At 38.2% G+C, this 288,358-nt stretch overlaps 2 long non-coding RNA genes across 2 annotated transcripts; one reads left to right on the forward strand and one right to left on the reverse strand.

Moving 5' to 3' along the window:
• Positions 1-28,803: 28,803 nt before the first annotated feature.
• On the reverse strand, positions 28,804-233,484 carry LOC112988922 (uncharacterized). Its single transcript, XR_003260658.2, has 2 exons — positions 232,641-233,484; positions 28,804-29,187 (listed from the first exon to the last, which is right to left on the reverse strand). It is a non-coding gene; the product is annotated as an uncharacterized LOC112988922 (long non-coding RNA).
• Positions 85,339-107,413, forward strand: LOC135329221 (uncharacterized). Its single transcript, XR_010390591.1, has 3 exons — positions 85,339-85,404; positions 85,934-86,001; positions 106,952-107,413. It is a non-coding gene; the product is annotated as an uncharacterized LOC135329221 (long non-coding RNA).
• Positions 233,485-288,358: the final 54,874 nt, after the last annotated feature.

Below are 288,358 nucleotides of genomic sequence, written 5' to 3' on the forward strand. Positions count from 1 at the left end.
GGGGAGAGGCGACAGGGTACTTTATAGTTTTATTAAGCTGCAGGTTTGCACAGATTTATGGGTTTTGAATAACTCTTCAGAGCACCACATACAAAAGTGAATGATATGGTAAGAAAAAGAATGGAGACATTTCAAGGAGGAGCAGCTGCATATTTTGTAGCTAGTCAATTAAGGTGATCATCACTTCCTACTTCTCCAGCCATAAATGAAGTCAAGCATGTTGGCAGACAGGTAATGGGTTGCCAGAGGTGAGCGTAAAGTTCTAGCACTTGACCTACAATTCATGTGCCTGACAATAAGGTTAGGCACAAAATCAGAGAACAGTTTCCAATCTTTAAAGCTTTACATGAGAAAACTATATTCTGTCTTCATGCAAATAAATGGGATTTTTAGAGCTGATTTCGGTGGACAAGCTCAGATGCTAGGGACTTGCATGGTCACTGGAAAGAGCACAGCCTCACCCAGCATTTTCTTGCATGAACAACCTCCCTCTGTTTCTCAGGCTACTCCTTGCTGTCCTTTATAATCCACACTGAAAGATACCTACCAATCAAAGTTCCCTTCAACCTGAGGATCATTTTCAAGTGCCTCATCCTGAAAGGACCATCCTCTATAATTGCCTTTCAATCTGCACCATTTATTAGTTGCCCATTTGATCAATCATCAGCAAATGCACGTTACAAATAAAGGATTTCTACAGCCATATTTTTGATGGTGCTGAATGGAGAGCCCTTAAAAGGCAATACTTTTGCTGTGTGATCTGCTTAGTAAAGAATTAAGTATGAAGCAGGACAGTGTGCATTAGAAAAGATTTGGATCACAGCTTGATAAGCCTGAATGCTTCTCAGGTTGAAAATCTTTAAAAAATAATAATGCTGTAGTTTGGACCATTAGTTATTCCATGCTGGGCTCTGTACTCTTTGCGTGTGGATTACTTTGATAGAAACATTCTTTTCTTTTGAACTGTGCACTGTTTGTCATAACAGTATGGGATGCTGTGAAACTTAAAAATGACACTGTCAGATTAATCACTTAAAAAAGTCTCCTTTTACTCATTGTGTGAAAGGATAACCTTTGAAAACGCAAAATGAAGGTGCAAAAATGAAGGCAAGGAAATGGCTTTTTGGGTGACTGAGTTGTTTTAGACTTTTTCAAAGATAACCTGGTGGTCTGTTGTTGTTTATATCCTGTGGTTTAGTGCTTCTGCCCCTCAGCAGACTTCTTTGTTCTCCAGTCTGGCTCAGTTTATTGTAGTGGCATGTTACAGTAGACCTTTCTCCATATCCATCCTTTCTTTGGTCGCTTTTCAGTGCAGTCCTATGCCTTCCATCTGTTGCTTACGTGCTAAACTGACATTTTCCCAACCATGGGGCATTGAGAAAAGGCATGGAAAGAGGACAACATTGTATCTGCAGTATCAGACCAGTGCTAATTGCAGTTGGAAAGAAATGGTGTTCATTGATGAGGAGATTTTATGACTCATAGTCATAAGAAAAATACTGTCTCTGAATTATTAGGTAGATAGCCTCTACCCATCCTACCTATGAGGAACAGGGAACTTGGCTTTACTTCCTCGTGCTTCTGTGCAGGTAGGTGGCAATCCCTGTCCTAACAAATACAGGAAAGATGTTTATGCATGGAAACAAGAATATTTTGTTCCATGTCTGCAAATATAGTTCCCTTTAGGTGCATTTCTGGAGAAGCTGGCTTTGTCTGAGTAATGTTTAAAAATCTGAGGAGACGACTGTGTACTCTGTCTGTCATACAAGCTGGAGACAAATCTGCACAGGACATTCAAAAGATGATAGACAAGAACGATTCATTGTGAACTTCATCTGAAGGTTAGTACCCATTTTCAAAATGTTATAAAGCCGCTATGTAATAAAAAAGGTACAACTGGGTGGGGCTAGTTAGTGTTCAACTGTTCCTGTCTCTGCTGTTTGCAGACCCATATAGCTGGTCAGAAATGTTCAGCCTGCGACACAGCCACAGGAATCCCATCTTATGTGTCCCCCTCCTCAAGATCTGTCTACCTCATTTTAGAGCAGGGGCTGAGGGCACTGAGACCTCACACCCCCAAAGACAGACCACTCTGAGAGAGCCTCAGCTCCTGCTCTGCAGCTGGGGCTGGTGCCACTTTCACTAGCAGAAGCCCAGCTGGGCAGTACATTCCTTACCAGCTGGTTAGGGAGGGTGGTGATTGCCCCCCCCCTCCCCCAAGTGGGACCTCAAACCCTAACAACAACCCCAACAATGTGATAGGTCATTGTGCTGACACATGCATCAGGAAAGGAGATGCTTAAAAGACCTGCAAAAGAGGCAGCAGCTGTGGATAAACAGACAGGTGCATTTAATCTCAACAGGAACTGCTTGTGCCCAAGCACTTCTGCAAATTCGGCACGCTGCAGTTAGATGGCTGAATAGGTGCCAGGCTCTCTGGAAAATCAGGACTCCATTGTGACAGCTGAGTACTTCTGAAAACAAGCCTGGAGATGAGCTGCAGGTGGCTAGTCTGCCTCTCAAGGGAGACAGGATCTGGGGAGGAGGGCAGGAAGCAGGACTGGGTTGGCAGGTTGTGGACAACTGAGGCGGAGACTGTCTGTCAAGAGAGGGATGATCAGATGCAGTGGCAGTCCAGATAGTCACATTTGCTCTGTCAGGGTGTTGATTTCTTTCTGGTCCAATTACTGAATTTCTCTTTCTCTAACTAGCCATATTTGGAATGCATTGATTATCATGGTCAATCTTGCAATTTTGATTTGGTGGCTGTGTATTTGTCTTGTTTGAAATTATGCCAACTGCTGGCTGAGGAGGAGAAGTAGAAACTCAGAATTAACTACAGCCATCTGGGATTATTCTGAATCCAAAAGAGGAAACTCAGCTGTAATATTGGCTCTGTTATTACCTGGCAAAACAGAACAACCCACCTGTCCCCAAAGTTCTCCAGGTTAGCAGCGTTCTTCTTTTTCTTGTGAGATGATTTACTGTTGCCTCAGCTCTTTCTCCCCCTTCCCAAATCCTTAAGTGAATGTTGTAGTTTTTCAAACCCTGTAAATGCAATGCAGGTTCCTGTTTAGAAAAAAAAAAAAAAAAAGTTAAACTACCAAATGTTCCAAATATATGGCTATTGTCACCAAAATAACCTTAATCCTTACCCCAACTGGAAAACAAACAGAAATTAAGTTTCTTCAGCTCCTGCTTGCTCAAGAGTAAATCACTTCAGTGCGTCGGGAGAACTTATCTGGGAAAGAGATCAGTCTTATCCAGAAGGCTGGATGTGAAAATATGGACACAGGTAAGCTAGTGAAAGGAGGCCATCACACACGATGGGTATCATTCTGTGGGGAGAAAAAACACAGTCTAGGGGTCTAGTTGCAATAGTAAGGGCAGTCATTAATATTTGTTAGTGACGTAGAAAGACATGCCAGTGCATGGCCTTACCACAGAAGTTAATAGAGACCTCATGCAATCTCCAGAGAAGTGGTGACTAAAAGCCTGCAAGAGTAACGAAGTCAGAGTGGTTTAGCAATGTGTTAGCTAAGTTACAGTAGCTACGGGAGAGTGCACCTCTAGCCTAGTTCCAATGCACATAGAAAATATATCCCAGTCTCACACCTGCACCTTGGTGCTACTGACTCAACAAGTTCTGCGGTTTTGAATAAACCACATGTATTCCAAATGGTCTTATAATATAATCCAGAAACAGTATTTTTCAATAATTTAATATAAAAGACTTTAACTACAAAAAGGACACCAGGAGGATTGAAGTGATGAGAATTGAAAGAGAAGACTGACACAAATTAAGAAGGTCTTAATTAAGACCAATAGACTTGCTGTTCCTTTGTATAGCTAGCTAGATTAAAAAAAAAAAAAAAAAAAAAAAAAAAAAAAAAGAAACTTTGAAGATTCAAAGAGATATGTATTTCAGCGATTCTCACTTTTTTATTATGTGAATGAATTTGAGAGCATATGTTAAACTTCTGTAAGATTGTGCTGTCGAGTATGAGCTAAGGCAATGTCATCCAACATTTTTATTGCATGTAGAGAACATAGTCTGTGGAAGTTAGTGGTTTCAGAGGGCTGACATATTCATTCATTGGCTGCCTTCCTAAGAGGATGGCTCCTTGTATTTTATACAGTCGCATCTAATTAAAAGACGATCCTGGTCTCTGGAGTTTGCGGAAGATTCTGGGAAATGATCAGAAAGAAAAGAATTGAGTTTACCAGGCTGCCCACTGAACTCCACTAACAGCAGAGAAAGGGCTCAAGTAAGTGGTAAGCTACTTAGCAGAAGCAGGCAGTGCACTATTTGAGGTTATATCATATTGAAAGCATTGAAAAGCCTAAAAAATGGCCAGTGTTGCCATATGTTCTCACAAAATGACTTACTGATCTTTCTGGTCAGTTTTTCCATAAAGGAGACATTAGAAACAGAAAAAATCTGTCATTTTATCAGATCGTAGTTGGTTTAAGTTCATCTTGTCCATGGCCTTCTCTTCCCATGTAAAAAGATGCTTTTTAAATCTTGAAGTAACGAATATGTTTCTGCTATGCTAATGTTAATCATAAAATACAAAACAAAAGAAACTCCAAGGCAGAGTGGGGTTTTAGGGCTGACTGGTGAATTTAACTTGTGTTTAAAAACTGTTTTTACCTATGTTAGCACTGAAGACAAGACCCTTAATATGAAAATTTGTGTCATTTAAGTAGTCATGTATATTTTGTTGCTTAAGTTATTTGGAGAAGTGTTTTAATCTTCTCTTATGTTATCCTTCAACAGCAGTTAATCATTATAGCAGGATCAGTGTTCTTTGCAGGTAGAAAAGAAGCATTGTTCTGATTGCAGCTCTAATGATTCTATGGGCACAACCTCTTAATCAGGTTTAATTAGGCTTAAGAGTTGTTTAATTCATTCGACTTTGCTTCCACAGAATTCAAGTAAATGCCTATTATGATTGGTAAATTTTTGTGTGTGCTGATGGTATGCTTTAAAGCTCTACCCAACCTGTCCTCATCTCCTGCCCTTGTGATCTGAACACATTTTGGAAGAATTTGAATTCTGACTTGAACTGACATCTGATGGTTATCACCCAGGCATAACATTCAGTTTCAGCAGGCGATCTGGACTGAACAAACACAGAATGCTTACATATTTTACAAACCCATAGTTTATATAGAGATTATTTTATATTTAGAAAGCAACTGGGACTTAGCCAGCTGCAGATCTATATAAATAACAGATTTTACACATTAGATAGTTCTTATGGATCTGCTTTAGTACAAAGCAGAGTGAAAATCTAGCAGCTGAAATCTAGTCCCACCCTGATAGTTTTTTTTTTCCCCCAAGAAAAGCAATAGGGCAGCATTTAGACCAAGAAAATACGGAAAGCAAATCAGATATGTGTACTGCTATGAAAGAGGAGTTGCTAGTGCTTTAAATGACTGCCAGATGTCAAATAGCAGTATGCCTCTCCTTACACAAAATTAAGAATAGTTGACTAATAATTCACTTTAAAAGGTTGAGAGCCCAGATCTCGGTCAGAGACATATTTCAGCTCTAACATTTGATACAGGCTGGGGGAGAAGATTCAAATATGGATGTAATACATTTTACCCTATAATCAAAGGAAGAAGAAAAATCTTTGCATTTTAGGATACTGGACCTCCATTTAACAAGTATTAAGAACAACTGCCAAGAGCGACTTTCCTTTCTTCTAACAAAGAAGAAATAGTAGCTTATGACATTAGTTAAAAATTCATGATCAATCTGAGAATATATCTTTGCCTTTAATAAATTCTCATATTGCAAGAGGAATCATGACTGAACAAAATGTGATATACTTCTGCATTCACATAAATATGCAGATACCCATATTTCCATATGTGTGAGAGTAACAGGAAATTACATCTGTTTATAAGTTTTTTCAGTTTTATATTTTAATGGGCTTTTTATCATACAAAGTTACATTAAAAAATAAATCCAATTTAGTGCATGTCTCCTGACATACAATCAGAACACCACCATGTTTATGAATCGAGATGTGCATTAACATTTTCTAAAAATAATACCTTAAATTTGATGCATTACCTAAGTTCAACATCATTAAGAAAGAAGAACTGATGATCTAAGCTTGCATTGCGATGATGTTTAATCATCACAGATTCCACTAAAGATAATCATGTTTCACTGCTTTTAAGTGTATTTGGAATAAATCCATGCACCAGTGGATAAAGAAGCCCAGCTGTATAACTTGTTTACATTTCAAAAGGCTTTTGAGAAGTTTAATCACAAAAGACTGGAGAAAAAATGAAGAAGTCAGAGAGTCAAAGTATAGTAATTCATGAAAAGATCATGTGAGAAGAAAAATGGGATGAGTAAGAATAAATGGTTAATTTTCATCTTGGCAAAATGCTAAGTGGTGATAAGGATATCACAAAATTTTGTGCTGGGACTACAGTTGATCCAGAAAAGGAGGATAAGCAGAAAGGAGACAAAAGCTATTGCTTTATGAAATAGTTCAGAGAATGAGAGGGAGAATTTTTGGAGATGCTTGGAGCAGAATGAAGTTTTAACAGGGTAGGATCACATTGCTTCTTCTACTGGTGTCAGTTTACAGGCAAAAGAAGTTAATATGCTGAACCTCAAAGAGTGATCAGACTTCTGTAACAAGTTTCATAATTTTAGCAAGTAAGCTATGGTTCTGTTGAAGGAAATTGCAAGAGGTTTGTTAAATGTCTTCGTACTGCTTATAAAAATTAAGGACCATTATCAGGAAGGACCTGTGTTAGGCTTTGATTAAAATATGCCGTTATGTATTCTCCCATACTGCATGCTGGCATTCTAGAAATTTAATTCATCTTAAGAACACATTGAACGTAAAAGGATATGTTGTATCTGCTAACTGGAAAATATCTATACCTATTTTAAGCCAACTTTTGAAGAACAGAGAAGATAGAGATAGGGTTTTTTCAAGCAAATATATCTCTTTCTTTAACTCTGCCAATTTAATTATTTGCCGAGCCTGAACTATAAAACAGACTTAGTTCTCCTCCCTGCTGAGAGGAATGCCTTGGTGGCCCTTCAGCCATTTATAAAGAATTGCATGCTGCAGTGATTTATGTATGCCACCTCTGGGCCCTTCAGAAACATACCCAGTTCTGTAATGAGCTCTGCTAAAATTGCCCAAAATTATTTCACAGAGGTCTTGGGCTTTTGCTTCTTTCACCTAAGTGTTAACATTATGGGACAGCATTAAACGCCTACCCCCACTGCAAGACCTGCAAGGCCCTTCATTTGCAATGCGTTTACAAGACAGAAAGCTTTGCTGAGAACGTGAATGCTTAAAAATAACTGCTGAAATATATGTTGAATTTACATACAAGCTTTAAAACTCATATTAATTTGTTTTTGGAGTATGTTACCTTATGCTCTCCACAAGCAGCAATTTGGGGGCAACTTACAAGTCTGTGATTATCTTTAATTCTGGTGTGAGATTTGGGGAATAGGTAGAGGTTGAACCCCCTTCAACCGCTGCATAAAAGGCTAGTGAGAATGTGGTCCCTTAAAATTACATTATTTATACAATGTCAGACAGACATGGTACAAACACTTAAAAAGCCGCTGTTTCCCGCTTCAGGAAGTCTGTAAATTAAACTGCACATAAGATAACTGGGAAAGGTAGGGATGCCTGTGGGAGGAGTTGATCTCTGTTGTGGTATGCTGTGAAAGAAGCTTATTTGGCTGAAAAGAGCAACAACCTGGCAGAATGAGATATGTATAAAAACAAGAGTACTGTAGTTTTTACAGGTGACACTCATATTATACTGAGATGGTGAGGCAAGTGAGGCTGAGACTATGGAGGATAACTGTAGGGTGCCAAAATTATACTCCCACTTAAACCTTTTTTTCAGCCTCTAGTTTATATTCTTCCTTCTCCTACATTTCTGTTAATATAGGTTTTGGTTTGTTCGTGCTCATATCACTGTACTAACAAAGTATTGTAATGCCCTTTACCAGCGTATCAATAGCATAGTGACAAATATGTCTATTCATGTTTTAATCCATACCTTGCTGCAACTTTTAGCTGTGGAGTCCATCCATCTTCCAGAATCTTTTTTCCTTTTTTTTCTTTTTTCTTTTCTTTTTTTTTTTTAGAAGCAAAGCTCTCTTAGATGCTAAGAGGTGATCTTGTCTCCTGTGCTATTCAGTGTTTAAACATGGTATTTTTACATCAGTCCAGAATTTCAGTGCTCTCTGTCCCCCCCCCTGTAAAAAACAGTCCAGAATAACACATCAGCACCAAGTTACCTTCAGGAAGGTCAATGGAAAAAAGAAACCTAGTAAATATTTTAAAACCTGTGATTTAAAAAAATATATCTAAAATACACTTGTGTATTCTGTTTAATGACCCAGTCATCCATTACCCCGAACAGTTTTGCTATGCCCAGCAGTTCAGAAGACAAATATACAAAATAACCACAATTATTATATTAGCAAATCTTCATTTTAAGGCACAACCTAGTTTCCTACTGAACATTTAATATTTTACAGGCTTTTTTTGGTCATGTGGTTAGAGCACAAGATTGCAGTGTAGCAGCTCTGGTTTGATTCTCAGTTCGTTCAGAGGCTTCTGGTAGTGTTGTGGAAAAAATTTTACTCTCTGTGCCTCAATTTGAGACTGTAAAATGATGATAATAAGGCTTTCTCTTTTTCTATGCCTTGTCCTTCTTGTCCATTTATACTGTAAGGTCCTCCAGAAAGACACTCTTTCTCCTATTAGGTTCCCCCCACCCCCAACTCAAAAGAACCTTGCTTTGAATTGGGCATCTCAATATAAATGCATATAAGTATGGATTTATATACTAAAATATGTATTTATGTATTATAACAGAATATAAGTACCATTGTTTCTATATTATGTGTAAAAGTACATAAAATAGAGATCTGTGAGTGAGAATGTTTACTTTCACATTAGCCTATATGAATAGGCTAAATTTTCCAGTGTCAGAACTGGCACTATATCTAGGCATTATTAAAGTACTACCAGGAAAATGATGTTATACATTTCTCAATAAAAATAGAGCTATCTTGAGTAGAATGACATTTAAAATCAGTGAGAACAATTTATACTACTTTTCTGTGCCCTGGTACTTCTAAGATCACTTCTTCATATATATTTGCCTTGTAGAAGTATTTGGTATATAACTGGAGAGCTATTTTCAATAATTGCACTTTACTTCCCAAGAATCAGAAGTCACTGTACTTGAAAGATCATTCCTTACTGGTTTTAAGCTGCCTTGATGATTTTAGTTATTACAAGCTAATTGAACCAGAAAAGTTGAGGATAAAAGTTAGGTTATTGGATTGAATTCTGTTAAAGTGATTGATTGTTGTATAAGGAAAAGCAAGAATAGGTGGGACTGTGCTATCATCACTTGCTTATTTTTAAGGACTAGATCAAAGAGGTGAAGAGGACGTTTGGTTCCTCATGGATGCCTGTAGTCAATGCCTGGATTTGCAATCTTTTTGAAACTAATTGCATGTTAGAGTTGCTACCTGACTAGCTTTGGCGCAGCCTCAAGCAGGCACTGAGGATTGACACTGTACGTTATAACAGAAGAGCTGTATTCCCTTGATATAAAAAGAGCCCCGTGGAGGGAATATTTTTTTAGAATGCTTATCTTGGGTTGAGAGTATGTTGGTGAGAACATCTGGGGCACAAATGAAACTGTCAGGTTTCCTATGTATTGCCAGAGCTTTCAAAAACATACTTGCTAATCAAAGCTTCTTCATGCTGCCCAAAATGATGTAGGTGGTGAGTAAGCCAGTAAAAACCTCTTCTCTCACCAGCTCTAAAGTCTCAAATCCTTTTCACATGCAAACCTTTACTGGTGCTAAGCAACTCAAAAGACAGATGCTAAAAATCAAAGTAACTTCAGGGCTTTTTTCTTTGTTTCTTTCCCTTCTCCCTTTATTACCAAAACAGAAAAAAGGAGGGGAAGATGGAAAATCTGAAGTGTTGACAGGTGAACAGGGAAGATATTTCTTTCAAAAACCTCCTTGAGGAAAGGCTGTTTCTTTCAAAAATATTCCATTAAAAATACATATTTATGTGAGAATTTTCTTTTTGAGATATTAGAGGAAAAGACTATTTTGCAACATTAAAATGATGTTGACATAACTTTTTGCTTACCTGTATTTTAAGGCTGCTATGATGTTCCACACTGCCCAGAAAATTTGGCTACTCAGATCCCATTAGGAAAATCTCAATCTTCATCTCAATATTGCTTGGAGAAGCCATTATATATTCAATTTTGTTATAGGTTCTTATGTGTGCCATGTCCGGTATTGAGTGACAAGAGAAAATAATAATGTATTCACCTAAGGATTATAAGATGAAAAGTTCATGTGTTCTGTGGACTTCTGTTAGGTAACATTATGATCATATTATATAGTAAATAAGCACAACTTATTTTTTACATTAAGAAAGGAATTTAAGTTATTGGCATACGCAAATTCTCAAAAGCGAGAAGGTCGTGACTTTTCAGCTTGATTCCTGGAATGAGTGCATTTTCTCAAAATATTTCTAGAAATCTTGTTTCAGAAAGATCTAATTTGTCATTATATCAAGTAAATCACTGTTGTCTGTGTATTACAAAATGGAAACCAAAACTACCACTGTGTATTGAGTTTTAACATTTTATAAATTACAAGAAGGAACACAACTTTTTTTTTTTCAAATGGCTGCCAGTTCTTCATGTGATACTAAGAGTTTCTTTGAAGATACTGAAATATGATTTCCAAAGAATAGAAAACTATATCTGCCTTTTCCTTTAACATAGATATTTTTAGGTATACTCATTATTTGGCACAGCAGGATCCTGGTAGTTCTCTTTAACCCTTCAAATTAAGCCCCACAAACTAGTGATACTTGGCCACAGAAGGACACAGCGTGCCACCTAGAAGGCACCTAGCTGTCATCTGTCTGGGCCAGTGACCATGGCCCTCTATGTTGTATTGCAAAATGTCCTTAGCCTTCTGCATGCAGTCAGCACAATGGCAGCTTTCTTCTATTTAGAGAAGTGCCGAACATTTCTTACCTTCAACATTTCAGCCAAGTTAGGGATGGATATGCTGCTTGTTTGTTTGTTTTCATAACTAACCTTTTTGAGGTATCTTTAATAACAACATGTTTCCTATTAATGCCATTGCTTTAGATGTGACGTTATTACTTGCTTACCTCAGAGAGGGGTTTTCTGAAATACAGAGCAGAATTGTAACAGTTCTTGTAAAAGAATGGCAGTTGATTGTTCTGAGACAGAACTGATATGAGGGCATGTCCAGCCAATTAATAAGATCTTAAACTTTAAAAAATAATGTAATATTCTAGTAAAACCTGTGATGTTGGGCAGACTTGAAGTTATTTGCTTTTTTTAAATTTGTCTTGGAAGCTAAAAAAGAATAGAAATACACTATTATAAACTTCACAAATGATTAAACCTCCTGAACTGTCAGATTTCTGTAATAAAATGTAACTCAGGAAGAAGGTATTTTTCACAACTCCATCATTTTCAAATACAAAGATATTCTCTATGATTATGTTTCATAGACATGTTTCATCTCTTGTAAATAGAGATCTTTCCTCTTAACTTCAGGAGACTAACAAAGGCGAGTCCAGTGAAAGCATTTTAAGTGTGGTTTTCCCCCACTAGTGACATGATTCAAACTAAAAATAGAACTTTCAAAGTCTCTCTCTCTCTCTTTTTTTTTTAATAATCTCAAAGGAACAAAGAGCCATGAACTTGCTCATAAGGTACAGTAGTAGCTTCACGACTGAGAGCAGAAGAGCAGAAAGATTCACATTCCCTCATTGCTTCACTAGTTCTTTTCAAGATGTTTCCTATTTGACCTTTGCCACAAAGATGAGATTCGTACAGAATTTCTTAAAAAAAAAAAAAAAAAAAAAAAAAAAAAAGAAAGGTAAGGTCATGCAGAGATCTCTTAATACTTGTTTTGCACAAAGCTCTTTTCATACCTACCTAAAAGCACTAGACCATAGAAAATAAGTTGTGGGCAGGACCACTTAAGCCCGAATGGCCTAAAGGGACACCATTTAGATTGACCTTTTAAAACCTTTTGTCAGTAATCTCTATAGATGAAGTCAATTGTCTAAAAGGTCTGTCCTTGTATGGCAAATAATGGATAATGAATGTTTCAATACCAGTTTAATCTCATTCCTCTGCAGAAATGATGCAAAGTAACTGCTTTAGATTTTAAACTTGTATTTTTGAGAGTCTAGAACCTGTTTCACTGAAACATGACTTAGTAATGTTTAACAGTTTTGAAAAAGAAAGTTCAATTATAATCTCTTTCATAATGACAATCTAGAACAAAAAAGATTGACTACATAATTGTGCTCACATTTTTGTTTTTTCTCATATGTATAAAATTGGCAGAAACGGTTATTCTCTAAAAAAATGGCAATGAGAAAATAAGAAGTTCCACTGAAGTCCAATTTTGGAGCTATATTCCTCTTTGAACCAGTCTTGTTGAATGTATAAGCTTATATTTTGAAACCCACTCATGTTGCCTGAACAGCAAACAAAGTCACAAGATTAACTATTGTGTTTTTTTTAAAAATATTCCCACATCTTTCACTTTTTACATAAATGAAAAAGCTCATCCCTTGTATAACTTTTTCAAACACTATATTTCTAGATGTGGTAGTTTTTGGACAAAGTACACTATAGAAAGGTTATGATTCTTGCCTGCAAGTTAATTGCATTTGGACTATGTGATCAAACTATGAGGACCAATGGAGTCATCTAAAGAAGCTGACCAAACCAACAAAATGTCATTTTAGTTGGAATCAACCATTTGGTGGAGAATTCAATGGATAAAGCTGATTAGGGATGAGCAAAGTAAAGGTAATAGGAGGCTACAAAAAAATAAGGTAAGGTCATGCAGAGATGTCTTAGTACTTGTTTTGCACAGAGCTCTTTTCATATCTACCTAAAAGCAGTAGACCATAGAAATAAGTTGTGGAAGGACCACTCAAGCCCAGATGGCCTAAAGGGACCTTTTAAAATCCTTTGTCAGTAATCTCTATAGATCAGCAAATCTCTATAGATCAGCAAACTAAAGGGAATAGGAGGCTATAAAAGGAAAGATCTCTCACCAACTATTTGAATGAGAGGTCCAGACAAAATTTGGAGGGGGACTTGTGAACTGCATGAAAGAGGTTCTAGAAAGGGATTTTATTGTGCATTCCAGGACTGGTGAAGAAACAAAGGAAAGGGAACAGTGAAGAATGACAATTCTGAGGGACCTTCATCTTTCTCCAGTCATTCATCATACAGTCAGGTAACAATAAATTTTGGATTACAGTAGCTGACTTTACTTAAAGTCTGTATAAAAACCCTCAAATCCAGTTTGCAATGGACTGGAGTGGCAAAGAGGGAAGTTCTGAGGGTCACTACCAGACTTAGAGAAAAAGGGACTTCATTTTGATAATTAAGATGAAATAATCTATATTAACATTACATTTGTATGTTCAGAATTTATAGGAGAGTGTTTTGCATGCTCTTCTAGTCAAGAAACCAAATCAAGACCATATGGTTGATTTTCCAAAACCTACTTAGGACAGCCAGAATTCAGGGTATTTGGCCAGTGCTGCAAAATCATTTTTTGCTCTGTATGAGTGTGTATTTTGAAAAATTCACAACTGCTTTTGAGAATTCCATAAGGATTCATTTCTGAAATAAATTATATGTTGATGATTTACTCATTGTAACTACTGATTCACTGTGGCTTCAATTCTTGATTCACTGTGGCTTCAATTCTAGTAATAGATTTGTGTCTAACACTGCTAAGAAATTAATGCTATAAATTATATATACATCCACATATGAAAGCTCCTAATGATTCTGAAGTATCTCTGCTATATGTAAAGTATGTTCCTTGACAACTAGCAATGTCCTTCAATGAGAGTTGAACCACTGATTTCCATAGCAGCACAGTTGGGTCTTGACGTTAAAATCCAAGGTAGATGGATAAAAGAGTTCAGCAGTAGTCTAGCTCTTCAACAACATGACATAATTAAAAATATAATTTTGGGGGGAATAGCAGAATGTTTCAACACTGGGAACTAGGTGATTCTAGGTATATTATATAAAACCTAGGTTTCATAAGAAAGAAGAAACCATGGCTTAGCAAGCCAGCCTTTGCCCAGTCAGTGGTTGTTTTGAAACAGGCAAATTGATAGTTGTGTAGACCAGTGCAGACAAAGCTCCAGGAAACAAACACCTGCGTTCTCTGGAAATATTTATGTTAAACCAATGCATGCGTCCTCTATTTCTGCAATAAACTGAATCAGCTTGGGATCCCAGTACCCCTGAATTCTGTGAAGGCAGATCCCAATCTGATGTGTGCAGCTTGGACATCTCCCTAATTGGAAGCAGAACCACTACAACCCCTATGAAGCTTTTGAAAAATAAATGAGGTCTGCCTAAAAGCATTTGGTGGTTTATATGAAATTCATTTATTTCTTCTTCCTTTTTCTATGGAAATGTTCTAGCTCCCTGGTTTATGGAAGGAAAGTATGCTAAGAACAAGTGGTCTTCTTGGCACTGTATAATGATAGCTGTTTAGAATCAAACTTTCCACTGAGACACAGCAAATTTCCAATTCTTAAGTTTTACCACAAGAAAAGTGGAATATCCCAGAATCAAGAGTCATAGTTACAATCTTTCAAGTCCACTTTATATAATTCATTATTATTTTTATAATATTGAACAGCATGCTACAGAAAGGAAACCCTAATTGTATGTTCCTTAAAAATGCCAGCCAGCTGCCTTATTACTGGTTTTGTGAGGAACAAAAAGTTACACAATTATGACATACTACTGCTTGATTTTGAATATTTCTTATTAAGCATTTGGAAAGCTTTTCCTGTTTTGGAAGACAACCATAGGGTAGGACTCTAAACCTTGGCTTCTGTTACCACCAACACCAAACTGAATCTCCCATTGATATTTCAGGTTTTTTTGTTTGTCTGTCCTTTATCTACATAAAAATAGACCAGTATACACCAACAAAAGCTCAAACTTTTTGTAACCATTTCCTATAAAATACTGAGGAAATAAAAAAGATTACTGCATGGGTAACTCATGAAAACGTAATAGGTGAGTCTTTAAAGATCAGAGTTCATGTCAGCACTGTCGATTAACTGATTTCCTTTGTTCTATGTTCACAGTTCCTTTAGGCAAGAAGCTACTATTCTAAGCGCACCGTGGGACCAAAGACACTTCTTTAATTAGTCTAAAAGAAGAAAAAAAAATGCAGTAATGGCTGAATTAGTGATCAGCATTTCATCAAAGAAGCATGAAAGGTAAGATATAAAAGAAACGAACCACTGGTGCTGAAATCAGCTTGCGATTTTAGTGAGTATAATCAGTAAGTGTATCTGAAGTTGAAAAATTCAGTAAGACCAATGTGAAGGGTTAGAAAAATTGGGTATTATTTTAAAGGCCAGTGAAATACTTGAGGGCAACAAGTTATTGTCTGACGAAAAGAGAGTATTTGTCTGGCACGTTACTGATGTTCATTCTTCAAAACAGAAGGCATTCCTACTTCAGTGGGTCTATTTTTCTACCAGGCCAAACAATTATTTTTGGATGCTGTGTTGCTCACACAAGTCAGCTTTGGCTGAGCTCCAGCTGAGCTTTTGAATCAGGACATGGAGCATCTCAGACTCAGGAGGGAATGCTCATATCTAGCCAATTCAAGTGAGTTCAACATTGGACCAGCCACTTAAAAAACTATTTCTTTGCCAGCTCTTCACCCACATGAGTGTGCTTTCATGCTGGTATGATTGGTGTTACCAGCAGAAAGTGACATGCATGTTTGTGTGCTCTAAATAAAAGCCTTCTGTGGATGGATCGTTACATAAATGATCTCTTTGTTTAATTAGGGGCTGGGGCAACAGAGCTCTTATTTGAAGGATCAAGAAAATTTTCACAGGTCACTGACTCCGTGCGTGTGTTTGCAGTGTGATAGCAGTGTGTAGTATGTGTATATAAAGAGAGCAAGGGCATACAATGACAAAGGTGGTGCTGATGCAGTTTTTCTTTGTTGTTTGATTGTGAGCTACATTTTATTGAAGATCTTTTTTTGTTAGAGTACATACACAGCCACAGAAATAATCAGAACATGAGCAGCCTTCACTTCACTTTTAAGGGCAGTTCATCCCTTCTCCCAGAGAAGGATCTGGCCCAGTATGAACCCTGAATATTGCAACAAAACGTCCACTGAAGGAAGAGAGAGCAGCGCAAATCCCTTCCAAGTAACGGAGGCTCATTTCACAAACGCGGGCTGAGAAGTCATGCCTCTGGGACCTGCCCAGATTCCATGAATAAGCCAGAGAGGGACCGATGAAAGCTAATAGTGCTGCGTGGTTGTGGTCTCAAATTCCTCACCCGCATTTGTGTTCATCTTGGGCTGGTAGTCATTAAGAGAGAAGTGTTCCCTGCTCTTCAGCAATGTGCCAGTCCCAGCCGCAGCCTCTGTTGGTGTTGGCCACCGTGTTTCATTAAATAAGGTTTGTTTTTACAGACATGGCCCTTTTCTTTAAAATATTTTTTCTGGCTCTCTGACATTTTTTATGAAGGCATGTTTGAAAGATCACTTTATATAAACTTTTATTTCTCCTTACCCTGCAAAGCCTTTCTGATGGGCAATTTGGAAAATTAGCCCCACCCTGGTACATGAAAAGCAATTCAAAGGTGTAGGAAATAACGAAATGTTGGCATTGCATGGGAAAGCTGAGGGAAGGTGTACATGTGACTGAAAGCTTGTTGCTTAGAACTAAAATTCATGGTGACTGTAGCTGATACATGTCGGAGGGTTTATCAGAAAAGCCCTATCTCAAGGCATAACTCTCATTTCTGTCAGGTAAACTCCCACATTTGGCCAGGGAATTAAGTGTTGCTGTCAAATCTCCTGCCTATTAGCTTCTGACAGATCTTTGGCATAAATTTTAGCCTAACAGGATTGATCCCAAAGAATTGAAATCGGTGGGGACCCTGTGACTTGAAAGGGAAAGGAGTCATTTTAAAGAGTGTATAATACGAACTACTTGGATGCTGTGTTAATGTCAGCTAGTTGTGGTCAGCTTAGATTGTTCAAAGTTGATCGGAGACCTTGAAGAGCCTGTACGATCTGTACCACTCATTCCCTCGCACCTGAGTACAGAATATCAGGAATCCTTTCTAAAAGTGCAGATATACCAAAGTTGTATTATTGGGAATCATTTTTTAAAAGACTCTGTTCCTGGAGCTAGGCTGACCAAGGCAAAAAGGACAAAAAGAAAAGTAACTTGGAGGGAAAACTGTGAATAGGTGAAGTGTTTTCTCCTGTGCACTGTAGGCTTAAGTAAAGGACATTGTCCATGAACTTACCTACAGAATAGCTTTGTGCTGACTTCATAGTGACTCCAGTTCAGGCAGAATCCATAAAATGTTCATGGCAAGTTAGTACAAAGTATTCATTTTAACTGCAGATTGCTTTAGGCTGCTGTGTGGGGCTGTTTTGTTTGTTTGTTTGGTTGGGTCTTTTTGTTTTTGTTTTGTTTTGTTTTTGCGTCTTTTCCAAATGTTTACATTGTTGCCTTATATCCTTTTCCATCTGCATGTTTTCATTTTACTAGCACCTTTTTCTTTCCTCTGTGTGTGCATGTGTGTGCACACGTGTGCATGTGTATTTTTCACCTCTTTCACTCTCTGTTGCTTTGGTGGTGCTTTCCCTTCCTTGTCTCCTTTTCGCTACATGCCTAGGCAGGGATATGGCCCTTCCTTGCAGCTGGACCGACATGCTCTCGCAGGTCACCTGAGGTTCAGGGAGCAGAAATGCAGCATGTTTCGTTGGCTGTTTGCTGAGCCTGTGTAAGAGCTGCAGCCATAGTTCACTGCTTTAGGGCACAGCAGGAGAGCAGAAAGAGGCTGGGGAAAGCTAATCCCTGTTTCATCTGTAACTGCTAGAGAATGAATGTGGGTGGCCTGTGGTTTGGGTGGAGTTGAGGTCATGATGTTTCCTCACCTTTCGTGCTCCTCTTGCTGTTCTGCAATTCACAAACCTGTCTGACAATCTTTTTCCCTAACTGTTTCCTCAAGTTGGGAAACAGTATTTGCCAGCCAATACAATGCTAAGTTTCTGCAATACAATTTATCAGTGCAATTGCAATTTGTCACATGCAATACATTTATCAGTGGAAGTGAACATCTTGTTTTGGTAGTTGGCATTAGTCACAAAGGCCTGGTTTCATAGGAATAGGTTGCACTACTTGGAGTTGCACAGCTGAAATGACATAGATGGCTCAGCCCAGTTTTCAGAATGGGAACTTGCGCAAGGCTGACTGAAGCAATGTTTAATCCACTGAAATGTTTGGGCCTATCTCATTATAACTCACCCTGACACACTATAGAGAGGCCTGCATAGAGCTGCTCGTATAAACCAGCATTACCTGGCCATTCAGGGCTTTGCAGTGTGGGTAGCTAAAATTCAAAATCAAACTACAGCTTTTTGTACTCACTCTGCACAGATGTAAATGATCTCTTGGTGGACAAAATGGTATCAGTCCAGAAAGTATGACTTATTTCAAAGAAGAAGAAGAAGAAAAAAAAGCTAGTAGAAAAAGCAGCAAATAAGGATTTAAAAAAAATTCTCTGGTGATATTTGTCAGCTAACTGGTTCTGTTTCTCCTCCCTGTTACTACATTCAGTGGTAGTTATTCTTCTCATTTAATCAAGAGCCTGATCTTAGCCTTGCTTCCCTCGTGATACTCAAGAATCTCAAGCAGAACAATACAACTCAATTTTAGGTCATGCAGATGCTCGTCTTTCATACCATGGTTATTAATAAAAATGTTTAAATCTCAGCCAAGGGCAAAGCTATGCATACATATTACTGGAAAAGTGAAATTTTTCTGTTCCATTTCAGGGAACCTTAGAGAAAGGAGGGAGATTGTGCTTAGAGGTCTAGCCCTTATATCTTGCAGTTTCTTTCCATGGGCCACCATCAATTCTAATTATATAATAACTTTTTTCTCCCATTTTAGTGCTACAGAACGTCTCTTTTCAGTAGTTTAACATGGTTTAATTTTAACCAATGATTACTGGAGGTGGGGGGAAGGGGAAGAGGAAGGAGGTTCTCTTCATTTGTTTATTTTGACCAGTTTAGTGAAGAAGGACTTTTTGAGCAGAAAGGCAGACAAGCGCGTAGGAAACTTTTCAGTGGCTCCCGTAGCTGAACTATTCACAAGACTGTGAGGATTACAGCTGGCTTGAAGCTGTAAAAATGACCATGGTTAAATGCTGGTACTGCCTTACAGCAAAGTGGGTGGGAAGGATTTTATTTCCTCCTGACCTCTGATGACTTCCATTTGTGTACAGCTGGTTACTAAGACTTTGCATGCAGAATGACATTTGTTCCTAGCATAGTTACATATATTTTCTCATAAAAAAGATGAATGGTACATTCCAGGCTAAGTCTTACATAGCATTTGACTTTTAAATGGGGATATTGCGAGTAGGAGTGGAATTCGTATGTGTGAACTGCTGGAAACGTTCAAGTCACTTCATGACGAGTGGATGGCTTGGTGATTAAATAACACCTTCCTGGCCCGTTCTTTCCCCTGCCCTCTTCTCCTGTGGAAGAAATATTTCTAAAAGATCTACAGTCTTCTGCATTCAGGTGATTCCACAATTTGGACTGTTCTCATGAATCAATGTGGAAATATCTCCAGGCTGCATAAGAAGTTGATTCATAGTTGGTGGAGGGAAACTTTGAAGACTTTAGCTATGTTTTCACTATTTTCAATGGAAAACTTTTCTGCCTCTCATTTAATAGATTCACACTGAATTTACTTTCTGCCCTTTAATGGTGGCCAGTTCACTTCCCTGGACTTATTATTTCAGAAGGTTTCATTTAAGAAAGTTCTTTCTCTATATTAATGTACTGCAGATTTATTCTTCAGCGTGTCCACATTTGATATATACAGTATTTAAGTTTGTATTCACTTAGCAAAGCATTTACTCCATTATCATGTAATCATTTCCAGTCCAAACACAGAATCTAGAGATTAATGTACTATAAATTTCTTCTTGCAGCAGTTTTATTGCCATATTAGTTATTAAGTTATGTTTGCATCGTATTTCCAAAATAAGAAAGATAGATAAGACATTTATTTATGTTTTAAATTAAAGTGAGTCTTCTAGAACGGCTAAGATTGAAAGGTAAAAGATTATGGCACACAGTATCTTAGAGCTGGTCAAATGTTGCCATATGAAATTTGGAGGTGGGGAAAAATCATGACAAGTTTTGACTTGGTTCTGTGATTTCCCATTATCACACATGCCTCTCTTTGTTTCATGGGATGGTTAAGAAGTGTTCTCTCTAATGCCTCTAAAAGCTTGAATTAGAAAAAGTGAAAAAATATTATCTCTCTCTCTTCCACCTTTTTTTGTTAACTCAGCAAAGGAAAATGCTTATATCTCTCACTAAAAAAAAATTACATTCAAAGGTTACCAAACTTCTTTATTTCAAAGAGAATAAGTGGTACTTAAATGGCAAAGTAATCACTTAGCTCCTAGAGAACATTGCTCACCTCCATAGGAGCCAGTCAGTTGCTCAACATGGAACATAAATGCTTGCAGCAGCTCAGAGCAGGACACGGGTGTTTTTAAGTTCAGTAAGGCAGCAGCTTCATTGCAACCGGATCATCCACAGGGCCCCTGTTAGCCCATCTGTTCAGCAAGACTGACGAGACCTCAACTGAGAGTCCCGCTAGTATCTGCTCTGCTGAAGTATCGTAGTGTATCTGTTGTACTTGAGTGAGGAAAGTTGTTGAAGTCTCAGCCCAAAGTGTATGGAACGTTCAGAAATTAAAAAGGAAAAGGAAATAGGTTGTTTTTCAGTATTGTCACCTCTTGTTTACACCCAACATATCTTTCCCACTTCAGTCATATGAGGTAAGGCTGTTAGAAGTGTGTAGTATACTGATCTCTAATCTCTAGAGTTCATATTTATGCTGGAAATGATTATGTGATAGATAACAGAACATCTAGTTCTCTGATGGAAAAAAATGTTGCACAGATCAGATTTAAGAATACATCTGCAAAGTTATATACTTATGTCTGTTTATCCATAGAGATACTCACAGTGGCACACTTAAATGATTTTGTTTGGCTGGTTGTTTTTGTTTCTTCTTCTGAATTCTCTAATATTAGATGAACTACTAATATCTAGCAGTACTCCCTGTTGTGAACAGGATGTACAAACAAACAAACAAAAACCTTCACAAGCACACTATGTGTTTTTAATACATGATGATAATAGAGTAAGAATGTATAGGATAATATATAATATGTATAGGATATATATCCTATAAATATAATGTATACATTATATAATATATATTATGTTATACAAAATATATATATTTTGCTATACACATACTGAGGTATAATATAATATATTTTATGTTCGAGATGCATTCAATTTTCATTGTCTGAAGTCAATTTCTAGCCCCTTATATTTTAGGTTAAGCACAAGCAGGCTGAGTTGCTCAATAAGAGAGGTACATTCTCGGCTTCCCATCCTGTCTGACATTCCTATCCCTTTTTTCCCCAATATTAAAATGCACGAAGCAGCTTCTGCCAGCCCACTTATCCCCTGCCACATTGAATCAGCATTTCCACGAAGAGTGTTTCCTCTGAGCTTGGAGCTGTCACAGATGGAATAGAAGAGCTGCTTTCTGGTGATTCAGTGCAGCGGGGGACAGATGCTCAAATGGCAGCAATGGTGCACAATTAACATAGGCTGAAGGAGCATAAAGAAAATTGTAGAGCAGAGTGAAAAGCTGCAGAACCCCTAGCTGTAACTCACTTGGGGCTTTCCAATTCTCTTTGCAATAAGGCAAAAAGGCAAGTTAATAAAGCACTGAATATTTTTATAAGTCAAACTATCACCCTATTCTTATATAGAAATATGAAATATCGATGGACTAAAGCTGGCTTCCATATGAAAAATGTTCTTAGTGAGAATTTGTAAAACTCAAATGATGGATTGTCCTGGTTTTGCCATTCCTTAGTAAAGATTTACAAAACACTCACAACCTCAGTTTCCTTGACCATTTTAATACTTTAAAAAAGAAAAATGTTCTCAAGTGATCTTTCCTGAGAAGTAGGTTGTATGGCGAGTTCGCTTGTACTGCCAAGCTAATCAATACTTATGACTGACTGTTCTAACTGCTCCGTAAGGTATGGGACCAAAGCATGGAGAGTATTTCAAAACATTGCTCAGCATTTCCCAGAAGTAGGTCTTCTACTGAGACATGGTGGGATCATTCCAAGCTATGTTCAGTTCTGTGCTTTTTTAAGTTGTCTATCTGGACATCAAAGCTGTTACTGTATCTACTACCTCATGCTGCCCCCTTCCTCCAGCCGCGCAAGCATCGCCATAATATCCATGTGCTTGTGTGTTAAAGTGAATAGTGCTAATGATCTCCCCAGCAGACTCTGCAGACTCTCTGGAACTTCTCCATTTTCAAGGTCACAGCTCTGCTTGAGGTTGATAAATTCATGAATTAATAATACTTAGCACTTTTCATCCATGAATGTCAAAGGTGAGAAACCATTGTTAGTCCCATTACTGTCAAGGAGGAAATTGAGCTGTAGAAGTGACGTGTACAAAATCACATTGGAAGCCAACAATAGATCCAGGAATGAGCGTAATTCTCTGAACTCAGCTTGCATTGTAGCCATTGCATCACACTGCTTCACAATACCCTTTGTGCAACAGGGAAGTCTTGTTAAAGTTGAAACTTCAGTCCCACAAGAGTCAGGAAATTAAACTCTGCCACACAGTGTGTTCATTGTACATTTTTATTGAATATGGCCTATACATTACCAAGTGGTCATCCTTTTTTCAAAGGATGACTCTCAGGGGACCTCAGACTAGTAAGTGATGCATTTTTCATTGTTTACTGTATGTCGTGTTTATTTTATACCATAATTGTAAGCATAACAACATAAACTTTGTTATGCTAATTTTTATAATTGTACTAATTGGAACCACTCTGTTTTGGCTTTTTTAAAAAGGTTTTAGGGAAATGTCATAAAATGCAAAGGAATATATATAACACATTTCTGGGATAATCTGAACTTAATTTGGACTCTTTAGAGCTATAATGGAGCTTGGAGGAGTTGTGGGTAAGCACATGGGCTAAAAAAACATCCCTTTCTGGAAACGATCTCTGGCCATACTTAATTCTGATGTTCTTCAGAAAATGTTTTATTCAGCAAAGATGTTCTGTCGTTTCCAATACCAGCCGCATTTTTCCCAAAGGGTCTCTTGACTGTCTATTATAATTCTTGTTTCACTTTCAAAACACTTCTCAAGATGAGTGCTTATAAGAAGCACCTCTATTCAGGTAAGCACTCCAGAAAATCCTCTAGGTGGTTAAGATGAGGTACTGAAGAAACACTCAGAGCAGTCAGAGTAATGCTTTTCTCTTCCAGAAAACTCTGGGAGAGTTACTCTTGAGAAACACTGAACCTCTGCCAGGCGCTGCGGCTGCTACGGAGCCCTGTAACTACTGAGTTAGATTCAGGTATAACTGTATGTAGAATACACAGGTAGGCTCTAAAACCTGGCAGGGGGAGATGGGCTTGACAGTTTCTGAGCAGATCCTCCTTACGAGTTTCACTATTAAAATCCTGAAATCAATCCTAGGAAACAAACTGGGAAGGTTGCCTTGCTTTCTAAAAACTAAAATTTAGGCTTAAAATAAAGATTAATTTTAGCAGTATTTCTTTTGGCAAAAGGCAGCCACTATGTAATACATGTTAAAATACCTGTGGTTGTACCTCTTCCGATTTTTATTGTTCCATTTTATTTCAAATTTTGAGCTGTAGCAATGTTATCGCTGAACTGCTTGTGTGTTATTTCCTATACGGCCTATGGATTGTACTATTTGTGTTTTTGTTTTGAAGCAGAACTTTGTAGAGGAAGGAGAGAAGGCTAAGAAAATACTATAATGGCAATATCGTGGCTGGTGAAAAGTGGCAGATTTATGGCCCTGATAAATGAAACACTGTGTTTATCCACATAGCTGGTACAGCACACTCATTGGCAACTTCTCCACAGCAATCCACCAATATATGCAGATCCTGAGTTTTAGAAACTGTGACCCTAGATGTAAGAGAGCTGGGTCAGCCCTAATTTTCCTGGAGCTAACCTAGTATGTAACAGTGCTAAGTTCCCGGACAGGATGTTGTTAGTGGATAAGAAGGGTGGCAGCTTCTGCCTTTCATGGTGGAGCGGTTAGACATTTGGAGCTTCTACTACATTGTACACTTGCACCACATTTATTTCTATACAGAAGGACAGAGACCTTACTGCTAACAGTTTCTCTGTTCCCTCTCCCTTCTTCTAAAGACAGATGCATCTAATTTCCTGTCAAACATCCTAAGTAGTTTTAAGTTCCTATCTCAATAAATAGTATAACTGGAACTACCACTAGAGGGCTTTAGAAAGGATCTAAATCTTATCTCTGCTACACCCTTTTCTGTCTGGAGTAATTCCATAGAAAATCTAGATGCCCACTTCTGTTTAAATTTGAAAGACAGATTGACAGGTCTTTTTTTTTTTTTTTTTTGGAAGCAAATTTCAGTTTAATAAATCCTGTAGATCTGTTTTGGCTCAGTTAGAAAGGAGACAGGTTTTTTTCAGAGATAGGACTCGGAAAATGAAAAGCTCTTAATTGTGAAGAACAAAAACTGCACTTAAGACTGGTCCTTTAAGTGCTTAGGAGTTGCTCAATTAAAGGGCAGAAAGCTGTAGTCTGGCACTTCAGCAGTATTGAGCAGAAAAGGACGCAGAGGCAGGTGTATTCAAGTGGACAAGCAGCCAAGGCTTCTCGTGGCTAGGGCGATAATACAACGCAACAAGATTTCTCTAGGGTTTAATGACTAACATTCATCTAATAATACTTAGGACTTAGCGCTTTGGGTACGTCTTCAAAGAGCTGAACTAATAGCAGCTAATTTAATCTTCAAACAAGCTGAGCGAGTAGCATTATCATTGTTGTTTAACTGACGGCTAGAGCAAAGAAATGGCACTGCAGAGAGACAGAAGCGCATGTCTCTATCCAGCTATGCTGAGTTGACTAATAGCAAAGGCGGATTTAATCCTGATAGGGACTTTGAGGGGCAGGTAACTGCTGACTCTTTCCAAATACCAAATAATTGTTACTTTAAAATCTAAAGGTAGGGTCAAGGTCATAACTAGGGAGACGAGGGGCCTGGAGACATATTCCCTGATAAAGAAGGTGGACTGATGAAAGAAACTGATGGAGAAGCAAGGTTTTCATTTCTTCTTCCCAAATGCCTGACTCTCAAGGGCCCCCTTTTACCCAATTCCCTTATAGAGTTTTGCCACTGAACCTTGCCTGTATTCAGCTGGGCATTGGGCAGGGCCCATACAGACTGCTGCTCCCTTGCTGCCTCTTTAGTGCTCATAGCCCCTCCAAGACGTCCATGAATAACTTATTTCTCAGCTTTTTATGTTGAAGCTAGCAAGTGTATCGACCATGTTGTGCAATTTACCATGTTGTTTATATTCCAAAACCTTGGCTCCAATGCTTATTGATGCTGCATCCCAGCCGGTCAGCATTACTGCAAGGTGCATCTGTTGCGACCACGCACTCCCCTCCTGCAGCTGTTTCCATGCAATCACACTTTGAAACCTGGGGAGATTTGGTATCCAGAGCAGATTCAGGACTTCACGGCTTAGCGGCTTGACAACGACAAGGACAAATCTTCATCTCTCCCTGCCTCCCTCCCTCTTGTGGCTCGTTTCATGGCCTCACTCTTGTCATGGGTCTAATTCAGGTGGGAAAAACAACGGGAGGGGGGGAGGATGTATTGCACTACTGCCCATCTTTTTGGAAGATAGATGCAGGGCAGAAATTTTGGGTGCTCTGGCAGGTAACCAATCATGGTTATCTGTCTAAGGTAGTAACTGAAAGAGCAGTGATACCCTTTTCTAGGGCAACAAAAAAATCTTTGAAGAGGAAGAGGTGTAATGTGATCACAGACGCTCAGAAACGTATTCATTGCTCTGCTTTTGTCTTTGTAAATCTTTTGAGCATTTGGCAGGACAGCCATGCTGTGGCTGCTAGCTATTAGGGCTGCACACTGGTTTTCAGATTTACAGCTGTGTGCTTGTCATTTCCAGATGCAGTTTTACTAAGACAGTCACTCAGGAAACGTTGTGAGAAGCAGCAGGTTTCCAGTAAAACATGCCCATAAACACCACGATTGCTGGCAAAATAAGGCTTACACCCAGATGCTTTAGGAAAAAAACAGTCTATTCTTTGTTCACATTTACCCTGAGGGTTCCATTCTGCTCCATAAATATGTACAATGGAACAGCCCATCCAGCCTCGCTTCTGGGATGCATAATCCCCCGTTGCAGACACTTCTGCTGGTTTTGTTGCACATGTTTGTACATAGATTCTAAGTGACGAAATTAATTCAGAAAGGTTTTTCTATCAAAATTTAAATCATGGGCTACGTGGTTATTTTTGTTCTTTGGTTCAGCTATATAGCTGGTTGAGAATTGGTCTTGAACAAAGGAGCCTGCAAATCCAGAGAGTTAAAAGCACCCGATTCCTGTCATGATGATTGCACTTAACTATCTCAACAAAACCATTCCTCCAAACTCTGAGAATAGCAGCGTGCAGCTCAAATGTTGCAGCAGTTTGACCGGCACCCTCAAATTTCCCCAGACAAAGGACAGCAGAGTGCTGCTGATGTGCGAGCAAGGCAGGGAGCGCAGCCTGCCCGGGTGCTGCTGTCCTGTGCGCCCCGGACGGGAAATGCTGCTCCGCATCAGGGCACTTCTGGGAGCCATAGGTGCCCTTTGCTATGCTGGACGCAGGAGGCTCGCTAGCCTTTTTGGGGACAGGGCCAAGCTTTGGTTTTCCACTCTGTGCGGGCAGTGAAATCTATAGTGCACAGTATGTATAAAGAAATCGGGAAGTGTCTTATGGATCTTGTATTTCTCAGCATGTATACTGGTCAAATCAATAAACCTCTGAATACCAGAACCTGCCACACCTTGGGGAAGTTTGGTCCCCTCTCCCTCTCTTCTTTTCATGCTGGATCTCCTTTATTGACCTGTTTACATAATAATGAAAAAAAGTTAAGAACTATTCCCAGCTCAGATTCCCCATAATGTCCTTTATTTGTGTACGCTATGTTTTATTAATAAGCTTATAACTGTTGCTGTTCTGTTTGACTGGTAGCATATCCCATGTCAGGTTTTTACTCATTCATTTCTCCTGACTTTTCTTTTTAAGTGAAAGATCTTCCTGAAGCTGTTTCTCCTCGAATAGTGAGCAACGTGCTGTGGAAGAATACAAACTCTAAGTACCTGTGCGGACGTTTGCCCTCCCTGGTTAGGAGGGGAGCGGTATACAGGCTATTTATACGCAGATGATGCAGCAGGAACAGGACACTTCATCTTTCTCCCTCATCTCTGAGATGGAGCAGGGCATTTATTTTTCTGGCAAGTGTTGTGTTTTCTTTTTAGCCCATGTACCCCCTCTACAGCATAGAAATCATTTCCTTATGGCTGTTTTTACAGAGCAGGGTAAAAGTTGATGTATTCATTACTGCAGCTCCCCAGGCGTTTTTCTGTGCAATGTACAGAGATGTGCTGAATGAAGGATACCCACTGCCAGCTTGTCAGCCGAGCGCGGGCCAGCACGTCCCTGCCCAGCACGGGCCTTCTCTCGCGACTCCTGCCTGCTCTCCAGAGGCTTTAAAAAAAGCAAAGGGCACTGGCAAGCCAAAGCAACAGTGACAAACTGAAATGTGGACGTGATACTTCAGAACCTCTCCTGCCCCCGCACACATGGTGTAGAGTGGTCTTTGCCCCTTGAGATGCCAGCTCATTTTGTAGAACTGTTTATTTCAAAAAATAAAAGAGGGGGGAAAAAAAGCATCTCTTTCTCTTTCCTGTAAAGTTAATTAAATTATAGGGGTAACAGTAGCAGCCTATCAATAATGCTGTAATGTAAAAATTTTGCACCTACTGCATGTTGACTGGAACTGAAGGAAAAAAATATTTTCCCCTGAGGATAAAAAGAAAAAAAAAAGATTTGTTGGAAAAAAAAAGATTTGTTGCCATAAACTGCTTAGAATTGCAAGCTGAGAATGCCATTACCGATCAATGTCAGATTTTATTCTTAAAGGTTGACTAACTTAATCAGAAATGAAAATCTTTATTGTCTTAATAGCTTACATTACAATCTGACTTTTTTCACTCTTTTTGGATAGACACAGCCCCCCCTGTGAACTCCTTTCCTTCTATCACACTTTATTTTTTCAGGTGCTCCATAAGATTGGCAAGACAGTGCATAACATGTCAAAACCTTTGAAAAGTTCAAAACATTTTTTTTTGCAGTCTGTAACAGAGAAAAGATTTTTTCCTAATTTTCATAATAATTTTATTAGATTTTAAGTTTTCTTTCTTTTTTTTTCCTCTCTCTGTCTGTCTGTCTCTCCCTCTCTCTCTCTTCCATCTTTTTGCCACTGAACATAACAGCATCAAAGTACCCAGGCTTCATTGCATTTCCTTTTACTTGGTTTTAGATTTCAATTTTACTTTTTAATTTTTTTCTTCTTTCTTTTGATTTTCTTTTTACCATGTTTAACATTCAAAGAGGGAGAGGAAGAAAGTAAGCCTCCACATACATGAATTTATTAGAAAGATTTTTTTTATAAGTTTTTTCACTCTTTTACATTACTTAGATTAATAAAAGTGAAGAGATTTCAATCTATTCTTGTATTGGGTTTTGTCATTCTTTTTCTCAAAATTTTATGATCAGTGGGTGCCATAGTCTTTTACCATACTCAAGCAAATAGCATTCTTTGAAATATTGGCATGCCTTGCTTTTCGTACCAACTTCTAAGTTTGTCAAAGGTGGCGTGATGTAGCACAGCTTGGGAAATGAGATCCTCCAGGGTGGGCACAGAAGCAGCTATGAACTGTGCTTCAGATGCGTTGCTGTGTGTTACTGCAGCTTCCAAACTCCCTAATTTTCTCTTGACTGGCATGTATGGCTGCAAAATACAAAACAAACAAATCACATAATGAGATGTGCATACGTGGTAAAAAAGATATAGAAAAGGAATGAACAGCAAAAAGTAGTTACCATAAAACAGAGGCAGGATTACCTCTTTGCATTGAGCAAGAGATTTCGTTAGCATCTTATTCCATTAGCAGAGGGTGCACCTGCAGGGCATAGCTCAAAAAATAAATGTTTGTTTTGAGTGAGTGTGAATAACAAACAAAAGGTGTTAGTAAAGATTCTCCGGAAGCACCTTTCAATATAGTTCTGAATTTCTCCATTTCTAGAGTTACACCTAAACTTTGACAGACGATATAGTGTCAACAGCCTGTCTTTTGAGTCATTAATTAAAGTACATGCTTGAATGTGATTATGTATTTAGAAAAATAGGCAGTTACAGCTCAGAGAAAGAGAGCATGATTCTTTTCCTCTTGTATTTTATTTTCACGAGTTGGCTTGATTACATCATTCAGGCAGGGCAGGGTGAAGCACAGTGGTTAGGTCACCTTAATGAGGGCAAATAAAATGTGTTTCTTCCAAAGAGGTGGAGAACCTTTTTAATTAGGCATTTGTGGAGTGCTATTATTTTTTTATGCCTTTTTTACTGGGGTTGTTTTCCCAGGAATCTGCACTTAACAGAGAGATGTTTTATGTGGTGTGCTCTGGTTTTGTGCATGGAGGCAGAAGTTTCAATGTAATTTTTTTTTTAAGAGCAGGTAATACATATATAACATATACATATTATTTATACCTGCTGTTTTGATGGACCATCTTAGTTTTTATCACTTAGAGATAGAAATAACAAGCTTTATATGTACCATTTCCCACTGAGTGTATGCAGCATGATTTCTGCAGGTTCTCTTGCTTTGTAGTTTTAACACTCTGGAGTAAAGAACCTATTAAAAAAATTGCTTTATCATTATTTTAATGGATAAACCTTTTCCATAAAAAAAAGTTATACTGTCTAAAACAAAAAAGCTTCAAGAGGATGGCATTTTACTGACTCCATGCTTCCAGTGTATTTTGTAATGCATTTAAAAACCTTTCAGATTCTTGAGTCTCCTCTTTGAGGCAAATAAATCACCTTGGGGCTTGAGCAGCAAAGGAACCTAAAAGGAATTTGGGCGACCAAATGCTGGAGCACTAAAATTGCAAATACTCCGCTACCTTATGGAATGAACAAGATCCAGAATAGGCTCCCTGTGTGATGCATGTGGATGCTTGAAAGCAGAAGAATGGGAACTATGGAAGTGAGTGTGCAGCTGCCTTTGGTTTTGACAAGATATACCAGGAACAAGCTTGTGTCTTAAATGTTGCCCCTCATCAGGCTTTACGGTGTTTGGATGCTGGGAAGACACCTTCTTTCACTGGGGATTCCCATTCCAGTGACAGCTTCTGGAGTTAGATGCCTAGACTTTTTCTTTCAAAGCACAACTGCCTTGGAGGAGCTAATGCCCTTGTTTAATATAATAACTCAGTGATTAATATATCCTGTCAGAGTGTGGGAAACCTGAATTCAATTTCCTCTTCTGCCTGAGGGATTTGAACTCCAGACCACACAAAAGTGGCCTGATCAGCAAAATATAGTATTTTCTGGGTGAGGAAGACTCTCATTCATGCTTTCTCAGATGTCCAAGGAATATGTGAAAATAAGCACTAAGGAGGATCCGTGCTCTGTGGCCTGGTGATTATCACTCAGAAAACAGGGCACTGAGCCCAGCTTTCCCCGTTCTGAGTGCCCAGTGTAACAATCAGGGTGCTGGATAATGCGGCTCCAGCCGCACTCATGGACTGCGATCCAGTGGGCATTTTCTGAGAACCTCTCTCACATCAAGCTCAATGGATCAGGCACATGCATGCGTGCCCAGCCATTGAAACCCATAAAAGCTGAGAAGAAATTGCAAGCATCAAGCTTCTAGGTAGTGTCTGGAAATGGCCAGAAGCACAGCTTTAGGGACGAGAGCATCTTGAACACCCAAAAGGAATGTGCTGCCCATGGGTGGCAGTCTAGCAGGTCTTCTGAGGACTGCAGTTCTGGAGTGGGCACAGTAGCCCACCCACGTCTTTGTGTAGGCTCAGGGCTAGAATCACTCTCCTTTCGAAAGGAAATCAATACTGATTGCGTTGGGCATGGTGGCCTATTATTCCAACTTGCTGTTATATCTTTACACTTCTTTATTGGTCACTGAATTATTTTCATTCCCATGCCACTAAAGTTTTGAAAGTAGATGTGTGTAGGTCAAGGGGAAGGAAAATTAAGGGTCATCTTAAGTTTATACAATGGTGCTTTTTTCATTTTCTATAAACCTAACTACATTTAGGCTCCCTGTTGAGTAAGCTTTTTTTTCCCTTGTCTATTATTTTCAAAGAAGAGAGTGCGTATGACAGCCTGAGAATAGCACCAGCCTGAACACAGATGGTAGGGATTACACCACACTGAGCCTTGACCTTCAAAGCCTGCCGTTCCTTTTCAAGATTTCTCTTCTTTGACAGGTGGACTGGCTTTTGTCAATTACTTTCATTAACGCATTTTTTTCATTATGATCAATTACCTGTGCTTTACAACATGTCTCAAAATTACAGCAAAGCAGGTTCCAAATTGAAAAACTGAAACTGTTTCCTTCAGTTTTCCCCTTTCTCTTCCCTCAAAGTCCTGTGAAGCACTGGAACATTTAACTCCAAATGGAGAAATACTTCCCAGGTTCTAGCCAGCGTCTTCATCAGCTGCTGCTTCTCAGCGATGCTGGCCCCTGCACAAGGTAAAGGATACACTGTCTAATCTGAGATCCAGCTTGCAGTGGATTCTGTTTAAAAGAGAGATTGTTTTCTGTGATGGTTACAAATGATAAAAGATGTAAACATGGAAACGGAAGTTAAACACTGATTTTATAATGGCAATAAAGGCAAGTGTACGTAGGAGCAGGTGTAGTCATTCCTGTCATGCAATGGTACTGCAATGTACGCAGCAAATGAAAAATCTCAGCCATTCCAGTGCAAGCTCATTGAGCTCAATGGGAATGTACAGGTACAAGTGAGAGCAAGATTTAGGCATTTCTTCACTAGACATTCTGACAAGCAAATCAGAAGTTTAAATGTTTATTGGAAGCCTCATGACACTACCAGCCAGAGCCATACGAGTCTGTGTGACTTCAGGGTATATGAAGAGATTTTCTTGAGGGTTTGGTGTTTTCTCTGCTGTTCTGGGGATAGCTGGAAATGTTATAAATGGTTTTCCTCAAAGTCCTAGGGTGGTTTCAATCATTGTCGGAACTGAGGAAAGCAGCGATCAGTCAATAGGACATTGCACGTTGTCCTTGCAGTTCAGCACCTCACCAAAAAAGTCTGGTTTGAATTTTTTTTCCAACAGCCATTCAGATTTCACTGGTAACAAACTCTCTGAATCTTTAGCCTGAAATTATTTTTGCAGGAAAAGCAGTAGCATTTACTGAGGAGTCAGACCACAGCCTGTCCCTTTCTGACCGTATGGAAAAACGACATTATTCAGCACCTCACGTCCTCTGTCTAGCCCCCTGAATCTCTGCTTGTGCAGCGAGGGGCAGAAAGGCTGGGGCTGCCTGGGCAGGGCTTGCCCCGTGCGCGCAGCTGAGCGAAAGCGCTGCGCGCGCCCTGGCCCAGGCGCCTTTCCCCAGTGGCTGCCAGCTGCCCGATTCCCAAGAGCAAGGGAGCCAGAGGGAAGGCTCTGTAGATGACTGACATGCTTCCCTGGCTTGCTGCCTCCTTTTACACAGTGCTGAAACTGGAAGGACAGTCTCGTCCCAAATGAAACCTTGAAAGGTGCTAAAATACCGGAGAGCCAGAGGGGTGCAAACTCCTCAGGATGCACAAGGGAGATAAGCAATTAATGTCCATTAATGTTAAAAAGAGTTACTGTGTAAATCCTCTGTTTCCTGGACCAAACAGAACAAAGTTTAAAACCGTAATAAATCTGTCTCAAATTTAGTAATATTTATTCCAACTACAGTATAATCACTAAAATAACATTGTGGTGCTGTAAAACATGTTGAAATATAGCGTTACATCATCACTATTTGTTACTATAATTTTACTACAATAAATTATGGTCCAACCATTGGCTTGGGATTAAAACTACAGTTTCAATATGACATTTTTAGTTTGGCTAATACTCAGAGTCCAGAACAATAAGAATTTTGATCTAAAATAAATAGGTGATAAAAAGCCACATGAGAATTGCTGTTATTTAAAAACTTCATCTAAAGGGATTTATCATTAGCACCAAATATGAGGGAAAAAAATTAAAACCTGAAATGCTCCATAACTTGACTCCACTTTTACCATGTGAATTATAATTTAAAAATAGATCAAAAAACAAATGGTACTCTTTTCCAGTAAAAATCTCAACCATTTCCCAAACTGAGCTATTCACTCCGAAGTCTGATAAGCCACAAGCTGCCTAAAAACTGAAAACAATTACAAGGTGGCTTTTTTGTTTCAATACTGAAATGGAAACAATTTTTCAGACTCCTGATTATATGAATGAGAATTTTGCCTTAGATTCCAGTAAAAGTAGGTTAAGCCTCAAATGAGTGCTACTACAGTGAATGACTTAGAGGAGCTAAGCCAAATGTGTGCAGGAATCTGATTTTTTTTCTTTGCAAACAGGTATGAGAGGAAGAACATATAGTACATTATAGAAATTCAGATGCTTTGAAAGATTTTGCTCTGGGGGAAATCTTACTGGAATTTAATTAAGTATTTATATTATATCTTATCCGTAGGTCTCCCAGCTGCTTTATCAGTCACAGGCAGGATTTATTTTAAAAATAAAGGTTTTGGAAAAAGTGGGGGTTATATTAATATCTTCTATACATAACACCCCTTTGAAAATTTACTGAAACATTTTGCAGAATAATAACACAAGAATAATTTGATGACCTAATAAATATAACTTGCATCTTGCTCTGTGCAAATGCTAATTTGTGTCCTTCCTTTAACGCAGCAACTACAGGAAGAATGAGCCTTTATTTTTATGAGATGCTTGCAAACATCCTGAAAACCACGCTGGCCAGGCTAACCCACGCCACAAAATGCTCTTGCCCACAGGTGGTTGAGGAAGGGGTCTGAGAGTGGCCGCAAACACAGGCCGAGCTCCTCCAGGCCATGCAGCAGCCAGCCGCGAGCAGCGTGCCCGCCTCAGCCGGGGCGCGTTTTGTCTTTCTGCAGGTGCCCTGCGCCCACACCGGCCGCTTTGGTCTCCATGTACGGGCAGCCTCGGCACTGCCCGAAAGACTGCGGAAGAAAGAGGTGAGAGCTACTCAGCTGGACTCTCGGTAGTCCTCCGTTATTGTCCCACTCTTGAGCAGTAATGCTACCGCATCTGTCAAAACACTAGCAAGTACAAGAACACAGGGATCCAAATAAAAGCCCGTTCCTTAAAAAATATATTTTGTATTTCATGAAGGCTGTCGAACTTGAACTATTACAGGTGGCAAAAATTATTTGAGATAACTAATCTGTCCTTCTACTGTGGTTTTGTTTGTGTTTACAAAATTATCTAATTAGTGATGATTTCCTGTAGAATGAAAGAAATATAATACATCAAAAAAAAAATCTAAAAACTTAACAATATACAAGTACTTCTCAGAAACGTTATTTACTGCTGCAAGTGCATGTGTTTTGAAAATGTGTTTCATTCCCACAAAAAAATTGACAATTTTCAGCAAAATATTTTTCATTGAAAGATATATGGTTTCATTTTATTAAAAACCAAGAACTCATTTCTTTAGTTTTTTCAAAGAGTAGCATTCTGTAACACATATGTTATGATTATGGTCTGAAATTACCTTTTTCCTTGCTAATTTGTGCTAAAATTCAGAAAGCCCCTTGGGCACATATTTACTTTCAAGCATGTGTTTAGACCTTATTAAAAATAAAAGAAAAATCAAAGGCAAAACAAATAGACTTCAGTGGGATACTTCAAATGACGGTTTACGGCTAAGCTAGCACTAGGGCCTGAGCGAGATTTATGCTAGTAGAAAAACAACAAGTAGTTAGTTACAAATAGGCAATAGTACATGATTTTGTTCATCTGATCACTCGGATTAATGTGGGTATCTACAGCAAAGCCATTCTCCGAGTATTTGGCTGGGTAGAATTTGCACAAGAGTTTGGAACTGCTGAAGAGTGACAAATTGAGAAACGAAACTGGAATTTACTGAGAACTGAAATTCAGTTCTTATTTGTATGCACTTAAAAAGGGTCTATGGTTTTTAAAGAGCTGCCTTAGTATGCTCCTGGCGTGAGAAATTGTCCCAAAACTTTGTGTACACTTTGTTCTTTAGCTCAACGCTGTTCTTTAATTGGCAAGCTCTTAAATATATAATATGTCAAATTTAAAGTAAAATAATCTGTTATTTTTGTTATTAATGACATAATTATATTGTACCACTGTAAAATTGCTTTAAGTCTAATTAGTGTCTAGGCAGAGATTACTGGTAATTAATATAACAAATAATTTTGGCTACAACTAATAATAATTGCTTTCTTCAAGAATTTTCTTGAAACTGTGAAGTAATTTTATTACTTCTGCATGGAGTAATGCAGTAATTCTTTAGCAATTAGTAATTAATTACTGAGCGAAATAAGTAATTAATTGCTGTGTTAAATTACGTGTTTGAAACAGAACGCGAGCAGAGTATCCCTCTGCCTTTAGACAACCGTCAGGGAGCCCAGCCCTGAGCCATAGCTTCAGTCTCTGCTTCCGCCCCCAGGAACTTTCTGTGAGACCTGCTGCTCCGCCACAAGCTGGGAGCCATGAGGACCATTCCGTGTTTGTGGAGAGGAGCACCCAAGTCCCCGGGCACCTCCTGGTCCAGCAGATGGATCCGCAAAGCGCCGGCATGAGGATGATGCCTCACAGGTAAGAGGTTGCCCAAAGCCCTGTTGCAGGGAAAAGCTCTGGACACCTGAAGAACGAGTGTCAAGCAGCAAGAAAATGCCTCTAATAAATAGTGGGGGAAATATGGTATATTGCTTTTATCAATGAGGATTATTTTATGTGTGCATGTATACAAATGTAGCACACGCACTGCTTGATTGCTAACGAGGTGTTGCACAGTTGCGAATAGGAGTATCTTTTAGAGGGAAAGTGGTCCAAGAGCTAATATTTCTTCTAAAAGATGATCTGCGCTATGAAATAATTTGAGAACCTCTCATACACTGCATCATCCCAGTACATGGCATATTAAAATACAGGTCTGTGAAAGTCTGTCACTTAAAAGGCTGCCTAGTACCATGTTTTATATAAGCTAATACCCATCTTATCAGTAAATCTTTTTTTTTTTTTTTTTTTTTTTAAGAAATACATGGTTTAAAATTTAAAAGTAAAATTTAATTTCCTCTCCATACCAAATACTGTGCCTCAGTACCAGATTCACGCTTCAAGATCTGTTTCGCTAAGGAATCACTTTCATCTTCTGTAGCCCGTGTTATCCCTTTATGTCAGATATTTATACGTGTTTTATCTTTTCCCTGAGCTTATCTTCCCACTGATAGCAAGGTACCAATTGCTGCTGCTGTTCCTCATGTCTATCCACTCCCGAAAGCCTTTGTGGCTTACTAATCACTGAGGGAGAACTTTCTCAACCCCCAGAAGAAAGGGCCCTTTAAAACAGGATTTAAGCCTTAACTATAGTAAGGAAAAAACACTTAGAGTTAATGCCATGTGGTGTATGAAAGTCTTGATGACCAAATTACAGATATCCACTGCTCATCTGCTGAACGAAAGTGAAAATAAAAGACAGCTTAGTACAACTGGTTAGAAATTTTGCAGCTGAACTTGTTTTAATTAGAAAACTGGCCATTTGCCCAAGATTTTCCGCCATTACAGTAAAGGGAAACCGCTGAGGAAAGTTTGTTTTGACCAGGAATTCTAATGACATCAAAAGTTTGCATTTTTGAAAGGGAACACTGGTTTTTTTTTCCTATTTCAAGATGATTCTTTGTTTCAAAGTTTTAAAATGTCCTACAGTCTTGTGTGCAGCAGAAGTGGCCTAAATTGAAAGTAACCATTCTGACTTATTCAAAATGCAATTTTTTTCTCCTCACCTGTTTGCTGGTATCTTGTTTCAAGAAAAGCAGACATTTCAAAATCATGAATCTCTATCTGAAAATATATTTCCAGCACTCTCAGTGTATGCAGATGTACAGATAGTATGAATAACGAGTTAGTAAAATATCCGTACCAAAGCATTGCAGGTCTTTTTCTCCTGTGTGTCAGCTGGGTATCACCCAGAGGAACAGCCTATGGTATTTAAAAGGTAAACAAAAAACTATTCCTTCTTACTTTTTTAAATAAAACTTCAGTTTCACATTTTTTGTAGCACCAATCACTTTTTTGGATGTGGGGATATTTCACAGGAGGCAAGGTTTATTTTGGGACTTAAATATGATTTGGGGTACCTAAACTTGACACAATATTTTGACTGTTACTGTTAATGTTATTATTAAGCTAAATAAAATCCAAAATGGAACTCCTCCAATACTAGGAGTTAGAAAAGCAAAACACTCTTTTCCAAACATCCTATAGATTTTGGGAGAAATACCCAGGATTTGTCAGAAAAAGGCCCATAATCTTCTTTCACTTCATTGTCCTATTAATACACTAAGCTAAAAAAAATCCTATACATACTAAAAAGAGTAAATACATTCTGAATCACTGCCTAAAGGTTTAAAGTCAAGACAGAGTTTCAAACTGTGAAAATTGGGTCCAACTCATAATAGGTTAGATTCCAGAAGCATTCCTCAAGCTGTTATTTGCAGGCTAAATTGGGTTTCAGAAAAGCCTTATTTGGAAATTTACTGTTGCATTGCTCATAAAACAACATCCCATAATTTTATTTTGCTAGCTTGTGACATATTCTTAGAAATCAGAAAAGGATTAGTTGACTGTAACACCAAACATATTAGAACAATCCCTTTGTATCTGACAGCCAATTGCAAACAGCAGCTCTGATCCTACAAGCTGTAAACTTCATATTTCAGAAGTGCTGAAATATTCAACAGCTTATTAATAGTCAATACTTATTGTTTCATCTGATAGATAATGTAGCGTTCCTCTAAATATTTGGAGTTACAGCAAAAGGTCCTTGTAGCTGAGAACAGAAATCTTGGGAATTTCCAAGTGACATTACTATTAAATTAAAAAACACCAGTAATGAACTACTCTCTACATGGCCATGCACATACAGATAAGCATACACCTGCCATTTTCATGCAGTGCATATTTTGGCAGTCTGTACTGTACAGGAATATGTGCATATTTATAAACATAGGAATTTTTGGAACAGCCTCTTAAAAACATTATAGCTGCTTTACCTTGGGACTTGTACAATAGGGTTCTTCACAGAGTATAAAATACCATATAATTGAAGTAAAAATAATAGAATTACATCCTTCTGTCACTGCGACTTACAGGATAATTTGATAACCTACAAGTCATACATCTTACACAAAGTTAATAAATGCTAAAATTGTCAGGAGAAACCATATCAAATCTAGCATTATCCCATAGATAGTGTTGAATATGGGCAATCTCTTTTCAAAAAGAGGAAAGATTTCACAGAAAGAAAGAATAACACTCTGTTTGTTTTTCATTTAATCTTAAGAAAACAGATGTCACTGTACAGGACAGAGGACAAGAAAGAAGAATACCTGCACAAGGTATGTAGAGATCTAACATAGAAGTAAAGATATAACAAGAATTTACACAATATGTGCAGAATTCTAGCACTTTTTGAGCACCTCATATGGCTGCCAGTGCACCAGGCTTGATAGGCAGCCCTTGCCAAAAATGTGGAAAGGCAGCAACGTTTTATTTCTGTTCACGCTATCAAAATTTAGTGGAGTTGAACCCCCACAAAAGACTCTTGACAGCTTCCAGGATCACACACTAAATTCTCAACATAAGGCTGATAAGCAACATCATAAGCCTCCCTTGTAATACTGCCTTTCTATGCAGATTCCACTTTATATACGATCGCTATTTTACATTCTCTGCATCTTGCTGCTACTACGCAGCTGAGTCCCAGTTGTTCTGCGCTGATGCCATTTGTGCTCAAGTGAGAAGAGAGGAAATTTGTTCTTCAGGGAGAGAAGATATACACTGTGTTTATGGTCAGAGACTTGGATATAAATCTGGTCACTAACACAGGTGTTTTTTGCTTCAGTCTGAATACTAGAAAACTATAAAATGCTCATGGATTAAGTAATGAGTTGCACAAACTGAATGTAATAGGAGAACTTTTGTTAATACAGGCATTCATTTATTCAGAAATGTCTTTGAAGGAGGATAATAGAAGTATTTGAATGATTTTTATGCTGCAACTCATTAAAGCACCTTTTCCTCTTATGCTTTATATAGTTAAGCTAAAAGCTGATTAAAGACTACTTTAGGAAAAGAAATGCCATGTTAAAAGATGAGATGAAGTGAAGGTGTGCCCTTGCTTGCAGATCTAACTGCTATTGTCAAGTGTGCCAGGCACCTACTGCCATAAGTATTACATATTCATTGTGTTTATTTTGTTTTTCTATATCAGATGCAAAATAGCAGCCTCATTTTATAATTAATCAGAAATTTTCTTCTCCCTATTTAAAGGAAAGTGCTGCAAAGGATAACCTGCAGCACTCTTCTCAACTCCCAGCTCTTTCTGCATTCTACAAAGTTTCACGGCTAGGTGAATATTTCTGCCTCCTGTGTCCGAAGAGGACAATTTCCTAAGAAATCTATCATTCATTTTAAGAAGTTGGTTCAGGTTCCTACCTTTCACTAGAGGAGGGAGAACCCCCCCTGAAAAATATCACCTCAGGGAATATTGTGTTCCTCACATCCTGCTACATCCATTTTCATTATTTAGAGCAGGTAAGCAGATGTGCAGGTTGCATAAATGCAAGGGAAGCCTTGTAAAGGAAAAAAATTAAAAAAGAATACAGCATTCTTATTAATTTGCACACATGCTAGACTTGTCCAAACACATTAGGTGTAATAGTCTCCCTTCCCAGAGATCTCTCAAGCATATTGTGGTAGACCATGAGGTCAGGAGAAGGGCTAATTGTAAGAGCAGCTGTCATCGAGCAAAGGAGTTAGTTGAAAAGTAGTACAAAGGTCTGCTTTTCGTAATAGCCCTCTACAAACTCTTGTGCTGCTTATTTCCATGTTAACATTGCTAGTAAGGGGTGAACCACAAACTTTGCTTGGATGTAATTCAGTTTTTTTCCACTGAGCAGTGGCTAAAGCTAAGGGCCAGCTCCTCAGCTGGTGTATTTCGGTTTCAGTAAAGCTGTGGTGATATTCACTAGCTGATGAGCTAACACTACACATCCTGTAACACAATAATGTCAGAGACCATTCTTTAAATCTTACCGGTGCTAGTGTAAATGCAGAACAGCTATCGCACAGTCCTTGGACTGAGTTTGGCTTTGCATGTCTGTCAAAGAAATCAGAATTGGGCTAACTGTGGTGGTTTAAAAGGGATCAAAGTTGGGCAACCACAACCAATTTAAACTGCAAGGCAGTTCAGAATCAATCCCTAGGTCTTGAGAAAGGGGTCTTATATGCATTTAGGGATTGATTAGAAAAAAGAGGAGTTGTTTTTGCATGGTTTCAGTTTCCAGAAAACATTCAGAATTATGTGATATAATTTGTGCCTGAAATGTCAGAAATCTCTTGGAACTAGACAATAAGGAAATTATTTCCTCAGAGACAAGGAGGGTTGACATTAGGAATGTAACCACAGTCCTGAATTCCACAGTTTTGACTGTGGACAGCTGTCTGTTCTTAGTGATATAAAACCAAAGGACTCAGTAAAAATGAACGTTGGATACCTCTGGCACTGTTGTCCCTTGATCCACATAGATCATCTGGATTAGATCTATTCCAGTTGTTTTGCAGACCAAAATTTCATTGTGTGCTGGAGGTCCTGAAAGGAACTTGCGCAAAAGTGGAGCCCTCTCCTCTAGAGAGACTTCGGAGAGTGTCTGGAAATGAAAATCCTGAAGTTCACTAGTCACAGCCACCAGAGGGTAGATCCAGTGAGGATCTGCCAGCCCAGTGAGGAAAGGATTGCTCAGAGAATTAACTTCTGTGTGATGAGAAAGTCATCTCACTACAGAGAACGGGCATTAGCTAAAGTTTAAGAGGCAAAATACTCTACTCGTTATGTGGTTAGATTGTAAGGCCCATGCTAGCTGAGACCCTTGACTGTACTGAATTCTCCCTCTTCTACCTTCACTCTGTTTTGTCAGTCATTTCAGGTTTTTGGGAACAGAAAAGAATCTTCATCATATTTAATGACAGCATCTCCTCATTTGCCTGAGCCAGGATCATACCAAGATAAACTGAATGTTGCAAACCTTTGCTAGATAAATAAGCCACAGACCTATAGATAGAGTTGAAATGCTTGCAAACTTTCTAAACTGAAGGTATTCAGTAATTAAATATGCCAAGGGGTCATAGAATAATGTTTCAGTCATGAATATGAATAAAAAGGTGTGAAATGAAAAAGTATAAGGATTTCTTCTCTTATCATAGTACTGACTTCAGCAGAAGAAATCATTATTTAGGCTGGCCTAAATAAGTAAGATTTAATTTAATACACAGGACTATTTTTTCACGGAAATACTCTCAACCTGGAAAGCTCACATGCTGCCAGTACTTTAGTTTGATTTGTGTATTTGTTTCTTACATTCCCCCCCCCCCCCCCCCCCCCCCCGATTCAATCCTTTCTTTGCCTGCTGTTGTTTCACTTTCTTTTGGACGTCTAGAGGCAAAATAACCTTTGTGTTTTTCTCACTGAAGACTGGCCGGATAAGTATGCTTCCTAGCCATGAATGTCTTTATGGGTTTGGTGTGTTTCTCACCAAAACACCAAAATTGTCTGTCTGGAGCACAGACTGTTTGTCTGTAGTCAGGAGAGCTCTCTCTCAAAATAGGCCCAGGCTTTTTAGACATTGCACCTGTTTGTTTGATTTCGTAAATGCAAAACTGATAAAGGCTTATTTTTGTTCTGGTAGTCCTCTATGGTCCCAAAACCAATAGGGGCTTCTGTTTTAAAGCAGATGGAATATACTACTGTTTAATATTTACTTACTTTTATGCTGTTATCAAAAGTTTCACAATACTTGGTATTTTTCCTTAAGTAAGTCCCATTTCCTGGGGTGATGTGATTATGTGAGACTCTTGGGTGTCATTAAAAAAAAAAATTAATTTCTCTTTCTTTTAGCTGTACAAAAAAGTGTGAAAATACAACCCAAGTGCATGCTAAAGGCTTAAAAGCCAAAAGGCAAATAAAAAGAACACAAAGTTTATTATTTAAAAAAACATGTTTTTGAAAAGTGATATTCAGGATTTTTGGAAGGACAAGACCATGTTTTCAACACCTGGGACTGTAAGCTCTACATATCTGTGACTGGAGTGTTACAGTGTATATATATGTAGAAATATATTTTAAATTAGTAGAGAATGTCCTTTCATGTTTTTCTGTTTTCTTAGCTTCCTGTATAAGAAATCAGTTATTTCCATTTGCTTACGGAAATGATGCAATTGCTTTGCTCTTGTAAAATTTAAAGCACCGTAAACAATGCTGAGCTTTTCACTATTTGCAAACCCTTTTTAAATGAGGAGACACTAAGCTGGCAAGCTCTAAGTCAAAATTAGCAATTAAATTAACTTTAATTTTTTAAGTTGCTTTAAATTCACAGGGGAAATAATTTCAGGTATTCACTAATATCCTTTCCCCATATTCTTACTTTATCTGCCTTTTCAAGGCCAACAGGCTTTCTGCCTGCTATTCAGACCAAAGATATACATGAAAATATCATGAAAATAGCATTCTCTGAGTCCTGTGGACTACTTCAATAATAGATATTTTTGATCAAATCTGTAAGCAGTGTCTTCAAACAAGTGAAGGTTTGAGACTGAGAAAGCCAGAGCTACAGTAAGTTCAGGATGTGATAACTCATGTTTAAAAAAAAAAAAAAAAAAAGAAGAAGTGCTGTTCTTAATTTCTTTATAAAGTGCCAAAACTTCGGTTCAAATTATTTGTGGTTGAGGTTGATATCTTTATTTCAGTAATATATGAAAGTAGCCAAATATTCAGTTTCATTGCATCTGAAAGTGCCGACTTCACTCTTAACTTAAACCATCACAGCCATCTGCAATAAAAATCATTCTCGCTTTAGTTACCAGAACCTTTGTTGAGCTCATAGACTAAACATTTAACAGTTGTAAGCAGTCAGCAGCTTTATTACTTCTACTGCCCCTGCAGATCCATCCTGGATTCAATTTGTCTAAGTACATCAAAGTATTTTAATTTTGAAGTACCCCAAGCATTTTGGACTGTTTAAAGATTATTTGTCCTCTGAAATGTTTGAATGTAAACTAAAATGAAAATTTTGTCGTGATGATTTTTTTTTTGTTTTAAATGACTGTCACATTTCTGTTCTGAAAAGGCCCCTGAAGCTGAAATGTATGGGTTTTTCTTCCTCCTTCTTTTTTATTTTATTTTTTTTTTTAGTAAAAGCTAGCTGGTTTCAAGTTACATGGTCAGCTTGGTTTCCTTCATTTTGAGAGTTCCCCCTGTACAGAGTTCAATGAATTAAACACTTAGTAATGTCATCAATTTGTCTCAACTTCTCTCGAAGTTTTTTTCCTTTTTGGTACTAGACAGCAAATAAATATGTGGTCAATTGATCGATCAGGCTAAGATAACACATAGCTAGTCCCAGACTAAAAATGACATGAATGTCTGAACTGGTTAAATAGTATTCAGCAAGCACAAAACCAGATGAAATAAATATGGGTAGCTGACTTGTGGAGGCAGTCACACAGTCATTTTGTTTGAAAATAAATTCATTATGCTGAAATACCTGAAAAATTGTGTAACTAAGTAATTGCCAGCATGGTAGTAATTTGCTAACACTTTCAGCTCTTTTTTAAGCTTCAGAACTGATGTTAAATACATGTATATGCATAACAAAAAATTTACTTTTGTCATTGCATATATTATTAAATCAAAGACCAGAAAGGTTTCTTGATACCAGCTTAGTCCATTCAAAACTCCTGTGAAGTCATGAAATTCTCATGAAGCAAACATATTTTCACAGCCATGTGCATGGACTGGATATTACAAATACATACACATTCAATCTAATTATAAAATTGTAAGGCTGAAAGGACCTCATGAGATCAGCTTAGTCCATTCCCCATGCCCAGGACAGAATCAACTGTACCTGTACCCTTCCTACCAGATGTTCATCAAAACACTCCTTAAAGAGACGATGGCAGCATCAGAACACTCCCCAGCTGGGCTGTCCCAAAGAGTCCCTATCTCTAACATTTGAAAGTTTTTCCTCCTAATATCAATCCTCCTGTTATCAATAATCCTTTTCATTATCAACATACAGAACAAGTCACAGACTTCCTTTTTCCAATCTCTCTTTGTGTACTTGAAGACTGCTCTTACATCAGCCTTCAACCCTCACTTATTGCAAGTCCCCAGGCTGTCCAATCAGTCTTTGTAGATCATGTTTTATAGCACTTTAATCTACCTCACTGCTCTCTGGACCTCTTCTTTGCTGGACTCCTTCCACCTGGTCCATATTACCTTTGAATGTAGCAGCCAGAGCTGAGGCGCAAATGGAGGGAACATGGCTATGTTTGCAGATTGCACGAGCTTGCTTTTCCTTGCCAATACAAAAGTTTGCCTTTTTTACAACATCATGACTGTACTGTTACCATGATTTGCATCAGCCATGGAGACCGGCTTTGAACCTTCAGAAAAACAGTAACATTATAGGAGCTTTAACACAAGGTTTATTATTTCTAAATAAATTTCAAAATGAGTCAAGACTGCAGAACACTGGAGAATTCAGAGAATTCTAACAAAGATCTGTAAATTATTCCATGAAGTAGCAGTTTTGCTGAGTGCTTGTCAATAACTTTAGGAAATTCTTAAACCATGTAGAGATACAAAAAATTGGAAGATGGAGATGGATATGATTGTACTTTCATTAAGAATGTAAACAAATGGTAGTTATCATCTGCCCTTTTTCCTGTGCATAGGTCTCAACTACATTGCTGTTGGCAGCCACCTAAGAACCATTCCCCAGGACCTCTGAAGCATGACAAAAGATGATTAATAAATAATAAGGCGGTTTTCGATTGAAAGCCACAGACTTCAGCTGTCTTTTCTCTCTGGCTTAAAATGGACACCTCAGCAGACTGTACGGATAACATACTGCAGCCCACAGGGATTTAAACAACTGGAAATATCAAGATATATCTGTCCTGATTAGAGACAAAGAACCTGATTTATCAGAAAAATCCACCCTGCTTCAGCAGTCAGGATGGCCACAGAAGCCTTGTAAACTTGTTTTGCCTGTTTTAGAACACAAAGTTCTGTAATCACAAAATCTCATTTGTGTAATTTTTTTTTTTTAAAGAAAAGGACAGGCTATTCAAAAGTATTATGCAATAACCACTTCCATGCTGGCAACCTATACATCTACATATAGCTTCAGCCCCACAGCATTAGTTACCACAAAATTGCAGATTTGTGAGAAGAAAAAGGAGGCAGAATAAGTTAAAAGATGTTTAAATATAGTCATTTTTATAACTTGCGCAATATACTCCCACTTTAAAACTGCCAGTGAACCACTTGGAATTTTCTTTTGCTTGCTATCCTCTTTAAGACCTCTATGAATAGCAGAGAAATAGCTCTACTGTAATAAAACCAGGGTTTTGTTTTCCTTCTTTAAAATTGAGGCATTGGGTAAAATAAAGGTCATTGCAACAAACTTTGAAAGAACAAAAAGAGTAATTTTTCCCTCTTTTGCTTTTTTTTAGCTGGTTTTCAATGCAATGTAAAAAATCATTTTTAAGTTTGTCCATCTGTTTTACATAAAACCTTAGCTGACCTTACACAAAGTGAAACAAATGCACAAAAAGCTTTGCTTTTGGGTTCTTGCCAGTGAGACAGAGCAAAAAAGAAAGGAATACATGAAGTTCAATCCTGCTCTGGTGTAAATTAGCCTAGCTCCAGTGGGGACTTATGCTGATTTATACTAGCAGAGGCTGTGACTTGTAGTTCTCATAGAAACTGGACCAGTTGTTAGACCCAGTCCTGCTACCTTTGAAAGCAACTGAAGTTTCGCCGTTGGTTTTGGTGAGGGAGCTGTGTTTGCTACAGATGAATGATCAGTATGTACCTGTATAGTCAGCGTGCATTGCTATGCAAATTGAGGAGCTGGATTGCAGCGTAAGTAACTCTTGGAGATTTATGGACTTGCAGGTGTAAAGTATACTTTCAGCTGTACCTTGGCTAGGTGCTATTTGTGTATAAAGGTGAGCTCAAGCCTCGTCTGAGCAAGGAAATCATTTGACATCCAAATTCAAGCAAAGAGACTGTGTACACACACACACACACACACACACGCACGCACGCACGCACGCACACACTCAGCTCATGTCCTACTGCTTTTTTCTGTTAGCCTAACCTCTCCCATGCAGTGTGATGTGAACCGAAAGGTGCTGGCAAAAGGAGTTTGTGCTATGTGAGGAGCTAGATGAGGCATGTGGAATCAGAGCATATGGAGAGAAAATATCATCCTTCAGTCCACACCCATCTCACACTGCTGTTCAGTAAAATTTCTATTAATGTGACTGAGGGGTGAAATATGCCCATTATATCAACACTCCAATCTAATATGATTAATGAGTATAAAGTAAGGTTCAAGCTTTTAATTAAAAAAGCAATCATAAGTTACTGAACAGTGAAGGTCCAGCTAGTTTCTCAGAAGTAGGTTATTTAATAGAATGAGATGCCCCCAAAAAGGCAGTGGGCCAAATATCTTTCCTGATTTACATTTTGTAGAGAGCTAGTGACTTTGATTTATAACAGAAAGCTGAATTTTATACATATATATATATACATATATGAGCACATGTATATATATATTACATTGCGCATATACGGTGATGCCTCCATTTAGAAATTGCCTAAATTTCCAAAGTTTTTCAGTTGCTTATTAATTTGCCATACTTAAACTTCTCAGAATGAAAATTCCTCTTTGCAGCATATCTGCTAGTTTAATTCTTTTGTGTGCCAAAAAATACTCCCAGGAATGTTATTTTGACATGCTCAAGCAAAGACTTTAGGAAGGGCTCTCTACAGAATATACACTTTTAAGCAAAGAGTCAAAATTTAGGTAGAAAGTGGTTGTCGTGTATTTATCAGCAATCTGCTTCTTTTCTTTTCTATGAAAACTGTCCAAATTTGACCATGTCATGGGTGTCAGTTCACCCATATCCAATAAACACTTGACAGAGGTTGATGTAATATTATCACTTTATATTTCAATTAACTTAAAATAAGATTTACAGTATAGTCTATTCCCTAAGTTTTGTTCTGGCCTCTGAATAGGCAAAAATGTCTATCTTTGCAACAATGGATAGGATGGAATATTTGCAATTCTTTTCTGAAAGAAAATAAATATCTGACATTGATTATCTTCATTTGTAAATACAGTTAATAGGCAATAAGGCATACAAATACAGCAGGTAAGAAGTGATGTCCTTGAAACCAATATTCCATCAAATACAGTGTTTTGTTGACTAAGACTGATACCAACTGCTCTCAAGAGAGGTGAGGAACAAAAAAAAAAAAAAAAAAAAAAAAAAAAAACCCAGCAATAATTGCGATGTAATCTGCCTGCTGTGAAAGCACTAGATTTGGGCGGTTAATAGTTTCCTTCTCCATGAAGCATGAGTTTTTATATTCTTACCCACTTCCATTCTGTCTAGATTGCTCTATTTACATTGGTCATTAAAAGGGAAAACAACTGACATCTAATGCTTTTCACTTAGTTTATTTTGAAAGATAAAATCTGGCTGAAAATGAATCTCAAAACTGAATACTTTGTCCCGATTAAAGTGTTGGGTTTCTTTCTCCTTTGTAATAATGGTACTATGTAAAATGGGGCAGAGGCACCAATATCCATATTCAAAGTAGTGAAACTATCAGAAAACAGGGGGCTGGAGGAGGGAAGAAGTCACAGCAAGAGTAACAGGCAAAATTACTTCTTTCCATTTAGGACAGTTTTTCATATATCAACACACTTTTCCAGAGAGCTTTCTGTAAAGCGAAATAATTTTCCAGCTAGAAGAAGTCACATAAGGTAGAAGGAATGAATGTCAACAGAAAATGCAATGTTTTTGTCAGCTACTGACTGCGTGAGCTTTTTCTGACCATTTTACCTTTGCTCATCTACCTCAATGAAAAGTTTTTGGTTCTCTCATCAAAAGGAATAAAAATTTGAGCTAAGAAAGGATTTTGGAACCACAGAGCGGCCAGCCTGTCTTTCTGTTGTACCGCAGGCTGCTGATGGTAACTGCTGTGGCTTCTTCAGACATGCTTAATGCCCGATGTCAGCAGGCTTCCAACGCTATTACATCTTCTTCTCCAAGGCAGAGGAAGAGTCTCTAATAGATACCTGTAACAGCATTTCAGTGGGCTGGCAAATAGTAAATAGGCCAGCCTGTGGAGGCTGTTTCTCAAAAAATACAGGATGTTATGGAGTAGCTGATGACAGCTGCTGCCCCGCTGTGGGGCAAGGATTGTTGTCTCCTGCTAAAGTTGTACCTCAGTAGGAACTGGGAGCTACGGCTTCATACAGCGTTTTGTGAGCTGATACAGCTCCGGACCAGAATATACCCTTTGAAACTATTTCTGCTCGGCCTGTCTGGCAGACTGCCAAGCCATACTCCTCTGGGTGTCTCTCTGAAATCTTTCTGAGTGTCTTTTGCAATCCTGCTTCAGCAGCTTGTCCCAAATTTTCCTGTTGTGCTCCAGACCAGGTTTTTTTTTTTTTTGTTTGGTGGAAGAAGAGACAAAAACATCAAAGCTAATAGTTCTGGCACTGCACTCTAACAGCCTTTAAGCATTTGATAGTATTTATCTTTAGCCATTCTTTTTTCTCCATCTGTTTTTTTCCAGAAAAATAATAAATAACCAGACCAGTAAATTGTATTCCTAAAATATTATGGAGGAACTCCAGGTCTATTAAAGGCTCAGTTATGGCTCTTCAGGAAATACCATTTGGAGGATGTTTATTCCCCTCTTGACCCAGCTCAAATCTCTGCAAGGGGGCATTTAACTGACCTTTTCGAAAACATTTTTGTATTCTATTCTTTTTTTTTTTCTGCAAAAAAGGACAGAATTAAGTGGAAAAAAGTATTTTCCCATTTTAGTTAAATCATGCACAAGCTGCTGCAACCCCGGAAAGATCAAGGGAAACACTGTACCCAGGGACAACTGGTTCAATTCCTACTCTAGCTCCCACCACCTCTTCACCTTGTTTATTCCTTGCTCCCAACTTACTAACAGGCTACAACAACAACAATATATTGCTATTGCACATCCAATCTCAGCCTTTCCACCTGTGGTCCTTGATACTGAGAGGACTGGCAGGTAAAGGTCTTCCTATTGCCTATTCCTTCTTTATCAGCCAGCTCTAGAAAATAATGAAGCACCCTTACTTTAACACAACATTAGCAGATTACCTCTAGACTATATCAGCAGGGTTCATATTCCAAGGTGAGGGTATGGTCCAAGTTTAATCTCACCCTGGGTGACTTTCTCTTTCATAGACTATGGGTTATATTACATTGTCTGTTTGATTATTTCCATCCTACCTGTTCTGGTCAATTGACTTTGCTAAATCTCAACTGAATTCGACCATAAATATTTTAGTGATTGAGTTCTTAAGGAAACAGCATTCCAAATGTGAAGGACTTGTAGCAAGTATCAAAATAAAGACATATTTCAGCCAAATGGCCAGTATCACACTAATTCAGATGAAGTCTCACACCGAACAGAAATTTTCTGTCACTTAACAAAAACATTAGCTAGTGACAGGGCTTTCCTGTACTAGAAAATTACACCGATGTAGAACATAACCTTGAAGCAATATATACAGAAGGTTCTCCTGATAGGACTAACACAGAGAAAGAGACAACTGGACTTGGCCATGGAATAATTGCATGACTGTGGTCTTTCCATGGGCTCCAGTACATTTGTAGTCACTCAGAGCTGGGATCCTGAATCCTTTAGAATAGCCCACCTCAACTCACTGCCCTTCTCCCTTCCTGTGGAATGAAAATATTAATGGTCCCTTTCTCTCGCCTTTATTTTTTTTTCTTTGCCTGTTGATACTGTGGGATCTTCAGAGAAGGGCCTGTTTTGTATTTGATGTTTGAACAGCTCACATCCCCAGACAGCCCTGATCTCAGCTACAGAATTTAGGTCTGTTGGAATACAGACAGTAAAGACCTGACTGTTGAAGCATGCAGATGAGCTGAATCCCCATGGTCTCTACAGGTGTCCCTAAAAGGCAGATGAATCTGGTAAAGATAACAGGAAAAAACAGAAAGCAAGTGTAAATGAGAGGAATTTCTGTTTGTTTTGCTGAGATTTGCTTAAATTGTGAGTTGCAGTGCTTTGAAAGCTTACTGAGATGGAGCAAGGTGCTATTTTTAAAGCGCTGTAGGGCATTCTTCCAATCATTTGAGGAGAAAGCACTACATATTCTAAAAAATATTGTATCCATTCTTGTAATGCAGGTTCATTAGCTATCAGATTGATTTATTGTATTGTTTCCTTTATAAATTATTTTCATTATGTTTTATCACAGTACATGACTACTGCCCTGGGGGAATATGCAGGAATGAACTGAATGGCAAGCGTAATAGACTGCTTTAATTAAAATAGTGAAATGCATATTTCAGTGCTATTAACAAAAACAAAATTGATTTTGTTTTCTGGGTAATTGAATATGTTAAAGCCCAGGTGCTTTCTATTGTTTAACCCTCTGAGTTCAACTTCATTTGGTGTTTTACAGCAGGAAATTCTTTTATTACCCAGCATTTTAGAAGGAGGATTTTCTTTCCTGCCAGTGACATTTTCTTCTTCCTTCCTCCCCCCATTTCCAGTCTCCTAGTGCATGCCTGTGCCACTACTGAGGAACAGGAATGCATAAACAGGAATTTCAATAATGAAAAATCCTTGATGCTTTCCAGTGGCTTCAAGTGAGCTCTAGACAGTGGGGACACTGATCCATGGTAAAGAAAAGCCTATTATTCCTGTGAACTTTTTAACCTGATGTTCTGTGAAGACAGCAGTAGTCAGCCACTATAATTCCATTAGTTAATGAACACTTCAGAAATTTGTCCATCATAAGAAAGACCCTTTAAAATTACAGTCAATCAATGACACCTACTCTTTTAAGTGGCTTCCTTTTCTCCTCTTTCTTTTGATTTATGTCAGCTATGAGTCTTTTTTATTTCCTTTAGTCCTCCAGATCTCCAAAGTTTACCTTTTATCAAAAAGATGCATTATGCCAGTGACATGACAGACAGACAGGCAAATCAGGCTAATGATTTCTGAGCAGGGCAGCCAAATGAAACCAAGCTTGAAAATGAACAGTGTCAAGAAGCTGGGCTACAGGATCCATCTGTCCATGAAAAAAAACCATTTTGGCTAACAGTTGTCATCTGTCATACCCTAAATATGAGCGCTTCCTCCACTTTTGCCTGTAGAGTTTTCCCTGGAAGCTAAAGTATCTATTGTACACAGCGGGGTGCTTTTGGTTCAACTATTGTGAGTCCCTGTTTTTTTATCACTTGTTAGGATGGCATGTTGTATTTCATTTTTTTTTTAGGTATCCAGGTCATGCGCATCCCTTACTCCCACCCTTTCTATCTCAAGGAGCGGTGCTCCTGTCCTCAGCTGTCTTGCCAAAGCAGTCGGCAAGTAGGGTAGTTGCAGCTCGAAGAAGGAAAAGTGGAAAGTTTACATAGCCATGCCTTTTCTAGTCAGCACAAAGCCAATTGCAGAAAGGTCCTGGGAAGGGGAAGAAGTTTGCAGGAGTGACTTAACATTATACTCTGGGAGGATCCCTGAGGAATAGTTGCTGCTTGTTGCAGACCAAGACATTGGGATGCAAAACCGAGGAGGAGAAATATCCTCCTTCTCTGCAGCACTCATCAGGTCTGGGGCCTGGAGGATATTCCTTAGAGCAGAAGTGCTGTGGCTATGGAAGATCTTATTTCCCAGCTTATTGAGGGAGAAACTGTGGCTGTCCAAGTAAATAATAAAATTCTCACTGACAGCAACAGGAGGTAGTTCACCATTTTATAAAGCCTGCCCTATTTCCCAGGCATGTGCAGCTTGCTAAAAGTGAATGGTAATTGTAAAATGAAGAAATTGTATGTAATAGTAACTTTAGTTTTTTTTTGAAAGGAAAAAGAGCACTCCAACCTAAGTGGAGCAATATGAAGTATGGCAGTGTCTGTCTGGGATATGTCAAATTTAAGAATAAATCAAATGGCTGAACCAAAAAGAAAAAAAAAAAAAAAAGAAAAAGAGTCAGAAATCCCCAAATGACAGAAAAGCCAGATCCATCCAGCTACTCTGAGGGCACACAGACAACACTAATCAATATGGTAGTCTGAAGACATTCTGTATAAATCCTATGCCCCTTAAAATAAAATATGGGTATCTTCCCTGTCAAAAATCTTTTGTTCAAACTCATTTACTCAACAAAAGCCTTTCAAAAATGATTGTTCTGCTTTTATAACAGAAGAGGAGGCCATAATTAAGCTGGTGAGTCATCAGCCTACTGGGTTTCATAGGAAATCCTTTATTAATTTAAAGCACCTGCTGTAGCTCTTTGACTCATTTCCCATAGAAGAGTTGCAGATACAGATTGATTCCAAATAGTTCCCATAAAAGAATAGATCACTGAACTGGTTTTACATAATTTTCAGTCTTTATAGTTTCTATCCCTACGAAATTAATGAGATCTGGCTGAATCCCGAGCTACTTCTGGGTCATGATTTATAAAGCACAAGTCTAGATTCAGATTTTTTTGGAAAATGATTTTCCATATTTTGCTGTTATTAGCTCACTTTTTCTAGTGCATCTGGCCACCTGTAATCAGTTATAAGATGTGTTCAAGGATTAACAGGAATATGCTGAACTCTACTGAAAAGAATTTAAATACTGTAGCATGACAGAATGACATGCTGGCTTATTTTTCTATTTGGATAAATGAATATTAACTATTCAACTTTGCAATATTAAATTTAATCAGTACATAAAAAACCCTAAAACATAAAACTTTGATACCAGCATTTGATAGAGAATAGATATCAGCATTACATAAACATTAATTATTGCTTGCTCATTTGCTGTAGAAAATTTTTAGAGAAAGAGATTTGTAAGGACCCAGAGAAATCACAGCAACTCATTCAAAATTGGTCAATAATGTACATCATAAAAATACTATATTTTGAATTATGTATGCCCAAATATTCAAAATATGTCATCAGTTTTAAAAAACATTTCCAGTGCTACTTTAAAAAAAATAGTGGTTAAATAATCCTAAACAATTTTCATTATTTTAAATATAACAAAAATGTTTCAGAATGATCAAATTGGTATTTTCATGTTTTGGGGGTCAAACAAGATTTATTTACTAGTTCAGAAATGGGTTCGAAGAATATTATAGTATTCTTCAGGATGGAGAAAGTTTATCTTTGGCAGAAGAAACAGGACTTCATTATTCATGATCAAACACAATTTGTATCCTCATTTAGATTTCAGCATTTGTGTTCAATGCAAATATTCTATAATAGAATGCCCAAATTTTAAAGCAATTGCTTAGAAAATGTATGAACTGTCCTGGTGGTACAAAAAAAGATGCAAGTGAAAAAAAGGAATCAAAAGAGATACATGAAAAAAGGCAAGTTTAAAATTAATAAAATCTAAAACATGAAAAACTGCCAGTGATAATGTGCTGTATTTACAAAGTGCAAGCTTAAAGAAATTCACTTTATAATTAGAGTTTAAAGCTTTACAGCAGTTCAAAAGTAAAATAGGATTTTTTTTTTTTTTTTAAGGAAAAACAGAAAAGAGTTTCACTCAATGAGCTGGTCTGGGAGCTAAACTTTTACACTTCTTTTTAAGCAACCCAAGAACACAATTCAGTTTGTTCAGAAACACACTCAAACCTTTGTGTCAAATCTTCACCTAAGTTAGAGAAAATTTCCATTGAAATCAATCTATCTTCCCTTTAAAGCTTTCTTTTCTCATTGACCCAACCCTGGCGTATTCTCTGAGCGGGAAAAATAAAAAAGTCCTCAGATAGCTCTCGCTTGTGTGCTCTACGAACAGTAGCTGTAAGGGAAAAAAATGAAGCAAGTATACAGCAAGTATACTAAGCATATGTATTAGAAGGCTCACAATTTATACGACCACTGAAAAGAAATTTAAATTTGCTCTGAAGAAGTAGCTAACCATTAACATTACATTTCACCAGAAATGGACTTGAGTCATATAACAAAACTGTGGAGACCTTAGACTTACCCCAGGCTTGTTTGTTTGAAATGTTATACACTTGTCATTTATCTTTTGTTTGTGTCTCTTAGGTGTCAATCTTCCAAAACACTGCTCATTTGCTAAGTTCATGCAGACTAATCCCGCTGAAGCCACACAGCCACAAAGGAAGGATTCGGACAGCAGCCAATACGCAGTGTATGCTATTAGGTACGCGGTGAAATTGTTGCAGCCCCCTTAGACTGTAAACTCACCAGGATTCAGATTACTTTTTTTTTTTTTTTTTTTTTTTTTTTTTTTTTTAACTTGCATTTGCTCAGACTGTGCAGTGCCCAGCACAATGGGCACCAGCCCTACTGGAGTCTTTAACTGTTATTATGGTATGTTATGTTTTCATTATAAAGACCTGTAATCAAGAGTTAATAATGCAACCATTAAAATTTCCTCTACTAGATGAGACACGATATTGTCTACTATTCTGTGCCATTACTGAACACACAGAGATTGGCCTGCCTTTCTTTCTGTCCTTCAAAAACCAGCCAGCCTTGCTTCTCTCAAGGCAAAAGGAAATGGCAAACAGAAACTATCTACTGCTCTCAGACAAGCTACTAATGTAACTTAATTTTCCATAAATAGTGTCTGCATCATCTGATTTCAGCTATTTCTGTCTGCTAATAAGCTGCACATAGTGACTCATTCGTATATAGCTTCTCTGAAGTTAAATCTATTCCACCTAAATATGATTTTGAAGGTTTGCTTTTAAGGAGTAATTCTGGCTCTGAACCAAGACAGGGACTGATCTTGCAGTATATTCAAGTGTAACTTCTGTGAAAGCCAAGGAGATTTTTGTGTATTGAATGCACACAGAACTAAAAAACAATCATAATAAACCATCTTTCAGAGAACTGAATGGAAAATACTGATTTTTATTATCCTTTCCAGTCAGTCAAGGATAAAAACCCCTTGTCTCCCTCCTCCCTCTGTTTTTTAAAGAGAATGAATTCCAGTCTCTATACCAATATGGATTAGGACCTCAATGAAATTGGAGTATTAAAATCAATGTTAGATTTACCCATTATATCGGCAAACCAGTGACCTTCTGGTCCTCAGTGTAGTGGTCCTTATGAAGGAAATCAGGCTACCGCTAGAGCCTGCAACCTTACAGTACACTTCACTAGTAAGCTTGTCTCCAAATCTTAAAATATGAGTCTAGAAAAGGCTTTGAGGGATTATCTAGTTCACCTCTAGGCTAAAGTCAGGATCAACTCTAGCAGTGTCGTTTCTGACATATTTGCCTAACCTCTTCTTAGAGTATTCAACTAATGGTTGTCTCACAATCTTTTTAGTCTACTCCAGTGACTAAATAGCCTTTCAGATGAAACATTTTCCCAGACTAGCCTGCATCTGTTATGCTGTAGTTTGCACTATTACTTTTTTATACCATTCCTAGAACAGAGAATAACATATATTAACTTCTCCACTGAAGCAAAGTGCTATGTATGTGAACTGTTATGACTGTCTCTTCCTTTAGAACAGCCCCAAACTTTCAATCTTTCATTTGATTATGGTTTTGCTTTGCGTTGAAATTTTTCTAGTGCCTTCACATTTCCTCTTAATCCTTCCACAAGATATCTTGTGCTTCCTGCCCAGAAATCAGAATCAGTCCAGAAATACTACAGGATAGAGTTTTCATCACAACACCTTTACAACCATCCATTTGATGTCTGGAAATATTTTAAAACAAAAGACACAAAGATGAATGAAGATTAAAAGTAATAGGAAATAAAATCTTTTATCCCATTCTCCCTGAAACGATTCAAAGTACATTCACTTATAATTCGGGTGAAAAGTCATTCTGATTATCTTTGAATCCTTTTATCCCTGCTTTTATGTTTTCCATTATTGCTGCGAGACTTTTACCCCTATTTCAGGGCTTTCTGTCAAGTAAAAAAAGCCTGCACCAGTGTAAAGCAGCCCTAAAGGCCCAGGTAAAACCAGGACACAAAAGCATTTTGTGGAAAGAAAATGGGAGACAGCCATATGACACAGGTCTTGTATTCATGCCAGGAATGTGAGAGATTCAGGACTACTTTCTGAATTGTCAGAATGGTGATGTGACAAATACTTCCCTGAAGGCCAGAAGCAGAGAAGAAAGGATGTTTAAATCTGTCCACTCTTCATTACCTTGGCTATTAGATCTCTCATTGCTTTGAAGAAACAGCCTAAAAATTCAGCCGAGATACTCTAATATGTAGGCAAAAAAATAAAATGATCCAACCTGAGGAGTGTGAATCGTAAGGCTGATTCCTAATCCAGTCTAGAACTTCATTGGGAAATACAGACTAATTTAGCTAGTATTAAGCTATACTCTTAGTAGCCTGAGGTACAGAAAAAAAAAAAATGATTCCTTGGTTCATAGATTTTTAATAATGTTATCTCTTTTATCTGATGCTGTTCACAGAATAAACAAATTGAAATCTTTAATAAAAAAAGAAAAGAAAATTAGTTACCCTAACATATTTTCTAAAAGAAGCATATTTCATTTGGTTTTGGTATGTTGTATGTATTTTTTGTAGTGTGGCAGAACAAAGAAACTACTCCACAACTGAAGAAAAAGCAGCTGATATTTAAAAATGGAAAGGTACATCTTAGAAATGTATTATCTAGAGGTTTAGAAAATGGATTCAATTTAAATGAAATGACAGAAAGCAAATCCATCAACATATCTGCGCTCTAGTGCTTCTCTGAGTCATGAAACTCCCAAGCTATAAAGAAAAGTTACAAATGAGACACAAAGAAGGGGAAAAAATCAAACAATTCTTCAGAGACCCAAATTCAAATTTTACTTTTTGATAAAATATGATTCATTGCAAGCAAATTACTACCCATCATAATAAATCATGATTATCTGTATTGTAGCCAATCATATGGAAGTAGCTTAGGGAAAGAGAATTCAGTTGCGCTTCAGATTACACCCACTCCTTCTGCATTTAATGTACAAATATGTGAAAACAATTACACACTAATAACTTATAAAATATTAAATTGAACCAAATAATACATAATCCAAAATAAGATACCAGAGCTATGGAGGACTTTGATGAACTGGTAAGTACCTCTAGCTATAGCCAATGCCTATTTGTCTGTGAGCCTAACATGATGTGATACAATTCCTAGGAGCACTTGCTCTGTTACATCAGTTTTCTGGGACTGGCCTTCAGTAGATTAACATGGCATCATTCTAAACAGAGTTGAAGGCATGTGAAGAGAAGCTGTCTATACGAATTACTGAAAAAGAATATATTGTACAAGTATTAGTTGCAACAGATTTGTCTTAAAGTGTGTATTTTGGCAGGGCTAGAACACTCAGAGTTTAACGCTTTTATTTTGGACCATACTATTATCAGATTTCATCTGAGATTAACCAGTTTTACACTAATTCACCTGTAGTAATAGGCAAGCTAGACAGAAGTCACTGGAAGACAAAAGTCCTAGTCTTTGGCTGTCTCACCCACATTCTACACCAGACCCTTCTTAGTGGGAAAAAGCACAGTGGAGATGACTTTCTGGGACTGTGTTCTTCTCTCTGATTCTGGTTGCAAACTCTTTCGTACTGGTACCATTGAACACCATTTCCTTCTGCCATCTTTCTCATATCTTTCTGTGACTTCTCACTGTAAATTTGTCTCATGTTTATGTACCAGATTCTTACAAACATATATAGAACATGTAAAACACAGACTTCATAGAAATGACATTAAAACAGAGGGATCCTCTTTCTAACTTTATTTTGCTTCACTGATGTCTTTGAATGCTCAGGGCTGGCTGCTTTCCTATAGCATATTTCCTAGCAATTATTTAATTACATTGCTTGCGAAGTGTTTGGTGAGCACAAACAGGTGCTTCATGTTTATAAGATTGCCTTGGGTTAAGAAAAAGCACTGCCTATCAGAGGCAGGACAGAAAAACTATTTGAGAAGCCTAAGTCTTTTGGGGAAAAGTATTAACAGATCAACATAGACAGATTTCATATTCCTCAATGTATCTGCAAAATGTGTTGGCTGGATTATGATCTGACATACTCATTTTTTAGATAATGTTATTGTAAGGGACATGGGGGTGCGTATACTAAAATTTCTACATTACCTTCAAAGATCAGATATATGCGCTAGACATTCTTATCTTCAATCAAAAAAATAAGAGTTTTGGAAAGGGAAGGAGGCTTCTGGAGAAGAGAGAGCTTTCTGTCCTAACCTGAATTCATTTTCTTAAGATTTCCCCAGTGCCCTCATAAAAAAGCAAACTGCTAGCATGATTACACTTGTGTTACAAAAGGCAAGAGGCAAAAACACAGTGACAGGCGGAGCGTGTGCTGCACAAGGTAATAGTGGCTAGGAGATTTGGGTGGCAAACAGCAGACACATGGAGGGAAGCGTCTACCTGGAAAATAAAGTCCAGTCCACTATAACTTCTCAATCCCGTTTACAAAAGAAGGAGACAACAGAGCTGCGTTGGCAAAGGATGCTTCAGAGCAGAAACTGCTGTCGTTTCTCTGTATGTCCATGTGCCTGCCACTCTCCAGAGGACACATAGCTTGCATTCATTTCTCACTAATATTTTTGCCAGCTTTCCCAGAGACATTTCCCCGCTGCCTCTTTTTCCATCCATATGGCAGATATGTATGGTCTTTTAATTTCCCATGTATATCTCGGAAAGGAAAACATCAAGTCTGTTTTTTTTTTCATACATGTTTTAGACTCAGCCAATAGCTACTATAAAACTAATAGACTATCACCATCACAACATGGATTAATAGAATAGCTGCTTATGACATGTGAATGAAAATAGCATCAGGATGGTAAGAAAGCTTCAGAAAAGATTTACAGTTTAGTCAAGTTGGCTATGTGCAGCTGAGACATCTAACAGATTCTACATCCACTACGACCGGTGAGGTGAACTAGTGAATGAACAAAGCATTCATTTAATAATAAAACATTAATAAGATGTATGACAATATATTACGCTGCTAAGATTTAATGACTAGTTAAATAAACAATGATTTTAAATGATAAGCATTTTTCATATACATATATATATTTCAAGTAAGATGTATCTGTTGCATATCTATCACTTTTAATACTTGTGTGATATAGTCCTTTTCGATAATGCATATATATCATGTTAATCTATTGAAAGTCAAGCCCAGAAACCTGATATACATATTAGTATTTCTTGTAAAGCCCATGAACTGTTTGTATTACTAGAATATGGCCAGTACTGAACTATAGAAAGACTTCAAGAAGCCACCACTAGTGAAATGATCAGTCTTTACAGAATAGATTTGGGCCACCAGCCTGGGAACATTTTAGAGTGAGGTTAAATTCAAGCTTGTTCATTGCCTAATTTAAATCAATATATTATAGAAATGCCTGTATTTGCAGGATCACAATCCTAACTTCCTTTTAACAGATACAGAAAACATACTTTGCCTGAGTAAAGTATAATGATTGATTAAATTAAGGGTTAAAAAAAGTGTAATTGTTTTCTGTGCTAGCATGGAAGTGCGAGCTTACTACCAAAAAATGGAGCTTACCTTTTGCCCTATCAATACATGCCATGGCTCATTCTTCAGAAAGGATAGTTTCCTCTGACATCTCACATATTACTACAGGGTAGACAAGAATAACACAGTCTTCCTCACAGCTCAGGTAAATTATCGTCCTTGAATGGCAAGGTTCTATGTGAGTAGCAGCGAGTTTATGGGGACCGGACATTTAAGAAGTGGATTTTTCTCTTCTGGAATAAATTTGTGTTGAATTCTTCTTCAGAGCATAATGAAAATCATTTTCGTATCAGTTGATTTCACTCGCACATACTTCCAGACACAGGATGCTTCTAAAGTGTTTGAACAATTTCAGAGCTGATGGTGTATAACAAGTGATACTTCAGCTATCTTTGAGGGGCAGAGGTCTATATATGTTTCTCTGTCACTTTCAAGAAGTCATTCCACATAAGGCACAAATCGATAGACATCTCAGATCTGCATCAAGCACGAACACTGCAGTTCTGGCTAAACTTTACATAGGTCATGCAGCTGGATGGGAGTTCCTCTGTTTTCCCCACTCCTGTATGCATTTGAAAAAAGGAACTCAATATTGCCCAGAATGGTATGGAAATTGGTGGCTTGCACCTCTATACCCCTTAAGTATTGAAGATTCAGCTTTCAGTTTCTTGTTTTAATGACAACTAAATTCCCCTACAAATTTATTGTAATATTGTAAGCAGAATATTTATTCTGAGTTGTGAAATAGATACTGAATCATTGTGTGCAGTGGTAGAAAAAAAGAGCTAAAATATATTCCAGGCACATAAAATGCAATTAGGGATGCCGACTGGCCTTGAGGAACAAGCTCAGCAAGAAACAAAATGAATCAACTTTAGACAAGTTTCACTAAGGGCTTTCCAATATTCAGACTTGAGCAGTTCTGCTCTTCAAGTCAGATGATGTAAGTAGTAGGTCATGGCACCAATTTGCCATCTCACCCTGGCAAATCTCTATCTTCTGGTGTCATGTTACGCCCATGTTGATCTCTTCAGTAAGTATGTTGGCCAAGTTGTCTCTCATTGCTCCAAATCAAAGAAAATGAGGCAAATTAATGATCATGGAAGAGGTATAAATCTAACACATGCATTTTGCAGAAATAAACAGTTTCTATGACTTGACAGAAGTAGCTACATCCTCAACTGCTGTCTAAGTGCTACAGTAAAGCCACAGTGATTTACACCAGAGAATGATTCAGGCCTCTGCTTGTATATATACCTCCTGCTGCTGTGAGCAGGCTGAGCTGGTGCGCAGACTCAAGCAGTGCTGAAAGGCAAACGAGAGATTACACTTTTATTGTATAAATTAAAAGTGGAAGGAAAGAGCAGCTTTTTCATTAATGCTTGCCGTTTTGTGGCATGCAAATTCCATTTCAGGATAAAGGGCACCTTTGGGGATAAAAACCTGAATGAACCAGGTCATCCACCTATCTGATCTTTCTAGATATTGTGCTATTGACAAGTACAAGGTATCCGAATGAGAGCAATCCGAATGAGAGGGGATGAAAGTTATGTCTTTACCACTTCAAAAAAATATGCATGGTTGGACAGACATCACAAACTGAAACCTTTAAATCCAATTTAACAATGCATTTCAATAAGTGGTGATGCAGGAGCATATGGAATATACTGAGTTTGCAAAGTTGATGCAGGAAAGTATAGATAGCACTTATCACTTTAGTATCACTTCCTGTCAAGTTATCAAGGACCTACTGTGAAAATGTATATGGAATTTTCTGGTATTAACCTTAGTGAGAACTGAGGAGAAACAGCATTTTCCTGTAAGTGCTCAGCATGTGGGAGTCTATATTTAATTAAAGGCACTTGACTCAGGTCTCTGTATTATACTGACTATCTTTTCTGATAAACAATCCAGAAATATCACTCATGGAAAACCGCACATAGACAGTCCCTGTCTGGCACGGCAAAGCTGGAAAGCTCCCCAACCTTTCTCTACTGGGGTAAGTCTGCAGTGGGATAAAGGAGGGAAGCATTAATGTGAGCACTGGCTTTCTTTATTGGTCTGAACCCCATTGGGTGACATGAGCAGTTTGTTGAAACTGGGTGACAGGATAACACAGCTCCAAAGCTTAAAGCCACCTTTTCCTTTCTGATTTGTTTATGGAAGATAAGAACGTGAGGGCTTAGGACCGAACCATGACTCACAGTTTAACTCAGAGCTTGGTGGAAAACCTATTTTCCTTCTATGGAACTCTATAACATCTCTTCTAAAAGCTGTTTCTTTAAGTACCTACACCCTTCCAGCATGCTCTCACTTCTGTCTTGTAATACTTTTCTGTCAGATATTGCTTACATTTTCTGGAATAAAAAAAAGGCGTTCAAAAAAACCCCAAAGAGAATCCTGTATTCAGCAATGGCTTTGACAGGAGCCACTTAATTCCCTATTATTTACAAGGTAGTTGCTTGCTAAACGAGTCACACCACCCCAGGGTCCCTCAGGTTACTCTGCATTACTTGTATACAACATGTATCTTTTTACAAATCTAATATAAATGGCATAAATTGAAATAAAAAGGATTTTAGGTGTAGCAAACCACACACGAAACTACAGCTTTTCTCCTCAAAAGCCAAGGGGAAAATGTGAAGTGTGTACAAAGGTTATATGACTATGTGATAATATTTCATTCTTTGAAGTTCTGAAATTCCAGTTCAGAAGAAGAAGTCACCACCATTAGAAAATAAATCAAATGGAAACCAAGGGGGCCTTGCTTCCTGTTGTCAGAAGACCCTGGACTTGGCTTTCAGAAATGAAAGGCCAGATATGTCATATCCTGAGATAAGAGGAGATGTCCTTGTGACACTCCAATTCATGATAGGCCTAGATGATGTGGAACAACCTTTAGCTTTTCAGTTATATTATGTCTTATAACCCTTTTCTCTAGCAGCCTATCACTGATAGCAAACTCATGTGATTACAGGCGGATCCTAAGCTGAAAAATGTGGCGTTGGATCCAAGGTTTTCCTTGGAGTCTTTGTTTAATTTTGTTAGCAATTTATTTAACAAGCTAATCCCCTCATGGTTCCTCTCAGTAGATAAGCTCTGTTGCGAATACTTAGAATTTCTCTCTGACCTTCAAATGAGCCCTAGATAGTGAGGATAAAAGAAGTGACTACCTGTTTACAAACTGCATGTGTAAGATCTTGCCTAAAAAGACAATAAAAAAGATAATTTTATCATTTGAATTCAGAAATTCATGTCTGAATGAAATCAACAACAAATCTCCCACTGGGAGGGTAGCATCCAAAAAATAATCGCTTACATTAAAGCTGAAGGTCCTTGTATTCCACCAGATGCCTCCCTATTCATTCTGTCACATAACATTTACGCTTATACCTTCAAAAGCATATGGTCTGAAAGGAGATGGATTCTAAATATTTTAAGATACATATTTTAATTTCAAAACTTCTGAGCACATGTTTGATATCTTCTGGGAAAGTGTGTGTGTGTGTGTGTGTGTGCGTGTGTGTGTTCACTTGTCAACAAAAACTTCTCTGTCAAGAAGGGCTGACAACAGGAGAGAGCCTTTCTGGTTTCTTTCTGATTTCAGGGGAAGCACTTGAGACTGCTTGTGGGTACTGCTATCACCTGAGAAATGAGTTCTGTTCAGCATCACAAATTGGTGCACTGTCTTGTTGTTCACCCTAGATAAGAAGATCAAGGTGAAGCTGTTCATGCCAAGTTTATGTTGGCAGACATGATCATAGTGGCCATGTTTGAGTGTCATTTATGTCACTGTGTAGAATTTCCTCATGTATCAATCATTTTAAGAAACCTAGGAAATGTCATGGCTGAATGGATTTTTCCAAGTGAAATGTAACATTTTTTTGGATTGAACAGAGAGGGTCAACCTACAAGCAGTACAAAAAGTTGCATTCATCTAAGTTATTGTTTGAATGAGAAAACCAAGGAGAAACATTGAGACTTTCACTGACAGCCAGCAAATATATGTAATAAACAAGCACTTGTAGTCATGCCAGGGTGGTTAAAGAACCAAACTTCTGAAAAGATAAATATGATGATTTCAATATTTACAGCATAATTCTGAATGCTTACATATTCACTTATTTCAGTATATACCCAAGATCAATTCAGTCTTGAAAGAGACCTTTCAGAAACACATACTCTTTGGGAAGCCTAGATCAATGACCTTCCTGTTCAAGAGAGGAGATAGGGAATTTCAAAATGCAGACGAGACATACTAAGGAAGGAGCAAGTGGCAGGTATTATATGATGTATGAAAAAGGATAGCATTTTAAAGAGGAGCACCAAATAACAAATACTCTCTCTGCTGATGAGGAACAGACCTAGACTTCCAAAATTCTCTCCGGGGAGTAGGATTTTGAGGAAGGTATAGGTGCAAGAGTCTTGGGAGGGTTTACTGGAAGGCATCGCAAAGGTCTTGTACAAGGTCAACACTGAAATGCTGGTATCAGAATCAGGGAAGCCTGAAGACAAGAACCACAGAGGACTCTCAGAACCAGAATACAAAGCAAAAGAGTATATGCTTTTTAATTGGATAATATTGAGAAGGCAGCCCTCGGAAGAGAAACTTTCCATCTAAAATATAATTCTGTTTTGTCACAAAGAGATAAACTGACATATTTTGAAAAATTAGTGCAGAGGGGCTGTGTCCTAAACCAGCCATCATTGATATATAAAAGTGATCACGTATGTTCTGACCTCGAAAAGTTCTAAGTACCCGGAACTGATTTCATTACAGCCCAGCTAGATTTGAACCAAAGCTTTATAATATCCCTTGCCCGGACAGATGAAATAATTTGTACCTGCACATGCAAATTCTGTTTGTATTGACTTTGGGCAGGTATCTGAGGTTTTTGCATATAAGTTCTCTGGCATCTCTCTCTCATTGGATGAAACCTGCAGTTAGTGTGCTTTTCTAGCCCTGTAACTCCTCTAAAGACTGTTACTTAACAAATTAGAATATAACTGTTTGGTTTGTTGTTCTGAATCCCAGGTACTCTGGGCTAAATCTGGCACTTTGTCAATGTGGAAAAAATTTTCAAAAATATGGTTTGGCTTTGCCTTCTGATGAAGACATCATGTACTTTGTACAACTTTCTCGGTTTTCATGTACACTTCACATTTTTTCACCAGTTAAATAAATTTTTTAACTTAAGGAATAAAATTAAGAAATAAAAAATATCATGGAATAAACCAAAACAAAACAGCAATAAAACCACTGCTCCTATTGCCTAAGGGTAGCCAGGATGTCCTTTCTGAAAATTATCAAAAATCAAATGCAAAAAAAATCACTGCCTAAATGCTGAACCTTCTTCAGGAGCACAGTTGGCCAATGTTCTCTCCAAAGTTAGTGGAAAAAATAGTGGTACCTCCACAGGGCTTAATTCATCCCACTGGAAGTTAGTATCTCACTCCACTGATTATAGGGACAGCCTAGGAGAAGTAGATGCCTGATAAATGTTTCTCAGTTAAGAATTAATTTTAGTTGTCTAGCACTAGTATCTAAGCCATTTGAGGTGCTCTAGGGCACCTCATCTGCCCTACTGCTACAGATCCAGATGTCTGTAGATTTTTTTTTTTTTTGTAGACCCTGTGTCATATCTGCCAACACCTTGCAGATGTCCTTGATAACCCTAGCATGGCTCAAATGGTTTTAGATACCTATGTTTAGGAAACTGATGCAGGCACTAGTTATCTAAAGTTATGTGAGCTTAATCTTTGCTTTGGAGATTACATTTTGAAAATTTCACCCAGAATGCCTGGGGCTGACATGAACAATTTGGTTTCACTCTCATACTTCCTTAACCTGTAACTCTGCTTAGGCTAACTTGCTAACTCTGCCATCCTTCCACATGTGGGCAAACTAAATCTGTTTGCATCTTAGCCTCACCCTGTGCAGCAGAGACAACACATGACCTTCCTCTTTCTTCCCCTCATTTGGTGTTGCCTTATTTAGATACCAATTTCTTTGGAGGTGAAGACTATCTTTTACTGCAAGTTTGCACAGTATTTAATAGATGAGGTTCCTACTCTTGCTTAAAATAACGGCTGTAATACTGTTAAACTTACTAATATAAAACTGAAAAAAATATTTAAGTAACTTGAAAGGAATATAGGTAGTTTTTACTCCAGGCCAGACTTTCTTCTACATCTTGATTATGTTTCCATCAGGCTGATGAATCTAAATATTATTGGTTCAGAGCTATCAAGGTCCATAGGAATAATTTGACCTGCTGAGCTCAACACAATTTCCTGATTTTTCAGTATAGGCCCTTGTATTATGATGATGCTTAGTTTATGAAACCTAATTTGCAGTATAGCACAAGCCTCATTAACTATTGCAACACAAGCCTGGCATTTAAGTAAATGAATTGATAATTATTTCTAATGTGCAACAAAGTATTTACAGGAAATGTGGATTGTTTTCTATATTGTTGCTAAAATGCCATTCGAGAAATTTAGCAGGCACTCGTTTTAATTAGGAGGATATTATTCAGGACTAATAAAATACATGAGTAATAATATTGTTCTGTCATTAATAAAATGCATAAACTTTTGCACTTGGTCTTTGAACAGGCTCTTTCCTTTCAGATGTGCTTTTAAGCTACAATTTGTTGCCACCTATTAATTTGATTAATAAGCCAGTATGTTGTTTTTTATTTAATTTCTCCATTTCTGTGCACAATAGTCAGCTCTCTTATTCAGAAAAATGAGCTAATTTGGAAAAGTAAGAACTAATTTCAGACAAATGCTTCCACAAGATCATTTCACAGACTTGTGCGTGCCCTATTTCCAATGACTTAACAATCACATTAACTTTTAGTTGGCTCTGTTGCTTTGCTGGACAGGCTGATTGGGTGATATAGAGATGTTGTTCCTCTAAACCACAGTCCAGCAAAGCATTTAAGCATATGAGAACCTTAAACATATCAGTAGTTCAATAAAATCAATTCAATTGCTCACAGGTTCACTTTAATGTATGTCTTGTTGGACCAAGGCCACAATTGCCACTCTGATAGAGAGGAGTTTAGTAAAATATATTGAGAGGAACCATTACTGTGAATAAAAGTAACAGTTTGGGAATGTGTTACCTATAAAATGACTAGAGTTTAATTTTCTCTATCATTATAGAGAAGGGTATTAAAAAGCCTTTCCACAATAGGCTGAGTAATAATTTTTGGCTGACTCTTAAGAAGACTTAGCACATAACTAATCTTCATGGCCTTTCTACTGATGCCTTTTCTCACCATGTTGGTCTTTCTTCATTTAAACACACTTTCTATATTCTCTCTGCTTTTCTTAACTTTTCCCTCTCCCTGGTGACCTACAATGAAATAAAGCTTAAAGACACATTTTTTCTGAGACCTCTTATAATGTCTGTTGTGATTCACTCAGAACTGAGTTTCCAGTCTTGAGGCTTTCCTTCATGAGAGCCGTCCAAGAGAGAACACAGCTTTTTGACTTGCTTACCCTGAGGAGAGATGTGGAAAACTAGGACCTGCCAGTGTTTTATAAAACTTCTACCATGACATCTCTTCTTTCTCCCTAGTCCTACAAAACTCCCTTTACTTCTGTTGATATCTCATGGAGTGATCAAGTTTTGCTGAATTTTCCTGAATGTGAAAGCTCCTGACCTTGGAACCAGGTGCTATGAAGCCAATAGCAGGCTTAGCAGCAACTACCCAATATTCTGGTACTTCACCATAAACTACAGTGAAGGTGGGAGCCTTATGGAGAAGAAGAAAGACCTTGTAATTAGGCAGGGGATTACTTATTAAACACTGCAGTAATTTGGGTTATGTTCCAATATTCTGGCTGAGATTCATCTTATTTATAAGTGATCTGCCCATCCCTAGGACTCAGTATACTCTGAACATGTACTACTTTGTTTTTCTTTTCATATGCTGCTGTTTCTCCCTCAGCCAACTTGTAACTTAAACAGGTCTGTATGTTTTCACACCTGTATGTAGTAATATAAAGCACAGAAGTCAAGGACCTTGAATAAATGGGAAAATATAAATGATTTTCACTACATGGGAACTGAACACAGCTGCCATCAGATAGATTCCTCAGTCATGCTCCTTTAGGGGACATAAAGGACAGCAATGAAAACTATACCAAATGTTATATTAAATACTAGGGTTAAATCAAAGGGCATGCAAGAGAGCTAACAGAGGAGGATTCATAATAATATTACTGCTATTCTGCACAAAAGCTGTAATGAGATTCTTTTCCTTAACATTAATAGATCTTAGCTTTATATGCATCTTTTTAACTAGACAATTATATCCTCCAGCCAACTTGAGAAACCAGCAGAATGACTGCAAGACTGGTAGGATGATTATATTACTCTCTATTACATTTCTGAACCAACCTATGGACTTAATTTTTGTTTGGTTCTAGAGGGTCAGGAAAGCATTAGAAATAATGTGAGTTGGCAAGCCTCGCAAATAAGTATGTGCTTTCTCTTGTAAGAAATAGGTAGCAGGGCCACCCTGCCTCTGAGTGTCTCTTCTCCCTCCTCTGCTGATGATTTTTTTTTCATTGGGCACGCTCACTTGAGTTATAACAATATCATCAACGTAGGTGACCTTCTGTATCTGGGCAAAGGGAGGAAGATACGTTCTTGCTTCATGCTACAGCAGTTGGAGAGATGTTGACAAAGTTCAGAGTCCAGGGCCTTTGAAGCTTGTGGGTCTCTTCCCCCTGTCCTGTCAGACTGAAGCCGCTGGAGATTTGCATACCGTGGCAAACCAGGGGTTTGCTCCATAGAGCCCCGAATGATGTGACACTGTCAAGAAGATGTTATTTACAGACAGGAGGAAAATTTAAGGGATAAAAGGGCCTCTTATGAATTGAAATCAACTTTTCTCCCTTTCACTACATGTATTGTCTATTATAATAAAGTTGCCAGGTTTACAGATAAACTTTCTCTTGCGAAATACTCTTTCCAGGAGAGCAGCCTTCCTTAGATTTTATGTGATTAAAAACACTTTTAAATAAACCATATTTCACTCCACTATAGCTCATTATATTTCCATTTTATTTAATTTAGAACAGTGTGGTTTATAATCAATGAAGTTCCCATGCTGAAGAGAAAAAGGGTTTAGCTTCAGAACAAATACACAGCATTTTTTCATATCCTTAATCTTGTGCTGTAGGTGGTCAGTTCCAATTGCTGCATTTGGCACTGGAGGTTTGTTTAGTTTAAAGCCAAGTAAAACAGACAGAGAATAGCTAAATTGAAAAATTGAATTTAATATGGTAAGTATTATGCTGCAGTTTATATAATCTCAGTTCCCTAAGGTTATATATTATCGCTGTATTGTCCTTTGACACAGATTGATATGAACCAGAAATGATTAAAGGGCAGGTAGAAATATTAGGTTTGCTCTTGGGAAAAAAGAAAGCCTGAAATCCAGTGTAAAATTAATCTGGCTGAGGAAGATGCTACTGCAGAACTATGGTGATGCAGCGACAGTGGCTACATGAAGTTTGATGACATCATGGTTGGTAGAGTCATAATTCACAATTTGAGCAAATAATGTCAGGATTACAAATGTCTTCTAGCTATTGGTTTACTACTGACAGCGATACTACTTAACTTCCTTTGCAGGAAAAAGAGAGGAGAAGGATATAGATAAGAACAATAGGTTTTAATATCATTACATTATCTCAGGAATTTGGGGCTGCACATGGACAGGACTATTCTCAGGAGGATCTAGTTCAGTACACATCTCAGTGATGGTATCCCACACAATCAAGCAGTAAAGGTGAACAGCACAGTGCAGCCGTTAGCTGCTGTTATAGCACAGAATCCCTCTAGGAAAGAAACTAGTGCTTTTTTTTTAACCGCAGTCCACTAGCTACTCTTTAGGATGTGAACATTCATCAAATTAGCATTGCATGGATGTTTGTGGCCTTTCTTGCCATTAATGATTTCTGCAGAATATTGTAGTTTGTCCTGTGCCGTGAGAACTGCAAAAATGCTTTGGTAGACCAAGCCTTGGGACATTATTTAATGGCTTTGCATAGCCAAGCCCTTGGGTGTAGAAAAGTACCTTGCTCGAGTGACTCCAGTGTAACACTGATGCCTGCATGAGCTGAGAACCTGGCCCAGAGCTTCTGCCTTCATCATCATTATTAATTGTCATTCCAACAAGCAGCATGTTAACACACAAGCAGTTTGTTTAATGTGCTCTAACAGATAAGCTCTCGCCAACCAATTCTCAAAATTGGGAATTTTGGAAATGCATTTTTCACTGCTGCCTATATGTAGTTTTTAATATTTTTTTCATCTTGCTTAGTAATGGCACCTTCATATTCTACAGCTCTTCTACCTTAAGTCTTTATGTGTCTGTTGACCCCATATTTGAAGCACTTGTGCACAACTAGAGAATTATCCTGCTTTTTTTTAAAAGACAAACCCCCCCCCCCCCCAAACTGTCTCAGCCTGCTGCAAAGGTCACAACCTCAACAAGAATTTTCTCCCTTTAAGCCTAGGCAACTGTAAGCCCAACAAGGGCTTAATGAGGAAATGGAAAGTTGAGCCTGGCTTTTTTTTAATGAGTACCTTGAGTGGTTCATTTCCTGGAGTTTGGATGTCTGTCTGACAGATATACAAGAGTTCAGAAAGTTCAGAAATTGGTAAAAGCACAAGATGAAAATAAGCAAATTTGTTCACGTTTATTATCACTAATAAGTGTTATTTTAAACTCCAAATTTACACCACCATAAATGCAGCATATAATTCCATATTTGTATTATCATCTTCTCAGTTATTACTTTTCTGTAAAACCAAGGGTCTAAGTCTGCTCACTCTGAATTCAAAGACAAAAACTCTGATCATGTTCAATGAGAAGAAGATTAGGCCTAAGTTAGCTTTTTTCCCTGAAATCATTATTTAAATGTTAAGTGTTTTAAAGCTTTTCTTTTTTGACATCTAAGCAGAATAAGTAGATGAGCAAATGATTTTTCCAGTCAGCCTAGAAAAATGCTTGTCTTTTTAATATCTGAAAATGACAGCTTTGCAGTTCTATTCTCATTTTATCCATCATTTTTAATTGCAGAGTAGAGTGCTACTTTCTCAATTTCTCTGTAACTTCTGTGGTCATTTATTCCACTGCAAAAAGGGTCGAAAAGACACCACCCAGTGTTGTTTAATTTTTAAACTGCCTATTTTGAATTTGTGCCTTTTGGAAGCTGATATTTATTTTTTCTCTTATGCTATCTGTGACTGATGTCTTTCCTCATGGTTATAGCAGCAACAAGAACAGAGAAGAAGAAAATTATGGTGTTAGGTAAGACATTAAAGAATGTAAAAAATTCAGCATGCTTTTTGTATTGAGTGCTCCCTGTACTGAACAAATAGAGTATTCTCCTCTTTTGATAAAATTCAAAGAAGAGGCGGGGCTGTAGTCTGGGCAAATTATCATCCCGAAGAGGAACTTGCATCTCCAGCACATCAGCATACACTCGAAACAGAGATAGAAACACCAGCTAGCATACTCAGGGCACAACTGACAGCATCTCCTCCCCTCTCCTGCCCAGAATCAAGTGACTCTGGAAATTAAGCTTCGAAAATGAGAAGCTGCTATATCTAAGAAAAAAAAAAAATCACTACCTCATAGTTCAATGAACAAAATACTGAAAAATGTTGAAAGGCATTAACAGTTCAGAATAGCTTTAGAGTCAAATTCACATTGCCTGACGAGCTGGCCACATATGAGTATTCATTAGAGATATCCTATTGGCAGCTAATGCAGAATGGGCTGAGGCAGAGAGGCTGGAGAGGAAGCGACGACCAAATTCACAGAAGTGATGCTACAGCTGTGCTCTTACTATTTTGACTTTGTGTGTCTCCAGAAGGGGAGGACCCTCTTGGTGACAGCAGGAATCACTGAGCGCAGTAAGAGTTGTCCCCAGTCAATCTGCTTACGTCCACCATGGAAAGCAGAACAGGCCGGAACAGTGGTTAAATAGGGCATAGTCTATCACACAGGGCACACCGACTTATCTCCAACTCTCTCACTGTCACAAGACCTGGAGAATCTATGAGAAAAGGAGGAAATTAGAGATACCCTTGGTTGTCCTAGGAGGGGTAAAGGAAGTTCAGTACATTCTTGTGTCAAAGGGGCATGAAATCAGTGACAGAAGGATTCCTTCTTTAAAATTAATAAATAACTTTTCCTCCTTTACGCTCACAGATGGTGGTATGTGTGGCATTCTTACAGTAAGTTAATCCTCTGCCTTTTGTGGTTTTGATGGCAAAAACATTGATTATTTCAAATGTAATTGCATTAATTGTCCCTATCAACTCACTGTGTTGATTTGAAATTGCTCAGCCACTATGGTATCACAGGTGGATTGGCAGCATTCTTTGGTTTATTTTATATTTAATGTGAATGTTTTGAATTAGGAATCTCTGCATCGTATTGTTCTTGTATTTTCATGCCAGTTTAATATTGTTGAGAAACCCTACTGAGTACAGCTTTGCTTCTGTGGTCAGGGACTCTGTGCTGAGGGCTAAGGTTAGCATCAGTGGCTCTTCAGTGGGCAAACCTCCTGTGCAAGGCATTGCGTCTTTTCAGGCTGGCTGCAATGGATGAGGCCACAGATATAGATGAGGAGTGGACAGGCATTCTTTCTCTGAAATTCCCACCTTCCCTTTCTCCTGCAGACTGCAAAGCTACTGCATTTTGAGTATGCTCTAGGGCAGTGATTCTCCTCTTTTGGGGGGAAGAAATCTATGCAAGCTTTGCTATTCCAATGTCACTACATTCCTCCCCTCTCTTCTTTATGCTTTTTCTCTCTGACATGAATTCACAGTATGCAGAAGATAAAATTATCATGCCTTGGATGGCATGATAGGAGAAGAACTAAAGGCACAGGCATCTGGTACATTATAGTTTTCTTTGAAGGATTTTCCTAAACCTTGTTCCCCCTTCAATTCATCTGGATTAATTTGCAAATCTAGAGCATGGTGTTTAAAGCTATTTGAAATCCAGCAGGGTTTTGGGCTGAGTTTTATTTAGTTCTAATCTAAAACCACGCAGAAAAAAATGGAGCCTATGCACATGATCCCTTACAATCACACACAATAGCATGCTACATCCGGGTCTCTTAAACCTCAACATAGTTTCATCAAAAGTTCACAAATCTTGGGAAAAGTCTGAGCACATCTGGTTGATTTTTCTTCCACACTTTTAGATGTACATTTCCTTCCTTCTGTTTCTTGACCATATTGGTCATTAAACAGGAATATCTACATTTAGCAGTAGGAATCTTCCTATCTGGAGGCTGACAGATGAAGAACTATTAGGAGCATTGTGAGCCTGACTTGGTCACTTCAAGGAATTGATTAAAAAGCTTGGCAGTATTTTCAGTCTTTGAAAATCTCAAATAATGACCAAACCCAGGGCAGTATGGTTGTATCAAGATTCTTAATATGTAGTACTCCCTAGTATGACAACTGGTGCTGTTCATTGTCGTACAGAAGCAAAGAATTAAAGCAGGGCTCACAGGCAGGCAGCCAGTAGCTCAGCAGATAATGGCAGCACCGTGTTAGGGAACTGGATGTGGACACTAACCATTACATGCACACACCATTAGTTGGTTTGTTATACAATCTAATCTTTATGATCTTACTGGGTCATCTAATGGTTTCAGTAAATAGAAAATGTGAATTTACCTTGACCAGCTCCGAATTATAAACAGGTTTTCCAGGAGTTGCGATTTATTTTTCAGTATACTTTCCTTACTTTTCTATATTCCTTCCCATTACCAAAAGAATAGGTTATAAAAGCCTACTCCAAACTCAATGCATGGCAAAGGAATCTCCGAACTTGGATAATACTTGGCTCAAGCCCGAATGAGTGGCGATAGTAATCAAGCATTGTTTTCAGAGTATTATCCTGTGGAAGCCCAGTGTTTAGCGCATGGAAACTGGTAGAAAAAAAAAGGTGGTTTTTTCACTCATTTTTGTTCTGAAAATATACAGTACTAAGTACCATTTTCTAAATAATTCTAACAGGAATGATAGTCTCATTTTATACGCCGAGCTCTGTAGGGCGGGTGGGAAGTGCATTATAGCCATTGGCAGGGAATTTTTACTCATTTGAAAGATGTGACTCTCAGAATTATCTCACATATATTTATCAAGAGCAGACACTGTTATTATAACGATATTTTTTGCTTGCTTTCCTGCTGCTTTTGCTGCTGTTTGGTGTGTGGTGTTCAGTGTTTAAAATGCAGCAGCTAGGGCATTTTACATTGTCTCAGTATGTGGAATATCCTTCATTCTCCAAACCAAAAAAGTTGTCTTATTTCCCAGTTATAGTTGTTTATTCTAGAATTCCTTAATTATGCCTAAAATCCATTATTGCCCTGATCTATGTTATTAAGACATCACTCTTTTCTACCTTGTACTTTGTGAACTAATTTCTTTCTATAAAAATATAGAAAAACTTTTATCAAATCAGTTATCTTTGTTACTTTATACCAGCTATGTACTGGTGAAAATGCCGGACAATAGAGAATGGCATTTGCTGGAAGCATTGTGTATCACAGCTCCCAGTGAGCCGCGATTACCTGTTAACCCCTGCCTCCAGATATTTTATGATGAGCTGATGTTGTCTCGCTGTTATTCTGCTATTCAGAATTTCTTTCTTCAAGATCAAAAACATCTTTCCCTGTTAAGTTTCTGAAATTATTCTTTCATTTATTCATGAAGTGAAGCTATTTTTCTAATTTAGTCAATGGACATGTTATGATAATGTGCTTAAAATTCACTGTAACTCTTTTTGTTGATGTCAGTATTACGAGGTACCCTCTAAATGAAATTGTATTGTATTGTAAACCTGTCTGATAGATCAATAGATATTATGAAGAACCAAGCTAATTTATTTCACCTTCCTTTTAAGTGAAAACCTAAGTAGTCAGAGACCAGTGTATATATTTGAAACTCTTTAAAGACTGAATTTCTTATGGATAAAATAGAAAAAGGGGGAAAAAAGACAGAGATAGCTAAAGGAACAACAACAATTAACTCTCTCTAAATCTTTATAGGATGAACAATGTTACAGAAGCAGAAGAAATACATGAGGGAAGAAGGGAGATGGATACTATGGCATTTTGCATGTTCTTTGTATGAGGTGCTATAGCTCCTTGTGTGTTAGTGCTGAGACAGTGCTATCTCCTTTTGCAAACAGCCCAGGCCAGGAACTGAAAGCATAATGAAAAGAGTGCACGTTTTTTCTCTAGAGGTGAAATATGCATATATGCACATGTGTATACCTGATGCCCATCACGTCTGAACTAACGTGCAGACTGATCTCACTTAGCTATTAGCGATTATTCTCGTAACGATCTCTTTATGATGTTCCAGATATTTGCTCAGGGGGTTGCAAAAGAGATAGAGCTAACATTCTGACATTGGGACAAGTAGCATAAAATACCCCAGTACCCCAGCAACGTGAAAAGGTGGTTCTTCTCTGTATACCTCCTTAGGTCTGACAGAGTTCACCAAGAAGGCCAAGAAACTTTTCACATTCAATAAGTAATTTAAAGTTACCTAAACCGTTTGTGATTTCTCTCTATATTGGCAGCATTGTGATAAAAACATGATTCTTGGTAAGACAAGGGATACTATGTTTACTCTAAGATGGTCTGCACTTTACGTTTCATAAAATCAGAAGATTCTTTGTTGGCATTGGAACTGAACACAGAGTACTGATTCACAGCAGGAGAGTTTTGAATTCAGTTCTTGGGTGAGAGGGCACTGGCTAGCTCAGTTATGTGCATACCTATACAAACCAAAGTGCGTTTCAAGAAAAACTTTAATATTTTTAGCTTTTTCCCCGAGTTGCAGGGGGATGGGAAAATTCTGTGATTCTATGAAATGATTAGGGTCTTCTTAGTCCTTTCTTACGTGTCTAAGCAGCAGCAAATTGGCTGCAGAAAGCCACATATTCTGATTATTGCATACTGCTTTCCAGATTATTTTTATTTTCATGATTATGAGCTAAAAATTATCTTTGCCTGTTCCTTCCCTTATATATCCATGCTGTGTGCAGAGCTTTCCAGTTGTTACTCCAGACAGTGCTTAATTGTTCTGCTCTTTCTGTTGAGACATCTAAGCTCTCATCTAATCTCCATTTTCTCCCCCATCTCTGGCCTCCATAAAAACAAAAAGTTTTCCCTTCAAATCTTTTGAATAAATCTGTACTTAAAATACATCTCTCAGCAATTTGGACTTGATCAGCCTGATGCCCCTGAACCATCATTCACTTCTGTTTTTAACAAATCAGGTTCAGGCTTCCTACCCTTAAGACATCTTCATTCTTCCTTTCTGTAGAATGTCCATTTTTCTTTCCTACATTCAGATTTTAAAAAAACATTCAGGCATTTTAAGATGAAGAAATGTGCTGGACTGGATATTTGAAAGCACTCACTATCTAATCCTCACTGGGAGTAACAGTCATTCGTTCTCCTCACCAGCAGAGCAGGAGGGTCCGTGATCTGCCTTTCGGGCTCTCTCCAGGCTCCCATCCCAAGTCCCCTCTTGTCTTCCTCTGCCAGGAGCCCAGCCCTCCCCTTCATCCTCAGGGCAACAAAATCCAGTGATGTCTGCTCTACAGAGAAGGCTTAAGCCAATCTGGAACATGGCTCCACTGCACAGTCTCTTCCTTCATTCTCCAAGACGATTTGTTTAGGATTTACCAACTAATCATAGCACAACTGAAGAGATATAAATTATGAACAGGTTCCAAAGCCAGAGAGACTGTTACAGACCAGGAATGGCAGTTCCAACAAAGAGCTAGAGCTACTGAGGGATCCTTCTGTTTTATACATTTTTCTCCAGCTTTGGAAATTCTTTTTGTGTCACCTTGCAAAGAAAGCCAAGTGCACAAAAGCCTTTGGCAAAAATGTGACTTTGGCAAAATGTTCATGTATGGCTCAAGAAACTCACATGTGCCACCTTCTACTCTCATCTTCTATGAAGTCCATTCTAAAGACTAGCAATAACCCTGTCAAAACTTCATCAAAGTCAGTATTTGTTTCCAAAATGTTCCAGTTTTGGCATAACGTCAGTTGGAGTAGAAAATATTTCATTGAAAAAATTCTGACTAGTTCTATAAATGTCATTACATTCATTAGGTACACATGTAACAGCAGCTGAATTAGTTATCTGTTTACACACATCAAGTCAGCTGAAATATTATGAAGTCAAACAGGGCTCAAGGGTTGGTTGAGTAACAGTGTCATAAATTTTACTAACCCTTGATCATAACTTGATGCTCATTATAACACATGCCTGTGAACAAAACTAATTGAAACATCGGGAAATGGTCAGAACGCAAATGAAAAGCATTAGCAAAAAAAATTGAAAGCACTTTAATTAATTTAGAATAATGCATTAGGGTGACTGGCAAATTAAAAGTCCTGACAGTTTTTTTATTTGAAACCATAACATGATTATTTATCAAATGAATTCATTTTCTATTGATGGTAATGTTAGGTTTTAAGTAACGCATGAGGACCCAAAAATAGTTTAATACAAGGCTTTGGTGGTCATCATTCCCAAACCTCTAATGTTAATCAGGAACATCAATGAATGTAATGATGTTATAATCGTGGCAAAACATACATAAATGAAATTAGAATTAGGCTCTTTTGAGGTTTTTGTATTTATCTGATTGGTCTGCTATCTCATATGAAAGTAGCCAAGGCTTCCAATCTTAGTCAGGCTGTGTAAAGCAATATGGACATTTCCCAGCCAGCCACTACCATATTTGTGTGTAATTTCTTTTGTAGTTCTCTCTCTCTCTCTCTCTCTCTCTCTCTCTCTCTCTCTCTCTCTCTCTTTTTTTTTTTTTTTTTTTTTTTTTTAATTGCATGCACATATCTGTGCTTGCATGTATTTATTCTACATCTGTCTGAGATCCTCTCCCTCCATCTATCTAAAGCTCTACAGACTTTGGCTGATGCTTCCCTCCTGTGTGACCAGAGTGACATATGATGGTGCTGATATAAAACATACAAAAGTAAGGTGGCCTGAAGAAAATGGTACATACAGGCAGGAGCTTTCTAGTCCAGTCCAAACTCAATGTATGTGTTTGCTTTCTGCATTTTTGCAACTAGTATCCTGTGAAGTACAGTAATATTTTAAAAGATGCATCACAATGCTCTCTGGTTATTTAGTCAGCATACACTGCCAGACAATCACATCCTATTGTTCTTTTAAATGTGCCAGCAATGTTTCTTGCTTCTTTGAAATCTTTTACAAGGTTGGTCTCTAGAACCATGCTGTGGTTGCTATGCTGAAATATCTTAAATATAGCTAATAGATGCCCTTTTCTAATGGATTGCAATTCCACAGACCTCCTGCTCTTTCAAGGGCCATGCATCTTGACAGAACAGTCCAGGAAAGTTCTGCCAGAGGCGGACTCTACAAGTATATGTAAATAGGCTTAATTTACCCAGGCCTGTGTTTTACCTAGCTGAGTTAGTGATCACTAGTAATGAGGATCTATAGCGCACTGATGTGGAGAAGACCAGGCAGTGAGGCGGCACGGAGTCAGCAGGAGAGCTAGAAGGTTTCTGATTGCGAGTTACACAGTTCTGGCACTTAATATCTGAAGATAAGAGCTCCTTATTTAGGCAGGAGAAAGCCCACTGGCGTGGTTGTGCTACACAGTCCATGAGAAGAGTACTGTGGTATATTCATAGGGTAGCTTCACACTTCTCTGGAGATTCACTTGGAGTACCCATGCAACTACGTGTCACTTCTGAACACGTGGTACATAGGAGAGGCTCTGGAACGAACATCTCTGTGTAGTGTTTGGGAAGATCGGGCCACCGTTACGAAGCTACTCCACTGAAGGATACACTTGGTATTCCTCCCTTTGTATAAACTTAAACATTTCTGCTATTGTTAGAACTTTTCAACCCAAAACCTAAAGTCGGAAGTCCCAAGTTTAGTTTAGAAAGTCACTTTAGGCTAAGGGAACCTATACCTGATATATACATATCTAAAGGAAAGGTATATAACATGTGCTGAATAGCTTGTACTTGCCATAATTCTCAACAGGACTTCTATACCCTCAAGAATACTGAAAAAAGCAAGTTACTTTTATATCACTCCTAAATGCTGACTTAACTACTTTTAATTATAAGCACTCAGGTTCGACAATTTCAGCCTGGATATTTATCTGAGGTAGATGAATTAATCTCTTGCTTATACAAAATAGGCTTGGGTTATACAAAATAGGTACGAAGATCTCACAAGAATATTTGCTTTTGTTAGTTTTTTGATATTTCTACTTCAGTTTCAGCTCAGGAGAGAAAAAGAGCAAATTAAATAATTTAAAATAAATATAAAGGATTTGTTTCAGATCTCAACGTTTCTGTTTGGGTTGCAGCTTTGGTGAAACACTGGACTGACTAATTTTCATTAAACAGGCACACACACATTACATATGTAAATATATAAAACCTCAAATGTAAACATTGTGTGGCTGCCTGTGTATCGCTACCTAAGGAGACCTGTCAAGTCTTAAGCAGTGTGCACGAAACCCCAGGCTCCTTCTCTGACTTTGCCCTGGGCTGATGCCGTTGACTCAGGCACCACCAGGAAGCCACTGCCTTCCTGCTGCTCCAGCACCATGCGTGCCAGACATGGCTCTTCATACCAGCCCTGGAGAGGGGACTCCCTGGCCACACTCATCTGCCGCACGTTTGTGACACCTGGCATCTCATGTGCTGCGTTAAAAAACTGCACAGAGATGTTCAGAGATCGGTATCACTGGCACGCGTCACATGCTTCCATAAAACATCTCCCACGCCCAAGACACTACACCGATAGCCCTCAAGAACTCTACAGGATCTAACCTTGCAGAAAAGTAATTATTAGCCAGCACAACAGAAACAACTTTCTGAAGTGTATTATAAAATGTATCCCTCTGTCTCTCCACCAGCTTAAACTATCACATGCTATTGAGGGTGAAATTTAATCAGAACTAGTGTTCACAACACTTCGCATAGTCGAAGATTAATTTCAATGATATCATGATGAAAATAGAGAGAAGATCACCAAAGTCTTAAGGAACTTAGTGCAGATACAAAAGAATATCTGCCTTTTTAATCATTGTTGATACATTTCTATGCTGACAGGTTGTTTATACATTAGGGACATGATGTTTTGTGCTGTATGACTAATCCTTAAGCATGTGTGTTGTGGGACAATTACGTGGAGCCCTTGATATCAGTGGAGCTCTGGCAGTTGTAGGGCTCGGCTCCGTCCTGGTTTAGGTCTTTATCTTGGCTCTGTTAGAGTGTAAAGTGAAACTAAGTCAGAATGATCATTTTTACTTTTCCTATTCACTTCATTTTGCAGAAACTTAAGTGTGAAACTAGGTGAATCAGGCCCTTTGCATAATACATTTTTTACATGATTTCTAGTGAAAAATATTTTCATGAAGAAACTCAGATCAGCTAAAAACTGATTAACTTAACTCCTGTTTAGACATGGTAGAATTCCAGTTGCGCCCCTGAAAACACATATCATCTGATGATTTTTTACAGTGTTTCTTCACTGCAAGGGTGTCTTCTATTAATGAAAGCACAGATACATCTCATGAGCATATAATAAACAGAAAATAAGCTACCACGCCCTTTTCAAAAGAACTAATCAAATCCTACAGGGAAAATGAATGTAAATAAAATATTGATTAAGAACTAAAAGGATTTTAATTATATTACTTTCAGAAATAATTTAATTTCACCTAAACAGACAACTGGGAGCAGATACTTTGCCTTAGCATTTTTGAAATTGCTAATTAAAATTTCCAGAAGGAAATTCAAGTTTAGTGTCTGGATCTTAAAGATAAATTATGTTTGCTTCTTTTCATTATAGTTTTATGAAGGTTTATGCAATGCCAAAATATAATATTGCATGTGCAATCTTTTAAAAATAATCATGTGACCTGCCTGCTCTATCCAACACGCTGTGAGTATAAAGCAATTTTTAATTAAGGAAACTTTAAAATTTAATTGTGATTGGGGTTACATATCTGTCACACACACTTTATTTTCATGTAGATTTATATCTGCATTGTTTATGAAATTTTTTGGAGGCAATTATTTTTTGGCAAGATAAAAGTAATTACGGTGTTTGAGCACTTATGTACCCATTGACAATGAGTGGTCATTTTACCATTTACGTGAAAAGAGATGAATCAGATCCTTCAGTCTCTGCCATAAGACCTGATCCAAAACCCAATGAAGTAAATGGATATTATTCATGCCTTTCTAATTTTGTATACCATTTGACTTTGCATGCTGTTTCTTCCTTTACACCATATTATTTACTGGACTTCTGATTACTCATATATACACTACTAAAAGGAATGGAAAGTTAATGGTAACCTAATAAATTGACTAGGAAAGGGACTGCAATAATAAAGAGGCATAGCATTTTAAAGATATCTCTGAAGAATCTTTTACTATACTAGCTGTAATTTTCTTTAGAGATTCTTTACCCAAGCTGTATGAAACGGAATTTAACTCCTTTCACCCTCCCTGGATGCTGAGAGGGAGAAAAAGTGCCAAGTTAAAGAGGAAAGGATGCTGTTGAGTTACCTGTGCCAATAATCAGGTAAAAGACAGAAATCCTGCTAGAGCCACTAATAAGCTGGAGCGTGGTCTCATGAAATACTAGACACTAGAGGATCTACAAGGCAGAGCAGTGCTGTGACTGCTGCAGCCTGTGGAAAGCTTTGGTCTGGGCTCACTTTCCTAGATGCCAAGAACTTGAAACACACATCGGAGGAAACCACCCTTCACTATTCTGTTGCTTATACAAAGAGCTGTGTATAAGAGATGCATAGTTTAAACATGGGGGCGTTTATCCATTATAGGAGTCACCTGACCAGTATAAAAATGATGTAAATATTTTTACCATTTTTCTTGAACATAGATAAGCCTAAGGGTACACATCATGTTCTCTTCCACAGGCATCTGCTACTGGCCACCTACAGGAACAGGGTGCTGAGCTTGATGGACTTCTGTCCTGAGCTAATACGGCTCTTCCTTGCTTCCTGTGACTCAGTGGTTTAAATGTGAACAACCGAAAAAACTTTTGGCCCCTCAGCCTTCTGTAGCCCATACAATCCTCAGTGTATGGTACTTCTGCAATACGCTTTACAACCAAAGTGCTCTCTCTCTCTCTCCCTCTGTGTAGGCATTAAAGAGGCAAATTTGGTGGGGGAGAATTCGAAGGGTATCTCTTTAACTGCCCTTTCTACAACTTGCCGCTTCCTTTGCACTTTGAAGCGGCTGTATTTAAGCTCTTTTGTGTACATACAGAATGATGCCACAAGATGAAGGGTAACATGAAGCCAAAGACTTTGCAACAGTTGACTTAACACCTGAAGGAACAAGGGAAGTAGGAGAGATGCACCAGTATTCACCATTAATCACTCCATTTGGCTATGCCTACATGAAAAATGTGTTTGTGTGTGTGCGTTTATTTACACAAGTGCATAAGCGCGCAAAGCCTTTGGAGAAGGGGAGTGTGCCGCTGGGGCTGACGGATGGTTTGGTGTGTGGCAGGCACACGGGAGGCTGCCGTTCCTCCTCACGCGAGAATGACGTTGAAGCATGAAGTGTAAACTCAAGGAGTGTTTGAACTGCTGGATGTTCAGTGATGTATGGAGAGCCAGGGGTGACACGTGCAAACTCAAGTTATAGATTCTGTTTTCGTTGCTTGACCCTGCCTGTAAAGCAATCCTTTCCACTACCCAGGAAAAAGGAAGACGAGACAGACTTCTGATAGGTAAACTGCACTTTCCTTTCAGTCTCCGGTGGGCCCCAATCTACCCTTTTAACCTTTGTCTGCCTCCCTTCATCTAAGCTTTACACATACAAGATCTGGACACGTATGATATATAAGATGCTGCTTGTACTTAATTATGTGAAGCTTTATTAAGAAAAGTTTTATTACTTTAAGTAAGTACTGCTTTTTATTTTGCATTTATTAATGCAAAGTGAATATTGCTGTAAACTGATCTTAGTCAAATTCAGTATCTTGTTTTCCATTAAAATCAAAGAGAATTGGGCACTTAAGTATTTCTGTTGATCTGGACAATGGTTTCCACTCTGATATTAAAAGTTATTTGGACATTTACAATCTAAAAGCAACCTTTTTTTTGATTAAATACTTCAGTCTGTCATCTGCAAAAAACAGGAAAAAAATGCTCTATTAACTGTTGTGAGGATGAATAGATCTGAAACTGTGAGATGTGTAGATGCTAGCTATTCAGGCCAGATGAGCAGGTCAGGCAGACCATGGTTATCATAACTGAAGACCTCTGTACAGCAGTGTTCAGTAGTAAATGACACCGTGGAGTTCCCATTCTGTCCTTTGAACCTCATCAACAATAACATGAAAAGTCTTTGCAGAAGCTTGAAGTATATATGCCTTTCTCAAACAAACTGACTTCAGACAGGAATATTGTACCCCCAGGGACAGTATATAGCTAACACAGTAATGCAGTTGATTTTTGATTTGTCCCAATCTGAAATAAAACATTGAAAGATTTTACTTAAAAGCAAGTGTGCTGGGGATCAAAAATCTGCCTCCAAGGCATAATGAAATCAGAAAAAGTGTTATCAGTCAGTGTGTCAACTTTATGAAACATCATTATTTATAAAAAAAAAAAACAAAAACAGAAAAACCCACTGTATTTATAAGACTATTCCTTTTGTTTTGTGATTTTGAATCTACTTCAGTTTTGTTTAGTTCCTGATTCTGTCTCTCCGTTAATAGAGGTTGATGAATACGTGTGTTTTCAATTTCCTTTGAAATCTGCACAGAAAACAGGAGTGAACCCTAAATTCAAATATATCACTGCAAAGACTCACTGGCTGACAGTATGTCTTGCCTGAATGTGCCTGGTTTGCTTGCACATGTGTCTACTCATTCATGTGGATGACAAGGTATCATCTTAACAGCACAAAAAAGACAGCCTTTAAACTCTGACCCAGATATGGACTTTCCATAGAGGCATTTAATTTCATGAACTTCTTTTTAAGGTGAAGGGAGGATGGCTACCAAAAAGAAAAAGAAGGGAGAAAGGAAAATGTGGATGACGCCAGTGGGGGAATATGTATCCCATGTTCCCTAAGGTTTGTCATAAGATATTATTTGTTTGATGTGAGCTGGAAGAATCCTACAAAGAAAGTTCTCGTCAGGACTGACCTTTTTAAAGCCATTTTCCTTCACCATTTCCAGTCTTTGGCTGTCTGCTCTCTAGGAAAAGCTTAATGATTGATTCAGTTGTGTCAAAGCAGCAGAAGCAATTCAGACTCACCAGGGAGAGTGTAACAAGCAGCTAGGCAAGCTGGATTTTTACCCAAATACTGTCTTAATTTCCTTTCTCTGTGTACCACATCCTTTCTTCCCCCCCCCCCCCCCAACAGCTTTGTCTCTCTTTCAGCTTCGTCAGATCACTGCAATGACTTACACATAGGCAGAAACAAGACCATTGCCGCCAGCCACAAGCTGCCCTGTTGAGCATTTTCACTCCTGGCCCTCAGCTGGGGAGATGAATTACACCTCCACTAAAGCATCCAGGCTCCAAATACTTTTAACTGGGACTGGGAAAGACCTAGACCAGTGTTTCCCCACGTTTCTGTAGCTGAGCAGTGCTTGAGAAAATTCTCGTGTTGGCTCTCTCACAGGTACAGTGCTAGGTAGGCACCCGCTAGCAAGGTATTGGTGTTCCTGTTACCCTGAAAACAGGGGTTACGTTTCCCTCAGAACAAAGAGGGGATGTGAATCTATATATTCATGAATTATGTCACCCAGTAAATGAGCTGACTAGATTAAACTTAAAGAAAATATTAATCATGCCTGCCCTATTAACGTGAGGTGACACCTGGCTTTCTTCACATAGGCCTGCCGAGGGGGAGGGGTGGGAGGAGACAACTCCATGGTGTCCCAGGATTGTCCGGGATGAGCCTGCACTGAGGGAGTGGCTGTGGGCAGTTGCTGGGAGTGAGTGACATTTAGGTGAGCACACTGTCACGGTGCCTGCAAAAGCCTCCGGGTGGGGAGCGGATGTGCGCGGAGATGGCCATGAAGGAAACTAAGGTGGCATTGCTTGAAAGACACTTGGTAAGGTGGGCAGGGAGGAGACAGGTTACCAGGGCCGCTTGTCTGACGTGAGAATCGCTGAAGGCTTTGGAGACTGGAAAGATGCTGGGGCAAGGAGTGTGGTGGATGCTAGGGCGAGATACTGGGATGTGGGAATAAAGGGAAGAACTAGCATGATGCTGGTGCTGATGGTGCTGGGATGATACTGAGGTGAGTAGCGGGGAAAGAAAGTTTGTGCTTGCTGGGTAGAAGAGATTACAGGGTACTGACGGGTATGGTGCAACCCAGCACGTCTGGTGTTGTCCTCCCTGTCCCAGCTCACCTTGCTCCCTGGTCACTAGAGGTGAGAGAACAGCAGTGACAACGAAGTGATCTCGGGGCCAGGCAGAACGGGGGGAGGAGCACAGCCCCAGTGCTCAGGGAAACAGGAAGAAAATAGGGCTGGGTTTGTTACTGCTCCCAGTAAAGAAGGTTCAGAAGCCAGAAGGGAAAGGAGATGATCGGTCAAGAGATACAACTTGTCTGAAATGCGTTTTCACATTTCTGTTAGCACCTCAACATCCACAGGCACATGCCCTGCGAAGTATACCGCCTAAGGTGTCCATCCTGCAATGCCCTGTAAGTACCTATTAGCAGATAATAATACTAATTAATAATAATGCATAATTTTGATTACTTATACAAAACCCAGATGCTAAGATATTTTCAAATTGCTTAAAGTGACAGAAACTTTCTATGTGATGCACATTCCTTGAAAAGACAGTGAACTTCAATACAGAATACTCACAAAGAAACGCTCATGAACTAGCAGAGGATCAGAAGAACTTTTGCAAAAAAGTCATACGCAGCCTAGTTTCATACAGTACCTGAATCACAGAACCTGGAGTTTGAACACTATTTCAGAACAAAAAAGCACTGACATTCAGTGACTAAATTACTGATGACAAATTAATCACCTAGTCCTAGTGGGATGGCTGCAGTAGTGGTTTCGCCATTTCAGCTCCTTGTGCTCTCCCTTCTGCTGGTGAATTTCCATGTGCACTCTGGCATGTTCTGAAATTTTAATCACCTCCATGGAGCAGTTAATGATCTGATTTTCCACTGATGAGAGGTATAGGGAGGAGAAGGAAAGGGATGTCTTAAGTGAGAAGGCTATCTGGACTAGTAAAGTCAAACTCATGACTGCCAGTGCCCTTTCCTTCTGTACGACTGTGCTTTACTCAGGCAGCAACTTTGCACCTTTATGAAGGTTTCTGAAGGTTATTCATTTTTAATTATGTCATTCTCAAGTTAGAAGATTCCTTATCAAACAGAAGAACTCCCTGTACATGAGCCAAAGAGGTTAAAATATCATCTGAAAATACATGAAGGCCAAACTAGGGTCTTCGCTGCTGTAGCCATATGGTTTACTTATGGTGTTACTGTCCAGCACTGTTTCACTTTGCTTTTTCTGTTGTTTGGTGCGAGACAGCTACTCCACTTACCCTACTTAAAATATATAAGAAAGACCTGTCAATGCTTTTAATTTTCCTTCTATAAATAAAGCATTTCAAAAGAATATCCTTCCTTCTTTTTTCTTTCTATTTTGCCTTTGATTGGACTGCTTACTGCCCTACGCTGTGCGCAGTTGTCATTACATTGTGTCCTTACATTTTCTCTGTGCTGCTGTCACTGTATTCAGTCAACAACTGCCAGCAAAATAAATAATAAGAAAATGATTTGAAAAATAGAAGATAGAGGCAGTATTTATGAAATGGATGGAGTTTATCAGGCAGGTCTAGTAACACAAAAACTTGCATAAGAATCACTTTCAGAATATTCAAAACCATGTCACTGTTGGAGGGGGGGTCAGTGAAGCAATTTTAGCTGTCACATTTCATGCTAGAGTATTATAATATAACCAAATTCCCCTCTTATGCCTGAATTATAAAACAATGTAATTATATTATACAAGTGCTAATTATATGTGCTATTTGTATTACTAGAATGTTTCTCCTGATAATATATTTTGATATAAACATTTTAATTAGTGCCTTTAACTTCTGTATTTACTCATAACTGTTATAACCAAGCCTTTCAAATCACTTTGCAAGGTTTAATTGAGACCAGTGGAGACCAGCAAATGAATTTTTTCTTTTATTCTTGCTCATAATCTAATCATGAGCCCCCCAATTACGGGTCTCGTTCTTTTTTGTTCTTTTTCCCTAACCATAAAAGAGCAAATTCAACTACAATGCTGCCTGGGTGCTTTCTATCAAGGATATTTACATCCCTGCTGCTCTGAACATGTAATTCTTAATGTTAAACTCTGAAATCCTGGCTAGAGAAGAAAAGTCAGAAGACCAGACAGAGTCTTACTCAAAGTTTTTGGAAGACTGTGGAAAAGCCTTCAAGGATTTCAGATGGTTCAGTAGCTCAGTCTCAGAGGTCTGTCGGAGAACAGCAGTAGATATTAAACTAATGATGTGGGTGATGTTTGCATGTGTCACCAACAGAAAAGGTTAGGGAATTCACACATATGTAAAGAAACACATCAGACATTTCTTTTTTAACTTAAAAGCACAGAAATCTTCCTGTTCTCTTTGCAATCCTGAAATTATCATAGGCATTATGAAAAGCAATATATGTCACATCCTTTCCTAGTCAGAGCCCATAATAAAAGGGTAGTAATTCAGTAACGTTCTTTGCACCAGGGTATATACAAATTGGGCATGAATTCAGTTCAGAACTGAATTCTCTTACTCTGAGAAATACTCATAAGAAAGAAGACTAATCCAGAAAAAAATTTCATGGGGAGGATCATACTGAGGAAATAGTACAAAATTTGTGAGCATCCTGAAGTCACTACTGCAAAATGTCTTTTATTATAGTTTTGTTTCAGTGTTCTGCCCAAGTTAGTCTGAGCTGTTCAGAGGTGGGCATGTGCCCACCATCTTTTACTCATCTTCTCTCTTCAGTCAAATGGAAAAGATAGCAAATATTTTCTAAGCCACCTTAAGAGGGTGGTCTCCCGAACCCAGGAGCTGAGGTGCTTTCCTTGGCCTTAAGTTTATAACCATAGTAGCTGTCAGTCCTTGCAATATAATAAGGTGTGGCAGCTGTGTTTTTCTCTGGTATTACTCTTTCAGTGAAAAAGATAAGATAATAACTGTTAAAGCCACAACATCAGATTGTTGTTTGACTTGGAGCTCGAGTTTAAACTGGAAGAGTTGTTTGGCTGAGATGAAAAACAGACAGTGAAGCAGCAAACGACATATGGGAAGACCTAAGAAAAAAGAACGGTCAATTGCAGTTTTGCTCTGCTCAACTTGCTGCCTGTGCTCTCTGTATACCTATGCAGCGTACTTGTGGCACTTGGATTTCCGCTGTATAATGAACTAGGCTTGATCCTGGCAGAAACTACAAAATGAAATTTATCAAAAATTTACCTTGGTGATTACTGAAATATATGTGACCTAGTCAAACAAAATATCTTAGTACACAGTAATGCAAATGAAGTAACTAACGTGGTCCCTCTTGGATGTACAAGCCACCTCACTGTTAGAAACCACCCCGTCATCTATTCTAACCACAGAAATATCTGCTCCGTTATGTGATCCTGCTTTCCTTGGGGTCAAAAGCAGTTTTGCCAGTGTAAGATCACGGCTCTAATGAAATTTTTGCTGTGTGTTATATCAGTGCAAAGCATGACAAAGAATCCCATGGATATTTTTAATACTCTCTGTAATTTGTTTGTGGTCAAGATTTTTTGATTCATTGTAATTGGGTAATCTCGCTAAGTTCTGTGTGTTGGTGTTGTGGAACACGAAGCATGAACATGAACAAGAAAGTATCCTGGCACAAAGAATCCTGCTTCAAGGCTGGGTGATTTGCTTGACGGAGGGCACTGGCATTAAAATGACTGTTAATTGCTGAAAGGTAGATTCTAGGAACCTTTTAACATACCTCAGACCTGTCTACTACCTGAATAATTCATTCAGAGAGGCCTCTTCTGGGGGAAAAAAAGTCTATCTTGCATCTCTGACATAAAACCACATCATAGAAGAATAAATGAAATATTCAAAATATACTATAGCTTAGTGAAATCTTCAGAAACAGGGATGTTCTGCAGTCTTGTGGGGCCCTGCCTTCTGTATAATTGAAATCAAATTTTTCTGTTTAAGCAATAGGACACTACAGCCTGTTTGATACTATTAATTAAATGAACACCTCTGGTGCAAGGGGTAATTCTGAGTTCTTTCAATACATCTGAGGAGCTCAATAATCAGCACTTCCACACAGTCTGGAGAGTCTAATTATGATGTGGAACATAGCCAGATGTCAGATATATTTCTATCTTCAGTGGGCCCAAAAAGAGACTCTGAAGTCCACAGGAACTTACACGCAGATCTGGAGTTTTTGACTTGTCCTGTCTAGTTCAAATGGGATAACACCAAACTCAGAAAGCAAGCCACAAACACGGGTTCATGTGGAGCCACGTGGGGAATGTTGCTAGAGCATACAGAGCTGCCAAGACTATTTTGAAATTAGCCTGGCCTTAAAAAAACGAGTAGCAGCTCTAACATTGACAAGGAGATGATATTTGTAAAAACAGAGACTAGATCTTAACAAGCTGCAATTATGAATCTCTCCAGCATGGTAAAGAGGACACGTGCTTATGACAAGAGTATAAAAGAAGCCCAGCAATTGGAAATGGTAAAAAAAGAAAGAGATGGACACCTTGCTTGGATGGCTTGGATGCCCCAGTCCAGAAAGGATGACTACGCCCCACGACAGTGATGCAGGCATGGGAAACACACATGCAGTCTTGTTGTAATCAGGAAATATTAATGATGATGACATAGAGAATGGAAAGGCTGCAAGTTAGACTGGTTTGGTGTAAAAGAGTGAAATGCAAACTAGGACACCATAGACGAGTCCATATTAGTGCTTTGTTTGGATAAGGAATCGTTTTTGAAGTGAATGTTCCAGTTATCTCCACCTAGCACTCTGTGGTGCTGGATCCATTCAGAATAAATTAAAAAAGAAGATGTGGTTCAGGAATGCACCCAATGCACTCCAGTTACTAATGGGCATCCAGTCCACATGACTAGAAAAAGTTAAAAAATACAAAAAATACAAAATACATACAAGGTGGACTTCAGATCTTCAGCACAACTATTATCATGGACATGGTATTTGCATGAAAAGGCTTTCTTTTGAAATTCTTAGAGCCAGGTGGAGTTGGTGGGCAGTTCTTAAATATCCTTGTTGGTTTTGGCTAAGAATGTTGGGCCCAAAATCCTTTCTGAATATTATGTTAAACTGGTCATTTTAACTCTCACCTACAATACCGTAAACAGCTGAAATATACTGGGCTTTCAATAATCAAAGAACGGAAAGCCAGATCAGAAAAAAGACCTTATCTCATTAACTTAAGTAATTGTGAGCTGGAAATAAGACCGTTAGGCAGCTCCAGGCAGTGGAAATAAAATATTCTAACAGGTCCAGGTTTGTGACTGTGGTGTAGGACTCATTTTTATTGCTGTCTTTTAGGAGAGCATTTTTTCAGAATTTTTTTTCCACAGTTAACTGATTTTTCACCATCTGCATTGTTCTGATTTTCCATTTGAACTTCACAAGTACTTTTTTAATCAATCAGATTAATTAGAGAAATTTATGAACCCAAATTGTAATAACATTTAACCAAGCTCTATGATTACAGTGCTCCCCAGACCTAAATGACTGTCTCATACAGAGATCACAGTCCATTGAATATCATTTAATTATGGACCATAAACAGTGCTAGCTTGTTAGCAAAGCCCCAAGCATATATCAAATCCATTTTAATAAATAAAACCAAAAAAGCCACCTGACCATAGATAGTCTACAACTACCACATAGACTGAAGCATAAGGTTTTAAAATCTACTTAGAGATAGATGCAATTTAAATGTTCCATGCCATCACACAAGAGACAGCCAATTAATGCTTCTTTTAAAATGCTAAGTGAACATACTTCCTTTGAAGTTTTAGAAATGCTGAGGAACAACTGATTTATCTAACTTTCAATTCCAAGTGAAATATATATATGTGGTACACACGCGCTTAATAGATAAAATGCTTATATGCGTAGGAATACGTAAAGATGCATAAATAGGAGAGTAAAAAAAGCAACTGATAAATTTTTAAAAGAGAAACAGATTAGTTTCTGAGAGATTAAGTACACTTTCATGGCTAGGAAAACGGTATCTGAAATCTGGTCAAATTTCAACACGTTTAAACGCCTTCAGAATGAACATGTGATTAAAAGCTTTTGCAGTCTATATGGGTCAGTTAGTAGCATTTTACAACTATTTAGAGCTCGCAGAAAAGAATCCAGTGCAGGCAAAAGCACCTCCCCGCCACAGGGCTCGATCCTGAGCTCAGGCTCCGGCACGGCTGTGCAGCAGCCCCGTTCCAGGGCCGCGGTTTCCGTAACAGCGTGGTCCCAGCACCCTGACCTACACACTGCGCTGCGAGCGTCGCGCTGCTCCCGGGAACACCAGGGCGCATGGCTCATGTCACGTTACATCCTGTGACACAATTAAAGTCACTGGCTGAGTCTGACACAGTTTTATGGTTGTCACACAGTGGATTGTGTACTGAATGATCTTAAAAAGTGATCATAAAAACCCCCCAAAAAACCCCAAAACTGCCTTGGGAGCAGAATACATGATAAAGATTAGCTTTCTAACTATTATATGTGGATGTATACTATATATCTCTTTCTATATAAAATGTGTGCGTGCGTGCGTGTTTGTGTGTAAGGTTTGTTACAGAGATTTTTCAGTCTTCACCCTCACAGTACACTCATCTCCAAGTGTTAGAGCCCCTTAAAGACACAAATTGGAAATCTTCACAGCCAAGTATAATCTGACAGAAGAAAGTAAGCAACTTATCATTAAATATCAGGTGAAACTGTCTATCCCATAGTAAAGGGATCTGTGCAAATGCATCTCAAAACTGGCAATCTGCTGTGCAGAACATTTAAAGCCAGGCTAGCCACCATAGGACGCTTTCACTTTAAGCCTCTAATTTACATGATTTAATGAGGAGCAAAACTCCCTATATAGTTGACAGATCCTCCAAAAAATGAATCGGAGCACCTATGCAGCAGCTGATTTCTCGACGATGATTACACAGGGAATCAAAGCTCTAAATTTAGGTGCTTATGTTAAATGCTTTAAGGAAAACAGTATGATCACCCCCAATACCACAAAATGAACAACTGAGAAAATCTCTTACTGATGGATAATTTCCATATTCAGAATGACTTTTGTAAGTCACCTTCTGAGATGCATGAAAATTATATACCATATTTTACATGTGGAAATCAGAGATGGTAAACAACTTCTCTTAGGCAGTATGACGGCAAGTTCAAGCAAAATACGGATTTGAGGAATAATACCTAATTAATAATAATTATGGCAACAGCAGGGATAGCTTGTATCTTTGACAATAAACAGAAACTACCTCAGTGCTTTATAGAATATGTGATTCAGATGGAGAAGAAGTTATCTGGCATATAACAAACTTCTGAAATCTAATGCTAGGCATTCGTAGGCATATTTTATGTCATTTGTATCATGCTGTAATCAGCTGAAAGAATATATACACATTTTCATAGCCAACAAACAGAAAAGGATGCAAAAGATATTAAGTTTTATACATTTGATACTGCTAGGATGATTCTGAGCATTTTTTCACTGCTTCTGTAATGCAGGGATTAGTACATGAAGACATTTTGCTACCACAGGATCTTTAAATAGCATCAGCGGTTAATTTACAATAGTAAGTTAAAATTTAAGAATGCTGACTGATGAATTGATAATGAGCACTTGATTAAAACCCTCTGAAGCCCAATACAAAATATTTAATTTACGTATTTCAAAGCTATGAGGAGTGAAAATCTTCAAGGTAAATATAATCAAAGTTTGTTTATAGAGAGTTGAGGATTTAGACAGATGTTTTATAACGTTAACGCTGAGCCAAGCTTAGAGACATACTGTAATTCCCTTTTACGCATGAAAACAGCACTTTATACCAAAATAGTTCCACTGAAATTGATATCACAACCAGCCCCCTCCCCCCTTGGTGCTTTGTGAGAAATGGCTTTTTATGTGATTTACAGTGTTTGCATTACTAGAACGGATCAACAAAATCACCCTAGAAGTTGGCTTGGTAGAGCTGAACTGCTGAGAGCAGCGATGGGTGTTTCCTTGTGCCGCGGTGGCCTGTGGGGCTCCTAAACGGTCCCCGTCACACCCATCGCTGCTTGTCAGGAGCCACCGCTGTGTCCCCTGCCAGATCCACCTGCACCTGCAACCCAACGTCAGATCTCAAACTTAGCCCCACGGGGAAATCGTGGGTGATATAGGAATGTTATAAGAAACACTGAGTTCGGTAAAGTTTAGCAACCATAGCTGGTCTATCGACACGCCCACTTTTAGATACAGGACTTGCTAAGAAATCACGAGCCATTGACCTTGAGCTGTGTATCAGATATTGAGCAATATGGAAAATAAGGTAAACATCCCACCCACCACCTGGCAGTGTGGAAGTCGTTGGAGGTAACAGGTTGTCAGATCAGCTAGTTGGTCTCTGCCTTTTTTAAAAGTATCAAAATATGCTGTCATGTTAGAAATGATGAATCAGCTGATTGTAGCTGATCAAATGCTAAGCAAAATTAATCATACTTTCTATTGCAATACTTTATTTCCAACACAGACATTTGTTTTTAAAAGGATCCTAATCAGTGTTATTCTTCCTGAAATGAGTTCCAAGCAGTAAATGCTCTTTTGCTGTTTTTTTAATTAATAAATTTGTTTTGTTTGCAGGAACCAGAATTAAATACCTCACTTCTAGAATCTAACAGAACTTGTTCAAGGGAAAGACTTATAACAATCTGTGTTATTTTACTATGTATAAGGATCCCTAAATCTTGTATGATTGCTAGCCTCATAACAGTAGATAGACTTTGCAGATATTTCAACCAATTAGTACAGATACAGGTCAAGCATGTGAACCTGCAAGACAGCTGTAGGAAAAGTCAGGATTGCAAGTACTGTAAGTCTTACCCAAGTTAAAGGCTTTGTCAGACGGAGAGTGAGTTGAAGACTGGGTTAGACATAAAACAGATCAAGTCTATTAATCTAATCTAAAGGTTTTCAGAGGAAATAGAAAAACACTGATGGATTTGTTTGTAGGGTACCAAATCTAAATCCCTCCCAATCCACCCCTGTTATCTTAGGCTCAGTCTTTAAAAATTATTCAGCTGACTTTGGGTGGTTTTGATCACTTTGTCTTATCTTCAAAGTAGCTACATTTTTACAAAATTCCTAAGTCAACTTCCATAAATAGACAAACTGATGATGTTCTCTAAAGGGAATATCCACTGACCTATTGTGAAAACTCTCCTTGTTTTGATAAAAATATATAAACTGGCATTTCTCCAACAGCTGAGAATTCATAGGCTTGGTAAGGAGAGGAGGCAAACAACTTTTCAAAGCTGTGTACTTTAAAAAAGAAAGCCATTTTCCCTCCTCTTATTCCATTAAACGTCCTTTTATAATCTCAGGTTCCTCACCTGTTAGATAAGACTAATGGCAGTGCAGATACATTCAAAGAGTGAGATTTGTGTTTTTATGTGGAGCTACTGAAGGCAACCAGACGGTATCTTTTGCAGTTCCCGCTGATGATACCCCAGGGTTTCCTTCAGACAAACGCTCTGCTCTTTACTCTCCTCTGTGTCACTCACGCACAGTGGGAGACGATGGTTTTCCTGGCCAGTCTAAAGGAAGCAACTGGCCTTATTTCCATGCGGACTGAAGCAGTGACATTTGTGGGGGCTTTCAAGACCTGCTAGTGTAGGAGGATGAAAGACTCTATCTAGTGCTTAAGACCATTCCCAGAAGCCCAAAGTCAATGATAGCCATGCTCCATCTCCGTCAAACCAAAGTCAGTATTCACCTTTCAATAGGTGTGAAAGCACTAGTTAAGCTAAACTCACATCTGCCCTGAAACCTCTTCTCCAGACAAACCACTTAGCCCATAGATAGTTTGGTTTACCCCTTGCCTGCTTGTTCAGGTATTAAGGACTCATTAAACTGTAAATGATATAAGCAATGTTTTCTGGTTTCCTATTTTAAGGAGCAGTTTTCTAAAACAAAATTAATATCTCCATTTGCAAGGGATGAGGTCAACTGATACAGTACGAAGGACTGTGCTTTCAAGAGCACTTTAGTTCCATTAAGTGAGATACAGTAATAGACTAGGAAAAGCTTATGAATGATTTTCCAGTTGCATTCTTCTCACTGTCACATTTTCTCTGTCAAACCTGTGATTCTCAGAATAGGTCTTTACTGACAAGAATGAAGTCCTACTGCAAATGACAACTAAAGTTTCTCGATTTCATTAGCGTCTCCAGCCAGCCAGTGAAACTGGCTACTCTGTAGTGTGTCATCGTCTTGGAAACTAATTTAATACTGCCCTATGAAATGACCCCTTACTAGAATGCACTGTATAACTGGCATGGCACATGGATTTTCCATTCCAGATACGGCAGAGATCATATAATCACAGAGGAAATAGTGAACGTACTGTCAGTGTCAGTCATGGAGGAGGTTATTTTAACTCATGCCAAAAAGGCTTTGTGTCTCCAATAGAAAAAGGCACTTTCTTTCTTCTTGGATATAAAAAAGTCATTGGCTCAGAAAGAAATCAGTTATATACACCCACTGTTCATCAGTTGTCACCTCATCATAGGCCGAAAATTAATTTCAGCAGTTCACCCAGACTGGGTGGAGGGCAGGCTGCAGCATTTGAAAAAGCCTAAGGAAAGTAAAATACATCTGGCATTGTCAGAGGATATATAGGGCCACAACTATACTCTGCTCTTTGGCTTGTGTAACATGGGAAAGATTCTGCTACGATTTGAGGGACACGTTTGTAATGGTTGTGAGTGGCAAACCGGGATGGGGAACAGATGCTCGTGATTCATCCCTGCACTTCCAGAGAAACCTGCTCTTCCTGATGCTAGTCTGAAGATTTATTTTTGCATTCTTTTTTGAGATTACATTTTATTTTCCTGAGCAGAGTGTTGAAGCGTTACATTCATCTACAAAATTATGCAATTATATTACTGATACCAGAAGATAACAGAGAGATAGAGCTGGTATTTGGGACCTGAATATTTTAAAAACACTACGAGATTTGGGATATATCTGAAAATGAGGTTGTTTTTTAGAGGACAGGTACTAGAGACAGATGACTGGAGTATTTCATGATACTGATAGATCATGAATAATATATCTTATTATGATATATAATAAAATAATATAAAATATCTTTATATTATTAAACTTTCTGGACAGGTATTCAATAGAATTTTGAGAACCTATGAGGTGAGCAGCTTTCTGCCTTTTCTTACTTTTCTTCTTTTTTCTTTACCTTGAAGGAGAAAGAGGCAATATGGCCTGGCGCCTATTCCTCCTCTTTTTCATTAATGGAGAGGAAAAGTCACAAACATAACAGGGTCTCTATGCTATGCAAAATAGGTGACTGTTCATATCTAAGGTCCTATGATAATATTCCTGTATTGTTCCCAAATAATCCCGAAGTAAAGTCTTGAAATATATTTTCAGATTTGTGGACTGTGTTGTGTCACTGTCATGTACATGAGATGATGACATCAAATGTCAGATGATGACCTGTAGGATGGTAGCACTTCTTCAAAATCCAATTATGGAATGAAGGGTAGCGGATGTAAATTAAGGTTGTTGCTTTAGACCAAAACCAACCAGTACTGTTTTAGCACTTTATGACGGGTAACAGATCAGTTTATTCCAATCAAAGGGAGCTCTGCTGCACCTTTTCTATTTACTGCTGCTTCACAGCTACTCCAACAGGTGTTACCACTTTGGAAAAAAAATATATTTTACTAAATAATCATTCCAGGCAGGATGTCATGTAGGTTCTGAAAGGGCAAAATAGAGAAGATACAGGTCTCAATAAAATGACAGTCTAATAGTCATTTATGTGGAAGCTTTGTTAAGATACATGTTTGCACAAGTGTATATTCACCAGTAAGGGAGAGAAAGCTAGTAAATACAATATTTAAAAATACTGTAATTTTTAAACAGAAGGAATGTAAAACCTGTCCTAGCAATATAATTCATACTGAACAAGAGACTGAGGTAAATAATAATTTCCTCTCCAGCTGCAAAATGAAATTATCTTAATGATGGGGGAATAAATGTTAACTGATGAAGTCAAGATTATAAGTATTTTGATAGATTAATATATAGAAACGCAAAACCCTTTAGAATGTTTACCATTAATGCAGATAGCAGCAAGGCAATAATTGGAACTCCTTAGCAATTCCTTCCTGTAACCACTTAAAAGAGTATTGATCAGCTGTGCAGGTATTATCTGTGATTTTATGTAAGCTTGTCCTATTCTGTGTTTCATTGCAGCAAATTTTAACCCTAGGGCACTGAGGAATTGGGAGGGAGGTGGAGGAGAAGGATGAAAGGCTTGATATGTTTTGTATGAGCTTTGGGAAGCAGGTAATCCAGATTGCAGATTTTAGAGGAATAGTGGAATTGTAGTTTGGAAAAAAAATTCGAAATGTTCTGTTGCCTTCAAATACAGCTAGAAGGCTTATGATATCCAAGAGAGTTGGTTTCTTGCTGAAAGCCAATAGACCTGGCTCGTAAATCGCATAGCTGCTTTTGAATGCTTCCACGCTCTGTTGGTTAGATGGTTAGCTAGTAAAGGAAAAATTCTAGCATTTCCTCATTCCCAATGGTTTTGCATGGGCGTGCAAAATTCTGAGTCTCCACAAGAATTTCTTTAACTTTTTGAGAATAGGGAGAGCCAAGACACAAGGGCAAAATAAAAATGTGACTCCCATTAAGTAAGATTAGCAAGGTTTGCTGGCAAAGACTGAAGAAGTGAGATACGCCACCTACCCCTATCTTTTACTATGTTCTGTTGTATTTGCCATGAGGCACAAAATCAGGAAGTATGTACTGAGGGAATCAGCAACAAGTATTGGCACAAACAGAACTGGCATTTCAGGCTTCTTTTGGTTGCTTACCACACATATTTGGAATTTTGTAAAGCAGAGACATTTATTAACTGAATAATATAATGCAAACAGTTCCCATTCATGGTATACAGGAATCTGAACTGTGTTAAAACTCAAAACTATCTAAACATTTATCTTGATGATCCCACAAAAAGGGGAGACTTTTGCATGAGAATAAGGGAGATTATGTTGTAGGTAACAGTTGAGAATATCTGAAAAAACAAGGACTCGTTAGAAATATCTATTCAACAAATTTCTGGAGAGAGTTGCCTTGCCACTGAATTAGGTTTCCTGGTGACTCTCTTGCCTTTCTAACCACAAGCAGATGCCAGGGTGGACAGCATAGGAGAGGCTTATTTAAGGGAGCTGGAGTGGGCCTTGTGATTCATAAAGGTTGAGATCATTTCTATATAAGCAACAGCTTTGGGCACACCCATAAAGTACTCAAAATCTTTATATTTGTCAAGGTTCACTCATCTTTACTGTTACTCCAACAAAACAGCTGTGATGATGCAGAAGCACATACAACGGTAATTTATGTGAGCAATGGGATCACTGACAGCAAGAAGTTTAGGGGTTATTTTATTTCGTATTCATAATAGCACAAATGGGCTGTGTAAAGTATTTCAGCTGATGGGAACATATCACAGATGCCTCATCTGTGTACAGTGTACAGAGAACCTTACAAATACTATGAGGAAATGGGTATTTTCTTCTTTTTGTTATTTTTTTCCCACAAAATCTCAACTCAAAGACTGATTAAGGTTCAAATACCCCTACCTTCTTGCTGGGGAAATCCCCTCGTCACCTGGACTTAGCTGGCTATTGCCCTCCAAATCTGCAGGACTCAAACATTACTGGCTAAAAATGGTGCACTTTTTTTGCCACATAGAGTAAAATTCACCCAGTCTAATCTATATTTAAGAGCACAGATGAGGACTTGCCCAGCTGAAAAAAGGAAACAGAAAGCACTTGAAACTAGAGATCTGTGTGCTGTTGTATTCCTGCCCTGATGTGGCAACTAGCACAATGGCAAGACAGATCTTGTCTAAAAATAGCTAGAGGCTGGATGGAAAGCAAAAAACACACTGGGCAATTGCGATGCAGCTAAAATGGTTTTGAGGGGGTACTGGAATACCCAGAAATGTTACAGTAAATGACAATAAATGACAAGTCAGAATAAGCATAGTCTACTCCTTATCTGCCCCATTACTGTATTAGATTAGCGGAGGGGTTTGGTACACTGTCTCCTCAGCAGTGCTCCTAAGGAGTGCCTGCTGGACTTGTGGAGGTGACTGAGCTTTCTGTGCAGAGCTGTATCTAAGAAATAAAAACAGTGAGTCCAGCGGAAGGGGATAACTCTCACTTTCACAGCATACCAGTGATGGCGTCTACTTTGGGAACAGCAGGAAATACCCCGCAAAGAGATAGGAGGCTGGAAACGTCCACAAAGTAAAGGCAACATAACAAATTAGCAAAAGGTATTTCAAATAATGAATGCACCAAACCGTGCATCATTGCCAGGTTTTACGCATTACTCACCACTCTCCAACCATAACATGCCATCCTATCACCAACATTGACCTCATCAGCTTCAGGAATTTTCATAACCAGCAAAATCTTACTCTGTGCGCAAAAATGGTTTGTGATACTGTGTAGCCCTGGCTACTTATGGCTACATATACATATACAAAAATATGCCAGCTATTCCTGTAAGACCCTTGCATCCACAATCCTGTGGTGGGGATCAGAATTATATGCCTCCTCTAACATAAAGACTCCATACTAGTTCTACTGAGGACTGGGCCTGCCTATGGACACCCAGAAAGGCAGGGTGTTCGCTTTTCAATTGCTATTTGGTCCTTAAGAGCACTAGCAATTTGATATGCAAGTTTTTTTTTTTTTTTTTTTTTGAGAGTCCTTAATAAATTATCATGTGAATTTTGGAAGAGTAAGATTTTGGTGTTCACCAGATGTTTCTGCAACATCATGCTAAATTGTCTCCCTTGCTAAATTACATGGTTAGGTGTGTGCAAGACCACTAAGAACTTCAACATTGCTTTGGAACCGGAATCGCGAGGAGAGTTTCCCTGTCAAGCAGAGCTGCCACTTTAAGTTCTCCACCGTGTTTAGGAAAGGTTAGGAGGAAAGAGAGTATATATCAGCTTTTGTTACCACACTTTACGTAATCACCTGGCACTCAAAGGGTAAATTACTGTAGCTTGTTTTCATGGGCTGAGTTCTTTCTACAGGGCTCACATTTGCAGCAGAAAAACTAGAAGAAAAGAAACATTCATTCTGAGGTTTCGTTATAAATACTGAACAAATATGGAAAAGGATAACCTTTTCCCCCCTTTAACATCCTACAACTTGCATGGGGATGTGGGATGATCTGTAAAGGGAGACAAAAACAAAATCTTGGCTGTTCTAATCAAGCCTTTAAAATACAAATGTTCTCTACTGCCAGAGAACAACAGGCAGCTCCAGGAGGAGCTGCTACAAAACTGAAAGGTAAAAGGCAATAAAAAGCCTGTAACCAGCTTGCCTCTACAATAAATAATTGATTTAAGAGGTGTAATGAATGTTTTTTTCTCACATGACAGCCTGGGAGCTGTCAAAAGAATGGCACCGATGCCTTGAATTCTTCATGTGCTTGGCTCCCCACAGCAAAGCGTAAAAGATAAGGGGGTCTTGGGACATGGGAAGGCCTGCTAAGGGTGGCAGCTAGGTCAAGAAACACCATAATCTTGAGGTCTAGATGTGGGTCAGGATTTCAGCTGACTAATTGCTGCCTGGATTGGGACGTGAGGCAGCATGCAGGTGATCAATCCGAAAAGCCTTCTCTCCAGCATTGTTTAATCCAGGAGGTGCCATCAGCTTAACTCCCACTACCTGAGCTGTCCTCTGTGTTACCTGTTCTCTAAACATAAGATCTAGACCACGGCTGATTTAAAGCACCTTATTTTAAGAAGCGAGTCTCTGCTCTCCTGACTACAGGCTGCTGTGATCTAGCGTTTAGGAGCATCTGCTTGTCTCCTCATGGACTTGACTCAGCAGGCCTATGGTATGTTAATGCATTGATTTCAACACAAATCACAGAAGTCAGCAGAGTTCTACTCTAAAATGCCAACAGAGGAATTACTTCTTCCCTCCTATGGTATAATGGCCCAACAAAGTGGTGAATATGTATATTAGCCTCTTACTAGCCTCAGAGAGCTTAATCCACAGTTTCGATTTCCCAACAGTGTCCTAACGAGTAGCTGAAGGACAACTCAGGGACCTAGTTATTAGAGGCCTTCCTTTTTGTAGGAAAAAAGGTGTTTGTTTGCATTAACCAACTAGAAGAAAAATCTTTACAAGGACTGGGCACTTTGTAGTCTTCACATTAAGATGTAATTTAGATTATCATAACATTTAGACTTTACCCTACCAGCCAACACATGTGAGAATCATAGACCCTGGTTTCTCTTGGGTTACCTGATTCAAATTGCTCTCTGAGGCACAGTTTTGTGGTATTGTCACTATAATGTTGTCAAGGCTAGAGTTAGTATCTCTGCATTGTTTGGATGCACCTGTTGAGGCCCATGTGGGCTCAGAGACTGCTGCGCTGTCCTCTAATTAGCTTCAATGAGAACCTATAGGGAGGTTATTGAGAAGACAGAGCCACGCTCTTCACAGCACGTGGTGGGAGGACAAGAGGCAATGGGCATAAAAAGAAAGAGGGGTTTTGACTGAATGTAAGTGTAAACATTTTCACCATGAAGACATTCAAGCAGTGAAACATGCTGCCCAGAGAGGTTGTGCGGTTTCCATCCTTGGAGATTTTCAAGATCAGACTGAATAAAGCTGTGAGCAACCTGGTCTGATCTCATAGCTGACCCTGCTTTGAACAGGAAGTTGGAGAGAGACCTCCTGAGGTCCATTCCCACCTGAATTGTCCTATGATTCTGTGATTCTAAGTAGATTTACCATGGAATACCTAAGAAATGGTAAATACGCAATTGTCAATATCACTGTTAGATTAACCTCTTGGAACAGAGTTGCACTTCAAAGAGATGCTCTGCTTTTCATAACTATAATTTCTCTGCATCTGCGCCCTGATGGGAAGCACACCACTGGGCAATTCAATAATCATTTTCTTCTTCCAAGAAAAAGCTAATGTCTTCAGTCTTCTTCTCTGGAAAACACAGTTATGAACTGAAATGAAAAAAGTACTGGGGGACACCATTCACTGCTGACACAGACGAGCAACATACTGAGCCTACTAACCCTTCCCCCTTCTCATCGAGAGAGCTGTTAAAAGATCAAGGCACAGAACCATTACAAAATAAACAAGAACTACAGATTTTGCAGTAGGTGGAACCATCTGGACCCAGATAATGTCACCCTAAACAATCTGCCATTCAGTTGTAGGGGAGGAGAAAGAAGTCTTTTGTGACTCAGAGATAAAAAGCTGAGATGGCAATGTGGCTTACTGGCTCCCTGATCCCATTATAGGAAATAATTATTATTTATTATTCCAGATAATGCCAGTGGACATGTCCAAGTGCCATCCTCTATGTTCACACTATCTGAATTCTGCCAAGTATCTGAAAAGCATCAACCTAAATAATAGATGTGTGCTAGTATTCAAATATCTTTCTCTGCTGTATTTCTGCAGACCAATCAGACCAAAATCCAGCTTTTTCTCTAGTGCTCATATACAGTTATGCAGCGTTCATATAGAATGGTCTGTGCCTTCTGATTTGCTCTATCCTTAGTGCAACAGTGCACAGATGAACCTGCTTGGTATTCATCTCCCTTGTGCCCTGTGCAAGGCCTTATCTGTTTATGGAAGAAGTAGACACATATCACTGAATAAGCATGACATTGAGTTGTAGTGTATGTACAGTGCACCAAAGAAGAATCGTTCTCATCAACCAACTGCAAGTATGTTCCAGTCCCTATACATACTGGTGGCATGCTTTTATTTTACACTCTTAAAATACTCTTTAAAAGTAGTGAAGTCAGAAGGGTGGCTTTTGAAGGTAACATAGAGTCACTGATGAAAAATTTGAGCAGGAAGCCCTAGGAGTATCACTAGGAGTGAGGCTTGCTCACACCCCAGCATTTTAAGAGCGACTTTGAAAATGTTCCGAGAAAAGCAAGGAAATTATTCTTAATTTCCTGCACAAGAACTGTCTTGTTGGAGTCATTAAGTTTTACCACACTTAAATTATTACCAGTTAGGTCCCTGAGCTCCTTCAAACCCCCAGAGATGTAAGAAACCAGGCAATTCATTTGCAGCAACAATAGAAGTACCATACCATTTATGTGATACCTTGATGCACTGTTCTCCCAATAATATGGTTCATGTTCACAGTTAAAAATGGCTAAACAAAATAGAAAGAGAGAGAATAGAGCCAAATACTCATATGATGTCAATTCACATCAATTCACTGTGCTTCATGCTAGGGGGTACTACTGCAGGAAGATAAGAACATTTGCAGCAGATCCACAAAATCATGGTTTACATTATGTGAACATGGACTATATCAGGTGACAGGTCCCTTGATTCTCCGATTACATGTGGGCATTTTGGAATACAAATTGGAGAGTCCAAGCTCACCTGTAGAAACTGTTCTGAAAGGAATAGGGAAGCATGAATGCCTTAGCAAAATCTTCTTGGTTAATGCTTATATTACACTGTTTTTATATAAAGTACTTAGGCCATAAGTGGGAAAGCATTTCCAGAGGTATTACTACAAAAAGATAATATTTTTACCCTGAGAGAAATGCTGATAGTAGATGAAGGCATCAGGTGAAAACAGCATGTGTCAAATCTATTCTAAACAAAACAGACAACAGCAGATGAAACAACTGAAATAAGGGATTCATTATATTCAGATTACATGGGTGAAAATTTCTTTTCCTTATATGATCTCATCAAGTAGTCCAATCTAATAATCTTCCAAGATAATCACCAAAGCACATTTCACTCCCTGCCTCTATCTTCTGTTTTTACTGTTACAGATTTCCAATCCAATGGTTGTTAAAAATGTACACAATTATCTACTTGGTTATCTGCTATAATACATCAGATACAGTCAATCAATTTTGACTGTGCTTATGGCTAAGAAAGCTACAAATGCCTTCCTGCCTTAGCTGCTCGCGTCCCATCTGCATGCTGGCATACGGAAGGTGCAAACAAGAAAAAGCCAAGTGACGCTTTGAAATAGAATAGAGATCACAAGTACAGTTGTGTGCATATCCTGCCTCCGTTATACTGCCAACATCCCCTTTGAGCTCAGGGATCTACAGTCTCTTGGTTCTTATTTTAATCCGATAAACATATCATTGCATTGACTTCAACTTGTTATTTTTACAGTGCCCCACTGCAAGTATGTATTTATTAGTACTCGTACTTTAAAGAAACACTGATTTATTTTTAACAAATGAAAGATAAGAAGCAAAATATTATTTCATCTTAGACAAGTTAGAGCTCGTGTGTATGCATCTGTGTGAGGATGTTCCCTCTGCTTCACTGAATATATCACAAGCACTAGAAAATGCAGTCAGTTTTTTTCAGTTTGTCATTTGTCACTGGAAAAGAAACTACCTTCAAGCTCCTCTGGCAAATGCGCTAACTAAATGCCTACAGAGTCATACCTGAGCTCTCTTTCCCCTGCAAATGCTAATGGTGTCAGAAGGAAGTGACTCAGACTATACAATAAACTACAGGAGTTCAACAGGAATATTCCCCTGAGAAGCAGGAGATCAGGTTTACATCCTTATGTTGAGTCAAAGAGATATGGGATCTTACAACTGCTTTAATAAGCTGGCTCCCGGGTTAGGATAGTGGTATAATGTTAGCACCTTCTTTCTGTGATATCCTTTTTATATATCACTGAAGTGGTCCACTAGGCTGCTTAGGATTTAATGATTGGATGTTTGAGTCCAGTGGCAAAAATGCACTTGGAGAGCTCTCTTGGTGGTATCTTGGGTGGGAATCAGTCTTAGTTGGCAGTTGAGCATCAGCTGGGAAGACTGAAAACCTCAAGGCCTGAAAGTTTTAGGAACATTCAGATGCCTAAATATCTTGGGGGATCTATGTTTTGAGAAAAGCTCATCATTAGCTTATTTGCTTCCTTAAGCATCTAAATAGCTTTGAAAATCTGGCACAGCTTCTTCTGGAGCTCCAGCCTGTATAATATGTGTAGCCTGCAGCTGTTACTGGCAAAGACTGGCCCAGGCCATAATATGGTTATTCCCTCTTCTCCCCATCACAAACATTACCAGTTATTAGTTAACCTTATATTAAATCATAACTACCTGGAATTCACACCAATGAAGACAAGTTTGCTTGCTTGTTTAAACCCAGTGGATTTTGGCCAAACTGATTTGTAGTTTAATCACTTGTTGTTTGCTTTCTGTTCCTGTCATTTAAACACTTATTTTTGCATTCTGATGCATTTCTCAGAACTTGAATGTTCCAGTAAGTAGTACTTTCTGCTATAGCAGCAAATCAAGGAAGATTTCCATGACAAAAGATTTTTCTAAATAACCAAAAGAATATGAAATTTTAATTTCAGTCCCCACATTTCACAGACCATTGTTTGAACAGCATCCCAGAAGTAACCTAAGTGACTGCATATATCATCAAGGCTAGTACAACAGTGATTAAAGACAAGCTTAAAAAAAAAAGAAGCACTGCTATACCCAGGTAAAAGTCTCTTTTCCCAAGAAAGCCAAAGGATGTTTAGGATCTGCTTGTAACCATCTAAAAGTAGCGCATTTTGCCTAAGCTAGTTGTCTAGGATCTCTATTTATTGGAGAAAAAAGCATTTCAGAAAGGATTTTTGCCCCAGTACGAGTGACTTCAGAGATAGCCCAGATACCTTATTTTTAGATAGCTGGTACTAAATGGAATAAATCCCTTTAATGCCTTTTTCAACTGAAGATGGAACAGCTCTGGAACTTACATTTCATTGCAGAGAGATTGGCATGATTGTAAATCTAAACAAGAATGATTGGAGATCTCTTTCTTGACTCAAAGTGCTTTGAGCCAAAACATGTTCTTATTTAAAATCCTAAAATGTGTATCAATAGCTTTAGTAACAATAATATTCTTAATATGCCGTACTTGGATATACATAACCTGATTACTGATTTGGTGGGAAAAAAAAGAATTAGCTGAACAGAAGAATTATTATGGGAAAACTGTTTTTTAAAAATCTAGTGCATAGTTTCAGACGTCAAAACATTTTGCTTCAGCTCTTTGAAAGCGGAATTTTTTCACTTTAAATTTTGAGATTGCATTTTGTATCTAAAATCTTTCTTGGTGGGAAAAATAACAACAAAAAGTCTTTATTGAAAAAATGAAATAACTCCCACTCAAAATCAAACACCATACATGCTGGAGAAAACACTAAGTTTTCAGTGGAACAGTAACAGATTTTTTTTCTTTCTGATTTTTCAGTTCAGGCACAAACACAACACATCCATCATTCTCCCGCTTCTAATCTCACGCCGTACACTGCCTCATCACTGCATTCAGTGCCACCTGCTGAATTACCAGCACCGGAGCCCATCGCATCGAGGAGCACCGGGGAGGTCTCACATCCAAGCACTAACCCCGTCTAGCTTGGGGGAACTGACAAGATCACAGCAGACGGTAATAAATAAAGTTTCAGACAGCACCATATGCAGCCACGAGCTGCATTATGTTACTACGGGAGCTCTGAGGTACTGAACTAGTCAAAGCTCCGCTGCTGGTGCAGGAGTCAAGATGCAAGATATGCAAAATGCAGGATGCAGGTGAAGCAGCCATTCTGATCTGCACGTTTGGGCTTGCCCATTTTTTCTGTTTTTTTTTGTCATTCCTGTGAGGCAACTAAGCTATAACTATAATATTTCATTTTACTTGATATCAGTAATTGAAGCAAATGATCCTTTCATGTTCCAAATGCTAAGATATAAAGCATGTATGTGAATATATGGACACCTGTGCTGTCTTTTTTGGGGGGGGTTCCATTTTTTTTTTTTAAAGTCAGGTATAAGCAAGATAATACAACTGTTTCCAGCCCTCCAGGCGCTGGATTTGGTTCAAATTTATGAACAATGCAGAGCGTCATCTTAGCCAAAACACTTCCTAAATTTGTTTTTTTGCTAAAATGAGGCCACCTAGAAGATTAAAAGCTTTCTTCCTTTTTCTGCCTTAAAAAACATAATTACACTCTAATTTAAAACTCTAATTGAGTGCACTTGTATTGGTAAGATGTTCTTTTTCCCTTTAGGGACAGTATTCCTATTAGTCACACAAGCTGTCTAATCATTTCATGGTCTTTTTTTTCACATCCAATACCTTCATTATAAATGAGGAAGTGAAAGCATATCTTTTTTTTTAAGAGTATCTCAGTTATGTCCTTATAAATTCAACAATCAAACACAAGTTGAAACAGTGAGCCACATCTTTACCCAGCATAAATCTTCCTTACTCTGCTTACTTCAGTGAAGAAAAGATATGTTACATCAGGTGAGGATCTGGCCCAAGATGACAAAATCTCTGAGAAAGTATAAAAAGACATAATTTTTTCAAGCTGGAGAATTTATGTCCTGGCTATAAAAACACAGCAACTGTGCTATTATCTTGAATCTTATAATTGTTATAAATTTTTGACATTGAACAATGATCAATTAAGTTGCACAAAAAAATATTACTCAATATACAATGACAGTATCTTTCTGGTTAAGGAGACCATATATCTTCCTACGATGTGTTGTGTCACACAGACAATATTAGCTTTTCTTTCAATGTGTGAGTGAGTCTATTTGAACTTTGATTCTGTGATCAAACACTGGATGTTATCTCTCCATCCATCAGCCCTCTTTGCTATATTTAAGCTTGGCTTACTGGCTCTGTCATCTAACCAATTGCTGATGTTTGTGCAACTCTACAAAAGCACATTTTATCATCAGAACTTACAATTTACCAAGTACTTTGTGACGGTGACAATGTTTGCCTGCAGCCACAGGAGCACCCTAATGCTAGGGTATTAGAAGAATACATCGCTTTCCTTCCACCAGACTACCCGGCATGCTAAGTCCTAAGTGAAAGCTAAGTCCTAAGTGAAAACAAATATGTGAACTTTTAACTGATTTTCTAAAGCTAAGGAATCAGTTCTGGCTTTGATAGCCACTGTCCTGTCTTTGAAAAACAAAAGACATTTTAGCATATTAGAAAAATCTTTATTATTTTCCATGCTATGCCTTGTGGCCTTCATTCATAAGCATTAACTTTGTTCTGATTTAAAGCTTTTAAGCAGAAACAAACTCAGTTACATAAAGTGTATGGAAAACTCAGGTCTTATCCACTAGTCGGTGGCTTGTAACGTTTTTGGATGGGAGGAATTCAAGGTGCTAAAGTATCCTGTTTCTTCTTCTTCCCTTGAGGGACTGCAAGAGCTCCAGAATTTCTCACTGAAACTCATCATTCACTTAAATAAAAGGGAAAATGATCTTTAAAGTTTTGGAAATCTTTCACTTTTCTGTGTTTTTCTCTTACAAAGATATGTCTATGAATAACTGAAAGAAAAAATTAAAAATACAAATAATTCTTGAAATAATAACTACAGATGAAAGATTTATTGACATAAATTACTGATCAACATTCATCTGTCAGTATTTTCTGCACTAGATGCAGAAAAAGTACTGATCATTGTTATTGCTGTTCTTTCTGCTGTCATTGGTTTCTTTAGGTATAGAAACAAAAGAAAAACAGAAATACTCTTCAGAGTGGAGGACGAGATAAGGTGGTGAAGACATATGTAAGTCAACTACATCCTGCTGCTTACTCGGGTTTCACTAGCTGAGGATCTAGCTCAGGGCATGGTACTTTTCCTTCACGATGCTGGTAATTACTGCCTCATTTGTGCTTTGTCAGATTTGGATGTATTTTGTCTTATCTTAAACAAACACATCTGGTGGTGAACCTGAAACAATGGCTTGTTTCAGAACCTGAACCTCCTTTCCTCGCGTACGGGCACCCTGAGGATGTTCAACGCTATTAAGGGAAAATTCCAAGGCTGGAAGAAAGGCTCCGAATGAATTGTATTCAGAAAAGTAGCCCGAGGCTGCAGCATTTAATTGAATTCATAGAATTTCAGCTAAATAGGCAACTATCTTTTTGGCCTAAGGGAGGCCTGTATATATTAATAACATCAACGTTATTAACAAAGCAGCTAACATAGCACTGGAGTCACATTAGCAAGTTTTATTTTGTAGATAAAAGAATACTTTTGATTGATCTGATTCCTGATCAGTCATTTACAGCTTACTGTTGTGACCTCAGTAATCCTCACGGTTCGGCTGCATTAGATTTAATTGCCACACTGTGTAATTGCTATGTGCCAGTTGTTATCACCCGTGCTGTACACGGGCCATTTGTCATCTGAGTGTGCTTAATTAACAATAGAAAATCCTAACTTTATATCTACTTTTGACTGCGTGAATTCACAGTGAATTATTTGCCAGTTAGTTATTATGACACTGTGCAAACGACTGTCAGCTTAGAAGGAATCTGCTAAAGCACAGTGCATGTTTGTGGTGTGCCCCATGAACAAAGTTTGCAGAACAGTCAGGATTTAAAAATGCTCAGGAATCATCAATCAGGTATCATTTGGGCATCCCAGAGTACCAAAAAGGCCATCAGAAGAATTTAATTTTCATGCGTGAACATGCTCATTTCAGAACTCCCATGAAAATTGAGGGAAGTCCTTGTTAGGTTAAGTTTGACAGAGCATGAAATACCAGCTGAGCTTGCGTCAAAATAAGCTCTGGGTAGGGATGTTATAGAACAAACTGACAAGCACTAATACTCCAGAATACTGCATTCTTTTCCAGGAGCTGACCATAGGAAATAAAGTTCAGTTAACTGCTATATACAGGAAGAGTAAGAAAGATGTAGTCTACTTTAAAAGTATCTTGAAAATCTCTGACTGCTCCATTCCTTCCCCCTTTTTCCTAAAAAACCACAGTGTAATTTGCATGGCTTTGAAAGCTTGCTGTAAAAGAAAACAAAATTCTAAATGAAAAAATAGTACGTGAAAGCAAGAAACATGAGGGAGAAAGTAGGCACTTGTCTACTTATGTCTCAAGTCCACATCTACTCATAATAACAGGCTCAGTGACAGAGTCTCTGGCATGTAGCAGTAACAGCTGCCTTTGTAGGCTGCCTGGACAGCTTCAGCTAAGTAACATTCACAGCTAAAAATTAAACCTCTCGTACTGATAGCTTTTTTTGGAAATACCACTGTGTGGTCATTGTAGGTAGCAATGCAAGCCAGTGATTCACAGATACAGCATATTTCTAAAACTGAAATTTATGATTCCTGATAAGGTCTGTACACCTTCTTCCCTGGCATATTCATTAGCAATAAAAAAGTGATACTTTCCAATGGTCTCCTGAGACACAATAGTGAGAAATTTGGCTTCTATTTCATATCTGGGAATCTATAAATGAGAGTAGTTTGGAAACATCTGAAGTATCTGCAATGGGGTTTTTGGCACTGTGTCTTCCGATGTCATTGTGACATTAGCAATCCTTTAAAACCGTCAGAAATAGATTTTCAGGCTTGATTCCCCTGGGAAGAGGTGGTATCATCATTAAGTCAAAGTGGTGGCAGTTATATCATTTTTTTCAGAATGAACTGGAGTGTTTAAGGCAAATGAAGTTCCTGTAAGCCTAGTAATGTCAGCGGTAGTTTACGGAGGGGCACATTTTCTGACTGCATCAGCATCAACAGATGCATCACAAATCACGCGGCATTGTTCATTTTTTTGTTGTTGGCATCAAAGCTCTTCTCACCTAGGCAACTCTCAGATGGATTCAATCCACCTGATTAGCTTCAGTTTATCACTGTTGTGACAGTCCAGAAATGTATCCCATCTATGCTTGGCATTAGCATGTTCACTACAGCAAATGCTTTTAAAAGCCTTAAAATCTGTGGAAGAACTTTAGCTGTTGTAGATCTGCCACAGCATACAGTTAAATGCACCCTAGTTACATGATACAAAGTGTATTTCTTCTGCAAAGCAGAGCCAATAATATCATAGAGAAGAACATAACTTTTCATTTGTTTTAAATTTAACAAGATTTCATAGGCAGAGGTCACAGCACTGAAATCCTAGAGGTTTATTCTGTGTTTCAAGCTGCATTCCCACATGGACATATCTGAAACGTGATAGAACCTATCAATTACATGGTATAAAGTATAAGCATACAGTAATAAGAATGGAAAATGTTAAAGCTGTGGCACAGTCCTTTTATGTAATTTCATTGTGTATAATTCCACTGAAAAATGAGGAATTATTGCATCAAGCTGCTTTTGTAATTTGTTTGAAATCTTTAGATTAAAAGGGTATTTTCTTCTGCTTATTTACTGTTCACTGTTTATTTATGATCATCTCTCATCTCTAGGTTAGAGCACTCTTTCTCAGCTTCCCTGCTGGACAGAACGTGTAGCTTTTAGCCCTGACAGCCAAGAGCCTCAAAGCGAAGGCAAATTCCTGCCCCCTTATGCAGCCCAACTGATGAGACTCTTGCAGGAAGTGCTGTGCCTGCAAGACTTAACTGCACCGTGGGTACAACTAAGTGATGGTCAAAACCAGCTCCTCACCTAGCACACAGGAGCAGCTGTAAAAGACAACGACCAGATCGTGGCTGTCTTCTGCCACAGTCAACTCCTGGCTACCATCCTTTCCCCCAGGGTTCTTCAGATCCTCTTTATCCAATATTGAGATCTCTGCTGATGGCCTTCTCCTCAGTTGGCTAACTGGGTTTATGAATAAAGGTGGTTGCTGCAAAATGACAGCTGCCCTTTTGAGCAGTATGGCTAACGCAAAAAATATTTTCATTTTCAACTTCGTCATTTTTGATGAATCAATCAAATGTCTTGGGTTAGATAACTGTGAGGCTATTCCCCTATATCTTACGGCAATAATTTCCAGTTTCTAATTTTTTCACTTTGAATATTCGTTCTTTGTGATGATGAGCTAAATCCATGGCCTTGTTTCTTCATTGGGTGGGAACAGGGTGGGAAATAAGTGCAAACAGAGCAGCAAATAACACACACTGTGCTTTCGAGACAGATTTGAGCCAAAGGGTGATTCACAGCTATGTTTATGAAGCTTTAGGGCTTCAAAACACTCATAAACATGCATCAGTCACCCATCTACTTGCTTACAATAAATCATACAACCTATAACACCAAAGACAGTATCTTGATATTAATCCTGCCAGTATTTGTGAATCACTCTTTGCATTATTTAGCTTAAGTTTCTTTATGAATATTACTTCTGAGATATTCAAATATCTTTTGTTGTCTTTTTCGGTGCCTCTAAAAAATGAAAGACTCATCTTTCTATTCAGCCACAATTATTTTTATGATTTTAGCTTACAGCTTTGCCTGATGCGTATGTATTTGTGTACAGCATTCTTCCCCTCACCTGGGTATAAATATTTCCCCTGACTTCTCAATGTAAAGTGATCTCGCTCATTAGATAATTGAAATTGCTCACTTCCAGTATTTCTAATTCAGCTGAAATGCTATTTTTTTGTTTTTATTGACACTTTCACACCTTCTCAAATAAAACTAGGCTGATTAAGCCATTAACTTTCTTCAGATAATTAGTAGTTTGTTGTCTTTTCTTTATTTGTTTGTGGGAACAGTATTTCTTATAAAGACCTAATTCAGCAGTTGTCTGATTTCTTCCCTTGATCTCAAGCTAGTCAACAACACTGCCAAAACAGCATGACTGGCATTACTAACTCAAAGTTTTCCATTGCCAATATCAACCCAACCTGAGAATCTACTTTCTGTAGAACAGCCATATTTCTGAACCCCTTGATATGCTAATGTCTTTTAGTTTAGTCCATACTGGTGCAAAAGACTGAGCCACATGCGAGGCTACGCAATCAAAAGCTCTATGAAGGTAAATAAGGTTAGACAATAATGGATCCAACAAGGAGGGTTTAATAACTGCTCTTTCTATGAGCAAGGAAGCGCATCTTCTAGGAACCTTGAGCTAAATTCTGAAGGCCCAACTAAATGCTAACTTCTCTTCACTGCACAGAGATTTTGCTAAAAGTGTCAGTGGTCAGAATTTAGCCTTGATTTTGTTCAGCATTAAAAATGCTTGATATCAGCCTGTTTGATATTGAGCAAATCATTAAATTAGCTCTTTTACTGTTCCCTTTTATTATGACATGTAATTCCATCTTCTCTATTTTATTCATTTTAGTGAAAAGTTCACAAGAGTCCAATATCATCTCCAGCTTTTGATTGATTAGCAGGAAATAATAATCCCATTATTATTACTAATTCCAATAAAATTTCCAATTTTGCAAGATATAACAAAATAATTACAATGTTATAAATAACAAACATAACAAGGCTGTACTTTGAATGACTCTAAACAATCATTATTTCTTCTAATCTCCATTTATGTATGAAACTCTTAGGTATAACGTAAACTTAACCTCTAATTTTTATCATTTCTTATTTCCCTGACAGTTTTCTGAATTTAACATAGTTTTCCTGTAGGATTTCCTAGACATTTTTATCTTTAAGGAAAACTGAATTTTAGGTTTGCCTATAGAAGCGCACTAGAAGGTCAAACTTCACCAGTTATATTGTTTTTTTCTCCTGCATACAATACACTTTGATGACAGTTTTACTAATAACCCCTTTCAGTTTTGCATGGAACTCCTTTACTATAACACAACAGACATGACTATCATTTGATATCTGAATGTTTTCACTGATTATCAATATATAGCATAAGAGAGGGTCAGAGCAGCACAGGACAAGAGTATTGACCCAAAGCAGATGAAAAAAGACTCTCTAAACATCAACCCAAAAGAGTATCTTTATCACATCTTAAGCCTCTAGCTAGAAATATGCCATCATATGCTGTATATGCAAGCTGGCCATTAAAAATGCCTTGATGGTTTCTGGTTCAGTCATCTTTGGCCAGTATCAGACAATTCAAAATACAAAATGAGAAAACTTGCACTGAATGACCATACCATTACCTATGCTTGATCTACTGGACAATCCCTTCTTTTTTATGTATATTTTGGCCATTTTTCTTGGCTTTCTTGAGACTTGGGCCAGTAACAGTCAAAGTTAATGAGGCCATAGCTTAAGCCTGCATATTGTCTCCCTAGCTTTGCATCTTACAAATAAATACTATAAAAAAAAAATGCTTTCTTTAGGAAGTGCAGACACATGCTCAGACAAACATTAAGATATGTTTCATATCGGAACTCTTCTGCCTGTGTTTTGTTTCTCTTCTTTTGAGCTTCAAAACTTGGGGCTATATTTCAAGAGCTATTTGGGTACCTAAAGCTAACTGCAATCATAAAGCTAAATAGATCACATTGAATTAAATGTTGTAGAGTTAGATTTTTTTGTTTGTGTATGTGTTGTTTGCTGGGATGATTCTATGTTAATACATTTCTGATGACTGCACTTAATATTATGCAGACTGCTTACTTTGAAAACCTAAACTACCAACACTAAGTAGACTTACTTGTTTTGTAAAAGGTCTGGAATTATTCGCTTGTATTTTGTCTTACCATGTGGTATTTCGTAGTATGCTCTGATTCAGTTATGTTTATATACTGCTGTGCAAGTTTCCTTTGTTAACTCAAGCACCAGGTACAGGCACGCGAAAAAAGAATACAGCAATCCCAGATATATCCCATAGTAGGTTTTCGGCATTATCTTTGTCTCTGGTAGCGTCATCAAAAACTTACTGACATAAACATGGATTCTCTCTTGGCTACACTGAACCTTCAGTGAGCTGTAAGAGCAATGTATATTGGATAAATGAGCAAGATTACAGTTTGGATCATGACATGATTATTTTTAACTGACAGAGTCCAAGGCAGTTTAGCACTCAAGTTGCTATTCAGCTGAAATCCCCAATACAGCTTTTTACCTGATTTAAACTGACACAATTCCATTAAAGCTAATGCAAATTTAAACTTACTTAGAGTTTTTTGGGAGGACCACTATTAATACTGCAGAGGAAAAACACTACCACATCCTAAGTACAAGTTATTGCAATACAAATATGCTGAGTGTATAATATATTTATAAATAGCTCAAGTTCGAAATTTATTGTTTTACAACATAAATAGATGCACCAACATGTTTTGGGGTGGGCTTAGGGTTTTCTTTTTTACTTTTTGGTCAGATCTAGTAATCGCAAAGATGCAAATAATACCAACTTGAGGCATTTATAAAATATAGCTGCATACAAATTCTACCGGATAAACAGCATTGGTTTTGGTTGCCGTAGGCCTAGTTTAACTCAAGTTACTTTGGAATTTACAAATCAATTCCTTACCTTAATCAGACATGAGTAGGCAATGAGTCAATTCTATATCAATTGATTGTGATGTTTATAAATCATAAATGTAGTGCAGAGATGTGAAACCAGGGTGTGAGGCGTGCAAATCCCTTTAACCCATGTATATTTCTTTTGAGAGTGGTGTTTTATCCCACCTGGCTCTCACTACAGGAACCACGGGCTCTCGTGCTAGGATCAAGATACCACTCGCACACAAGTGGGAATACAAATCATCCCTGTTGTACTTTCATAGCATTTCCCCTTTTGTATCATAAAATAAACCCTCTGAACAATAAAGCCTCAATTCCTCTATTAGCATATTTATTTATGGAAGAGTTCAAAGAATGATTCTGTCCTTGTGAGGCTCTTGGGGTTTTAGCTGGATATTTACTTTAAGGAGTAAGAGAAATTATTTTTGGAGCAGATACATTAGTATTCCATACAACCGTTTCTTTAAATCTTATTCATTTTTCTGTTGATACTGTAGAGATATCACCCATAAACAAACTGCTGTCAAAATATTTGCCTCCAGAAATAGCAACGATGATGAGGGTGAGTGGTTCGAGAGGTTCAGAGGACAATTGCTGAATTTCTTTGATACATCTGCATTTGCAGCCCCCTGCATACTGTGAAACTGTTTAGGCAGCTGAAAGGATCAGTGAACTGAGAGAGAGCTGGGCAGGAATAAAGCAAAAAACAGAGAAGTAAGAAATTCACATCCAGCTGGAGATATTTTGGTAGCAGCATAATGAATGTAGCCATTTAATGAAGATATTAGAGCGAGGGAAAAAGCTGCTTATACAAGTGAGAAGCTACTTTTGCCAGAAAAAAATGGAGGGAAACACTTCATTAGAAAGTGCACCTATCCTTCTGTTCTTAATTACTCTACTGGACTCCAAGGTGGATATTTGTCTCCTTCAGGGTTAGGTATAAATCTTTTATTTCTGTGCGTGTGTGTATGTGTTTGCACACACGTGTGTGTGTGTGTGTGTGTCTGCAAGTGTGTTTTTGTGCATAAACATACCTCTGAAAATAAAGATGCAGGGTCATGTAAATACAATTTTTTTCTTCTATTAGTTCATGCAGACAGACACTTAGGCTTAAAGGTCAAGCTACTAGAAGATATAATGTTAACAACGGTAAGTGGCAGAAACCACTGAGGTAGCAGAACTTAGTAAGATATTCCTTTAAATGCTTGTATTTCTCTGTCTAATACATAAAAAGCTCAAGAAAGTCTCAGAGGAGATAGGAGTGCTTCTCAGATTGTGAGATGAAAGCAGCCTGTGTGCTATGGAATGGAGCACAGGAGTTTGTAGCTCTCTTCTCGAAACTAGGAGGCAAAGGCAGTGGTGAGAAAAGCAGCAGGACAAACCACAGAAGCCTGATAGGGAGAAGAGGAGTGATCTAGTCTAACTACACTTGTTTCTGCTACAAAACTTTTCTAACATTTCTTCCCAGCCTCCAGATGTTTTTTTCCCCCAACACAGTGCCTATGTCTATCCTGCTCACACTTGATGCTCTAAAGGCAGCTCAACAGTGGCCTCTCAAAAACGTCAAAAGATTATACTAATTTTTTACAAGAAGGGCATCTGTTTCCCCAAGATCCAGAGTAACCACTATATTTCCACTTTGTTTGCAATCTTGCCTCAGTGATGCATACACAAGTTTAGGAAATAATTTACAGAAGGACCAGTGAAGGAGAACTATGGCTTGTGATGCTGACATAGACAATCTTGTCCTGCAGCTTCAGTTTTCAACCTCACATATTTTACGCATTATCCATTCAAAACAGAAAAGCCTTGAGGTATTTCACATAAGCAACCAAGGCCCTGGGCACTGCTGAGCTAAGCAGGTGGCAAACCTGAGCATGGTCATGGGCAACACCCAGCTGAAGGTGTTCCGGGTCCGGTTAGCACGTGAGTTAGAAGAAAGAGTTGATCTTCACTTCAAAATGTATCTGTGAGGAGATGTCCTTACATGCCACCCCGGCAATCAGAGCCACATGGTTACTCCTTTGAGCTCATGCAGGCCTCTAGGAAAGCCGGGGTATCCTATCTGGAGCCCAGGAGCCTGTCCTGATAGGCTAGGCTGCAGCACCGAGGCCAATGTGAAGGGTATATGCAATGGATTAACACAACAGACATCCAGAGCAAGCATAGCTGAACAAAAAACAAAGCTGATATGACAAACAACATTGTTTTTACTTAAAACATTTGTTTTTGTGCATGTGACTACAAGCACTAGAGGAAATAATTTAACCAGAAGTTGTGGTATTTAGGATTAGGATGAAATATTCTGCAAATTGAACAGCCCATAAAACCCAATAGCTCTGATAACCTGGATTGGATCAAACTCCATCGATAATTTGCCTTTATCTTTTAGAGGAAGCTAAGAAATACGATTTGTATGCAGAGGAGAAAAAAGTAAGGGACTCAAATATACTCAAGCACAACATCACTTTCTGCATTACTCCCAAATTCCACTCATTTTTTCCAGGTAAGGTAATGTACCTCCACAGGAAAAAAAGTCACTATTTTAAAGTCCGTATTTTAACGCTCAGTTAGGTCAGTAATGCATTCCAGGATTCATCTAAAAGTTTATATTACTAGAATGTATTCCAATGGCAGGCAGTTATTTTTATTTAAGTTATAAAGTACATTTCCATTAAAAATCAATATGGAATACAATTGTAGCTAGTTCCAAGAAAGTTTAAAAGGGTAGATTTTTTTTGTTCTATTACTTCACCTTTCAATCTTGTTTTTCCCTCCTACCCTTCATTAACTATCCTCCCTTCTTTCTGCTCCAAAAATTACAAGAAAGTCATTTTTCATCTAGATTCTGATGAAGGGATCTAATCACTTTCATTTACAAGAGAAATCCGGTGTCTTAACTGGGCTTTGGGTCAGGCCCAAACAAAATTTATTTTTTGAGATTCCCTGTGTTTTGCAAACATATGAGGAAATATGTGAACTGTGTTTCCCTGGACTGTCTAATGGCTTTTTCCTCTCAGCTATTAATTCATGAATTCAAATCACTGTAACCACATCTCTGCCTCTTGCCCTCAATGTGGCTGGCTTTGAAAATCATGTATGGCTATTTAGAAACTCAGTAATGTTCCACCCTTAAACGACAAGGGCCACATGGGTTTCTCTGTCTCCTCGGGTACCCTAGAATCCAATAGCCTTCCTGGAACTAGTATTCATGACACACTAAAAAAATCCTTCATGCAAGGAATAGTGAAATGTATGTATTTTGGCAATGTCTATCCCCACATTGCCACTGGGGAGTTTTTGTGTTACACTATGGCAAAGAGCTATCTGCTGTGCACAAAATGAGTTTTATGAGTTCTTGGATATCCATCCAATATTCTGCATGCTCTGGAGCACCACCAGCCAGCCACATCAAGTCCTCTGTTTTATAAAGCACTTTGGTAGCCTGGATGTCAGACGTCACTACCTGTCATATAGATTAAGGTCTTCCTGGGGAGATCTTCTGGAAAATCACAAAAGCATTATTTGCTCCAGATTTTAGAGTGGACCTGAGTGTCCATTATGCGCGCATTTGACTCATTCAGGCAGAGTCAATGGAGTGACAAGGAGGTACCAGTAGTTTTCCAGTGACCCTTGCCATCTCTGGAGGAATCAGAGGTACATATGGGAGCAACAAAAAGATGGAATGAGATCATTAGGTTCCTGTCAAATATGCTATTTTTCTGCCAGACAAAATTTCAAGGTAACAAATGGAGTCAAAGGATAAGCTCAGGATGCCTGAGGACAAGGGACTTGCGTATTTTCCAAACGTGAAATAAATTCCAAAGGAAGGATTCTAAAATAGTCACTTCCTGCTGATCTGCAGGTTAGACACTCCAGAGAACAGATGCTTGCACAGTTGCAATTATAATGTTTATTAAATGTGCATGTTTTATTTGCTAGATTTATACTCCGATCAAGAATCTCAATGCTCACATAAGTAAATTAAAATTGATCCAATTATCTGTCATTTTCTGTCTGTTCACATTTTAAAATGGTAACAGGACTGCATTTTACACTCCTTGCTTAAATCTATATATTCCCAATTAAATCCATATTTATTTCTTCTCCTAAAAAAATACAGCTTAATTATAGAAGCATAGGTGACATAGAAATTATTGGTATTTTTAATGTATGCAAGGAACCTCAAAATCTGCTTACTTTTCCACATTCCCCAGGAGAGTTCAATATTGATATTTTGATGTGTTTCACCACAGAAAAATAATCACAGTCTCAAATCTGAGTGCTGAAGAGAAGGCTACAATCATGAGAAAATATGATGTTTAGTGAAGTCATTCATGCCAGGTTAAGTGCTGCAAATGCTTTTTTTTTTTTAAGAAAGGAAACTGGATTCACATTTTACAGGTGATTACTGCAAGGGAGTTCTTATATTTTAAAGAGAAGAGTATTGTAGATACCAAAAAATTCCTGTAGGTCTATTTCTATTGCCAATTCTCCTGACTTTTCCTTAAGACCTTTTTCTTCCTCCCTAATATAGCATTATTTAGACACCACCCTGCAAAGAAATGGCATTTTTCAGAGCATAAATTATGCAGGCCAAGTCTTTGTAGAACTGGCATTAGAGCCTTAAACCATATCTGTTGTTTATGAAAGTCATGTTTCAGCACTTTCCAGAATTAATGCAGGAATATATACATACCCACGCACACACACACAAAGTTATTATTAATACAGATGTTGCTTTTATCAGGCAAACAAATCTAATGAAATACTCCTGATTAATTATTTCATTATTATAGAAATACCACATGGAACACTGTAACAAAATACCCAAGTTTGAGTAATAAGAGATTACTCAAACCCTTTTCAGATTAGGTTTTTTTTTTTTTTTTAATGTTTAGTATTTCCCAGTTTTGGACTTTGGAAACAGAATATTTTATATAAATGGAAGTCTGTCCACTTTTCTCTTCCTCCTTCTATATTGAGTATGACAAGTATTAGTAGCATTGCACATTTTAACTATCAGTAACTGTTCTGAAGCCCATGATCTTTATAATCTTTATAATCTTCTTTCTAACCATTTAAATGAACGTGATTTCCTGGAAAATCTGTTTTAGTTGTCAGATTCATCAGTGAAAAGTGTGATGCAGTAACTGGTCAGACAGTGAATTACATTAAGAAGTGTTACGAAGCTGCTAGACTTCCTGGAGCTAGAAGAGAAATTCCTCAGTAGGGGCTTCCCAGTCTTTTGAGGATGGTAACTGCAGAAGCCCCTCTAGTTTTCTTTTTAACTACTTTTCCTAGCAGCCAGCCTCAGAAAACCTTTTCAGTTCTTTGAGAGTCCTGTGAAAAGCTCTTCCACTGGAGGACAGTCATGTCATCCCAAGGCACAGTCCCCACCCCCTGATCTTTTTTTTTTTTTTTTTTTTTTTTTAAGAAAACATCGCTTTCTAGGTGAGCATATAAAGATACATTTCATGAAAAGGAGAAAAAAATTTAGCCAATAGACATCTTAATATTTGCCTGAAGGGAACAAATATGATACCTAATATGGACCTAAATGGCTTAAGTATCATTTCCTGGAAAAGGAAAAAGCCTGTGTTTACTGTTAATCTGGAATTGTAAACTTTAGGTCCTGTGCAACTCCTCCACATTTGTCGGATAAGTATAAATTACAAAGGCCCCAAAACCACTGTGAGTTAGAGTATCTGAAGCCCATCTTAAGTAATTCACTCCAGTCACTTGAAGAAGAAAAGAGCAACACATTCAGTACTAGAGACACATGCCGGACAGAAAGCTATTGATCCAAATGCTACTCAACAACACAGTGCAACCTAGCGGCATTTCAGAGCTCACCCACACTTGAGGAGACACTACCTGAAGGAGGCAAAAAATGTTTAAGTCGTCACACTTATTCTAGCATCTAACCTTGCGCCTTGTCAAAAGTACGTCGACTTCACAGTGCAGTCACTGCTCATTAGGAGCCACCTCAAAGTCACCACTTCATCCTGTATCGGTGGCTAAACTAATTGCCAGATGCTTTTTCTGGACACTGCCAGAGTGGATGTCCTAAAACTGTCCCAAAAGATGATAGAAAACCGAGGAGCCCATTTTTTTCCACTTCTAAAACAGAATGGGATATCATTCAGTCTCTAAGCCATACAGTTCTCCCACTACGTTTCGGTATATTTTGGTAAGTGTGGGCAGGTCTTTAGAAGCTGCCAAAGCTTTACATGATACAACTGGAACTAAGAGAATCACAAAGTCACAGCTTTAGTGGTAAGGTCTCTGGCAACATTGCAGAGTACAAATTAAATGGTTTTCTGATGTTGAAATACAATATACGGTTTTGCATGCATGAATATTTATAAAGTTGTCTTAATAACACTGCTGAACTGGGTAACTGATTTATTTGAAAAAGGAAACGATTGTTTACTTAAAACGAATGTTTAAATGCAAACAGGTCATTATTTAATTCATAGCTGGCATGGCATAACTTTGTCGACTACAATTTTTTAACTTAATATTGTCAGCCTCTTCAAGAAAAAATAGCAGAACTGATTTTATCAAAATACATTTAACTGGCCAATATATAAATCAAGAAAAGTTTTCACCTTCTGAGTTCTGAAAGGAAAGGTGCTACCCCATATTGTATAATGCTGTAAGCTTGAAATATAAATTTACTTGCTGTCTAATTCCTTTGCAGACAAAGAATGGTCTACTAAATAATGAAAGGCATCAGTTCAAACAAACTAGAAATAAATGTTTTAAAATGGTATATATTGATTGAGATGAAACAGATGGTATATAATATACATTAAAAATTTATTCCATAAACAAAACATGGTAAGTTTGTGTGTTTAATTATTGCAAAAAGTATGAGTATAATCCTAAACCTGAGCACTGGAATTTGTTTTGCATTATTTACACTGCCCTTGAAATATCAGTCTTACAGCTTTCAAAGAGGAACACAAAAAATAACTGTCATTTTAAGGTAATTTTACTGTTTTGCAAAAATACTACTGGAATTAAATTGGCTATTCCCCAGTTATCCTTCATAAAAATATGCATGCACATATTAATACAGTCTCTCTATATGTATCTAAATAAATATAACCATCATACTATCACTAAAGGACTACAGTTTTTAGTTGTATTGTAAAACAGTGGCTTAGGACTGGGAAAAAAATAGCTCAAGACAACACATACAATTACTTTGAAAAACTTTTCTAAAAAATATTTGTAAAATCAAATACAAGTACCATCTCTTACTAGGAACCGAATGCTCTAGGGGACGTCCTGCCCCTATGCTCGTGCCCACTGCTGGACCACATGCAAGTGGTTTTAGTACTATTTTCGTCTCGGTAGTCACCCCCAGCTTTGCCTGTGTAGGTACTGCAGGTTTCTGGCTTTTCTCTCAAGTGTGCCTTGTCGTTAACAGGCAGCAACCCCAAGAGCGGGCACTATACTGAAGGTGCATAGGACTGCATATGGGTTACATGTCTTCCAGCATCGAGACCATTTAAAAAGCTTCGGCCATGTAAATAAAAGGAAAGCTTCCTCCTGACTCATGGTGTGGCCAGGGACACCTCGCAGGAAGAGTATCTTACTATATATACACACACGCACATTTTTATAAGTATGTATATATGTATACATATGTATGGGGGTCAAACTCGCTGGGGGATCCACCTCGGCGCAGCTCCGCGGAGAGCAGGAGCAGGCACGAGTCCTGGAGGAAGCCCGGGGCGGCTCGGCAGCCTCAGCAAACCCACCCCACGAGCCCAGCGGCGCGGCGGGCGCTCTGCAGGCGGGCCGCTGGCGTCTCCCAGGGCCGGTGGCAAAGCAGCACTAATACTCGACTTACTGAGGACATGGGATTTACTGCTTAATATCCCTGTCTGCCCTGTGTACACCTTCGTGTCTGGAGCGTTAAATTTGGGGAAAGCCATGAGCTGCTGCGAGTTGAAGTGTTTATTGGGAAATCACAGGGCCAGTCACTGCAGCACGACTTAGTACCTGACTTCGTAGCCAAAACTGTTAGGAAACCGACAGTTATGCTGTCCTTTGTCCCGGGCTGGGTCATTAAAACCACCGTGGTGTAACAGGAACTGGGCCTGGCTCCCGGCTGGCAGGCGGAGCACCCGGCCGCGGTCTCCTCCGCGCGGGCAGGGCCGAGGCGCGCGGCCCGGCACAGCGACGGCGCTCAGCTCAGCGACACGCCGCCGCGCTCTCCCGCTCCTCAGTGCGAGCGCGCAGGCACGGCTCGCAAAAGCCTGATCTCCACCAAATTAATCCCGGAATAAATCCCCAAACAATCTCACGAGCTTCTCCTAATTAATTTCCTAGCCAGTAAGAAGTTGCCAGGATCAGAAATCATAGCGCTTCAGCACACATTTGCCTCAGCAGATCACACTTTTTTACAGAGATAAAGTAATTAAGAAATATCTATAATGCCAGGCATCATAACATGATTGCAAATAGTAATGTATGTCAAGCACGCCGCAAAACGCCTGACATTTTCAACAGTTGAGAAGATTCTTGTTAAGGATGCAAAATAAGTCACTATAAGTTAGGAATGTTAACTCTGCCCTACTGTACGCATACAATATGATATATTTCAAGATCACCTCCTGTCTTTTCTTCTGCTACCTCAGTCAAGTCATAGGACAGGCTCATTATTCAGCAAATGAGGCAAATGCTATTCCCACCCCCCGCCACAACTGCTCAGTAGTCTGAAATTTCGTCCATAAGAGAAATCCATTATAGGTCATCTTCCAATTTTCTTGCATCAATTTTTAGTATTGTAAAATCTACTGGAATGACACAATGAAACATATATCTGTATATCTATGTCTGTAAGCATCAGAGTACTAAATTACATGCACAGTAAATGGAATGCCGCTGTCTGACAGGTGAATAAAGATTGCACTCGCTTTTCACAATCCATTAAAACATTGCTTAAGTGTTTCCCATTAAAAACAAAATAGTTTTTAATGAAAAGGTATTTTAAATTATTGAGAGAGTCTATGGAAGAGGTCCTTGGACGATGTAAATGTGACAGTGTACAAAAGTATGAAGCTTATCTACACAGTTTAGAGGGGTTTTATCGGTTGCTCTTTGGTGAAAAGTATTCTGCGCCTACGCTGCTTCCGCAAGACAAGGCTGTTTCCTGTGTGACAACGACATACTCAGAGGTGGAGGGAAGAGAACTGTATGTATATCGAAATTTGCTGAAAAACATGGTTGGCTTTGCAATCACAAAATTAAAAATAAGAAAGAAAAGGACTTTCTTCAAAAACACTACGTTCACTTTCAGGAAGCAAAGTCATCATTACTAGTCATCGTTAATAAAGCTTTTGTTTTGTTTTGTTTTTGAGGGTTTTTTTGGACTTCTTTGTGGTCATCTATTTACAGAAGTGAGAGGAAGTTGCTGAACACTTCCAAGGCATACCTTGGATATACCTATCTTGTCTCTTCTCTGTGGTCCCCCCACTGGGATACTAACTCACTATCAAGAGCTACATTTCTTTCCTACTGTGAAAAATTTTACTCTACAGATAAGAACAAAAATGTGAGTGGGTTCTGTCAGCAAAGTCACTTTTATTTCTCTTTCCAAACTATGTCTCCTGCCCATTTCTTATAATAGGGGGAACCCCCCCCCCCCAGGAAACAGATAACCCCCAAAATAAAAAGGAATGCTTACTTGTTTTTTCCACTCGTTCTTAATTCTTTACTATCTTACCATTTGTTACCAAATTTCCCAACCACTGGAGAGATTCCTGGCCTAAACAAATATTAAAATACCAAAATGTCATTAATTGTAGCTGACAGGTTGAAAAATCCATACTGTAAATCATTAAGTGAAATCATTTTGAAGACTAACTACGGGCAAGACTAAAAGGAGGAAACTGCAAATGCATTCACAATACTTAACAAGTCTGCATTGATTTTTACTTGCAAACATTTTCTGCTGGGTAGTCTTTAATACACTTCAAGTCTGATCCAAATCCTGCTGAAGTTAATGGGAGTCTCTGCACTGACTACACTGTGCTTTGCATGAAGCCATTCATATGGCTTCACTAATCTACTGTATCAGATCCAAAAGTTAATATTTTTACTCTCCTCCTTTTAAAGGAATTGATGAAATATGAGTAGATACAAATTGATGAAATTTATCCTCTAAGCCTGTAAGGACATTCCCTTAATTTCCATGCTTTTGTTTACACAGGGTTCTGCTATTTAAAGAGGATTTGACTGTATTTACAAATGAAAATATAAGAAATTTATTCTCTTCTCATCCTCTAAATTTAATTCCTCTTAAACCAATGGAGGCTGATTAAGTGAAAACTTCATTTTAATTGCTCTTTAGTAGAACTGATTCAAAAGTCAGGACTCTATTTACTAGGCCTGATTTTAGAATGTTTTATGTTATTCGAAATTTATTGACTTGAGAAGAGATGCACCAGTTTAGACTAGCTCAGGACATGATCCTTAACTGTCTGCTGTTCTCTCACAGCTGCTCGATAGCCAATGATTTCTGTGTATCTTTCAATAAAAAGAAAAAAAAAAAAAAGATGTTCTAAGATGTGTGCCTATTTCAGATTTTGTTAATGTCTTAGAAGATGCTCTTTTTGATAGCCGATCCATAATGTCTTCTGAGCTTTATCTCATGGTAGGACAAAGATGGGACGATGCCAATACTCTTTGGTATTAACTTGATGCAGACAAAATACCCCTAAAAATGTCAGCTAACATGCAGTTTATGGGCAATTACGGGCTTCTGATCTGTGCTTAGAGCTGGAAGAAGCTACTCCATGTGCCTTCTTCGGGTGTACTGTTTGCTAATACACTGCTGGGAGCAATGTCACCCTCAGCACATCATCTACCTACCATTAGTCTTCTTCCACTAAGTTAGAAAATACTTTGTTTTCCCTTATATACATTTTAAATTAAGAAATCTGGGAGCTTAATAAACAGGAATAGAAACAAAGTTTTAATTCTACAAGGACTAAAATTCTGAAACAGCTTTCTTGCAGTGAAAATGAAAATAGGTAAAATCAACCAAATTTCTACTTAGGAAATAACCTAGTGATAATGATCATGCCTTTTCAGAAAATGCAAAGGAAGTCACCTTATTCATCATCTGATGAGAAAAATTAAATTATAGTTCACATAGTTCATTTCAGTCATGGGAGAAATCAGGAGTGTGAGAAAGGAACCTAGGTTTGTGCTACTGCCGAACAGGCTGAGGCTAAGAGCAAATGAAAGTCAAAATAAAAGAGGTAGGCATCAGGGAAGAATACAATTAAGTTGCATGGAAAACTAAGACATCTCTGGGAAAAGAAGAATGAACTTTGAAATGAAATTGAACAGCCTATAGATAACAATCTATAGATTGGGATCAAAAGAGCCACCAAATATGTGCTGCCCTGAAAGGCAAAAAGAAGAAGCTGGTTCAGATAGTTGATGGATGAAGCAGTGCAATAGAGTGGCACATGTAAGGTGAAGCAAAAAGGAGATGTAACTCAAAAAGCTGAATACAATAAAAGAAAGAGCTAAAGATCAAAGAAAGAGACAAAGTATATCTCAGGGGACAAGGATCAAAGAATGAGGAGTTAAAAGGATGACATTAAAAGAAGAAATAGATTAGCCACTGCTCATTTGGAAAACTTAGCAACATCTAGAGGGAAAGACATTTCAACAGAAAATGGCAATACGTTTGTATGAGTAACTTTCATGCTACTATTGTAATATGGAGTGAAACACTAGACCGAGGAAAGTCAGTGAACAGAAGGCACTCACTCCAGCTGGGTAGTGTGAACACCAAACAGGATTTCAAGACCGGAAAATTAAACAAACTTTAAAAAGTGATAAAGAAACAGTTGAGATAAGAAATTATACTATTGCAAAATATTCAAGAAAGATGGTTTTAGTGTGTCAAGAACAGGTCTGTAAAGTATGTCATACCTCGGGACAGAAAGGAGAAGTTGTAAAAAAGAGGAAGAACTAAGTATGGTTGACTAGATGTAGAAAAAATGATATGGAACAAAAAAGAATAAAACAATTATTGAACTTGTATAAACAGAAAGCAAGGAAAATGATGCTGTTTGGGCCTATCATGAGCTTTGCATTGACAGATAAAAATAAAAAATAATCCCTTTGAGAAATGGGTTAATCAGGAAACATGAAAGTTTCTGTTTTGTCCAGACCTTGTATTTCACTAACATTTCAATAATACTCTGGTTAGCATGTTCACCAAAAGCCACTACTAATGTCACTCATTCTTTACATTTTTATAGTTTCAAATGCATTAAAGGCAAACAAAAGTGGAAGAAGATAAAAACCCCCGAGTATAATGGATAAAAGTTCACATATAATATGTCTGTGTTACCCAGTGATTTTCCCTAGTGGTCATTAAGTTCACTCTGGGTGGCATGTTTTAAGTTTAGGGCAAGTCTTCTGCTGGAGGTCAGGTTTTTAATTTCATATTGTGGCTCAATTCAATGTTCAGTTTGGCTGCTTTGCCTTGTAAACTTCTGCTAAGAGCACTGTATGTTGTTACTGTTAAAAAATATGTTGCTCGTAGATATATAAAGCATAGAATTCCTCTATAAACGTCCCTGTAGCTAGAGGTGTTGAAAATGTGGCCCAGTTTGTCAAAAACACAGCTGCTTTCCTTGGGGTTTCAGAATGCTCATAATAAATAGGTTTTTTTATGAATTTGTGAGAACACCCTGAGGAAAACAGCTGCGTTATTACAGAACCTCTGAAATCTCAGACAAGTCTGAACCATTGTATTTTAAAGAAGTGCTATTTTAAAGCCCTTCTATTTTCAAGTAATGTCATTATTTTATTTGATTTTTGAAAAATACATTTTAGAGGAATACATGATAGTGATCATTTCTCAGTTGAGTGGGATAAAACTGCTGACATTGAAAGATATTGTTTGTTGCCTCTTCAAATGGGTCCAATACATATCAATATGCTATACATGAAAAAAAAAAAAAAAAACAAAAAAAAAAGCAATCCAGTGGTGGTTTGTGCTGTTAGGTAATACTTTCTGCCAGGCATGCATTGCTAAGCGATCGGACTGGGAATGAGCTGATCCAAGAGGCTGTACAGACTAGGTAAAATCGCCTCTCGAATTGTTTCAGTAATCTGCATGCACACAGCTAAGTCAACAGCTTCAAGGCTTACTTCATGACTTATCCCACACCTTACTGAGAGTGTTTTAGGAGGAATTCATATTACCTTCTTCTCTAATCCTTACTGTTTTACTGAAATGACCCAACTAGTTTTACTGAAAGAATCAGGGAAATACACCTTCTATCTTCCTACTGCATAGAGAAGGAAAACTAGGATCTAGGACATTTCTTCCTCAGCTCTGCCTGCTCTGCTATGTGACCTTCTGAGATTCACCAGCACTTAAATGCCCAGGCATTTGTGCCTAGATACACAAGGGGACATTTCTGACCGTCTTCAGAAGACACAGGACATTGAACAGACTTGGTCCTGAGAGGTGTTGCATCTCTGCTACAAGAACCTGGATGGGAACTGGCATGGGATCCTACCCGATTGCATGGTTCCTTGTGTTTACAGAACAGCATAAGAAAAAGCTACTCCCTGAAGGAGAAGGTGTGGAGTGAGACCTCAGTGATGCTCAGGACTTTGCTTGGGTCCTTAAAGCCAACCTTTATAAAGCACTTGCAGATTCTTCAAGGAAACCGTTCTCTAGAAATGCAAATTAGTCTTTGGCAGCAGGAAATTGTTTCCCTTAAGTTTTGAAAAACATGGTATTTTGGCTTCGGCAGGTAGACTATTACCTGACAAAGTTCATGCCTCTGTCTATAAATCCAGAAACTCTCTGTGGGCACAAGACAAAGGATGATGAAAGATGTTGAAATTACTTCTTCCTAAATAGGTCCTATAATACATTTGACAGGACCATGATATGGTAATTACAAGCTATGTACAAGATAAAAAATAGGAAGGAAAAATTAATGTAATTTTATTTATTTACAACCTATTTAATTAACTTACAGCCAGCAAAAGAACTAAATGGCTGTAGGTCTCTCTGCCATCGCAGACATAAAACATGTTCAGAAGCAGTTATCCTGAGTCTGATCATTAAAACTGAGTCAACCATAAATCAGCCTGTGCTGTTACAAAGTCTGGCATCACATGAGCCTGTTGTGCTGAGGTGTTAATTTAATCAGCCTGATATTGAAATTTGGCTCCAAGTAGTATGTATTTGGCAGGTACATTTTATAGCTAGTGCAGGTGAAAGTTCTGTGACCTACACAGCTACTGTAAGCTACTGTAATTCCTAGTCTTTTTTTTTTCTTGGTTTTTCCACCTACCCACACATCATTGTGTAAATTTAACTGTGCAGGCCCTTTTAAGTTCCTTGTGCCTTTGCACTTCTAAATCCTAGGAATGTTCTAGATTGAGGATTTCCTAGAAAGCACTGGGAAATCCCTGGAAAGGTTCTAAACAGAAGAATTCCTGTAAAGGAACATGCTGGGAAAAATCCTAGAAAGCATGGGAAGATCCCTAGAAAGCACTAGGGAATTCCTAGAATGATTCTACAGAGAAGAATTCCTAAGGAGCACTGGGAAATTCCTGGAAAGCCCTGAGGAATTCCTAGAAAGTACTGGGAAATTCCTAGAAAGGTTCTGTAAAGAAATTCTCAGAAAGCACCCTGAAATTCCTAGGCAGCATGCTGAATATCCTATAAAGAGCCTAAGACTGGTGAAAAGTCTGAAAGCACACAGAAATTCCTAGAAAACATTCAAAAATTCCTAGAAAGGTTTTAGAATGAAGAATTCCTAGAAAGCCCAGGGAAATTCCTAGAAAGGTTCCGGATAGAAAATTTACTAGAAAGTAGCTGGAAATTCCCCAAAAGCAAAGTGCAATTCCTAGTAGGTTCTGGATCAAGGAATTCTTAGAAAGCACTTTGTAATTCCTAGAAAGAGTCTAGTCTGAAAAATTCCTAGAAAGCAAGAGGTAATGCCTAGAAAGCACTCAAATTCCTAGAAAGCCATTGAATTCCTAGAAAGGCTCTAGATCAAGAAATTCCTGCAAGTACAGTGAAATTCCTGAAAATCACTCCAGAATGCCTTGAAAGGTTCGAGCTTAAGGATTCCCTGGAAAGCTGCGAGGAATTCCTGGAAAGCATTAGGAAATTCCTAGAAAAGTTCTAGATTTAGGAACTCCAAGGAAATGCTTAGAAATTCCAAGAAAGGTTCTGGATAAAAAGCACTGGGAAATTCCTAGAAAGTGCTCAAAATTTTGAGAATTTGAGTAAAAGCAGAATACTATCAAGCTGTACAAACACCACGTATACAGCCTCACATGGGGATAATAAAGAGAGGAGAAGGCAGACTCCCCCAGTTCTGTAATGCCATGAACAATGGTGAGAGAACTGATAAGACAGTTGCTTGGTGTCAAAAAGAGGAGGAGACAGTGAGCTGAGAGACAGACAACTGTTTTTAGTATAGTATGGAAATTTGTGGAACAATCAGTAAAAAAATAGTGGCATTCCCTGTTCCTCTTGTTAAAGTACGTGGCAGTATAGCTAACTTTGAGCAGCTCAGGAGTTGTTCTGTGGAATATAAGAACAGATTTGTTGTTTCCCTTCATTCAAAACACTCTCATTTTTCTGCCTTATATATTTTAAGTAAGATTGTTCAGCTAATACTGTTTCTAACAGTAATCAAATGGACAATTATTGCAATCTATACCATATTTCTTTGTCAGGCTGTCTACAAACCTGAATTAAGATCCCTGATCTTTAGGTCGAAGATATAGTGAGAAGTAAAGTATTGCATTCATTTTAAATACAAGAATTGGGGTGCAGAGAGGTCAGAGGGTTTATTCAAAGTAGAACAGTGCCTTGCCTGGAGAGTGGACAGCAGCTAGTAACCTGGAACAAGTTCCTTTGAAAGAGCTAAAATCAAAATCCCAATGAAGATTCATCACTGTCCATCTTTAGGAAAGAAATTGTTTAATTTGGAGTTTAGGCTGGGATTCGTGGTTCTGGTAGCAATTTCTGTTTGCATTTCTCTCACACATCTGTAGGCACTATGGGTCCCCCCTCCACAGAGCATAAGGTAGAAACAACTCTAGGTAGGAAGCAGTTTAGTCTTTGCTCATGAAGAAATAACAATGCTATTGCTGCAAATTAGTATGAACAAAACAGTTATTTATTTTTAAGCTAGCTATATTTTCCAGCATTTCAAAAGGAAAAAGGGAAAAACCCTAAAACTCTGGAAGAAGTCAGCACATAGGCCAATCTGCTGGACTAACTATGAATTATAGACATGAATGCATTTTAGCTGTTGCAGTAGGTGCTGCTGAATTTGCAATTTGCTTATTTTCCAAGGGATAAGCATAGCCCATGGCACTGGACAGGTCTGAGATTCCAAGATTCCCCAGATATTAATTAAAGCCCTGACTATATCATTTTTTCTTTTTCTTACAGACCTGTGATTTTTAAAACCCTCCATTTATGACCAAAATCCAAACGCAAGATGTCTGAGTATCAGCATTCATACAGGTAGGTCTACAATAAATCTACAGTGGCACAGCACTAAGAGCCACGTAATAAATTCTTCAGTGCCATCATATCTTTCCATTCTCGTAAGGATGGGAAGATATTTTTAAAGTAACACTTTTTGATGCCCAAGTAACTAGTGGGGAACTGCATATTCCTTTAAATCAGTTGTATTCGTAATAACAATGAACTATACTGAAAAAATGTTTTGTAAAGATATAATTAGATTTCATTTAAGGGTACATATAGAAGGCAGAATAGATATTAAAACACATGTAAATAGTTTTAAATGTAGCCATTGTGCAGAATTGCTTTTATAGAGAAGCTGTGCATTGATAGATCTGTATACCACACCTGCTGACCTATGACTAGATTTCTCAGGAGCTGAAAATTTCATTTTTCAGGCACTTTTCAGTTTAACTGTGTCATTTTAGTATGGTCAAATTGTTTCATTTTAACTTTTTCAAACTTGACTTTAATGTTATAATTACATGCTACAATTAAAATTCTTTCAATTTTATAATTATAGATTTACACTTTCAGTTTTCATATTTTATTTTTATTATTTGTTGAATGTTTCTGAAATGTATATTCTAATCAATAAGTTGTATTCTTATTGCTCACGATCAATGTGACAGCTGCCATTCAGATCAGCTTTGTATTTACTGTATGCATTATTAGATGCATACAGTAACACATACCTTGGATGATCTATCTGGCAATTGTCTGGTATTGGACATTTATAGAAGTTTCATGTATATGAACGCACACTAACATTTATATACATAGGACTTGTTTAATAGAGTGGATATACATGTCTCTCTACAGGAAAAAGTTTCTTCCTTCTGTTATATATACCTATATAGATTTCATATAAAATATGAAACCTTATAAAGGTTATAATATAATATAAAACCTTATATACATACATAGAGTTTTACAATACTAGACCTTACCACTTATTTAGTCCTCTCCAAGTGACCAGTAAGAACACCAGTTATCAGACTGAAATACAATAAAGGCCAGAGACAAGCCTGGAAGTCTGGTGATTCCGGATGGGAAAACAGTACAGCCCTCCAGGACCGAAGCACTCAGGATCAGCTTGTTGGCCTGGGCAGTTTACCCACTGTAAATGTCCAGAAGGTAACCAAGTGGCCCACCTGCCTGGTTTCCATCGTAAACATCAATGGATTCAACACCTCCCAGTAGAATATATGAGGTTTGACTTTTCTATACATCGGAATCAAATGGAAGGATTTGGTAGATGCTCTGCTCCTGATGGTCTGCACAGTTTCCTCACAACACTGAATATCCTCAGGCTTTTTTTTTTTGCTCTAAATTCTGTGTATGTACCTAATTCAGCAATTACTGAATCTTGTGAAGTTGGTGTAGCTACTAGAAAAAGGCTGTACGAAGAGAATAGGAGAGTAAGATAAACTTTCTTTTCCTGCTTTCATACCAGTTACACAAAACAGTACTCCTGAAACAAACACCACCACCCCCCCCCCCCAAAAAAAACCCTAAACAGTGGTATCGTAAATTTATGTTCGGGTTAAAGTCTCCTTTACCTCCTCCTCTGGTCAAATCCAAACTTAGACATCCCTTTAGAGAAACTGCCAAACAATGGGACAAGGCAATAACAAATTAATTATGTTGTATGTTTTATCATTTAAATGGCCGCAAAGCTTTTGAATTAAGAGCTAATTAATATGAATGAGGGAAACTGTTGCTATGGGAATAGAAACTGCATAAATGTATACAAGAAAAATACATTCACATCTCTCTTGATGTCATTCTACGAGTCTGTCAATCCCAACTACAGACAAAACAAGACTGTAGAATTAATTTACACCATGAAATTTGTCTTGGAAACTAGGGTCACATGTGGTTCCTAGTGAAGTTAAAGGAGTGTTTATAGACTTGGGTGGGATTCCCAGACATTTGTAGCTGATTTAGGAGTACAGGTCCTTTTGGCTTTCAAATGCAAGTCGTGCTGTAAGTCATTTGGACGTGTTTGTACTGACCTTCAATCACACTTAGATCAGGCCCAAGGAAAGATACAAAGAAAAAAGAAATTGCAAACAGTTCACAAACCAATCAAAACCCCCTACCTGCACATCTCCCATCTGCAGATTTCTATTGTGCTTTCCTGTTTAGTTACAGATTATCATTTACATTTTCAAACATGAAAAGCCAACTGACAATCTTTACTTATGGGAAAGTAAAATTGTTCACAAAATAATAATTTGTTAAGTAGAACCTGCTATCAGCAAGGATCAGTTTCAACAAGTCTCCAATTTAAAACATTTTGGGTTAAGAAAAAGATTGAAAAGCATCCTTGAAAATTCAAGTCAGAAGCTTACTTGGGGCTCAGAATAAATTGTCATTCAAAACTTTTTATAATGTATGCTATAAAATGTTTAAAGCAACATTAAAAATAGAAAAGACAAATGAAACACTTCAAAACTACACTCTGCCCCTCAAAACCAACCAACCAAAAAAAACTGGCTGCTCCAATCCATTCTCATCCTCTTGCCTGATTTGTTGTTCACAAAAACTTTCAAGATTTTGACTTTTCCCCTGACTTTAAACACAGGCAAGAGGAGGCTGTACCAGTTATTCCCTGCTGGCAGCTCCTGGAGAATAGTAAGAGAGTGCTATATACTGCCTTTTCCTCTCATGTAACCCAGCTTGTGATTGAAAAGCAAGAATGTCTGAAATAGAGGTGGCAAAAATTCATCTTCATTAAAAAAGGTTGAATAGTAGTAGTGAAAACAGGAATTGACAGCAAATTACTTCAGCCCAAGAAGCTCATGCCAACACTCAGTCCATGCAGTGATCAGAAGTAGAGTGTAAATTAGTGTGAAACCAACAGATTTCCTCTTTTATTCCCTTCAGTAAGCTTTTTCTTTAGTCCTTAAGAAGAAATTACCACATTTAGGTTTTCTGTCTTGATACTGGCTATAATAACCCAGTAGTTTCCAGACACTGGTAGGAATATGACATACATACTTCTTAGCTTTACATAAATACATCCTTACAAACGCATCTTGCGTGGTGTCAGAGTGACCAGGGAGAACCTTCCACTGACCCCAGCAAAAGCATCACCTGATCCTTTAGGAAAAAACTCCTCAAGACGCGACAGTTAAAGAAACTACCAAGTCCATCAAACAAGTAAATGAAATCTTGACAAGTATCTATTTAGTCAACACACACTTTTATAAAAGACAGGCACAAAGTAATATGGTGACCGGTAAATTACAGCTTGCTTGATCTCGTAATGTAGAGGACGGGAAAAGTTTCAGGAAACTCTTCAGAGGAATGAGGAGACAGAGGGGATAGAGGCACAAAACTGAAATCCTTCAAGCTTTGTATTTGAAGTACGAGAAGATCCAAAGGAAACCCATGCAGCTTCCAAGGCAGGAGGGGAAGCCTGCCCCTCCCCAAAACAGTATTTCATTGTAATTCTCCTTGGGCTGTCATAATTTATGGGAAGGACGACACGGCAAGTTCAGGGTCAGCGATCAGAAACACACACATGAGTTACGGTCTCAGCTTGTACCCTGGCTGGCCTTAATTTAACATGGCCTCACAGTCACATTCTCCCAAGCACTTAACTTTTAACCATCCACCTTAAAAGATACAGCAATTAGCGATAAAAAAAGGGAATGACTACATTCCTGAAACATCTGGAGAAGAGGAGAGGCCTCTACTCAAGGATATTTGCAGACAGTGGGATGCCTCAAATGTGAAAGAAAGAAAAAATGTGGCTTTGATTTATATAAAAATAAACTTTTTAACAAAACAAATTTTACGGCTTTAACAAAAAGTCTTTCATATAAAGAATCGTAACTTTTCTCCTAAACTTAAACTGTGTTTACAAAGTTCCATGTTTGAATACTAGTTGTGACTTTTAATATGTGTTTGCTGCAAACTGTGAAACAAAAGATTATTGTAAGAGAGTCATATTTAAGGACAAGCTAGCTCATTACATTTCATTCTCTGCATATGCAGTTATTCTTTTTCACGGAAGTACTGTTGTCTAAGTTTAAATATTTAGGACTTTCATTACTTTTCTGGAAATACTATTCCACACTCTACATACTACAGCTACGGATTTTTTCTTACAGCATACTTATAAATTTCAATTCTTAGTTTCAGTCTATTTTTCTTGCTGTAACCATATTCCCATATGTTGCTCTTGCTTCCTCTTCTTTCTTAGTGCTTCTCTGAATTCAAACTTTTCATTATCTTTTTGGTAGGAAAGTGCCAAGAATGTGTGAAACTTTCCAGATATGGTGGCCTGCAAAGGAAGATGTGTGTTGTTGTCCCATGCTACGGTCCTTGTTGATCCTCTCGCTGATGGATCAAATTCACAGACAAATTCATTGGCCACCAGGAGCTTTCAGTTCCGTTTGAAATTTAGCTCTTTGTCACTATCGATAACTTTGATCTGAGCTTGCAATGACCAACAAGATCGTGGTATCATGCTTCAATATTGTTTTTTGCCAGATGCTCCACCAAGTCACATCAACTAGAACTAAAAACAAACTCTGACTGATTCCACATGATTTCTTTTCCTGATAACAAACTAAATTGACCCAGACAAACATATTCTGATACAGTTCCTCTGACTTATGCACAGTGCAAAACCTGCACAGAGTGTTTAGCCTCAGATATCTGTGTTCATTAATAAAGAGAATTAGGTTGGTATTGCTATGGAAATTCAGAAAAAAAGGCTCCCCCACAGCCTTTGAGTCAACTATAATGTAGAGAGAGAGAAATTCTAAACACATTGTTTCTAGATTTTTTTTCTTTGCACTGGTTTTAAAATTAGAAAATTAAATATGTAATCCTAACATGTTTTTCAACTAGCAGAAGCTAATCAGCTTTCAATTCATTTTTTTAAACATTACCTAGACTGGACAAGATTAAACCGGTTTCATTTAGAACCTTTATTTTTAGAGGATGAAAGTCAGCACTTTTTCTAACTATTTTTGTTTGAATCATCTGTATATTTTCTATATTTTATCCACTTAAAGCATGATTCTAGGGAAACATATATGCACTTTTTGATTTTGTGTGTCTTATGTCGACTTTCAATAACAATTTTTTAGAACACTAAAAATGTAGGGTTTTATTGTAGCTGTCTTTTGGGGTTGCAAATTGTTAACATCTGCCTTTTAGTATCATTTTTTACAATAGTCTGCTCTCTAGATATCCTGTTAATGACTGTAATTTTCTAGTCAGCTGCTATCTGTCAAGGTAGTTTAAAGGTCACTTTTTGCTCTGCATAAGAGAACCTCATGTAGAAAATGGGCATGAGTTCTTTACAGCAAACAGAGCTTACGCTTGGATTTGCTTTGTGTTTGAAAACAGGGAGTTCAGCAGCCCCAGGCCACATTGATCTTTTAGTCCTACTCTGCTTTGTTGCTTGATCTTTGGTCATACACATTTCTATACGCATTTTTTTCTAGCGACCAGCTTGCTACTTCTTTTGTTATCCCTGCCGTATTCATAAAATGTTCCTTACTCATCTGTAACTGGAAGCACTGGGTTAAAGCAGAGAGGCTATTAATTTCCCACCACCTCTCTTTTAGCTATTTCATCTTTCTCGAGTTTCCAGCTTCAATTACAAATGTCATTGGACGCACAAAATCTTTTCGGTGATACTGACAAACGTTATGTCATAAAGCAAATGGAGGAGTTTGTATAGTTGTGGCTTTATTTATAGGTACTGAATCAAGCGTTTGAGTAGTCACTAAAAGTACGATTGCCCGTTTGCCTTGGAAACACCTGCCATTCCCCCTACCCCAGGTATTCATTAGAGTTACTTAAATCTGAAAGACTGTGGTCCCCCCATGGCTAAAATTGCACAAAAGATCATGAGAACACGTCTAACCTCTAGCCGTACCCAAGGGATGTGATTCACATTAGAGGCAGATTTGGCTGAAGCAATCATGACGCTATCCCTCTTCTGGAAGCTGAAAACATCTCTCACAATCTCAGAGGCTGCAAAGCATCTCTAGAGATCGTCTAGTCCCATCCCCCTGCTCAGAGCAGTGTCAGCTACAGCAGGTTGCCCAGGGCTATGTCCAGTTGGGTTTTGAATATCTCCAAGGATGGAGACTCCACAGCTTCTCTGGGCATCCTGTTCCAGTGCAATCACCCCTCACAGTAAAAAATTGTTTCTCATGTTTAAACAGAATTTCCTGTATTTTAATGTAATATAGAAGACACAGTCATTAAGGCATTAACATAAACTGTGGTCATTAATAAACCACATTGTAAAATACAGAAATTCAGAACTGAATGAAGTTCTATTCAGCCCAATTTACTTCCTTAAACCTTATCAGCAGGGGTTTAAACTAACCCAGCTGTCTTTGTTCTTTGGCAGAATAGAAGAACTCACCTGATCCCTTTGTGCAGGGACTCAGCTGCGAGAGGACTGCATCCTACAAACACAGGATGTAACAAATAAGTAAAGGCAGTTGTTTTTTTCTTCTTTTGCAACTTTAAAACTATACTAGCCTTCTCCTAAGAGCCTGAGTACATAGTTCACGAATGAAAAATCAATTGCCTTCGCTTCACTAGAGTAAGAATAGCAAGTTAAATTGATTAGATTATCTGTGTAAGTAGTTTCTTCCTGCTCCTTGTACTTAACTCAGGCCTGTGGATCCCACTGAGATAAGTGCATACAAGTAAAATGTTGCAAAATTGAGGTTTACATTCCATTTTTGGTGTTAGCCTCACAAAATCCTTTCCCTCCAATATGCAAAGTCTACTGTAAAAGATGGCTGTAGCACTGAGAAACACAAGAAGCTGGCAAAGCTGTATGTGCAGTATTCTGCTATCCACTGGTCTAACAAATGCCAGAGCCAGTACCAAGGCGTAAGATCTTCATGAAGAGCTAAACTATTGATGATTCAACAATAACAGAGAGATCTTTACGTTTTGAGAGAAGAGCTAAGAACTTCTGTGTTTAAAAGCTCACAGAAGTTCACATAGAGGTGAAATACTGTAGAAATATATCACAACTTAGAAAAATAAAGATACTTCTGTTATAGAAACACTTCTATTAGAATGTAAGTTGTTTGCGCAGATAATTTCTGAAGAAAAACAAGCCACTATGGAAGATGTATGCCGTGGTAATCTAGGCAAGTTACCATCTGACAGCAGAGTCACCAAAGAAATCTTGGTTAATATCTATCTGGAAACTCACATCCACGGTAAAGTATTGACCAAACCTTTCAGCATGAAGGGCAGGAACAGGGCATAGAATTCTTTTCCTGGTGGTTGACTAGAGATGATGAACAATAATAGATTTTGTATATTGAAACTAATATATGGAGGAGCTGGTGTTCTGGGACTAAAGTGAATTCCATAAAATTGCTCACTTATTAGCTGAATGACATTGATGGCTGGTCTTCCCAAACCATATTTAGAAACTCACAGATCAGAAAGATCTTGCTGTATAACTGCCACTACCAATTCATACGTATATTCTACCTCACATGCACAAATAGAGCTGTTGACTCCAGATTAATAAAAAACCAGCAACAATGGCATCATTATTTCTGGGAATATACTGTCTTAAGAATGACACAAACCTTTGCAAAATAATAAGCATCTGCATATTCCTTGCAATAGCAGTCACAATCACAAGACCCTATCAGTGGAAAGCAGCACACACAGAGTTTTATACCACATAATGTTCCCAGAAAAAATACCAAACTTCAAATGCAGCACTTTACTAGCTATTTAGGAGAAGAGATACCCGATGAAGTGTATGATTTGGATATACAGTATCAACCAACTCTTAGTAAAACTGAGCTTTTGTTTTTAATGTAGCCTTCAGTGAAGTGAGTAACAGAATTTGAAGAAAAATAAACAAACTTACGCTGAACTTCACCACTACTATTAATTAATTATTTTAGAAATAAACTAAAACAAGTTACAAAAATAAGGCAATAACACCAAAAAGAGAGTTGTTTCATGCAATGTTTTATGTTCTTTCTCTATATTATCTTTTTTTCAGTAGCAAAAAGGAAAGTAGTACACTATTAACAATTCTGATAAAATCTGAACAACTCTAATAGATACAGTAAGTCCAAAAATGATGGTATCTTTTAAAATGTTGTGGTGCAAAGGCAGATTAAAAACAGACGTTTATAGGTGAAATAACCTTTCATACCAAGTCGCTATTAGGTTACAGAATAAAATTGAATTTATCATGGCCCTGAACGTGGCAGGAAATTTATTTTGGCATAAGAATCAGCTGTTGTTTATTGATATTTAACCTGCAAATGACGTATACTTTGTAAAGTATTAGACAAATTTTGTAGTCTGTGCATTAGAACAACGAATAGTGGAAGTGAATATAAACAAATATGGTTCAGAGTGGAGAGAAGATAATGTATTTCAGACCTAGAAAATACATTAGATTATACGAAGGAAGCAGTGGCCTTCAGCCTGTTGCAGTTAGTCACATGAAGCAGCCTAAAGAACCCTTTGATTGGCAGCCTTGCTCGCCAACTGCACTGCTATATTTGTTGTAAAATGTATCACGGAAACGGTGATATACAGGTTGGTAGACAGGATTCGCTCTCCAAATCTTGAGCCTAATTTTTGACTGTTAGTTACATTATTTTTGTTCTTCTGAATTCGATGAATCTATATTAAAACCTACATATTAAAACTACGTAAAACAATATATATTTAAACCCAAATTGGAGAACTGAGTCTCTTCACTTCATTATTAGGGGTTCTGTGTGCCATAACTGGTTAACAGCTATAGCAAGATAATCTACTGGAGCGCATACTACAGGTGTCAGAGTACCTTACACTCTGCTGCTAAACGTTAGGTTATGTTCAGCACATCACACCACCTTCAGTTCTCCGTCTATAAAAAAGGGTTATTTACCTACCTATGTAGTGATATAGATCATCATTTCTATATGCAACTCTCAAATTACTGCCTGTGCCATAAATTTAACTGTTATACTACTTAGCTGCGTTATAATACAGCTGCTTATCATGGACTGGCCATCTTGTTGGTATTGTATAAAAACAGAATAAAAAGCCAGTCCCCACTTGACTACGGCAATCCGAGATAACACTGGATGGGCTCTAGAGCTGTTTTCACTTTCCCTTCCTCCAGTCTCTCTGCGCAGGTGTCTTCCAGTGGTGCTTGTCTTTCTATTATTTTTCTCCTTCTTCTGGTCTCTCTCCAATAAGCACAACTGTGCATCCTGGAAGCATGAAAATAGTATTTGCTTTAGGAGGTGGACTATAAAGGAGCTGACACTTGCTGGAAGTGCTGCACATCTCATATGCAAAAACAGAACCATTAGCCATTTTATGCACAACACAAATAATCATCCTGTGGCCTTTTAACAAAATATTAACTAGTACTGAGAGACCTTTCTTTACATACTCCCCCTTAAAGTTGTAACAGAAGATGGGAATTTCCCTGTCCCCACAATCCTAAACTGAGGCTTAATGATGTTCCATCTATAGCAGTTTGGACAATGACAGTCGTCATTTACACATTCATTGTTTAGTTCTGACTTGGCTTCCAAATGCTTTCTTTGATTGTCTATGGGAGTGTGCTGGAACTACAAAATATTGTCAGCCTGTGACTAAAACAGGAGAACATATATCAGAAAAGGGTCTGGAATATCAAACAGTTTAGCAGCACCTTGCCATAAACGGGATACAGGGCAGAATAACAGCAAGCAGGCACCCACACCCTGACACCACCACCTACGAATGCTCATATTAACCATTCCGAGGTCTCATTTTGATTAATATCTATAGCTGAAAAAGTTATCTGCATATTCTTAGGGAAATACTTGCTATTTTCCTTTGGCTGTAGAAGCTGGCCGTAGCCAGCTTTCTTAACAGAAGGTTCCCATAAAAAGGACAGTAATTTGGTCCTTAAACTAGGAGAGTAAGACAAATTTCATCCATGTCTGCACATATGGATATCTTGTTTTTGTTAATGCCAACAATACATAAGACGCAAGTCTCTGATGTTGATTCTGCTGTTGCCAAAGGACCAACGCTCTCCTCAGGGGTGTCCCTGGATGGCTTAAATTTGCACTTACTGCTACAGTGCTTCAGCTACCTCCCCCTTAAGACTCGCATTGCATGTCTGCTGGACACCAGTGCAGGAGAGGTCTCCTGGATGGCTAGTCCAGAAGTAAAATGACGCTGGTCATTTCAAGATATTTCTCAGTGGTAGGGGAAGGAATGCTGCTGACAGCCTTCACGTGATCCACCTATTCAAACAGGTACGCTAACATATCTCCCAGATACATATTTCCCTTACACAGAATTTACGTATTTGTTCAGTTTTATCCCAGCAATTTCAACTTTATCCAAACATGCTCACAGTCCTGGGTCATGTTCTTCTATTAAATACTTTTACCGCCCCCCCCCAGATCAAAGCATAATCTGGTTAAAACATGAAAAGTTTGTTTTATTTTCCTGTGAAACAGTTTGGGTACCAAGCACGACCCAGACTGCAGTCTGAAGAAACATTGTCTCTCAAATGGGATGCTGAGCATGCCTTAAAATATGCTGTTTTTTCAGCAGAACCTGCCAGAACCCTGCTGGTCTGTCAACCTTAGGAAAACATTGGGCAACAGCCACGTCTCCCAGAAATTCTTCTGCACCATGGGGTAGAAGAAGTTATCTTTTTACATATTTACCCCCCTTAGTTCTATACATAAGCAAAGGGTTTTTTTTTTTTTTTAATCCATATTTCTCTGTCATTCTCGGACAAGTTACCCATTCAGCTGCTGCCTGAATGAGAGAAAGTTTCCTAAGAGAATTAACTGTGGGATAGCTGAGCTCTTTAGGCTCTATTCAGTATCCTATTAAGAGCTTTCCTATCTCAAGAAAACATCCTCGAGCACTGTCTCGATGTTTTTTCTCTTCCTGCTCCTCCTGCTATTTTATCATCTTAATCTAACACCTCCCTTCCCCCTCGAAATTGCTACAAACTGCATCTTCTGCCATTTGTTCTTTACTCATGTACTAAAGTGGCGTATTTGCCTGAAGGAGATAAGATCATTTCACTCCTATTGCAACCTATGGCTTAACCTTTAGCATTAATCCTACTGGTTATGGCATTATGCTGTTGCGTGCGCCATCCCCAAGTACAAGCTAGTGAGCTTTCTGTTGGCTTTCAGCCTGACTGTTTTTCTGGAATGCCAAACAGCTTTCCAGAGGAGAGAGATAAGAAAACACTTCTAGTATTTTTCTAAATACAATGAGAGACCTTCAGCTTTTTGAAAACGTTGCAAGGAGCACAAGAACTAAACATTACAGCTCCGATAGCCAGACCCTCTCTGTCTTCTTTCTGTGTTCAGTGACATTATTTATACTTTGCTACGAGGCTTCTACAAAATTTCTACATATCCTCCAGTTACAGTTAAGGAAAAAAAGAATTATTATGGTTGATTTTCACGTTAAAAGTTCTTCACTGTTTAAGCATTGAATTCCACTCACAGTGTTACAACAAGCTGCCTGAATTCCTGCGCTACTGGTAAGTTAAGCCTAAAACTATCTCAGCAGCATATGGGCATACCAGCCTATTCCACTACTGCACATTCTTGAGGGAGGAGAGAGAATATCTTAAAAAAAAAAAAAATCCTTACCAGCTCTTTAACTCTTTCATAGCTTAAGAGATTTTTTTTTAATAACTGTATCGTTACTGAGTCAAAAATATTATTTATAGCACAATCTCCAAGCACTGCAAATATGCTGAGCTAAGTATTATTATTATTATTATAAAGGATGGTGGCAACAAAGCTCATATATGTAAGGTCAAACAATTTCACCTCTGCAGAAATATCTGTGATTTTCTTAGAAAAACTGCTCAAATGTTAAAAAATAATCAGAGTCTGGTTTGGGGGCCATAACGATATCCTTTGTTCATATTTTTGCAGCTTCTTCTGGCATGATGATGTCAAGAAATTCAAAAAAAAGGATAAAAATAAAACTGATATTTCCACAGTCACTTACCTGAATTGACATGAAACTCACAATTATAACCAGTAAAAAATAATAATCAGAAGAATAATTATCTATCATATGACCTCTATTAGAAGTTGTTTTCTCCACAGCCTTTCATTACTTGGTTCCAAACAATTTGCAAATTATAATTTTAGATTTAATTTAATATCATCTATTTAATCTTTTTTTGCCTGTTGGTGAAATATAGATATGAATTTGGAATTGATATGAATCCAGAATTTCTTTTCTAAGGAAATTCAATTTTTTCTTTTTTTTTTTACTCTGGTTTGGGATGAAAACAAACATATGGTGCACTTTTCAAGGGAGAGGGATGTGTGGAGGGCTTTTTTTCTCCCTGTTAGGGTCTATTATCGCTCTTCAGTGGAGTCACAAATAGCACAAGGATTTTAAATTTATTCCTTTTTTTACAGATAGAAGAGAGCCTCAGACCGCTGACATAATTTGCTCAGCACTACACAATTTTTGACAGGGGCAAGGTGTTTACTACAGCTGCAGGGTATTTTCAGCGTTAAGCCAGTATACTATAGAACTATAGAAAGTGAGACTAATTTCAGTGAGATTTAGGTACATAAATAAAATCACATGAGCACATATTTAAAGGTATTACTACCAAGACAAAAGGAAGTAAAAAAGAGCAAAAAGAATAGTGTTTGTAGGAATTGTGAAACTACACAAAACTAGACCACTGGCAGAGAACTGTGCTTAAGCAGAATGAGAGATACATGAATATTTGATTCAAATTGTTTATTCACTGAATAAATTCAGATTAGGAGAAATGGAACTGTGTTTTGGGAGACGAAAGGAACCATTTTAATATTTTAAAAACAAAAAAATCATGTTTTAATTTCAAAAATTTATCAGGATTTGTATTGAAATTGGATGGAAAAATGCTTGTAGAGTTGTAAATACACCCATGACATTCCTGCAGTAAACTCTAAAAGCAGATAGCGTAAAATTCGAGACAAATATAAAAGATGCTAATTTGTCACAGTCCAACCAATGGACCTTCAAACCTGAGAGTTTAATCCTCAAAGTTTGCTGTCTATTTCCTCCTTTTTAGGTCAGCCAACAAACAACTCCCCAGTGAAATTATCAAGATTGTTTCTTCCCCTGGATACGATCCTCTCCAGGAGACTGAAATTGCTGTGAACCAGCCCTTTTGCCTGCATTCAGTAACAGCAGGCATCAGCACAGACTGTCCCTGTAAAAGACTCGCTTTAGGTCTAGAAAGAGAATAACAATCTGTAGTGTCATAATATGTTTGGCAGATCCTCATTGTTACAGGCTCTGCTCCTTCCTAGGAGAGAAATGAAGCAAGTGCAAAGGAGCATGACTATATTTTGCAGTGCTAAACAAGTGATTCAGATATCAAATCACTGTCAAATGTCTCTACTTTTTCTGTTCCCTGAGCATCCCTATGCAGTCTTCAAAGATGAAAAGGTTTTCAAAATTATCAAGCCCTATGTACATCTGATTTTAGAATTTAATTTACTCTTTAGCTTATTTAATGTTTTATATTTGAAACTAAAGATGGACTGACCTGCTCTTTTCTTCGCTGTTTGTGCAAACAAAGTGTTAGGGAAGGACTTTGCAACAAGTCCAGCATGTCAATGGGAATTTCACAGACACATGGATCCCTTTGAAAAGATCTCACTGAAAGATTGGGACTGTGTATTTTAATTTTTTTAACTGACATTGCAGCAAGCCATCTAAGCACTCACTTTCTGCAAACGTTTAAGCAGTTGGCCCAGCCTGTTGAAGTAAAGCAGTAAACAGGGAAACAGGATTCCTGGCTCCCACTATGGGATCTCTCACTGGGGCAGGTAATTGCAGTTCATCACTTTGCCCCTGCTGCTCATTTTCTATTTTGCTTATTTAGACTGAGATCATTAGGACAAGAGTTGTATTTCATCAAATGCATGTACAGCATCCAGCACAACAAGGTAACAGTCTTTGGCAGAGCTAGTACGCCCTCTGATATAAATAAACTTTCAAGAACAGAAAATATAAAAGGGATAGGAATTTCTCCAAACTGTCCATTTAACTGAGAACAACAAATACAAATAAAGATAAAAGCTATTTTCTTAACATTTGACTACAGACATGTATACATAGCACTCCAGTTTCAGAATTTATGGTTAAGAAAGTATACTCTGAGGATGAACTTCACGTAGAAAAATAAAATTCCCAGTCCTACAGCTGACTCAATTATTTGTTGTAACTACTTTTCTCAAAACATTTTTACCTCCATATATTTTTATTTCTATCTCTCCATATAGCCCAATATTTTTCAGTGAATAATGTATTCAGCTACTTCACTCATTACCCCATCAATTGTTGAATAAATTAATCATGAAAAGAATTAGTATCTTTGACCTTTGGAAGATGGAAGATACGTAATGACCCCGAATCATTACAAACTACAATTATGAATATAGAGGAAACGGGGAACAGTGTGGCTGCACTTCAAATAATAAGTCTCACAGGCAACAAGCTGTTCAGAAAGGAGCTGGCATTCAATTTCCTTTCTGCAACAATGCAATGAATATTCACAGCATAGTAACATTTTCCTCTCTGCAAACATTTTCTAACTGCAATACAGCTTTAATCCAGAGAAACAAATCAATAATCAGCTGTAATTTGTTAGTTTACCAGTCAGAGTCCAAACCAAACAGCTAGCCAGCTCTTCAGCAGGCTGCTCTGGGGAGGCTGTGCTGAGCGCGCGGGCTGCGAGTCCCGTGATTCGCAACTTAAATACGTGATCAGTGTCTCTTCGTATGAAATGCCTATGCAGCTCACTAGACGACCACTGTGCATTACATGCAAATCTTGTTACCAGCAGACTATCTTTCTGGTGGATATGATTATCAAGATAACTCCTCAGTGATTGCATTTTTCTCTTTTTGAATTATATGCTCAATGAACATTCCTTGATTTCGCGATTACTTGTGGTTTTACTTTCTACTACTGTGGAAATACTGGAATGTGCAAAGATGTGTGTTTATTCCTTATTGAATCTGAACCTGAAAACCTGCCTTTCTGTAGTCAGGCAATGGTATATATAACACTGTGTTTTAACATTCTCCCTTCTGGTTTCATGTGACTGCTTCACCTATCCCCTGTTCTACAGCTCAAAGCGTAGCTTCCGTAGTTGGAAGCTCAGCTTTCCACATTTGCCTTTTCTGCACAATTGAACTTATCAGCTTGAATCAGACAACGCTGATGCTTTCAACTTATTTCCTGTATAAGCAATAAACTTAGAGAGTCATATTCTCATACGTAATTATAAAAGAATTTTACTGCTGGATATAGTAAGATTATTTTCCTTTACTGCAAAGGTAGTGTGCATTTTATCAGGAGATGGTATGTAGATGTAGACTCCTTGTTTAAATTGCACATAAGCACTTATGAAAGGTCCTCCAAAATATAGCAGAAAATGGCAAGCATTTTCATCCAAGTTTTAAACCTGCCTGTAGAATATTAAGTAGGACCAGAACCCTTTATCATGATATTTTACAAGTTGCTTTACAAATGCTAGAGAGAAGATATTACTCTGTTGTACACAATAGGTTTTTTTCAAGTAATCACTCTTGCACTTTACTACTTTTGTTCTCTTAAATTTCACAGAAATTTAATGCATGGGAATTAAATTATTAACATTCAAGTTAAATTAAGATTTTACCACACAGATAGTGTCCTACGGTGTTTGAACAGTGATCACCAACTGCATGATTTCTGTGTACTTTCTGCCAAAAGGCCACTCAAAAACTGTGATGGAAAAGGAATTACACAGCTTCCAATAAACAGTTCTACTTCACTTTGAAAGTTAATTCTGGAGACTGAAGTGAAGAAAGGCAGACTGCCAAAAGTCAAGCAGGTATTTTGTACTCAATAGCTTTGTATACAATTGTCTTTTTTTTTATTTTTATATGTCTACCTCTGAAGGAACGAAGCCTGTAAAATGGTGACTTCCCCACTAATTACACAGCAAATTTTACGAAGTGTATGCTGAGTCAGCGTGGGGTCACCTCTAACAGCTGTGGTGACCAAAGAAAAAAACATGTGGTTGGGTTCTTCTCCTTTCTGCTAATTGCCTGAAATCATAGCTGTGCTTGGTTTCTTTTACAATGTTGTCTGAAGTATTACAATACTAAAATCATATCCCATTGTGGCTTGTGGCAAATGGAAGCTAAAAATCTGCCAATTGAAAGGTGTTGAACCATGAACGTCAATGAAAGCCTCTCTCTTTCCGAATGTCATCAGAATTGGAAGTTAATTTATGCACTCCTTTTCCTAAAGTGCAGACACTTGATCTGAATTCAGTGACAGGCCGGTGGTTTTAGCACTGCATCGGGTATCAAAGCTCTTGGAGACCGGTAGGCGGTGGGATCGCAGCTCCCACGGTTGCCTGACCGATGATCCCCCTGAGCTGCGATACCTGCGACGGGTTATTGCACCTTCTGAGCACGTGTTGCTGCTTCCTGTTTAACACTGGAAGTGTGCACGTACCCACGACAAAACCAGATGCAGAAAGGCATGGACACACTGTGATTCACAGATCCTGAACCAGCATTTTAGACTGCTGTGGCTCTGAAAAGGTTTGTGTTACAAAGAAAGTAAAAAGGACTCAGTCCCTCTGCTGAGTCTCTAATGCAGAAAGAAAAGAACAGGGAAATTCCCTTCGGGCCAGGTTTTCAGGTTTTTTTTTTTTTTTCTTTTAATGTGCTGGAAGATGGGAAGATGAACTCAAAGCCCACAGCTGGATTGCAGGGGCCCAGGAGCTAATCTGGCTCTCATTTAGCTGGGTGTCTGCTTGCAGTAATTCCATTAATACTCCACTGAGGGACTAAACAGAGGACATTTGAAATGCTGGGTTCCAGTTTTCCAGTGCAATTTGGGGTACGTTCCTTCATGTCTTTTGCCTCCAACTGCCATTCTCTAAAACAGAGATTTGTATAGTGATCAGCTCAATATATGATGTGGTGTATACTTCACTAAAGACTCCCTGTTCCTAGAGCGGAAAATGCACAGTACTAATATTATAATCCATGGCAAGCTTTTATTTCTTTTAAATACTGGAAAAATCTTAGAAGTAGAAGGGCAGTTTGTTACATTTGAAATCTGTGGTTAAGCCAAGGTCCCTTTCAGGATCAGCAAACAGCAGATATGTTAGCATATCATGTTTTCCCTTTGCCTCTTAAAAAGGATCCCTTTGAAGAGTCAGAACTTAATGAACAAAATCATACCAGAGTCATGGGGAGCTCCACATTCCTGATTTTCACTGTGCGAGCTGAAAGAGATGTTATTGGGATTGCCTGAGGATGAGGGCTGAACAGAGAAATTAGACTGCGAGATAAGATATCTGAGTACGCAGCCTTGTTTTGTAGTAAATTATGTGAGATATTAGATTAACATTAGAACAGTGTACTGTTGCTACAGCAAATAAGAAACCCACAGTTATATCATCACTATTTCTGCTGACACCAATGACTCTCACTGTGTGAGTAGCCTGCAGGAGAGCAGGGACAAACAAAAATGTGAAGAGTAGGAAAACAAATACAAAAGAAAAACATTCGGAGCAACTGGCTGGTGGGTTCAAGTGATAGTCACATGCATTAAGAAAAGCAGATGAAGATAGCTTTCTCAGGGGTGCTAACAGATTCAAAAATGCTTTTTGCTGAGAGTCTGCCACATGTCCAAATGAATCAACACACACCGGGTCTCCATTGGTTTAGATTATTTTTCTGCTGTAATAAGCATGCTTGATTGCCAAGGCCTGCCATTCCAGAGGCCCAATCAAAGATATGATATTAACTTCTTTCAAAGATGCAGCAACCGAGGCAATAGAAGAATGCAAATAAATCAATTCTGCATGCTTAAGCCCATCTCCCTTTCATGCATGCCTGGTGATGGAAAATGATTTTTTTTTCACCCTGCCTTATCATTCTGAGGTATGAAAAAGAGATTTTGTTACAGTAATGAAGCACAGGAAAAGAGAGCTTGTTAAAAACTGATTATAGTTTAGATTGAAGGGCTGGTTCTCATTAGCTTTGTTAGATTGGACATCATCTTTGGACTGCAGTAATCACCACAAGTAACTTCTGAAAGAGAAGGTGGGTCCAACGTACAATGCACAAAATCAAAAAAAAAAAAAAACACCTAAGTGTAAAAAAGAAAATTAGTTCTTTCCTTATGCAAATCTAAGGCTACATGAATGAAAAAACATTAAACTTCTCATTGAGACACTCAGCAAAGACAGTAGATGTTCTATTTGAGCAACCAATAATTGCTTTTTGTTCAAACTTAGTTTTTGCTGCAGTTTATTATTCAATACGTGTTGTTCCAAAATGGCCAGGGATATACGTGTATTTTTCTGTATTTAGTTACTCATGCACTAGGGTCAGGGATACAAGTTAGACTCATGGCCGTGCAGTTTGCTTACAGTCAGAAGCACAGGGCATATAGTCAGACCTGGTCTTTGTGAAAATTCTTGTATTTATTTTCTTCCGCAGAGATTAATCCATTCTAATCCACATAAGACTAAAGAAACCATTACAGACCTTATTTCTTTTACCAGAAAGAGACCAAACAAAAGATTTTCATTTCAAACACTCAAAAAAAGAACTTCAAAAATTTGCTTACTCAGAAATATTAGGGAATTCTTTTCTAAAGGACAAATTGTTCATAAAAGGAAAGGCAGTTCTCTATAAAATAGATTAAAGGCTCTAATGATGGTATCATTAATTCTCTTGCAATTCAATCTCATCATTATAGAAAGCACCAAACCTCTCCACTCTATTATGTTTTAGGGCCTGATTTATGAAACAATCCCAGAACCTTAATGATGCCACAGGTAACAGTTACAGTATTTCAGGTGGTTTACAGCACTGCTGTAACAATGGAGTACATTTTGTTTGAACTCTATCACACTTTATTCTTCATCTCATAATACTTGCTTTGGGGAGCCCTGAGCAATACATGCATGGTTTCAGTCACAATACTTCATAAATTCCTTTCCTCCACAATTTATCCACTTGCCTTACTCCCCAGCACTCTCCCTTTACTCTTTCCTTGGTCTCCTTTCCACACACACACCTTTTGTCTTGCTGCATATCTGGAACAGCCTTCATATTCACATATGCCAGATGTCTTTCTCCACATTCTTTAGCAAATCTCCCTGTCTTCTTCTCTCATCATTAATAATCCTCCTCAGCTTCCTTTTCAAGTGTGGTCCTATGTATATAGATATTCACATACACACACTATATATTTTTTCCTCTCATACCTAGATTGCAATTTCTTGCAGGCATGGCCCACTGAGAGAAGAACTCATTTAATGGATATGTCGTCTGAGAGCAGGCAGGTCACATGGGTTTTGAACCTCGCTTAGTCATTGCCTGATTATTTCCTCTTCCCTCCTCTGTCACCTTGAATGTGCCCCTGAGCTGCTGCTTCAGCTTGACGGTTTTCATTGGTTTTCATAACAGGGCTTGCCCCTACATGCCGACAGCAGTGCCGCTACTACAGCACCTTGTCCAAGAGAGTCTCGATCTCAGTTTGGGCCATTGTGGACTATGAGCACATAAACAAACAGTATTGCTGCAAACTTTCCTGCAAATACCTGCAAACTTTCAAACTGAAGATAATATGAAGAAGTGGCAAGAAAAAACAATTTTCCACCCCACAAAAATAATTGAATTTTCCAATACACTTTATTCTGGCTCATCATGAAAGGTTAAAATCTTGAATTGTGGTATGGATGCACTTCAGAACAGCTCTAGGGATGCTTTCTGTTATGCTGCATACTACAAACGCCCTTAGTGTGCCCTAGTATTTCTTCCCTGTGCTCTTTCCACCTCTCTCTCGCTCTCTTTTAACCTGTCTCCATCTTACCACAAACTATGCAGTGTCACTGTGCACTGAGCTGCACCAAAGCTCTCCAAACCAGAGTGATATCTATGCTGGGATCCATTTGTGGTATAATAGTAGCTAGTGTCATTTAGCCACAGTAGTTGGTTCACTACCACTTTCCTCCTGAGAGCTGATTTATGGAAAGAAAGCAGGTATCATCCAGTCCTGTTCTGAGGAAGAGACATGATTAGACCCACAATTCCATCTGTTCACCAAAGAGGCTGCTGAACAAAATGACACCCATTTGCTCACTGCAGAGTACACAGGTATCTAATATACACATATCGCTGAAAGAGCTGCGTGCTGGATATTTCACTTTGGGTAGGCTGCAAACTGAATCCTTTAGAAAAGAAGTCTGTACAGTTATTAAGATACCAGCCAACTACAGTTATTAAGATACCAGCCAACTTTGTAACTTGATGAGGAATTTTTCCTTCCTTTCCTTGTTTACTTTTAAAGTATACTTGCCAAAGCAAATTTCTCCACCTCTCCCCCAAGAGCTCCTTCAGCTACACGTACTCTTGTGTGACCCATAAATACAGAAACAGGTTACACTGTTCAAAAATCTATTCACTCATGTTCCAGGAAGAACATGAATTGTCGCTAATAACAACACTTTTGTTCAATAGAGTGCTTTTTACTTGATGAGTTAAGAGTTTTACAAACCATAATTAAGTCTCAAAGCACTTCTACAGAGTAGACAAGCAATATTATATTCATGATTCGTATTTCAGATAACCTTAGCTGTAGTCAGTGAAAGAAAGGAAAACAGAATCCTAAAGCCCTGATACTGAGTTTCTCAAGCAAAACTTGGGGTCATCACTGTATAGCACAGAGTAATTTCTATTAATCTTTGCATTCATTGAGGACTTTGACATAAAATAAGATAGAACAGCACCTGTTGCAAAGCGCAGTCATGCGTATGTGTATTCCCATCTGTTTCCAATCTATTAACAGCACAGTATTTGTAAGACAAAGATTCAACTACTGTTGGGAAGGAGATATATCAGTAACAGGCTGAGATCCTGTTTCTCATTAATATTAAACTTCGCATCAAAGCCTTTTCAGAAGACATTTTAAAATAGTCAATGCAAATGATCACACTCACATACTCTGTCTCTCTCTATTTTCCTTGAACAACGCTGAGAGCAAAAAGATTATCTATTCTTCTATTGCAAGTTTGTATGACACAGTCTTACTGCCATGGACATCCTGATTCTTCCTACTACTGCAGAATCAAGTTTTCAAAGGTTGCTGGAAGAATTTAACCCCAATAGATCCTGGCATCAAGCTTCACTTTTTCATGGTTTGTTATTTCTACTGTGCATGACACTGTGAAAGCAGAGGTCAGGGCCCTATTAAGACGGGTTACCAAAAGCTGGAGGAAAGTGAATTCATACCACCATCGCCATTAGATGCAAGGACCACACTTGCCTCTTGCTGGTCATTGTTTAAATCAAACCTTGACCCAGAAACACAAAAAAGAAACTTTACTGCCTTCTTTATTCCCTACTGAGGAAACAGAAAACCTTGCCCTCTATTTACAGTGTCATAAATATAATATCCATTTCAAAGATTATTTTACAAAACATAAACCCTAAAACTTAGGCCAGAATTTATCATACTGGATAGAGCTACCCACAGCCATAAGCAACACATCTGAGAGAAAAGATTCAATGTCCACTTAAATATTAAAATAAAAAGGTCTGAATCTCTATATCAAGGTGTCCAGGCCTGCAGAATTCAGCATGGAGTGTGCGGAACAGACTTGCGCAGTCCTTTACAAAGTTTTTAGATTTGACTTTTTTCAGTACGATAAATATTCTATTATCCAGTCATAGGACCATCTACTGCTCCTTATTCACAGCATTGATGCCTGCACCACAGAAGGCAGATTATCAGAAGCTTCACCCGCCTTAAGCAAGAAAAAGGTTAGCAAGTACCGGGGAATAGACAAACCAGCTAAGCAAAGAGGCGGGCTGAGGAGATGAGCTGCTGGGCCAGAATAACAGCAGGAGAGTAACATCCCTCCTCATGCTGATCTGGGGGAGGGTGCTGTAATGAACAGGATGACACAGACATAACCAGGTTTTTGGTGACCTTTGCAACATCAGTTTCAGGGAAAATATACAAAGAATACACTCTGGACTCTGAGAAAGGACAGCAAAATAGATTTCACAGCAGAGACAAGCTGCAAGAAGCTTAGCTGGGGGTTAGAGGAATTATTAGTCAGCTGGAGAGACAGATGGGAGGCTTGAAGTTTTCTTTTTGCTTTCTCTGCCTAAGATCTGCTCATTGAGATCTTCATACAATGCTTCCTCTGTGAAGCTTGAGCAACCCAGACCATGCTTCGAGTCTAAGGAACAGGTATGCATTAGAGGAAGAGAAACGCAGAAAAAAATGAGAGCAGTAAAGACACAGCTGGGGCAGAGAAGGGTCAAAGGAGAAAATGCTTTTTGGTTTTTCTTCCATTTCACTTGAAATAAATCAGCCTTCTTTTTTCAGCTGTATAATCCAGGCTCTCAGAGATGCAAAGTTTGGATGCAAATTTGACAAAACTGAAGACGGATGTCTTCTATTTACAGAATTACCATTCCAATTAAGCAACAGTTATTGCCATTAGTTTGAAATCAGTTCTCTAAGATTAAACAGATTCCTGATTAAGCATGTCCCGATTAAGTGGAGTGCACTGTAGAAGTGTTTTAATATTATGCACCAGTGGATGTTTTGAATTGCTCGATTAAATGATTCCTAAATTGAGAGAAAGAGAGAAAGAGAGAAAGAGAGAAAGAGAGAAAGAGAGAAAGAGAGAAAGAGAGAAAGAGAGAAAGAGAGAAAGAGAGAAAGAGAGAAAACTCCCCCATGAGGAAAGCTGAAAAGGTTGTATTATAGCATGATGCCACTTCCTTTGGGGAAAAGGGCATTGAAAAGCTGAGCTGATCAAGATGTACATCTGTGTGAGATTTACAATATTCAAAATAATATCCTGACTATGACAGTATTGGCAGATAAATCTAACAAATCAGTGCTTAACATGCTGATGTATTAAACATAGAACTCAACATTTTTCAAGCATAAACGTTTGAAAAGTCTCTGGACAAGCACATCTCCATCATTTTATAAAGATATTATGATTTTGTTATTATGTCAATACTACGTCTTCTCTCTCATTTTCATGCTACATCATAGCATTCTCCTCTTGTTTTCTCTGCTGACACTGATTATTTTAATTTATAGTCACAGCCAGAGCACTTAGAAGATCAAAAATATTTTTTGTTCCATATTACAGTACAGAGATTAAGTATGTTTGAACCCATCCCCTCTGACAACCACTGGATGAGAAAAACAGATTTTTCACCTCATGCACTGATTATAGACAGGAAGAAATAAAATGACCTTTCAGCCATCCTTCATTGCAAGAGATACCAACAATTTCTTTAGTCTCCAGCAGAGCATTTATAAATGGTAATGCTAATTTAAGATATTTTAACATACAATAAGAGGTAACATAAAGAGGAATCCTTAATAATTTGATTAAATGGAAGGGTATAAACTCATGCTGTGTGTATCTTCTGTTCTTAAGTAATAATTATTCAATATAATTTGTAAGAATTTGGGCTACACCTACCAGCTGACATATAAAATGTGTTGCTATAGCACTGCAGGTATTGCTTTTTTAAAAATGTTTTAAAACATTCATATTTATTTGGGGTAATTATCCAGTAGTCATCCCCACCTCAGTTTAAGATGCTTCAGCACTGTAGCCATCCCCACCAATTAAGATGCTAAGTTTGGACCAGTCATGCACTATTGCTGTATCATCATTATGCTGTGTTTCACAACCGCACCGAGTAAACAATTTGCTACTTAGTCAGTAATTCCACTAATGCAGATTTGTTCATGTCTCTGACAGCACCACGAGATAATGGTGGTTATCAAGAAATGGCTATTTACAGTCTTAAACTGAAAAAGTATCTAAATGGTCTGTTGAACTGGACTCCACAGAACTAAAATTCCCCATGCCATGCCCTAGATCCTATATCTCATGGGCCAGATTTTCTTCCATTTCCACCAGCCTTACCCCAGTATAACACCACAGACTTCACTAGAGCTATGCTGGTGTAAATCAAAAACAAGTAGGGAAAGACTCTAGACAATATTTAGAATTGAGGTTTAAGATCATTTGCCTTTTCCATAAGAAAAAAATAAATTCACGGAAGCTCTGAATCACAGTTCTTGAAACAGAGGATACTTTCAGTTCCTCTGACAGCAAAAGAAGAGAATGCTGAATAAACCTATTATCTTTTCTGTGTGCCTGTATTCACTTTGATGTACAATAAATAAAAAATGAACTGACAATACTCAAATATGAAGACACCATATCGTTCTCACTCGGCATTCTTACAAATGTGATCCACTCATGCTGTTTAAGCTGCTGAAGCCTTTGAAGTTAGAAAGTACTACCACATGAACTTCTAGCATTGGTAATTAAGACATAGTGTGGCAAATCAAAGGGGACGTGCTACCTAGCATCTACAGTTCCTTCCTAAAAAAACGCAAGCTGGGAGTCATGATAATAAATCAATTGGTTCTGCCTTTCAGTAGGAAAAGACCTGTAACTTGTTATATTATAACTCAATCCCATCTTGTATCCAAGATCAATTCCTCTTTTTCTTCATGCTTTATGATCTTTGAATTTCTTTTTCGTAAGACTAATTTTTCTTCTAGAAAGGGAGGGAGATATTGTGGTTTGGGGAAAAAAATAAAAAAATTCTCATCATTTCTCTTCCCAGTGGGGAAAACACTTCCTTTCCCCTCTCCCCCCACTACCACATTTTTCTTCTTCGAGCTGTTGTTGTTTTCCCATAAATTTAAGCAGGCTGAGCTTCTGAGGCTGTGCTGAGAGCTGAGCTGGCAAAACATAGTATATAAAGGTTTATTAGCACAACTGGGTTAAGTAGTGTGTGTGAGCCTTGGGGAGCCTTATGCTGTGGGTAGTAGACTCCCTCCACATTTTGTAATGTATTGAAAATATAAACTATACAACATTCTATAAAGATAAATTGATATGTGCCCTAATTGGAAAGGTACAGAAAGCTCACCGACATATTAATTTGCTTACTACGGTAAACCGTCTTACACTGTATGGATTTTGGCTGGGGCTAAGCCCTGGGTTTCATTAAAACATTTCTTTTTTCCCACCTCTCGTATTTTTTATGGTTTTGTTTTTGCTTCTAAATGGTAGCAGAATAAGGCATTACGGAAAAAACATATATTTACTTGGGGGACAGTGAGCAGTTTGCTTGATTCTAAGAAGCAAAAAAAAAGAAAACATTCTGCGCCGAGAGAAAACCGTTCTTCAAGATTTTCAGGTCTGTGGGCCTTTACCTGGCCTGTCTTAAGTTTGCACCAGTGAACTAAAGCTTTGGATCCTTCCCCAGAACTGCAAGCATCTCCAGCTTCTGTAGATGTCCATGGGATTTGCGGGCGCTCGCTTGGCACCCCAAGCCAGACTTGCCTTGGACAAGCCCAAAGTGGATGTGCACATCAGCGTGGGCTGGCCATTGCCCTTCTCTGAGCCCATTTCTATGCAAAGCCTAGCAGAGCAAATCTAAGAGGAATGAGACAAACTTTAGTCATCCATACCAAACGGTAGATTGCAGCCGACACTTACACCCTGCCCATTGCCTTGCACCCTTTCTAACATTCATTAGAACATTACCACGTAGTCATTAGATTTTTGCTGCAAAAGTGCCCAAGAACAAGCTGTAAACTCCCACTGGTACTGGTGGGCACTTAATCACCACTGAGTGGGACTTTCTCATCACAGCTCTTACACTCACTTCCTGCATGACCTTGGATAAATTACTTATTCTCCACACCCAGGAAACCACCTTTACTTAAACCGTAAGACACTCAGGGCAGACACATGATGTTTCTCATCATGTGTTTCTACAGTGCCTTTTGCAACAGGACCTGATTTTGTTTGGGATTTACGGGTGTTACTACAATAAAAATAAATATTAAACCTCTGTTCCAAAACACTGGACATTTTGCCAAAGTCTTGCACCACAAAATATGGTTTGCCTTCAAGTACTGTTCCAACTGACATCTTTCTTATTTTTAAGTTATTTTTCCACAATATCTGAATTTAAGTGCTTCCACAATGCCAAAATTCACCATTTTCTCTCAACATCTGAACTGCAATACTGAGTACACAAGGTTACATGACCTTCAGTGATATAAAAATATTTTCTTGTATTTTGCATGGGAAATGTATAGAAGAGTTTGTACTGCCAATAGAAACAATAAGGTAATAATTCTGTCATCTTCATTTTAAAACTTAATATTAAATACTGACTGCATTAATAATAATAAAGAAAAGAAACTGTCTCATGATAAATGACGGTACCAGCACATACATGAAATAAAATTTCTCTCTTTTCCTTACATCTATTCCATTTCTGGAGACATTTTGCTAAGATGACAGTAAAATTCTGCAACGAAATGAAACACAGTTGAATAGCAGCCAGTGCACGGAAAGTGTCACAGCAGTCATCCAAGTGAGTGTGCTTATAGTAATAGAGACTCACTTGGCTGTTGTGGAGTCACCTCTTTCTGCCCGACAGATTACTCCTGCTGCTAGCAGAGGGGGACTGTGCCTAGGAACTCACTCAGATGTTCCTGGATGACAGACAAGATCGTCCTCCACAGCTTCTGTCACGTAAGGCCTTTGGGGCAAGTTTGGAATAATATTTCTGAACATAAACAAGACCAGTTTCACCCTGACTGAAACAGCTTAAAAAAAAAAAAAATCAGATAAACCTGAAAAGAAATTCTGCACTGACATTTTGAATTGACAAATTAATTCCTTATACTTTTCAGGCAGTTTCTCAGCCCCGAATTAAATCATTTATGTAGCAGTGACTCTTACTAGAATCAAAACAAGACTATGATTTACAGTTAAGCAGGAAAACTCTCAAAGCGAATGGAAAAAGATATGTAAAATGAGAGACTTTGCCGATTATAAACATCCCACATTTTTGATTAACCAGTGGTATCAGCAGGCTGGTCAGCTAATCTTTCTAAGTTACACCCTGTTTTCCTTTAACACTTACAATATCTTAAAATAAACTCGTGAAATGACACAAATACTTTCCTGTAAATACTGTAAATACAAATACTTCAAAGTTAAAATTCAGAAATAAATCCAATAAGGCCTTGTGACTGCAATTCGGTTAAAACTGTAAATAATAAATAAAATATGAGTAGACGTCTTTTAGCTTAAGAATATCTTATTTCAGGCAAATTTAATCTTGTAAACAAACAGAACTAAAGGTATTATGTTGCTTCTGAATATAAATAAATGCTTATACATATATATATGCAATTGAATGCATATCCTTGCTATTCATTCATCCATTTTTTTGATCTCTTTCTGAGTCACAGGTTACAACCTATAGTTAGTAGTGAAACAGTATTTCTTATTTTTCCATAATATTGTAATAAACTAAGGCATAGATATAGCTATATATGGGAAGCAGGTCAGATTCTGAGCTATTCATTGTTTCTGCAACAAATACCAGAGAAGTTTGCAGAAGCCCTCTTCACTGACCTAACGCTTCTCATGTTACAGGCAAAAAATAAACTTTTATTGACTTGACTTTCATATTAAGCCATGTGCTTAGAAATCCCACTCTAGCATCCCTTCTAGATAGGTGGTAAAGGAAATCTGAAATCTAAGATTATAATTCAAACCTAAGTTTTGTGGTAGGCCTAAGCTTGCCTTTGAGAACTACCATTAGAGAATATAGGAAGCAGTATGTGACATCCATATAAGTCCGATGAAAGAATAAGATAATATTAAAGTAGTAGCTTAATCAATGCAAGTAACTAGTATAGGGAGGCATATATTCACTTGAATTCAGTTAGGATAACAGAGTCAGAAAATGTTTAAGATTTTGAGCACTAAAACATGTCATGGCTTTTCATAAGTCAAGCTTAGAAAGCCAGCTTACTCTCAGAGTAGTCAAATGGTATAATTTTTACTTAATTCAGGTAAAGATAAGGTAATTTTAGTCATATCAAATCACCACACATAATTTTATATTGATGATTAAGATATTAAAAAGTGCTCCGCACAGTGTTCTGCCAGCATGGAGCCTGTTCTCACGCAGAAGTTCCCACCAACAGCTGCTCTAAAGCTGTTTTCAAATTTTGTCTTTGCAATTAGGCATTCAGACAAGATTTTCTTCCCTATAAGGTTAATTCTCTATTACATTTCTCTGCAGTAACATTCAGTTTTGAATTTAAATCTCTCTTCTTTGTTCTGACATGTATTTTTATTTCATTTAGTATTCACATAATTGCTAACTGTCTATATTTCATAGCACTGTACTACATGAATTTCTTATGTCTTATCTGTACTCCATTGTCCTTTGATTACTCACTGAATTGTGTGATTAAAATTTCAAATAAAGTTTTTGTCACTGGTAGTCGCCAGACAAAGCTTAGTCTCTTTGGCTGAACCCCTTTGAGGCAGAGCTTGTGTCTGGGGGGTCATTTAAACTCAACAGTGAATGTAACATTTCTCTATATTAGAAACATTAATATAGGCATATGCACGATACATAATTCTGCCATCACTATGAAATTCACATGCTTAAAGGATTTTCAACATTATTACCTAAATTTTTTGCAGGAATTGGGCACGGCTTTAAAATATTTTATATGAGGCCTTATTTTTTTTTCTCATACTGCATAGGTGGCTTTCAATACATTGAAAATATACTTTTTTTTTTTTTTAAGAGAAGTGCTTTTTAATACAAAATATTATTAGGGTCAGTTTGCGGTAAAATAAGAAGTTCGGTAGGGCCTCTTGTCTCTGGATTTCCAATCCTGTTGGGATAACTGCAAACCTCCCCAGCCTGCTCTGCTCATCATTTGGTTACACCAGAGAGATTTTTATTCTTGATTCACTTTTAAGACTTCCTAAAAATGAAATGCAATTTTCCCAGTTTTCAGAAATTCACTTGCAAGGCATAAGCCTATGTATGCAATAAGACATCAAATTGCTGAAAACAGTTGTCTGGGTTTTTTTTTTTCAAGCAATCTGTTTCCCTCCCACCTCTAGAAAAACAACGTTTTCCTTTCCTTTCAAAGATATTGTTGCAGACCACACACACAAACCGTATATTTATAATACATCACAGGTAATAGAACCTTAGCATCCTGAAACAGTATTTGACATAGGACGAGAAAAAGCCATAGAGAGATGGCTTGCCAGAAGAAAACAGTGCAAGCCAAATAAGTCTCTAGAAGAGTATATTCAGAGTCACAGCAAGCCTTAAGAGTTGGCAGCACTTGCAATAAAAAATCAAAGCTAGAGACAAGAGAAAACAGGAAGACAGAAAGAAAGGCTAAGTCAGTTTTAAATACATTCTAAAACTGCCCTAAAAGAGGTAAGGGTCCTTAAGAAATAATGCTTAGGATACAATATGGAAATAATATTTAATTCTTCACAGATTTTTTTGCAACTTCAGTCAGAAAAGGAATTTTGTCATTGCAAAATAAAATAAACCCAAACCAAAAGCTGACTGGCCCAATTGCTACCATCAGATTATATCAGGATTTGTGAAATAATCCATTCGTAGATCACACAAAAAAGTCTTGATCTTGCAAGAACACATGCAGGTGCTTAAACTCAGTGCCTGCCTCCTCTCCGGTTGTGAGCAGCTGTGTGCATGCTGAAGCGGCTGCAAGATCAGATTCTAAAATCAGAACCTTCAGCGGCACCTAACTAAATCCTCGTTCTGCGCCTAGTCAGCTAATACCCCCCAAACAACCACCATTTCACCTTTACACGTTTCAGAGCTTATTTTTCACATAAAGAGATTCCTGTCTAAAATGAAAAAGAAAAAACCAAAAACTACCATCCCCAAGATTTTCTGATCCCCTAAAGGATATATATCTCTTTGCTTCCCTTTTTATAAACAAGGAAATTGCTTTAACAAATATCCGCATTTTACAATTAACCTACCAAGATCCTCTCAAAATCATAAGTTAGGATGTGCATCTCATTCAAGGAAGTGACATGACAGGTGTTAAATCTGACAACACTCCTTTTTCCCACAAGAAAATATTCATAAATATTTCCTGCCCCAGTGATTCATTTCAATTTCAGTATCAAATAGATTTTGCTTCACACCTCAGGCTGTCAAATACATATGATGGTCTTGGGTTTAAATTTAAAATGCACCAAGGGAATGAAGGAGATAACACCTCTTTTATTACAGTTTAGGGAAAACAATAAAAAAAATCACTTTCAGTATCAAAGTAGGCCATTGACTACCTGTGTAGGTTTCACTTTGTGCTTGAAAAGCTGAAAAAAACCCACGCATCAACTAAATAAGGTAGAGATATGCCACTACTCATGAAAATGTCAAGTACATGGATATGCAAAAACAGAAGCCATGGCGCACACAAAACTTTCTGAAAGAAATGAACTACTACACGTAATACATCTCCTCTTTTCTCTTTCTCTCTCTCTCTGCAGCTCCACCCTGCATTTCTCATCACTGGGCCCTTAGGAGCATCGCCAGCTGGGCAACCTCTCGAGAACTTTCTCCACAGCTATGGAAAGTCCCTACCTTTTGTCTGTGGCCCAAAGTTCAACTCCGCTAAGCTTAAAATAATTAAAATATTTATAAAATAATATAATCATTCTAAGCTTCCGGTTTTTCTTGTGGACACTGGTCACATTTGTCTAAATTCAGAAGGATGCTTACTTATTGGGAAGAAGAGGGCTCAAGTGTGCTGAACTGCTTTTCTAAATAAGGTTAAATGAGAAAGTGTTTTACATGCTTCCCAAATCTGGAGATTAATCAGAGGTCTGCTGTAGGAGGAAATCTTTCTCAACAGAAAGAAACAAACAAAGCAGATTTTAAAAATCTTCCTATCCTGCAGTGGATACTGGAAGAGCCATGGGCAGGAGGTACAAAGGTGAACAAAATCCCCTAAGTGGCTTCTGAGACCCACAGGAAAAATTAGTAATCAATGCAGAGAACAAGGGAAGATAGGAGGTAAAATCACGAAGACAACTGAATAAAGATAAGGAACAGTGAGGATTTCTTCAAGCCTACAGGAGATATAAAATAACTGGGGAGGGAGAAAACAGAATAAAATGGTCTGTGGGACTTGGAGAGGAGATTTGTGGGTAAGGACAATTCAAAGACCTTGCTTTTTTGATTTAGGAAATGGGAGCTTGTTTGTAAGATGGGGTTGTGAAGATCCCACTGCTCTAGTAATTAGTGTTCTGCTAATTAAATTGCCACATTAGTGAGGCAGATATTGCATGTGTTAGCTGGATTAAAAGACACCTATACCAGTCTGCTCTTTTTTTGCAGTTTGCCAAGGTTGGAGCATCTATTGATTAAATGCTGTAAACATCCACGGTAAATATTTCACTCCAGTGAACTATCACTTTCTCTCAGTATCACAAAGGCAGTAAGCAGAAGCTCATGTCTGAAAAATATATACGGTTTAGTAGGAACCTAATACTGTAAGGTTACACTACATTACTGGAAATGACTGCCTTCACCAGCTGTACTGTGTCAGTGCCTTAAAAATGTATTATATCCTCCTTGGAAAAAAAAACAAACAACAAACAACCCACACCAAAAACCTGGATGATGCCTGCAAGAACATGCTCATATTCCTCACTCAGTCACTCACAGCCTGGGTTACTAATAAGGACCTATCTGATGCTGTGGTTGGCGGGGCCTCCAAGCACTCTCCATCACTTGGGACCAGTCCTGGCAAGAACAGATAGACATTAAAATGTTAGCAGTATGCAAGTAGGACTATGCATCTGTTTAATGCTTTGGGCTGCCTAATTAAAGGAGATATTGTGAATTCCGACCCTGGTCTTCCAAGTTCTCTGTTGATACCAGCCTAGTCTCTAAAGTTCACTCTTCTTACATATTAGAATTGTCTCAACAAGTATAAGGATCAGCTCACCAAGAACAGTCAAAATTTTTCATATTACAGCAACCCTTATCATTTGGAGAGACTGGGCATTGATACAGAGTTCTGTTCCAAACTGTAAGGTAATATTTGTGGGCTTTAATACTTTCAGGACAAAATGCAAAATCATCATTTTCCTCTCTCTTTTTCATGTGGTGCAATAAAAAATAATACAAAGTCAGAAAGTCAGCTGGGCAGAAAGAGAGGAGAAAGGAGAGCAAGTGGGGAATAGAGAGTGAGAATGAGCAAGAGGGAGTGAGTGAGAAAGCAAGAGTGAGAGTAAGAACGCGAGAGAGAGCAAAAAAAGGAAACAGTGAGTGAGAGAGGAGAGAGAAAGAGGGGAGAGAGAACGAGAAAACAATTCTCTTTTGGCTGAATCCTGAAATACAGCCAAGTGAAAAAGCTGGTAAAGAAACAAATCCTTGTTTATTCTATATGAAGTAGAGTGATTCTTACATATTGCACTTCTTGTTTCAGAACTGTTAGTAAGAAATTGTAATAAGAGCAGACCAGGAGTGAGAGATTGTGATTTCCTCTGTTCTCCGTCCAAAGGATTATGTATTTAAAAATTAATTTATTAGTCCAAGAATAAACATGTCAGAAATGCTTATTTCTAAAGAGATCTCAGAGTGTGTTCACAAGGTCTGTGAGAGAGGGGCTCCTCTGAGTCTTGGTGCAGCAGCTGAAGAGCTCCGCGCACCCAGGACCTCTCTTTTCCACCCAGATTCGATCGTCCATCACAGAATTGCCAGCTGGGGTGTGCGCTCATGCCTCAAGCTCTCCAGTTCAGATAATTAGCTCAAAACTAACTTGACCTGCAAAGGGTCATCCAGGACTTTCTAAAAACGACCATTCTCTTTTTCTCATCTCTTTGTAGGGAATCAAAAATCCAAGCTATGCTTGCTAAAACATAATTTGACACTTCTGGAAGAACATGTAACATAATTTTGTTAAGTCTTTACCCATGGTAAGGCAGGTTCTCCCATACACTGACACCTCTCACAAGGATCTTGGGTTACTCCAGGTGGAAGGAGGTTATTAGTCCTCTGAATGACCCCCTTGGGCCTCCCATTTACATAATGAGACTAATGCATTGCAACACACTTCAGCAGTTCTTCTGGATCAGATACTTTGGATTTAATATGATATTTTGGTGTACTTTTAGCAGGGCAATTGAATTAGAATTATCCATGGATAGTTTAAAAGTGAATCTGCAGATCATTTGTTACTGGTCTGTATTTACTGATGCAGCAACAAACCCATCTGGTGAGGGCTTATTCCTTAATTAGTTCATTTAACATTTTTGTCTAAAATGAAACCGACTCCAGCTATACATATTGCACAAGTCATAAATCAGTCTGCGTACATTATATAATCAAACAATTTGATGTTGATTGTTTCTTATTGAGGCCAATTTTCATATGTTTCATTCATTGTGCCAGGAAGGTTAGTGTGAAATTGTGATAACTGCTGGCTGAAAGTGAGGGCTTATGACCTCCTCACAGTGATTACATGCTATAAATGAATGGTGTTACCCCCCAGCCCTGTAGGCTTGTGATTATTGAAGTAGGGAATGTAGGTGCGTATGGGCGAGCCAAATCTAAGAACAAATCCAGGGTATACAAATCAATGCTTGCTACTGCTATAAAATAAAAATGGTCATAAAAAATGGTATCTAGCTCACAAATACTGAAAGAAAGAAACAAACAAGTTTAATTTAAATTACCAGTATATCTACTTTGTACTCTGGAGTAACTCAACTCAGACAAATTGTGAGACTAGCATCCATCTGTATGTTCTATTAAGATGCTGGCACATTCATATCTTTCAAAGTGCTGTGTATACGCCACCAATCATTAAAAAAAAAAAAACTGAGTCCTTTTCTATGCCATAAGTAATATGGTAGATGTTGTTTCTTTTAATGTTACAGCATCTTTCTTCTTGATGCTACTTTTTGCCAGCATCTACTATAGGAAATATTGATTTGCGTTTCTTCAAAATGAATTTTTCTTGTATCTTTTCTGACTCGGCAAACCCTACAGTTCGTATGTTTGATATTGCAAATTCTCTCTCCGGGGAAAGCTCTGTTCTGCCACTTTACAGTTTCTTTCAGCAGAATTCTTCTCACACTTTAAATAGCATTGCACAGTGCCAATTGTGAAAAAAATAACCTGTTTGTTTTATTGTATACATTTAGTTACACTCAAAACCATTAACTGGCAGCCTGAAGGCCAGATCAAGCATTAAACTATCTATGACTTAGTCATATCCCTTCCCAGAGGTTTACAGCATGGTGAGCTAACACAGGAGCTTCAAAGAAGCTTCACATAGTTACGCGCTGATCAAAAGCATATGAAACATCTTAATTTGCAAACTCACTCACTCCCCACAAGGTAGTACAGTTAGCATGGGAAAACCTGACTCTTGGACCACAATTCAATGGGGTATATAAGCACATTCCTATCAAAAGCACATGGATACTTCCCTGTACTTTTTTACACATACATTTTTGCACTACTTTAGGCACATGCCTCAATAACTCTTCATCTTCTCTAACATCTCTAATAGAGGTGAGCAGCTTCCAGCCATTTGTTGACAGATGGTAAAGCTCAGTAATGCTATTACTTCCCATAGGTTGCAACAGTGGCTTTCTGCTCAGTACAGGAACAGCAAATAGAAAGGACTGTAAATAACACACAAGAAATTTGTTCAAATGACCACGGATGTAGCTGATCAGAAATGTGGCCGCAAACACTGGTAGGGGCTGCGGTGGGGAGGGAGAAGTCTCATGTTGCCAGATTCTTTTATTAGATTGTCTTTATTTTCTAAGGTCTACATATGTTTCCTTTGCATTTAGCATCACATGGACTGCTTTTCAATATGTGACTTATTTTTCAAAAATGCTTAAGTCACCACATTTTCTGTGGCATCAGTGGGAATTGCTGGGCTCAGAACAAATCCGTATTTATTTTCTCTTCTTTAATAAAATTAATTAAAAATGGGCTCAGAGAGTAGCTTTAGGTTCCCATTTTAACAACATTATTAACAGCAATGTCTGTGTCATTCTTCTCCAGGAGGACAAAGCAATAACAATATTCAGAGCTCTCCTTTGAAGAAGTACCGTCTCGCTAAGGTGATTCATCCAGCTGTACTTCTACTGGCTGCAGGAGCATTTCCTTGCATCCAAGCACGCTGGAGACTTCTCTTTCTTTCTGACCAACACTGAGAACTCTTTCTTTTGCATTTTCACAACAGTTTAAGCTAAAAATCCAGTTAGACATAATGTTTTCATAAAAGCAAATTTATTTTTGCCAGGCTAATATGGGGGTTGGGGGGAGGGAGGAGATTATTCCCTACAATAAAAAAGGGCCATATTTGTTTTACTGTCACTGAAAATAAAACACAAAAAAGCCTTTCTTTTCTGTGAAATATTGAAATTCACTCGAATTGGACTTTCCTTGAATTTTCTATTGGGACAAATAGCCATTTTAATAGAATATTTTGATCAGATCAATATTTTTAAATAATGCAATAGAAACAGCTTTATGAGCAAGGTGTATAATGAGCTGTGGAATGACATGAAATTACCCACAAAGGTAACTTTTTCTTGTTTTTAAGGAAAGCAACTTGCCTGAAAAACAGAGATAGCACCTTACACAACCATTCACATCACCCCAAGTTTAAACTAGAGTTTTAGAGAAAAGAAATTTTAATTGCCATCGGGCATTTTGATTATTTCTTTAAGTGAGAGTGGAGAGAAGTTCACTTAATACCGTGCAATGATTTTACAAAGATGATATATTTGTACTTACCTTTATTTCACTGAGTTATTGCATTGATTACATGCACTTTCTTAAAAGAAATATGTATAGCTGAATGGACATTATTGATTGGCAGGTGTTCAAGTGCCTTTTTTTTAAAAAAAAACAAATGTAAATAATTTCAGGTACTACACCTGTTCTTGAATTTCCATGCATATTTTTCTAGTTCTATAGTCATTTTATCTTCATCTCCACTCATCACATTTTAAGATTATTTTATGTTTAGCCCATGCTGTATTCTGCTGAGATAAGTAGACAAAGCATATCTATTTTTTTCATTTTCCATTCAGGAGCGTCCTGATAAGAAGTGAAAATACAAGATCTAGAAGCCAGATCTCAAGAAGTCATGTGCTATCAACAATATATTACCTTACCTGTTGTATGCAAGCTTTTTTCTCACTTTGCAAAATTAAAGAGTTTAAATACTAACTCTCGGTGGAAAAAAGAAAGAGGAAAGAAAGATTTCCTACAGAAAATGATGACTGGTTTTTAGTTATACAGAGTTGCGAAAATAGCAAAGACTGCCTTGTAAATATAAAGTCATCAGGACACACATGCATGCATTTACATGTATTTGTGATATCCATACAAGAAAATAGGCTAGTGACATTTGGGGTTTTATTGTATACACATGCAGGCCTGTGTAAACGGGGATGCTCTTCCCTGCAGAGTCGGTGCCCGGGCGGTTTAAGATTCCTCCGCTTTTGGGGCTGCCGTGCTCAGGCTATGGCTCCTGCGGCAGGATGGTTCCCCAGGCTGGCTCCGTGGCGGTGGCCCAGGCCAGCTCCGGCACCACGACGCAGGCGCCCATCGGGCAGGTCCGTGACTGCCGGGCTACGGCGGAGCTGCCAGTCATAGCCTGCCTGAAGTGCTGGTGTGTGTCTACTTTATCTACAATCTCTTTGAGTATAAATGGATGTTTGCTGGGCTTTAAGACCACACAAATCACCTCAGGCGGAATAATAATTGTACTTGTAGCAGCAACCAAGCTATTTCATGGACATGTTGGGTTGGCAGAAAAGTGAATCAATTTATAAAAGAGTGTGCAGCATTAGATAAAGCCCAAGCCCTGACGGTTTTATCTGATGGGTTTAGTTTGTTTTTCAGAAGTGACTTGCCCTGAGGTATTTCACTGAGTTTTATCGAATAGTCACTTTATTTTAAGCAACAACAGAGGCTTACTATGAAGGGGAATCTTGCTGAAAGGTCACCTGTAGCCAGGCATATTTTATCTGGGCAAATGCAGACCTTGCATCATGAAAATCTATCTATAAGTTGGCAATAAGCATTCTTCCATGTTTTGTCTGATCCGTATGCTCACACTTTAAATACTGTGGGATTATTTTAGCTATTAAAATCCCATTTTCATACTACATGGACAGAGTAACAAATTACATTGTAATTGAAAAGAGAGAACAAGAAAGGGTGGAATTTAATTCATTCAGTAAAGTCTTTTTGTTATGTAATATTTTCTAAGATAACTTCCAGAACAGCAAATTAAACGGGCACACAAATAAACTTTTATTAATCTCGGAGGTATTATGATCACACAAAGCAATTACCACCAGGCGCTAATTTCATTTACTGCCAACAAAACCATAATTAAACTTTGCAGAAGAAAAAAAACAGAACGGAAAAAGGGAAGGAAATCTCAGAAGTTTTGGAGACTGTTTTCTCCAGTTTTTCTTTTACACACAGAAAGGTTAAAAGTTCAGAGTTAAAGCGAATATATATTTTGCAATTAATTAACCTAACCACAAAAGCAGAGATGCTCAGACCATTGAACCAATCCACAGATTGCATCAGGACAGCTTGCAAGGCTAACTGCTGCAGCTACATTCAAAGGCTCCTCTACTGTCGTTATTTTCAGTTACTCATGTCATTACAATGACAAACTGTGTAACGTATGTAGGGTAAAATACTACATATAGTTGGTTTTAAAGGAAAGACACACTCCAAGAACAAGACTGTCATTTTTTTCTGAACACCTTCTCAGTACTGATCACTCCATTCCTTGCACAAATAAGTCAAGGGATAATTATAAGGTACACAAAGACACTGTGTTTACAAGCTTTAAGGTAGGAAGCCCATCTCTCAAGCTAGCAAAAAACCCCTAGCACACCACAATGATGTCCTGTACGTTATACAAGTTGCAGCTGAAGGCCAGCGTTTTCAAACTCTACGTCCTGGGGCTTGCATCTCAAATCCATATTCATGGACCTGCTCAGAAAAGGCAATAAACGCTTTGGCTTTCTGTATGACTTTCATCCAAGGATCTAAAAGCGTTTGATAAAGGAGGGCGAGTTGTGATTCCTGTCGCTCCTGGACGGCATTACTGCATTTTACAGGCACAGAGAGGAAGAAACAGAGCCGCTGGAGAGGCAGTCAGCAGCGCCGGCAGAGCGGGCGCAGCCCGGGTCTCCCAGGCCTAGACGCCACCAGAAGATCCCTCACATAAGGGGGGAAAATCAAATGATGTATTTCACATTCACGGTTAGGCATTTTACATGCCAGATGAATGCCAGAAATACTATTATTTGGATAAACATCCAGCTTCGCGGCTTTATACCTCCAAAGGCTGGCGAGCTTCAGCCCCGAGCTCGGCAGGCCTCGAGGCGCGGCAGGACCCAGCGCCCGCTGCTTGAGCCGCTGTCGGCCTTCGCTACGCGCCGGGCCTGGCACATTGTTTTGTTCGCTTGTTTGCGCACTGGACTGCGTTGTTTGTAAGCTGACTGAGGCATTTTATTGTTTTTATAGTCTGCTGTACCACATTTATTTTCAGGCCTCTTATTAGAAGCGCAAAGTGTGAGGTTTGATCACTACACTCAGGAGCCTGCAGAGGGTAAGGGAGGCTTGGTGTTTTGCTTTTGGCTTGTTGTTTTGGGGGGGTTTGTACAACATTTATTCAGGAACATTTATTTAAATGTCCCTTGAAGCTGTTCATCTTGCTAAAACAAAACTCTGGTTATTTGGAGGAAAAAAACATAAAAAAAAAACAAAACCAAAAAAGTCAATCCCCAGCCTGGCAATATTTTGGATCTTTGCACAACAAACACGTCAAGCCCCGTGCATTATTTAGGAAGGGCTTTTTGGCCCCCACCTCACACTTACGCTCCAAGGCGCGTGCCGGCAATTCGTGGCCTGCAACGCGCGGCAGCCCCTCTCGCTCCGGCCGCTCTCCGCGACCCGCCAGCGCCCACCCAGGGAGGGAGGGAGGGAGGCCGGCCCTGCCTGCGAACCCTCCCCGCTGCCAGCTCTTCCTCACTGCAGCCTTAAACTCCTGTGGTCTCCCACGACACGGCTCTGCGCCTGGACGCAGCTGACACACAAGCGTGGTGCCACGAGATGACCGAACACCTGATCTTAAGTGTTAAAAATGGCAGGAAGCGAACCACAATCATGGGCCAGCGACGGCCTTTGAGAAATTATCGGTGAATTCACCAGAAACGCTTGTGTCGTAAAACAAATATGCAGTGTGAATGGGGTCATCACGTCTGTCCCAAAACATGCTCGATCCATTAATCACCCAGGTCTAACTCAGTCAGCACACCGACAGCGTGATATATGTGTTGAGGTGAATGAGTGGTCCTTCTCATTTGCAGGAGAGTGCTGGATTCTGTGATATGCTGGTGCACTAGAGTGGAAACGCTGTGGCAGCTTCAACTACTGAATAATTAATTCTATTATTGAATTAAATATGAAAATGGCACAGGCCATATAGAATTTCTTATGCTACTTAATAATAGACTCACTTCAGAAACCATCATGTTACTCAACTTCATGTCAACATCTGTTTTAGTTACTCCACATTTTTAATATACAGCACTCCACAGTAGTTTTTTTACTAACAGCCACATAGAAACATCAGATACTGTCAAGTGGGAACTGAAGGTTTTGACAGCAGGCTGCTAGGGTATTGTCAGCTTGGAGGCAGCTTGGAATTGTGGGATAAGCTTTTTATCTCAATGTTTGTCTAAAAATTAAAGGCCGTAAAATAGTTAATATGGCATTTAAGTAGTAAATGTTGGTTTCCTGGGCAAACAGTTGTTTAAGCACATACATTTGTCCATAATTGTCAGCACTAACAGTAGCCTCTCAGTGTTTGCAGAACCAAGAAGATAAAATAGCATTCTGACATACTCTCATCACAACCACAAGCGACAGAGAAATACAGAATTAAAAAAAGAGGAAAAATTAGAAAGTATTTGAGTCTGAAGCTCCTGCACATCCTTGTTAGTCATATGTCACAAAACCACTTTCCCAGAATAGTGACCGCGGACCTGTCCCACCCCTCTGAGCTGTGTTATCAGAGGAGCTGGCCCAGCCGCGCCTGGCAGCCTCACCTGCAGCGGCAAGCCCAGGCCCCCAAAGCCTGCTGTGAACACACTTACCTCCACCCAGGAAAAGGAAGTGATTTGCTACAAAACTTACCAGATGAACTAGGGTTGTTCCTAGCAACCTGGGCACTGTACCTCACTACCTCTCATTTACCTCCTTTGCCAATATTTGGTATTTTACAGAATAAGTTCAGCACCATGCCTCCCCGCAGCTGCACCAGCAAGGACCATGAGGGACTCTGCTGGAGAAGCTTTAGTTAACAGCACTGTTTGCCAGGAAATTTGAAATGGGATAAAAAGTCATCTCTTATCACTGGGAGTATTAATGACTAAATGCCAAAACATAATAAAATGCTGAGAGTTGATAATAGGACATGGACAGCTTTAGTGATGCAATTCCCAAATTTAGGATTTGTACAACAGCACTGTCCAGCTTGCAAGAAACATTCCCACGCGACGTCTGCATTAGGGGCAAAGACATAAAGCATCTGGATAGAATCTGTCATCTATTACAGGCAAGAGGCAAAAAATACCTGCACAGAGCGAAAAACTCAGGCTCTTTATTAAAAACACAGTATCTTTAAGTTATGAACTTCTAACACTCATTTGTGACCTTGCTGGCTCTACTAAGGCAAGTAATTGAGAAAGACACAGATTAAGCTGTGTGGAGGGAGGGACAAAAGGGCGTTTAGGCCCACTGCTAGGGTCCACAAAATGGCATCAGGCCATGTCTGTCCCTGCTATAAACTGTCATCAAGTACTGTACTTCCACTTTTTCCTCAAATTCATATACTAATACTTCACATTCAACCATGAGTTTCAAGTTTTTTGCCATGATGGACAATTAAACAACTATTATACACAACGCCAGAACAGCATATATTTGACGGCGTGAATATTGTTTTCCCTTAATATAGATCAAAAACACCTTGTCCTTGAAAACAAACAAAAAAACCCCGAGGAAACAAAATAGATGAGGTTTAAGAGATCTTTAAAGGATAAACATTATGCTCGAGGCAAAACAACTCTGCTATAATTGTTACATTTTTTAAAACGTAAAACAACAAAAAATTTTAGCAATAAAATCCATTGAATCCAGGCTCTCTCTGCTTGAAGTTGAGAATCTGCCAACTCATATAAAAAAAATAGCATTTCAAAATGAAACATGAAATCCCTCTCTACCTGTTTGAAATCAAAAGAAATCCCAGTGGAGCTTGTGAAATAGATGCCCATTGTTTAATGACCTTCTAATACTAGTGGAAGAACATCCAAGAACATTGCAGATCATTCTGGTCTAATCAGGTTAATGACAGAAGCCAAGGCCAGTGCTACAGCAAGCTGTTCGTTAGCATTTGATATTTCTGGCAAATAAACTCACTGCTGTTCATCCATTAAGTTCACATCCAACAAATAGTAACAACTGCTCCTGACGTTCAGTACAGAATATTCTGCTCCTGTGCAGAACTCCACTGTGGTAAAGGAGTCGCAGTTGGCTCGAAAGAGGAAGCTGAATTTCTTTCAAAGGCTTCTCTTAAACCAGTAGAGCAGCAGAGCCCCAGCTGAACAGGGCAAAAGCTGATCATAATTTTTACCATTTCTCTCTGTTTTAGGAAGAATCTGGGGATATTTTATTCTTCACTGAGAGGCAGGAGAGGCAGAAGTGTAAAGAACCGCACATTATTATGTTCTCAGCCTTCACACTGAGATCATGGTCAAGTGATCACGTTTTGAACATGGTATTATTTTTCATAAGTAGTATTGAATCCACCATGTGCAAGACTTCACATTTCTCTTGGTCTGTAAGTCCCAGTTTTATGTCTGCCTCACAGTCAGTATGAGTTGGTGAGCTAACTGGACATAATCAAGCCTTCTATGGCTGATCAGGCCCAGAAGAGCTGTTTTCTCCAACTGGATTGTCAGTTAAAGCTATCTCAGCAAACATGATACATATGAACCCTGGATTCCTAGCCATTCATCTAGAGAGTATGGGGAAATGAAGGATTTTCTGAGGTCCAACTGAGATTTGTATAAAGCTGATGGCCTTCTTGGCTAGAAGGTGTTATTTCCCTGCTCACTTAGGGACAGTTCCTGCACTGCAGACCAGGGAGCCCTTATCATAGCCTGGAGTGGTGAAATGCCTCAGATTCCTTCAGCCTCTCAGGATGAGTCCGAACTCACTCTGCAGCTAGGAGAGTGCTGATGGATATCTGTCACCAACAACCCTCAGGAGCTGCTCACCTAACCCGTGAGTCCTTAGGCAGTGATGGACTCTTCCCCTTTCATGGAAAGGGTGATGTGGAGAATGAGCTCCTATGTTAACTCCAGCAGAGGAGTGGACCATACAGGCTAAACATGTGGTACAGCTAAGCAAGTCAAGGAAATATCCAAAGTCCTGTAGAAGGCAACAAGACTCAAGCAAATGATTAAGATGGTCAGTTCATCCAGGTTACTAACATAAATAAGGAAAACCTACAAAAGACAACAGCCAGCCAACAGTAGATATCACAAAGCATCAATTCCTGCAGTAGAAAAGGAATGAGGTTCCTCACGCCTGGCTTCGCAGCATTTCCTTCTGCCCCTCCCCAAAGATATAGGAAGGATGTCTGTCTGGAAGCCTCAGTGTTCCTAAGGATGGCAACTGACTTGAGAGCCGTGTACAATCTTCTCATTCTGTTAACCTACTTTAAAATCTATGAAATGTTCCACCTGTCTATTGTGGTTTTCTTGCAAACTGGTTAACAGTTATTAACTCAAACTAGACCTCTAAAGCAGGTGTTCGGCTTTTTGCTCTCCTACGTGAAAAGCTTAGAGTCATCTCAGAGAGAACAGCTTTATCATGGTCCTTATAAAGTTGGTGTATCACATATCTCAAATCTGCACTGTGCAGTGAAGTGCTCTGCAGATCCATTAGGTTCCTTTGGAAGGCTGCACTGAAACTGCTTTGGGATCTAAGCTAGTAATTTCTGTGGCAAAAACACTAGTCTGGAATCACTGCTATGTTCTTTCTGTAGCCACTCAAGACCTAGCTAGATCTTGCTGTAGAAGTAGTAATACTATCATTGAAGTTTAAAATACAACCTGACCCAGATGCCGACTTGAGAAACAACATAAAAGCACTGAAGTAAAACAAACAGAAAGACCAAAAAACTATATTGCAACATTCAGTATGCAAATATCACACTAACATTGCCTCCATTTACATAAAATTCATGTTATCACATAACATAGAAATACTAAATATCCTATAAGCCTTAAAGCCTTTTGCATTATCCAAGATTCTCAACTTTTGGTTAAGGAAAACAAAATGTTTGTAGTCCTTTACATTAAAGAGCAAACTCTGAAACAAAAGTCAAGTGCATGCAATGACTCAAAATTCAGAAAAAAAAGAACAGGTATCCTTATAGTTCCTGGTTTTCAAGAAAGCCTAAAAATTTGGGAATCTGATTTCTCACCATTTTGGAATTGGCAATACTGCTTAAAAATGTTCCCTTTACACTTATCTTGCAGCATTACCATCGTATTCAATAGACACAGGATTGAAGCCTCTGTGAAACCAGAGGGTTTGCCAAATGAGCCAGAAGAAGGGAAAGGCTAGGGGCAAATACCCTGACAAGGTTTTATAGTCTACTTTGGCAAGGGTGCTATACAATTTTCACTAGCTAAAAAAGCACCTTCATTTTTCTTACTGCCAGCTACCCATTTGTACGATCTTCTAATTCCTTTTGAGGACTCTTGAATCATCTCTACTAGATACTTTAAATGGTTATGATTGAGAACTCTCCAAAACCTCAATGATTATGTGGCCAACAAAGCACAGGTGCATAACACATGAGCTGATGAAAATGTGGCAGTGAGGAGTTAGCTGACAGTTAAGTACATTTAGTACATTCATCCTAGACACAGTGGTGTATTGCATAGTTGAAGAGGAGGTGAATTGTTGTTGTCTTGCTAGCAATTTGAATAATATTTAAATGAAAATACACTCATATAGATGCTCCTAAACCAAGGGCCAGGAAGACACAATGGTGACGAAGAATCTAACGGAAGCTAAAGCACCATAGCAGAACACTAATATAAAGCACCTGATTTTTGGAGAAGAGATTAGAAAGTATTCACAGCTTCCTATATCATGTTTAGAGATGTATCTACCACGAAGGGCAGCTGATAGTTCCAGCTCCAGCCTTTATCCATGTAAGAAGAGTCTCCAGGCTGCTCTAAATTCAACAAGCTGGCTTTTATCCTCAGGGAAATACAGTCTAGCCAGCTCCCATTTCTACTCCAAAATGATCAATGTACTTCAGCAGTTGTTGAAGGGAGGTATGAAAAAACTTACTGATCTATCCAGAAGAGCCCAGCAAGGGATCTTTTCTGCTTAAACACTTCTTCATTTAAGGAAAACTTAAAGGACAAATAATTTGTCTCACTATGTTTTTAATTACTCAGTCTAGACAAGCTTAACTGCAATCTATTTCAGCTGAGGTGAGCAAGAGTATCAACAGCATACATCTCTCCTTTTGAGACAAGTCTATATTCCCCTTGTCTCCTCCCCAGCCGCAACTGAGATCAATTATCTTCCACTCAAGGTACCCCTTGCTTGCAAGTACAGAGCCCACCATCCCCCAATGGCTTCTTCTGCCCAAGTCCCAGCAGGTTTCTAAAAGCCCCGAGACCCAAGAGCTCTGTCCCTGCGGGGCTCTGCGTTTCCGATGTGTCTGGCTTTGCCACAGCATCTGAACTTGATGAAGGAGGTGCCTCAGACTTCAGAGATGAGAGACTGCCGGTAGCTCGCAAAGACTGCTACGCTCACCCATGCCAGACTGCAGACAGCGTAGGTGAAGAGGGACAGCAGGGAAAGGGAAGCACGCTAAGGGAAGCACTGAGCAGAGGCTGATTGCACTGGAGAAAAATCAGGTGACAGTAGCAAGGCACAAGATCGTAAGCCAGTGGCATTTTAGAATGAGAGGAAGGAATCATGACTGGATTGTAGATTAACTGGTAGCAGTAAATAAAAATAAGGCAGAAAAAGCAGATGGAAGTAGCAAGATACTTTGGTACATTATAAGACGCTCATTACAAGACCGCCTGCAGCAGAGGCTGAAACCTCATTACTCATATGTACTTCTCTGCACCAAATGTGTGATATTTACAGTTATGATTAGTTTATAGACTAGCTGAAGCTTGGACCAATGCCTGCTTTTGTTTTTTTCAGAAACACTTGAACCATCTTTAGGGTAAAGAGATATGACTAAACTAAAAGGTATAATGTAGAGTAGCTAAGAAGTAGCTCAAATAGCAAAGCCAGCAAGAATAGAATCTAAAAAAAAAAAAAAAAAAAAAGACTAAGAAAATAAGAGATGAAAGCAGACCGATGGCAAACACTGCAGAGGTACGGTACACATTTGTATCCAATCGGCAGTTAATGAAATAACCTGTACAAATCACACTGTTTTCTAAAAGGAAAATAACTGCCTGATAGCAGCTGAATCATTCCTCCTCCAGTTTGCTGGAGGTTTAGCTGTACTGCAGCCTACACAGAGAAAATAAATATGTTTTCTCTCTCTCTCTCTTTTTTTTTTTTTTTTTTTTAAAAAAACAGGTGATATCATGCATTAGCCATGAAGAAATGTGCAAACAGCAGCCCACATTGAGCTCTAATCACAATTTTAGTATTAGGACAAAAAATCCTAAAACTTTTGTAAAGTTTTCTTAATGTAGCTCAAAGCAGTTGCTCAGTGAAGGCCAGTTCTGAATCAGGGCAGAACCTTAGAGGCTGTAAGTGTTGCAGGATGCTTCTCAAACCAAACAACATACACATGAGCTGGCTGAAGGCCAGCTACAAAGTAAAAAAAATCAAGGTTGTAGCTGTGGCAGGGTGCATACACACAGGAAAGGGAGGAGGAAAAGTAGCTGAGTAGAGAAGGACCGAAAGGGATCGTCTGGCTCCTCGTGGCAGGGATAGGACAAATGTAGAAAGAGCTAGGAGACAAGTGACAGCTTTTGAGCAGGAAAGACACTGGTGTCCCTCCTCCCTCTTCCCTGCTATTTTGGGATCTCTTGACTGCTGAGGGTGCAGTCCTGCATTTCAAACCCATTAAAATCAGGCTCCTGCCAACCTACTTCCTTCAGACTTCTCTATTCATCTGTACCCCACTGTGCAAGAAAAAGCCATTTTCTGATCAAAGGGAGAAGCAAAGGGAAGGGCCCTGCCTCAGCCAGGGAAAAGGAGCTGGACCAAAAAAGGAGGTAGGGATTAGTAGTTGAAGAACAGCTCCTCAGGGAAGGGCTTTCTGTGCTTCTTTTGAAGGAAGTGGAAACAGACTGTTGCTGCTGGAAGAACCTGAACCTTGCAGTACAGTTAACAGTGCTTTTTCCGCTGATTTAGTGGGGTGAAGCAGCTCACCACAAGGCCACATGTGTACCAGAACTGGCACAGTGAGTGGGATTGTGTATTTAGAGTCAGGAGTGAGCAGAACTACTCCTTTCAGCAGCAGAAAGTTGTTAGATCGCTCACACTGGATCAAATCCTGTCTAGCTGCACCTTAAATTTCTCTGTCCTTTCCAGCTTCCCTGTTTCTACATCTGGTGAACACAGATCTGATAACAGAAGGCTAATGCTAGTTAGGCAAGAGCTGTCTGCACTGAAAATGAGCTTTGTTTCAACAGTCTGATGCAGTGCATTGAGCTCTCCAAGTACTCTTAGGGGCAATCATCCCAGTGATTATTAACTAGAACTTCCCTTAAGTCTCAGTAAGGAATTAATTAGTTTCTATCTAAAAAAAAAAAGTGTCATGCTATGCTAGATTCTTACAAACCCATCACAGAGCCCAGTGAATCAATGGGAGACTAGTTACTGATCCAGCTGGCTTTGAAACAGACACTCTTTGAATGACCCCATGTTATTTGAGTACATATTTTATTTTTCAAAAAGTATGGATTCCCATTCTTGTTTTGTATCAGCATGTGGCAAAAATTGATAGGTTTTTTGCTTTCTTTCTGTCTTCTTGTATTATGCTTGGAGAACTTCATACAGCAAGTCTAAGATGGTGTTTAGAAAGTCAACTGACATATGAAGACATCAACAAGCTGAGGAATATCCGATTGCTTGGTGATTACAGAGCAAAACAAAAATAAGAAAATGACTTGGGAAGAGATGAGCACAGAGAAAAATATATAATTCGCAGAGCTCTGCATCAAATGACTCCAGCACATGTGTGCACATTTATGCCGCTTCCCACAGAAAATGCCAAAGAAGTTTTCCACAGCTCTGCTAAATGAAGACAGACTTTTCTATAGGTGAATACTTGTAGGGATTAGAGAGTTTTAAACAATTATCTACTCCATTAACAAGGGTAACACATGCCTCATTCAATCCTGGCAGCCCTTAAAAGAACCATTAAAAAGTATATGTTATCTTTTTAGGTTGGACTTATTTTGCTTATGTCAGATATATTCTGGATTTTGTCTCTTTGTTCTTTAATAGCAGACACACAAGGTCTTCATGAGACACTACAAGAATAAATAATCCTAAATGGTAGAGCAAAGGTAAATCTGTTTCTTCTGTGTTTATAAGAACAAAAGGACACACCCAAAAGCATTAATAAAATGGGATACTGAAAACAGATAAAACTGAACTGCAAACTACTACCAGAGGTTGCCGCAGACAAAAACTTAATGAGCCTGAAAACCATTATGGATGCATATGTGGATAGCAAGCTTATCTAGAGCTGCTGGAAGGAAGACTAAACCTTGACTTAAACCCTGAAGCACAATCTCTAGCTATAAGGGATCAGGATTACACATGTATGGAGATATACCTAGCACATCTGCCTGCTGTGGGCTTTTTTTGAAGAATCTAGTTTTGGCCACTTCTAGAGAGAGAGAATTTTGAACTGCCTGATTTGATCCAGGATGAAATCCCTATGTTCCTAATAATTTTTAAGTAAATCAGGGTATGTTTCCAACTTGTGATTGAGTACAAACTTATATGAAATTATTTACTTATTTTTCCCCTCAGGTTTAAATATTTTTAAAACAACAATTGGTACATACTTATTTTTATCAGTAAGCCATTTATAAACTCAATTGAATGTGATTCGTGTCAAACATTTGTTTTATTCATTGAACTCATTGGATTTGAACTGTATCAGTGCTTCAAGCAGGATTTGGCTTTGCAACTCTTCAGAAGTTTCTGAAGGCCCATTATGCAGTAAAAAGATGTTTGTACTTCCATTAAATAAATTATATGATAAATTATATTATATTCAGTCTCTAACTTGTCAGGATTAAAAAAAAGAGGCTAGAGTAAGTAAAAGTATGAATTTTCTGTAAAAAATATATTATTACTATGTTGAAGAATGCTCCCACTGTTACATGTTCTGTTAAAGGCCAGGGCGCATTTTCTCAGACATATATAGAGTTATTCATGGTGTTTTAGCCTATTCAGTTTAAGATGGAGCAATTAGAGAATTTATGGACCAATAGGAGAATTTATTTAAGCTTATACATGGAGTCACTAGCTTCCATTGACTCAGCCTTGAAGAACCAAAGCAGCACTGCTATGGTTTGCCCCTTTTTCCTTAAACTTGTAAACTTTTAATTTTTCTGTTGCAAGTATCTGTGTACCTGAATTGTCATGGTATTTATGAATATTGAGGGAGAAATTACACTGCATTCATGACTCAGCATAATATGCATCTCAAATGTGGTAAAGTTTTTGCACAACATCAAGAATTTCTGCCTATTTAGCACCTGTTCTGAGCATTCACCTCCTCTAGCTTTCCTTATGTGCCCAATTTCAGCAACTGTAAAATCTTGCAAATCAAGTTGTGGCTGACTTTTAGGATTCTAATGAAAATTTTGTGTTTTTTTCCCCTGAAATTCAGATGCAAGTAACATCACGTTCTATGTCTTCTTTAAAGATAGACAGGCAAACAATATCCTAGTCCTTGAGATCAAAAATATGCACCTTAAAATGCATACCCTATAAATTCAAAAGCCAGAAAACCAAGGAAAACACAGCTAACCCAAAACTTAATCTCATATTTTCAAGACAGTCTAATTATTTTCAAAAAAAATAACTGTCTTGAGCAATTGAGGCTGTAATACTGTGAAAGTCAACTTGTTCTTTCCATTTACATTTGACCATTACCCAGAACCCCATTTTCAGTCATCTCTCTCTATGTAACACAGGTTTAAAATCAATTTTGGAATTTTCTTATGTAGAGAAGTATTTGCCTATTTGTTATTAAAAATTAAAAGCACTAAAATGCCACGCTTTTAAGGAAGAACCGGCACTAAAATCAAGTTGTCCTTTTTTTGAGTCAAGATAAAATAAATAGGCCAGAGTGACGGTAAACTGAGATCATAACATTGCACTACCTTACAAAAAACTGACAATTTGCAGCCTTTGAGGGAGGAAAGAAAAAACACTGTGGAAAGGCCACTATTTCATTAATCTTTTCTCACAGTCATATTATGATAGCCATAATTATTACAAGGAAAGAATATTGCAGAATTACTAAGTATTTATTGTGTTATCCCAGTGCCTAGATGCATTCCTAAATGATGTGCAAACTCAGAACAAAAAGATTCCAAACTCCAAAAATCTTACAATCCAGGTTTAGCAGATGAGCGAATACAGAAGCCTCTACTCTTTCGCTAGTGCTAGGCTGTAGGATGACAGAGGAAACAGTGCAGCTTAGCGGGAAACAATGGGCTCAGTTTACCAGCAGTTTAATCTCTGCCAAATATTTCTGAGGGCAGATGGAAGTTTAAAGGATGGTTTGTGGAAGTTTTTGGAGAACTTGTGCTAGGTATGGAGGCCAGGTGAGAAAAGGCCCAAAAGCACTTACTAAATTTTTAGTCAAATTGGCAAAGGCGGCGGATCAGATCCAAAAATAGAATTCTCTAGTGTAAGTGAAACAGTGTAAGTTGGGCAGCGATGAGAACCTTGAAAGTGAGGACAAGAGCTTTCTCTTTGATGCAATGGAAAAATCAGTGGAGAGATGCAAAGAACAGCGAATGATGAGCTAGTAAAATGATTCTCTCTGCAGTCTTCTATGTGGATGTGTGTGGAGAAAGACTGCATTTCTCCAGGCAAGAGGAAAGTAAGTTGCGGGAACCAAGACTGAGCTGAGGAATCTAGACAGGAATTTTAGCTCTGTGGATTGGCTGAAAAGGTAGAGACTTAGAGCTGTGAGGCAGAATGAAACTGCACAGTCAAGACATAGGCAGGATGGCAGGACCCATGGAGATGTCTAAAGATGATGATATTTGTTTCTAATGATCAACTACAGTTCAAATAAGGAAGCACAGGAGATAAAGGCTGAGAATCCTGCTTTAAGTTAGCGAGGTCAAAAGGAGATCAACACCCACTAGAAGATATCAAGGAGGAAACCAAATAGGGTAACTAGGTCACTGAACATACACTAGTCAGACATCAGGTGGGACTGTTTGGTTCTGTTGGTATTGGCAATACCGACTTGACTTTTATTCCGGTATTCATCTGTCAGTAGTTTTACATTCAATCATTTATGAGTGCAAATAAAAACTCCTCTCTCCTCCTCCTCCAAAAATATCCAAGAAGTTTGGATATAAACATAGATTATTTTTAAAAGAAGAAATCATATTTAGTATATGTTGATGACTTGCTACTTTTTTATATACATATGTTTTTGCCATGACAAGACCATGGTTTTTAATTAATTTGTCAGTGTGTTTCAGTGTAATCCAATCCAGGTATATAAGGAGAACTGTGTATAATTTAGAAAAGTACTTAAACAGAATTCTTCTGAGAAGTCATTTGGTGTGATGGTGAAACTTCAGGAAACTGAACCAGAAATCTGAAGCAGGAAACAGAAATCTAAAACAGTGCTACAAATCCCAGAGGAACAACCATTTGTAGATGTGAAGTATTCCCACCACAAATCTTGGTATTCATGCATTATATAAAAGTAAGTGTTCTTCTGGGAACAAATAGAGGAAAAAGAAAAGAATCTTAGATTGTCCTGACACATTAGAGCATTACTGTTCATTCTCATGTAATTTAGATTCTCTGAGCACTCCCATTTTGAACCTCTATTTTTAGGGACACTACCATCAGGCTTAACTATGCACGTTTATTTGCAATTTGGCATGCAAGGTATAAGCCCAGAAGTGAAATTATTTTAGTTAATTGAAGGGGAGAATGTAATCAGTCAGATTCTTTTTCTAATTAAAAACTGCAAAAAAATAATTAATTCCAAATGCTTTCTTGCACAAAATAGCTCCAAATCAGATAGGGATTTAGGATGCATAATTCAAGCTTGAATACAGGGTTGAAATCCTCTCCAGAAATTTCCAGGGTATCTGCATCCAGATTTTGGGCTAGGGCCAGGTTCTGCTCCGTCATTTAAAAAAGCAGCAAAACAAGACAGATACACATACTGAAAATATGGCTTCAGGGACCTTTAGGGAATTCAAACTTATAATATGAGCGAACGATCCACAGGCTTGGTTTGGATTTGAAAGACCCACTATACTATGGCCATAGCAATGTATAACTGCTTCATTTACATAACAGAAATAGAGACTGCAGGGATAAACAGGGCTTTGAGTGGTAACCCCCAAGGTAATTTAGCTGAGCATTTCATGATTTTTATCACCAGGAAGTTTTTCCTTTGTCTAATTTAAATCTTCCTTGCTGTATTTTAAGATCATTTTTGCTTATTTATCCATCCTGGATAGGGAGAATAAGTTTCCTTCCCCTTTTATGTACTGGAAGACAGCTTTATGCCCCCTCCACACTTTATGGCAAGCAGCACCGTTTCCTTCCTTCCTGTTCTTCCTGTAGGTCCTGCTGATTTCCTTTTGTGTTTGCGCATCCAATCTATATTTTCCCTGTAGTGCAGCACCAGGACCTGGACATAATAGCCAGGCCTTTCCAATGCTAAGTGCAGCAGAGGATTGTTTCATGAATTTTGCAGGCTGAAAAATATATCACAAGTCCAGGCACTGCATATACATTATTATCGTGATATATTATGCAGATACTTGCTCTCTAACATGATAACATGATATTTGTTACTCATGATTTATCTGTGTTTTCCTATAATTTCAGGTCCTTTTCCTAAGGATTTCCAATTATACCTTATTCTGTGTTTGTGAAGCAGATTATTCCCATGAAAATAGTTTATTGCATTTGTCCTCATTGAAAAACAATCTATTTTTAAGCAAGATCTTGTATTTGTCATTTTGAATTCTTCTGTTCTTCAGCATATTCTCAGTTACTTTCATATTGGTATCATCTGCAAATTTAAAAAGCATTAATAAAAATACTGAATAACACCCAAATTTAATGATAGAGCTTTTTAGAGCCCTGTCAAAGCAGAAGAATGAACTGAGCAATGAACAACTGATAAATTTTGGAAAAAAATCGGCACCCACATGAGAGCTATACCCTGTTCCCCAAGGTTGTAAGCATGTCACAAGAGTGACAGCATGAAAGTCAAGCTAGAGTCCTTCTGCTGCTACTTCATCCAAAGAGCCTGTTACATGACCATCATAGACAAAATTAGATTTGTTATACATGATTTGCTCTTTATAGATCCATGTGGGCTGTTACTCATGTTTGTTATTTTCTAGGAGCTTAAAAATAGATTGTTTGATAGTTTCAGTATTTTTACAGGAGTTGAAGTTAAGCTGGTTGGTCTATAATTTTTCCTTCCCTCCTCCTCTCTGTTTTTAAACTAATAAATCTCTTTTAGTCTTTCAACATATAACCTATGTTCTACACATTCTCAAAGATAAGGCATTCGTCTGCCACAAAGTTTAATTTGTCCAACCATTTAAAAAAAAAAACAACAAACAAAACCAAATAAAACCAGTGAGTACTCTAGATATATTTCATTATTGCTGTTATGGGTAGCTTGTTCTTCTGAATCTGCTCAGAGAAGTGAACTTTCAATCAATTTCCTTTCTCATCTTATTGTTGGCAAAGAAGTGACTTTAGAAGCACAAAGTCAGAGGAACTGCCATAACCAAGTCAGGAATAGAGTTTCTGTCATCTTTCAGGAACTGGTTTTACTTAACAGCATGGTGGATGTGGGCAGAACCATATGAGGAGATGCTCCCAGCAATTTTCCAGCCATTTGTTTTGGAAGAAAGCAAGACATTGCTTACTGTAACTTGCTTTGTGGCAGATTTTGAAGGTCCCTAATACCTTAATAGAAGTGCTTGGTGCTGTATAGTAGTAATACAGCACAACTGAAGACAAAACACAACAGACTCTCTGAAGGTTTTTTGTTTTGTTATTTTACATAATGATGATGAAGGTAAGAGTTCAGAATAATCTGTGCACTGGATGTTGATATATAACATGTTATGGTTAATACCAGTTTTCTTTGATAGAACTTCAGTCTGCCACATTCTTTAAAGGACTTTCGACTGGTGTTTTTCCTTATAATCTTTCTACTGTTATTTTAAGCCATACTAATTTCTGGAGATGCCTGTGAGTATTCCATAAGTAGGTAGGCACAAGCTTTTATTTTCATAACTCCTGTAATTTAGCTCTAAGTTACTATTTCATAGCTCAGAAGCAGCTGACACCTGAAACTTGTCCAAGTACTAATGTTTCTATATAAATAAAGCACTGCTCAGAGCTCTGCTTTTGAGGCAAGCAAAACCTTTCTGACCATAAGGCTTCCTAAGCAAGACAAGGTAGCACCCATAAGTCAATGCACTGGGTCATCTGTTTATGTGACACTCTCCTATCTCTTTAGTACTTCACTCCCAACTAGATTTGGTGGTACCATATGGGCAATCTTTCCCTAGATAATCCAGAATCTGCATGAAGAATATTGACTCTAGGTGTGACAGAGCAATGCTGAAAAGAGCAGTAGCTAAAAATCCAGCTTGTATTTCACTGTTACCTCTCCAGTGGCAGCACTGAGCAAGATTATTCCTGTGAACTCTATTAATTAAGAAAGGTACTAGATAGAGTTCTACAGCAAGATAGAAAGCTGATGATGTCAGAGTACAAGAAATGTTGAAAGGAAAGCATTCAATGTTGCATGTTCAAAAATGGTGAACGTTTGAATGCTGAACAAAATTCAGCAAAGAGATCAGCAAATGACCAGTTACTGTTTGAATCAACCTTCAGAAGTGTCTGAGGTTAAGGAATCTCAGTATTTAAAAACTCAGCTGAATAAAGAATACCAACAAAATCATGGGACCAGTTAGATACAACCCTGAACAATGCTGTTCCAGTGGAACATGCACCTCCCTGGAAAGTTACCTCTGTACCTGAAACAAGTACAAGGGAAGAACAGCAGCTGGAGATCAGCTTCAGAGTTAGTGTAGTTTATTTGACAGTGTCACATTTCCATTTCTTTCTGCTTTGAGAAGTAGGATTTTACCTGGTGCTTTGCCTTTAGAGCTCTTTGGAGTCTGAAGTCTTAAGCAGTTTGTGGCTAAGGAAGTGCATCTTGGTAGATTAAGTTGTTTTCTCACTACTAAAGGGAAACTTAGGGTTATCACAGATTGAGAAATTTGATCATTTGAGATCATGAAAAGAAAAGAATGATATAGTCTGAAGTTATTTTTGAATTAAATCACTTAGTGATACATTAAGCAAATTTAATGCTTTGTTAATTTATAATACCTCCAGGACTTTCCTAAAGCTCTGATTCTTTTTTTTTCTAATTGAGCCAAAGATCTTTTCTTCTCTATTTTCAAACCCAAAAGACAGTCTTAGGCACATTTCTCATTTGCCCAAGATTTTACCGATAAATAATTTACATCCCTGAGAGGTTCAAGGTACATACACACTATGAGGTGGTGACACTGTACAGAACACAAACTGTCATTAATTATGATAAGCCAAGTATCTTGAGTTACTTACATAACTATACAACTCCTTTCTGAAACTCATTACATTCTTGGCCTTAAGCACCTCCTATGCAGTAGGTTTTGCAGTTCAGTTACATGCTAAATGAACAAGTATTTCTTTTTAAACAGGTTTGCGCCCTTCCCCCCTTTTTATTTTCCAGTTTCATTGACTGTTCCCATGACACAATGCCAAGTTTGCTCTTTAAAGTCAATCGGCTTACTACAGCAGACCTTGGGAGCTTGTTACATGGTTTGAAAGACATAGGTCCAAACCTTGGCTAAGTTAGTTATTTAAGGGAGGAGATGCACACAAAAAGCAAAAGCCAGCTAATCTCGGACGAGGGCGCGCCCTCGCCACTCGACACAACTCATGAGAATGGCAGCAAAAACACGGCAGCCAAGGCGTGAAAGACAGCAGCACGAGCGTTACCATCTTTATGAGGAAGCGTAGGACTTGGCTTTTTAAGATGCCTTACCAAACCTTGCTAACAGCCAAAAGTCAAAAAGATAAACAGACTTCTTTCATGTAGAACCAAAAACATCGACTTTGATCCAGACTCATCCCACCTTCTGTTAGGCCACTAAGTTAAGGATTAATTATTCACAGGCTCCTCCACAGTGAGCAAAGGGATCATCCTCATCAAGGGACTCAGCCCATTTTAGATGTTAGTTTGTTGCTAGAGGGGACAATCAATCCAGAGCGTTTTCCTTGGGTGAACTGGCACTAAATTTCGATAGGATGAATTCAGATTACAGGCCTGATCCAAAACTCTCTGAAACTGAAGACAATCTCCCCCGTGAGACTTCAGTCCAACTTTGCAGACGCATAGGTTAGTTTGAATAAAACAGTCAGGGCTGTGTAGTATGTAGCTTGCCCTCTTCAGAAAACGGAGGCTGTCCCAGGCTGCATGTACGGAGGAGCTGGAAGAGCCTCTCAGCTTCTGAGTCATCACTCCACAAAGTAGAGTTTAGGAGATGAAATGCAACTACTCATCTTCTTGAAACGTGACCTCAGCAGCTCGCATGAGTATGATGAGAAGAGCTCTGGCCCCCTCTCTGTTGGATCTCCCTAACTATGTTCTTATATACTTTGAAAAGAACAGTAGACTTTTACCACACAGGATAATGCAGAGTGATTTCTTGGTGCTTAATTTTTTTTTTTTTTTTTTTGAAAAGGAGACTTTTTTTTTTTTTAGCTTTGTAAGTAAAATTAAAAAAATCACTTTGGTAATAAGCATGTTAAATATCATGCCCAATTATACAGTAATTGTTTTATGAAGTATTCTGTTCTTTTGTTCAGGCTTATCTTTTTCCTCTCTTGTCCATGAAGTATATTTATGAATTATGCATGCAAACGTAATCAAAAGTAACAATTGCTGAATTGTATTCTAATGACATTGTTCTGTTTTTCAGTATCTTGCACAACTATAACAGTATTCCATTTATGCAAGTGGAAAAGGTTCTCTTTTAAAATCAAAACTACCCTTTCCAAAGTTTCCTAGGATGCCAACTGTACTGTATGTGGGAGACTAGTTTAGCAAACTGATCCCTGCTTACTTCTGTGGGATTAACAGGCTATTTTTTGAACAAAAGAAGCAGTAACCAGGTGTATAATTGAGTTAAATTCATGCATATTTGGGAGGTGGGATTAGAAAAAAATATTGTTAAGATTTTAAATATTAGGACAATCAGCCATAAATTTTCAGCCTGGATTATGAACCCTCCTAACAAATTGTATGATTCACAGTCTTTCTATTTGACTCAGCTAGAAAACAGTTGCATTTTGATTCTTCTGAATAAATTGTATTCAAGTCTTTTGTACTCTTTTGAAAGGCATTCCTTTACCCATAAGACCAAAAAATAGTTCTACCCACATTAGGCAATCTGAAATCACATTGCTGCAGATGATCAGAAAATACTCTGAAAATGTCAGATCTCAGTTAGTCTTCTAAGCAGCCCTGCAGTTGAACAGTGATCAGATCTACGGTTTTGTTCAAATCCCTTTATTAACAGAAGTTTGAGATCTTTTCAGGGAATTTCTCCAAATAAAAGCAGGAAAAGCACAAACACTTTCTGTCAGCAAGCATGCACCTTTTATTAATAATAAAAAAAAAGAGTTACCATCTATGCAACATAGTTCACTAGTCTAAAATAAACTTTTTTTTCCCAGGACCCTATGTGTGAATGAGTTCTAATATCTTATATGTGCTTTCTCATTTTTAATATAAACTGATGGTTTTTACTATACAAAGTGCTATTTTACGCACTTTATAGAATAGATCTGTTTTAACAAAGATGATGCGCAAAACCTGAAAATATGATTTAATCTTGTTCATGAAAAGGTTGTTAGAAATTAATGAGTACAATCCAGATGTTATTCCTGGAAAGGGTCCGTGCAGGCCTACACAGCTCTATGCAGGTAATGGAGCTTTATTTTGGACAAAATAAATGCAAACACTGAACCATACAAAAACTGAAGAGGCCTAGTTGAAAATACAGTCTTAGATACAATGACAGATGTCAAGAAGTCTTTGGTGATGCAAAAGGATGCGTGTTGATCAGATCACCCTAAATCAATGCAGAAATTGCAAATCATCAGAATTCAGTTTTCTAAGTGAATTTTTGTTTCATTATGATATTAATCCAGCACTTTGCTATTTGTGCTTTTTTCCTTACCATATTAAAACAGAGTCTGAATGAGTAAGACCCTAAATAGAAATACAGTATTCCTATGACACCCCACAAAATCCATGCATATTTTATAGCTTATTGTCATTTTTCTGATTAACAGTAACTCAGTAGTGAAACTGAAGACAAAATATTATTAAGACTTTGGATCTCTAGATTGTACTTTCTTCCCCCTTTTTTTTCCTATGGTTTTCATAACTTCAGGGTATGTTACAGAGATTTGTTTTCCTCAGACAGTTCCACTTTATAGCAAAGATTCTGTTTTAAAAATGGGTTAAGACTTCATATAAGCATAGGACAAAGGTAAAGAGTGTAAATTATGGGTGTAAATTCACAACTAGAATACATTAGAAATACTTCTGCACTATGCTATAAGCCTACTGACTCCAACTACAAAGCAATCTGTAGGAACTGATCAACCATTTATGAAAACATCGTTTATTAACCTTTCAAAAGAGTTTCTAAAAAAAAGCTTAGCATAAAGGTCGTAGGGAGATAGCCCAAGAAAAGTTCGGGTTGGAAAGTCTGATGAAAACGTTATCCTGTCATGTTGTGCTACTAGGTGACAACTTATTTTATTAGATGCACATTTCTTTGTTTATTTCTGAAAGTGGCCAAGGGGACCAAGAGGCAGAAAAGGGAGATTCCTGTCTGCTGTAATTTGAAAAAACTACTTGTTATTATATAAAATTCTACCTGGCAGCATTGTGCTCAGATGCACATTTCATGCTCTCTAAATGAGATTTCAGGCAAATCAATTTGCTGGTCCTTAACTGCTAGATTTTGACCGGAGTTTCATTTGCTGATTAGAGACCTATTATCAGAAGACAACACCTGTTTGCTGCCACTATTTAAGTCAGGATATAGTGGAAAATACATGTCATACTCGAAGAGCAGCTAGACATTTTAGAATCATTCAAGGCATCACATTAAATTAACAGGATGCTAAATTTTATATCTGTGTGGCATACAGAATCCAAGAAATGAGAGAAGGAAGAGATTTAACAGATTACTTTTCCCTGCTCACCCATTCAGAGGAGTCATTGAAGCTCTCTAAGCTGTTTTGATGTAGATCTAAGACATAGACCACAGACAATATCTGCTTCTGATTTATTTTATGCCCCTGACACTCACTAGAGATGCTCAATAGTCAGGATAAGACAAGCAACTTTGAACTGGAATCCTCCTGAAACCTTTCTTCTTTCAACCACTACTTAACTGATATAGGCTAACTGATCATTCCTTCCTACACAACATTGATGCCAGCGTTAGGCTTCTCCATCTGCAGGCTCCTGCTATTCCTAACACCACTCTTGTATCATTCTCCCTTGTTGTGAGAACCTCCTTCCCCCTTCTCCCCCGCCCTCCCCCCCGCCCCCAATTTCAACATAGGTTGTTTTTATATTGCTCCAGTGCCTTTTATATAAAAAAGTACTGAACAAAAATTAAAATGCCATTATAGTATTGCACGATCATTCACTATGTTGCCACCAGTGTAAGATCATTTCCTAAAGTATGTTATCATTCATTTATATATCACACCAGCTGCACTGTGACTCAACACTTACTGGAAAACTAGATCAAAAGTGAAGACAGAACTACTTGTAAATGATCTTCATATATGTGTGTTCAAATATGTATGTATACATGCACATACAAATACAAAAAAAATCCAGAATTAACAATTAACGGTAACAGGCATATTACAGAGAATACTATATACTGTGCTTCAGGGGCATTAACTACACTCTTACAGACCAGGAGAAAAAGGAAGGGAAGCAGAGCAAGGGAACAGGAGAAAGATGTAGATTATTGCATATATGCCTACTCCGTGTTTTTTTTTACCCTTCCTTGAAGCATCTGGTACTGGGAATGCTGGAGACAGGATACTAGACCAGATGGAAGTTGTGTCTGATCCAACGTGGTAATTTTTATGTGCACCAAGAATTCTGGACTGGGAATGAAATGTGGTTTGCAATCTCCCCTTCCATGGTTTGAAAAATATCATTTTTAAGAGACTTTAGACTGGGTGGCTCCACCAACCTGCCATCTGTCTTCCCCCTGCTTGGCCCTACTTTTTTCTCCTTATTAAAAATAGGAAATTTTTATTTTTTTAAATGAAGCATAGAGAACTTCATTCTGATTGATGGCTTCCTGTTGTCATTAAAGAGTGGTACTACATTATCAGAGAGAGTTTTCTGAGAATGTAGTGATATTCTGTCATAAACTGCTGGCAGGAAGCTATCACTCGCAGATGTGCATTGTAAGGTTTATTTAAAAAACCCTGAAATCTGTTAATTGAAACATAGAATCAATATGAGAAGAAGGAAGAAAAAAGTGATCACAGATGCTGTTCACTGGGGTCTGAGGAGACTGTAGAAGAAGTTGGGAATCACAAAGTTTTTGCAAAAGGTAGGCAAAATGACCTTTTTCCTTCAAAACCACGGAGGATTTTGCATACGGTTGTATGCATGTTTGGAAAGCAAATATAATCATATATATTTTTACTCTCTATATATGTATACACACACATTTTTTACGCATAACATATGCATTATATACGTATACACAATGTCATTCTTATTTAATATATAAGATTAGTTTCAGAAAAAATAGAAATTGAAAAGCTTTATGCAACATAAAGCTCATTATATACATCCTGCCAAAACAACATGCACAATGAGATTTGCAATGGGAAAACTATTTCATTCAGCCTCCTGATTGAGGTTTAGCATATGCTGGTCTACAAAGGGGCGTAAGCCAGCACTAATATAAGGATAAGAGGCATAAGATCAATAGCTGTGTTAACTCTGCTTTGTAAGCCTTAGTATGGAGACAGAGGGAGGGAGGGAAGGGAGGAAACGAGAGGGAGAGAGACAGCTGAAGGCAGACAGCCCTACTTCTCTAGAGAAGAGAACATGATTTACCCTTCCTATTCTGTCTGACCCTGAGTGGTTTTCTGATTGCATACCTGCTTCTTTTACATCAAACTTTTTTTTTCCTCCCATGGGCTACCTAAATGCTGAATCTATCACTGAACTACAGTTTCCTTGACCCTGGTGTTTTCTGTATGATTTACCAATTTTTTTTGACTGGGGACAATGAAATGATTTTTTTGTTCCCAGTATGTTTACTGGAACCTCCTGAGGTTCATCTAACACAAAACCCCCAACCCATTTAAAAATATGTATTATGACACATACAATTTTAATAGAATTCAAGGCAACAACATCCGTAATAATTATTCCCTCTCCATATGAGTGTTCTGAGTAGGCGGCTTGGAGTCCTTAAAGAATCTTGAGGGATTAATTTACTGTTTGCTTTCACAGATAAAAGAATATAATATAAACAGCTCTTCATTCAGGATCTGCAACTTGCAAAATAATCCATCAGGAAAAAATTTTATTTGTTAAAATCGCCAAATATTCAAAAAAAAGAAAAAAAAAAAAAGGCGCTTTGGCAACTCCAAAATGAATCAAAGGGCCTGGGCATGAGACATTTTCAAGTTGCCTTGGCTGTAATCACAATTTAAAGTAGTAGTATTTTATCCCCCAAAATTTTGAGACAAAATTTGAAATAGGTTTCACTTGATAAGTTTAAGAAATTCTATGAAGAGAGGTTATTTACTACTATTTACAAACCATAGCAGTAATTAATACTTTAAAGAATGCAAATTTTTTGGCACAACCTACAGAGAAAAAAAGCATACAATAAAGCTGGTTTGACATTCATATTTTTAAAAAGTTATTTTCCCTTTTCTTCCCCAGCTATCTCTAAACACAAAAATTCAGAGAACTCTTAAATTTCTCCCCTTTACTACACATCAAATTATGCATCCAAAGTATATTTTCCTGCTCAAAGCATATCAGTATTTTTCAACCTACTGCCTCACCAACTAGGAAAGTATTGAGTTTCTTCTAATGTGTAGAAAAGTCAGCAAACCTTGGTTATTTCAGCTGAGAAGGGAATAATCTTGTCAGGGCCCTCTTCTAACATGACTAAATGCTTTGCCAACTGAATATGAGTAAAAAGAGAGAGACAGTAGATGTTTCGGAGACAGAAAGGATACAGAAGTCATTATTTAGGGCTTTATAGCCCAAAGTTAAGATAAATCAGATTCCTTATTTTGTTTTTTTTTTTTTTAGGTCTCTCAGACATGCATCAATTGACATGAAATTTGAGTGCTTCACAGCTTCAGTGTGTTCACCCCTCCAAAACCATACTTTTAGTCCCAAAGTATGGATAGGCATTGAAGCACAAAGATAGCAAATGGCATGCCCAGCTCTGTCTGTGGGAGAACAAAGATTTGAGCACAGGTTTCCCAAGCCTAAAGCCAGTGTCCTAACTAGATCCAAAGAAAAAACAGACTTTTCCCACCTCTAAACCTTAATAATTTAGAAATGTTGTTATTCCTGATCAGAGAAAACAAAAAAAAATTGACCCCATTTATTAAGAAAATAAATAAAGTGAGAGAAAAATAAAAAATATGAAGAATGTGCTACGTTCACTACTAGCAGCTAAAGGAGCTTTAACATCTTTCCCCACGCAGCAGGCGGATACCAGATGCCAAGACTGCTTTCTAAGGCTGCCCTCGGCAGAAGAGACTCTCATGTCTCCCACACTCCAAGGGGAAATGCAAGACAGACCCAGGCTCTCTCCTGTTTCACAAAAATGTACAATTCTTGATATCAACACTGAGATAACAAGTGCTAAATCATCCTCTATGAGTATCTGTGAATTCGACAGCATGAATACTTACACAAGGTGAACACAAAAAGGGCATGAACAAAACCAGCAAAAGGTCGATTACATATGACCAAATATTCACAGATTTTTTTTTAATTAAATCCTCAATTTTCATTACAGTTTCTTTACTAGCTACCAAATGTTTGCCCAGTGAGGTAAACAGACCGTCTCCGGATCAGTTCTGCAGAACAGGTGACAGAAACCTTTTCCTTCCATACGTAAGGATCTGAAATTTATCCCTCTTGACTTTTAAAATGCCAAGTTTGGCACAAAAACAAGCATGCACTTTCTGACTCCCGCATCCCAAACGGAAACCTTCTAGCCACCTCCTGTACTCTGAACTCAGACACGCTAGAAGGACGAGCACGTTAAAAATGGACAAATCAGCGTTACCGCAGCTGTGACAAGTCCTGTAGCTGCAACAGAACTCTCAAATGAATATTCTAGAAGTAAACGCATCACGCAACAAAAATTCACATACCAAATGGTGAAAGATGAATCTAGGCCCCTTAATAAATCTGTTCTGCCCCAGTTTATGTCAATGATTTGCATATAATAAAATCATCCTTGAGCAAATAACTGATAAAATAATAAACCTGTCAAATGCATAAACTGACTGCTTACTAAGGCTATCTGGCAGTTTGTTCGTACAGAGGCAGATGCTCTACTATAACACACTAGCTGCAGGAAACACTTGTCTGTTATGTGATAAGAGGGGAAAACAGAGTGTAAAGATTAGCTTTGATTTTACAGCAAGCTAAATATTCGTTGCAGAAGAATGGAAAATGCCATTTAGATAAATGATGTATTTGATTCTTGTTAATAAACCTGTATACGTTATTTGAATTACACTCCAGTTCTGTTTTCAAGGTGGTCTAAAAAGGTTAAAGGGCATGCTCTGAATACAGGAGGAGACAACAAACTCTGAATATTTGCACTGGACATTCTGTACTTCATGTTGGTCATACTACTTAACTGGAAAGTAACAAAGAGCAGAATAAGAGTAAACTAAGCTAAATTATAAAAATATGAATAACTTAAAATGTTGGCCATCATAAGCCATAAAATAATCTTTTTCTCAGTGTACCCATTTTACAGGTGGTTAAACTGACACATTTGGCCCAAATCTCATGTTAAAATCCTGCTGCTGTAGGATGTTCAGCAAAGCCTTTGCACTCAGCCAATGTCTTGTTTATATAAAGGGTTTCTCGCTCTGGGGCCTGGGTTATGCCTTGAAAAGGCACAGCCCAGGTGAGCATTACTTAAAACCTACATTCTAGGGTGAAAAATAGGAAAATACTGAGGAAACACAAGTGTTAATTGTAAATTACTTTTCCTCCCCCTTTCTTTTCCCATCCCAGGAAGCAGCACATAGCTGCTTGGGAGACTGTTCATACAAAGATGCACAAGGTACGAGTGCTGGCAGGATGTTAAATCATTCAGACAAGAAACGTTATTCGTTTTGATATTTAATTTCCAGCGATATTCTTCTCCTTGAAATATGCTCTCTATTAAATCATGTGGAGTGAAACTAATCTGAGAAATGATAGTAAAAGTGCAGTGTTTCTGAGGTTTGATCAAATAAGAAGAGAGTCAAATTTTTGGATGTTTCTACCTTCTTCTCTTCTCCCTCCCTTAAAAAAAACCTTTTTTTTTTTCCCTAAGCTTCTGCTGAAATAGAGACTAAATTCCTTAAAGCACTTCAATTTCTTAAAGCTAAATACAGAGAGCATTAGGAGAACAGCAGACTTTCACTTTTCAAACTTCTGGAAAGTGAGATTTTTTTTTTCCAAGAGGTTTGAAGTGATAATTGCCATAGATGATGCCAACTATTTATATGGTTGTGTCCAGTTGGAAAAGCCAATTTTCAGCATGCCTGCTCCTGATGTACTGTGGGTGAATGTGCCTCATAAGCAGAAAAATCAAGGCTATATAAGAGTCTGCTCCTGATAGAAGAGGGGGAGGGGGTTTAAATACAAGGAGCTGTCAGACTCAACTGAGAAAAGTTGCCTTATCAGCAAAAAAATGACAGAGTCAAAACTGAGCCTGTCCTGAGAATATTGCAAGACCCAAATTCTCTCACTCAGAGCTTAGTGCAGCATTTATGTTTATTTAAAAAAAAAAGGGTGGGGGGAAAGAAAAGCACTTTGCAGGAAATAATCATTGCAGAAGAAAGCTGCTAGTTATATATATTGACATCATGGTTATAACAGGATGTATAATCTTTCATATTACCTGTACTGTATAATATTTGTCCTATTGAAAGTTAAACCCAAAGCAATTAAGTTCACATGTGTTACTGTAATTTATCACTTTGGTTATAATGAAAAAACATCCCCCAGTTCTCCAGAGCTTCTCAAGCCATGCTGTTATTTAACCCCGTGCAGGGTTTAAACAGCCCCGTGTTTCAACATAGTACTGCAAAATAACAGGTTTGTTAATATTTTCTCTTTTCTTCTAGCCATTTTGCTCTGGACTCTTTCAAAGCAATTCCCCAAGTGACTGAAAATTAGCTAACTTTGGGGGAAAAAAACAAGCACCATGCTCCAGCACACTGGGGAACCCCTCAGCATACTCTTAAGAGCACCAGCTTAGGCATCACCACTGAACAGAAAACAAAGGAGGGAACTCTATCCAATATTGTTGTTTTGGGTTTTGTTTTTCTCCATGCAGAGCAGACAGAGAAAAAGGTATCTGAACATCCACTTCACAAGGCACTTACATATCTTGGAGGCTCTGGCCTTCATAGTACTTTACTTATGCTAGTTATTGAGACCAGATACCCCACAAGATGCTGGCTACAGCTCCTTAATTCCTTGCTAGACCCAAGATGCAAATTACAAGTCTGCCTGAATCCTGCAACAGCTGGCTACCGTGCCTCTGGAGTCAGGCATTAAAAATAGAAACTGCAGCATCCATCCCATTTTTCATGTTTAACTCTTGCTGTTCCCACTATCCCCCCAGGGTTCCTTGTGTGACAAAAGCAGGCATAGCAACTCTCTTTACATCCTCCACATATGCTTAGCATACCCTTTCACCAGGATTCCCACCATCCTCAGGCAGGATTTCAGATTGAGATTTTACTCTTTGTGCTGTCAGAGGGGAAGTGGGCTGAAACAAGGAAACCACTTGAAATATCTAAAGGTATGTTTGGACAAATCTTCATTCCAGTGAGTATGAATTACACAGCAGCAACATGGATTTAGTCAGATAAAAGAAAAATGGGACATTCCTAAAATCTTGGTTAATAAGGTGCGTCTAAATCCAATTTACCTTGTGAAAACAATATGTGATATAGCTGGAGACTTTTCAGCATCTTCTGAACAGAATGACACAGTAGTTTCTCATCTCCTGCTACTGCAAGCAAGGAATAAATTCATTCAGTTTAATGGAATTACATGGGTATTTGAAAAATTAGATCATCATCTATTTCCTAAGGTGCTTAAAAAACCTGACACTGAAAATCCCCCTCATGAATAAATAGTTCCTACGTGAAAAACTATCTGTAAGCAATTCCCTAGATTTTGCAGTAGCTGCAAGAGAGCAGCTTATACCAGTACTGGGTGTTAGAGCACATATGTCAGGAGAGACTCAAAAGTAGATACGAGACAAATCACAGGGGTGGATGAAAGTAAGGGATGTCTAGAACAGAGCTATATCATTGTGCTTAGGCTGTATTCATCTTTATAATAAGTTATTCAGAAGAAAAGAAATAAGTACTTAGATTCAGCTCCTGTTTAATAAAAGTGTCATGCTTTCACAGATCTGTCGTGATGTTTGAGAAGACAAATAAAATGCCCTCTACCTTCTAGTCCAGAAGAACATCTCCACCTCAAGACTTTGGAATCTTATGCTTGCAAGACCACAATAAACAACCAAAACTTACAATCACTACCCAATCCTATTAATCTATTTGGAAAAAAGAGCAAACACCTGACCATTATATGCAAGTCTCCTTTAATGTATCATCTTTGTTAAGAGGTGTCATTCCCTCTCTGACAGATGAGTGAAAATTCAGCATCTGATTATGAAGCAGAAGCTTATTCAGAAATGCAAAGAATTCTGGAATAGCCTTTTCCTCTGTGTTTTTACATATTCTCACTTGCAGTTCTGTCATCTGACACACAATGGTCAGCCACGCTTGCTGACACAGAAATCTTTGTACCTCATGTCTCCCAGGGCTGCTAGCCATTAAACACTGAAGGAGGACGAAGGGCAGGAAAAACGGTCTCCAGACATTTTCCACCTCCCCGATGCTGGACGGGTGCTTTTCTCCTGCTGGGGAACAGTCATGGCTAACATAAGTTAGTAGAGGAATAATCACAGTTTGATGACAGTGCCTAAAATTATGAAAACCCCCTCTTCCTTTGAAAGAATTTTAAGCTAAGCAACTATCTTCAGTAAGCATGAACAGAAGAAGAGCTCTTCCTGACAGGTTACTCTAAGTTTGGAGTGAAAAGGGTCAAATACAGATCTTGAGACTCTGTTCTCCTGCTGATTATGTTTAAAACCCTAGCGTAGCAGCTTGTGATGTGTCTCGTGACTTCACTGAAGCTACTCACAAGGATAAGCTTAAATAAAGTGTTCATGGCAGATGCCAATCTAAATAACATGTTGAAAAGGCAGGAGAGGCAAAAGGATTACCATCACTATGGGAATGTTTTATATATGTATTAATATTATGTGGCCTTTTTATAGAAACCATTCAAATTTCTTGTAGCCAAACCATAATGAAGTGGGGATGATCACAAGGCCTAAAGATTAAGAAGCACAAAGCACAAGTCACTCAGACTTTTCACAAGTACAATTTCTTTTGCTAAAGGTATGAATTATGATTCCAGCTATATAATGCTCAGGGGAAGTTTGCCACTGATAACAAAGTCCCAGTTTATACATTCTCAAAAGGAACAGAAAGGCAGAATGAATCCCCTTTTCCTGTCCAGCCCCTGAACTATAGCCATTACATTTGAAAAAAGACAGTATGACATATGCAAAGTGCATATATTCCAGATCCTTAAAGGGCAAACTTTGCTGCATTCTAAGCCAGTAATAAGGTTTCAGTATCAAAGATTTGTAACCCTGAAGCGAGAACAAGGATTTATGTTCCTGAACTCCCTCTGATCTCCTACAGTCTCTTTCATGCATCTAGGAACATTGTACTTTAACCTCTGGCACTTCCAGCAATGCTTCTCCGCAGGATCTTTCAAGAAACAAGCAGAAGTCACACAGGCTACTGCAGACATAACAGGACTTGATTTACTTCCATATTTAAACTGTTCACTGAAGAAAGTGTCATTCATCTTATTGAACTGGTCTCATAAACCAGTAGAACTATAAGTAATGGTCAAAATTCAACTTCAGTTTTTATGTTAAGCTGTCCTACATATTACCTTGCTCTACACAGGCCCCTCCTCAGCACCTTACATAGGATCTCTGAATTAGGCCTTTACAAAGGTCTAGCTGTAGCTTTGGAGTAGATAGGAGATGTAAGCTATCTGAATGTACTAGCAGTTAGTGAGCATTTAATGTTTCCAGAAGATTTTACCAAGGAGGAGGGGAATATAGAGAAGAAAAATGCTGCAGAGAAACAAAAACCACCACCCATGATCATAAAACCCTTGAACTGCAAACTATTAGATGCTTGTAGAGTATTGGCAAGCATCACTATATGTTGCTCTAAGTCTTCCCTTAGGCACCCTCTATGGGTTACTGTGAAGGACAGGGTGGAGGATTAGGTGGACATTTGATCTGATGCGATATGGCTGTTCTTAGGTTCGAAGGAGGAAGCAACTGGTGCAGAAATCAATTTTATGGCCGAACAGTAACAAAAAAATGCACACAGATCAGATCCTCAGCTGGGGGAAAACAGAGCTACAGTGACTGACATCACTAGAGAGTCTCATTCTAGTATATCATTAGTTTTATTTAAAACAGTTCATCAAAACAGATGGCTTCATGTAAAAGTAGTTTGTCAATAGAAAATTAGCAGAGTTTTGCAAACAATGAGCACTTTCTCCTAATCAATATTCTGCTTCTTCTGTCCATTCTCACAAGGAATCAGTAGTACATTTTATTATTCTTTATAACCCTCAAGTATCTTGAGATAAAACTCTTAAAAATGCTTCAGTCACAGAGGGCCAGAATTCTATCTACAGACTCTGGTTTAGCTTTCTTCAGCACTGCAGGATATATTTCTTTCTTTGGATAAAATCTCATTTTAAATAACTTTAGTAATTACTGGTTTAATGCTTACTCCAATATCCATTTTCTTTTAAATGACCTTAGTGGTAAATAACTATGTATAATAGCTTTGTGTCAATACATTTCCTCATCCACTATTTTTAATGATGATTGAATTAATAGTGGAGGGAAGTTTTTGTAAAGGAAATAGGATATATGGAGAATATATTCTCCCATAACCTCTTTGACTCTGAATTTAATACACAGATGTAAGCACACCTGGCTTCTGCTGGGAATAAAACCATGACCATCTCATGAAGAGGCATAGGGCCAGATCCAATAAAGGCCTTCGCTGCCTACAATTTAGGCATTGCAAAGCCTGTATTTAAAGCAGTTGGCCCCAAAGTGAAATCCAAAACCATAAGAGGCTTTTAGGTTTTCTACACATTCCGTAAGGCATCTAAACCTCCCTATTAAAGGCAATCCAAAAAACCCACACATTGGTGCTGGTTAGAACCAGACAATAGGAAATGCTAACCACAGAGGCACCTCTGGATTCCAGACCATGATTTCAGGATTATTTCCAGGTTTTGTCCAAGAACTGTCTAATGTAAAATGCAGAAATCAGTCTTGCTGGCAGGGCTTGCCGGCAAGGACTTGTTTCTTTCACTTCGGTACTCTAAACCCATGGCTTTCCCTGCTGGTTGTTGTACTTTTAAATATTGCATTGCATGTTGCACAGTGACCTAGATTCAACAAGATAGAAGCAGAATTGGTTTGGATGTCACATGTGCCTTAAAGAATGCCCTAATTGGGTCCAAATAACTGTTACCTCATATTCAAGGCTCTCACCTGACAGATAGCAGTGTAAATTTAAATGTGTCTAGGCTGAGGGCAACAGTGAACCAAAAAGTTCAGCTTCTTGGGCAACCAGTTTAGCACCAGATGGTGACTAGAAGAAGGCAGCTACTTCTTTTGTTCAAAGAAAAGACTCACAACTGCTTTGGGTGAGAAGTCTGTTTCTCTTAATGTGTCTGCCATGCTCAGAACCTCCTACTAGATCATACCTTTGACCAGACCCAGAGGAAACCCAGTGGGGTCTCACCAGGAGACAGATACTTGGTCAAAGGCAGTTTTGGACAAATGAACAACATATGAACTCTAGGTACATGGTAATTTTCATATCAAAAGGCAGCACAGCTGTCTTCTGGGCAGTTGCATTTTGACTTCCAGTTTTGGTCACAGACACCTGAAGCCTGAATAAAAGCCATGGTTTAAACACCTGGGTGGGGGGAGTTGTTTGCATTTTTTATATCCAGTCCTTGGCATATTAATAAAGAGTAATACTGAAGCAGAAGTTCCTCCTCTGCAGCTGTTTGCAGGGAGAGCCCATCATCAGGGTCGCAGTAGCTCCTCTCTGAGTTCTGCATCTCTTTGCCTCTCTGAATGCTTTGATTGGGGATCTTATTGTTTGAAGAAAAAAATAGCTGCAACTTTTCCAAATCAGTTGCTTTATTATTTTAATGTCATCGTTCATCATTATTCAACAGCATGTGTGATCTTAATATGTACAAACACGAGGCCCTTCAAATTCCCTTGATTAAATATAGACCTACACAAATAGTGAAAAGATTTATCTATTTGCCTACATCTCAGTCAGTCAATAGATGTGGTAGAACACTGTCTAGTTAAGAATGCAGAATAGCATTATTAAACTGGTGTTTTATTATAAGATTGTCACTGAAAGTGTTCCTCTTACACTAGTACAATAGGACTATTCTGCTTGTCTGTTGAATTCAAATTCTTTGATTTGCTCTAGAATACAGATAAGAGTTTTCCAAACAAATGCGATTTCTCATTCTAATTTAAGAAAGACTAGCTCCTCTAAAAACTTTGCATTTGTGGCGCCAGGAAGGACTGTATTATGAAATAATATACAATGAAGCATTAATGTCAATTAAAAAAAAAAAAAAAAAAAAAAAAAAAAAAAAAAAGGATTTTGGCCTCCTGATTACCAAAAGATAAACACTAAGCACTCTGTGATGCCTCACTCTCTCTCAGCCTTCTTTGGCTACTAAAATGGTGTAGCCGAACTTACTATTTTCTTTCAAGAATGAATGTCTTGGTTCATAGTTTTCATTATAATTACTATGAGTCTGTTCTTCAATGGATGCTGGAGGAGAATAAATATATTTAGTGGGATGCTGAGGGTACAAGAACCTATTTGGATCTTATTGATAGGCTGGTAGTATCTTTTGTAAAGAATGATCCTCAGATGGATATAAAATGCATCCCTCTTAATGATGTATCAAAAATAGCACACCACTTTTGATACTTTTTCAATAGATACATTTTGGTAATTTGTGGATCACCAACTATGTAAACAGAAGCTTTTACAAAATACACAGAAATACCAAGAGCTTTTCCAACTCATAATAAAAAGTTTCCAAGAAACTCAAAGACCAGCATCAGGCATAACAGAAGAACCTTGATTAGATAGATGAGAGATAGGTTGCATCTGCCTGTTTAAAACCAGGTGCTTCTGATTGTACTATATATAGACAACTTATTTAGCTAATTACACATCTCAAGTTCAGTATTTTAATAGTTTTAATTCTAGCCTTTCCAATTATATCTTGTGATGGCCTTTCACTAAGGCCACCTTGGGAATAGGAAACTGCCACAGAGCTGACGTGCTCATCCTGACGCTTAACTGCGCCTGCGTATCAGTCCCACTGCATGACTGTATGCAGGGAAGATATCCATGAGACACTGGAGGCTTATGGATATAGAAAAGGGTGAAAGTCCTCTCAGCATCACTCCAGGCCTGTACTTTGCTGTAGCTCTTCATCTGTGTTCATGGTGATGCTGCGTAAAATCAGTGTGCATTTTGAGGGGCAGACCTCAGACCAACGGCCAGCACTTAGAGTCTTTCTTACCAACTGAGCAAGTTCAGTCGGGAAGTTACTGAGGCACAACGCCTAAGGACTCCCTGCAGCATGCATTTTTTCCAAGTCATTCCTTTAGGTAGTAGCAAATGAGGATATTTTGTGCAGATATACAGAGATTATCAACTCCACAGTGTCTGATAAAAGGCCATAGTGATTAATCTACAGAGAAGTCTACCCTATATTTTAAAATTCAGCTGCCTGTGCTTGCCACAGTTACTAAATATAACAGCATTTTTTTCTATTCACAGTATTTTGCCATTTAAGAGAAACATGGAGCCATATATGTAGCATAGATATATAGAAAATACCCACAGAGTTTGCGATTGGATTCAGTACTTAGTGTTGGCAACTTACACTGCCAACTTGCCCCTTCATATGAGGGGACAGCGCTTCTTACAGTGGGAGTGGTGCTCAAATAACTAAGGAGAAAGAGGCAAGCAGCCCCATATATGTCAAACAGCATTGTGATATGAACTAAACAGCGAGCATTCCAACGAAAACTGCCCGATGGCTGAAAAATATTACTGATGGCTATAGAAACTTGTTTAAAAGTACTGCCTTTATGAAAAGGATAGCTTTGTTAAAAGTTTTAATCAAGAGGCTGGTCAAGTGCAACACTTTCAAGTTAACCACTCACATTTCTGAAGTCATCAGCCCTTCACACCCTTTGCTTTTCTTTGACTAGTCAAACTAAAATCTGTCAAAAGTCTGGCTTCACTTCTGATAGGGCTAGGCTAATTTAACCCACTGGCTAAGTTTCTATGCATCCAACGTAAAATCAAGGCAGCTGAAGTGGGAATAGAGTCAATTTCAGTAGTGGCTCCTGAGGAGAGGGAATAATAGAAGCTAAAGATCAATTAAATTATTTTTTGAAGGAGTGTTTAAGATATTTCACCCCTAGAGAGGAGCAGCTTCAAAAATTGGTAGGGGATATGGAGCTTTTTGTTGCTTGGTTATTGGCTAGAATCTCAAGCAGGTCAATAGTAAATGCAAGTCACTTCCACTTTGCACTGTAATATATGTGAAATGAGTAAGTAATCTGGCCAGCTTCTCCAAGACAAGCATCCATTTCAAAAACACATGAGGCTTAATGAATGTATTGGCATCCTTCTGGTAACAGGGCTGAATAATTGTGGAAGCTGAACAGATATTGCAGAAATGGCCTAGCTCTATCAGAGCACGCTAAATCACAGTATGGGAATATTACCACTTTTGACATGGACGTTTCAGTCTCTGATACTGCCAATTTAGCATCTTTTCAGAAACCCTTTAAAGATGCAAGTCATTAAAGAAGCCATAAAGGCAATAAAATCTCTAGAAGATCCAATTCTTTATGCTTTTATTTTGTATGTTTGACAAAAACATAACCAGTCTCATTTCCCTATTACTTTTCCAGTTACTTGTCTCAGACCAGAATACTTTCAAGGCAGGAACTCTACACAGAGAACCTCTTTACCTGTCACAAGTTTCATGTGTCAGTACCTTACAGTGAAGAAGAAACTAGATTTTTTTTTTTTTTAATGCTAGCATAAAACATCAGTCATTTGAAATAGGGTTATATCTCCCAGCATTTATAGGTTACATGGAAAATTCTCTTGACTATTTGAACACACCACAATCACTGTTTCCTATGACATTTAGATAATTGAGGCTGCATTGTATTTTACATTGGAATAATTAGATTTAATATTTATTACTAACTAGAACATGTTTCTTGCCAGCTAAATAGTTACCTCAGGCCAGATTATACTGTTTCAGGACAGAAGTGATTTAAGAAGTTTTGGTAAACATACTCAGTCTCAGGCAAAGGACAGTGAAGCTGTAGAAAGCCAGAGAATATCTTCAGGAAAAATGCATTCACTAGGATGCTAGGGCAGCACTGCAACAAGTTGCCCAGAGAGACCAGGGAATCTCCATCCCTGGAATTCTTCCAGACTCAGGTAGACAAAGCCATAACTGACCTGATCTAGCGTCAGAGACAGTCTTGCTTTCAGTGGGAGACTGGACTAGATGACCTCCAAAGGTCTCTTCTGAACAATATTTCTGTCATCTTTCCTCCAGTGAGCTATTGCTATGGTTGTTCTGATTTAATAAGTGTGCAAAAGCTCCAATTCAGAAAAGCACCTAAGAACAGGCTAGGGAATATAAGCATTAACAGAATGGATTAAGTGTTGTCCTGAAATAGGGCCTCTGCACCCAGACAGTAATGGCTTTAATATCAGCTATGGGTAAACAAACAAACAAACAAAGAGTAAAAAAAGGAGACCAAATGTTGAAGTAGAAGGTCACAATCTAAAGAAAAGTGAAAAGTGGATAAAAAGATTTGAATGAAATGAATAAAGCATCAGTGAAGAAAAAAAGAAAAGCAACGTGTAGAAAGAAGAGCGTAAACAAGAAACTGCAAATATGAGGAGGAGGGGCAAACAGAAATCCATCGGAGAGGATAAAGAAGAAACTTCCATCAACAGCAGGAACAGACACCCTCACTAGAGAGGGAAAAAAATTCTAGAAGAGCTGATAAAGGATATGCTTAAACTGCAACCATTGTGCTGTGCTGGCACAGGCTGCAAAGGCAGAGCTCATGGACACTAACTAGCTGGCTGTCTAGCTAACTTCTTGGATAGGTTTTGCAGCTTGCATGGGATTTTTCACTGCTATGGCTACATTGCTAGCAGTGTCCTAGCTAAGTAGTTTAAGGCTAATTCAGATATGTCTGCACAAAGCTGCTGTGAAAACAATCCCTCAGAGAGCTGGAAACGGCAAGTGAACTGAAGGTGCCATTTACTTCTTGACTGCACAGTAAATAAAGCACAAAAGAAGGGAAGGAAAGACAAAAGGGGAGGAAAGCTATTTCATTTATCCCTAGAACAGTCCAGTCTTCCAGGTCTATGTGAAAGGGTCTAACGGGAGGAATTATGGAGATCTGCTACATTTCATACTCATGGGGGGATGCCTCCCTTTTGGGAGGCAACATCTAAAACAAGCTCAAACTTTTTAGCTTTTTTCCCATTCCCTGTTACACTCGGCTGCAGAGGTAATACCTAATTTGCCTACTAGGAGCTTTGCTGCTGGATCTCTCAGAAAGCTTGTGCTTGTTCTTCCTAAATAAGGCCTTTTCTGGCTATACTCCACCTCCAGATTTCAATCTCCATATGCCATTCCCCTTTCACAACAGGGGAGAGAAACCTAACTCTGATTTCTGTGAACCAAGTCCAGATTTACAGCTGCACATTTGTAGCTATGAAGTAAAGACTTGGTTCTCTTTCAGAGCTTCTGTGCAGTCCGCGCTAGAATCCATACAGTGTGCTGTTTCCAAATTCCCCTATTTACATGCCAGTCACAAAACAATCCTATTCAACCTTCTGAGGATGCTATATAGGGAACAGAATATAAAGAACAGAGAATCCTCTTAGAATAAAGGGCCATAAACTGATTGCTGTTCTCATGCTTACAAAGCAGACAATCGCCAAGTGACTTCAAACTTTTATGCTTTGGTCATACCGTTAAGTGTTTGAGTTACCAGGTGCGGCTCACTGAACTTGCCAGCGATGTGCTTTTGTTCGGACTCTTTTCTCAATAATTGTCCCATGTTGCCTGGATGCATACCCACTGTTTTTTGTTCCTCTGTTCTATACGCATAATGTTGCACATTGGGGGGGAAAAAAAAAAAAAAAGGAAAGAAAAGCTGTTAAAATAATTACTGTTCCACTGAAACTGTCCAAAGATCATTTTTTTGGATGAAGAAATATAGACATTTTAAGTCCCAAGACTGCTTTGACCCTTGCTTGATTGAAAGCCACATCTGTTTTCCAGGTTTCCAGCTGTGCTTCTGCGAGCCGGAGGTAGCCAACTGCAGACATGTGTGACATTTCCTCAGCACATTGTGTTGACATCACTGACATGCACCTTATTAGAACAATGGGCAGCAAAGCTTCTCAACACCTCTGAGTCTCAAGTAGCTCCATCTCAGGAAAGTTGAATTCTTGTCTGCGGCCTTTTTCTCCCCTCTCTTTAGAGATGTTCTGAGCTCCTACAAAGTAATCCTTCACTGTTCACTGTTTCAGAGCTGTAGGTCCGGAGACCTACATTCAGTAAAGCTGGCATAAATCAACTGCCCCACACCATAAGAACAAGGAAAGCCCCATATGAACAGTCTGTGCAGAACAAGGCATTATCAATACCCTGCAATCAGATTTCCCCCTCCCCACCCCCTGCCGAAGAATGAGCTGGTAACCAGTACAACAGGAAACCAGGAGGACACAGGAAACCAGGAGTACACAAAGATAGCAGGTTTATTCTATAGCTGCAGAGAAACTACATAAAAAAAAGCAGTTTAGGAATTCAAAGCTGTAATTCTGTGGAATTTGAAGGTAGATCAGGAAAATAAAGATTAAAAGATCAGTAAAATACAGTCAGCTCTGAGGCTTCTAGTAAGTGATTTTAGGATCAATACACTACTTTGTCTAACAGGCTGCTGAAACAGAGGTGTCCAAATAGAAGAAATGCGAGAACAGCGTCATTTTCAGGAACAGCCATTTGATAGCCCCATCTGGGACATGAGATGCTATCAGGCAAGCCAGAGAATGCGTAGTGACAATAGCCTAATTCTGTAGTGAAAGAAATAAATGTATGCCTATCTTAAGATTAATGACAGATGAGACCCAATTCCCCTTCCTGTCTCTCTTCATAGCTGCAGCTCTTCAGAAGTCACTAGGTCATGGCCCCCCGTGACTGTGACAGTTGAATACTTGGACCCATTGCTGAGAATGAGATTCTGATTTAGCTTACTCTGGAGTCAGTAGTATCACTGCAGTTTATGTTGCCTGAAATTTGCCATCGGACACAAAGCCTGATATGTTTAGTTCTGCATCAGGTACAGCTCCGCTCTTCATCTTGGAATACCAGTTTCTGCCACTATTTATCCTCTATCTTTGGTGGTAAAGCTAATGGCCATTTTGCCCTGTCTTCCTCAGTCAAGTGGTTCCCCTGCCTAATGTTATCCTGAACAGTTTACTCATCCCAACACACACAATCCAAGAGGCAGACCATAGTCTGTTTCATGAGTAAAACTCCTAGACAGCCAGGCTGAGAAAGGATCCGTGCCTAAGGTTACATGCCTAGAGGGCAAATGTATTGGCAGAATTCAAAGGTTTTCTTTTCTGGCCAGAGTAATTACGACAGACAGACAAGTAGACTCCCTAAAACCACCTATTGCTATGAATCAAGGAAAAATTGCCTAAACACGCAACTGACTTATGTTAATTTAGATCAAATGCATTCCACTTTGTTTCATCCTATTAAGTGACTGATGCAGATTCTTCTTTTGACTATTCACTGGTACCCAAGCACAAAGTGAATTAGAACTGGATAGAAATAATTTTTCTAATCATACTTTATCCAATTCTAGTTGGTTCAGCAAGACAGGCCTGAAGTTAAAAAAAAATCTAGGTTTTGTCATGCAGACTTAGGAAAGTTTGGGCCTGGAACCAAGTCAGCATTCTAAGCACTGTCAACTTGTACAGCCTCATTAGATATTCCTTGTAATTACTATAGACAATTACAGCTGAAAATGTTTTCTTTTTGTAGTTCTCAAAATTAAACACATTCAGGTAGGTAGCATTTCCAAGTTCTGGAAAATATCTATAAACTTCATGTTACAGGAAATCTGGAGGTCTCAAAATCATACGGAGCTAAAATCCTTGCTTGCATTAAACAAGTCACCTTTGATTACTAAACTTAAAAGAATGTTTTAAATTGACCTTTCCTTTGACCAATGATTCTGCTTGCTTACTTTTCCCATTTGCTTAGGAAGTGAAAATAAACTAGCCAATTATACATTTGTTTAGACTTTCAAATTAGTTTCATTTTCTGGTTCTAATACTATGTTTGGGTTATATGCACCACTAGAAAATGCTTGTTTAAAAATTAATTTCAACTTGAATTTTTACATTCTGGAAGTTTTATAGAAAAACGGTGTTTATCTTTAATTAAACAAAATTGCTATGTGTTTTATAATATTGACATTCAAGATGAAATCTAGCCTGATACTGTCCACTTAAATTCTGCTTTCTAAACCATGTCTTATTGTTTATAAAGCATTATGCAGGTAATGAACAGAAGAACTGCTCAATTTGTCTTCATTACCAAGCACATCAGCTGTAGACCCAACGGACATGACCCACCAGACTCCGGACAAAAGTCCTCTTATATTTTTGTCCTCACTAGCACTCAGAAAGCCCTAAACTGTTCACAAGTGGAGTTGGCTCATGATGTAATACTATCCCTCCTTGCAGTAGTGTTCTTTGTTCAAAAATAAAGAAGCAAACTTCAGGGATGAAAGCAATGGATAGGAGTCAGGATACTTGGGACTCCGTCAGGGACTTCTTGACCTTGAACAAAATCATTGATGTTTTGGGATTTTGATGATTTATTTGCATGTGCAACTAGCTAAGCTGTGTACATTCAAATAAATTATTGAGGTAAGCTAAGTTAGAGATGAGATTTCCATCTCATTCTGAAAGAGACATTTGTTTGTTGATACTGTCTTTTTGATAATACAGTAGTGCACAGGGACTCCAGTCTTGAAACAGCACCCCTTATGGTAGTCATCATATTGCTTTAAAATAGTAACAAGAAAAAAGCAAATACCCTATGCTAAGGAATACAAGCACTGCTGACAGGCAGAGGGAGCAATGGAGAATCACAAGAAAATGGTAGTAATTGCAACAAGCAGTGACCTTAGCACATTAGCCCTCTAAACACTGTCAAGTTATTTACCAACATCAATTTATTAACAGGCAGAGGCAGCCAAGGAGAAAACTGTATGCTTTCAGAGTGGCACATGGGTGATAAGGACTGGTGTGACTAGCAGGGTGCAGGCAGAAGGCAGCTACATCATCAGGGCCTGAAGAGTGACTGAAACACACTCATGTTTCGTATAAAATAGCGAGGCGATGGTTTGAGCAGGAAATTCAACCACACCAAGACAACCTTCCATGGAAGCCCAGCTGCTGTGCTTCGAAAAGCAGTGTGATGGCACTGGAAGTGGAGGGGGTCTCCCACTGCAATCTTTGCACCCGCAAGCAAATGGATAATGCCATGCATCCCTTGATAAAGAAACCGGAGGCAGGAGACATAGCCATAATCCCACAGCAGCAGAAAGAGGCAGAGTTCAAAGCTAACATTAGCAAAGAAAGTTATAATATGCCAAGACAGGAAAGCAAGTATCAGTTAGGAAACAAACTGGTACTAAGAACACAGTTATTTCCATATATTCTATATTGTTCATGTGGGGTAAGTTCTGTCTCTGAATTGCAGAAGGGGGAGGGGGGTCTTGTTCTTTTCACTGCCAGGATGAATCCTAAGAGGATAAAAACTCTTACCAATCATACGTGTAAAACAGTATAAATTGCTGCAAGACTATACATTCTTCCCAGAGCCCTCCTGCAAATACATACTCCTATGAATATTCATGACTCTCCCTCTCTAATATTCTTGCAAACAAAATTTCTGACATGAATATTTGTGGAGAGCGAAGGAAAGAGGCTAGGTGTAAAGTGAAAATAAATTACTGGTTTGGCAAACATTCAAACATACTTTCTCAAAGTACTCAGTTTGTTTATGAAATTCATTCATTCAAACCTTGCAAAGTGCTTTTGAGAAGACATGACTGAGGTATCTTAGAAATGCAAATTATTTTCCCTTCTTTTTTAATATGTGGATACCTTAAGTTTATTAAGGCAATGAAGATTTTGAACTGTAAATTCAGTTATCCTTTCCAATCATTTTCTTTTTCTGTGGAAAAGAAGTTGAAATTTCTGAAGGTTGAGGAACTTGAATCTGTCTCCTAAACAATTTATTACTTTGAACCATATACCTGTTCTATTCAAAGCATCATGCAATAATGCAATATTTTTTGAGGATGTCTCTTCCAAAACTATACCGAACCCCAGACCAAAACCTACAGATGCAGTGTCTCATTCTTTCTTGCTATTTTCTTCCAACAAGCGGTTTCTCGGTTTACGAAGCAGAGCATGAGGCCTGCTTTGTAAACAGCCCCCTCATTTATGTTGGAGAATTTCTCACTTTGTTACTGGACAGAAGTAGCACACCTCTGGTTTAACATTAATTGTCATCACATGTAAAACTTAGGACTGGGACAGTAATCTGCTAGGGAATTATTCTGTATCACTGACTCAAGTTCACGCTTCTGCTGGATTCTTTGATTATGCTATATGTATTCATATGCATACATGTCATATCTGTTTAAGCTTAAATAGAGCATGGATTTTCCTCATAAATGTAGAAATAATTAAGTCAGTTCTCAAAATTGGGTTCCTGAGGTTAGACTATTCTGTAAATTAGAGCTAGGTTTCCATACTGATTTAAAACAAGCAACCCGATTTTCAGAAGTACTATGTAGCCTCTGCATGCTAGTGATCTGCAGCAATTTAAAGACAATTGACTCCCAACAGGTCCAACAAGTTTTACTTTTCATTTAGTTTACAATTTGTCCTCAGAACTGCTGATTTTACTTAAAGCTGGACAAATACTGTAGAGTCTTTTCCATAAATATTCCTTCAAGGGTTTTTTGGATATTTCTTTTTTCTACTAATGAGTTCTCTTCAGGTACATTGTTAAAGGACCAATAATAAAAAAAATTGAGGTATCTGCTGAGTAATAGCACAGCTGAAGACTTGCATCTATTTTGTGATGTGAGAAACAAACACTATTTGTCAGTCAAAGCTTGGCAGTGTTTGTTGGGTTAACCAACCTTTCCCTCAAAATGCAGCATAGCTCCTGCCTCCCATCAAACATTTTTCTTTGTTGTTCTGACACTTTTGCACATGGGCTCAGGGAACAGGTATTTTTCCAGACTGCTCATCAATTGCAATCCTTAACGCGTTATCGGAACAAACTACTTGCATCTAATAGCTGAAAATGCTCAAAATAAGTGTCAAAATAAGAGTTGAAATGCTGTAACACATTTGAACAAATCAAAGGACTGTATGATCCAATTACACTAATCCAAACATTGAAAAGTTGTTAAAACAATTTCACAACCAACCAGAGTTTTCGGGCAACTAAACCAGAGTTCTGCCTAAACATAAATTTGCAGACTAGAATTTATTAGAGAAAGGTTTAACATGGTCAGATCCTCCCATAAAGTCCTTTAAAAAGCTCAGCCTAAAAACAGAATTTCCATCACTTACACACAGGCAAATAGGGCGACCTTGAAGTCACAAAATCAAAGAATGGTTGAGGTGGGAAGGGACTGCTGGAGATCATCTAGTCCAACCCCCTTCTCAGAGTCACCTACAGCATGTTGCCCAGGATTGTGTCCAGATAGCTTTGGAATAGCTCCAGGGATGGAGACTCTACCACCTCTCTGGGCAACCTGTTCCAGTGCTCAGTCACCCTCACAGTAAAAATGTTTTTTTTTTTTATGTTCAGACAAAAATCCCTGTGTTTCAGTTTGTGCCCATTTCCTCTTGTCCTGTCATTGGGCACCACTGAAAGGAGTCTGGCTTCATTTTCTTTACATTCTCGCTTCAGATATTTATATGCATTAGTAAGATACCCCTGAACCTTCCCTTCTCCAGGCTGAACAATTCCAGCTCACTCAGCCTTTTCTCATATAACAGACATCATATGAGGAAAGTCAGTGAAGTTACACTATTTTAAAACTGTAAGAACAGAATTGACCCCACAATAGCTCATTAACATTGCCATTTTACCTGAAAATGTAAAACCAGAAACCCTTCCAAAAGAAGTGTCAAGCTGGCACTACATAGTTAATTCACTATATATTCCCCTTCCCCCAGTCCCCCTAGAACAACCTGTCAGTTCCATATTGTTTCCTGGTTTCAGGTTTGTTTAAAGGGAGTACTACGCAGTACACACTCTACAGCAATCTGAAGAAAAGCTGGTACTCTTAGTTATCGATCAAAGATTTGTATACAAATCGTAGTTAGATTACAGTTGGCTTCACTCCTAAAAAATGACACCTTCAGTACATAAGCAATCCTTCCCTGATAAATGCCAACATGGATCCTAATATTCTGAAATTTCCTAACCAAAGTGGGACAAAAGGAATAACATCTATAGACACCCACACCCTTCAGTACCCTCTGAACCACAGCAAACCTGGTCACCAAAACCAAGTAAATTCAGGTGATTCTTCATGAAAAGTATTTGGGTCACTAAACAAATCTCTAACGTCTTTGTCACGTGAAATGACTGTTCAGGAAATGCCCATATGATTCATTTGTTCATGATGAACAGAGAGTAACAATTTCCTGTAGCAGAGTAAAGCAGCCGTGGCCTGTATTCACAAAACCAATTTTAGCCAGGACCAGCGCCTTAATGAAATAGCTTCCAAAGATGAAGCATGCTCTCCGAAACCAGCCCCAGAGCCAGTGGATGGGAAAGGGGAAGAAAAGTAGGGGTGAGGGGAGGGACACAAACCCTAACCTTGGAGTAAAAATTCTCAGCAAAATATCAGCATCACTACTGTTTCCCCAAACCACTCGTGGTATATGGCCAGTTACAGCCGAACGTTTGTGTGCGACACTGACTACTCGCTTTACCTCTTTGAAGGTTATGCTGCAAGAATGAGGTAGCTGCTCCAACTATTCTCACACAGTTTACTCCAAGGAGTCATCATCCTACAGCAGTTTCTCCTGTACTTCACGGCTGAAGTAATTTGCCAGAGATCCTGAAGTATTGCAGTTTCCAACAGTCAGCATCCCAATCCTTCACTTCCTTGATAACAACTATAACAGAGAAAGGCATTTCCGTACAACTCATTAGTTTCTGGTCAGCAGTTCCACAGACATCTGGCATAAACAGGATCCTGCACATCATAACCTCCAAAAGTTGTGTAAAAGCTCCAGTGCTCAAGAACAGGCACAAGCCCCAGGAATTAGATCCCTTGCAACTTGAACAGCCTGAAAGATAACATTACTGTGGCACTTTACAGCTGCTGGTCTATTAAAAGGTCAGCTAGAACTGAGGAACCTTTCCACATCTAAAAAATATTACTTACAGAGAACATGCACTCAGAATACAGTAATGCACCAGACACAGCTAAACTTACAGTCATCGGATAAGTGAAGAGACAAACGAGCTCTAATGTAACTTTGCAAACATCTTATTAGAGTTCCACAAAGTGGTTTGGGGTAAAGCCAGCCTATTGAAATTTTCCAAGAGCTTATTTTACAGAATTTGTACACAAACCCCCAAATTCATGTCATTCAATAAGCTACATTTTTTGGCTTATCATGAATGACATACACAACTTATTCTACTGTTAATCACTGTAATAAAGAACCAGTTTTGGCCACTACTACTAATACAGGTTTAGCCATTCACAGTATTATTGATAATAAGTCCCACTATTATAGTTGCATAAACTGTATGGACCAAATTTCAGTTAGAGTTAAGTTTGTTGAGCTGATAAAGACAGAAATATTTTTCAAGTGATAGAGTTAAATCATACATTCTAATTATCATATTCCATGTCAGTAACAGCCATTTGGAGCTCAAAATACTGTGAAGAGCATGTCCATTTGTGTGTGTATAGAAAACTACAGTGAGATTGTAAGAAATACAAAGTATGTATGACAGCCCAGTATGTACAAATATTGTTTGATGGGAACATGTCAGGTAGGAGACTAATTATAGGATTTGTTGAAACAGAAGTGATAAACTCCCCCTTCCTTCTGAGGAAAGGAAAAATAAAAGTTCTAGGACTGTAAACATTTAAGGAAGATGTTTGCATCACAACATCACAGAATTCAAGTGATTCCAACTTCTCACTTGGCAGATGGAATGGAGTGATGTTGTTCAAGCGCTAAAGTATTTGGCTATAGCTAGTCTGCAAATGAATAAATAAGCTGTGGGATGAACTTTCCAAATCATTCCACAACCTCCAGGAGAGAAAAGAAGGAAAACAAAGTCTGTATGTTTTCCTGGAACAGAAATTCTTGCATATTTTATTTCTGAGAAAAATCACTGCTATCCAAAGTTGAACTACCTAAACCAGTGGACCGATGGCATGCACCAGTATCTAAATGATCCAGTCCTTTCACTCCTGAAAGCCAGGTTACCTTGGGATGAAAGCAACCAGCTGTCTGGAAAACTGGACAGACAGACAACATGGAAAAACAGTTAAGAGCCAAGAGAGCTAACCGATGTTTATCCCTGCAAGCAGAGCAATCAAACTTACTGACATGCTTTTATCAGCTCCAGTTTTGGACTACAGCTTGAAACATTAGCTTTAATATTTGCTGGCAGTGAGCAGATAAAAGAAGAAAAGAAAGGGCACAAGAAAAATAAAGATGCAGACATTTTGATCAAACTACTCAATAGACTCTACAGAATAGACTTGGATTTATTATGACAATTTAGCTGTGCCTACCAGTTAAGGGGCACAATATTTATGTAAAGATGGACCTATTCACAATTTATGCCAAACAAATGCATAGCTTTTTATCAGCTCAGACTTCCCCCAGATGTAAATATACCATAAATAACATCTGCCCTCTTCACAAAGACTGTCAGCTGACTGAACAACATTGTTCCTGGCAATGTTCCCATTTCAGAGGATTCATTTAATACCTCAGCATAGAGTTTACATTAATTTCATTTTTTGTTTTCCTGCCCCTTTATACTTTTATGGAATTCTCCCAGGAGATGGTCCAGCAGTATTGTGTACTGTTGCGCTCCAGCTGCAAAAGGGCTGGAATTGGGGCCAGCATATGTGAGTACTTGAAGGGTCACAGGGTCAGGAAAAATTGGCTGGTTCTGCTCTTTCACTCTCCTCAGAGAAACTGCTCCACACCTCATCACTGAGAACTACACCTCCCGCGACCGCTTTTGCCTGGTGCAACCACAACACACCAGGAAAGCGTGCGAGGTGCTGGCACGCCGGGGCCACATTCCAACCAAGCAGATGGTGAAAAGGAAGAAAGTACCTTTAGAAAGGGCTTGGGGAAGTAAAAACATTTCAACTGACACTGTTTGTAAAGATGTACTTCATAATCAGTGGAGCAAAGCCAGAGAGCAAAACCTATCTGACTGTGCACAAATATAACAAAAAGTATTTTCTGCTTGTGTAAATTCAGAATGACAGGAGGTTTAGTGGGTTTTTCTTTTTAAGCAGTTTAGAAATAACAACCCCAGATACCAAATTCCTCCATTTAATCATACAAGGTGTATAACGACAGCAAAAGCACCAGACGTTTCCTTACATTCTCCTGTTAACGTGCTTCAGCTACAGCTCAGGGAAGCAAGTTTCCAGAGTTAGGGTCTGCTACCATTTCAATCCTCTGCCTTCACTGTGGATATTTCCTTAGACATGACCCACTAGAATCTATTCCGGTGGTTTCTCCACTGGGCCACAGAATAAGATCCCAACATTTATTCACAAAATCTAACAAAAATTGAGCCATTTAAGCTCAACAGTATTACAAGTAGTATATCCACAGGTCAAATGCATGTGGGTCTATCTATCCTTCTCCTTTGTGTAAGATAAATGAATTTATAGCAGATTAAGGAATGTGTCAATTTTTGTCTGGAGACTTTGGAGGAATATTTATATTATTCCCATTGGCTCTTTCCGTTGGCTTTTGCCTACAGCATTTAAATGGGTGTATTTTAATCAACACACCACCATATTCATAATGTATTTTTCTTATCTGTTGATCTGATCAACATGGGGCATATACAGTCCTTTCAGGTGAGTTCAAACCACTGACATTTTAATCCTAGAAAGTTTTCTATAAAGTTATGAGAAAGCTTCTGTCCTATTTTTGTTTAGATACCTCCCTGGCACATAGCATAACACAAAACCTAACATTTTCCTGGGCTTCATATTTCCTTGCAAGAATAACATCCACGAAAGTTTAGGAATACCTTCCTTTTTCTAAGTTTCTTTTCTTTTTTCCCCTGTACCCGTTTGGCTTATTACAGACTGAAGCAGCTAGATTTGACTGTGTATTTCTTAATACTATGTCAAATGTAGCTAGGTGCTAAAATGAGGTTGTTTTTTTTTTTTTTTTTTTTTTAAATGGACAGAGGAAAATATTCGACATTCTATGACCAAATGCCCACGTATATTTGCAACCAGAGACAGAAAGAGACAGTTTATTAGTGGTAAAGCTTAGCTATCAGATAGATTAAGTGTTCACAGACTGGTCAAAACTGAGCGGTAATTCTGCTCAAAGCTTCCAGAAGGAATGGCATTAGATACAACAACATAATTGCATGTTTGAGTGTAGAGACAGCAAGGAGGAATTTACTCTTAAAACATTCAGTAAAAGACAGATTTTTTTTTTTTCCCCTAGACTGTACAATGACTTAACTATGAGGATGCAAAAGGGAAATGTGTATATACAGTTGACAAGAACACTTCAGTAGTGAAAATACATACTTAAGTTTGATAGCAAAGTAATCCACAACACAGGCAACCTGCCGAACTCATTTCTGGGGCTCAAAGAGGAAAGGCTCTTGGAGGGTTGGTTACCTCCACAACCTGCTTCCAGAGCCCTTCTGCCACTGCTGAGCTGCCAGGCTCCAGCCACCCGTGGGCTTGCTCACACGGTCACCCTGTAGAAACATCTGCAACAGCTTCAGACATTACCATGTCTCTTTTGATTACATCCAGTGTTCAGTAAAAGCTACCAACGCTCTGATGTGCCAGTGGCAATCCTTTATGCGTTTCAGCACAAAGTCATCCATTTTGACTTTAACTGGGGCTGTAACATCTCTATACTTCATAGCTGATTTTGCACTGCGATAATTAAAGGAGCATTCACAACATTAATAATCCCAGTTCAGACATTTGATACAATAATTTCTATCTGTAAAACAGTGACAAAATTCGTTGGAAATTTGCATCCTGAAACTTCAATAGCTGTTTCCACTTGCACTTATCGTCTTGCTACTAGCGACAGGATAGTGTCCAGAGACCAGTAGGCTTTTTTCAGTATGGTAGTACCAAGCTTAAGTCTCTAAAGGATAAATCAATAAAGGAATTTAAAACAGCAGAAACTGCTTCAAAGATATTCATTTGAACATGCATTAGATAAATAGTTTGGGCAAAGGAGACCATGTATACCTTCTGAAATTATAACCCACTTAAATAAAATCATGAAATATAATCCATTCTCTCCTGCGCTGCTATGGTCAAAGTATATTACCAACACTTTACTGATGGTAGATTCAGGTTTACTCAAATCAGGTCTTTAAACAGAATTTTCAGAACTTCAGTCCTCTGTTTTTTTTCTCCCATCAGCTTTTAAAGATATCTTCTGAAAAGATACATCATTTCCACTGTAGTTTACATCACAGTTTGGTTTAACTATTCCCCATCTTTTTGAAATAATTCAATAGAGCAATGATATAAAACCCAGTAGACAATACACATCTTTCCAGCAGCCTAATTTTTTTTGTCACTTAAAAAGAAGGGTATATAAGTTAGTATATGAAAAAACTAATTAGAAAAGCAGGCATATTCTATCCTCCTCCCTATATTTCTGGCAAGTTGGCAACTGCACAAGAGTGATCAGAGACTGGCCTATTTCTCAAGGACCTCAGGAGATTATAATAATTTAAATCATAATCTTAGGAAAATGCCTTAAGCAATCTTTTTCAAATGATCTTCCATAGGAAAAAAAATATATAGTTCTGTTCTCCAAACTGACACAGACACTATAAACAACGGTTAGAGGAAATCTTGAGACACCCCACAATGACAGATTCAGGCAAGTCTGAACTTCTGCCATAACAAACATACTTTATCTGGGAGAGGAAAAAAATTGAAATAGTGTTGTTCCTGAGAAAAATTAAAGCAGTACAATCGTCCAATGGTACAAACTACTCCTGGTCAACCAACAGGGGTTGGGAAAGGGGAAGGGAGAACAGCTTCACAGCTTTCCAAATTTCACATAACAGTACGAACATTGGAGAAAGCACTTAACAAGGCTGAAGAGAGAACTTCACAGCGTTGTCTGTACTACGATCATCATTTCCATTTCACAGGGGTGGAAACTAAGACAGACTGAAAAGTGATAACCCAAACAATCTTGTTCTTCTCTGTTCAGTGGCACAGCTTGCTTGTAATCATGATGTGTGCTGCATCTATAAATGCAATATAGATGGCTGGAGTCTCACGTGAAGGGGCTGGGATTTAAGACACCTCTGTCTTCAGTATCCCTCCTGGGAATCCCTGTAAGCCTAGGCAATGGGCAGGCTGAGCATGACGACCTCAGATGATTGCCTGATCATCTGGTTAGGGACTGCCCCTAAATTTAAGCATCATTTTAAGAATTCACCCTCTTTTATTCAAGCCCTGCATTCAGCAGGATATGTAAGAGCTGAACTTTATCTAGAACTCTGCAAAGTGATTTTTCCATACTATCATGAGGATTCACACTGAAAAGCATCCCTTGACACTGCATGCAAGACCTGTATTCTGCTACAGTGTCTAGGAACCAAGTCATTTATTAAATGTGGATCTTAATTCTGCTGTGTCTTAGTGTCCCCTCCCCCCCCCCCAAAAAAAAACACAGGTGAAAGCATTTCTCCTCACAATATCTTTGTGAGGATAAACAGATTAGAGACTGTAAGGCAGTGACTCCTGATCACCATGTAAAGATCTAACATGGAATCTTAAAATGCTTTTCTCCATCACAGAGATTTTACATTAATTTTCTTTGGCTTTGTTGTTATTACTTCTTTTAGCATAAAGAAGTTCTCAGCATGAGACACCCACATAATCCATAGCACATTAAAACAATTTACTTTAACAACTCAGAAAGAAGTAATTCTGCCTTTAATGTTGATGTCTAAGTCTAAGCAGTTTTAATAAGAACATGATGAATAAACAAGAAAATTCATTATTAGCTCTGTTAAGGATAAAATCATAATGTATATATTTTGCAGTATGGGATAAAAATACACAGATTCTGTGCTTATCCAGTTTCCATCATGTGTAGCAGTCAAGGATTTCAAAGTAGACAAATATTTCTGGTTTCTCTTCTTGGCTTCAGTGCAGATTTGCATAGTAGAAACAGATATAAGGAAATAAAGGGAAATGAAGAAACTTCTCTCTATATAGTATTAGCTTTCAATGTCTTAATTGACAGTAATATATTTCAGAATGTTATCAATTGGGTTAAAAATACAAAAAGAAAATATACACATATATCCTTACACTATCTCAGAGTGACTCTGTGCATTTAGGCCGCTATGTCCATTCAGGAAACTTCAGATTTCTCATGGGGAAAGTGTAATACTGAATAGAAGATGCATCTATAATATAGTGTGTGTGCATGCATGTGTGTGTGTATATGTATATATGTGTATGTATATATATATATATATATATTATATATATATAAAAAATACTTTAATCCCTTATCAACACTACTCTCAAAGAGCTCATTATAGAACTACAATGCAAATAGCTATCAATAGGCCCAGGGTAGCCAGCAAAATAGTCAGTGTTGTATTTCTATGCAGTTGTCCAACTACATATCTTTTTGTATCTGACTTTTTTAAACAGTAAAATAATGTCAACCTATCAGTTTTTAAAAATTCATAAAAAAATAAACTGGTTGATGATCAGACTGAGACTATTATTTTCCAGGCAGACTTCTTACATAGTTTGATGAGATGCTTGAAATAAAGTAGTCAAGATACTTGTCTTCATTTGCAATTTGTGTCACTGATACCTAAAGTCGTTTGGAAATATTATAACAAAAAGGCAAAACTTGGAGGAGTTTATTTTAGCCAATTCTTTGTTGAAACATGGTAGAAAGTTTATTATTCTTATTTCTGACTATTATTGCCCAAGCTGATAAACCAAGTGAGTGATGGTTTTCCTTGGTAAGCCTTTATTTATGTTCACGTTTCATGCATTAGTACCACTGTAGGTTAAGTAATAACAATCGGAATTTATAATAATAAATGTTTTGCCAAGCAGTTTAAGCTGATGGCTGGGGAAGGTTAAAAAGAAAAAAAATCCCTCTTCTCAAAGTTTTTTGTTTGTTTTTTTTCCCCTTTTTTCCCCCCGTTTCTTCACAGTATGTCACTAGATTTGACTTTGGTTTTACTAGTTTCAATACTACTTTGTTCTAATATCTATGCAGGCTTTTTGTTGTTCCTGCAACATTAAACACCACCACTTTCTATACATCCTGCGTATGTAATCCAGCTAAACAAGACCATTCAGTGCTCCTGTAAAGGAGGAAAATGATGCACTTCTCATGGGACATCGCGAGGCCTTGAATAGCAAACTCTTGATGACCAAATGACAGCCCCACTGATTTCAGTCAGGCACAGGTCTTCATAAGCTTATGAAGAACTATCTGCTCACAAGTATGAAAGGTTCATATTATATCCCCGGTTCTGATAATTCTGACCATGAGTGATATGGCCGAATAAGAGGCCACGGAGACACAGAGCATATTTTCCTCTGTTGGTCTCCCAGATATTACTACTTAGTTCAGCCCCTAAAGAACAACTGTTTGCATTCTGTATTCAAGAAAAGGTTGGACCCTGTCTCTCACCAAAACATTAGCACATTTTGAGTATTCTATGTACTCTCAAGCTTCTTGCTAAAACAAAGTTCTATATTTTAGGGCATAAAAACATGACAAATGTAATCAGGAGTGGTGATCAAAACCAAATCCAGTTTGACAGATAGAAGTCCATTTGAAATGAACTATATGGAAGATATACTTACTGTGACTGGCAGAATAAGGTTTAACACAATAGGCCTATATTATATATGCACTTTTCAATGAAGATTGCAGAAGTTAAATAAAAACTTCAGGAACACTTTCTTTGGGAGGAATCTACAGGTATCTGAGTCTGTAAGTCTATTCAGTGACCTAAGAAGCACATGAACTAAAATTTGGCTTGTTCTTCTGTAAGCATCTTATCTTATTCACTGATATTTGTGACAGGCTACAGGAAAGGAAAGGTTGTATTTCTTTCTCAATTTCTCAGATGCAATGCAAATATCCAAGTATGGCTGTCTCTCAAATTCACCTTTCAACAACTTCACAGAAAGGGAATGATGTAGAACTGTTCTGCAGTGCCACTGGTTCTTCAAAATATAAGTTGATCATCTGTATTTATAAAAATAGCAGGGAAGATATCCCATTCCAGAATGAGAGGTACAGCTCTTTCTCCTCTGTGAATCATTATGTTGCAGCCCATCACAAGGGGGAAGAAATAAGTCCAGAGCCTTTTTTTTTTTTTAATTACAAAACTCAGTTCAGTCAATCTTTGAATGACAAAGAATCTCATACCAAGCTAGATGGATTCTACCTGACCCCAAAATACTTCCAATGTCAAATACTTTGAAAGCCTCAAAGGAAATAGAATTTCCAAACTTTGACTCCCCAAATTGCTAGGGGTCTTGATCCACACATCTGACGAGTGCCCATATCCATCCAGGTTCACAGCAGCCTCATCATTGTCTTGAAATCTATAGATCTAACCTATCTGTATCAGTTAGCAAAGTGGCTAGTATCATACCGCTAGCTGCTGCACAATTAAAAAAGGAGAGAGAAAAAGAGAGAGAGAGAGATCTACATCACTAACAGCAGCTGATCACAATTCTCTGCATACTACTTACTGGAGCTAACATGAGCTATCTGTGAGCTAATAACAATTTGATTGAAGTGCTGACACCACAGGAGTGGATTTATTGGTTCCTGACTGATGCATTCGAGTGGTAGGACATTCAGCCAGTCTGGATGATTAGCTCAGCTGAAGACTTGGGGCTTTTTGGTTATGGCTTTCTGTACAGCTGGGGTATCACACTACATACACCTGTCTAAGGCTTTCCAGTTCCAACCCTGCAACTGTGCCTTGATTTCTTTACATAATTAGCAGAGGCAGCAACCGAGTAATAAGCAAGGAAAGGAAAATTCAAATAAGAATATGATTTAAATATTAGTCTCTTCTACAAAATGTAAAAGAAAGTGTCCTAAAGTTTGTTCGATTCAGGTGTTTAAAAATATTTTCAGAGAAGAAAAGCGACACAAAGTGAAAATTCTTTCTGAATAAAAAACACCAAGCTAAAGTAACAAGAAGTGATCAGTTTAGGTTTTTGCTACGCATAACATATCACAGTACCTCATATAATACTCTCTATTTCTACTTCCAGACAGTTAGAGAACTATGCCCCTGGAGGACTCTTGTTCAAAACACAAGACATTGACAAACTTACCAAGTACAGTTTAGGTAGACACTATACTTCGAGATTCTTAATTTACTGACATATGAAGCATAGGTTCTTGAATACAGTAGTTTTAAGAAAATAACACATTTGCCCTCAGCCTTAAATTTTTTAGATTCTGGATGCAGCACAGAGTATACACAAGCACACGCAGCAAACAGACAAACACATGTTTTGTCAAAACTATTTAAATATAACAAAAAACAACAAATGGGGAAAAAAGAAGCAGCCATGTTGCACTGATTTTTCAACTGCTACACAATTAAAGCCTTAGGTTTCACATGTGTATTTCTACTAATACAACTTTCAGATGTTTTGTTTTTGACTTTCCTCTGTAATCTTTAAGATTGGCAGGCCCTAAGTACTCTGTATTTAGTTGTGTCATCATTCACAAACTGGTATTTCCAGCATTGTCCCCCCTTTGATCATAAGCCTTAAATTTTTATTTACACCTGCACCTAAAGAAACAAGTGCTTCAACCTCCAGAGCAGCCTTCCTTAGCAGACATGCTTAAAGAGGGGTAAATGCCATACAATGCTTTTTATTACATAGGTTGCTGGCCATCAGGAGATCACAGCCAAATACCTGATACTGTGAAACCAAACACAGGATCCCACGTGAAGGATCACATGGAAACATTGGTTAATTGAATGTTGCTTGCATTTAGTAAACGATAACTCTACTGGGGTAAGGGTTGAATTGACTGACTTAGCATGAACACTTCCAGAAACTTTAGGTTTTAGGTTGTGGATCTAGTGCCATAGATGTATGCTCATAGGAGTTTAGGCAAAAAGTAATCAAGTATCTACTTTATTGTGGGAGTTTAACTCATCTCAGCATAAATCCCATGAGCTCCCATGACTGAGTCCCAAAGTCAGGTCAGGCCAGAGGAAAATGGATACCTCAGGAGAAACTCAGTTATGCACTTCATCAGTAAAGACACACAGAAGAGCACTGGAGAGCTGGCAGCCCATACAGTTTAAGACTTTTTTTGGATGGATTTCTTGAGACTGTCCCAAAACCATTTCAAAATAAAATCCCAATTGATAAACACAATTTAAATAGTACATATTAATAAACAGTGGAAAAAATAGACAACATTCATCCTCAGTGAGACTCTGAGGTCAGCAGTACTATGCTAAGAACACAACCTGAGAGTTCAAGTTAAGCATTCAGACCTTTCCAATACATGAACATAACAAATTATTTTACATCAGTATTGCTTAAATGCAGAGAACGTGACAGTGGCAGTCACTGCCCTGCATATTTATTGTATATCCCAAGTGATTTTCTTAAAGTGCAAATTCACAGAAGTACTTGAAATTTATTACAATTCAAACTTTAAAAAAAAACATAGAAAGCAATCAATAGTGAAATATCTTTTAGGTTTCTCCAATTTTACCCTTATGCAACAAAGGAAAAGCAGTTGGGCAGTTCTCCCTGGAGAGTGCACGTGCTGATGTGTTGATGTAACCAAAAGCACATCCTCTAAGAACTGAACTGTACTTCCTCTTGGAATGAAATCTATGCTGTACTGTCATATAGAGGCAATTTCACTTTTGAAAAAGATTGATAACACACCAGGCAGAAGGAGACTCGAGTTCTAAAGTCAAAGCAAATCAGGCGTAAATATGAAGTGCTTAAGTAGTATATAAACATACTATAGATGTAATTCAAGAACCATGACATTAAATGGAAAAGTTATCTGTATTGATTTTAATATTTTTTCTCTGCTTTTCCATCTTTTTATATCTGAAATAGAACCACGGGCCAGGAGAAAGTTGAAGAATAAGAACCTGACACCTTTTCCTCAGCATTCTAGCAAAAATTTTATCTTTTTCATTCTGTAGTACGATTTACAAACTTACCTACAGTGAAGAATAGCAAGAAAGAAAAGATAGCAATTGGTCTTGTTCAGGCTAAGCGTGTTGTCTTTGTTTGTTTGTTTTTGTGCTCTGAAAGCTTTCATTACATCTCCTACCTGATTTAAGCCGGTGTTAGAAGTGACCCAGTAGGGGAATCGCTGTTCTTAAAGAGGGCCACCTCAGCCACTCCCAGGGAGGACAGGGAAGAGAGCAGTGGCAATTCACGAGTCCTTGAAGCCAGGAGAATTCCCACCACACTCCCTAGAGGGCTGACCAGCCACAGGGGTGTGCATCAAGGGGAGGCGATCAGGAGTAAACACAGGAAATGAAACTTACTGCTTCTAATTGCAACAATATAAACTTCACCCATTTCAATTTCAAGTGCACTTTTATCTATGACTACCTTTTAAAATTTACAACCACTGAATTTCCAAGGTTGTCATTACACAAACACTTTCCACTCATGAATCACAAAAGAAGGTAAACAACAATTTTTTCATTTCGAAAAGGTGAGTTCAGACACTTTACCCTGAGGCCTGGAAATGTGACCAGGTCTGAAGTTTCTAACTGGAATCCACCTGTTGGTTTTACTTGCACAACAGGTTCTGTTCACCAGGGAGAGAGCTTTCCTCCACGCTTTGAGTACCACTGTGGAGAAAAGCCAAGTGTTTAACAGCCAAACTTATTTTTACCCTCCCATCCCCTCCCCGAAAAGTATGTTTGGTTTCTCCATAAGAACTTAACTAAGTCAGAAATACATTACTCACTCTGCTTTATCAAACTGATCTTTCTATTCTCAGCATGTGCTGCCAGAAAAGCTCTTCTCTCAGACACTTGGGAAGAAGAATAGATGTTTGCCTGTGGGAAATGTTGGTATTTGCAGACATTCTTATTTTGCCCTTCCATTTGCACATCTTTTGCTGGAATCAACTGGTGTTGAAACCCCATCTGTAATGCTTTATTGCATTCTTATTAGCATCATCACTTCTGGCATGTTCTCCAAGCAGCAAATGTTTAAATCTCATCATTGTCTCTATTGCCAAAAGCGCAGTCTTTTCCCAGTACCTTTTGTGGGGGTTCAGACCGTTTCCTAAGACCACGCTACTGGAGCCATAGAAAGGCTGATGTTTATGTGGAGTGACAGAATGAACCCAGACATCCCGTTTCAAAGGAAATCTGTGTTTCCAGGTTTCCCTCTTCAGCCTGAGAAAAGAGATAATCAAAATATAGATGCCTCGTACCAAGCAGGAAAAAGGATTTCCTGAGTTTTCTTCATACTAGGAAAGCTGTTCTAGATAAGCCATTATTTGGCTGAAATTAACACTACTGGAAGCTATCATGAGTGAATTTTAAAGGTTGTTCATATATCCTACTGACACTGTATAATTTTATAGCAGTTTAGGTTGACAATTCCTAGCAGATGAACTGATAAGATTTAAGAAGGGTGTGAGAAGAAAACAGAGAAGACTGCTGCAATTGGAGGAAACAGTAAAGTAATTCTAGAGCTCACACCAAGATTTTATGAACAGCATATTTTGTTAGAGTGGATTGCAGGGTTAATTAATAATCTTGTAAAACTAATAATTAATCTTTCTCAATTTTGGCATTGTCTTAGTCAAAGAAAAAGATACTTTGGGGACTGAAAATATAGGTCACTAAAGTATGCTAAGGACATACTTTGGGGGATTCTGTTGTAGGATTTTTCATCCTCTAAATAAATAGTTCTAATCCATTGAATAACATTTTTTCTTTCTAAACATATAGACTACACTAGCTGGAATAGTCTTACTTATGACTCCTCTTGCACTTCTGTTGGATATCTTTGAAAATATATAGATAGTTTGCTCTTCTGGAACCAGTTGGGCATTGTTTTTTGGTTCTTTTATTCTTTTCCCACTGAAGACATTGGCAAAATCCCCACTGAGCGGAATGGTGAGAATCAAGCTTTAAGTCCCCGTCACTACAATGGCCACATTCAACATCACCTTCCTTGTCTCACCATCTGCCATGGATTATTTAGGACAACTCTCCTGTTGCATCAAGGAAGCTGTTGCATATGCGTTTGCATCTTTGGTGACGCAGATGAAAAAAACTGCATGCAAGCCTGAGACATCTTGTATAAGTAGACCACCGTTTCATAAAAGCTGAATTGGGATTTTTCATTAAGTTTTGTCACTTGCTGTCTCACCATCCTTCAAGAATATTAATCTCCAACAAACTAAGAATCAGGTAATAATCCTGAAGAAATCATCCCATTATAAGTTAATGGCTGGATTTTCAGTTAATGGACCAAGCTGAAGACAAGGGTAGTTAACAGTATAACAAACTGCAGTAATATAACCAATTTCAAGGGGATTATTACTGTCATAAACTGTATTAAATGGTTTATAAAAGCAATGGCTTGGGTTCCCCCTCCCCCCCCCCCTTTTTTTTAAGTTATGTGAAATAGGGTAAAATGAGAGGCTGCTTTGTTAAATAGGTTGTTTCCAACCAATTTTCTAAGCATTTAGAATACAGAGAATGCTCTGATAACCATATAATGAATATTTTAAAAGCACCAGAGGTTGTTCTTTGCTCCAATAGGTGGGGAAAAGCCATTAACTTTTATGTGACCAGATTTCAATGAAGCTGTTCTACAGCTCACCGTGGAGAAAACCACCAGATTTAGACTGTGCTCAGTTCAGTGCCAGGACGCATCGCTTGGCCGTTTAAAAGTCTCAAAATCTGTCAGTCAATAACATTTCAAGACCAAAGCAGGAGGACAATAGATATAGCAAAAGCCCTGTTCTGCACTCAGTTCTACGAGTAAACTAAATCAGTAACTGCCATGGAAAAGAGTCAATCTACATGTGTTTCTGTCCCTTAACTACACAGTGGAAATAGATCTCTGCTTCATTTACTTGCAGATATTATGCATGTTTTCTTCATGTGACACCTTTGTACTCAGAAGTAGTAATACAAGATGGAAGTCATCTATTTGGATAATACACATTTCCACACAGTTCAGTCCTAATTTCATTGACTAGACAGAGATTACAAACTCCCATTCTATCCAAACACAAGAACAAGCAGTAGCTTGAGCTATTCAGATAAACATTATATTATAAACCTCAAATACAGCATTAGACCTTGGCTAGAATGTGACAGCAGTGCATACCTGCAGAACACTTATTTAGGACTTCGACCCTTAGAATGGGATAAGGGGTATGGATTTTGTCACTAGTTCCACAATTTCACTGGAGTAACAAAACATTACTGGTTTTTCTTTAATCTCTACCCATCCCCAAGATGAGAAGAAATTATTGAGGATAATGTTGCATAGTCTATACTAGGTCCCAGTGGTCTTCCTGAAACATTGATAATGCTCCAGACTATGGCTCAAGTTTGCCATAGGCTCCCCTCCGTTCTTTCCTCTACTCCATAATATCAGAGCTCCACTTACACTACTCTGGTATTTGAAAGTATCAATTAGCTATCACAAATTAGGCAAACATAGCTTTAAATCTGATTCCAATAAATGAATCGGAGATGGCATTCAACATACAAAAATACTCGTTAATAAATACAGAAGAAAGAGGGATGGAATTAGAAACCCTCAAGTCACTTAGATAACAACACACATTTAAAAAAAGCCCCATACACATGGGCACTTCAAATGAGGTGAAGTTAATCATGTTCTTTTGTCATATCTGTGTCTATTTGAATAGCTGCATCAGGGAATAGAAGAAAATGTCATGCTGCTGATGCCACAAAAACAGCAGTGATCATAGGGGGATGTATAAACATGAGTATAGCTTGCCAGATGCATCAAGTCCTTTTGCTCTCCTCAGCACTGCTAAGGCCTCAGGTGGAATATTGTATATCAAAAGGGACATGAACTAACAGCAAGAAGTCCAGAAGACAGCAATGCAAATCATCACTGGTTCAGAAAACATGACCAATAAAGAAAAAAAGGAGGAAAGCCTGAAGAAAAACTTTCGAATAAAATAGTTCTCCATAACCATGTAGAAAGGTCACAAAGAGATAAACTTAGCCTATACCTTCCTTGCTGAAGTTAATGTATTAGGAAAACTTTCTAATAATAATTGAACACTACAGTAAATTGTCTAGGAATATCATACTGTTTTATTCCACATCTAAGTTTTAATAGAAGATTTCCATCACTGTATTACGTTTAGTATCAGATCTGTTTCTGGAATTCCAACTCAGGAAGAGTTTAGAACAATAAACAAATTATACCAGGGTATCTGACTCATACTTAGAAGTAATCGAGATCATTACAAAAGAAAATAAACATTTTCTCCAAAGAATTTTAGTACATTTCTTTTGATGAGTCCCACAAAAGACTTCCCACTTGACAGAAAAGCCATTTGGCAAAGAGTGATTAGAACGGAAACTCCAGGTGTCTAGGACCCTTTCTAACTTTTACTGTGATCTACTACATGACCTTATCGAAGTTTGTTTTTAACCATTCGGCCTCTAAATATCCCCAGAATTTGGCCTTAAGATATTTTACTTGAGTTGCAGCTTACTAAAACAATGCTATCCTTTGGAAGCTATCTTTTGTTTCAAGTAACAGCCATTTTCTTATAGTGTTAACAGTTCAGACCATTCAGCTATTGTTTAATCAACTGTTTTTCTCTTTACTTGGTTCGGTTGACATAGGCCTATCCAAGCATCACTGAGATGTAAGCTTGCTGATTGGATACATGTTCAGCCATTGCAGGAAAAACATCTTTTTCTTATTTTCACATGGTAAATAAGGATATTTGGATGGAAGAACATGCATCTTGAGTTCTGTCTTATTTTCAGTAATACATCAACAAGAGGAAAAATAAAACAAATGTTTGCAATTTCACATTGCATGAGAAGCACTTGATTTCTTTATCAGATGGTAGTTTCTCATCTTTATAGGCAGATAAACACTGAAATAGTTTAAAGCATTAATTTAAAAATTAGAATGACAGAATTCTCTACATCAGCCACAGAGGTTAAATATCAGTATAACATCTTTTTAATCCATCCATTTTCTTCCTCGCACACTCATATACATAGAACTCCTTTTTGTGCCAGTATTATTTCAGTTTAAATTCTTCTAAATAGTAGTTTTCCCACTCCAGTTCCTCAAACAGCTGTTTCACATCCTTAATAGATTTCACTTACATTAATCTTCTGGTATCAATTTCAGATTTCCTCTTTTATCTTCAAATTTTGTACCTTTTTGTTCCTTAAAGCTTTATCCCTTTCAAGTAGTTGTACAAAAATCATCTTCTCCCATATCTACAGTATATATAACAATTTTAAAGAAGATTAAACTCATCTGTTCTAGTTTCTTTACCATCTTAAAGAGAACAGCAGTCTCCAGTTTATTAAAATCTTGGTCCCAGGATGCAGCGCTTCATTCTGGGCTAAATCCTGACATTCCAAAGCCTCTGAAAAACAACTATGCCTCCTTCCCAGGATACAGAGAAGGATGAGGAATTGCATTCAACACTAAAATGCTTCCTCTTAAAGAGGAGAGCCCTAATGAAACTGTAGTCCTGCCACATTTAGTGCACTCAGCCATATACTAGTATGGTACAAGATGGAGTAGAAGGAAACGCTGCTCACATTTTAGAGGGTGTTTGATATTGTCAAGAGGTTTAGCTCACATTGCAGTTTTCCATTATTAGCCCTAGCATTTAGCCTTATTAGTAGCCAGCTTCCTTCTTCAAATGGAGTATCCATGCAAAGGATGATTTTCCCTCAAAGAGAAAGATGAGTTTTATTTCTCATAAGTCCCATTTTGTTATTTTTAGCTCATATTTGTAATTTTACTCAAGCCCTCTGAATTAGTTTGCTCCACTCAAACGTCTATCTGCAATTTCTTCCATTGAAAATGTCATTAGCATGCTGGTTACTTCATCTTTTTAATCATAAAAATGGATCTAACCCCAGTTCCAGCAGTACTGCTCTAGAACCCCTCATCCCTGATGGTGATCCTTTTCAGCTGGGGACTGTGAACAGGCCTATCCAATTCCCTCTTTTCACTGAGAAACATCATTCAGAGCTAGAAAGCTCCTTGACTTCCCCCCAGTATTGATCAGGGGAGATTTGGACCATTTCCATGCTGCATTGTATCCTGTGCACCTAATGGCTCACAGGCAATGCATCCGTATTTCACTGCAATCCAATTACGACAGACAACTGGCTCTTGATTCTCACTCCTGTGATTTCAAGGCGACTAGCAGCAAGGAACATATGGCACCATTGCTACCGGACTAGGATTTTTAAGCCTTCTAGGGAACCAGCCGACCTCTGACTTGCAATTGATAATTCTGTGATTTTTAAAATCTCAGCAGTCTACGCTGCGTAAAAACTGACAGTTAACTTAACAACCTGTACACATGCAGCATAATGTCTTCCAATAACACCGCCTGCCAGAAGTCACCATCTGTACTTCCTCTGCTGAGAACAGCCAAACTGTTATGCAAAGTTGGACTAACATAGGAATAACATACAATATTTCTCACCGCAAATGTCAGGGTACATGAAGGCTTCATCATTTTCTAGGTGCACAAAGATTCAGATTTCTGTATTGTTTCCATCAGGCTCCTAAGCAGAGAAAGGAGAGTAAACTCCTGGAGCTGCGCGATGCCTTTGGGGGTGTACAGCCTTTTAAGGCTGTGACAGCTGACTACACATTCATCTGACATGTTCTGGGGGAGTGATAAACAGAACTACCCACTCCATCAGCCACTAGAAACACAGGAGCCACGGAGCCTTTTACATGGTGGGGTAAACATATGGAATTTAGGTCTTGCTTTGACTAATGCAGGGGCAGCTGCTTAGCTGGTATAAACTGATCAGGTAGTGACAAAATACACAGCTGAGGGTCTGCCCACATTCTGCTGTCTTCTCTTCTGCAAGTGAAGATGTCAGTGCTCCATATGCATTGTGCTCCTCCACAGCAGCTATGCAAGAGTAAGAAATAATAAAAACTACTTTCCCAGAGCTGTTAGTGGCGATGGTCCTGCCCTGCCGGATCACAGAAGGCTTGCCATGGTGCCTGTCCTGCAGGCTGCTCGGAGCAGTGCGCCCCAGCAACCGAGGGAGGTTCAGCTAGGTCCTGGCTGAAGAGTGAGCACTCCTAATGCCTTGCCTTCTCTCAAGCGGGCAGCCTCTATTCCTCCTCACAGTTTTTGACACAAGCATGTTATCTCACCCATTTATTATCTTCAGGGTAGGATCTCATTGTGCAGTTCTTGGTTCAAACTTTCTGCCTTGGCTAATGTATTGCTCTCTGGTCTATGCTTACCATCATGGTACATATCAAGTGAGCACCATGACTGCCGTGTACAGCCCACAGCTCCTTTCCTGGCTCTCACACTCATCATTCTGAGAATTTTCTAAGAATGCAAACCAACATGAATAGTACTAAAAGGCTTCAGATTGAATCCTAGAAGGAACAGAGCTGGAGAAAATCCATTCCTTCCTGAGCCTCTCCACTGCCTTCCTAAAGGACTTGAAACCATACGTGGCAGTCAGATAGAGAAAAGAATACTAGAGCAGTGGCTAAACCCATGTGCAAATGGGCTATCCTCAGCTGGTAGCATCTTACAGCTATTTTACACTGGTGTTCAACAGATACGCTCACAAACCTGTGCCCTGCACTACTTCTGCTTTGTAATAAGTACTTTTTTGGACAAGGAGTTTGGCTTTATACTCATATCTCTAGGTACATAATAACATAGCAACAAAGAAACTTTGTGCATTTGTATGAGATGAAGGAAGTCTGGGAAGGAGAAAAAACATGAAGGGTTAGCTCTAAAAATGTTAGGTTTACATGAGAAAGAATACTGGAAGATATAGATGTTATGTAAAATTATCCACTCCTCCTCCCCTTTTCTTTTTTTAAACATGCTACTATAACTGCAAGACATTATTTGCTCAGTAGATCAGCACATGGGAACACCGAACTTTTATAACGATCACCTGTGCACTGTATTTTCAGTATTCACTGGAGTAAGGTTAGCTACAACATTCAGGTTTTTCTGAAGTCCTAGTCTTTATCCAATTTTCCAGCTGGGTTGAGTGAAGCACAAGTAGGTCAAGTGACCTGTCTAAAGACACAGAAAATGTCTGATTTACTTAAAATTAGAAAACCCAGGACACTTCTACTTTTAGCTGTCATGCTTGAAAGTTTAAAACTTAGTCAGTATCTCCCAAAGAAGAATGAACTTCTACAGAAAAGTGTTTGTTACAAAAAAATTGCTCTGTAATTTGTGAACAAGTATTTTTCTTTATAATAAATAGCTATGCTAGAAAACTCTACTGTTACTGTGCCTACTTGCTCATTTTCCCTTTTGATACATACATGAGTAACAAGCACTAAAGAGACATCCACCACAGAAGCCTTGCAGCAGTTCAGAATTTAGAGAACAAGGCTGGACTATTTGGGGAGCTGCTTAACATTCTGAATAACAGGCAAAGTTCCCTGAGTAGGACTCATAGACTAGACAATATTAATGACAAAGACTTCAACTTGAACCTAGGCACTATATAAAAATGATTCCTATTGCTCAGCATCACCATAAGTCTTATCCCACCAGTCAAAAAATTTGTCAAAATAAAACACTACACTTCTCCATTGTCAAGAGTCTTATCGAGAATTCAGTTGAGTGCTAGACAGATGGTCTTAAGATTTAGCAGAAAGAAAGTGTGAACTGCCATGCAAACATACCCAAGCTAGCTAGCCTGTTACTGGAAAGAAACCACCTGCAACACAACTAAGTTGCAACACAACTAATGCAGTTGTTTTGCTTCCAATATCTAACATAGCTTAAGGATCCCTACTGAGCCATTAGTCAATCCAGTCCTGAGGTCAAATGTACAAATAAGTGTACTCTTCTCAAGGCAAGGGTGAAAGTCATGATCACAAAAACAAGAACAACTTTGGCTACATGACAGGTTCATAACCAAATTGTTAAGCTTTTAATAATTCAATCATTTGCTTGTAAGTAGGACTCCATCAGTCCTGAGAGTTACAGCACAAAATAGTGACACATGTAAGAACAGCACGAGAACTGCAGTTACAACTAGGTAGAAGACTCGGCATTTTATATAAATGTATGATGTTTAAAACAACTACTGCCCAAGTAGAGGAAAGAATGCAAAGCCAGCAGTTATCAGAGGGGGAGCCAAGACTCTCAAGAATTCGTGGGTGCAGGAAAGCATCACACAGGCAAACTAGACCCACATCTGAGCACAACAGGTAACAAACACAACAACAACAACTCCACAGCTTTGAAAAATTATACCTGAAAAACATCATCCTCCTGAAAATGAAAATACAATCAGACTATTCTCAAAACTTTACTGCCCAAGTGCAGCAGTCTTAGCTTGTATCTGATCTTTTAGGGATTTTAAGCAATTCTAAAGCATTTAGCCATCCCTCAGGATGAGAGCTACTAGTGTCATGAATTGCTTGAATTATCAGGTTTACATTTTGAAATTCAACATAATCTTAGGCAGACAAGTCAACAACACTCCATTTTCCGTACTGATAAGAGGCCTGATATGTCCAGCATCACACTTTTCGCATATACAGTATCTGTGTGTGCAATTAACTACTCTTCTAGAGCCTACGCATGCCATATTAGAAGTCTGCAGGGCAATCTTACAAAACGCTGTCCTGAAATCATTATAGTCTCAAACCACAAACAAATCAACTTATTCAAGAGCACTGCTGCCAAAACTCTCTTCCAAAGGCCACATAACGGAAACCCTTTCCCTCAAAGCAGCCCTTCTCAAGAACCCAGCTTACCTCCACAGCCTGGGAATGTCCTTCAGAATCCAAAACTTCTTCTGTTCTCTCCTGAAACCAGATCACACTGCTTCTGCTCTTTCAAATATTGTCTCTCTACGGAAAACTTGCCTCACCTCTTCCTGGTCTTTTATCTCCTACAGCTGGGTCAAGTTGCTGCTGCTCTTTAATTGTAACCTGGGTTAACGCTTTCATTACCCCAGAGTTCATAAACACAGGCCCAAGATAACACCCAGGAAAATAAGAACAACTACTGGATCAATGTCCTATGAAATACTGCAACTTATAGATCTACTTATGGCTGTTTCTTTATGCATTGGTCTCTTTACAAACCATAGGAAAGGCTGGCCCTGCAGTTGTGCTTGTGATTTCTCTTTAATTTATACATGTCAAAAAAATTCAAGGACTGAAGAAGAGACTCTAAGTCTTGCAAGTATTGCATTTATCAAGACAGTTTTGCCAGCAGACAGCAAACTGATAACTGCTACTTAAAAAGTTAGATTCTGTACTAATTTAGTGTGCTCAGACAGATTTTTCACACCCTCTGAGTATTTGCATAATTCAGTCTTTACCACCATTTGAATTTATGTTGGTTTTATTCATGGTGCTCCCCGTAGAAGCATCCTGCTCCTCAGCAGCGCAAGAAAGCCACTCACTCCCTTAGCAACATCCAGTGGGAAACTTCCAGGGCCCTAAACTGCTTTCCAACTTCACAGAGCATGTGTGAGGATGAGCAGGGAGCCCAGGAGGACACAAAATAAAGTTACCCTAAGCTAAAGCATATCTAAATTCAGATTTCCCTATCATATCGAGAAGACTGGCTACCTGTTGGCCTTACATGAAGCTGCATCTACATACCAATACCTGCCCTTTCTTATCTAGCTAACAGGTAGCACTATGTGTTAATATTGTTTGCCACTGAAAGAGTGAAATTCCTATCACAGACTGAGAGATACCTCTGATATTGTTCTTATGCATGTGTTTTTATCACTGAAGTCAGTTAGGCTTCTGAGACCTTTAGGAAAAATGGGGTGAAAACATTCTGAACCAACCTTAAAAGCTTAGGAGGTTTAAGTAAGCATTAAAACTGTTGGCACCTTTCCCAAACATTCAGACTTGGAGAGTCAAACTGAAATGATTTACATGAATTAAATTGTGCTAGAAAAAGCAAAGCACACTAGAGAACCCCAGAAGGAACTCACAGAGAAGTCAAAGGGATAACGGAGGAGACCAGCGTGGAGAGCAGTTTGTATTTTGTTTATTTCAGTAATCTGGTTTAATCCCACTGAATGATTGCTTACTTCAGGCAAACTATAATCAAATCAGGTCTCTATCAACTCATTGCTAGGCTATAAATGTTAAGAGGAACCACTCTTACAATCATTTCAATACTTCATATTTTCCATCCATTACAAACAGTTATTGCTGGTTGACAGCATGAGCCACCATGATGTCTTGTTCCCTCGCTTTTTCACACAAGTTCTCCAGTCTGTAATTCACATATTGATTCCAGCCTCTGAAGTGACTCTTTGTGGAAGTGCTTTTAAGGAGGGAATATTGAAGGATACCACAAACTGGGAGATGAGATGGAAAGAACAGCAGAACTCTGTCTATGTAGAAATAGCAATAGTGATATGCAGGATGGCTGATACATGTTCACATTAGAAAAAGTTAATTTCCTGTCATTTGTCAAGGAATGGATTCCTAAAGTATAAAAAGTATGGAGAGTATAAAGTCCATATCAACTCCTAGATCTTTGCTTTAGGAAAAAGAAGAAAATAAAAGGTTAAACACAAATATATGATTAATCAAAAAGGGACAGCACACATGAACACACCAATTCATGAAACCCTTCTGCGTTTGTCACTGCAGTGGCATCTCTGCAATTTTTACACTGGAAATTGTATTTAAAAAGAAGTTTGTAATTACATATATAAAATAAGAAGCAATGCGTAAGCCAAGATGTCTAGGAGAAAGCAAAAGGCAGCTGATCCGATTTCCCTGCCACATGAAAATATTATTTTACCTCTTCCTAGACTTTTGCCCAGGTCAACCCTACACAGAACCGCGGTGCCTTTCTGCTCATATGACCCCTTTTTCTTCTCATATTTCTCCAGGGTCCTCTTGGGCGACTGCGGGGAGTCTGCCGTCGACAGCTCACACTTGCTGATCCTAGTGTTAACCGTCGTCTGCGGGTGCCTCATCGGCACGTGCTGCCTCAGTCACTCTCCCAGTGTCCTCATTAGCATTCACAATATCCTCGGGAAAGAGAAAGCGAGTGTCTTTCATGGCTTGTTTAGATAACTCCTGTTTCATATACAAGATTTATCCTCATAAAAACTTGTGATGTCTGACCTTGATATGTATGGAAAATTTTGCCTGGGCAGGCTGCCAGACATTTTGCTTGATATCTACATTTTCTCTCTCTTGGCCTTCGTGCTGTTGTATTTTTTCCCTTCTGGCTTCTTGGCTTTTTTCATAACTACTTCAGGGTTCATTGTCTTTAAACAAAGACATTGGCACTACAGATTTTTCCAGTCATATCTTTTAAGTGTTGATCCTAGTAATATTCTGTGAAAAGCAGGGAGAAAATTTTAAAAGCATCTAAGTAACTTAGAAACTTAAATTTCACTAACCTTCGGTCAGGCAACTATGACTCACTTAGACTAAGGCAATCATATTTTACACTTACAGTTTGAAAAGTATATGTGGCTACATAGTAAAAATTTTTCATGTAATATGTTTGACTCAATATATAATTTTTCACTATTTTAACATAAATTATGGTATAGTATAAAAAGAAAGAGATCCTCTTTCTCATCCTTTACTATTGTCCCTTGAGAATTCGGATAATTTTGTGACAAGATACCGTGTATTTGTTACAGCTACAAATATTTTCTTCTCTAACATACAAGCTCATCCCTAAAACCCAAATATATATGCCCATTTAGGTTCCTTTTTTGCAGTCTCATTGACAACCTAATCTCTCTATTCTCATAAAAATAAAAATTCTGCTGAAAAGTCAGACTACTTATATGTTTCATTTTATGCATTTCAGTTTACTTTTCTCCATGTTTCAATCCATAGACAATGAGAAATAGCTTGAATCAAGGCTGGAGTCATAGACAAATCCTCCATTTCTATTCTGTGGGTGGGAATTTAAAACTTAATAGTATAAAATTTGGCTCTATTCAGCATTTCTTATTCTTCATATATCTCAAAGGGCTTGATAAAGAGTTGGCTGCAAGTACCATAGTAACTGCACGGGGAAGTAACATGGCAGAAATAGCTCAAATACTGCGGTCTTCACCATGAGGAACAGTTTTCTTCAAAAACCACTGGTGAGGAGAGCAGCTCTACTCCTCTTTTCTTCTGGAAACTGCCATGTAACTTGTTAGCTGAATTTCAGCAGCCACAAGAGCAAAACAGAAGGTATTTCCATTTACATTCCAACCACAATTTGTTAAAATTTGGTTTATTAATGAGATCTGGTGGGAAATACTATTTCTCTTCTGAAATTAGGTGAGGTTTTGATTCTTTTCCACATACACCCCCATCTCCCCAATCCTTGTGTGTGAACCATCTAAACTTTCTGCTTTATATTTGTTAGGTTTAATCTTCTTTTAGTGGAGATTTCAGTATAAGTATTCATACAGAGATATATTCGAGATTCACTTTCCAGAAAACCAGTCCTCTGTGAGTAAGCCACATTCCAATTTTTAGATTTGCATGCAATGTAGGCACAATTCTTTCATGCCTATTATTCTGTAGATAAAATCACGATGAGTTTATTGCCATAGCTCACAGTTATATTGGGGCAATAAGAGAAGAAAAATGCCCCATTTATTTACAGCAGGGATTCTCAGTCTCTTTCATGTGACTCTATAGCTAAACCCCTGACACCTGCTACTTTCCTCTCAGTTAGAAGCCCTGGTTTAAAGAATTTAACAACTGTAATTAATAAAATAAGAATGATTTCAATAAAGCCCTAAATTCTGAGAGTAGAGAGAGCTCTCAACTTTTCAGATCGATGAAGTTAAACTCCTCTGAGGAATTTGCAGGTAAAAAGTATCCTGCATTTTTAGTGATGCACTGCTATGAAGTCTTGCGTCTCCTTCACCCGCTTCTTCTCCTCCCAAAACCGTCTGTGACTTTTAGGCTAGATTTTTATTGCATCAAATCCTTGTTACTACATATATACAATTACAAATACTGCATTATGGTACACCCTAGGTAAATGGAAAATCACATCACATTTGTATTTCAAGTTGTTAAACCAGTGCCTACATTTTAATTTTAAAACACAATGCAGATGGAAAAAAAGTGATATTGCTAATATTTGGAATTTTACCAATTCCTAATTGCTCACTTCTCTACAGAAAATCCTTTGAAAATTCAGCCGAGATAAAATCTGTCATTGTAATAAGATTACCCATTGGCTGCTTCTGAAAGCCAAATGGGATATCTCAACTGCTTTACAGCCTGTTATCTCTGGGAACCTTCCATGGCTTCAGAATGCTTTCCTCATACTTACCAAACTTACTGGATAATTACTGCTTTTATTCCTATTTAAACAAGGTGATTATATGTATGTTAGACTGGTAGGTCCTGGCTTAATCTTAATCGTATGAGTTCTCTTTGTGCATTCCTGCTAATACAGAAAAGCTGTAGTACTGCTAATTTTCTATAATAGTGACCCAAGAGACATATGAAGTACAAGAAAAAAATCACCAAGTAACAAAGCAGGACCATAAAATTTGAGCCATCAGGAAATAATGTGTGTCATCAGCTTGCCAACAGTTTTGTACTGATGCACTGAAGGTACCATTTTATGAATCTCTGAGTCTGCCAAAAAAGTATCCGAAGAAAAGCTGGAGGAGAAAAAAAAGAGAGAAAGGCAGACAGACCGACAGGCAGTCCCCTAAAACAGATCTGGAAGCTTGGCAAGAAAAAGATTCTGTAATTTCTGTTCTGCAATTTAGCTTGTCTAGGCAATTACATTAAGAAAAAGGCAAACCAACAAGTGCAGATCTGTGTGGACAGGACTAAAACCATTGAATTACTCCTCAAAGGAAAAGGCAGTGATGAAATACTCCGTAACGAGTCCTAGCCCAAAGGACTGCCCAATTCCATCTAGACAGAAATAAAGGCTATCCAAGCGGACATTGGCTGCTCTCTGTGGACAAGACGTTCACATCGCCTGAATCAGATGCTCCCAGGACCTTAGGACAAACTGTAACTTTTCGAGCTTTATACGTTGTTATTAAATTTCATGCAAGGTGGAGTGAAGATATGCTCTTGAAAAAGAAGGAAGTCTGCCTGAAGCTATAGCAAATTAGTACTGTTGACCTTGGCCCTGGCTCTGCTCCTGTTTAAGTTAATAGAAGTACTCCCATCGATTCCACTGAGACCTGGATCAAGCCTTCTATTAAAGCAAAACTGAAAGCTGCGGGAAAAAGAAATTTCAGGCAACACTAGCATTACTGACATATGTCATAATGTTCTAATAATGAAGAACTGTTGTCTAGTGTGGGTTGAGCATTTCTTTCATTGTCAGAAGAAGTGTTGTTATGCATCAGAAAAGCCACTGAAATCTTGGTTAAGATTTTTATTCCTTTCATAAGGAATCACTTACAGAAGCGTCATAACTTTGCTTTTTCAGGTGAAAACTAAACCTATGCTTTTACAACCTAGGAATGCATACACAGAACATCCGAGAAAAGACAGTCCTGGGCAGATCATGAGGATTCAGAAGACTCCTCTGATCTGTGTAACCTGTGATAGACCTCTTAGGCCGGCATCCTCATGGGATATGGATACCTATATTTCACTGAACTTCAGTTTTCCTATTTCAGTAACGATGTTACTTTCTCAGAGACACTGTGATGCTAAATATACTTAAAATGCAAAATCTCTCAGTTTTTTGGGTTAGATATAACTACAAAGCCAAGGTTAAATCTAACTCTTTCTAATACTTTTTCATGAAATGTTTCAACCTCATTAACAGGAAGCTCAACATATTTGTTGGACTTGTGCTAGTTCCTAAAAATCTGTTTGCTTATTCCAAAAGTCTCTGTTTTGTATACTCCTTTCATCAAACTTCAAAGTGTTTGAGAAATTAAAACTAATTGCCAGAGATCAGATAAAAAAAATTGAAGAAACGATCCTAATTAGCAAAACGTTTTGAACAGAAAAGGTGAATTCTGAAAGCAAACTTCCCCCCATGTATTTTTTAAATCATCAAATATGATAAGTCAGCTAGCAGAACAACACAGTTAGATTTCTCAGGACTTTAAGAGTTAACTAGAAAGTTAATCCAAAGCCTATGAGAAATGTCTTTTTGGTTCTAGTGGAGTTTAAAGGTGTAAACTCTACTACCATATTCTGATTTTCTGAAGTGTTTCATTGATTCATTTGAATTATGGAAGGCTCACCTAAGCCAGTGTGCCTGGGAACAGTCAGGCCTACAGTCATCTACTGTCACTATTTAAAGTGAATATAATTTTTCAAACTAGCATTTATACCTTAGGGCTTTTTATACTAACAGAAATAATACATTCCCTGTAGGTTTACAAACCTTCCTTAAGGACTTCAAATTTTTGTATAGTATTAATAGTATTTTGTATAGTATTTAATGTTAACTTATGTTGCCTGCTGTAAGCCAGCTGACCGCATTCAGTACCCTAATCCTGTAAAGGGCTTTCTGCTCCTCATGCATTTGCATGAGGGAGAAGAGGATTTTCAGCCCTTCACTGAGCTCGGGAGTGGCAGGGCACGAGGCTTCCTTCTGTCTGCGATCTGTGCAGAGGACGTGACCTGTTGCATGGCAAATATAATTCACCCCCCACATGAAGGGATAAATCAGTGCTTAACACTGGAAGTTTGTGAGAGAGCAGATTCAAGAAGCTGGGTATCGTGATTACCCAGTAATGTGGAGCACAGAGTACAGCTATGGCCACAGTGTTTACAGAGGACAAACCTATTTCTTGTTCTGTTTTCACCAGCTTTGACTGCACATCTTCATAATGTGCGGCTTATAAATTTAAGCAGATCACTTCAGTAATACTTGGCTTGCATTAATACAAATCCCTACATGATGGAAGTAAATATCACTTTGAGAAACCCGTACTTCAAGGAAAGCAACTGTTCATTCTATTTCACTGCAGTGTTTCAAAACATGGAGGATATATTTCCATTGAGATTTTTTTCTTAAGGAGTATTATTGACTCTGTTATTGGGAAATATGAATAAGGTTGAATTAACAGGAGACTATTAAAACACACTTAAGACAGGAATAGCCACTGTGTTTTAACTGTTGCCAGTGTAAGGAGTAACTATGATCCAGTGAATATTATTGCTACTTTTGCTTTTCACTTAATGGCAGTGTCTCTCGTTCTTCCTCATGATACTTAAAATTATGAATCTCTCTAAAACTGCATTGATATGGTGGCCTCAGCACCTGTCTCCCTCCACATCAAAGCATTGACAAGCACTAGGTAAGGGACAGGGACAAGAGTTACAAGACTGGAGTTTTCAAAAGGGAAAAAAACCAGCATAATGTGGCATATACAAAAATGTCTCATTATGCAAAAGGAAAAAGATTCCATATCTGATTAGCAGTATTAGCAACTTATGACTGAAAAATGAACATGCAACAGCTGCGAACACATCATCACTAAAAGCTGGTTCTTGGAAGCTAGTAAATGCAGAGTTAAAGCCAAAAGTTCAATGTTAATTTTGCCCCATCTGCTTTATACATTAAAATATATCTCATGGTTTGAGTCATTTTACATTTCTTGATTTATTCAGGTTATATGGAAAATTCTAACTAGAATTTCTCACAGTCTGAGACACATACATACAAAATGAACATATTCATTCTATATTTGGCTTAAAGTTTCAATCTTACTGAGATCTAATAAAGAAGTCCAGTTTGAAGGAATTTGTCTTAATAGCATTAGCTCTGTATATGTTTGACATTAGCTTGTTGAAACTTAACGCTGGCTCAACCTGACAGAATTAAAACATTTGGGGTTATTTTGAATGCCTATATTCTAGAAGAACCTTTAACACAAAAATGCCAGGTGGTTCAGATGGGGTAATACGTGAGGATGGGAACATGGAAGTGAATGGAACCTGATTTTGTGCAGATTTGTGCCCTTTGCCTCTCTAACCCCACCACTGCAGTGACTCCAGCATCTTCCATTTCCCGTGACACGCACAGTGAGCAAGAGAGAGCTCACGTAGTCCGAGGCTCTGCTGCCCGCTGCCTGACGGCTATGCGCATGCTGCTGAGCCAGCTGGCTTATGCCAGGCAGAGTGACTGACGTCTGAGCTCCCCTCGGCCTTTTCCTTGGGGAACATTAATTTCAATCTTCTCCCTCTCCTCATTAGCTGATTCTCATGAAATTTTAAGGTGCCGTTCTCCTCCTCCTCTTCCTCCTCCTCATCTGTGGCAGCTGGCTGAAGGTGACCTGCAGCTCAGAAATGGGTGGAGAAGACAGGCAGCTCAACGGCATACGGTTCTTCATCTGGGAAATCATGCCATACATGATCCAGGTATGAAAACTGGAGATGCAAGATGGAATATTTGGATGCCCTATAAATTTTCTGTATGTTTTTCGTGGGATTTTAAACAGCTACTGGCATATACTACATTTATATGACAATTACTTATTCAAAAGTATAGTTTAAATCTGTGCAACTGAGGGATTTCACCTACCAGAAAAGTAAAAAAAAAGCATCTCTGTGGTTCAAAAGCCATCCTCTAGTCTCTTAGCCCACACAACAGTCAAACAACAAGGACTTTGAACCATTCAGGCTTCATTTGGGTTGTAACTTCTAAGTGTATTGTGAAGGTCATGACTTAAACAGAGCGAGCTATATTTTCTATTTTGGTCTGGTTTTAATTTGTGTAATCTTTCCATTAAATATAGCTATTTATGACATTTGTTAAAAGCCTATACTGCTAATTTAGCTAAAAAAAAAAAAAAAACTAATGGAGTTGTATTGGAAGTTTTCCATAAAATTAATGTTCCAGACTTAATGGATGTCTAAGGTATCATTATTAACGGGAATATTCCATAAACTAAAATCAGAGCCTTTGAATTGGTGATCTGATACAGTTAGATCGGAACTTATTGAAATCTGGAAGTGTGCCAAAGTACCCAGGAATTCAATTTAAACACCTTATGGAGGTTAATGCTTCTACAGTATTTACTTTAATTAGTATTTTATTAAATGCTCAATTTCACTCACATAGTTGGACAAGAGTAGCAGTCAGCCTGTGGGCAAAGCAAGTATGACAGAGGTAAGATCACTTTACTCCCTCTACATCTGTCAGAAATACAAATCTTCTGTATGATTTCACATGAAGATATGACTTAGGGTTGTATTGCCTTTGCCTTCATTATCACATCATTGAGAAAGTCATATTTGTGCATGGCAGTCTGAGCCATGACCACAGGTAGCTACACAAGCCAACGTTACAAGCTGCAGACCTACTCTAATTATGCTTTAGGTAAAGTGTCACCACATAGAGCCCTCGTGGATGTATCCAGGCGGCCCTTGCGCGTGCTGTGGTACTCCAGCATGCAGAGAGCAGGCTTAGAGGGCTGGCTCTGCTCAGCAGAACCGGTGGAGCCTCCTGCACCAAAACGTGTCATCAGCTCACTATACATCTAACACGCCACGACGCGTGCTTAGCCAGGCAGTCTGCAGGCTGCCTGTGGTGCCACGCGCCTGGCTGCTCCCCCGGCTGCACGGCAGGGACCTTGGGCTGTCCTGGAGCTGAAATGATGTACAGAACACAGCTTGGCCCTGAAAGCTGAACAACAGAGGTTCAGTAGGTGATTCGCTGCCTCGTCCACACTATGGTCTTTTGCCATTTTGGTCAGACATTACTTGGATTCCCTTTCATCATAAGGGACATGATGCCTATGGTGTCTACATTAGCTTTTTAATTTGCATCACCCGTCTGCCTTTGAAGTCGATCTCCCAGTCCTCACTTACAGTGCTTTGCTTCACATCCCAGGCTGGTCTTGGGAGCACAAACTGGACTCCATTTGGACCGCACTCCAGAGCACTAATAATATGGTCCAAATGTGAATAGGCGTTTGGACCACTAGAACTGGACTGATGCAAAAGCGCTTGAAATGTAGATAGTGTGGATGTCACTTCTCAGCACAAATCTGCTCTACAGATCCACTCCAATTGGGCTGCACTACTCCCTAATGTAAACATGGACTATAACTCTTCAAAATCCATGGGGTTGGGAGGTGCGTGTCTTGCCTTCCCTCCCCTTTTCCCAAATTAAAAACTACTGCTCTTATCTGGTTAATTACACTGTGTATTTTTATCCTATGGGGGAGGAATAGCCTGCCACTGTAGTTAACTCTAACACGAAAGAGGTTTTTCTTCCTTTAATTTGGGACTGGTCCAAGGCCAATGGAATCAGATTTTGTCCCTGTTGACAGCAATAGGCTTTGAAACAATTTCTTTCTTTGCATTTTGTCAATAGTAAATGCACTGAAGTCAAAATAAAATTAAAAAAGTAAAGAATTGATTTTTTTCATTTATAAATTAATTAAGATGAAAAATGAATTGTGGGGCTATGAGAAATTCTGTAGTCATGATAAATGTGGGGTTATTATATTTATCTTGTCTGATCCTTATACAAGAAGTGAACTCCATAAATGTTTAACTTTCCAGCTCACTTAGCATCATCACAAGACCACCCTATTTAAGTTTGTTTTTATGTAAAATAGGCACAAAATGTTTCTGGGTTTTTTTAGTTCCAATGTGGAAATTTATTCTTCATGTTTCATCTACTACTACTTAGTAATGAGAATGATTCAGTTATGAGCCAAAGTCAAATTTTCTACACAAAAAGAATAAACAGTTGATATTCTATGATTTTTTTTGGCTCAAAAAAGAAATGTATCATTTTATGGAAAGCATATTCTCAACTTTCAAATGGCACCTACCAAAAGCCACTACTGTAGATGCCAGTATGCCCTATTGCCTTCTTCTAAAGCGCAATTATAGGCTCCAGCACTCAGGAAGTGCTTTTGGTAAAACTCTGCAAATAGGGAGGCAGACATGTTTGCTTGATTCGCTTTCTAGGTTCATTTTATTATAGATACAGACAAGTATAGAGACTGGAGTATATACACACATATACATATTAATAAACACAATGAAGATGAGAGAAGCACATCTTTTAGTATTCATTTTCAGCACTGGTGCAGACAGCAAAGAGCCATGAGAACTGTGGACTTCAACACTAGCATAGTTCAAATATGGGAGGATTTTTAAAGTCTTTCTTTTCCAAAGATGAAATCCTGGTGGAGGTGATATCATTTAAACACACGCATGGACAGTTATCATGAGGTAAACTACTGAGTGAACATCTAACATTCCTGCCATTGCTTAGTAACTGGTCACAATAAAAGAAGTGAAAAAAAAAAAGCTACTTGATATTTACAGTATGGTACTGAAACAGAAGAATATGCACATAGGCAATAACACTGAGTAGTTAATGCAGTAAAGATAAAGTTCACACATGATCTTATCCCCTAGAAACTTGTTCATCTGCTAGACTCTGCATAGACTCTGGATTTAATCCCTGTATCTATAAATAACTTCTTTATAGTCTCGATCAAAACACTGTGCTGTATTCCATACACCCAGTGGATTAAGGCAATACCTCCTAGAGAGGAACTGGAATGACTAATTCATTCATGGTTATGAAATGACTAAATATTTACTAAGATAAGGTTGTATAAATATTTAGATATTGATTTGACATCATAGCCAAGAGATACAGAGATCCAAAAGCAATGAAACAGAAAAATTAAGGAGCTATAAATCTTAGAAAGGATTTGTCTACAAATTAAAAGAAAGAGAAAAGAAGATAAATAGTTTATGATTCTTTTTAAAAAAAAGTAGAAATCAAGAAAACAATAGCACTTTTGACTTAAAAAGGCTAAAATTAATATATGGTATAATACATAACTAAAGAAATCACAAAGCTATAATAGATTATTAGGAATAGAAAAGAAAAAAAAGCATCGCAAAGAGAAAGACAGGGAAAAAAAGCTTTTCTATCTAGGAAAATTTATGCAAACCCAGGATTTTTTATGTGAAATGTTATAAAAGAACTTCAAGATTATTAAAAAAAAAAAGCAGCAGCAAAAACAATATCAGTGCAGGTAGACTGATGTATGTCTCTGGTGGTTTTGAATGACTTTACTCTGATTAATGATCTGATCCTATATATTTATTTGGACAAAGCCCCTGAATTTCCATTATCATTAAAGAAACTTCTATTTTAAGAATGTTATCTTTTCAAGGAAAAAAAAAATCTTTATGGGAGGTTTTTTCAGATGATTTTTATTTCCCAAGTCTGAGCACAGTATGAGTCAAAAACGTTGGTAAGACACAGGGATTAGCTTCAGGTTTAGACCATTCTGGTAGGATTGCAATGTTTTACCTAATTCTGGAAGAAAAGTGGTTAAGAAAGGAGGAAATTAACAGTGAGAGAAATTAATCTGGGCCAGATTTTCAGCTGCTGAAGATCAACTTCAGTGGAACAACATCCATTTATAACCACTTGGGATATGGCTTTGGGGAGATCATAATATTGCTTTACCTTCCAGAAGCACATGAATGCCTTATTTCTTGACTAGCTCTCTGGGGATCTCAAAAACATCAATGTTGCAGCAATACTATGCTTGAACTTAGGAAGGATGTAGCAGCTTACAGCAGGTAGTTAGTAGGAGGCGAAGGTGACAGAAAAGGGAATCGGGCACATACTCGTTCAGTTCTTTCCACTTGTGGGGCACCTCTGTTCCAGGGCGCGGTTGCTACTTTACCTGGTGGAGCTCCAGCCTTCCTAGGAAAGGGAGTACCTCATGGCAACAGCGCTGTGGCAGCACTGCCTTCAGCAAGGACTGCCTGGGCCTCTGGCATGCTTTCAGCTGGCTAGCCTGCACTGAGCTCCATGTTGTTGAAACACTGCAAGGACCATAAAAGTTGTAGTCATAAGCAAAAATGGCTACAAGAAGAATTTCAAAATTTCAGGGTAAAAATCAAGAACAGTTTGGATCCCATCCTTCCCAATGGAAGTGGAAATTTGACATACACAGCTATATGAAAGATATGTTACTTGGACAGTACAAACATGGCTCATTCACCACTGCTATCTCCTTTAAATAAAGATGTACAACACTTACATGGTAAGGTACCTTTCCTGTAGTCTTTTGCAGCAGTATATTTTTGTTGCCTAAACAGCTTTACAGTCCAAGGTTTGACTGGAACATCGGGTACAATTTTAACTTGCCTTAAATCTGCTATAAGTTCATCTAGCTGCAAGGATAAGTGGAAGACAGAACTCCAATATGGTCTCAGTAGTAGGTGCTATCAGAGGTTAATTCCTTGAGTGACTAAAAGATTTGAAGCTATTTGCTCAGTCCAGTATTTAATACAAGAGTTTTAAGAGTTTTTCCCTCTTACAAGGAAGATAGAAAGATGCCTTTAAGCCCTTACACGTGTTCTTCTGGCTATAAATAATAACCAAAAAAAAAAAAAAAGTCTTTCTGACAGTTCTGTGCCAGCATACAGAAATAGAGTTCACTGCATTTAAGAAGCAAGATACTGAATATAGTACGCAATTGCCATATTAAGGCCTTTAATTACGATGAGAACTGTCCATACTTTAAGTACCTCAACTTTTATGGGCCAGCTCAGCAGCTAAGTGCTTAGGCAAGGTAGTAATGTCATCTTCTAGACACTGGCTGAGAGCCAGTGCTCTTATGGAAGGGACTTCGTAGTGTAATTCTACCTATTGACCTAATGCCTGGAAGTTCCAGCCAGAACTTGAATATTCTGATTACGTGGCTGCTCCCTTATGAAAATAGGCGAGTCTATAAAACTCTTCTCAGGTTGAAGAACTAGAATAATATCTTTGCCTTATTTCTTTCACCAGCATTGACAGATCAAAGCAGAAAAGATTACTATAGGTCAGGGACCTACTAGAAGAGCTTCCAGCAAGCATGCAAATGTCTGGCTGTGAGTAGATGTCCTAGCTGGCCTTAATGCTGCTTGAGGCTTTACTGAGAAATGGCAAGGAGATGGAGCGAACGGTAATATGGTATGTTTAAGTACCATGCTTCCGGGAAGGATACAGGAACGTAACTGAGAGGCTGAGCAAATGTTGTATATATCAGCATAGCACAAAAAAGGTAAATGGTGAGGCAGCAAAGTACTTAAGGGTGAATGTTAACAGAGTGTTTGCTATTCTCTGGCACTGTGAGGCTGGCATCCTACGCTCCAGTTCTTTGCTCCTTGTGGAGATAATGCTTACGTTGTCAGCCCTCTCAATCACATCAAAATTCTTGCCCTGCTGGTGGCCTTCTTGTTGGTTTTGTTATTAGCAGGGGTGATTTGGTCCCAGGCAAAGAATTGTAAAGCAACCCTCATAAGCTGGATGCCAGGGAACAACAGAGACTGAAAAATCTTCTTCCAGAAGACAAAATATATCTAATCCTGTAATAGCTAGCATGAGGTGTTTGGCAGACATCCCAGAGTGAAGGACAGAGCTGATCAATATTAAACATTCACAAGCAAGTGGAGCAAACGAACAAGAAAAACAGAGGAGGTAGCCAATATGTTGACAGGAGAGGGAATTCTGAGGCTAAGGGAGGTAGAGTTACTATTTGGACACACAACTCTGCTCTGCTATCTCAGTCAAATGCAGAATTTTTCACTTGTATTGTATAGCTGTTGTATGTTATTAGCTATAAGCACAGATTTCTACCTGTCTCACAAGCCCTGTCTGGAAAACAGCTTTTGCCAGTGCTCTTCAAATTCAGCTGCTGAAACATGTCATTCTTTTTCAGAAAATAGCTTTGCTGATAATCTTTTAATAGGGTTAGCTAGGATTGTCGTCTATATCTTTTGTGGAAAGAGAAGGAAAAAAAGCAGCAGCAACCTGCCTCACTGGACTTTAAAGTTTGAAAAGAGAAGGTCGGTATCAGTTAATCAGTTAAAGGAACATTATTCCCCACCAAGTTAATGTATCCCAAGACTATATAGCTTTCTGACTGCTGTTCCAAGAATTCTGTTCACCAAATTTCAGAAAAGGATTGGTTCTTAATTCATATACACAAGGACACAATGTGGCCCATGTCATTCTAAATCTCCAGGATTGCTTATGATGTCCTTCATAGTTTAGTTCATCTGTGCTTTAAATCTAATTCTCCATTCCTTAAGCTTTGAGCCTTTTAGTCAAGAAAGCCCTTCAGAGATGGCCCCTAAGTCTTAATATATTAGAATTGCTTTTACGTGCAACTATGTCATAGATCTTATTACTATGCACAGTAGCTGAAAAAGAGAGCGAATGTAAAAGTATCTTATACCAGATTCTCTAAAGTTGGCTTGTATATCTCTAAAATATTCTTATTATTCATGTGACTTTTTACACCTTTGTAGGTACCCATATTTTTAGGTAGCCATATTTTTAGGTACCCTCAATTTAAATTAAAATCTAAGTTATTCCTACATTTTTCTAATCCCTCCATTTCCACAGTGTCCTGGATGCCAGATTCCCAGATTTCAGATGCATATATTACATGCAGAAGAAGGGATATTGAAATAACACTTCAGAATGTCAGCCAAGCACATTTCCTTTCAAGCTTATTCTCAGTGCATGCTGTTTCCTCTGTACTCTTCTTGACTAAAATACGTTCTTTTTCTCTTGAGCTTTTCAAGGACATAGGAAGTATCAGGGAAACTTGGAGGATCTCCTACCTTATCAGGACTGCAGTCAGATGGAAAACTTCATCCAGCAGCACCTGAACATAACAGAGGGGACTTCAACCGTGTAGTAGGAATGAGAGCAGTGTTTCAAGATGATATCATTCTTGGACAACTTGAGGAAGCAGAGGATGGAGGAGACTTGGGATCCTTGGTCTGAAGGATGGGGCATCCTTCCCACATTTGCTCCTAAGAGCAGAAGATGACAATTCATTGCAGCATATTTGAAAGGGCAGTTGTTTTGAGATGCTCATCTGCAGCTGCTGGGTGCAAAGAATAATCTTATAATTTCCTGCTGATTAGTACTTTCCTCACTGTCTGGAGGTGAAAGTCTTTTTAACATAATCCCTCTGATTCACCTTCTCACACTTGTCCAGAAAAAGGAACCAAGTTAGAAGGCACGACCCAAACAACAGAAAATCTTGCTACAGACCTGTTCACTGTGAACACCATTTTGTTCACATGAGAATCTGTTCCTAATCATGTAACTCCTATGTTGAGGTGAGGTTTAGTGGAAACCTTAAAAACCTATTACCATCCACTATGAAACAGAAACTTCTCTAGCTTCCCTATGTGTTTCCTATCTACACTTAATTATATTATAGTATGAAAAAATACAAAAATAATCAATAAACCCTTAAATCAGATGGGAATAGAGAAAGACGAATGAATGTAAATGAATAGTTGATGTGTAATTCCAAAGAAGAAAATTCAAAGAAATTGGGCAGCATCTGAATCACATTGTCATTGTGAATCTTGGTGAATGATAGCTCTGGGAACAAAATTCCAGCAAGATTTGTCAGTTAGTCAGAATGAATGTTCGTAATTATGAAATGAAGTGAGTTTTAATTCAATTGTCTCAAAATAGAAAACAGAGCATAAATACAAACTTGCATGGGAGAAACTGGAGACAGAAAACAAATCATGATTGTTTACAAAGACTCCAAAGAGATCAGAGTGTTTTAACATATGCTCATTTTCAAGGGTTTGGGCAGTGGCAAGTGATTTTTATTGAGGTTCCCAATAGAAATAACAGACGAGATGTTGGACGCTCTAGTCAAAGGCCTTTACAACCCCCATGTTCCTATCTCACCAAAACAGACAAAATTCATAGCCTGATATAATAGCAGCCATAGTGCCAAGTGATGGAATAACTGTACAAAAACAACATGAAACTTTAGAATTTAATCCAAAACAGTAAATGCCACCTAGAGACATATTAAACTACATGAATATAAATTTGTTACTCTAGGAGCCCAAGTGCTTGCTGTTCTGTTAATGACACAGATACTCAATTCGCTCTGCTAGGCTCCATGGCATTCTGCTGAGCCTACAAGTGCTACCAGGATTCAGAGATAAACTGTACATGACTTTTGTAAAACAAAAAATGGTATGCTCCCTCTTCAGCAATTGTTAGCTTGTTGTATGGCATATGTAATAATCTGGCTGCAGACAGTACCCAAAACACACTTATCCTATACCACTCCCATGACATGCCTTGACCATTAAGGCTTCTGAGCACCTCCAAGAGGCACCCGCTAGCTCTCATAGCTCTCCCAGGTGTTAATGACTGCTGTCACTAGTATTGGAATCAGTACTGTACACATCTCACAGCTAAGGGCCACTTCAGAAGATAGACTTCCAGTTCCCTGCAAACAGCTCTAACAGGATAAGGTACACCCAATCTGCTGAGCTCTTTATCTTAAGTCTTTCTGTAGAAGTCAATAATAAACTTGAGACTTGCTGTAAGCATAGGTAAAAGCAATGAAATAGGCCATAGGACTTCCTGCCTGTCATGCATATACCTTTCCCCAAAGTAAGCTGGACTAACTGTTTAAGAAGCACAAGGCTCTGTCTGTTGCCTCCACAGTACTTCTTGGAGACAGCCTATCGCTGCAGATGGTGTGGAATGGTAGTTGCCATCCTTCCCTAGAGCGACAGAAAGTGAGCAAATGAGGAGCAGAAGGAAGGCTGGGAACAAGGGAAAACCAGGAAGGATGTAGAATCAGGCCTGTGGGCAATTCACATAGGATCCCTATAAGATCCATTTTACATAAGATGGGTGAAGCCATCATCATTTAAGATCACAGGTCAGTACTTAGTCTCCTGGGATACTGATTACAGTCAGAGGGGCAGATGTAGCTTGATTGCCCTTGTAGGGCCCATAAGAGGCCAACAATGTCCTCTTCTCAGAGAGTTCTGATTTTGTTGAATCAGTATTCTCTTTCAGGAAAAAAAAGAAAAAGAAAAGAAAAGAACAGTTCTTGGGAACTTTTTCAACCAGCTCTGCAGTTACACAGTGGCTCAGGAAGCAGTCAAAGAATTTTTGATCAGCAAACTTTTACACACAAATATGTGCATTTCTCCAGGATCTCATAATAATAAACAACCACACAAAAATCCAGACTTACGAAATGATATGACAGAAGATTCAAACTGCCTAGGCAAATTCTTCATTATGACTTTACCCTCTGTTTCTAAATGTGAAGAAGTCTGACAAACTCTGTCAGACCCTCTGAGTGCTGTGATGAACAGCAGGTTGATGCATGCTCCAGTAATCCTCTCTTCTGTACACTACCCTCATTAGTACTAAGCATAGGAAAAAAATGTGCAATGGTTATGTCATATGCAAAACAAAAAAGTCACTGAATCATACTCTTCAGAAAAACTAATTCTTTCAAATAATGAAATAAGCAAAGATTGTTGTCTTGGTCTTGCATAAAAGAACCACAAGAATTGATTTCTGCCTATCTTTGCCATGCGTGGAAATCTTTAGCAGATTGGTGTCTCCCAGTAATGCCCTCTAGTGGCCTGGATCATTCTTGCACAAACCATTTTTTGGTCATGTGCCCAGTGGACTTCCCTCATCCTGGGAATCCATCTTCCACCTGCCTCCCTGGGATTCCCTAGATTGCAGCCCCTGGACTTTGTGTAATTAGAGCCAGTTTTCTTCCACTGCTCTTCCGCCTTGCACCAAGCCAAGCCTCCTTCATCCCTTGAGCTGGAAAGCTGGAAGGCAAGTCCCGCTCAGCTGCTCAGGGACCACCTACTGTAGCGCCATTAGCTGCTGTCTTTGGAAAGATCTGCAGATCCCCAGAAGTGCCTCAAAAGTGCCTTTGCCCACCAACGTGAGGGCCTCCCCATGTTTCTGGGATCTACCTTTTCCATCACCTTGTTTACACCATGAAGCCATCCACTTCCTAGTATCTCTCTACCTCACAGTCTATAATGTACTCATTTAGCTCACAGCAAACCTCTGAGGTAGACTTTATTATTCAGATAAGGTAATTCCCTTTCCCAGCTGATTTACTAGGATGTTGACCACTGGACCATCCTTCCTTTTTTAATTTCCATTAGGAAAGTCATATGGTTTCTCAGAAATCAAGTCAATTAAATTAGCTGAAATACATGGAACATTCCTATAGCTGTGGTATCAGGAAAATCTCATCTCTATATTGTCCTTGAGCTCTTGCAACCAGTTTTGCCTGAGACATATTGTACTGTTTAATTCAGTCACTGATTACTAATTATTTAATTGCCATCACTGAAAAATGTGCAGCATGTGTCAGCTATGCAGTAAATATCCTCTAGTGTTTGGGGGGGGGGGGGTTATTTAACATAAGTGCATTTTTACACAGCTGATCAAATCCTACAGTAAATAAAGATGTAACTTTAATATGGTGAGGTTAAGAGAGAAAAAACTAACTTGGAAAGGGAAAATGCAGAGCACTAAACAACAACAGAGATTTATTGCTGAGGGTACATCACAAAGGCCATGGCGAGGAAGTTCTCTATCAAATATGTATTATCTAGGTATAATAACCTTACGTGAAAGCATATTGTGTATCTGACTGACATATCCAACATACTATATCTTGACCTAAAGGTCAGGATAATGATGGTCTATTATATCAAATTATAGATATTTTAATCTACTGACTGTCTTTCAGACTATTTTGATATTTTTTCATTATAAGGATTTTTAATCTGTTTTTTAATTAAGAAGGTAATAATGATGATATCCTCCTACTGGGTCACCAAATTGCTGTGAGAACAATGATTTTAGGACTCTGAAGCTTGGTAGGAACTGCCAAGCACTGCCTAAGACCTGTAGGCACTAGGAAAGAAGGTCCTGTAACTCTTCTGGAGACCTGGCAACCAGGGAGCAAATAGCTCAGCGTTCAGTATTCTCAGAATTCAGTACTATAACTTTGATCTTTTGTCACTGCTGAAACTCACAATAATTTAAGTGCATAGTTTAAAATGGGTCAACTTCAGTAATTACAGCATTTGTAAAGAAATACACAAATACATAATACTTTTGCACTCAATCTCCTAATCATTACTTTTCACTTGGAAATATAAAGCAATAGAGTTTATGCACAAAACAGCATATAATGTCTCTCAGTCAAACTTCCCTTGGAAATACATAGCTGTCTTCAATGAGGTTTGGCGGGCAGGCAGACCAGTTCATTATATCTTCAGCTATGTAGATATTTCTGGTTTCCTAAATTTCCTAAATTTCATTTACCAAGAGCCCCAGCTTCCTGCTGTCTGCTTACATTCAATGTATTACTGTCTGACCTTCACCAAGAAAACAGTTTTATTAGGAAAAGCAGTACTAAGGGATGGGTTTTGCAAGTCTCAGACAATTCTGATTCATGGATTTAGTCACATGTGAGAGCTTTTCCAATTAAAATATTTTTAATATAATATTTTAAATAATCCTGATTTTTCTTTAGCTTTCAGGATCTTTTAAGTGTGCCTCATTGAACATGGAGTAGCTAATAAGATTTTTCAGCCACCCATAATTTGTTATGCCTGAAAACATATTATATGAAAGAGAGTTGGTAAATTAAAAAAAAAACACTTCCCCCAAATGTACCGTAAATACTATCAAATACGCATTAAGTGATGTCTTCTAGGAGCACAGTTACTGCCAGCGTGCCCCACTCATGCTTTCTCGGTGGCAAAGAAAGGAGAACTGCAGCAGAAGGAGTCTCTTCACCTACTTAGAAGATCATGGACAAGCTGATAAAGAAGCCAAAAGGCAAGATCAAAAGCCATGTTAGTCTAGAGATGGCTTTTAGGAAATGAAGAGACTTCTGACAGTACTTTATTTGCACCTATCAAAGTAGCACCTTTGGGGGGTTTTACCACAATTTGTACTCCTGATGCAGTACTCTGGTTTCTGGAAAAAGGTCAAAATTAATTATGACACAAAATTGTTGTTTTTTAAATATATTCTTCACCAGTTAGAATGTGTACATTAATTTGGAGAACACACTATTCTTCTATACAAAGCAAGAGATTGAATTTCTGCTGTCAAGGAAAAGTAGAACCTTAACCATGGCGTTATCATCCCTTCATAATGTAGTATGAATTACTGACAGGCCAGATCAGCTGTGACAGTGGGAAACTGTAAAATATTGTTATAAATTACATTTATCTTAGACCTTTGACTGCTCCACCTATCATGTGATCACTTAGCCCAAACTCTGCTTGCCAATTCATTTTGCCAGATCTGCAGCTATCATTTGAAATCTGAGTAGTTTCAAGGGAAACCTTTTGAAAGCTAAAAAAAAAACCCATTCTTCTCTTTTTTCCTTCCCTGCCTCTCCACTTGCCCAAATGAGATTCTTTTTTCTTTCTTAATTCTGCTGGACGGAACCCCAAAAGAGGCAAAAATCTTTGGACAGACACTACTCTACATTAAATCACAATATTATTATGTTATATTAAAACATATTATTATAGTATAATCCTCTTAAGAGATATTTCAGAAATTCTTTTGGAATTTTAGGAATATATATGAATAACGATGTTTTTCTTCACTTTTAGGCCTCTAGAATTGCATTCATGCTATTTCAAGACCTTGCCAAACACAGTATAAATTATTTGAAAACTAACCAAATAACTCTGCAATATTACTAAAACATTTGTTTCTATATTGGGAGAGTCAAACAGAGAACTCTCAATGGCTTGGTAGGTTGAAGTACATGCTATATTAATTCACACCCAGGGTTCCTGTCTCTGAAAGAGGACATTGTCTTTGTTTCTGGGTACAGACAAAAGGTCCTACTCCTATTCACTCTGCAAATACAGCTCTCGTGACTTCCACCTTCTTTCTCAGCCTTAGCTCTATATGAATATACCAACTCTCAGAACTTAGTCACAAGCCTTCTGGTATCTCCTGTTTTTCTACATAGCAAATGATCTAATGAGAACCTCAGCTTTCATTTCAGTCCGCCTGCTTTGCTGAGAAAGAGTTAAGTAATTGTTTACACTTAACGATTTCAAGTCATTTTTGTGATTTCTAATGGCTTAGTTCACAAGCTAACGTCAAGTAATTGAGATTAATACTACCGATATGATATGCAACAACTGTCTCAACATCCAGCCTTTCTCTCTGCATTTTTGTGTGAAATCTGACAATGTTGGATGTTTTCTTAGATATATAAATACCTAAATCAAGACTTAATTTTTCAAATACCAGATTTGGATATAATTGATCTGTTCAACATATGACTAGAGAGATGTCACAACAGACGATAGAAATAACAGGTTCTGAAATTCCTGCAAAAGCCTTGGCTTATTAGCCATGAACGAAAAACAGAACAGAAACAGATTTAATACGTCTGCAGATCGGGATTACACATGCAATCATTGTAGTAATTCCAGTCCTTTCAGCCATAGCTTGATTCTAGTTGTTCTATTTACTAATTGCTTATTTACTCTCTAACCTACTCTAGCCCTGATTTAATTTTTTTTCCCTGTATGATACTTCAGAATGGTCAAACCACAGCAACTCATTCAAAACCTTTGAACAAAGACCAAAATTATAGTTGAGCAAAAGATTCTTACAATATTTAATAAATCTCCATTAGAAAAGCAATAGGGACACGTTATTTTCCAGTGTAATACTGTGTTGAATGGATCAAGTTTAAAATACAGAATTCCTTCTCAAGGTGAAAAAAGTAGCTCTTGGGCCAAATACTATGACACGATCACATATTTACTTCTAATTAGATCTTTCATATCAGTCATCTCTGGTTGTGCAAACTCAGGAGCATCTGCTCTGCTACATAGATGTGTCAAGCTAGAGAAAGCAGTTAGATTATAATTATTTTTTGAGGTACTTTTTAAATGGTTGCAATTTATTAGAAGATAGTTTCTACCTAATCTTGTGGAAATATTATAAGCACTTGTTCCAGAATACAAAGAGTTGTAGTCTATCGTACTAAAGGTAGTTTGGGGGGAGGGAAGGAGAGGCAGATGAAACTGATTTCATTGTAGCTTCTGGATTCTTATCTGAGCATTCTTAATTTTCGTGGTCTATGATTAATCAGAAGAAATATGCTGTATTTTGGGTGAGACATACAGGAGTATTCCTTTGGCTTAGTTAACCATTTGTGAGTCAGCTCCTCAGAATACTTCCCATGAACTAATAGAATTAGGCTGATTTACACCAGATAAGAATCTGACCAGAGAGTCTGAGAAGGTGACTCTTTCTGAATCAGCATAGATGAAGGATTTACACTGATGTAAAATATATACTTAAGGAGAAAGTGATGGATATTCCTTCTGGCTGAACAGGTCTCTCTAACAAAGCTGTTCTTTACATATTAATTTCATGTTTCCTTCTCACTGCAGGTTGTGCACTGATTATATGTTTCTTTCCAAATGTTGGATGAACTGCTTGAATTTGATCAGATGCTTGATGTCTTTGCTGCTCCAGCAAAATGAGTTGAAAATAATCAACTCAGAACTCTCTTTCGTTTTACATTTTCATTGTTTGAAGGTCTTTTGACTAGAAAGTGTGACTTGCTGCTTATTTAGCTTTGATTTCTTCTCTCTTTGGGGTTGGACTGGCATTTTTTCTGCCTGACTGGAGAGGGATGCGTTGAGGCATACTTCTAAAACCAGAGGATATGTGCAAGAACTTAAGTACATAGTCAGCAAGAGCATTCCAGGTGCTGAGTAAAGAGCACGGTAGGAAGTGGTTATAAGTGGATCTTGCAGTATGATTTCTTCTTCTACACCACTTGATGTTAAAAATTGTCCTCCTGGCAACTTGTCAGAGAGTACGTTACTCTTATGTGTTCCCAAAAGCACATAAAAACAAAAGTCTGCTTCATGATAATTTTATCTGGCAGAAATAATTTGAAATATCTGTATATGAGAGATTTGGTCTGAGGGTAAAAAAGAAAGGCTGTCAATCAACTAAATGTCCAATAGACGATAAGCCCTTTTTATTTATTTATTTATTTATTCATAAATAGGGAATCCAAAACACAGAAGTTAACTGTGACTTTCTCCAGGACATACTGCATTATGCATGAACCACACATGATTCCAGATATATTCCCTAAGCTAGAAGACATTGCCAGGAGCATTCTGGGTCTTTCTTTTCTGGCTTTTCTATGGGCAGGATAGGATAGGGGAAGTGATTCACAGGCAAAGCAAACATATGTTCCCACAATGACTAGGACCAAGTCAAGAATCCATGCTAACTCAGAAAATCTCCTTATCATAAACTGGGCTTCTTTTTTTATTTGCTAGTTGCATGACAATCCTGGTTTGAGGCCTCCAGAGATAGAGAAAAGTGTGTTTGATTTGCTTTCTTGAAAGAGAACATGTTGTTATGAACTACTATTTATCAGTTCCCAAGCAAATCTTCCCCCCACAATAGCAAAGGTGACACATTAGTGTCAAAATCTATGTCAAATCTAGGAAAGACAAGGTACTTTTCTTAGATGAACGACGTTACTTTGTCAGAAGGCTCTTAGTCCAGGTATATATATGCAAACAACTAATGCCTCTGCTTTACTGTCACCAAGTATGCCTTTAGTTGCAACCACTTTCTAACTTCTTAATGCATAAAACTGAACCAGATAAACTGTTCACAGATGTTACATTATCCATATTAGGAAAGAAAGAGTAAAAGCCAATTCAGGAACACTATTTTGGACAAAGGCTATTGAACAAATGAAATTATAGTATGTTACTAGCTAAGGACAATTACCAAGTATTATGTTTTATTCATGCAATTTACTGATGTCTTTGACCATTCTGACATTACGAAGATTGAGTCAGTCAGAATTTATAGACAACAAGCAGAGTCAATGACAACTTGCCTCATTAAGAAGAAATGTTGGATCACTAAAGAGATATATTTAGTCATTTGCCTGTCAATTCCAGTTTTAAGAAATGCCATGAACTGATTTCTCCTCATGAATCTGTGGGCTCCATGTTGATTGTGGCCATCCCGTCCTCCACCTTTGTGGCTAGAACAGGTAGCAAAATGGAAATGGCAGCTATCTTACTTCCTCCATACAGAGCCATAATGATCTCAGTAACATGCAGCCACATATATGCACACAGCCTCTCCTCTGATCTGGATCACACCCTCGTATAGAATTCTACTGAGATTCATGTTGAAAATGAAACACTCTAAGAGCTTGCTTTACACCTATTGTGATGGACAGACTTTCAGTTCAAGGAAGCAATCAGGGACAGGTTTATTTTAGGTATAAAAAGGTCAGAAGAGACTCCTCACCCCTTGGGAACATTTGGGAAAGTTTCATGGGGCCCATTTTAAGTCAATACAAAGCTGCCAGAAAAATTTCCTTTTTATACGCACACAAATAACTATTCATAAGAACTGCAAAAACTAGGATCATCTAACCCCATTCCTTTTATATTTTCCTGACTCCCTAAATCCTGCTTTTTTGGTATCAGGAGAGAACTTAATGACATGCAAAATTACTAGATAATATCAGGAGCAGTTCAGTGCATGCCATATATTGGAGGACAGGATGAAAAAATTACAGTCAGCCTGAAAAAATGGTTGCCAATGTAAGTATCTCCAGATCTTGAAATAAAATAAATCTATAAAAAAGAGATGCTAGTTCAAACTTACTGATCAAAAATAAAGCAAGCTTCCATTGCATAATAAAAATAATGCTGTAGTTGTCTGTCATGTTCTATATAATAACACCTCAGCTGTAAATTAACATTTGCACCTCTAGCTCTTGCTTATACGGGGTGACAAGGGAAACAATACAATAAATAACCAAGAAAATCAAGTCTTACCTACCACATGGAAAGCTTTTTTTACAAAATCAGGCTTTGTTTTCATTCATGACTGTAATAAGTAGCTTTTAAAAGCGTATGACTAATATATGTAAATATGTATATATGTGTATACATATTTTATAAGTGTGCTCATATGTAATGAGCTGTAATAATCAAGTAGACATCAGCATACTACCTGAATATTTCAATGGCTAAGAAGGCCTCTTATAGTGAACAATCAGTTTAGCAATGTGGATAATTTTAATAGACACATTGCTTTAGAGCAAGTCTTTACCATCTGTTCCACCCTCTAATTACAAATGCAACAAGAATATAATTCACAATTGCATCATTAAAAAGACATAAGGAATTTAATGTATGTCTCTGTTCCCCTTTAAAGTAGCATGCATCTGTTACGTTTTCTTCTTGTTTTGTAGACCAAAAAAAAAAAAACAAAACAAAAAAAAAAAACTTCCAAGGAAAACTTCTTTCTTTTAATAGATAAAGTTCTCCCCATCTGCATTTTTTCCGTAAGAAGCATGATTCATATATAAGTACAATTACTGAATATATGTGGAACACATTTGAACACAAGTCCTTTCCTGTCCCCTATAAGCTATTCTTATATGTGCACTTAAAGACCATAAACAATCCCTCTTGGCATCTGGCCCTACCAATAGATAAAGCACTCTCACATCATCTTGAATGAAGAGCTATTGCATCAGTAAATCTGAACCAGCTTCCACATGGTCTAATAAAATAAGGTGCTGAACATCCTTAATTGATTCAAGAGAATGAAAGCTGAAGCAAAAGGCCACATTTTGAAAACTGTCTAAAGACACAAGACATGCATGGAGGTTTAATTTCCACCAAAACCCTAATCCCACCAAGAATTTATTTACTTCTGTAAGTCCTTAACTACCTTTCCTACCAGACCTACAGACCAAAACCTTGTTTTAGGTTCTCAAGAACCTAAAAGTAAGATGGTCCTTCAGTTAAAGATGTACCTATAAATCATCAAGTTAAGTTTAAGACATTGCCATTTGTATTTATCCAACTTAAAGTGGTTTTTTGCACTTACACAATTATCAGTTTAAAATTAGCTCAGGTATGGTGATGTAACTTACTGTCACAACTTTGAATGCAGGACAAACATACTTTTGAATTGGTTGTACATACTCCCAAATCACTTTTGTGAGTTTTCATGCATTTTCACAGAGAAAATCTTTATGTACTGAAAGCTCCATTTTGCAGATCACAGCATTATATAACAAAAGGCAAGTCTTGTTTGTAATTTAAAATCTTCCTTGGAAAATAAGGAGATGCAACCTGAGTATGGAGAAGCACACAGGTTCTTTCAACCCCCCCCCCCTTCTTTGACAGTACTATATTTTAAAGCTCATCATCAAATATTTATATTCAAAAAAACAATTCAAAATAAACATGCAAAGTATATTTTATACAATGTATCAGATGGAAAAAGCTGAAAAATAAAGCACACAATACAGGGAATTCTAAAGATAATGTTGCTACAGCAACTCACCCACATTGCAAATTCTGTATTTTTATTATGTTCCTTCTACAACATAAACAGTAATTTAATAAGGAAGAGATTTAACAAGGGGAGTAGGAGGAGAGGAAACAGTACAAATACAAGGTTGTTATGTTACAAGTGGTATAGACCTCCTAAATAAAAATTTTACTCTTAAAAAAGACATTGTGGAGGTTCAAAGATTTCGAGATTAAACTGTGCAGATGACAAGTTCTAATAATGCTGGTTGATTTTTCTTAAATATCAGTCACAGAATCACAGAGTAGTTGGGGTTTGAAGGGACCTCTTGAGATCATCTGGTCCAAACCTCCTGCTCAAGCAGGAGCTAGTCAAGCTAGTGCAGGCTGACCATGACCATTTCCAGTTGGATTTTGAAAATCTCCAAGGACAGAGACTCCACAACATCTCTGGACAGCCTGTTCCAATGTTCAGCCACCCTCACAGTGAAGAAGTGTTTTCTTACGTTCAGACAGAATTTCCTGTGTTTCAGTTTGTGCCCGTTGCCTCTTGTGTTGTCACTGGGGACCACTGAGAAGAGTCTGACTGTCTTCTTTACAGCCCCCCAACAGATATTTGTAAACAGTCTCCAGGCTAAACAGTCCCAGCTCTCTCAGCCTCTCCTCATATGAGAGATGCTCCAGGCCCTTAAACATGTTTGTGGTCCATGGCTGGACTTGCTCCTATAAATCCATGCATGTCTCGTATTGGATTTCTATAATGGGAAAGCAGCTAAGTATTCAATTAATATCAATATTGAATTCATTAAGAGTCTGGAGGATTCTATATCTATACTTCTGCAGTGGAACTGATTTAGACCGTTTGTAACCTTATAGGATATTGGAACAGATACTTCTGATAAAATTCTCAAAGGGACCGCAGGACTCAGCATACAGATCTGTTCCAAAAATCTGGCCATATACTGAGATGCCTAATGTGAAACAAAAGTATTGTGAAAATCTGATTTTAGTTCTTGGGGCAGAGCCCTTCAAAAAAAATTCAGTTTTTACTCTTCATGAAGACCTAGTTCTCTTCTTGTATTTATGATGCATTAGGAGTAGCATACCTGCAGTTATGTCCACTTAAGGATATGCTTTCTGATGTATACTTATGTCTGTGGTCATCTATGGATCTTCCTCTTCCCACTCTGCAGTCAAAAAAGCACAGCTACTGTGCCCAAGATCTCACCTCCCCCTGACGAACTGAACTGGGGAGTCGCACACAGGCACCAGCACATTTTCGCAGCTCTATTAATTAGTACTGGATTGACAAACTTCGTGAGACAAAAAGCATATTTTGATCCTTCTGCACAGGACACACATCAGCACTCAGCAACTAGCTTGCCCCATTTTCTGCTTCCCTCGTTGAATTGAATAGCATCACCCGCAGGGAACAGAGATCGCAGATGCAGAGAGCTAGCTCCATAATTTTCCCAGTGATAGTAGTTTCTATGCAATTCCACACAGGCAATGAATGGGATATTTCTAGACATCTCTGGTGAAATCTGTTTCCTTGTGAACATTATGTGTTAAAATGTTTTATTTAAATGCATTCAGAAAAAAGAAAATGGAACACACCTAGATTAAACAAAAGCCCACAAAGCTCAAACATTACAGGAAAACCAAAATACCAGCAGGTGTTCCTCCTCACTTTGTACTCCAGCCCAGTAAAATAAACTACCGCACTACATGGGAGAAAGTGTGAGTCATTGAACATTGTAAATTCTCCTAATGTATCACAGCTACAGAAACACCTGTGCTAAACACAGTAACTCTGTGCTAATCCTCTGTGAATATTTCCACAGCCCTCCGATGTTTTCGTGCCTTGCCAGCACGCTGGGGCGCTCAGTGGTTTTCTCCCCCCACGCAGACCCAACATCCCAAGTCCAAGCTCAGCTGGGACGCGGTTTGACTGCTGCCGGGCCTTCGCCAACCTCCGGGCAGAAGCTTGCCCGCGCCGCAGACCGGCAGCTCGGAGAGCAAGGCTCAACCCCGGGGGAGCCGGGCTAAAAAACCCCTCGCCAGCAACGTCCGGACAACCTGAGCGCTTTGCAGCTTCAGCTCAGCCCGGCTGGAGAAGCGGGGCCGTCGCACTGAGGTGTTTTCTATCGCCGCATAAGAAAGGGAGTTACAACGCGACCGGGCAGCAGGCCTGTGTCTTAAAGCACCTGTTTCTGTACTGTGCACAAAGCAGTGCTCTAATGGCATCCCTTGCTTTAGAAAAGCAGACCAAAGCAGGAAAACAGGCGGGCAGCGATGGCGCTTGGTACCGCTCACACCTCAAGAGCACCAAGCGAGCCACGAGGGAAAAAGCGGCCTAAAAACACAGACTCCCATCACTTCTGTGACGAACCTTTCCGAAGAACAGCCCTGCGCGGGGGGACGGAGGAGGCGGCCGGGCGGCCGCAGCCGGGCGTCGGGGCTGGGGCAGGCAGCCTGGCCCGGGGGCGCGTGCGGTGGACACAGCTGCGTGGACGGGAGGAGGTCAATGATCCTCACGGCCTGTTGCATCGGAGCGGGGCACAGCGCGGAGGGGGAAGTTAAAAGGAGGCTCAAATCAAGGACCGTGACGCTGCCGCTGGTAAACACGCGACACGCGGCTAACTGGCAGCGTATCTCCCCGGCAGGGTTAGTGCTGGGAACGAGCTACGGCGCCAAAGCAGATCTCCCAATGGCTCGCAAACTTCACAGTTCACACACCAGCTCTTTTCTGAAATAAGGCTTTAAATCACAGCAAGCAATGATTTGTATCAGTCAAAATAAACGTTTAGCGCTTCCAGAATCAGTTACCCCTCATTCTTAGAAGGGTTTAATTAAAGACCGTATACATTACTGCCCTTCATCCCTACCTCGCACGCCTGTAATTAGCTCCCTGCCTTCCCGCGGCGCCTGGGAGAGCCGAGCCCGACACGCTGAGCGCCGTGCACCACAGGGCAGACGTGTCCGACCCGCGAAGTCCGCAGTCTAAACACGACTCCAAAAAACTGTTTTAAGATATTAAGTCAAAAAAATTATAATGTACACTGACTAAGGCAATAAACAAGGCATTCTAACAAAATATACCGGGTGGGAAAAATACATGCAGGTGGGAAAGAGGATGGTACAGTCTACTATTCATTCCCATTAGTTGACCAATTCTTTTAGTTACTTTTTCAATGAAGTGGGACACTTTGGAGATATTAATACAATTAGTGATCTTAACATAAAATAAAAAATATTCCATTTGAAAAATAATCCCATACTGAAGAATGTTTTTCTTTGAGCAAAATAGATAAATTTCAATTATAATATGCACTATCTAGATAGTGATTGGTATTTTTTGCCAGCGTTCTAAGAAAGAGAGAGGTATGAAGGCCTGTCAGGAGTAGAGATGAAATGGGCAAGCCGCAGATGTCCTTTTTGTAATGGTTAGCTGTGTACATCCTGCTTTTTAATTAACAAGTTGTTTAGAGGATAGTATAACTTAGAATAAGCATGAGGATAGTATAACTAGAGTGTAATACTTATCAATTAAATATACTTGCCCTTAACATATGAAAGGTTTTTGTGGTGAAAATTGTGCTGTTGCTTTCTGTAAAATACACTTTCCTTAAAACCCAACTTGACAAGTATTGATTATATATAAAGCAAATAACATTAAAGAAGAGAAGAAGGATTTCTGGGTACACAGAAAAGCTATGGCTAGAATTAATAACAATAACCAAATCCAGATCTTCTCAGGCAGACTAGACAACTCAGAATCTTTCAAATTATGCTTTTCCCATTTCCTCATTTTATAGAGAAGTTGGCTCCTTCTGTCATGTTTTGATAGACATACAAAGCAGCTACTGTGCTGAGAGTGGATTCTGATTTAATAAGTAATTCTTTTATCTTCCATTGTAACTCTTAAACCTTTTAAAAGATGTTGATATTTGCAGTAAACAGGAAAAATCCATTTTAACCTCTACTGTTGCTGATATTCTACTGGATTTGTAAGATACCGTGATGTTACTCCTGAATATTCATTATTCTAAGCGGAACCCACCTAAGTATTCCCCAAAACAAGAGATGACATCTGCTCTCTCTATTACCCATAGGTATTTAATAATTCTGCTTCACTGTCTGCTTCCTATTTTTACTCTGTCAGCAGCACAAAAAATTGCTTGTTGATGGCATAACCAGTTGGGAATTCAACTTTCCTCTGTTATCAGTGACTTGATCTAACTTTCTATGGTCTCAATGAAATCCCCTCCGATTAGAAGTCCACATTTCTAGCCTTATCTCCCAACCTACCACAGTTCTGGAAATTAGTCTTGCAGGCAGTGTACAGTGCTTCTTTTTCTCATTGGAAACAGAGATAGTTAATGGGCTTTTCAGAAATTCATTGCACTGAGTATAAACATTCCTGCTCTATACTTTCTAGAAAACAGCAACACAGGTGTATTTTACTTGATCAGGCTATTGGAATTCCTCAAGAATTTAGTGCAATTATTTGAATGAGGGGGCACAGATCTTTCAAATGCCTAATCACCCACCCCTATGAAGTCCCAGTAACTAGATTTTGTTTTCTCTCAGTCTCCATGCAACAAAATGATGGGAAGCTCCTAAGCTTCTTCATACATACATAGTTTGGAAACCTGTTTTCACCTTCATCATACATAGAGTGTTTGGTGAAATTTGTTCCTCTTTTTTACACAACAAATCTTTTGTTTCGCTTTGTATAACTAATCCAGAAAATATGTATAATGAAGAAAAAGTTACCGGAGCAAATTAGGTATTCTCTTATTCAGAGTCATATACACCTTGTGACTAGGTGTAGCAGTACAGGTCAACCACTATGGAGCACTTTACTAATGCAGTCCTCTGAGAGTAATTTCCCTACATGGCAAAGAGGAAATTCTGAGCTGCTTCTGCCTCTGGAAGTTTCTGGTGCTTTAGGAGTGGTTCTGAAAGAACAATGCCTTTTCAAAGACCTCTTTCAAAGGGCAGAGCTTTAGAATTAGAGTCCTTAGCTTCTTGTTTCAGACTGCAAGGTAAAAAAGGGGCAACTAATCAATCATACAATCACCATTTGCAAGGACTTTGTTTTCTAAGATAATTAAAGTTCTTTCAGGAGTTGTCCTAAGGTATTGACAAGCCACATCAATAAATCTACTGCTACTGTTGATTCAGTTCTGACTTACAGCTTACTTTGCTGAGGTTATATCTGGATAAACTAGAACCAGAAAAAATATTATATGTTTGAGCTCTTGCCTTATCAAAATTTGTCAAGTTTAACCATGATGTCTGATGGGACATCAATAATCTCTTGTGTCATTTAGTTTTAATTAACTCTCCTGAAAAAGTAGAAACAAAGAAATTACCATACCAGGTCAAAACACATTTCATCTAAGCTTGTGCCCTGTCTGCACAAATACTTTATACCACATACTTCAGCAAAACATGCAAGAATCTGAGGTGAGCAATAGTCCAACCTTAGGAGACTCTGCTTCATAACCTCTGCGATAGTACACACGTACACATTCGGTATCTGGACTGGAGGCCACGCAGGATACTGCATGGGCTACTTTTTAGATGCCTTCTTATGAATTACATGCTGATATTTGATATTGTTGACATGTTGATATTTGCTAATATTTGACTTTGTTAAAAACATTGCCCTGTGTCTTCAGCCTGAATCCTTAAATATAGGATATTCTTTTTTTTTATCCTTTCTTGACCTTCTAGATATCTCCCCTACAATTTGTTCCAATATGCTTTTAAACCTTGCCTTTCCCAGAGAGACTTCATATATTTTCCTTTGCAGTACCACATTATGTAACCCTTTAATGCAACAGGGAATAGTAAAAAAGTATTTTTATCATCTTTGTCATATCTTTACAATACTACTATGCTGAGAATTAGCATATTTCTTCTGAGGAAAACACATTAATCAAATGGGTAGTAAATTTTCTCCCCAGGTGTTGGAAAGACATTAAATTATTTTGTTAGGTCCCAGCTTTTGTAGTTAAAATGTTTATCTAAAAAAAGGCAGACAAAATGCTAAACAAACCTCTCTTCCTATGTAGGTTTGTGCCACAACTCTTTAATACTGATAAACTGTATTTCAGGACATTATAGATTTAAACATTAAAGTAATGATTTAGGGCCCCAGACTGCAACTGTCTTCCTGACTACAGCTGGGAGAATGATGGAGAAGTCTGGCAGGACTGTGCATGCTGGCTTCAGTAAAACTGTTGCAAGATGGGTATACATCTTCTGTAAGATCTTTATATGATCTTGTGGACCCCTTTCCCAAGAAGGTGTCCTTCCTCTGCAGGTGGAATACAGTTCATCCCCATTTCTGTCATCTTACCCTTAGCTGGTCATGATCAATGGAATCATCGAAGTGCATGCTCATTTCTACCACAGCATACTGGTGATTATTAGTAGCCATTCATCTGTCCAGTGCAACATTTGCTATTTCCACCACTTTGTACAGTGGTCATATCTTGCTATCCACACAGAGACCTTGGAGAACCTCTGATATACCACTGGTACATGATTGAACTGATGTATGACTTCTTTGATTTCAAGATCATCCTCCTGCAACTAGATAGATAAATCAACTAAATCACTCAGCATCATAGTAATGCACACGCAGAGCTTACAGGACAGTTTATTGCGTCCTCTATGACACATAGAACATTATTTATTCACCCTTGGCACTAAGCTCATAGATTCTCTTATAACTTGTAATTGAGTAACTGAAGCTGACTGCTGCACACTTCTATTTCAGTTTATGCTAATCTGAAAGTGTCCTCAGATTGAGCCAGATCTTCCTCCCACCTACACCAGAGCTCAGTAAGGAAAACAGTTTGATCGCCCCCGGTTGTGCTCACGTGGCGCTCCACAAGAGGAGAATCGAGCCCCTGAGCACGATATTGTTCCATCTTTAGCAGAGAGCTTTCCTTTTCTTAAGTAACCAAGTTTCATTGTCACATAGGGGGAGAGACTCTCCATTTCCACAAGTAGTTTTACATGAGCAGAGCTTACCTCCATCGACACCTGAGTCAAGGGGTTGCATGCAGCTGCTGGAACACCTGGTGCAACTGCCCAGGTGGAACAACATGTTGTTGCCAAGGCAATGATATACAATAGTATAGTGGAACTGTATATAGTATAACATTTGAAACAAAACTATAAAGAATGACACTGATCATTATATGCAACTAAGTATATCATGGCAGTAAAGTTTTTTAAATTCTGTTCTTATTTAAGAAAATGTGGACAAATAGGTAAAGCAAAATAAAGCCCAATTCTTTACTTAAAAGGATTGTGAGAACTGCTCTGTGTATATCACAGAAAGCATCATTTTTTCATGTTTTAGTAATGTTTTAGGGAACTGACTTTTATAGCACTTCTACTATGGAAGGCATATTTTATTATTCTATACGGGTGTTTTGGGAAACCGTCTTAAAAAAAGGCAGAGCATTATATTGCACATGTAAATTTTATGTCTCCTCTTAAACATTGGAGGAGTTTTGTGGTAATAGCACAGAGTGGGGTGTTTTAGTGATACTATTCCACTCCCCTCCCCCCAATCCTTACCATAAAAAACCCACCAGAGTGTTTCTTTCCTCCAAGGAGATGTTTCTGTTTGGTCCTGGCTCTGACAGTAATGACAGCAGAACTACACAGCGCTTTCAGCACTTCGGTTTCCCGAGGACTGTGGAATGTGATAGCGTTGCAGCGTTCCCAAAGTAGGTCAGTGCTGAGAAACTGGATTTTTTGGCTGGCACTCATTCAGAGATGCAGCTCTGATGCAGCAAATCAAATAGTCTGTATTTCCACCAACTGTGACTACCACATGAACGAGTTTAAAATTTGTGGTATGATATCTTTCAAGTCCCCAGTATCAGTGCCAAAAATCTGTCTGGATTTAACTTGCTCATCACGTATTTAAGGTGTAAACTACATAGCATGTGTAAACCAGAAAATATCTATGATACCTCGATTTTTCCCTGGGGAAAGGCACAAAAAATTTACCATGGTAAAAGAAACTGCAGGTGTCCATGTGTTGAACATTAGATTTCCAGAGCCGGAAAAGCTGAATCCACGTGCCAGAATGCACTGGGAATCCATATACATATTAACATTTTTAGAGAGAACTGTTACGTTCTGTCAATGTCTGTGTTAGTTAAACCTGTGACTTTAAGTACCCCTCTGGTGAAAAGGCTGGTTTGTAATTTGAAAGCATTGCAGACATGGCACATGTTGCTAATGTTAAGCCTGGCATTCCTGATACTGGCACCATTGTCCTGTCAGAGAAGTTCTTGATTCTTGAACACTCCTTACATACCATGTTTAATGTTAATGTACACAAGTAGTACAAATGGAGCCATCTGTGCTCATAAAGGCTTGCAGAATTAGGGCTGTGTTTGTTCTTTCCAATTTACCGGTCACAGTGAGATCTCTGTCATGCTAAATCATGTTAGAGCAATTTATACAGCAAAAAAATAGGCACTTAAACTTTAGCATGTTAAATACTTAAGCATGGATTAATTGAAAATTATTTCTGTATACTTCTGTTTCTTCCTTTGACTTTCAGGTCCTACTGAGTATTCTAACAGCAGATGCTATGATCATCAAGTATTCACTTTAGTGGCAAATTCATGAGTTTTGTGGAACAATATTACTTTGTTATACTAATACTGAGCATCAGCATCGATACTTCATTATTTCTCCTACATTTAAAATGCAGCATTATTTTATTTGAATTCCAACACAGACTCCAGTTTAAATCATGGATGTTTTAGACCTGTCAAGAATTAATGTATAGAAATGTTTTAATTCTCCCGATTTATGAGCTTTTCACACATTTTTCTTATCTTTCCATCGCAGAGCGATAATGGATTTTTGAGACATCCTTAAATGCTTAAATATGCACAAAGTGAGCAGGGGGCAGTTTTATGTGGTTCATTTACATCAACTACAGTATGAAAGAACACAAATGAATCACAGCATCACAGCGAATAAGGTGTATTATTTAGTGGAAATGATGCACTCAGGCCAACAGAGATAATGATAATTATACCATAACTTCTATCATCTTCTATGTACATACCTCTTGCCACTACTCTGTGCCCTACAAATCACATTAGGATCTCTGACAAGCTAAAAATCTTGATAATATGAGGCATACGAAGATGAATTAATTTTAATATGCTCAATTTCCTTTTTATGATTCTAAAAAGAAGCCAAACCTTAAACTTTCAAATATAGCCTGGAAGCCATTTTGGATTTATCCCAAACCAGTTTTCTAACCTACAACATTTGTTTGATTTTGCTTGATTATATTAATGCATTTTATATCTACAATGCAGTGTAATTACAGAACGTTAAGACTTTTGAATGGAATAATTCAGGTAAGAGTGGATTTACAAATAGGATCAAAACAGAAAAACTACTGTGTTAGTAACCTTACTCGGTCATGTTACTATTCATATTTCAAATCCAAATATGGTTCCGTTTTCAGTTCTTGACTTATCATAACAAATCAGAACGGTCTGTTCTGTTCTCTCTTGCTCCATCACAGGTTAAACACATTCACTATAATATTAGAAATAAATATTTTTGTAATACATTTCCCAGAGTGAATTCTGTATATGATATGCCATTACATTAAGAGACTTCCTGATATAATCAGCAAACAGACAACAGAGATTGATTAATCGATATGTGGGCATGGCCTTATTACAGTGAACAAATTAGACAAGTCAGGATATATTGCTTTATAGGCAAGATTTCTTCTTTACAAAAATTCTCCATAATTGATAGTAGTGACCTTTTGGCAATACTGAAAAACATCCTCAATTAATAGGCTGCTTTTGTAAAAGAGATCACAGTGGGGAGAATTACGCATCTTGCACAGTAATCCTTTAAAGAAAAGGAGGAAAATGCTTTTTAAGCCTGCTCAGTGGGAAGTAGATGAGAGCTTTACTTTCTGAAGCAATATTTGGTTAATAAAAACAATGTAAAGACAATTTAGCATTGATACTGTATTTCAAGAGTCACATCCCAAACTGGGTTCTAATCCATTGGCCCCACTGTCACAGGAGTACGCAGGGGTCATCTATAGCTTATGAAGTATAGTAAACCAACACCAGAAGAGGAGTCCCTGCATAGAAAACATACTAAAGCCAGAAACTCTTCATTTATAACACACACTCTATGGCAAAAAAAATTATGGAGAGGAGGTGAGAAGACACATGAGAACTTATGTCAATAATGACTTTAAATCTCCCATATGGTCCAGAAGCAAGCAAAAAAATTGCTTCTTTTCTCTACCCTAAGTTGTTTGATGGAACAGAGACCCAAGCCCTGCATTTAAAGACAACTTCACTGGCAAATGCACACAAGTCAGCAGCAAACCCACTAATCACATTAATAGGCTTTGTTTCAAAGCCTTCTACTTATGTACACCAACTTTCCAGATGACAAAAATATTCAGGTTTAGTTTAAAAAATGCACATTAAAGACAGAAAGATTTCCATTTCAAACCAAACCTTCTGGTGTGTGGGGGGGTGAACTTGCTTGCAGAGAATTGACGCAAACGTGTTCATGTTTTGTTTAGTCCACTCTTTCATGGAAACTGTATTCCTTTTCAAAGCAACATGGAAGTCAGTAAAGATTTGGGCATTCAAGCCCAATATCAAAGTTGATATTTGGGAAACCAGAAAAGATGGAAGTAACAAATTAGGAGAAATAGCATTTTTGTGCAAATGAGAAGAAAAGAAATTAAGGAATTAAGGGTTCGTTCTGCTTTTGGCTGGGAAAAGTGGAAAAAGGGAATAGCAGGATTCATGATCTAGCTCGAGGGGAGAGGCATTGCATTCGCTCTCTGAATACCAAGGAATCCAGGAAAGATTTCCCCGTGTGATGTGTTTCTCTTCATTCCAAAGGTCAGGCTCTTCCTGCACTGCTAGCACTGTACTAGCTGTCTTCTGGGGTGTGGAAAATTTTTTGTTATTCAAACTGACTAGAGAGAACTGAACGTTTTTCCGTCTTCCAGCAGCAGTTTCAGACCTAGTCAGTTTGGTCAGGTGGTTGTCATGTCCCAACAGACACCAGGTATCAAGTGCCAATACCTGTTCCACTGGTAAGCCCAAAGCCATGATGTGTTAGAGGTATGCGCAATTTGAAGACTGAAAATGAGGACTACATCTTTTCATGACCAAAGCTGTAATACAGACTGGGTAAAAGGGATCTCGCCATAGGTATTTCATCAAAGGGAAGTATGAAATGCAGACAAAATTTAAAATTCTTCTGGCTGATACTGCTGCACGCAAGGAAACTAAAAGGAGCCAGGGAAAAAGATGAATAATGGCTGCAATGAACTGGGAAACAACACAAAGCATGAAATGCAGAGATGGATCAGGCCATCTATTTTGGTAGGGCTGAAAATCTTTTTTCCCCTGAAGCCTTCAGCATCACAGTCTATGTACTGGTGAGATGCTAGAAATAGGTGTTAGGAAGTTCAAAGGATGATGCAACGTGGGGACGAGAAAGGACACTACTTCTCAAATAAGAAATCAGAGTAAGGAAACTCCTTGGGAGAAATCATTTTCAGCTAATCCCAGAAATTTTAAATAATTTTGCAGACCAATTAAAGGGAAATCACTCAAATCTTGTCTTTCTTCCTCCATATCTAATGCAATACTCAGTCCAACATACAACCCAGATGAACAAAAAGACTGCTGAATTTATCTATTTACTCTCTAAGATTGCAAAATCCATGTAACAAAAACGTTCTGTCCGTATCCAAGTGAAGAAAACAGGGCTTGCCCTTCCCACCCAGCAGGCGTTACACTGGTGGGCTTGTGCAGAGCTGTCTATTTTTATTAGTTTTCAGGCTGTAAAAATTTCAGTACACTGTATCCTGAAGGAGCGTATGTCTGCAAACTACTACTTCTTTTTTTAAATGAAAGCTAATTAGCCTTGATTTTAGTCCTTTCTTTTGCGAGCGTCAAGTTCACTGGTTCTGTGCTGTAGCTTCTGGCTACACTCTGATCAAGTGTCACAAAAAAAACATAAAGTCCAGAAGTTGCTAATTTAAGCAACCTTCCTGTTTCCTGCCCGCCCTCCACCACCACCACTCTTTCCATCTCAGTTTAAGAATTTATAGCGCTGTTTAAAAAAGAGGATTGGGATTAGTCATGATTCCATAACAAAAATTGATTGAAACCTTGCACAGATTTTCAGGCACAGCATTTGTACAGCCTGGCCTAACCAAAAAAGAAAAGGCAATGTTTGTCCATTAGCAATGTAATGAGAACCATTCCCTTCTGTATATTATTAGAGAACAGTTCTTGCAGGGCACTGGTAGAAGCCAAAATAATGTAATGTACAGTTACAGGTACAGAATCTATTACACACCGCTTTGTCAGCCCTTGTCACTTCTCATAGACATAACCGAGATCCATTTGGAAGCAAGATGCTGACATGAAACAAGTATTCTCACCATTTCTCTTACCTGTCCCTTCCACCCAGGACTGCTGAGCAACCACTTTGAGCCAGTCTGAGGCATCTGCTCCACGCAGTGCCTGCGCTCTGACCAGCAGGCAGCAACTTCAGCCTGGCAAGGTGACAGTCACAACAGGCGTCCAGCATGGTCCTTTGCACTCTCGTGATGCAACCGTTTGTGCCTCAGTTACCACTTTGTATCCCAAAAGCCCTCTGATGCCTTTCTGAACAGCTGTCTAAAGACACAAGCAAGTATTTGGACTATCACCTTTAAAGCTGACACACCAAATCCGTTTTCTCTTTCCTTGTCTGTGAACAGGCTAAACTGGGCAACAGGCAAAGAAGCAAAGATGCTTTGCAGCCCACAAAGCTGGCTGAAAAAGTTTCCAGAATTAACCTTTTGGTGCAGACAGAAGCAATTCCTAAAATTTCCTACTTCCATACAGTTCAAGAGAACCTTGAGATGCAACCTAATGCAGTGTGTTGACTGTTGCATGCTACAATATATGCTGTAGAACAGAAAATGGCAAGTCTCATGATTTGGATCAGCCATATAACTGTCTAAACTTGTGGAGAAGTGTCAATGCAGACATAAATCCAGTGTATCATTTTCAACAGATAACCAAGCAAGCTAAGCTTCTATCCAAAACAACATTCCATGACAACCAGTGGGCATCCGAGCTCCTTAGAGGAACAGATGTTCACATCCTCCTCTCCTAGACAAACACAGAAACCTAGTACCAAATGTCAAGTTATTCACTAAAATAGCATTAGTTACATTCAATTTATCTTTAAGGTAATCTGCACTCCTAGAGAAGGCCTTCGGACAAATCAAGATTACTTTTTAAGCAGCAGTGACACAAACATATCTTGTTATACCATGTCCTGAGTCTTAGTTTTCTCTATATTTTGTTGTGGTAATTACCTGCTTAATCAAAAAAGCCTCCCTTGACTGTATCACAGAGTCTTACCAGCATAGGGACTGATTTATTCACTTTCAGGTTTGTAAACCTAGACTTGGTACTGCTTTCAACCATCACACTATATACACTGTGATAATACAAAATAAGGGCCTGTTTACCTGAAAATTTCTACCTTTTGGCTTGATACATTGCAAGAAATGCCATCTTTCAAGGATGTGACACACTCTAAACATAAGGCAGATACTCAGCTTACGCAAATGGTGGAAGGATTCATTGACTTCAATACATTGACTTCTATGCAGTGCTGCCAACTTGTACTAAGAGGAAGTGGCTCACTGAACCAAGAACCATCTGTAATTATACTCAAATTAAATACCTTTTAGAAAGATGCCTGCTACGTGAAGGTGAATGCTTCATTTGATCAGCAAGTTTGTTTTCCTTCATGCAATCAATCACAGATATTCGTCAGATCAATCATGCTGTGTGACTGCCTTCTGCACTCATTGCCATGGTATCTGAGCAACTAATGACATTACATGAATCCTATATAGAGTCTAAACACAGACTGTAGTTACCTCTTCCCTTACTATAAAACTGCAGACATAAAGCAGATTAATATTAATTACTACTGGCAAAAGTTGTGGTAAAGATGTGAATTGTACTTTTCATCAAGAGAAGATTTTCTTCTTTATTATTTTTTGCAATTTTATCTCTAGAGGAGATTTAAGCAGCTACAGTCCAAACCCAAGAAACAAACGTATAGTATCTTCATGTGTCTCACTCTTGATATTTTTTGTCTGTTGTGATAGATAAAGGTTCCCTTGCCAAGACCTAATTCTGAAAAGTATTTGAATCCAGCTATTTGAAGATGAACTCCCAAATTTTTTATCTGTTTTTCAACAGACCTTGTCTGATCCCAGATAATGCAGTGTTCACAATTATCTGTGTGGCTTTACCATGTATGTTTTCTTCAAGGTGGAAGGTCTGGAGAGTTTTTGTACGGCCAATATGTTCATTGCAAGCATTTGGGGGTTGTGAATGCATAGGTCACTGTGTCTGTGTTTACATCTGCGAAGACAGAAAAAGCCCCTCATTGACTGCTATAGAAAAGTTATTTTTAGCAGCTGCTTGTGATCAGTTTTTCAGTTGCTTAAGGAAACCGGGAACACCTATAGGCAAGTTATTGCATGGTAAAGAGTCTGCAGGAACAGAGTGAGGGAGAGTGAGCTTCTCTGCTCTGAGAAACAGCATTGTCTGCTCTCTACCAAGAAAGTGCTGAGTCCTGCATTTAGGCATCTGCTCCAAGCTTTTCTTAAATGGAGACTCTAAATCCAAAGTCATACAGAAAAATTCATTGATCATTTTTACCTGGTTGTAAACTTTTATTCATTTTGACACCTCGTTTGAACAAAACAAAGCAATCCCTTCAGTTACACAGAATTAAAAACCTCTTAGAAAGTGAAGGCTTATCCAACATGAAATTGCTGTTACTGACACTTACTCAGGTTAGGACAAAAGGCTAATCTCCCTGCTCTTAGACTTCAGTTTTCTATCTCATTTAGATGTTTCCTTCCAGAACCACATGCCAAGGCATTAGTTCAGCTCTGACTCAAAAGGAAGAGTACCACCCACTGAATCAGCTCCTGTGGCATCCTGCGTTTTCCTCAGAGAATCTTCTCAGCACGACATTTTGAGATCTGATGTGATTATAACCCAAGGCAAAATGAAAAAAAATACATATGTATATATACATGATATACATATATATCCAACATATGGAAAATGTATCTTTGCCATATGAGACTGGAGGTTTGTACAGCACTCTTCAGAAAAAAAAAGAACATAATTTATAAAACATACGTGCTGCTTTCATGCTATTCCCATTCCTTACCTTTAATAGAAAACCCCAGAGAAAGCAATTTATGCTTAGTAAAAACAGCAGCATTTCTTGTAAAAGATAAACTCCAAATTATAAAGTGAACAGCAAAAACATAACACCGGCCCTTAACCCACTAGAAATTACAGTGTTTTTTTTTCCTGTAGGTTTTCCTTTTTCTTCCCTCTCTCTTTTTTTTTTTTTTTTTTTTTTTTTTAAGTAATACTCTCTTGTCTTCCTACGTGATGAAAAATCTGGCAATGGCCATTAAACAAACCTATGCATAAAGAGGAAGATTAGGTCTTCAATTTGACTAAAATTTAGGTATGTCTTGTTCAGACAATTCAGTATTAAAGGCACCAGCTTGTTTGTTCAAATTGCTTTAGGAGTAGTAGGACATACAGTTTTTCAGTGGAAGATGCACCAAATGTATAAATTGAGAAGGAATAATTAAAAGAAATACCTTATTCAAGAAATACCTATATCAAGAAATATCCTTGAAAAGCAATACTCTGTCAGTTCTAATAATCCTTCCTTCCTTCCTCATCCACTCTTTGTAAGGTGACATTGATATTAGGAGAAATGGGGCTTCTCATAATAAAACAATGTAATATTGGCTCCTTCCGTAAATATTTGTATAGAATTAAATAACATTCTCCTTCATTATTACGGTCCTCAGGAGTCATTCATGATATACATAATAAATCAATAAATCAGTAGGAATGCCTTGCAATGTTAATCTGCTTTTAAACAGAACGAACGCAAGAGGGATTAAAATCCTAATTATAGGGGAAATAATGGAAGTGTACGATGGAACTGTAGATTATATATTGGTAGAGGTATCCCCTTTAATTACTTTACATACCATTTTAATTTTCAGAGATTAAATTTACCATCAAAGCACCATTTTTTTCTGACAATACTGACTGCATTATAGTCTTAGCTAGTACTTATCATGGCTTATACCTTTTTAATATTAAACATGTTGGCCAGAATTGCCTCTTCCTGTTCTAGCCATTTAACCTATTCAGCAGGTACAAAGCAGTGAAAACTGGCTTTTCTGGCCAGCAAAATATCCCTCAGGACCAGACCAATCAGCTTCAAGTTTTCTTGTTCGAGCTCTTGTTCAAATGGATCACGTTATGCAAGTTCTCAGCTGCAATATGATCAGCTTCTAAGTTTCACTGTTTGAGTGCACTAAGGTTTGCACAGACGCAGACACACAAAGTGAATCACCGCCATGTAATACAGTCTTGTACTCTGAAAATATATGCTCATATATATACGACACAACACACAAAAGCCTGCAGGCCTAATTTTCTATCCATGGATCCATTGGGTCAACAAAGATGTTTACAGAATACCTCGCATTAGGAAAATATACAACAACAAACAAACAAAATAGCAGATAGCTTACATATCCCAAGTAAGTTCCTACATATATTCATTCAGCTGACTGATTCATGGAATGATGCCAGTCATCAGCTACAAGCATAGCCTGCAAGTTGCTTGTATGCCATTTATTGAACAAAGATAAACATATATTAACCACGCCACATTAGGAGTCCCGAGAAAGAGAGAAAAGAATAAAGTTAAAAAAAAGAAAACACTCTTTGAAATGGCTTGGGTGTTAATCCGAATGTATTAAGTGAGTTTATAAACAGAAAGGAATTGCTCTTACTGTGTGTGCATCAAATTGCTCAGTAATCTGGTATGAATGTTCCACAAATTCAGATATGGCCTAAAGAAGCCCTCAGTCCTTTACTAAACTTACTTAAGAATATGTCATATTAGAATGTCTAGAGCTCTATAAACTGCCTGGATTTTTGGAGATAAATAGGGTAATTTTGACAAGGAATTTGCTGCCTAATGACCATAAGTTCAGAGTTGCCACATTATTTCCAATAGCATTTGAATGAGTAGGCCATCTTACAAAGAGGAAAGACAAATGAAAAACTGGAATGTGCCTCAGGGTGAGCCTAAGTAGAGGGCTTATCAAAAAGATACCTTTCACTTCTGATTGCTTTTCACCTTTAACCAGTAATCTTACTGATACAAGATAAATGGAGAATAGAGTTTGGACTGATGGAAAAAAAAGATACAACTGATCTGTTCACATCGGCAACCTCCTTCCTCTCTTTTAGAAGACATTTGGTCAACCTCTTTGGGATGGTAAGAAGATGCTCTGAAAAGTCTGGGGCTCAGAATACAGCTAGATGGTGAACTCACAGTATGATCCTCTCCAAGGGATGCATTACATAGGGTGGTATTCTGATTGTTTACAGGGCCAGTAAAGAATTTTTCTGGGAAACCTAGATTAACTGGGAAAAATAATTGTCTTGCTTTCATCAAATCCCATGAGATACTTATGTTACTCTTTTTTAAGTTAGCAATAGGTTCCAGTGAAATTATACTGTCTCTTAGAACTTCCACTTCCCTATGCTTAAAATGGGCAGGTCAATCAGAACTGCTAGTGCCAACTTTAGAATTGTCTACTGTGCAGAAACATTGATCCATGCACTGCAATTAAGCTGAAAGTTAGCTTGAGAGAGAAAAGAAGTGCAGTGGTTTAAAAAAAACTAATTCTCTCTTATTTTATAATGACACATTTCAGTACTTCTTTTCAAAACAGGTTTTCATTTCTTTTTTATTATGATAGACTGGGGGGGGAAGCAGAAGAGACATCAATCTTTTGATTAACCTACAACAATTATTGTGAAATGCTTTTGTGGTGAATTATGAAATTCTCATGCTTCATCTAAAAAAAAGAAAATATATTTTGAAATCTCTACAACGTTCTCTGAAGCCAAATTTTACCTCTTGTCTAAAATGATATATGAGCAATAAATAATACTATAATTTTACAGAGATGATTTTAATCACAGAAGTATTTCCTTAGTCCATTGCCATTTACGAGGCCGTATTTGTGGTTATCACATTGAAATGCCACATTTAAATATCTGCAGTTTCAGGCTCTCTTTTCTACAGACTTTTGATTAAACTCTGTATTTTAAATGAAATCTGAATAAAACCTGAAGCTGACTAGTTGATAATATAACCACATAGTTGGTAACATATCCACGCAGTTTAAATAATGACATAGGGAGAAAGAAATTTGGAGGCAAAGACCAAGGAGAGAAACTGTTACAGTTGAAAAGTGATGGCAAGTGAATGAGGCAAGTGAATGAGGCAGAAAGAGGCATGGAAAGTCTTTTAGACAAAGCATCAATAAGAAAAAATTTCTGTTCCAAGTCTGGACAGATGGCAGGAGTGAATAAGAAACAGTAACAGTAGGTTGGTGCTAAATGGAGCTGGTTACAAATTCCCATCCAAACAAAATGGATTAGATGTACATAGTATTTTTCATTGGTGTTTTGGCAATTTTCATTTTCGTGCTTACTTATTCCAAGATTTTCTTAAATTAAAAGGGGAATGGCAGAAGGTTCTACTTTGAACTCAATCCTGAGAAAACAAGAAAACTACTGAAGTTGCTGGAGCAGGGTTTTGTTTTTCCTTTGAAAGGCAAGATTTTTGCCATCAATGGAAAAGTGTATGATAATGTGTGAAATGTGGCTGTATAGCTCAAGATCATCTCAGCGAGAGTTTTTTCAGTCAGTCCTGTGCAACAAGGCTTTGAAATTTTCCTTTCTGCAGTCCAGCAGCATTCATCCTTCCTCCATCCAGGTCCAGTGCTGATGGCCAATAGTCCATGCTTCTCCCCACTCCAAACATTATACATTCCAGTGAAGTAATTCAGAGTAGGTAGTCACACTTACTCTCCACAGTGAGACCAAAGTCTCACTAGTTTGCAGAAGAAAACTCCAGTCTTCTAAATTCATTACCTATGTGGAGAACCCACATCAGCCATGCTCTGGTGGACTAGGTTCTCCTAGCCTGATTACCTCAATGTCTCACAACTGCAGTGAAAAGAGTTCCTGCTCTTTCCCAATAATGCCCATTGGAAAGGAAGGAAAAAGCATGGATATTGTGAAAAGAACACAATAGCACTGTTTTGTTAAATCATTCACTTTCTATGGATCAAAACTATGTAGATACACATAACGCAAAGAAGTTTTGGTCTCAAAATGGACCAGGACCGTGCCTTCCCAGAGCTATGGCTATATGTGAACTTCTATGGCTCACAGTGAACATTTTCTTGGCAGGTAGCTGCCACAGGTACTTCTCAAAGTCCCTTCCATCACTTCAGAGAACAGCAGAGAGTCTGGGGTCATGTAGGGGACTATCCACTCCTAACATCTGCCTCTTGACTACCTCCTTCCCTCTTTCAAGGCTTTTACAAAACAAAAATACCTGAAAATGTTTTAGAAGAATGCTTTTGCCTCTTTTCAATCCCCATGAGTTTTAGGATCTCCCTCTTTAGTCATGTCAACTGCTTATACAGTCAGGTGAGGCCCACAGGACATAAAATAACCAGCAAGTAGGTCAGCCCCCTACCCGTAAGATTCTGCCTTGAGGGAAATTAAGCCCTGGATGACAGTGACTGATTTTTGGCTCTTGAGGTATGAAGATGGAGGCCCAGGGTTGAGCTGGGAGCTAGAGGGTCCATGAGAATTACTTTAGTTCCTTAATGTATCCCAAAGTATACACAGGTGTCTCTTGCTGTGGGTGACAATCAGTCACGTGAGTCAGAAAATTTCACTGTGAGAATCTCCGATTTCCTGTCTTTTATGTGTTTCTTTTGTAAAGGGGCCAGTGTAACTCTACACACTCCTTGCTTCAGAAAATTATTAATTGTATTGTGCTTGTGTAAAATTGAGAGATTCCTAAGAGGCTGTTTACCATATACAATTATTATTTTTTCATTTAACAATCTTTTCATCCCCATGGTGTTTTTATAGTTTTCTTTAATATATTTCAGTCTTTACATTTTACTGAAACTTACTGGCTCAACACATGTGTGGCTTATGGTTAATCATGATATCCACAAAATGTGTTACTTAGCTGGAGCTACCAAAGATCTCTCCTACTATGTGAATAGTTAAAGATCATTCAGCATTTACAACTGCATTCTTTGTAAGTCAAAATACATACATTTGCTCAATAATTTAAAGGGCAATTTAAATTCCTTTGAATTTAAAATACAAAATATTTCCTTTTTTATTTTTTACAGTGTTGTAACTGAAGATTTTAGTGTAAAGTTTTAGATAGGCCACTAACTCCTTGTGCCTCAGGCTATGCACATAGGCAATGAATTCACTGAACTAAAAAAGAACATTTAATAACTATGTCATTTTAGTAAAGCGAGCATACCCTTCATCATGGTGGTCACATATTCCATAAATTTCCTGCTATTAAAGCTGGCTGAATTTTGATGGAAAGCAGTCTTTGATTGTAAACTCTTGTAAGCTCTTAGTTTTCATCTAAAAACCACAAGAACTTTTGTAACTTAGCAAATGTAAACAAAAAACAAATTGCTAATTATTATTGGTGATTTTTGTCCAAAACATTTGGTTATTTATTCTTGTTATTTTTTATCAGCTGTATTCGTTCACTTAAAACATCAAGACCAAAAAACAAGTCTCTCAAGCTTACTTAAATCTTCTGAGAGTAATTTCAGCAAAAAGGTTTTCAGAAAGGCACGTCAGACTTTCAACAGCATACACCTGTGGGATTCGAGGAGGTAGCAAGAGTCTATCTCGAAGGGTGCTCGGTTCACTCAACTCCACCTGACTTCAAATGAAAGCTGAAAATACTCTTCACCTCAGAGAATCACGTAATTTAAAAGACTGAAGCTGTCCCAAGCTTCTTCAGCTAGTCTCTTCAGGAAGAGAATGTTATTGGTGGACCTTAGTTATTCCAATTTGTTCAATCAATATTATTCATTCAAACACTCCCAGAGAGGTAGATATTAAAAAAAGGCAATGAGATCACTTTCTAATAATGTGCTTAAATCCTGTGTGTTGTTTCTAAGCAGGACTTTTTGAAATAACAGGAATTTGAAATAACCTTGATGTTTCCAGCAAATAAATGATTCGTGTTTATGTTGGACTCCAGCATTTCTATGGTTATTGGCTACATAAGCTGTTTATTTGATCAAATAAATATATACATTCCTTTAGGCATTACTATTAAAACCTTAAGCTTCTTTTTAAGAGCTTCTGTTTGTGGTAATACGTAAGTTCAGTATTCCTGAGGCTTTGTATGTGCTCTACAACTTTTGAGAAACAGAGAGTGTTCCTGCTTCTCCTTGCTACAGAATATCAGAACACATTTGTCTCTCAGTTTAACTATAAGCAGACATGCTTGTTGTATTTGGTGTCTTGAAATAGCATGAAACCAATCACAGGGGGCAAAATCCCATTTGATCATCAGTAGCTATGAATTAATAAACTCTTTTCAAATGAGAACGTATATGTATTTTTTTGCTCTGAACAGCTGGCATATGTTTTCATTTTGTTAAGGAAAGCAATTTTACTCCCAGCCATATGCTATCCTCTTTAGTTTTTTCAAAAAGGTAATCGTGGCCCCGTACCTTCAGAGCTGGTCTTGTCAACAATATCTGGATCTTTCTTCTCCTCATAATCTAATAAGAGAAGAAAGGACTATAGTTTGTCCAAAAAGAGTGACCTCCTAAGAAACTCATAAGTGATTACTGGGTTGAATGATATACAGTAGTGTCATAAATCCACTCTTTAATGACTCTTACAAAGCCCTAAGGACTTTTGCAGAGGTATATTGCCATTTATTGATAAAGTCAATTCTGTAAGAAAGTCCAGCTCTTGCTGGGACCATCTCTTCATGAGCTGGGATGGAGGATGTTTTAGTGCGTTAGAGTTGCTAAGGAATGCATTTGGGTCTGGAGATGAGAACAGGAATTGCAGAGAAATAGCTGATACTGTTCTATAAGGAATTATTAGTATATGAGAGTCTAGTGTATAGCCTGAAATAGATATAGAAGAGGAACCTTCAGCTGTATAATTGCCTGCTTTCTTCTCACCTATTTCAGGTACACACTGATTGTTAGCCAACAAATAAAAAGCCATCCAACACTTGTGTGCCAGATGTGCATAACGGTATGCCACTGCAATCTACCTGCAGAATGTGCTTCATACCTTTCGTTTTACAGAGAATGGATGGAATATGTTACACAATGCTTGGTCTGATCTCAGAAATTCATTAGTGAGGATACATTTTTTGCACAGCCTCAACACTTCAGAGTGGACCCTTGAGTCTCCTAACACATGCATGACTAAAAAATCCACAATGTCTTTAATTTTTTTGCCAGAATATAGTGATAGAAAGGGAGATTTCTGTATCTAAAACACAGTTGGACTCTAAAAACATCTAAAATACTACTAGTTTCTAATATTTCTAGGTAGTCAATTACACAATCCCGAGTTTTTCTTGAAAGATGATTTGGCTAGGAGAAATCAGGTGAGAGGAGTTGTTTCACCTTCTCTGATGAAGGTCACTGACTATTGTTTGACAAGTCAGCAGTAATTAGACCAAACTATTGCAAGGCTTAATAAATAAAGCCTTTCTTCTTCTGCTCTGCACAATTCCATCTGGCACCCACAAGAAAACAGAGCTGAAATTAAGTCTCCATTCATTACAGAAATAGTCTAACAGTAATTCAGAGCTACGGACTGTGTGTTGTTTGTCAATGGTATTGAATGGTTTCTATCTACTGTAACAAATCACTCAACGGTAAAATAAATGGTAGTTGATTGTATGCCAATGGTATATTTAACAGTACTCTATTGTATTGAATGCTGCTGAAAATGTAACAGGTCTCGATAGAGGGAAAAATACATGCTATTTTTTAAAAAAAAAATATTGACGTAATTGGTTCTCCCACCCACACTGCTTCACAAGCCTAGAAGCAAGATTAGCTTTAATAGTTTGTTAGAAAAGTTAGGGAGATTGGAGGAAAAGGATCTTGTTGACTTCAAGGCATTCTGAAAGTATTTTAATTAAAAAGAACAGAACTATCACAGACCTCCTTAGAATGAAGTCTCAGATTTCTCCCCACTCCCTCATCATCAGTTAAAAAACAAAAAAAAAAAAACCAAAAAAAAACAAAAAGCATCCTACAGTGCTAAAAGAAAGAATGGAACAGTAACGTCCCGCCTAATGAACACTCTCTGGCAAAGAGGAGCAATCATGGAATGAAAGCTATAATCACGCCTTATTGGCAGCCAGTTGCATGGACTGATTGGCAAGCGGGCAAGACCAAGCAGTGGTTGTTTCCCATTTACTGCAAACCCACCCTCTGAGAGAGGCATTTTCCCCCTTGTCTTCTCTCCATTTGCTCTTCTGCATTTGGGTCTCATTAGGTCACACACATATCTGAGCTCTTGGGGACATCTCTCTTCCTTCCCCTTTGTTTCTTTTAATCCTGCCATCCTAAATTTTTGTAGGCAAACAAATTGCCAATTGTTCCAAGGTCCCAGCTAGTTCAATCTGAACCAGCAAAGATAACAGAGTTGCGTATATTTTCACATGTACCAAAAGGGCAAGGACACTGGCCTTTGGTTTCCTACAACAGGTGAAGAAAAATCCAGCTCCAAATTCATGATAAAAACTTTCCTTTGGAGATTCCCATTTGCAAGGTCCGGCAGCAGAGAAGAAACTCCTGGGTATTTTGTTTGTTATTTCGCCCTGCTGGCCCATGAAGACGTATATTCCTCATCCAAGGGACACAGCATAGATGGGTGACGTAGTGAACAGAAATGCATTTACTACACTGCCACACTTAAAAGGACAGCAAAGATTTACAAGGTGTAAAAAGGAGAGCAAATACTTCTTCTCTGGAAGGTACTAGTTAGTATTGGGTTCCCCTATATCATAAAAACCTCAAGCAGGAAAAATAACAATGATAAACAGGAACAACAAAAATGGGAATGTTCACCTATGGAAAGAGGTTAAAACTTGGCAGCCAGTTTATAACTACAACCTTTTCACCTGACTCAGCTGGAAAGCAAGGTAGCAGATAAACAGCTCCTCTCTTCCCACAGTGTGCATTAATGAGATTTTTAGGACTCAGGTACCTAAGTAAATGTGAGCTAGGAAATCATAATTAAATGAACAAACAAATAACAGACAAGCCAAAACCACCTTGTTCTTCCACTTGTTTTTCCTTTTTAGCTGTGAAATAGTTAAAACTATTTTCACGATATTATTCCAGGGGGGAGGGGGAGATAGGGAGTCAAACTATTTCAAGCAACTAGGATCTGTGCATCAGTTATACATAAGCACGCTTTCAATCACACTGCATTTTCACTGTCTTTCTAATCCAAATGTGAAATTTTCAAATATTTTTCATTTCTACTACTAGAAAGCACTGAGAAACAGGGAAAATGTGCAATATGTATGGGAACATATGCATAAACAAATACTCTCTCCCTTCCTTTCTCTTTTACAGGACCCTTACAAAGATGTAAAAAGAGCCAAATTATTACAAGTAATCAGCAACCATCATCGTTTTGTGGCCTTGTGATAAGACTTGATTCACTAGTTATCACAAAGTGGTTGAAGAAACTTCTAAGAACTGGCATTGACCCAATGTCACTTAACTCAGGAAAACTGGCGTATCACATAATATTAAATACTATGATGATACAAAGTTTAGAAATTGTGTGCAAGTAATACAGCAGCAAGATGACTGCAAGTTATAGGTTGAATCCAATCTGTTAATTTTACTGATGGTCATTCAAAGTAAAATATACAGATTTATACACT

The sequence above is a fragment of the Dromaius novaehollandiae genome, chromosome 9 (genome assembly GCF_036370855.1).
Source record: "Dromaius novaehollandiae isolate bDroNov1 chromosome 9, bDroNov1.hap1, whole genome shotgun sequence".
NCBI lineage: Eukaryota > Metazoa > Chordata > Aves > Casuariiformes > Dromaiidae > Dromaius > Dromaius novaehollandiae.